Genomic DNA, 288,358 nt, shown 5'->3' with positions numbered 1-288,358 from the left:
GTATACCAAGAAATCGGATACTGTCCACAGTTTGATGCCCTTTTAGAGGAACTGACAGGATATGAAACACTGATGATGTTTTGTCTTATGAGGGGCTTAACCTATGATGATGCTAAATTCAGCATCAGTGAATGGGGAGATAAGCTTTTATTATCAAAGCACATCCACAAGAAAATTAAGGAGTACAGGTATGTGAAAAGAATTTTTCAGTGTCTTCTTTCATTGTCTCTGTCACTCTTTCCCTTTCTCTCCACTTCTTGTTTAAGCAAATTAAACATGAAATAAATTCCCAGAGTTTTGTTGAGAATCTGGATGCACAAAGGTATTTTCCTACCTGTCGTATATCTCCAGGTTATTGTTCTCTCTCTGATGAAATAGGATAATGTTGTTAAAATTGGATAGGAGGAGCTGATGACTCTTCATGGTACTCGTTACATTAAGTGGTCAGTGTGGGGTTCAAACAGTGATCGTCTACATGCTCCTGTGTGTTAAACGAAAATCTCAGACTCATAACTAGACAAATAGACAATGAAATTGTACGAGCAGATATTCAAGGTGAAACAACAAATGAAAGATGAAATTTTGCAACTAGATGCTCTAACTGCACATCGTAATGACAATTTGAAGGCTCTAAAAGAATAGTTAAATTATTCAAGTGCAACAGATGGTGGGTCAGTTCATCCTTATATCCAAAGAAGTAGGCCAATACTGCAAGAGCAGAAAACACAAAACATCAATACTGCTCACTGTTCCGATGACTGTGACATGTTAGACATCCCAGTATACATAAGTGTAGGACAAACATGAATAGAACCACAGTACAGCGGTTGTGCACGTAACTAACATTCACGTGTTATTTGATGAAAGTGACAAAAACTGTGCACGCATTTTAAATGAGTATCATGAGACATTCTCTCTGTAGTGACCTCTGTTAAACCGGGTACACTATTTAACAAAGTTATCATTGATATTCATAACAAAATAAAATGCCTGGGAATAGAAGGTGCACTAATAGTGTTTGCTAGAGCAAATCACAGTAGAAATTATGAACAAGACCTATACTTTCAGAAGTGCTGTAAATGAGGTAATCAGAAACACAGTACACACAAGTATCACACTATTTGATGTAAGCAGATTGCTAAGAAGACAAGACTTCACATGGCACATAAACAGAGGAGGAAGACAGAAGCTATGCAGGGAATTACGGTCTACAATAACAAGCTAAATGCAGACAACACTAATACAAAATAACAAAGGAATAACTGTATGGACAGAAGAAAAATGTCCTACAAAATCAAAAGACCAGAAAGCTTTCACAACTGGACCATCACACTGCAAAAATGACAAAAATCACACTGACCCAAAAACAGAAGAAGTAGGTGCAGCATTAACTGAAGTATTGGAGCCATCACATTGTTCAAAACAGGTAGATCACAATGTGTCAACAGAAGAACCAGCTGGAGCACCATGAAATGTAATAAATGAACCATCACACACGATGACATAAAAAGAATGTGAAATACATCAAAGTAAAAAAAAAAAAAAAAAAAGAAAAGCAACAGGCAGCAACTTCATCATAAATTTCACTAGTAGAAAGGAAACCAATGTGGACTTTGCAGAGAGTATGGGCAGTCCCTCACTACTTTGCAAATGATTTTTTATTCCACAGCCAACAAAAGGGAAGGAGGACTGATAAACAATAATAAGTACAGCCAGTCTCCAACTATAAGTACAACAGATTTTCAACAACTCAGGAGTCATCAAAAGGAAAATAATATTAAAGTCTTGCATTGAAACAGTCAGTACCTACACAAGAGAAAACTAGAAGTGCTACTGAACTAAACACAACCAGATTTATTATGCCTTATTGAGCATGGACCAAATACAGTCTAATAATAAAAAACTATTATCTGATTAATTATTTCTGTAGCTCAAAATATGAAGGTGGAGGAGTTGCTACATAAATAAGAAAATTATTAGTCTATAAGATACTGAATGCTGTGAATGTATAAACCCCCCAGCATGCATTGAAAAAAAATTTGAAATTACTGGCATAATGAGTGAAGAACTAAGAATTTTCTGTGTATATATGTCTCCAAGTGGTAACATTGCAACATTTCTGAAAAAACTATCAAAATTGTTACAGAAGTTTAAAATGAAGGATGTTGTAATATATGGAGACTACAACATAGATATGAATAAAGAATCAAAACCAAAACATGAATTGAAAGAAACGTTATCATAGTGGAATATAAAGCAGTGGTTACAAGTCTTCTAGAGCGGTGCCTGCTCCTTGCCAGCTTCAGCAGACTCCCATGGAGCAAGCAGTCTGATGATGACTAGGACAGTGGTCGAAACCTCTCACCTGTAAATAAACAAACATCTTTATGCAGTTGGGACAGTGTAATATGAAAATAAAAATAAATGTACCGACAAGAATGATTGATTGGAGTCAGACCACCATTCATAACATTATCACTAATATTGAGAATAGTGAATGTGAAGCAAAATTCTGAAAAAAGAAATCTGTGATCATTGTGGGTTCATAGTTTGCATCTACAAAAATAGGAGCTCAAAAACAGAAGCAGAGTGAGACAAGAGAGAAGTCAGTATTATAAATATGCAGAACATGAACATTTTTAAAATAATAATCAGGAAAGAAGATTTGACTGAAATAATGCATGCACAAAGCACAAATGAAAAGTATGATGCATTTCTATTATTACATATTCCATGCATTCTCCCCCAAAATGACCTGACCAAAAAAACAAGGTCACAGTAGGCAATGCCTTAGCAAAGAAATAATTGAACTGAGGACTTCAGTGAAGGAACTCAGACAAACAGGGAACATGGAGACATTAACAAGCATCAGAATTACTACATGCAGTCAGGAATAGAAGTAAAAACCAGTTCAATAAACAGAGCCATAGCAAATTCAAATCATAAAAGGAAATAGCATAGTCAATAATTGACACTGAAAGATTTAGTCAAGAGTGGAAATAACAGAGATTTGATTACCAATACAAGAGAAGGAAAGGTGCTACTCACCATATAGCGAAGATGCTGAGCTGCGATAGGCACAATAAAAAGATTCACACAATCAAAGCTTTCGGCCATTAAGACCTTTGTCAGTAGTAGACACACATACACACACGCGCGCCCGCGCCCACACACACACACACACACACACACACACACACACACACACACACACACACACACACACACACTCATGCAAGCGCACCTTGCACACACGTCTGCAGCCTCAGAGAGCTGAAACTACACTGCAAGCAGCAGCGCCAGTGCATGATGGAAGTGGCGACTGGGTGGGGGTAAGGAGGAGGCTGGGGCGGGGAGGGGGAGGGATAGTATGGTGGGAGTGGCGTCAGTGAAGTGTTGCAGTTTAGACGGAGGGTAGGTGAGAAGGTGCAGAGGGGGAGCAGGTAAGTTGCGGAAAGGAGAGAAATAAAAATAAAAATAAAAATGAAAGAAATCTAAACCAAAAAAGGTGACCAAGAAAGTGATCAGATACAACACCACTACAGCTAATATTACGAAAGAAAATATAGAAAAATTTAGACAAGAAATTGAGACAAATAAAGAAGGTGATTGGTGTGAGCTCCAGATGAAAATAACTCAAGCAGCAGAGAAAAGGCAATGCCTTAGCAAAGAAATAATTGAACTCAGGACTACAGTGAAGGAATTCAGACAAACAGGTAACATGGAGACATTAACAAGCATTAGCCAAGAATAAAAAGAAGACATGGTGGGATGAGGAGTGTGAAGAAGCACTAATACAAAGAGCTCAAAAATGGAGACATTCAAAAAAAGAGGAAGACTTCGAACAATTCAGACAACAAAGAAAAGAAACATCAAAAATAATCCAGAAAATCAAAAGGAACTTTGAAAATTGTCAGCTTATTGAAATAGAAGAAAATTTCACCAAAAATAATTCTAGAAATTTTTATCAAACCTTTAAACACATACTTAAAGGATCTCAGGCACCAAGTATTTGTTTCAAAGATGAAAATGGCAAAATAGGATCAAATAATAAAGAAAATTGTGAAATTTTAGCAATTTTTTTTTGAAAAGTTGTTAAACTGTCCCGTTCCAACAGATAAATTAGAATTTCCAGTGACACCTCAAAATCTAGAGGACGATGTCCCGCCAACAGAGCTAGAAATTCATGAAGCCATTGAAACACTCAAAAATAATAAAGCAAGTGGTGAAGACTCAATTACAGCAGAATTATTGAAGTGGTCAGAACCAAAAATCATAAAGGATCTACAGCTGCTTTTTGACAACATTTGGAAAACTGAAAAGATTCCAGTTGAATGGAAAACAACATTAATCGACCCGCTACATAAAAAGGGAGACAAACAAAATGTCAGTAATTACAGAGGAGTGTCACTTCTGCCAGTGGCATACAAAATATTATCAAAAATTCTCCTCAACAGAGTGGTAGATACTTTAGACAAACAACTAGGAGAATATCAGGGTGGTTTTCGAAAGGGAAGATCCTGTGCAGAACAAATTTTTAACTTAAAGTCAATAATTCACCATAGAATGTTAACCAGCAAACCAATACTAGTGTCATTTATACATTTCGAGAAAGCATTTGACTGTATAGGCAGAGAAATGATAGATAAGGTCATTAGTGAATTTAGTGTTATATCAAAACTAGCAAACATAATTCGTGAAACATTAACAGGTACAGTATCTAAAGTCAAATTTATGGGAGAAGTATCTCAGCCTTTTGAAATAAAAACTGGTGTTAGACAAGGTGACAGTTTATCACCTTTACTGTTTAACTGTGTTCTAGAAAAAATTGTAAGGATCTGGAATTCAGAGCTAAAAAATCACAAAATTGAACCAATAACTCTGAACTGCTTGGCTCTTGCAGATGATTTCGCAATACTTTCAGAAGCAGTTACTCAAATAAACATTCTGGAAAAATGAGCAAACAGAACTGGTCTCAAAATTTCAGCTAAAAAAACAAAATTCATGACAAATATAAAAAATGCACCAAAATATATAGAAACACAAATAGGTAAAATGGAGCGAGTAAATAAATTTAAATATCTTGGAAAACTATACAACGGAATGGATTAGAAAAATCTGCAATAGAAGTAAGAATTAACAAAATGGAAAGAGCATATAGTTTGATCAAAAATATTTACAACAAGAAATGTATATCTAGAAAAACAAAACTAAAACATTACACCACAGTGGTATGACCAGAATGTTTATATGGATCTGAATGCCTAACGATAAGCTATAAGATGGACAAACTAGAGGTACTGGAAAGAAGGATTATTAGAAAAATAATGGGTGCAATGAAAACTGCAGATTGTTGGAAAATAAGAAGTAATGAGGAGATCTACAAAAATATAGAGAAGATATCTGAAGTAATGGCCAAATGAAGATTAACCTTTTTTTGACATCTCTACTGAATGGATGGAAATCGACTAACAAAACAAATACTCCTATATTTCTGGAAGAAGAAATCAACTATAGCATGGATTACAGAAGTAAGAAAAGATCTTGAAAGAAACAACATCAAAGAATCAGAAATAGCAGAAAGAAACTGTTTTAAAAACAAAGTACTAAATTTGGAAGGCTTTCAAAGCAGAAGAAATAAAAAATTGGGAACAACATGGACAGAAGAAAGGAAGAGACTTCATGGGGAGAAAATGAGGGAATACTGGAAACATAGGAAACAACAACAAAGGAAGAAGAGGAACTGAAGTTGTTAACGTGTGTGGCGGTGAAAACAGGGAGGGGGCTGGATGGGTGAGGACAGTGACTAACGAAGGTTGAGGCCAAGAGGGTTACGGGAATGTAAGAGATGTATTGCAGGGGAAGTTCCCACCTGCGCAATTCAGAAAAGCTGGTGTTGGTGGGAAGGATCCATATGGCACAGGCTGTGAAGCAGTCATTGAGATGAGGGGTATATTGTTTGGCAGCGTGTTCAGCTACAGGGTGGTCCACTTGTTTTTGGCCACAGTTTGTTGGTGGCCATTCATGCAGACAGACAGCTTGTTGGTTGTCATGCCTACATAGAATTCAGCACAGTGGTTGCAGCTTAGCTTGTAGATCACATTACTGGTTTCACAGGTAGCCCTGCCTTTGATGGGATAGGTGATGTTAGTGACCGGACTGGAGTAGGTGGTGTTACGAGGACGTATGGGACAGGTCTTGGATCTAGGTCTATTACAGGGGTATGAGCCATGAGGTAAGAGATTGGAAGCAGGGATTGTGTAAGGATGGACAAGTATATTGTGTAGGTTTGGCGGACAGCAGAATACCATGGTAGGGGGGGGGGGGGGGTGGGAAGGATAGTGGGTAGGACATTTCTCATTTCAGGGCACGACAGGAGGTAATTGAAACCCTGGCAGAGAATGTAATTCAGTTGCTCCAGTCCCAGATGGTACTGAGTTACGAGGGGAATGCTCCTCTGTGGCCAGACTGTGGGACTTTGGGAAGTGGTGGGAGACTGGAAAGATAAGGCACGGGAGGTTTGTTTTTGTACAAGGATGGGAGGGTAATTATGGTCAGTGAAGGCTTCAGTGAGACCCTCAATATATTTAGAGAGGGACTGCTCGTCACTGCAGATGCGACAACACAGGTGGCTAGGCTGTACAGAAGGGACTTCTTGGTATGGAACAGGTGGCAACTGTGAAGTGGAGGTATTGCTGGTGGTTAGTAGGTTTGATATGGACAGAGGTACTGATGTAGCCATCTCTGAGGTGGAGGTCAACATCTAGGAAGGTGGCTTGTTGGGTTGAGTAGGACCAGGTGAAGCAAATGGGGGAGAAGTAGTTGAGGTTCTGGAGGAATGTGAATAAGCTGTCCTCACCTTCAATCCAAATAGCAAAGATGTCATCAATGAATCTGAACCAGGTGGGGGGTTTAGGATTCTGGGTTTTTAGAAAGGATTCCTCTAGATGGCCCATGAATAGGTTAGCATAGGATGGTGCCATGAGGGTGCCCATAGCCGTACTGCGGATTTGTTTGTAGGTAATGCCTTCCAAGGAGAGATAATTGTGGGTGAGGATATAGTTGGTCATGGAGACTAGGAAGGAGGTTGTTGGTTTGGAATCCATAGGGCATCTGGAAAGGTAGTGTTCAATAGCAGTAAGGCCATGGGCATTAGGAATGTTAGCGTACAGGGAGGTGGCATCAATAGTGATGAGCAGGACACCGTGTGGTAAAGGGAGAGGAAATGTGGAGAGTCGGTTGAGGAAATGGTTGGTATCTTTTATATAGGAGGATAGGTTCCAGGTAATAGGTTGAAGGTGTTGGTCTATGAGAGCAGAGATTCTCTCAGTGGGGACCCAGTAACCGGCCACAATGGGGCATCCTGGGTGGTTGCGTTTATGGACTTTAGGAAGCATGTAGAAGGTGGGAGTGCGGGGAGTGGTAGGGGTAAGTAGAGAGATGGACTCTGTGGAGATGTTCTGGGATGGGCCTAAGGATTTGAGTAGTGACTGGAGATCGTGCTGGATTGCTGGAATGGGCTCACTGTGGCATGGTTTGTAAGGGAAGTATCTGACAGCTGACGGAGACCTTCTGCCACGTAATCCTTGTGGCTCAAAACTATGGTGGTGGAGCCTTTGTCTGCAGGTAGGATTATAAGATTGGGATCAGTTTTTAGATGGTGGACTGTGGTTCTTTCTGTGGATGTAAGGTTAGTATGCATGGTGAGGGATTTGGGGAATGGTGGTGAGACAAGGTTTGAGGATAAGGTTGGTTGGTTTGTGGGAGTAAAGGGACCAAATTGCTACGGTCATCAGTCCGTTGAGGATAAGAAATTCATTTTTCATCAGGATTTCTTGGTGGCATCAGGGGTGGTGGAAGCAGACAATGTTCTGCTTCTCTGCAGGGTGCTGATGTGACAAAGGTGGAGATCCCACGTTCCACAGTGGAATTAGCTGATCGCCAAGTTACATCAAAGAAGTTTGTGCAATTGCTGCCTGGGGTGCTGATGTGCGTGCTTGTTCCGTGTCTGAGAAGACACACTATTGAACTCTGTGATTTTAGTTTTTAATATTTTTATTCTGTTGTTATCTTTCATAGTGACAAGTTTACGCATCCTTTTTGTTTCCAGTAAATATTCCTGTTCTCAACATACACGACTTTCCTTTATGTAGTTGAGAGTTGAGAAATTTTTAAGTACAGGGGGAAGAATAACACTCCCATTTGCCTTGTGCTGTACCTCACATATCACATATAATTTAGTGGCTCTGTTATGGACCTATAAGATAATCTTCACATACTACAACAGAACTGGCCAAAATGATCACAATACAAGTGCTCAGAATTAAAGGTAATATATTACAAAAAGGCTTAAAAGCCATCCAGTAAATAGTTGCCCTTCCACAGAATAAGAACCTGTGTACACACCAGAAATGCCGTCTGTTCTTTCATACAACAACATGCACCAAAAATGAGGTGAGTGCTGTATGACAGTACACTCACACAGATCAAGACACTGCCTCAATCTGTGCTTTCCAGAAATTGCCAGAAACAGCCTGCTCTATCACAAACAGTGCTGGGTGTGCCATACTTCCACTGTTTGGACAGCACACCTTTTTTATCGGCCACCGGCTAGACCACGGCTATCCGGGCATCTGGTCAGATCTGTCCTGTGTGGCTGCTCAGTGCTACTTCACAGTTCCTTCTGATGTTATTTGCTCGATCGTACTCCAAATTCTGCCCGACACGTCCACCTGGTCTCGTACAATGACTCACACCAGTGCCGGTGTCGTGGCTGTCTCACTTACAGCGCCCTCGTGGAATCACACTGCCGCAGCCATAACTTTGTTCACAGAGCTTTTCAAATTGCCACGACAGAGAGAGGTATCATTATGGCACACTATTCTATTGCTAATTGATAACATACTGTTTGTCCACCATAAGTGAGACAATTCACACAGTGGCTGTTGAAAACAGCAGGACATGCATCTTGACCCGCATCAGGACTGCAACAAGAGAGGAACAGTAAGGGGAAAGCAATAAGGGGATGGCAGCATTGGCTGCTTGCTGTGGTCATGGCACTATTACCCTTAACAGTGTGCACAGTAATACTTTATGTTTGGGGCAGCTTAACATTTGCAATCTTAGAGATAAGTGAATATCTTTCTACCAGCACTGATTTTTTTCCACCAGTAGATTTGCCAAGGTATTGTGGACAAACATTATGTAGTTTATATCTTCCCCATAGTGCTGTGATGACTTGGTGCCTATCAAATAGTAAATGACATATTTTCAGTAAATGACTTATATAGCCAATTGGTTACATTTTTTCAGTGTCTGTTCTTATACTAAGCTGTTTTTCGTGGAGGATTTCTGCCATTTGACCTGAGAATTTCAGCTCATAATGTATGCTTTTCATTGTAATGTAATGTAAGTTGTGTGACTTTATTGCTTCTAAAGTAGATACCCTTAGTTGTATTGAAATCTGGTCACTGCTTACTGCAATAAACTTTATGCAACCAATTGGCAGTATACATCATATATTGTATATATGATGGTAGTATCTGTTCCCAAAAGAACAGTTACCATTGATGACCACGCAGCTTTGCTAGAAATGAAATGATAATTAAATGGACACCCTAGCTGCAAACAGACATTGATACACTTCATTGGGGATGTGTTGAAAATGTGTGCCCCAACCTGGACTCGAACCCGGGATCTCCTGCTTACATGGCAGACGCTCTTATAATCTGAGCCACCGACAGCACAGAGGATAGTGCGCCTGCAGGAACTTATCCCTTGCACTCTTCCCGTGAGACCCACATTCCTAACATGTCCACACTACTACATTCGTAGGGCGCCTACTAGATGTTTGCCCATCATACTCATTACTCGTGGCAGATTAATCTACCAAGTCCCGTACTGGGAGCATGCAAGGTATAAGTTCCTGCAGGCACAGCATTCTCTGTGCCCTCGGTGGCTCAGATGATAGAGCTTCTGCCATGTAAGCAGGAGATCCTGGGTTCGAGTCCCGGTTGGGACATACATTTTCAACATGTCCCCAATTAAGTATATCAACGCCTGTTTGCAGCTAGGGTGTCCATTTAATTATCATTTCATATATTGTAAGCTTATTTATGGTTGCAGTTATCTGGTAAATGATGCACGTATGTTCACTCTGTAATTTCTAATTCTGTTGTCTAACAGGCTCTAGGGTGTTGTAAAATTCTGCGAAAGTGTACCGCTAATTTTAACCTTTTGTTTTATTATTATACAAGGTGATTCAAAAGTAACTGTACGTACTTTGCAGGTGTAATGTATACATGAAAATAAATGTAAAATGTTAAAAGTTTTGTTTGAAATTGTTATGCTGTAGAGTATGGATCGTAAGAACAACACAAACAACATAAAAGTAATTCTTCTCAGAAAGAAATAACAAAAAGTGACCTGAAATTCAACACAAATATGTACTGTACATTTACCCTGGAACATATTTGAAATGATGTACATGCAGATGAAGACAGTGATGTGCTTGACATCTGACCGCTCTCAGAATGTTACAGGCTCCATTCATCCCATTCTGCACAGTTGCACAGCCATTTTCAATTTTCTGCTGTGGTTGTGCTTCACACATGCTCCCCGATGTGTCCCAAAGGGTCAGGGGGTTAGTATCCAAAGATCTGGTGGGCCACCAACTGGTCCTGCATGAGGAATACAATCATCAGGATAAGCGACATTGAGATACTCTCGTGCATCCCAACTGAAATGTGCAGGGACACAGTCGTGCATAAATCATGAACTGGTTTCTGGCACATCATGAAGCAGACCACCCAGTTCATCTTCCAAAGACTGTCTACATACTCTGCCAGTCAGATGCTGTGGAATAACGTGCAGTCCAAGGAGCTCATTGTCTACTATACCACGCCAAATGTCCACTGCAAAACAATGTTGATATGCTCAAACTATACTCACACAAGGATTCTCATACTCTGAAATAAAGCAATTTTGGACAAAACTTTATTTAACATTTTACTCTTATTTTGATGCATACATTACACCCACAAAGTGTATACACATACTTTTGAATTGTCATGTGTATGTTTTGTCATTACATATTTTTTGTATTATTTTAATTAAGAGGTTGTCTACATTTGTGAGATATTTTATAAATTTATTATTTTTCAGTGGTGGAAACAAACGGAAACTCAGCACTGCTCTTGCAATGGTTGGAAATCCATCTGTTGTTTATTTAGATGAACCAACTGCTGGAATGGATCCAGTTGCTAGAAGACACTTGTGGAATGTTATCTGTGATGCAAGAGAAAAAGGAAAGTGCATAGTTCTTACATCCCACAGGTATGGAATGATTTCATCCATGAGTATGTTGGTAATAAAGTTCTTCTTTGTTGAACTGTTTTTTGTGTTTCAGACAATTTAAAACTTCCATCTGTCACATGAACACAGTTGTTACATTGCTAGTATAATGTCTTCACCTTGTTAAGGAGGGAATTTGGCATCTTCCAGGAATTTCCAAATCGTATGTCTTGGGACAGTGCCATATGCCTACACTGTCTCGATATACCACGATAAGATTCTTCCCCAACTTGTAGTGCATCACTGTTTCCATTCTCGCAGCATAAATGTCATACACAATATTTCTGCCCTCTCTGAATCCATGATGTTCTCATTGTAAGAGAAGTTTCTTAATGTCTGTCGTATTTTTTCTAACATCTTCAATGTATGGGACAACATTGAGAGGCAACTGTAATTTCCACAGTTCTTCCTAAGTCCTTTCTTAGGCCATGGGATAGTTGCTTTTGTCCAGATTTCACAGTTGCTTTTGTCATCCTAGATGACCAGACGTACTCTGTACAGCCAATGGAAACCTGATATCCCAGCTGCTTTTATCTAGTTTAATCTGAATTCATCAAAACACATTGTTTTTCATGTTCTTCAGTTCCCTTTCAAATTTTGACCGAATTACAGGATGTTGCTGACGATTTTCATATGTGTTGCTACTCTTGCCTCACTCATCCATAGACCCTACAAATAATGAGAACCTTCAGGGAAGTGGAAGGAGCCATGGTACACAATATCAAAAGACAAACATATCATAGAAACATAATAACTTAATGGTACTCATGCTTATGCCAACTAAATTATCTAAGCAAATTAAAAAGGAAGCTGCTACTTTTAATGGAGAAAACAGAACCATCTGCTTCATTCTCAGTTATATTTTCAAAGAAAGTACACTATCCAGACACCATTATGTAATGACCACCAAATGTCAAGAGAGGCAGACCTGCCGGTATAAAAGGAGTTGTGTTGTCAGTAGAAAAACAGTAACGATAGAATGTGTCAGTCAGGAGATATTCGTCACTTCACACATTAACTAGTTGTGGGATATCACATGACTGACAAAACCATCAGAGACATTTTAACTACTTTAAAGCTGCCGTAGTCCACTGTCACAGATGTGAGCAAGAGGGAGGGAATGCAAAGAAATGACAACAGCTAAACCGAGACCAGTCAGACCTCATGTATTGATGGGCAGGGGCTGTCGAGTATTTAGAAATGCGCCTGAAATCTATGGAAGGAATCATTTGTGAGTTCCAAAGTGCCACTGGCAGTCCAGCTAGCAGACTGACTGTGCATAAGGCATTAAAGAGAATGTAGTACAGTGGTCGAGCATTCCCTCTTGAGCCACAAATTTCTGTAGTCAGTACTAACAAGGGAATCCTCCACTCTTGGAAATTCAGTTCAGGATGAGACTTCACAGGTTGGTAGTATACCTCAAGAGTGTCCACACATAGATGTCATAATTTGCACTATTCAGAATATTCCGAGAAAAAACCTCATTTACGGTCAGAAATAGCATTTCAGCATACAGGTGAAATAGCTCAGTCAGTAGTATGCTGGAATGTCACACAGCCAATTTTATATTGTCTTCTTAATTGTTTTGAGAATTATAACAACTTTTAACTAAAGTTAATGACCTAATGTATTATCAGTTAAATCATAAATAATTTTGTTTCGTGTATGAAATGGCTCTCACAGGCTACTTAAAATGTGAATTACACTTATCAATAGTTTCTTTTTAAAAAGCTGAATAGTTTCAAATGCATTTTAATGAAGATAAATTAAAGTGTTAATTACGGTCATTGCAATGTTATTACAAAATTGAACGATGCTATAAGCTGCGGAAAGGTTATAAATATTCATTAAATTTGAGGAATTGGTGTCTTTGTGGAAAAGCAGAGTATAATTGGGACTAATGACCTCAGCAGTTTGGTCCCATGGGGGAGAGGGGGCAGAAGAGTAAAGATGTTGGCTTATTGTTTATACAAACAGTAAACGGTCAGGAAGTGTCAACACCCACACGGAACTAATCGAACAGTGATCCTTACCTGCTAAAGTGCCATTAATTCCTGATTTTCGCAGAGACTGGGGTGTTCTGTACTGTGAAATATTATTGAAATTTTTACAATACAGTGAATTAAAAATGTCTGTCAATGAAGACATCACAAAAATACCAGAAGCTGCACTTTCATTATACAGCGAAGTGTCAAAGGTGATTTTGAAAGATGCTGTTGTTTATTATGAAAGCTTGCTTGCTGCAAATAATTTGATTCCAATGTAATCTTCAATGACAATATCTTGTGCTGGTTAAGGAAGAAGGAATATTTATCCTAATGGGAATAAAAAATAAAAAAGGAGGGAATCAGTTCCTGAACATACGATTGTTTTGTTGAAGCCTGACAGAATTATCAACAAGTGATTACACAGAATTTACAACAGTGGGCTTCAGCAGCAGCACAACAGTTTACAGATTTTTAATTTTAAGCTTTGGACAGGTGGGTTCATAGATTCAAAAATAAGCACAGAATTCGTCAGCAAAGAGTGAAAAGATTTGTTTCAAGAAAAGAGACAGCGATGATCGAAGAAACCATTGCAGCTGCTGACACTTTTTGAACCCAGACATTAAAATTGATACTGGATTTCAACAAAGATTTTGTTATCAACACTCATTAGCCACGTATTTATTGCAGGTTATTTAAAAATTCATTTTGCTCTCTATTTTTTACAATTCTCTGACAAAATACTTCACAGTTCTGTTGTTTTTTTCTATCAGATTGTCAGTATCAGCCAGTGTACAACAGGATCTGGCTGTCAAAGGAAGAAAAATTATTTTATCAAAAGACATGACATGAATAAAGTGACACTTATACATATACCGCTCATTATGTTCTCACTCTGTCTGGAAACAACCTGTTTCAAGTGTTCATTTCTTTACAAGAGTCAATCGGTAACTTCGGTCACCGAGTTCAAAAAACAGTAAAAGAATATGAGCAAAATTTTAAAAGCATTGTAGTAACATCTTCCAAATCTGGGAAGCTAATGACAGAACTGGATACTGACTTTCTCAGCCAGTGTTTGATGTCTTACGTGGGTGAAGAATGGTTTCTGTTAATTATTGACTCTTGGGACAGACAAGCAAAGCCTGAATTAAATGACAAAATCTTTCAAGGTGATGGGAAATCACCAACATGTACAATTAAAGTGATTCTTCCGAAATGTACTGCAGTTCTTCAACCAAGTTAAGCCTATTTTTATATACAAGTAAAAAATCTGGTAAAGCATATATAAAACTGTGCGTATTGTATTGAAAATAATAGAGAAATAAATTCTCATGAAGACTGTCATCACCAATTTTTAAGAAAATGATCTGATATGCCCGGTATATCGAATTATGAGACACAATGGCTGACCACTACTTATCTTAAGAACACAAAATTGTTAGTCCTATCACTAAAAACATATAAAACTACAAGAAACTATCCCAAATTTCAAAACTATTAGTTTGGAAATATTAGGAAACCAGTATATTGCTACTCACTGTAAAGTCATAAAATGTCCCATTGAATTGCAGACAGGTGCAACAAAAAGACAGTTACATGTTATAACTTTCAGCCAAAGCCTTATTAAGTAAAGAAAACACACACACATTCACACAAGCAAGCAAACCTCATACATACACAATCACTACCACCGATAGCTCTACTTCAATCGTCGGTAAAAACATCTCCCAATGCATGCTAAGACCATGATGCAGATTTGTCAGCAAACAATCACAAACCAAATGTCCGAAGGTCCTACAGAAGCTCTCCAAAGAGCAACTACATTCCAAAGAGTAAATGTACCTCTCTCAGAATTTATTGTTAAAATAATAGAGCATTTGTTGAAGCCATCAGCTGATCAGGTTCCTAAACAGGTATTCAATAAAACATCATATGTTAGCACAGTTTCGGGAGCTGGGATGTTACATGGTCCCTTCGGGAGTGAAAATATTGTATAACTACTTTCCATGATCCACACTGTACTAGTCATTTTACTTTTTCTTTTCATATGATTACTGAATGGATTTTGATTATATTGCTTAAGGTAACAGTGGCAGCTTACCTGATTAGTAGCAGTTTTGGTGCTACTTATGAAACAAAGTTGGAATATGATTACCTTTACCAAATGCCCCTTAACAATCAATGATTGGTGTGTCCGTGGCCTAATATGGTGACTGGCCTTCTCATTTGGGCAAATACTCCAAAGAAAATCATGAAAATCTGGAGTAAGGCCACACAACCTCATTTTACATTCAGGAAATATTGGTTCTCCAGATTTAGATGTTGCCAATTACAAAAGATAAATTTATATTTTTTGGTTGTTATGCAATGAACAAGTGACCGAATTTGGACGTGTAGAACTTCCTCTGAATATGTGTTCTTATTTATAATTACTAACTGTTCATATCAATGTACATTACTCTTTGTAAGTTACTGCTTTCCTGGACCTTTCTAGGCAGGATGGGGAAATAACAATATAACCTGAGTTTGTTCACACATTTACTGTAAATAACTGCAGAATATCCCCAAGCCTTACGCATTGGATTAACCTGGTTTCATGTCCCTTGAGAATGCACACACCCCAATTCTTATTCCTATTATCATGTCAATGGAGAGCACTCCACTGACAATCTTAAAACACTGGTTTAGTCTCTTGTATCCTAGTTGTTCTAATTTCTGTTTCATGTTGGACCATCTCAGATTTCTTCTATGTAGCTCTACCACATTCCCCTAAGTAATATATTCTTGCTGTTACGTCTGTCATCACTAGGCCTAATATAAGAAGTTCTCCCAGTTGCTCATCTGACCCATCCCATTCATTTCGGCAGTCTTGTTAGGGCATGTGCCATTAGATTTTTGTTTCCTTTGATATATTCTATACGAAATTTATATTCCTGCAATGGTGATGCCCATCATGACAATCTTGGTGTAAGCAATTTGCACATTTACAAGGTGCAAAGTGCTTGGTGATCACAGTAGACTACAGTTTGAGCACCATATAAATAATATAGTTGGATTTTTTGAATGCATGTATAACAGCCAATGCTTCTACCTCACTAGTTGTATACAACCTTTCACAACTACGTAATAACCCTGCTTGCAACTGCAATCGCACAAAATGTTGGTTGGCCTTCAGTTATCTAGATTTGGAATAAGTAGGTGCCTAATCTTACACTAGCTGAGAGTTCTTCATTAATCCAAATTCCAGTTTTATATCTACGTGATGTAGTTGTTTGGGCATTAGTCAAGGCATGTTATATTTCTGCAGAGGTGTTCTGACATTCTTGTGTCCAGTGCCAAGTTATATTTTTCCTAAGCAGACTAATGGTTCTGCATTCATGTACTAGTCCTGTATGAACTGACCAAAAATTATTACCTTCTTAAAAATCCTTTTAGCTGCTACCTGGTTTTGGGAACTGGAATATTCTTTATTGCACTAATCTTTGTAGTATTAGGTAGAGTGCCTTTTTCATTGATCAGGTGCCCTAAAAACTTTATCTTCTTCAGCCTAAAATATGATTTTTGCAGATTGGCCAGTATTCCTGATGTTTAGAAGATTTCAGTAGACAATTTTGCAGCCCTAAATGCTCTTCCCATTTTGCTGTTACTGTTAATATGTCATTTATTAATGCTGTTAATTGACTGCTCAATTTTGATCGCTAAAAGTGCATTGAGAGCCATTATAAATATGTCTGCACTTACATTGAGACTGAACGGTAGTACCTTGAACGGATAACTTCTCCCAGTATATACAAAAGCTGTATATTTTCATGACTAATCTTCTAACCTAATTGGCAGTATGAGCTATGAAGGTCTATATTTGTGAAGCACTTGGTCCCTTGACAATTCTGTATGTGTTTGTCAGATGTTTTCTGGATGGGTTATGACTGGCACAGTTACTTTATTTATGACATGGGCCTCTACCACTAATCTCACTTTTCATCCTGGTTTAGGCATGACTAAAAGAGGACTGCAGTATGGGCTCTTTGATGGTTCAATTAAGTCCTTACTATTTTTTCATCTACTGGCTTGCTCTGTCTCCAAGGAATAGGATAGGGCATTTTGCAATGCGTTGTATGTGGAAATGACTTCTAAATGAAAGGTAAATCCACATATTGTTCCAGGTTGAAATATTGACCAGTTGTTCCCTTTGTTCTAGGTCAAGGCCATCAGCTTCTTTGGATTTGTCTTGCACCTGTTCTAATATACCAAGAAGCTTCATACTTTCTTTTTTAAGTGGGTGTTTCTTTTACTTTCCATAATGATGGTAGACAGTGGAAACCCCATAACTTTATCTGTCTGTGAAAACTCTTAATTTCAGTAACCAATAATTCCATAACCAAAGAGAGATTTGAAAGTGCATGGATTTCTCTAATTTGTCAATAACTAGGTTTCTGCACACAGTTACAAATGTAAGAACTTCCAGTATCACTATGTGTTACTTTTTAAGAAACTGTTTCTGCTTCACCTGCAAAATTTAACAAAGTAGAGTTACGAGGTTTTCATTGCCTGCCATTGATAATTTGTATTCGATTCGCATGACCTGTTTTCTCCCTGATGAGATCTACTTGTCGCAAAAACTAAAGCTACCAGTCGAGGAGTCTATTTTTAAGTCCTTCTCTCTTATGGTACCTAATTCAATGATACGGTCCTCAATTAATTTATAAACAACAAGGAACACACATACCAAAGCTGCATTTCCTATTTTAACCTACAGCACTATGTGTATCCGTATGTTTTGTGACCTGGTACCGATTACTCCAATGATCTTACAGTTATGGGTAGAAAACGTTGGGAGTTCTGTCTTTGGGATAATTTCTTAAATAAATCATTTGATATCATGATTGTGGAAACTTCAGTATCAAGTACTACTTTTACAAGGGCATCTAATATTTTGGCACATATAGCTGAAACTAATACCGTCAGATATACATGTTCACATGGATTTACATCTTATGTTTATTCTTCAATCATATTCATTCTATCATTGTGCCTAAAGAAGTGTACTTGGAGTTGATAGCTCCTTCTAGCTTCTCTATCAACCAATGCTCTGGGGGATGATCTGCTCATCTCCAGTTTAAAGTTATGCGTCTATTGTCCTCTTCTACCTCTGAGATTGGCGTTTGTTTCCCCTCAATCCTTGATTAACTGTGAGTCTTGGTTCTGGTAAATTCTCGTTCCAGTGTTGCTGATTATTATTGATGTTGTATCTTGGATTACATCTTCTATCATATCTTCTTTGATTATTCCTGTTTTGTCTAGAATTGTTATTCTCATTCTGAAGTCTTTGTCCTGTGTGCTGTCTGTTATTATTGCTTGGTATACTACCATTACTTATCTCCCTTCCGTTGTTTCCACTCTGATGTCCACTGTAATGCAATTTCCTATTATGAGGTGGATTAATATTTGTTGAACTTTGTTCTCTTTTTCATATCTTATTGTATCAAACCGGTAGTGTCAAGGTGAAATATGCTCACTATTTTTATATACGTGAATTTAGCATATTTCATGACAGCACTCACTTTTCCGTGGATGTTTATAAGATGATATTTAATTTTTTTGTGTTGGTTGAAGTCGTCTAGTGAAAGTATGATTCCATAGTGCTGTTTCGTTGGCTGCGGAAATGTCCTGGTTCAATGCGTTTGCCTCATTTTTGGTGCTTCAAATACCATTTTTCCGAATGTGCTTCCTTCTTGATATTTATATAAAAAAGTAGTAGAATAACTCATTTTTACTGGTCACTTGCAAATTATTATAACGGGGACCTGTACATTGTTCCACCGTCACACACCGAGTGTTCACTGCCGACTGACTGTGGTCAAAGTTGACTCCAGCATCAAGGACATTTCACACAACACACAAGCTTCCACTTGTAATCAGTCTCTTTGATATTACTCGTCACATCTACTAATATTAATCAATATGCTGTCACTCTACAACATATAAGCAAATTAACATAAAATAAGGCAAATTACAATTCACAAAAAATATTCTGACAAAATATAAGAAAACATTTACAACCTCCCTCATTAGATTTGATATCAACAAATCCGGCAGAAAATAACACATCTCCCAGATCCATTACAAAGGGCAGACATGAAGTCTTCCAAGTTCTCTTCTGCGACGTGTTGGTTTCTCTCATATTTCCACAGGTAACTTGACCTTCAGTATTCTTAAAATATCCTTATGTTTGATGTGTTTGTCCAATAGGTGCTTTATTTAGATATTTCTCAAAGTATCTTCTTAAGTTCCCACTCCTGTATGAAAATGATTCAGGATTACAAACCTCCTTATCAAGTCATTCTTGTATACCTTTTGACCAATAATGGTTTAAAAATGCCTTCTCAAATTCCTTGTATGTTTTGCAGGTGTCCATCACGTTTGTAGCCCATAAATTACCATGTCCTAGTCTATATCCAGACACATAACTGATTTTTTTTTTCTGTTGTGATGTTACCCGAGGTAGCATTCTTCAGAAATTATGGATAAACCCAGCAGGATTCACGATTATTTTATCAGGAGAGAACATCTGGAACTGTCTGCGCTTTATCAATTTCTCCTCCATCAGCATGTTAGCATTGACACCAAACTATGACAGATTCCCATTATAAGCATGTTCATTCAGACTGCTGTACTTGTACTGATTCACATGTGTGTAATCACACAGTTACTAACGTCTGTGCTCATTGTCTCCACTATCCTGTGTAACCATTTCTGCTTTTGATTGCCCCTCAAATCTCCTGGAAACCCTTTGTGTGTGTTTGCATCTTTTGTGTAACTTTGCTTTTCCAATTAGTGAATTTTGTTCCAAGCAGATTCCATACTTTCTCAAGTTCTTGATCCCGCTTATTTGGTAGGGGTAAGCCTTCATTGGTTATGGTCTCCAGTGCTTCTTTAATGCCTTTATTGATATGTAGCAAAGCTTGTTGTTCCTTATCCACCATCCAGTCATCTGTTTGGTAAATTGTATTTGCTCTTGAGCTTAGTTTACATTGTACAGCTTGTTCAACATCTCTCCTTTCTCTTTAGGCAATGTATAACTTCATCTAAGACTGTAGCAAAATTTTCTTAGTTGGTAACCCTTCCACTATTGTTGACAAGTTATTCACTTTTGTTGAACAATTCTGTTTGTTCCATAACCAGATTATTTATTGTAGTTGACAAATTGCTACAGTGGCTGAGATGTTCACTTGCCCTGTAGCTGTACTGCTTTCAGTGGCCAATATGTTTGACTGTTCAGTAGCCACGTTTAGCTGTTCAGTAGCTATACTATTGACTGTGATTGACATATTTGCCTGTTTGTCAGTTAGATTCATAACTGTTGTCAATTAAGGTCTCATCTGTTCGAAAGACCAGCTATAGGATCATTACCCTCTCCCTGACTCAGTGCTACAGCTTGCTCTAAACTGGGTTCGTTACTAGTCCACACATTTGCTTGCTGTTCCCATTGGATCTTGTAATATGATCAAGTTTTTACCACAACACGAAACACATAACATAAATATATTCATATTTATATGTAACACTTTCTAGCTACTGAATGTCAGTAACAGAAATTGCAAAAAGATTCTACAGTCTAACAGAATTTCTACGTAGACCATAGTGGTGCAGGCAATGAGCTATAATGTCTCTCTCATGCTTTCCTGAACACTAATGGTAGTTAGCTTGAAATTCATTTATGAAGGACCCCCATCATTGTGGATGGCTGGATACTCTGCTTGGCTGTGGTTTATGTAAGTTCATTCTCTCCAACAACTATACACCAGGATTAATACACATACTATACAGAGAAAAGATCCCACAGAACACTTGCACATATTTTCACTCTTGGAAATGCATCGTTTATAAAATGAAACACGTTTAAATAACTTTTCAGCACACTATTATATCCTTGAGGAAAATTGCAGTCCCTTCTCTTCAGTATTTTTAATACATTTGTCACAATAGTAAAGTAAAATAAAAGTATCTTTAATGGTAGACAACAGCGAGTTACAATTCTGTTCAAGATTTGTACGTGTCTACTCTTGATTGCATACCACAACAGTGTGTGTCACCTGTCTCTGCTTTTCTCTTTAGATTTAGCTCTCCAAGGAGCAACTACAGCCGAAAGATAAAATGCATCTCTCTTGCAGAGGCAATGCACTACATACCTGTATTTCAGAATTTATCATTAAAACAATAGAGAGTTTGTGGAACCCATCAGCTGATCGGGTTCCTACACATATATTAAATAACATATCATATGCTAGTGTAGTCTCGGGGGCCGGGATATTACAACAGAGATCAGTGATCATGATGTAATTACAGTGACTATGGTTATGAAAGTTAATAAATCACTTGAGAAGGCAGGGAGAGTGTTTCTGCTAGAAAGAGCAGATAAGCAGTTGTTAGCATCTCACTTTGAAAATGGATTGACATCACGTAATTCCAGTAATTTGGATGTAGAGGAATTATGGGCAAACTTTGAGCAGTTTGTAAGTCATGGTTTGGAGAATTATGTGCCTAGTAAGTGGATTAAGGACAGAAAAGACTCACTGTGGTTTAATAACAAAATTCAAAAACTGTTGAGGAGGCAGAGGCTGTTTCAGTCTCGGTTCAAAAGGGGATGCACAAATGACAATGAGCAAAGGTTAGTAATGATTCTTGCACATGTGGGAAGATCTATGCTTGAAGCATACAACTACTGCTGTCGTACCTTAGCAAAAGATCTAGCAGAGAACCCAAGAAAATTTTGGTTCTATGTAAGATCACTTTGCAGGTCTAGTTCTTCCATCTAACCACTAGTTGACCAGTCTGGCATGGCAGTTAAAGATAGCGAAACTGAAGCCGAAGTTTGAAATATCACGTTTAAGAAATCATTTATTCAGGAGAATTGTACAAACATACCATCATTTGACCATTGAACAGATTCTGTGCGGACAAGACAGTAACAAGCATCCCTGGCTTAGAGAGAGGCAAAAAGAATTGAAAACCGGTATGATGCCGGTCCGTATGGAATCCCAGTTCAGTTTTACAAAGAATACTATACAGCATTGGTCCCTTCCCCAGCTTGTATTCATCATGAATCTCTCACCCAGTGCAAAGTCCCAAGTGACTGGAAAAACACAAGTGATACCTGCATATAAGAAGGGCAAAAGAAAAGACCCACAAAATCACAGGCCAATATCCCTAACATCAGTTTGCTGCATAATCCTCGAACATATTTTCGGTTTGGAATAATAAATTTTCTTGAGACTTGAGTCAGGGAAGTGGTGTCACATATGCTCAACTGTGCAGACAATTTGGTGCATAAGAAAAACTATGGACATTCAAGAGAGGACAAGGTGCACTTGTTACAAAAACTGGTGTTTGCATGTTTCAAGGATGCTTGATACAATTTACAGAATGTGCATGATAGTAACCTACTTCATTATGCACATCAAATTGCATGTGACAGAGATTACAGTGATTTTAAGAGAAGCAGTGGATGGCTGCATAACTTCAAAGAGTGCTACCAAATTGGAAGAAGTAAGATAATGAAATTTCAAACAGAGCTTCACCTTGATGTTGCACAGTGAACTGTGGAATTTGCCCAAAAATTTGTAGATGAAATAAACAAAGTTATTCGATCATTCAGTAAAGTATTTGTTTTCAACTCCAACCAATCAGTACTTGAAGAGGGAATGCATATGGAAGGAACCCTGGAAATTAGAAGTACCAAGGGAGTTGTGTCAATATCAAATAACAGTGATGTCTTAAAGCATTTATATACAATTATACTGACTGTTAATCTGGATGATAAACTGGCTGGAATGTTATTTATTGTGGTGCAAGAAGTTGGAAGTGCTTTGCCCCCTACAGTTCTTTCTCATGCGCATGATTTTGCAAGGACAGTCGGCAATATTTGTGTCACAGCAAACAAGAGTGAGAAAATGGACATAAATGCAACAGCTGTGGTTTGAGCACTGCTTTTAGCCAGTAGCTGGTCAAAATAACTTTCTTTTGCTTGATTCCTGGTCTCCGCATAAAAATCATATTCCTTTCAAGCAAGCTGTCCCTCCTGAAAAGTGAAATTGCAGTTCAGATCACCTTGAACCACTGAACAAATTTAGCCTCTGGATGTTTGTTTTTTCATGACTATAAAAGATATTATCACACTGTCTGCAGCTATGCCTTAAAGGTAGCCAGTTTCATGATAAGCTACATGACAGATTGTTTTGCATTTGGTTGCATGCCATCACATTCCATCAGTTGTCATCACCCTGTTACACCAATATGATTCTATATGCATTCTTTAAGACTGGATACCTAGTTGAATGTTATGTATGGTTTGTAACTCCCAAGGAGTTTGCCTGCAATCTTAATGGTGTTCATTGTACAAGTTAATGGTTTGTTTTGAATATTGCTCGAATGTCGATGATGTCTGTTTCGTGAAGTTTAATACATACATCTCATTGGAGGTTGATCTCTGCACCTCTTGGACACTCATTTTCTATTGCCCTCCTGATGCACATTGGGAGTCATTAGCACCTAATATTTTTCCTGTCACGATTGTTAATAAAACACTTTCAAACAAGACTTAGTAAATACTGAACTTGCGACCTCGCTCTAAAGGGGTTCCTCGTTAGACAAAATTTCTCGTTGGCACGATGAATGGCAGTTAGCTCTACCTGTAGAAAACTGTAAGTTAATGTAGATGAGTAAGAGAAACAAACCCTTATTATTCAGATGTAACATTAATAGTGTCCTGGCATAATGTTGCAAAGCGATGTGAACTGGAATGAGCATTTAAGGATTATGGTGGGGAAGATGAAAGGTCAGCTTCAGTTGCAACTTGTTCACGAGTACAGTTCAAGTGTTTGGGATCCGTGCAGGTCAGATTAAAGGAAGACATTGAAGCAATTCAGAGACGGGCTGCTAGATTTGTTACCAGTACTTTCTAACAACACGCAAGTGTTACAGAGATGCTTTGGGAACTCAAACAGGAATCTCTGGTCGATTGATTTGGGGGAGGGGATGAAACAGTGAGGTCATCGGTCCCATCGGATTAGGGAAGGAAATCGGCCATGCCCTTTCAAAGGAACCATCCCAGAATTTGCCTGCAGTGATTTAGGGAAATCACAGAAAACTTAAATCAGATTGGCCAGACGTGGGTTTTATCATCATCCTTCCAATTGTGAATCCAGTGTGCTAACCACTGTGCCCCCATGCTTGGTCGGTGGAGGGAAGGCAGAGTTCTTGTTGAGGAACACTGTAGAGAAAATTTAGAGAACCTGCATTTGAAGCCAACTGCAGTATGATTTTGCTACCACTAGCACACAGCATAAGGACCACAAAGGTAAGTACAAGAAATTAGGGCTCATATGGAGGCATATAGACAGCCGTTTTTCCCTCGCTCTGTTTGTGACTGGAACAGGAGAGGAAATGACTAATAGTGATGCAGGGTACCCTCCGCCATGCGCAGTATAATGGCTTGCAGAGCATGTATGTAGGTGTAGATGCAGGTGTCACCACTGAACGTGCACAACATTACAGGCATTGATCATTCATTTGCACATCTGGTGGGATTACCGAAAGATGTAGTACTTGCTTCAAGCAAATGCACTACAGGAAAATGACAGTAAAAATTAAAGCATTATGTTCAGACTTAATGCTCCCATTCATAACCAAAAAACACAAACCGTCAGAACTTCACAATGCTCCCATTCATAACCAAAAAACACAAACCATCAGAACTTCACATAGAGTGAAAGTCAGGTGGGATACCCACATAGGAAACTTATGTAGCAGATTAGAATGCATGAGCTATTTACTGCATGAACTAAAGAGCTGTGTTAGCAAAGAACACCTATGTTTGTTTCACATTCTTCACATCCCATCTGAGTTATGTAATATTGTTATGGCTCTAAATTAGTGTTTAAACAACAAAAAAGACTATCAGCTTCACTGCAGGATTTAAATTACATGAATCATGTGGGTGTCATTCCAAATGACTCCATGTAATGGCAGTACCTAGCTGTGTCTTTCTCAGTCAGTTCATTGCCATAACACAAGAACTGAGAGTAACCTGCAATAGCTGTAAATAATTTGATCTTGCCTACTTCAGTAAATTAATTGAGAGTGCCCTCATATTGCCAAAAACAAATTTAGGACTAGCATTGTAAAATGGATGAAAAGTAAATGATTTTATTCTGTTCAAGAATTCCAGTAACCTAAATTTTTTATACCAGTGAATTATATATAAACATTAGACTGTGTTGTGTAGCTACATGTACATAATTATTGAAATATTTATTTGATGACATTGATTTGCAAAAATCTATCTATTATTCCTAATTGTAAAGTGTCCCAATAGGAGTGCAGTAGCTTCTGTATTGTCCTCCTGAAAACCAAATAACTGTTTGTCGCTATCTATAATGACAAATTAACTCCACCTCTTCTGCAATTCCAACCAAAATACAGTTTTTATGGATTTAGCTCCAGCTAACTTTGAGGAGCAGGAACTAAACACTGAAATGACCAACACTTGAGCTGTTTTCCAACACAGAAGCCTACTTCTGTGCATTGCACAGTCATCCCTGACGGCACGTTGACAAGAGCTTAATTGGGGGACTGCAAGCAGTTGCCGTATGAATTGGCTAGCCCTTATTGACAGGAACTGTCTGCAATGGTTCCTGTGTTTTCTTTAATAGCTATTCTCCACAAAGAGATGTGCTGCCCCTAGTAACTCGTGACTGGATGTAGGCGTAGTCTCGTGATCTATTGCTGTTGCCTGGCGAGGAACCCAATGGTCTGTAGCTCTTTGTGCATTGCATGGCAGTCTGGGAGTATACTTGAAAATTTGCTTGGCTGCCACAGACAGAATGAGCAGTGCTTTCCATGACTCACACATTGTAGCCATCACACGTGTTGTGGATGGTGCCCCTGGGCACAATAGCAAATTGTATGTACAAATGTTCAAAGGTGAATAAGGCATATGATGTGTAACAACTGAAAAAAGTTGGTAATCACTGTGAGGAACTGTTTGTTCTTATCAGTGCAACTTGCTAGTGCAGCATTTATTTGGATTATCATTATTCACATAGCAAATGTCTGAGTATGCTCCTCAAATATTCCAAGGAGCAACTATTGTAAATATCTGCTTTCTCTATGACAATTCATATCTTCTTTGTCCAACTATGTAATTGTTAATTGAATTCACTGTTACAGCATGGAAGAGTGTGAAGCATTGTGCACTAAACTAGCTATTATGGTTAATGGACAATTCCAGTGCCTTGGCTCTTCACAACATCTTAAAAACAAATTTGCTGAGGGTTATACATTAACTGTGAAGTTGAAGAAGCCACGAAAGGAAAATCACATGCAAGACAGTGAATATTCTCACAATAGTGTGTCTGCCATAAAGGCTTTTATTAATGACACATTTGCAGGTGAGTAGCAGATTGCCAAATGAAAAATTTATCCAAGTAACTGTTACGTATTTTGTAAATACATTACTGGTAATGCATGTTTGCACTTACAATGTAACCACTTCATTATTCATAGCATAACATGATACAAGGTCCACACCTACTTTCCTAACTGCACAGATACTGACATCCAAAACATGTGGGGAGGGGGGGGGGGGGGGCTTCATCATTCTTAGTGGTTTATCGAAATTGTATGCCCTCATTGTTCAGTGAAGAATGCACTGAACTTAACATTTAGGACCTGCCCACAGAAGACACACACTTTGATATTACTCCCAGTCTAGCACTCAATTACCAAAATTTTTAATCTGCATATACTCAACAAAATATTTATTTATTCCATTTCATTGTAGCCCATAACCAATAATTTAAACAAAGGCTGTATTGATTCTCACAGAAATTATGCAAGATACATTAATACTTAATTTTATCCTACTCAGGGCTACCTCCTCTCGCTATAACTATTTGTAATAATAATAATAATAATATTAAAAAAGGTATTTCTACTATGAATGAAAACTACACCTACTACCAAATCTATGTCTGCTATTGTTGTGATAACTTCAGTTTCTGTCTGTCACATTAAACAATACACTCCAATGTGCCCTGGTCCACAGGCTCGGCCTTCCGGTTCCTCAGGCACTCAGGGTGTGGGGTTTGTATCTGTCTCTTCCATTGTTTGTTGGCTCCCTGGTTGCAGGGGAGGATTCTCCTACTCCACGGGAGCTTTGCTGTTGCCAGTGAAGAGCACAGCCGCATGCCAGCCCACGTCATCCCAGTTCTGGCGCCTCAGGCGGCGAGACACGGACCGTGTCCATATTTCTCTACGTTGTTGTTATTATGGTGGCTGCACAAGTGGTTGTCGGCAGTTCTTCAGCCACAACTGTTGACTGCTGCTGCCTTCCTGCATTGCTTCTCAATCTTCTGTTGCAATCTCTCACAGTGCAGTAGGCAGGGGTCGATTGATAAGATAGTGCGCTACCCGAGCCTTTCTTGAAATAGCATCAGCAGTATTGTCCAAGATCTGTCATTCTGTTTCCCAATTCAATATTCCTTGACATCGAGTGTTCTGTTCTGATTCAGTTGCTCTCAATCAGTATCAGCTTATCAGCATACAGCAGACATCACTAGATAGTATGTTCTTTCATTTCATTTTTACCACTGGGTCTGTCTTTTACCAGTTCAATGATGGTAGGTGGCACAGGGGCTGTGACCAGCCGAGAAGTGTGTCAGGCCTCTTGAGGGATTCAGGTGCTCTGTTCCCAGTCTTTCTTTTATGTTTGTCAAAAAACTAAAGGTGCACCTTGCTGTTTGGGCATCATCCCATTCTTTCTACCATAGGCAAAGGCTCTGATTTTGAATTTGATGCTTGCTCATGGCCCATAAATTCAGCACTTCATGATATTGTTCTTTCTTCAGCCAATACATCACCACTTTTTCCCGTATGTGGAGATTGAGAGGACATAATCAAAGTGTTACTTGCAGCAGCTCAAAGTACCAAGATCTCCCGTGAACAGAAGAAGTATTCCACTTGGCACCCTGGTAACTATCCGTGCTGATGTTATGACCAAAGTCTTTGAACCCAAGCACCTGCACAGTATCCCACGATTGCAGTTAAGATAGCATTATGAAAGATTCTTATTCTTCACATTGGCCGCTTGTAATCGTAACTGGTGAGACTAATAATTTTGTTCACCATGTTCTTGGTTTTCTTGCTCATTTCTTTAATATGTTCACCATAACATTGTCATTCATCCAAGAAGATGCCTAAGTATCTGGTGATGATCTTTCTCTTAAGGGACCTTGTAATGGATCTGGGAGATGTATTATTTTCTACCGGATTTGTCGATACCAAATTGTAAATGTTTTCTTATATTTTTGTCAGAATTTTTTTTTAAATTGTAATTTGCCTTATTTTATGTTAATTTACTTATATTTTTGAGAGTGACAGCATATTGATTACTATTAGTAGATGTGACGAAGAATATCAAAGAGACTGATTACAAGTACAAGCTTGTGTGTTGTGTAAAATGTCTTTGACGCTGGAGTTGTCTTTGACTGTAGCCAGTCGGCAGTGAACTCTTGGTGTGTGTTGACGGTAGAACAATGTGCAGGTCGCCGTCATAATAATTTGCTAGTGAACAGAAAAATATGAATTATGTCACTACTATTTTTATATAATCTTTAAGAAGAAACCACATTCGAAGAAATGGTATTTGAAGCACCAAAAATGAGGCAAATGCATTGAACCAGGTCATTTCTGCAGCCGACGAAACTGCATTATGGAATCATACTTCTACTAGACGACTGAAGCCAAGACAAATATCATCTTGTAAACATTTCACGAAATATGCCAAATTTAAGTAAGTAAAAATAGTGAGCATATTTCAACCCGTAAGCTAATTTCATGATCGGGTCTTTTAAAAGATTCCCTTTAACAGCATATATGTGGTCCTTTCAGGCACAACAAGCAGTTTGACTCCTTGGCACCACCAATGTAATTGTTGAAGGACTATGTTACATCCGTCTTCCCAGCTGCTTCTGGAGATTCCCCAGTATTCTACCTATAAATTGAAATCTACCATCTGCTCAACCCATGACTGAGCCTACATGACCATTCAGTTTCATATCCATATAAAATGTTACACCCAGGTATTCGTATCAGTTGGCTGATTTCAACAGTGACTCATTGATAAAATATCAAACAATGGAAAATCCAGGATGGAATGTAACAATATTGTGAAAAGGGAAGTTGCTACTCACCATATAGTGGAGATGCTGAGTTCCAGATAGGCACAACAAAAAGACTGTCGCAAATATAGCTTTCGGCCAGTAAGGCCTTTGTCTAAATTAAATAACAAACACACACATACAAACTCACACAAATGCTACTCACACACACAACTGCAGTCTCAGGCAGCTGAGGCCACACTGCCTTTAAAGTTATTGAATAGTTTATAGAAGTTTTCCCATTTTATCATTCACATTTGTTACATTGTAAACTGATTACCGTTTGTCATTTTCTAATACCACCGTAAGTTAATTATAATTAAATTTTCTTTTATACATAAATGTATCACTTTTACTTATATTGACATTCCCTACATCAATCTTCATAGTAAGGACTCTGTGGTCAAATATATTGTTTTCTATGGTGTTTATGTTTATGTTCTTCTTTGTTATGTTTGTGAGAATGTGGTCAATGCATGTCTGTGTTCCTACAGTAATACTTGTAGGTTCTGAGTTTATGTGGAAAAGAGATTATAAGATTAACACAAACAAAAGTAAAACTTATTATATTAAGAAATTAGATCATGAAAGTAGTAAGTGAGTATTTTTATTTGGGCAGCAAAATAACTGACTGTCGGCAGAGTAGAGAGAATATAAAATTCAGTGTGGCAGTTGCAAGATAAGTGTTTCTGTTAAAGAAAACTTGTTAACCCTTTTGCTGCTGCAGCCATGCATCCATCTAGCCAGGTCAAGAACACCATTGAGGCTGTCTAATCCTGGTACCTGTGCTAATGGCTTTCCCCATCAACCTGCAGCTGAGCTCACCACTTGGCCGAGCACACCCTGTGCTGAATATTTCTTGAGCCATGGTGTTTGTGGTTGTCTCGCCTTCTGAGTGTGATCACTGACATATGATGTATCTCAATACTTTTTCCGTGGCTTTGAATCGTCAGATGAATTACTGGACACACATGATGTGCATTGAAACTGCTTATGTTGCTAAGAATCACTATAATAAACGATATGTAGAATTAATTAATGTTAGCTTTGCCATCTTAAGCTAACTGCAATTAATGAAACATAATTTCACTCCTGACACGTTTCACTTTTATTTACAAAGCATCTTCTGTGTTCACTGGTTTTCCTGCTTCATGTTTACATCCTTTCACACCTCTGCTTTCCCTCTCTTCATTAGTGGAGGTTGACTTCTAAAGACAACATTTTTGTACACAAATAGCTGGCAGTCTTTTTTGCCATTTTCAGCTTTTTCTTCCACTGCATTGGCACTGTACCTCACCCCATTTGTGGAACTCGAGTTCCAAGTGAGGTGAGCTACAGTGCCAATGCAGTGGAAGAAAAAGCTGAAAACTTCAAAAAAAAAAAAAAAAAAAAAAAAAACTGCCAGCTATATGTAAACAAAGACATCGTCTTTAGATGTCAACCTCCACTAATAAAGAGAGGGAAAGCAAGTGGTGTGCAAAGGATGTAAACATGAAGCAGGAACACCAATGACCAGAGAAGATGCTTTGTAAATAAAAGCGAAATGCGTCTAGTGTGAAATTCTTCTTCATTAATTGCAGTAAGATTAAGACGGCAAAGCCAACAATAATTAATTGTTAGAGCTGCTGCAGAAGATGGCCATGTAAACAGACATGATGTTTGTTTAAATCATCAATGTAGCACTATGCTTCTTTTAGTTTTATGCTTAACATATGTAATAGATTTAATGGCAACTGAGAAATGCAGTTCATGTTTTTGAGAGTGCAGTAATACTTCTAAAAATTGTTTCAAAATCAGAAATCCTAAGTGTTGGAGTATCTTTTACACCTTCTGAATATATTTTCCATCCTTCTTTTTGATCTTGGCTTTGGACTGGCACTGGCGAAGTTAAAAAAAAAAATATATATATATATATATATATATATATATATATATATATATATATATATATATATATATATATATATATATATATATATACAAAAACAAAGATGAGGTGACTTACCGAACAAAAGCGCTGGCAGGTCGATAGACACACAAACAAACACAAACACACACACAAAATTCAAGCTTTCGCAACAAACTGTTGCCTCATCAGGAAAGAGGGAAGGAGAGGGGAAGACGAAAGGAAGTGGGTTTTAAGGGAGAGGGTAAGGAGTCATTCCAATCCCGGGAGCGGAAAGACTTACCTTAGGGGGAAAAAAGGACAGGTATACACTCGCACACACGCACATATCCATCCACACATACAGACACAAGCAGACAGAGGTCTGCTTGTGTCTGTATGTGTGGATGGATATGTGCGTGTGTGCGAGTGTATACCTGTCCTTTTTTCCCCCTAAGGTAAGTCTTTCCGCTCCCGGGATTGGAATGACTCCTTACCCTCTCCCTTAAAACCCACTTCCTTTCGTCTTCCCCTCTCCTTCCCTCTTTCCTGATGAGGCAACAGTTTGTTGCGAAAGCTTGAATTTTGTGTGTGTGTTTGTGTTTGTTTGTGTGTCTATCGACCTGCCAGCGCTTTTGTTCGGTAAGTCACCTCATCTTTGTTTTTATATATAATTTTTCCCACGTGGAATGTTTCCTTCCATTATATATATATATATATATATATATATATATATATATATATATATATATATATATATATAAAAAGAAAGATGATGAAACTTACCAAACAAAAGCGCTGGCAGGTCGATAGACACACAAACAAACACAAACATACACACAAAATTCTAGCTTTCGCAACCAATGGTTGCCTCGTCAGGAAAGAGGGAAGGAGAAGGAAAGACAAAACCATTGATGCCACTTCCTTATACACAAATATTCCGCATGTCCAGGGCCTCGCTGCGATGGAGCACTTCCTTTCACGCCGATCACCTGCCGCCCTACCTAAAACCTCTTTCCTCATTACCTTAGCCAGCTTCATCCTGACCCACAACTTCTTCACTTTTGAAGGCCAGACATACCAACAATTAAAGGGAACAGCCATGGGTACCAGGATGGCCCCCTCGTATGCCAACCTATTCATGGGTCGCTTAGAGGAAGCCTTCCTGGTTACCCAGGCCTGCCAACCCGAAGTTTGGTACAGATTTATTGATGACATTTTCGTGATCTGGACTCACAGTGAAGAAGAACTCCAGAATTTCCTCTCCAACCTCAACTCCTTTGGTTCCATCAGATTCACCTGGTCCTACTCCAAATCCCATGCCACTTTCCTTGACGTTGACCTCCACCTGTCCAATGGCCAGCTTCACACGTCCGTTCACATTAAACCCACCAACAAGCAACAGTACCTCCATTATGACAGCTGCCACCCATTCCACATCAAACGGTCCCTTCCCTACAGCCTAGGTCTTTGTGGCAAACGAATCTGCTCCAGTCCGGAATCCTTGAACCATTACACCAACAACCTGAAAACAGCTTTTGCATCCCGTAACTACCCTCCCGACCTGGTACAGAAGCAAATAACCAGAGCCACATCCTCATCTCCTCAAACCCGGAACCTTCCACAGAAGAACCCCAAAAGTGCCCCACTTGTGACAGGATACTTTCCGGGACTGGATCAGATTCTGAATGTGGCTCTCCAGCAGGGATACGACTTCCTCAAATCCTGCCCTGAAATGAGATCCATCCTTCATGAAATCCTCCCCACTCCACCAAGAGTGTCTTTCCGCCGTCCACCTAACCTTCGCAACCTCTTAGTTCATCCCTATGAAATCCCCAAACCACCTTCCCTACCCTCTGGCTCCTACCCCTGTAACCGCCCCCGGTGTAAAACCTGTCCCATGCACCCTCCCACCACCACCTATTCCAGTCCTGTAACCCGGAAGGTGTACACGATCAAAGGCAGAGCCACGTGTGAAAGCACCCACGTGATTTACCAACTGACCTGCCTACACTGTGAAGCGTTCTATGTGGGAATGACCAGCAACAAACTGTCCATTCGCATGAATGGACACAGGCAGACAGTGTTTGTTGGTAATGAGGATCACCCTGTGGCTAAACATGCCTTGGTGCACGGCCAGCACATCTTGGCACAGTGTTACACCGTCCGGGTTATCTGGATACTTCCCACTAACACCAACCTGTCAGAACTCCGGAGATGGGAACTTGCCCTTCAGCATATCCTTTCTTCTCGCTATCCGCCAGGCCTCAATCTCCGCTAATTTCTAATTTCAATTTGCCGCCGCTCATACCTCACCTGTCTTTCAACTTCATCTTTGCCTCTGTACATCCGCCCCGACTGACATCTCTGCCCAAAAAATGCCCAAACTCTTTGCCTTTACAAATGTCTGCTTGTGTCTGTGTATGTGTGGATGGATATGTGTGTGTGTGCGAGTGTATACCTGTCCTTTTTTCCCCCTAAGGTAAGTCTTTCCGCTCCCGGGATTGGAATGACTCCTTACCCTCTCCCTAAAACCCATATCCTTTTGTCTTTCCTTCTCCTTCCCTCTTTCCTGACGAGGCAACCATTGGTTGCGAAAGCTAGAATTTTGTGTGTATGTTTGTGTTTGTTTGTGTGTCTATTGACCTGCCAGCGCTTTTGTTTGGTAAGTTTCATCATCTTTCTTTTTAGATATATTTTTCCCACGTGGAATGTTTCCCTCTATTATATTCATATATATATATATATATATATATATATATATATATATATATATATATATATATATATATATATATATATATATATATATTTTATAAAAAACAAAGATGAGGTGACTTACTGAACAAAAGCGCTGGCAGGTCGATAGACACACAAACACAAACATACACACAAAATTCAAGCTTTCGCAACAAACTGGTGCCTCATCAGGAAAGACCTGCCAGCGCTTTTGTTCGGTAAGTCACCTCATCTTTGTTTTTTATAATAATTTTTCCCACGTGGAATGTTTCCTTCCATTATATATATATATATATATATTTTATTTTGTATACAATTTTTGTATTTTTTATCTTTATTTTCTTTTTGTTGACATTTACTTTTAGAAAATTATCAATGTCATTTCTTCTCTTCTGAGTGATTATAGACAGTTAATAGTTTCGTTTAGTGTGATAGGCCTCAAAACATGGCACTACACATAGTGGTATGTTTCATGCTCTACATTTGTATCTCGTTTCTCAGCGCACTTTCTGCTTCGAGCATGCTGCGCACCGGCACATTGGCGTATGTTTCTTTGAGTTTTCCATCTCAGTGATCTTTGGAAAATGCCTCTCAGTAAATCTTAGAGGATTCTTGTCTCCAGACCACCTTCCTCTGCCAGCTTTCCTCCGTTCTTTTGCACAAGCTTCAACAAGCTCTCTTACCAGACACAAATGAAATTCCGCTAGTTGCATTTTTCATCCTGTTACTACTACTCTGTGGAGAGCATCGGCATTTAAAATGCACAGATCCAGTATGTGGCAAAAGAATTTTTTGTACCACTTGACAGTCTTTCGTGCTGATTGCACTGAACTCAGCAGCATGTCACAGCAGTCAACAGCACCCATACTCTTGTTGTTATCTGCAATACATTGCGGTTTCCTTAATCTTCCACCTGTCTCTCTGTTTGTCTTTTCCGTATCAACCATTTCTGCAGTATTACAGGTGGTCAGCATCCACACTTCTGTTTTGTCACACCATTTCATCACAAGGAGTGTGCCAGTGGACATCAGCTGTATTTCTCCTCATTTTAGTTTGTTCTGTAATTTTGGCATGTTGCATATGTTTTTGCGAACAGTACCACATGCGCTTGTTCCATGGTTATGAAGCCAGAGGAACAGGCCTGGGCTTGAATACCAATTATGGACATAGAGCGTATGTCCCCTTCCTAAAAATGGTTTCATCAATGTTGCTACTACGTTGCCACTTTTCCTCAGATTGTGGAATTCAATTTCAGTATTTGTGCCCATGTAAACAATGAAATCCAGAATATAACCCACCTGGCAGTTGCGTAGCACAAATGTTTTTATTCCAGAGCTACTTCTTTTGGAGGGAATGTGCTGTTTGAACAATAATCAACCTTTGAACAACAAGAGGCTTTCGTCAATGCAGAGCTTTTGGTATGGGTGAAATGTGCTGCGAAATGTTGCGCGAATTTTATCAACAATATACCTCATTTTAAACAACCTGTCTTCTCCATTGTTTACAGAGTTATCACTGAACTGAAGCATTCTTAAAATTAACAGAAAACAGTCCCTGGACATAATTTCACCAAAAACAGGAGAGTTCAAGAGTATGTCTGTGGCAAAGTGGTCAACGATTTTCAGCTTTTTCACACGAGCCATTAGCATACAAACAGTGAAAATGAATACAGTTCCTTGAAACCTGTTTCGATGAAAATCACTTTTCTTCCAGTCAAACATATCACTTAAGCGAGCTCTTTTCACTGGCACTTCACTATCACTCTCAGACTCATCAGATTCTGAATGATACTCCTCCCATGTTGACAGATGTGCTGTTCCAGCTGAAGTACTCGGCACAGGACTGTTCCTTTGAGATTCAGTTGAAGAATAATCACTACCATTGCTGTCAAAAATTTCATTCTCACTGTCGCTTCTAGTGAGAATTTCGATGATTTCTTCATCAGTACAACCACGACGGCATGCTATTTTCTTCTCAAAACATTAACGTTGTCAACAGTCAGTAAAAGCACAGACGAAAACTACAACACAAGAACACAGCAGCAAACACTCGTGAGACTTCAACTGTGCCAGCGGAATGCTGAACAGCTCCTAGGCACTCGGCATGAATATACGCCTGGGTGCGTTAATGCGGCCAGAGGCCAGAGGCCACGGAAGAAGTGGCAGCGCAGCACATCTCAACATGTCAGGAGGACACGGGTGCCACTGAGGCAGTAGGGTGTAGACACATTTAGAGTACCAAGTAGGACTGGTGGCACATGAAAACACATTCAGAGCACACAGGGACAGGTACAAAGGTGCGCGTTAATACGTCCGGAGCAGTTAAAGGGTTAATGGTAGATATAATATTAAATTTAATGATGTCTTTCCTGAAAGTAATGGTTTGATGTGTAGCCATCTACGAAAGTGAAATGTGGAGCTACAGAAGTATCTTGAAGAGTACATGTAATAGTACAAGAGAAGGAAAGTTACTGCTCACAATATAGTGGAGATGCTGAGCTGCGATAGGCACAATAAAAAGATTCACAATCTTTTTGTTGTGCCTATCGCAGCTCAGCATCTCTGCTATATGGTGAGTAGCAACTTTCCTTCTTTCGTATTGTTACACTCCATCCTAGATTTTCCATTGTTTGAAGAGTACATGGGTATACCAAATAATTAAAGAAGATATACTGAATAAAATTTGAAGAAAAAAGAAATTTATGGCACAAAGTGAATAAAAGAAAGGATCATTAAGTTGCAGACATGCACAGTTAAAACACACTTGCATAAAGCTTTCAGTCACAGCCTTCATTAGTAAAAGAGAGACACCCACCATTCTTACACAAGCAAGCACACCTGATGCACACTCGACTGCCAGCTCCAGCATCTCTGGTGCGAGATGGTGGATTGGCGGTCGTGTGCATGTGTTTATGAATGGTGTGTGTCTCTCTTTTACTGTTGAAGGCTGAGGCTGAAAGCTTTATGTAAGTGTCCTTGTGCCTGTCTGCAACTTAAGGTGTCTTCTGTACAATAAGCAGCAATCCCTCTTTACCTACATTGTTTATACTCCTACCTGGAGTTTCGTAGAGGAATTGTCAGTTTGGTAATGGAAGGATGTGTAGGGAGTAAAAATTATAGAGTGTGATGACCAAGGCTTAAGTACAATAAGCAAATGTTTGCTGGTTGAGTAGTTATTCAAAGATGAGACTTTCGCAAAATGTGGGGTGAATTAGAAATGTAATGAGACTGACAACACTGTGAGGAATGTGGCAACACTGTGTTGTTCTACTTGTGTAGACAGGAATATTCATCTCTTCCAGAAGCTCAGTTCGAGTTTCACCTCACTTGATTTTTGAGAGTGCCATCGCTGAAGTTGTGCTTTTGTTGTGTGTTACGAAAATGGAACAGAAGAATTTACAGCAACTTTATGCAATCAAGGTTTGTGTTAAACTCAGGAAATACACAAGTGCGACTTTTGAAAAGTTGGAGCAGGTCTATGGAGAACATTCCTTACTGAGAGCAAAGTTTTTCGCTGGCACAAATCATTTTTGGTAGGCGGAGAACACGTTGGAGATGAACCTAACTCAGGGAGATCTCCAGCTTCAACTGACAAAAACATCAAACGTGTGCATTCTCTTGTGAGATCGGACAGACATTTAACAGTAAGGATGTTAAACTTAAAGACTCACTATAGATCAAAATTTGACTGAAAATATGCATGCGTGGTAGGTTTGTGCCAAAATGGTCCTGGAAAACCTCTCACAACTGAGCAGAAGAACAATCGAAGAAAGGTGTGCATTGATCTTCTCTAAGGGATTACCATTGACCGTGAATGGTTCAGTCATGTGATCGCAGGTGATGAAGCCTGAATTTTGAGTATGAACCTGAGACAAAGTGAGGAGTGACACACTGAGACACCTTCTCAGCCAAGAAAAGCTCAAATGAGCATATCGAAGATCAAAGTAATAGTGATTTGTTTTTTTGACAGAAGGGGTATCGTGCATAAGGGATTTGTTCCTCCAGGACAGACTGTCAACCAAGTGTTATACAAAGATGTCCGTGGAATATTCAGGAAAGGGGTGAATCAAGTGAGACCAGACATTGCAGACAAGTGGACACTGCATCACAAGAATGCCTCATATCACACAGCCACTTCCGGCATGCAATTTTTGACCTCAAAAGGCATTCCTGTTGTTCCACGGACTCCCTGTTCACCTGATCTGTGTCTTGTGACTTTTTTCTTTTCCCAAAATTGAAAAAATATCTTAAAAGGATGCTATTTTTGGATCGCTTAAAGAACATTCAAAAGAATGTAACTGTCATGTTAAAGGCTCTACCAACTGAAGTCTTCAATGCTGCTACCATGACCAGGAACAACAACTCCTCTGGTGTATAGCTGCCGGAAGGAACTACTTTGAAGGAGCAATATTGTTTTCTGACAAAAATCAAAACTTTAGTAGATAAAAAATTAGGCTCATTACTTTTCTCGCACACCTCATAGACTTGGATGGAGAGATGTACCAAAACAGTCTTTGGACTGAACACCACAACAGTATAATGTTTACTGCCAAACTTGATTATGCTTTGATTATTGTGAATCACTCTCATCCCTTCATAGTCGATGTCACTCCGTACGGTAATTTTGTAATTTGTAATTTATTTGCGTGAAACATGTAATTACATGCATAGCAATTGGTAGTACAATACAACAGTATACAATCTAATTTTACTTTATAATAGGAGCTTAAGAATGTAGTCCAAATTATTTGGCATAATAATACTTTAGATTTTAGTTTGTACAGTAGGCTATAGAAGCACTCCTCAATGAGCCACGATTTTAGATGTTTTTTGAATGTCTCTCCAGTTATTACCTTCAGTTAATTTGGCAGTGCATTGAAGTATTTTGCTCCATTAATATATCGACTGTTTGCAGTTTCTTTCAGTCTTCTGTGTATCATATGGTAATTTTGTACTTGTCTAGTATTTTGATCAGGAATTTCTGCATTACGAGAGGTATATTTCTTATCTTCTACAGTTAATACTCATTTTCTGGCTGGGTAATTTTCCATTCACAATGCCAGAATAATGATACAGTGGTTTGGGGAGCACTAACTCACGTCGCTGTCTCAGCCACCGAATTTGCCCAATCATAACCCTTCTGGAATGCTGCGGCCTGTAATTTATGTGACCTGTGCACAGACATTTGGGGGCCACGTACATCAGATACCTACCGTTTACTCATCGGATCCGTGCCATGTAGAATCGATGATGTATTGTGTTCCAAAGGTAGACCAAAATGCTAGTAACAATGGGTCATAATGTTTTGGCTCATCATTGTATAGACTTACAGGTTCCTTTTATTATGTCACACTCTGCATATTGTCTTTAAGGTACTTCACTTTGGAATATTTTGTTTGTGGTTGAGTAACAGTTTGTGCTGAGAACACCTACAGGTAGGGCACTGTTCTTCTTGTTGTTACATAAAGGAATCAGAAAGACAAACTTGCATAGAAATATTAAAGTGGTTTCTATCAGTAAATAAATTCACATTTGCTTTGGATGGGTTAATGTATAATGCAAAATTTATCAGTTATACTTTATTTATAAGACCTGTGATGGTGTGGCCTGCAGTGAGGATGGGGACAGACCCATCACAGCTGCCAATCACCTCAGGTACTGAGTGGTCTGCCCTTCCTCTCCCTCCCACCTCTACTAGGCAGCTGCTGAAAGCTAGGACAGTGTTGTCAGTTTTATACGTGTCATGCAGTACTAAACCTCCCCCCCCCCCCTGAAGGTAATTGGCCACCAGCAATTCTACCTGACAATTTAAAATACTTTCTAAGGAATATATGACTACAGACACCAATTTCAGTTGGCACACATTCTTCCTTACTTTTGCAGCTAATTATAACCTTTTCTTGATGTTTAGTGTCTTATTAATGCTCAATAAGTATAATGTTTCCATTCTATTTTGTGTTGGCATTATAGGAGTTCATGCTTGTAAAATAATGCTCTCGATGAAAAAATTAGATTCTTTGTTTTCATTGACAAATTGTGTATACACAGTCTTCATTAAATTTGCATTCATGTTTATGAAATGCTGTTATTAGTCTAATTTCCATATTATCTCTAATTTGCCATGGGCAGTCTTCAGCTTTGAACCAATATTTATGACATATTTTTTTAAAAATGATAGTAACACCTTATATGTGTACTTGTTATTATACTACAACAAAACTTATAGCTTTCGAATCTAGCTCTTACCAATGTGTAGGAAAGGAAAAAACATTCCGTGGAATTCAGTTATAACTTCATTGCTGACAGATATTACCCATACATCTGTGTTATTACACATAATCAAAACCACAAGATACACAGCACATTCTTTATCCTCCATCTTTGCTCTTATATGCAAAAAATGACTGTATCAGCCACGAATAGTAATGAGACATTCAGCTGCACCTGAAATGTGAACATATATTGTCCATACTTTTCCTGTGCCAGTAAAATTATATCTCATAACTGCAACATTATGAAAAGGATAAATTGCTACTCACCACACACAGAAGACACTGAGTTGCAAACAGTCACAATAAAAAGACTACTGAACATTTAAGCTTTCAGCCAACAGGCCTCCTTCTGAATTACAAACAACACACATTCATATAAGCACAAGTCACACGTACATTAACACTATCTCTGGTCGGCCTGCAGACTGCAGCTGTGCCTGATGGGAGAAGCAATATGACACGAGTGTTAGGGATATGGAGAGGCAGAAGCAGGTAGCAGGAAGGTAGCAGGTTAGAGGTGGAGGAGGTGTAGTACTGCTTGTGGGAGCATTCAGCACAGTTGAGAGGTTTGGGGGGGGGGGGGGGGGGGGTGTCAAGCAGAAAAGGAGATAAGTAGAGAATGGAAAATAAACTAGTGGATGTGTTGGTGGAATAGAAGGCCGTGTAGTGCTGGAATGGAATGGAGCACATAAGGCGATAGATAGGTGAAGGATGAGGCAAGGGCTCTACTGGAACATAGGATGTATTCCAGCTGAGCGGTCCAGGAAAGCTGGTGTCAGGAGGAAGGATCTCAACCACTGGAAAGAAACACACTGTGTTGGACAGCATGTTCTGCAGCAGTAAATGATATGACTGCTTTCACATGTAGCCCTGCCTTTGACATGGTAGGAGATGCCAGTGGCTGGGTTTGAGCAAGTGGTTATGAGAGGATGTACGAGGGAGGTCTTGCAACCAGTCTATTGCAAGAATATGAGCAGTGAGGCAAGGGGTTTGGAGCGGGATGGGCCAGGATATTGCGTAGGTTTGGTGGACATCAGAATGGTATGATGGTGAGGCAACATTTGAGATTAAGAAATTCTGGAATGTTAAGGATGTTAACAGGGGGTGATCTGGAGGCAGTGGTGGCAGATCACTGTTAGATGGAGGAGTGAAATGAGTCGATATTGGTTTTGGGTTGAGTCTGACCGGTAGGGTTCGTAAGCAAATGTGCCACCTTCCTCGACGATGAACTCTGCCTCGAGGACAGCTACATTAGTGTCTCCGTCCAAAAAAAGTACCGACCACCAGAATACTTTCACTTCGACGGCTGCCACCCATTCGGTACCGAGTAGTCCTATCCGTATAGTCTAGCCCCCCTTGGTCATCATATCTGCAGTGATGAACAGTCGCTCTCCAAATACATCGAGGGACTCGGTGAGGCCTTCACTGACCTAAAGTACCGACTCAATGTCGTATCTCGCACGTCTTGTCTCTCCAGTCACCTACCACCTCCCACAAACCCACCATCTGGCCACAGAGGAGCACTCCCCTTGTGACTCAGTTCCACTGGTGACTGAAGCAGTTTAATCACATTCTCCACTGGAGTTTCAACTGCTTCTTGTTGTGCCCTGAAATGAGGAATTTACTACCCACTATCCTTCCCATCTGTCCCAAAGTGGTTCCTGCCGCCCGCAGAACCTACACAATATCCTCGTGTGTTCCTACTCTGCCCTTGCTCCCAATACCTCATGTTTCATATCCCTGCAATAGAACTGGATATAAGACCTGTCCCATACATCCCCCACTACCACCTACTCCAGCCATCAGAGGGCCACCTGTGAATGCAACTGTGTGATGTACCAACTTAGCTGCAACCACTGTGCCACATTCTAGGTGGACATGATAACTAACAAGCTTTCTGTTCACATGAATTGCCAAGACACAGCTGGACCACCTAGCTGCTAGGCATGCAATCCAACATGATGTCCTTCACTTTCGTGACTGCTCCACAGACTGCGTCATCTGGACATCTACCAGCTTTTCTAAACTGCACAGATGGAAATGCTCCATGCATTATATTCTACATTCCCATAATGTGCCCTGGACTCAACCTTCCCTAGTCCCTGTACTCCATCTACCTAACCCCTTCCCTATTCCCACTTTAGCACTACACAGCCTAATATTCCAACAACACACTCCCTAATCTTTTTCCCCGTCTCTACTTCTCCCCTCCTGCTATTCCATGCAATATTGTTTGTGCATTGCAAATTACTTTTCTCTATAAGCCAAATGAAGTGCTTTTCGTTGTAAAGCTGTGAATTTTAATTTATTATTTTTCCCCCAAGTTGGATCTCCACTACTTCCACTCTATAAATTAACTATATTGTCTAAATGAACAGTGTTGTTTTATCACCATTAGCATGAGCAGTCTTCAGACAGAGCTCAAAGAACAACATAAAGAGTAAATGTGATCATATTGCTACTGTTTTATGATTATATTTAACTGATAAAAGTAATTTAATTGACAGGTGCAGTACTTCGAGAGGAACATGATATCTTCCTGACGTACTACATCCCTAATTCAAGATTTCCTTGGTCTAGGATGTTTGGAATTATGGAAGATGTGAAGTTGAAGTTTAATATTGAAGATTACTCTATAGGCCAAACTACTCTAGAACAGGTATGTACATAATGAGCAACAACTAGTGTTTAAAGGCTTAAACTGTTGATATAGAGGAAAGAATATAAAAAGTAATGCTGTCTGTTGATAGGAAAAGATGGAAGGATTTGTCAGTGTGATGGGAAATGATTTTATGATTATTTCAAAAAAGTTCCCAATATGAAAATTGATCATGTTATATTGTACCACTGAATGCTCTAACATATTCTGAGTGCAGAAGTAAGGAAGTATCTCGAACAGAATGACTTTCATGCTAGCAAGCCTCATCAGTCATGTTACCCAACTCCTGCTTTCCTCACCTGACATTCTGAAATTCACAGATCAAGACAAAAAGGTAGATTCAGCATTTCTTAAGTTGCAGAAAGCATTTGACTCAGAACTGCATCAACACTTATTAATGAACATGTGATAGTGTGGGATACAAAATGAAATTTGTGACTGGACTGAGGATTTTTTGGTACAAAGCAGATGTAAAAGTAATTTCATTCGTGTGCCAAGGAAGTGTCATGTGCCAAGGAAGTTTGTGGTGACCCTTGTGCATGTTTTATATTAATAACCTTGCAAATTAATCTCCTGTAATAGTAGACTCAAACAATTTATATACACAGCTGCCAACCTTGAGAAGAGGCTGTCAGTAACCAAATGGCAAATATGGATTGGTCCCCCATCCCCCAGAAACTAATCCAAATTATCATTTTCAATAAAGAAAACTTCTGCAGCCTCACACTTCCAATGGATGTGTCAGGGGAATCTGCAGTTGATGGTCCCCCTGCCATCTACTCGTTTACTACTGACTGCTGCCTCCTACATACATTCATTTCTGCCTCATAGAAAGTTTTTTGTTGTCATCAGCCTTTCATATCCTGGCAGCTTGCTTGCTGCTGTCAAATTTTTCCTGAGTCAGATAAGGAATCCTGTGGTTCTTGTTGTTGTTGTTGTGGTGGTGGTGGTGGTGGTGGTGGTGTAGAGAAATGAGAAACTAAATATTGTTGGATGTAAGGTCTGCCAGTTATGCAAAACACCATTTTTTCAAAAGTTCTCAAACATGGTTCAACACCTCTGTGCCATTATCAGTGGATTTCTGTTCTGTTTAATCTTTACATTTGGTTTGCACTGTTTTTCAGGACCACTTGTATTTTATTTCATGCTGGTAACTTGTCATGTTTTTGTTTGGCAAGCCCTTTTTTCTCAGCGTGCTGATGAGGTGTTGTGAAGCACACATAAATATAACATATTTTCAGAAATTTGGTAGTAAAACCAGTTTGCACATCACCAAAACACACTGACCAAATTTCTGAAAAGACAAGAGCTGCAATCCAAACGATGAGAAACTTTTTTTTATCCACATTACTGCTGTTGGTGCAAAACAATGCAGTATTTTTTCTTGTAGGGAGTTAAGCTTCTGTTTAATACTTTTTTATAACTATGACTTTGAAAATTCAAGAGGCACTCCTATGCCTCTGTAGTCAATGGAGAGTGACAAGTTCGTAAATTTTGCTTCTTGTCCAATTCTTTTCATCAAGAGCACACGTAAAGACAACATGTGACACTACAGATAGAGCAAAAACACACACACTTGTGTCGTGTAGTGGCATTTAGGGTAGCGTGCCAGGAACAATGTCCCTTTCATCTGAATTGCCAGGAACAATGTCTGTGCATGCAACGTTTTTTTGCAAAGTTGTTGACAACATGATGCGTGAGCTGCAAACAATATTGTACACCATATTTCGAACTCAGTGCAAATGCACCTTTAGTTAGCTTTGGTTATGAAATCATTCGTAGACAGGTTTACTGTACACTCTGGAAGGACATCATTACGATCCATAAAAGATTTTATATCAATGAAAATAATTAATTTTTGAAAATATAATGTAATTGGGTGGATAAAAAAATCTACTCACCAAACATGACAGGAGATCACACTTACTGGCGTAAAGAAATTTGCATGCTTATGGAGCCAATGGCTCTTTCTTCCAGCAGAAGAGTTGAGGAGGAAAGAAAAGAACAAAGGAAAAGGACTAGCATGGTTCAGGAAATAGAAAGTGTTCAGAAAACTTGCCCAGAACCCTGGGTCATGGAAGACTTTTCGTATGGGATGAGAAGGAAAAACGGATTGTCAGGGACTGCACTGGACAAGGTTTGAAAACCTTAGAGCTTAAAAATGGAAGATGGGCAACACACAGTACAGAGATTACTACCCTAATTCTCAGTGTCAGTGAGTGTGCCAAGGCCTATATGCAAATTCCAGAGATGTTCCCAAGACGGCTGTTAATATCTCTTTCAGATTGTTTGAGTTTCAGTGTTGTCATATGGTTTACACATTGCAGCCTAGATGTGATAGTACTTTACAGATGAAGTTTCGAGAGATCTAAATTTTTGTTTTACATACAGGTGACATCCTTCTTTTTCTCATAGCGAACAAGAGCACATGCAGGTGTTATCTCAATGACTTCAGGAATATGGGGTCGTCCTAAATGCAAACAAGTGCACAATAGGGAAGCCATCTATTAATTTTGTAGGATGCATAATGTCAGCAGAGGGTATCAAACACCTCCCTGACTGTGTGCAGGCAGTTCACCAGGATTTAAGATGTTTATTGAGCATATTAAACTTTTATTGATGACACATACTAAGAGTAGCAAAAACCTAAGCCTGTCTCAATGCCGTTCTAGCAGCTAAAAACATCACTGGTAAATCCATGGTGACATGGACACAATAATGATGGGAAATTCGCAGCCATTAGCATTTTTTCCTCACAAACTCGCACTGGCTGAAACCTGTTGGTCAGCAACAGACTGGGAGCCTGTCACATTGTAAGAAGCACTAAAATACTTCCGCAGCAAACTTGAAGCAACGATTTTCACCGTCTTTGTTGATCATTATTGACTCATTTCTGTCTTCCTGAAGATTAATCAGTAACACTTGCCTCATTGTATAAGACACTTAGAATATACAGGATAATTTACCATGGATATCTGCTGTATAAGCTGCTTCAGAAATATTCTCACAGATTGTCTCTCACTCTCATGCAAATCAGCCAGTGTAGTGTCATGACAAGAAATCACAAATGTCCTGTGCACGGATCCAGAGTTACAGTTGCTATTACACAATAATAGACCAATTAAAAATCAAAAGAAATCTTCTTTCACCATTGCATATCACATTACGATGCGAAACCACCATTGTCAACAAAATGGTTCAAATGGTTCAAATGGCTCTGAGCACTATGGGACTTAACATCTGTGGTCATCAGTCCCCTAGAACTTAGAACTACTTAAACCTAACTACCCTAAGAACATCACACACATCCATGCCCGAGGCAGGATTCGAACCTGCGACCGTAGCAGTCGCGCGGTTCCGGACTGAGCGCCTAGAACCGCTAGACCACCGCGGCCGGCCATTGTCAACAACGCCCATGCATTGTCATGGAGAGCTGCAAAAATAAATTCTGAGCTGCTCATTGTCTGTCCCATCCTGGCATTCGTGCTTCCCCCTGCACTATAATTCAACACTTGACATTGTTGGGAGCCAATGAACAATAGCAGCAGCTGGCAAAAGGTAGTTACGGTGAAACAAGATCTATGGATGTGCACCTGGACTTAGTAGGACCACTTATGAATACAAAAACCTGTTAACAAAAATAGACTGCCCTACCCACTTGTTGGAAGCCACACCTGTTACCAGTATTTCAGCAGAGACATGGATCGCCAGATTTTGAGTTCCATCCACAGTGACAAATTTTTTTTTTTTTTTTTTTTTTTTTTTTTTTTTTTTTTTTTTTTTTTTTTTTTTTTTTTTTTTTTTTCCAGTCTTTGATCACAATATGAATTCTTTAGATGATGACTGGTTTCAGTCCGTAATGACCATCTTTAGATCTCTTTTACACCATGTCCCAAAGTGATGACGATGCCATTATGGCCTTATCACTTTAGGACAGGTGTAAAAAAGATCTGGGGACGGTCATTACGGACTGAAACCGGTCATCGTCTAAAGAATTCATATTGTGATCAAATACTGAAATAAAAAACATTTGACAGTATTGGATCTCTGTTTGTATATGCGACCATGTCGCAGTTGGTGTTCACTTTTTACCAAGCTCTTGCAACTATGTGGGATCTACCACTTCAGAATCAGAACTATCCTGCGAATCACAGTACCATAGAATGTCTGCATAGAACTCGCAAAGCTGCGCCCAAGTGCCACGAAAGTTCCTGGATGGACGCATTGCCTCTCATATTACTGGGTTTAAGGACAGCGGTAAAAATGCAAAGCAACGTTAATGTGCCACAAAAGTTACTGGAGGACACATTTTCTGTTGTATTACTGAGTTTAACCACAGTGGTAAGATATTGATGTGGCCCTCAGTCAGTAAGTCTACAGACAACAAATTCACGTTACCACAGACCTCATAGAGCACCAAGAAGTGACGGCACCCTCTGCCCACATACTGCAGGAGTTTGCACTAACACCACAGCACAATGTAGTGACTCCTTTCAGCAGCACCAGCTTATCATGACATCAAGCAAATATTTTTTTCACAACGATCTCCAGAGCTGTTAGCATGTTTAGTTACATGTTGATGCTACTAAGCCACTGCTGTTTCCCCCTTATGCTGGATCCATCTGGATATTCCTGTGCAGTTTGCACATCTTTGTAATACTTCAGAACGGCAAAGCCACAACAGTCTTCATAGAGTTAAGTAAAGCCTGCATATGTCACAGATGAAGAGCCTTCAGGCGGCAGCTGCAGCTCCCCCAACTCAAACACCACTGTTTGAGCAATTCTCAGTGGACGACACCCCCACAGCTTCACCGAACTGAGACACCAACAATCCAGCTATATCAGCAACACCTACAGGATGCAGCTCTCTGACATCCAAAGCTCCACCTCTACTAGGTTTTATTAACCAATATGTATTTGGTTTAATCAAACAATGGAGTATCCAGGATGGAATAATGTCAGTTGTGAAAAGGGTTGTTGCTACTCATCATATAGCGGGGACACTGAATTGCAGAGATGCACAAAAAAAAGACTGTCAGAAAGTAAGCTTTCAGCCAACAAGGCCTTCATCAGAAATAGACAAAACACACACACACACACACACATACACACACACACACACGCACACGCACGCAGAGTCTGCCCTCAGTAGCCAGAGACTGGTCATGTGTGTGTGAGTTGCATTTGTGAGAGAGTATATGTTATGTTGTCTATTTCCAATGAAGGCCTTGTTGGCTGAAAGCTTACTTTCTGACAATCTTTTTGTTGTGCCTACTTGTGACTCAGAGTCTCCACTGTACACTGGATAGCAACTACCCTTTTCACATAATTGACATTACATGTTTTGTTTGGTATATATACTGTACCTTGTAATTTTGTAGCAAACATTTTATCTACCATTCGCAATGTAAGCCCATTATTCACTGTATCGTGCCTAAAGATGCCAAATTCCTTATCAGTTTCATTCTGCTGGAGCGGAGTACTGACTAGTCTGTGAACCATCCAAAGAAAAAAAAAAATTCTTTGTGGGGCCTGTGGGTGACAAGAATTATTGTGGATGATGTTAGCAGTACAGACAACCATACTATCAGTGCTAAATCTATGAGCATTATCATCATTTTTCAGTCACATCCAGGAAACTAGGTGCATTTTGTTTTTCTGACTGTATAGCACAGGTAATGTTAGTATGTATGCTATTAAGCTGCGAACACAATATGAATATCAATGAATGAGCCTCTACTTGGCCCTAACACATCATCTCCATTTCTCATATAATATTCAGCTTTCTTAACAGTAACAGGGAATTTCTTGAAAAACTAACTTCCAAGATGATTCTCAAAAATGCCTGCAAGCAGCTGGTCGTGAAAAAAATCAGGATACCATTTTTGTAGATAAGGTTGGGGTGCATGGTTTCATAACTAAGACTTCTTTTATTTCTCTCTCTGAAAAAATGAAATTGCACTTTTTACAGCTTTTCTGATTGAGGCATTAAGTCAGTTAGCTGGCTCTTTATTTAACTTTATGATATCATTGGTAGGAACAAAATCATGTATTTTGTTAAAGTTGTCGTCTCAACTGATGATCACTAGACTATTTCCCTTTTAGGCCTTAAGGGCTGTTACTTTGTTCTCAGCTAATTTCTTGTTGATTTTGTGAGCTGTCTGGTTTTGTTTGCCAGTGCAACTCTCTCTCTCTCTCTCTCTCTCTCTCTCTCTCTCTCTCTCTCTCTCTCTCCGTTCCAATATATCTTCATGATATAAATTATAATTCTGTTGTGTTCCTAGAATGATAACTGGGCTATGTTTAAGGCAACTTTAGTGTTGGCAGTTATTTTCTTAGTCATGCCATCTTTCACAGTGGGAGACTAAATAATATTTTGAAAGCTCTCTGAGCTGGCAGATGTTCTTGGCCATGCTGTACTTGTTGCTATTTTTAAATCTCTTTAGGTGTGTTCACATTAATACAGCAAATTTTTGCACATGTGTGTTTTTTACCCTCTTACACTCGTGTTTTAAATATTTTGTTTACCTTGATCTGGTAAGATACCTCATTTTTACCACACAATGAGCCAATTGCGGTTATCTGTACATGTATTTATGTTTGTCACTAACTGTTGCTGATAGGAGTGCTCGTATGGTCTGTGGTAGCATAAATATATTCAGACTGCTGGAAACTTATGTTTTAGCATGTCATGACTTAATGTTCTGTAGTGAATTTCAACATAACATGTAAGTGCTATGTACATATTCAATTTTAATTATCTCTTACTTTACTTTAATGCCAGATAACTTCATATGGAGATAAATTTTGCTTTCATTATGCTGAAAATGTCAAAAGTTCAATTGCAGTAAATATTTTCAACAGCCATAAGTGGAATGCCTACATTCAGTAATTACGTAAAGTCTATGGATCGAGTTCTCATCAAATTTTAGTTTCTCTCATTGCTGAAACATGTCAAAAATTTGTGCCCAGAATTTTTCCAGCTATTATTCTGTTTCCTGCAGCAGTTAACTACATGTTTGTGGCACATGATGTGCCTCTGAAACTCATCGCTGCAAGTATCCAGCCCTTAGATGCCAGGCATTCCTCTCTGAGATACACAGTTTTTCGAAAGCCTTAGGTGGTAATCAAATCTGGTTTTGTTATGTCCACATGTAACATCTAAAATTAAGCACCTAATCAAGCAAATTTTTGCACATGTGTGTTTTTTACCCTCTTACGCTCGTGTTTTAAATATTTTGTTTACCTTGATCTGGTAAGATACCTCATTTTTACCACACAATGTGTGAAGATGTGCATTTCATCACATTCATATAAATGGCATAAAGTGTTGCAGACAATGTAGCTTGTCAACACCATAAACAGAATACAATGATACATATGGCTTAGCCGGCAACAAACTCACCATGTTAAGTAAGGCTGTAACAGCTGGAATAGCTGCTGCATTTGTTGGTCATTTAAGGAACCTTTAGGATCAAAGGTTGTAAATCCCATGTTAACTGTCATCACAGTACGCACCAAAATGACATCGATATATCCATGAAGCCTGCAAGTTAAGTCACTGATTGCTTAATGTTCAACAGTAGTTCACTAACGTTTTTCATATTAACTCATGTTATACATGTTGCAATGTTCTCTGAGAAATATGTCTCTGCATGAAAACACTTTTACTTTTAGAAAGTACTAAAGACAAGCTTATTTGAATGATATCAACAGGCATTCTGAATGACACATCTGTTCACTGCTGTGGAGCTTCAATGACTTTACTACAGACTACCAAAAAGATGCTCATCGATGAACAGTAACACCCCATGACACATTGTACTCTTTTTCCCTGCATTGTAGATGAGCTTTATGTGTCGCAATTATTTCTCTTTTATTCATCTGGGCATATGAGAGTCTCGTCGTAACAACACCAGAATTCCTGTAGTTTACATCACCATGTAAATTTACATCTTGTTCTTGACTTTAATAAGCAGTTTTTGCCCTGTTAGTTGTACATTGAAAAGAACGAATGAATAGAAATCTGCAGTAGTTAGAAAGTCTTGGGAAAGAACAAAACTGATTTCACTCTCAGAAGATGCAGGTCAAACACAGGACAAGGTTCGACATAGAAACCACAGGCGTTATAATTGTACATTGTCATGGTTGTGTTGGTAAAGAACCAGAGCTGCAGGCATTTATGAAATAGAAAGCACTGAAGCTCATTGTTATAAGTACTGAAATCTGGCTAAAGCCAGCTATAAAATCAACCAAAATTTTTGCGAAGGACCAGAAAGTGTTCAGAAAGGCTACATTAAATACACAGTCAATGTAAATGACTGCAAAGACATACTTGACCTCGTAGCAACAAATATCACCAAGCAAATAGGGATCATTATGACAGAGACAGGGATTAGTGACCACAATGTCTGTTCCTGTTAGAAATAGTCCATCATGTTGCAAAATTGAAGTACTTACTTGCTGTGAGATAGTATGGCTACAGGTTGTACTTGAAAACTGGAATAAATTAATAGTTGGTTCCCTATACTTAGCCCCCCACCCTTCACCAACTCAGATGATTCAGTTGCTGAACAGTTCAAAGAAGACTTTGAGTCTCATTTCAAATAGGTACCCATTCATACAATTATAGTTGGTAGTTGGCATAAAACATTGTCTGAAGTCGTACTGAATGCTATCTCAGAAAATTATTTTTAACAACTTATTCAGGAGCCCACTAAAGGTGTAAATGGTTGCAAAGACATACTCGATCTTGTGGCAACACATATCACCAAGCAAACAGGGAGCATTATGATGGATACAGGAATTAGTGACCACAATGTCGTTGAAGTGAGACTGAATACTGTAACACTTGAAACCTATCAAAAATATATGCAAAATGTATCTTTTTAAAAAGCAGATAAAATTCACTTCACAGCTTTCTAAGAGACTACCTCCATTACTTCCAAACTCACTATAAAAGTATAGACCAGATGTGGTTTGAATTCAGAGTAGTAATATCAACAGGAATGGAGAGATTTATACCAAATAAATTAATAATAAATAGAACTGACTCGCCATGGTACACAAAGCAGCTGACCCAACTGCTCCAGAAGCAACAAAAAAAGCATGCCAAATTTAAAAGAATTTAAAATCCCCAAGGCTGGCAAAGTTCCACAGAAGCTTGAAATTTAGTGTGAACTCCAAGGTGAGATGATTTCAATAGTTCCCACAACAAACCTCTATCTCAAAATCTGGTACAAAATCCAAAGAGATTTTGGTTGTATTTGAAGTGCATCAGTGGCAAAACATAATCAATATCTTCAATGCACGATAGCGAAGTTGATGTTCCCAATGATAGTGCCACTAAAGTGCAGTTTCTAAATACAGTTTTACTAAACTCTTTCACCAGAGAACACAAAGTAAGTATTCCAAAACTCAAATCAAGAACTGCTGCCAACATGAAAAGTGCCTTTGTTTTAGTGATTGTCACCCCAAGTCTCATATCATATCTGAGACACTCACTCACCTATTTTGCGATAATGCAAATCAAGCTGCCCTCCTTTGACGTTTTTCAGTGTCCTCCATCAATCCAGACTGATAAGAATTCCTTCTGCAGTGCAGCACTAGCAGAAAACAGATGAGAATAGTGTAAGCAGTCTCTTAAGTAAATGTGTTTCAACTTCTGTTCTGCCAATAAAACATAGTCATTGGTTTGCCTTCCCCACAACATTATCTATGTGATCTTTCCAGTCTAAGTTATTTGTAACTGTAATTCATAGGTATTTAGTTGAATTGACAGCCTTTAAATTTTTGTGATTTATGATCTAACCAAAATTTAATACATTCCTTTTAGTACTCACGTGGATGACCTCACACTTTTTATTATTTAGGGTCAATTGCCACTTTTTGTGCCACACAGATAACTTGTTTAAATAATTTTGCAATTGGTTTCGATCTTATGATGACTTTACTAAATGGTAAATGACAGCATCATAATGCAAGACAATTGCTCAGATTGCCTCCTAAGTTGTTTATATAGATTAGGAACAGCATGCAGTTTGATCATATGCCACTTGTGATAAATGGTATCGAAAGATTTTTGGAAATATAGAAATATGGAATCAATATGTGATCCCCTGTATATAGCATCTGTTACTTCATGAGAACAAAGAGCTAGTTGTGTTTCACACGAGCATTATTTTCTGAATCTGTGACGACTGTGTGTCAACAGATTATTTTCCTTGAGTAATTTATGATGATCAGAAACAGTATATGTTCCAAAACACTACTGCAAGTTGACATCTGTGCTGCAGGTCTATAATTCAATTAATTACACCCACTTCCTTTCTTGAGTACTGGTGTGAACTGAGCAACTTTCCAGTCTTTAGATATGCATCTTTTGTTGAGCGAACTGTTGTGTGTGATTGTTAAGTACAGAGCTACATTGAAGTGGCAAAGAAACTGGTATGGACATGCGTATTCAAATGCAGATATGTGCAAACAGGCAGAATATGGTGCTCGAATCAGCAACACCTATATAGGACAGCAAGTGTCTGGTGAAGTTGTTAGATCAGTTACTGCTGTTAAAGTGGCAGGTAATCAGGATTTAAGTGAGTCTGAATGTAGTGTTATAGTCTGCACACGAGTGATGGGACACAACATCTCTGAAGTAGTGATGAAGTATGGGTTTCCTATATGACCATTTCACGAGTGTACCATAAATATCAGGAATATATAAGAAAATATCAGCCTCGGTTGCGGTAATGAAACCAAACTTTACCTAGGTTTCAGCCCAAGTAATTTAGTCTTCTTCAGAAGATAAACCTGATTCTATAATATGTTTACGAGGACATGGTCTAGAAATGAAACTAAAACAGCCTGAATAGGCATAATCACATTTTAAAAATACGGTACATAGGTACTAAGTCACCACCAAGACCAGGGGACTGTTAAAGCTGGTGGAGACTCTGTAATTAGTATGGGGCATGTGCAGTTGAAGTGACATGGGACCCCTGGTACATCTAGATACGACTCTGACAGGTGACATGCATGTAAGCATTCTGTCTGATCAACTGTATCTAGTCATGTCCATTGTGCATTCTGACAGACTCAATTACAGCAGGACAATGCTACACCCAACATGTCCAGAATTGCTACAGAGTGGCTCCAAGAACGCTCTTCTGAGTTTAAAGACTTCTGATGGCCACCAAACTCCCCAAACATGAGCATTATTGAGCATATATGGGATGATTTGCAACGTACTGTTCAGAAGATATCTCCACCCCCTCGTGATCTTACAGATTTATGGACAGCCGAGCTGGATTCATGGTGTCAATTCTTTCTAGCACTGCTTCAGACTTTAGTCGAGTCCATGCTAGGTCATGTTGCAGCAGTTTTGCGTGCTCGTGGGGGCCCAACATGATATTAGCCAGGTGTACCAGTTTCTTTGGTTCTTCAGTGTATTATATCAGCAGTCTCTGAAAGGAATCTAATTGGTATACTTTGTGGACTGGAGGATGTGTTAGTCTGTTGGGTAATTTTGCAATAACTGTGCTGAGAGGCAGCCCAACAGCTAACACAAAGAGTATGAATCAGCATGAAATTTACATAATGAGAGATAATTACTACATGCAGTACTGGAATTAAAGCATGAATTCTTGTTGAAACCAAATTGGTGCCATGAACAGTCTTCCTCGCTGCATAAGAAAAATACAATGCAAAGTACAAATACTGAAGGCGCAAAAATGAATAATTTATCTAGGATTTCTCTTACTCTATCGATGTAGATTTTTAGAATGTCTGTTTTTGCAGCAAACTTGGTGCTTAACAAAACGTCAATTGTTCGATTGTTACACATATATATGTTAAATAGAAGTCATTTCTAGGTTATGCTGATATCATTAGTTTACCTTTAATCTTCTGTGGTTTGTGATCACACAGTTCACCCACTAAATCTTGATGATTAGCACATACATATTTTAAAATGTCTTGCAGTCTGCAACATGACATGGAAGAAATTACTGCCTCTTCTTATGATTGCAGGCAAAACTCATGCTTGTGAACAAATATTGGCATAATAAATAAAAATATTCTTGCAGGTATAATAACTTTTAATATGTACGAGGGCAGTTCAATGAGTAATGCAACACATTTTTTTTCTGAAACAGGGGTTGTTTTATTCAGCATTGAAATACACCAGGTTATTCCCCAATCTTTTAGCTACACAACACTATTTTTCAACGTAATCTCCATTCAATGCTATGGCCTTACGCCACCTTGAATTGAGGGCCTGTATGCCTGCACGGTACCATTCCACTGGTCGATGTCGGAGCCAACGTCGTACTGCATCAATAACTTCTTCATCATCCGCGTAGTGCCTCCCACATATGGAAATCTGACGGTGCGAGATCAGGGCTGTAGGGTGCATGAGGAAGAACAGTCCACTGAAGTTTTGTGAGCTCCTCTCAGGTGCAAAGACTTGTGTGAGGTCTTGCGTTGTCATGAAGAAGGAGAAGTTCGTTCAGATTTTTGTGCCTACGAACACGCTGAAGTCGTTTCTTCAATTTCTGAAGAGTAGCACAATACACTTCAGAGTTGATCGTTTGACCATGGGGAAGGACATCGAACAGAATAACCCCTTCAGCGTCCCAGAAGACTGTAACCATGACTTTGCCGGCTGAGGGTATGGCTTTAAACTTTTTCTTGGTAGGGGAGTGGGTGTGGCGCCACTCCATTGATTGCTGTTTTGTTTCAGGTTCGAAGTGATGAACCCATGTTTCATCGCCTGTAACAATCTTTGACAAGAAATTGTCACCCTCAGCCACATGACGAGCAAGCAATTCCGCACAGATGGTTCTTCTTTGCTCTTTATGGTGTTCGGTTAGACAACGAGGGACCCAGCGGGAACAAACCTTTGAATATCTCAACTGGTGAACAATTGTGACAGCACTACCAACAGAGATGTCAAGTTGAGCACTGAGTTGTTTGATGGTGATCCGTCGATCATCTCAAACGAGTGTGTTCGCACGCTCCGCCATTGCAGGAGTCACAGCTGCGCACGGCCGGCCCGCACGCGGGAGAACAGACAGTCTTGCTTGACCTTGCGGCGATGATGACACACGCTTTGCCCAACGACTCACCATGCTTTTGTCCACTGCCAGATCACCATAGACATTCTGCAAGCGCCTATGAATATCTGAGATGCCCTGGTTTTCCGCCAAAAGAAACTCGATCACTGCCCGTTGTTTGCAACGCACATTCGTTACAGACGCCATTTTAACAGCTCCGTACAGCGCTGCCACCCGTCAGAAGTCAATGAAACTATACGAGACGAAGTGGGAATGTTTGAAAATATTCCACAAGAAATTTCCGGTTTTTTCAACCAAAATTGGCCAAGAAAAAAAATGTGTTGCATTACTTATTGAACTGCCCTCGTATATTTTCTTGCACTTTTATACACATATAGCATTTACTGCACAAATTTTTTTTGACACACAGGTAAAAATTACATGTCCTTTTTGTGTAAGATCTAAAGCATGAGTACTCTCAAGTGAAACTGAAACAAAAGTTGTTAAAAAAATTGAATATTATCCAGACATTGCTCTTCTATTAATAATAAATTTGTACATTCCCACAGAAGACAGGAAAGATAGTCTTTTAGAGTTATCTTTATAATTCTAAAAGCCTATTTTTGCCATCTTTGCACAATGTACGAATTTATTATTACTAATGAGGAAAAGAAAACATTCTTATAAATTAATAATGAGAGAAAAGGAAAAAAAAAGATATGATATTGGGAGCTAGTTGTTTAGGTATTACACAATTGCCCCTCACTTTACACTGACATTGTATGGTGGTGTAAAGTGTTAGGCAGTATCATATGATTAATTGATTGCTAGCTATTACCAATGTGTGGGGAGTCAAAGCAATTCATTTCTCGGTCTTTTAGATAGACTTATGTCATGTTAAGTGGAGATGTCAGCTTTACCTTATTAACTAACACATATATACATTATAAAAAAGGGGTACAAATATTGAATAATGTGCGTATTTAAGAATGCTTGATTTAATCAAGTCTCCTTCATTATTGTGCCCATGCGTGGCAAGTAGTTGACAGCCTGGCACTGGGACTTTAATGGTTGTGTCCTCGTCGAATACTTTTAACTTGTGCACGTCCATTTCAAGCAAAATCGTCATGTGTTGCACCATAGTTTCCTCCATAAATATTTGTTCATTTCTTGGAAATGGTGCATGTGCTTGTGGTAATTCCAATGCTGTGTTTTCGAAATATATTTGCATAAATAACAGATCTGTAAGTTCCTGTTCTTCCTTTTGCTCTGCTATTTCTTAGTTTACGTCTGATTCTGGCACTTGTTCATTATAGTGAGTGTTTCCAAATAATACAGTAGGAAATACAAATTGAACTGTCACATCAGACTCCTTCTGCTTGACCTTCTTGTCTGACGTTTTTATTAAATTGACAGATAATACCTGTTCGTTTACAATGAAGTAGCACTTACCACTTCCTATGGCCATTTGCATCTTATAAACCCTTATAAGCCCTATACATGTCCATCCCAATCAAACAATATACTATTAATTTGTCACTGATGAGGAAATTACATTTGACAGTAAAGTGTCTTATTTTTGATGGAATAAGTGCTTGTAACTTCACTACTTTTAATTTGTTTCCAGTGGCTATCTGTATTCTTCAGTTGTGCACTGGGAATGTGGGAATTTTACCTCTTTTCTTTAACTCTTGAAAAAAATTCGGTTGACATTAAGTTAGTCGTTGCACCTGTGTCTAGAACTAAGTGTACTTCCATGTCAAATATTGTTGTCTTTATAAATGCCTGTACCTGTTCTTCATACAAGTTTTCCTGAACTTCCTCCTCATGTTGGTGTAAAGCATCTTTCATGTCACCTTGTTCATCATATCTCACAAAATTTGTTTGTAAGTGTATTGCACCACTGACACAGTTTCAGAGAACTGCTCATTGTGTGCTGTGTTACGCCAATTCGTGTCATTGGCTCTGCAAATTTGTGTTGGTAGTTGCGAAATTGTAGTTCACACTATTATTTTGTCTGTGGGAGTTGCAGGCAGAACATCCGTATACGCACAGTGAAGGATAGTATTATTCTGTGGCGGCGCGCACAAGGGGCAGATTGTTTATTCTTTGATTATATATAATAGTTCTGTTGTTATTGATTCAATGTTAATATGAGCTTTTTGTTGCAATAAAAAAATAAATATTATATCCTAACTACTTCGTGAGTCTTTCTGAAGATTGTAATAAGTAGTACGTGGCTAAAGTGGTGACCCCGCATAAAGAATTTCATTGTAGACGAACAAATGCAGCCCAGTTCAATTTCGTCTACCAGGAGATCGGCGAGTCCGCGCGGCACACAGAGTGTTACAGATCGGCGCGACGTTTTGTTAAAGAACATTGAGGAATTACGACGCAACTTTGAAGAACAAGAAAATGCTGTGTTGAATTTTTCTGCACCATCAAGTAACGGCCTTTCAACAAAGAACAGTAGCAAGATGAAATTATGCCCACCACAGTTCATACCTGATAAACCTGAACTGTGGCTTGCAATGCTTGATCTGACTTTCCAGCATCATGGCATTGTAAACAAAGAGACAAAATTTATGATCGCTGTTAGTGCGCTTGACAGTAAAACAGCAACAGATATAATACTTCAGCCGCCCGCCACGCAAAAGTATACGCGTTTTAAGCAGTTACTCATTGAGCGACTACGTCGGCCGATGGAACAACGTATTCAGCAAGTATTGCACGGTGAAAAGAGAGGAGATAAGTCACCTTCGGAATTTTGGCGGCACCTGCATGTTTAGTCAACGACACTGAGTTGCCAGATATGACACTACAACATGTATGGCGTGTGCAGTTGCCAGAGGCAGTTAGAATGGCTGTGGCACTCTCAGACGCACAAGATATCTCATCGTCGATCTCATTAGCCGACAAGGTCTACACCTCGTTAGACGCAGCGCATATGTCGACGGTGATGTTCAGACACAACAGTACAGACTCACAGGAAACAGCAGCGATACAACAATGCCAACAGCCGGACATTTCTCAACAACTGGATGACCTACGAAAACAAGTTGACGGACTGAAGCAGCAGATATCGACATTGCTCAGAGGCAAGACAGGCACAACAAGAAGAGCAAGGAAGATGACATTGTGTCTGAGGAGCGTATCTGCTGGTACCATCGACGATTCGGAAGCGAGGCGACGTGCTGCACATCACCCTGCAATCACCCAAATGGCGACAGCGTTAGGCGCCGCCGGTTGCGAGTTCGAGCACCAGTGCCTACTGTTACGAGGTGAGATTGATGAGGGGCAGCTACGGGTGAATAACCTTTCTTCTTTACCTTCACTGTCCCATCGGCTGTTTGTTACAGACGTTAAGTCCGGCCATGCTTATCTAGTTGACTCAGGTTCAGACGTTAGTGTGTTGCCTGTTAGAAACTGTGATGTGAAGCTCCCTCCATCTCAGTCGAAACTCACAGCAGCAAACCAGACGTCGATAGCGACTTATGGAAAACGTCAGATAGAGGTAGACCTCAGGTTCCATGAAAGTTTACCATGGACTTTCGTAATTGCCAATGTGTCAGACGCAATATTGGGTGCAGATTTCTTGTTTCATTATGCATTTGAGGTATCTATTAGCTCAGTGAGCATTCGATGCGAGACACAGTGCATTAGAGGCACCCTAGGACAAAGCCCTATTTCCACGTCTGATTGCAGAAAAGTAGCAAACTGTGAGTCCATGTCTGGTGGGCAGACAATAAAGCACAATACGGTACATCACATCAGGACCACACCCGGTCAGCCAGTGTCTCAACACCCACGCCGGTTAGCTCCAGATTGTTTTGCTGCAGTGAAGGCAGAGTTCGAAGAATTATTACGCTCGGGAATCGTCCGTAGGTCCGACAGTCTGTGGTCATCGCCACTTCACCTCGTAAAGAAGAAAGATTGGACTTGGAGACCATGCGGAGATTACAGGGCACTAAGTAGTCGTACCATCCCCGATCGTTATCTGATACCCCATATCAGAGATTTTACACATGCACTTGCAGGCGCGACCATTTTTAGTGTCATTGATTGCAAAAAAACATATCACCAGATACCGGCCGCACCTGCTGATATACCGAAGATGGCTGTCACAACACCATTCAGTTTATTCGAATACCTCCGTATGCTTTTCGGGTTAAAAAATGCAGCACAAACTTGGCAGTGTTTCATTGACAAAGTCCTCAAAGGTTTACCATATTACTTCGCGTACCTTGACGACATCTTGGTTTTTTCGTTGTCTGAATAATTGCAGGAACTACATCTAAGGACTGTTTACCAATGTATTGAGGCATATGGCATTTCGGTCAATGAATCAAAGTGTTTACTTCGACGATATCAGGTGCCATTCTTGGGCTACTCAGTGACAACAGCTAGTATCAGCCCACTGCAAGACAAACTTGACCTTATCAAAGAGATGACTCGCCCCATCAACCATCGCCAACTACACCGGTTTCTTGGAGCAGTTAACTTCTACAGACAACATCTGCCTAATGTGGCGGCCATTCGAGCACCTTTGACATCAGCACTAGTCGGCAAGGATGCAGTGGGCAAACAACCTTTACAGTGGACATCAGAGATGCAGATGGCATTCGACAAGATCAAAACCTGTCTACGTCAGGCAATAATGTTGGCACATCCGGTTCCTCAAGCTCGACTGGCGATTGTTGTGGATGCGAGCCGGCAGGCAATAGGTGCAGCTCTACACCAGAAGGTGGGAAACAATTGGCAGCCCCTAGGTTTCTTCCCCCGCAAGCTTACATCATCACAAGTAAAATGGAGTGCCTATGATAGGGAGCTACTGGCAATTTATGAAGCCATCAGACATTTCTGACCGCAAGTTGAAGGCGAACCATTCACTGTTTTCACAGACCACAAGCCAATTACCTTCGCCTTCAGTAAGAAGAAGGATGGTTGCTCACCACGACAATTTAGACAACTCAAGTTTATCGCCCAATTTACAACAGACCTGCAGCACATAAAAGGAGCTGAGAACGCCGTGGCAGATTTCCTGTCTAGATTGGAAACAATCTCTCAGACTATTGACTACAAGTAAATAGCTGCAGCACAGGAAATAGACCAGCAACTTGCTAAATTCTCTCGTGATAGTACGTCCAGGTTACGCTTGCAACAAATACAACCTATGGGTGAACACTTCCGAGTTTGATGTGACATATCGCAAGGAAAACCGAGACCATTCGTACCTGAGAGATTGTGACAACAATTATTTGATAGCATCCATGGACTGGCTCATCCGGGAATAAATGCCAGCATCAAACTAATGACAGACAGATCTGTGTGGCCCAGTATAAATAGAGACTGCCGTAATTGGGCAAAAAGGTGCCTGGACTGTCAGAGGGCCAAGGTGGGATGACACGTGCACAAAGCGGTAGTAAACTTCCCACTTACCACACAATGTTTCACACATGTGCACCTGGACATCATGGGACCACTTTTTCCGTCAGAAGAATACCATTATCTCCTCACTGTGATGGACCGCTTCACCAGATGGGCAGAGGCGATTCCGTTATTGAATAGTTCAGCAGAAACATTGGCACGCGTATGTCTTTCATCTTGGATCACACGTTTCGGCTGCCCTTTACATGTCACCACAGACCAGGGGCTTCAGTATGAATCGACGTTGTTCTCAGAATTGGCCAACCTCTGCAGGTTCCAACATCATCGCACCACAGCTTACCACCCAGCAAGCAATGGGACGGTGGAACGCTGGCATAGAACATTAAAACCTGCATTAATGTGCGATGCACAATCTTGGTTGTCAGCGTTACCAGTAGTTTTGTTGGGCCTACGCACAGCATTGAAAATGGATTTAGGGGCATCCACCGCAGAATTGGTTTATGGTGAACCCTTACGACTGCCTGCAGAATTCTTCACCGATAAAGAAGGGGCACAACAGACTGAATTGCAATTTACATTGCAAATGGTACGTGAGCATACGGCCAGACTTCGTCCATCTCCTGTCTCGAGACATGGAGCGGTAAATATGTTCGTGCACAAAGATCTACGCTCCTGTACACATGCGATGCTATGGACGGACGCTGTCAAGTCACTGCTGCAGCCTCCTCACTCTGCAGAACACAGAGGTCAGGTACCAAGTGCCACCTTCCACACCACTGGACCAGGATGACACCATCTCACCACCACAAGAGGAAGTGGTACCATCACTACCAGCAACGGAAGCTGAAGAAGTTCAACCAATGCCTTCAGTACACACAAGAGCTGGGCGTCGGGTGAAATATAAATACCCCCACATTCCCGGAGCTCCGCTCTATTGGAGGGGGGCTGTGTGGGAGTCGCCAGCAGAACATTTCTATTACCATATCCATTCCCGTTTTGTTTGCACTGTTTCAGATATGATTGCCATGCCTGTTGTGTAGTAACATTATTATTTACAGGTTGGTTCCCAAAGACAGGTTGAGGTGTTTGTTTATCAGCTGCTTTATGTTGCCATGGTGCCTCTTCACAAATCAGGTCAATGGAATCCAAAACCGACAAAAGTGTCATGTACTGGTGTGGTTACTAATTTTTCCCATATGTGTGACAGAAGTCAGCTCTTTAATATCTTCAATACATCCACTTGCGATATGGGATTGGTCCAATATCTGGTCTTATTTAAATACTTTACGAAATAATCCTGCAAGCTTCCATGCTTGCTGTTAAATGGAGCCGGGTTACAGACTTCACGCCTTAATCTCTCTTGAATGGCTTCTGACCAGTACTTATCTAAGAAAGCACATTCAAATTCCTTGTAACTGTGACAACATTATGCCATTTCACTGGCCCACAAAAGAACCTCACCTTGGGTGTAACCAACAATAAATCTTATCTTTTGAGCCTCTGTTCAGTTACATGGAAATAAGTTGTAGAATGCACTGCTAAAAACTACCAGATTCATCCACTTCCCATCTGTCGAATACGTGGGAAACTTCTTATGTCTCAGCAACCCTTCATCAGTGAAGATGAGTGTTAAACATATGGCATTATCTGACATTGGTATGTTGTTACAAGTGTGGGGAACACCATATGGTGGTAATTGGGCATGTGACAAGATGTGGATAACTATTACACCCATCCATCATGGGCACAGGTAGTTGAATATTAGCAACCTGACCTACTTCATTAGATGATTCAATTTCCCTGTTCTACATGGCCTCTTCTACCACGTCTACATATACTTTGCGTTCAGATATTACCTTCTGTGCTAATGTACTACTTTGATCTAAGATACCTGCATCTGCTCTTTTGGTTATATTATCTAAATTTTTCCTTATCTGAGCTCTTTTTCTCTTGGCACTCTAATTCTGAGCTTTCTACTCTTACTGTTAGCGCCTCTATTACCAATGGTAAACATTCATAGTCCTTGTGTAGCTTGTTGACATTAGTGGTCTCTCTCTTTATAGTATTACACATTTGGTTTTGATTTGCTCTTACACTATTATTCGTGTCCATGTTTTTCTTTAATTCACTTTCTACATGTTCTTGATTGTCACTAATTGAACCTACCTTTTCATTCAAAACATCAATACTTTGTTTAATATCAGAAAGAACCTCCTGTCTTAATTGCTTTTTCATTTTTTTTTAAATTTTCGGGTATATCTGTGTGTAGAGTTTCTGTTGGATCATTGAATTTTTGTGTGAGACTGTTTTGGAAATCTTGCAACACCTGTTTTTGTTCTGTTTTGAAATCTGAAAAACCTTGTGACAAATTGTTACATCTTGTGTTCAAGTTACTAAGCTGTTGTGTAACTAGTGAATTTCACGTTCATATCATGGAATTTAGTGTTCATAGTTGTCAGTAAATGCCGTAACAGTGCATTTGTGTTACTATTATCATTGCTATCAACTGTACTTTACACATTAATATTTGGATTACTGATAATCGGTGTCTGTCCTATGTTGTCAGAATACACTGCTGTTTCACGTTCCTCTGTTTCGTTCAGCAGTGATAAATTGCTTACGGAAATGTGTGAAACGGTATCATCGATAGTCATCATGATATCATCATAGTTTGTCTGTGTATTTGTGCTGTTATTTGTTACATCTGTGATATCTATTTCTGATCTATGTCGGCTTTCTGCTAGCTGCGCACTCGTGCAAATCACTGCATCTTGGCCGATTGCACCTTCTGTATTACGATCAACAATGTATAATTTTTGGTCAGCCATTTTATCATGCTAGCAATTACCAAAAAATTAATGAAATTTTTATGTAAATAAATCTTGCACCTGAAACCTGAAACCTCCTATGAAATCATGTTTCAATAAATTCCTGTCAATTTATCGAAAAGTATTACGACACAAATGATTTAAATTTTCATAATAATTTACACTATACTGATGACTCGAAGTTTGGTATGATTTTTGAACCCTTTTGATCAATAAATTTTCTACTAGGGAAATGGTGAGGAAAAAGGAAAGAAAGCTAACTATGACAAGAGAGGCGCTACTAAACGTAATCATGCAAGCTATTGTGCAAATTTTGGAATAACCGTGCCGGGAGGTAGCCCAACAAAGAGTATGAATCGACATGAAATTTATGTAATGAGAGATAATTACTACTTGCAGTACCAGAAGTAAAGCATGAATTCTTGTTGAAACAAAATTGGTGCCATAAAAAGTCTTCCTCACAGCGTAGGAAAAATATAGTCAACGTACAGACACTGAAGGCGCAAAAATGAATAATGTAACTAGGATAATTTCTCTTACTCTCTCAATGTAGATTTTTGGAATGTCTGATTTTGCAGCAAACTTGGTGCTTGACGAAAAGTCAGTTGTTCAATTATTACACGTATATATATTTAATAGAAGTCACTATTAGGTAGGTTATGCTGATATCATTAATTTACCTTTAATCTTCTGTGGTTGCTGATCATACAGTCCATCCACTAAATCTTGATGATTAGCACATATATATTTTAAGATGTCTTGCAGTATGGAAGAAATTACTGCCTCTTCTTATGATTGCAAGCAAAAGTCACGTTGTGAACAAATATTGGTGTAATAAATAAAAATATTCTTGCAGCTATAATAACTTTTAATATGTATATTTGCCTGCATTTTTATACACACATAGCATTACTACATACATTGTTGATGCACAATTAAAAATTACACATCCTTTTTGTGTGAGATCTAAAACATAAGTACTCCCAAGCAAAACTGAAACAAAAGTTGTCAAAAAAAATATAATGTTCTCTGGACATTGCTCTCTGTTACAAAGATAATTCTAAAAGACTGAAGTCTTCTTCGAACTGTTCAGCAACTGAGTCTTCCCACCCAATGTTAGAGAGTGAAACGGTAGAGAAATACTGTGAAAGTGGTTCAATGATCCCTCTGCCAGGCACTGAAGTGTGAATTGCGGAGTATTCATGTAGATGTAGATATGAATCTTCCTAGCAGATTAAACCTATGTGCCAGACCGGGACTTTGTGGGCAAGTGCTCCACCGAGTTACCCAATCGTAATCTCAAGCCATCCTCACAACTTTACTTCCACCAGCGACTTATCTTTTAATCTGCTGGGAAACTTGATACCAGTGCACACTCCATTGGAGAGTAAGGATTCACTCTGAAAGCAATCCCCCTGGCTGAGGCAAAGCCATATCTCCACAGCACCCATGCTAGTCCCACAAGCCGCACAGAAGAACTTCTATGAAGTTTGGAAGGTAGGATATGAGGTACTGGCAGAAGTAAAAGTATGAGGACAGGTTGTGAATTATGCTTGGGTAGCTCAGTTGACAGAGCACTTACCCACGAAAGGCAAAGTTCCCTGCTTCAAGTCCTGGCGAGAAAGTTTCAGATCCTTTATAGAACAATTACACGATTGCATAACTCACTAGAAGCAGTTACCTAGAAGTATGCGTATGGAGTAACTTAAAGTGGAACGACCACATAAAACTAATCACAGGATGCCAGACTTAGATTCAGTGGAAGAATCCTCAGGAAATACAGTCTGTCAACAAAACAGGTAGCTTAAAAACCCCTGTTCAACCAATATTCGCATATTGCTGATTAGTATGGGATGTGTAACAGACAGGATTGGTAGAGAAGATCCAAAGTAGACCAGCATGTTTTCTTACAGGTTCATTTAGTAAGCACAAAAGCGTCGTGGAGGCGATAAAACGACTCCAGTGGAAGATACTGCAAGAGAGGCGGGCGTTTTGCATCACGGTGTCGTTTACTATTGAAGTTCCGAGATTGTATACTCCTAGAGGAGTGGACAAGTATATTGCATTTTTCTATGTATATACTGCAAAATGACCATGAAGATGAAATCTGAGAGGTTCGAGCCCACACAGAGGCTTGCTGGCAATTGTTCTTCCCACAGACTACTCACAACTGGAAGAAGTGACAGTGGTACATAAATTTCCCTCTGCCATATACCGTAAAGTGGCTTGTGGAGTATAGGTACAGATGTAGATCTAATTTTGGCATCTCTTTTATTGTAAGTTGATGCACACACTGTTCTGGCACCTGCATATTTTTTATATTCTTTCAGGAAGTTCCAGTCAGGAGCACGAGAGTTTTATCTCATTGTGTACCATAAAAAATTCGTTATTGTACTTTCTACCAAATTTCTGGCTTGTGTGTCGGGCTTTCAAATCTGTATTTTACTGTAATTAATGTGCAACATTTGTGCAGAATTAACATTGAGTTTTGTTTTCTGCAGGTATTTTTGTCTTTTGCACGACATCAGAAAGAAGCTGCTGATGCGATATCAGAAAGAAGCTGCTGATGGGCAAAGATAACGATGGAAGGCCAGATGAATTGCACTGCAGACTAGTGTCCTTACGCACCAGTATTTGCCCCATTCGGTGAACATCCACCAGTGGGTGGTTACTGTATAAAGTGTAACTGTGGTGATTAAAAAATGTCTCCAGGACTCTCAAGTGCTATTTGAAACTGTGTCTCCAGTGGCAGTGAAGTTTGGAACTTTACTTTTGACCATTCGCGTTCTGTATTGTATCCAGTGTAACATTGAGCCTTCTTTCTCATCACTATGGTGGTGACAGTTTGAGATCTGAAGCAGATGCACTCAATACGAAGAGCCAATTAGTCTTGCATTTTGAATTAAATAAATGTTAAACAACATTCTGAAGTCAATTTAAGGCTAAGCAGCTTACGTGAAATGACGACTGTAATGCACATTATCTATTACGAGCAGTCTTGTACTTTTAATGTCTTAAATTATGTAGAAAATCATGTTTTCAATTTTGTAATCATTTTGTTTAAAAATAAATAAATTAATGTTTTTAGTTAGTTCAGTTACCGTGTTACATGATTTTTGTAACTAATATTGCGAACAGCACTTTGAAAAAAGAATAAGAAAGCAAGCAGCATTATATATTTACCACTGAAATGATGAGCTGAATAAAAAACACACACACACACACACACACACACACACACACAGAGAGAGAGAGAGAGAGAGAGAGAGAGAGAGAGAGAGAGAGAGAGAGAGAGATTATTTTTATTGTATATTTTTGTTATCTTATATTCATGATTACTTGTGAAACATGGAGAAATGTACTTGTTCTAAAGCAGCCCCTAGACAGTCAGTCGCGGCACTCCTGCAGAAATTTAAATGGGAGGCTCTCGACCACCCTCCATACAGTCCAGACCTCTCTCCCTGTGATTACACCATTTTTGGCCCCCTTAAAAAAGCTCTGAGGGGCAAATGATTCACCTCGGATGATGATGTCCACCCGTACGTGTGGAACTGGTTAACATCGCAGCCCTGGAAATTTTATGAGACAGCCATTCAGTCCCTTGTGTCACAGTGTGACAAGTGTCTCAACAGCCAGGGTCAATACTTCTAACATACAGGTACTGGTTTCTGTAATTATACCTCTGGTTTGTTTATTTTTGAGTGCCCCTTATAGACATTACCAACATCAGCAAAATTGTGCTGAGTTCCAAAACTTATTGATCTGCTATAACACTTGATATTCCTTCACTCGGCTTATCAGATATATTTATTTTCATGTATAATGTAATACATTACAATTTTCTCAGTAAACCCTTTTTTTAATTCCCCCAACTGCCCTTCAGTTTGATTTACCATGGACTCGGTGGTGGTAGCAATTCTATGAGCACTGACACCTGCCAGCCTCTCCAGATTGTTCACTTAGTGATCTAAGACAGCTGTTTGACTATCTATTTGCTGAGCAGTTGAAATTACTCTTGTAAATTTTTGATTGTCAGCACACAACTCAGAACCATATTAGTTTTCTAGAAGCCCCTATCTAGCATCTTTTGCTGTATTTTCAAACCAAGAGCCTGGGTGTCTACACAGTATAGAAACTCACAGTTGTGAGCCTGAAGGGCTTGGTGAAAAATATCTAACTGTTTCCAATTAAATTTTGAAGTTAACTTTGAGCCTAATTTTTCACTTTGTGCTTCTAAAGTCCCCATGAAATCAAAGCGTAATTTAGCATTTTGTGTCTCTAACCCAGTCTGTAGAGAATCTAATTTAGCCTCTTGCTCCACTGGTGCTGTGATTAAAGTAATAAGTTGCATTTCAGTCAGTGCCATAAACTGAACCAACAAAGATTGCATATTGTCAGTGACAACATCTGGTTGCAAGTGATACTCGCCTTTTGTTGACCAGTATCTGCTGCAGATGTATCAAGGGCAGGGCGTTAAATCCCTTGATGCCACCATGCCGTATTACAATGGTACCAGTAGCACCCGTGTTGGTGTTGAAGTTCTCTCTCTCTCTGTCTCTCTCTCTCTCTCCCTCTCTCAGGGCCGGGTAGGCAGAAACAACTGGGATACAGCCGCCACCTTCCGACTGAGTCTTGGGACAGAGGGAAAAGTTAATCTTCTGTCACTGTCACAGAATCAGTCAAGTTTGTTTCCTCACTAATAATTGTAATAAAGTTATACCTTCTTAGGTGTGTGGCAGAATGGGTGACCTACTCTGGTCCACAATGGACTAAGGCCCAGAGATCATTTCTCAGTGACTTTATGGACTCTAACACAGTAAAACAATGTGCCTACTCTGATAATTAATTTTATATATATATATATATATATATATATATATATATATATATATATATATATATATATATATATATATTTTTTTTTTTTTTTTTTTTTTAGGGCGCACAATTACAATGGTCATTAGTGCCCAGACTACGTTAGGAATGGACCGCGAGGCACAAGTTTAAAACAGCAACTAAAAGGGAAAACACGATAAAAGACAGATTGACAGGGCAGAGGATTAAAAAAACAGCATAATCAAATGTCCTTAGACAGGTTTGTCAAGTTGATAAAACGAAGAACGCGAGCAGCTGCTCCTGGGTCATCCGCTAAAATGGCATCCAGAGTACATGGCAGGCCAAGATCAAGACGCAGTGTATTAAAATCCGGACAGGACGTTAAAATGTGGCGGACCGTCAGCAATGGCCCACATGGGCAGAACAGCGCCGGCGCAGCCGTCAGCAGATGGCGATGGCTGAACCGGCAGTGTCCAATTCGTAACCGGGCCAAAACGACCTCCTCTCGCCGAGAAGGGCATGAAGAGGTCGTCCAAGCTGCGGGAAGAGGTTTCAAGGCCCGAAGCTTGTTGTCCCTAAGTGCAGCCCAATCAGCATGCCGCAGCGATAAAACGCGCCGACAAATGACGCTGCTACAATCTGATGAAGGGACACAACAAGAAGCTGTCCAAGGCTGGAGGACCGCAGCCTTGGCCGTGGCATCTGCAGCTTCGTTCCCAGGGATACCGACATGGCCAGGAACCCACATAAAGCTAACCAGAGAACCGTCATCCACCAGCTGCTGAAGAGAGTGTTGGATCCGGTGCACGAAAGGGTGAACCGGATACGGATCACTGAGGCTCTGGATGGCACTCAGGGAATCGGAGCAGATGACATAAGCAGAATGTCAGTGGCGGCAAATGTAAAGAACAGCCTGGTAGAGGGCAAAGAGCTCAGCTGTAAGACCGAACAATGGCCACGGAGCCGGTATTTGAAACTTTGTGCCCCGACAATAAAAAACACCCGACCCCATCATTGGTCTTAGAGCCATCTGTATAAATGAAGGTCATATTAATGAACTTCGAACGGGAGTGGTATACCGAACCGAGGGTAACCTCCTTTGGGAGCAAGCTGAGGTCAAGGTGAACGCGAACCTGAGCCTGGAGCCAAGGTGGCAAGTGGCCCTCTAAAGGTTGCAGGGAGTGAAAATCGAGGTGTTGAAGGAGGCGACGAAAACGAACTCCAGGGGGTAGCAGGGCAGAGACATACAACCCGTATTGATGGTCGAGAGCGTCGTCAAAAAAGGAACGATAAGATGGGTGGTCGGGTATTGACAGTAGCCGACAGGCATACAGACAAAGCTGTATATTGTGCCGGTAGGTGAGTGGCAATTCACCGGCTTCAGCATGAAGACTCTCGACGGGACTAGTATAAAACGCTCCGATCGCAAGATGTAAACTCCAATGTTGTATGGAGTTGAGGCGGCGTAAGATGGACGGCCGTGCAGAGGAGTATACGAAACTCCCATAATCCAGTTTGGAGCGGACGATCGACCGATATAGGCGAAGTAGGACGTTTCGATCCACTCCCCACGACATACCACTGAGAACACGGAGGACATTTAGAGAACGGGTACAATGGGCAGCCAAATAAGAGACATGTGGAGACCAGCTAAGTTTCCTGTCAAATGTAAGACCTAAATATTTTGTTGTCTCCACGAATGAGAGAGCAACGGGACCGAGTCGTAAGGACGGTGGGAGAAACTCTTTGTAGCGCCAGAAGTTAATACAGACCGTCTTCTCGGCAGAAAAACGGAAGCCATTGGTGACACTCCAGGAGTAAAGACCGTCAAGACAGCACTGAAGACAGTGCTCCAGGAAACATGTTCGCTGCACGCTACAGTAGATGGTAAAATCGTCCACGAAAATGGAACCTGATACATCAGCTGGGAGGCAATCCATTATTGGATTGATCGCTATGGCGAAGAGAGCAGCGCTCAAAACTGAGCCCTGTGGCACCCCATTCTCCTGGCAAAAGGCGTCGGACAGGACAGAACCCACACGTACCCTGAACTGTCGATCCATTAAAAAGGAATGAATAAATAGAGGGAGGCGGCCGCGAAGACCCCATGTGTGCATGGTGCGGAGAATGCCCGCCCTCCAACAGGTGTCGTAAGCCTTCTCCAAATCAAAGAACACAGCCACGGTCGGGCGCTTCCGCAAGAAGTTATTCATAATGAAGGTCGACAAGGTAACCAGATGGTCAACAGCAGAGCGGCACCTATGAAATCCACATTGTACATTGGCAAGTAGGTGTCGAGATTCGAGCAGCCAAACCAAACGAGAGTTAACCATTCGCTCCATCACCTTACAGACACAGCTGGTAAGCGAGATGGGTCGATAACTGGAAGGCAAGTGCTTGTCCTTCCCCGGCTTAGGAATCGGTACAACAATAGACTCGCGCCAGCATGCGGGAACACGTCCCTCAATCCAGATGCGATTATAAGTACGAAGAAGGAAACCTTTACCCGCAGGAGAAAGGTTCTTCAGCATCTGAATATGAATAGAATCAGGCCCTGGAGCAAAGGACCATGACCGGGCAAGTGCATTTTCGAGTTCCCGCATGGTGAATGGGGCATTATAACTTTCACGATTCGAGGAGCGGAAGTTAGGTGGCCTTGCCTCCTCTGCCTGTTTTCGGGGGAGGAAGGCAGGGTGGTAATGAGCAGAGCTTGAAACCTCTGCGAAAAAGGGCCGAAGGCATTGGAGACATCCTCAGGGGCCACAAGGACGTCATTCGCGACCGTCAAGCCAGAAACTGGTGAGTGGACCTTAGTGCCAGATAGCCGGGGCAGGCTACCCCAGACAACAGAAGAAGGAGTAAAACTGTTGAAGGTGCTTGTGAAAGCAGCCCAGCTGGCTTTCTTGCTTTCTTTAATAATAAGACAACATTGCGCACGTAATCGTTTATAACTGATACAATTGGCCACTGTAGGGTGGCGTTTAAAGGTGCGTAAAGCACGTCGACGCGCACGTAAAGCGTCTCTACATGCTGCGGTCCACCAGGGGACCGGTACGCGACATGGAGAAGAAGTAGTGTGAGGGATGGAATATTCAGCAGCAGTGAGAATGACTTCCGTGAGGTGTGCAACCTGACTATCGCAGCATGTGAATGTTTGATCATGAAAGGTCGCCCTGGAAGAGAAGAGCCCCCAGTCTGCTTTGGGGATGTTCCAACTAGTTGAGCACGGAGAGGGGGTACGATGCAGGAGATGGATAACACACAGGAAGTGGTCGCTCGAATATGTATCAGAAAGTGCATACCACTCAAACCGGCGTGCAAGTTGGGTAGTACATATAGAGAGGTCTAAATGGGAATAGGTGCGAGATGTGTCCGAAAGAAAAGTAGGGGCGCCAGTATTGAGGCAGACAAGATTGAGCTGGTTGAAAAGGTCTGCTAACAGGGAGCCCCTCGGGCAGGATGCTGGAGAGCCCCAAAGGGGATGGTGGGCATTGAAGTCTCCAGTTAACAAAAATGGTGCGGGTAGCTGAGCAATAATTTGCATCACGTCTGCCCTGGTAACGGCAGACGACGATGGAGTGTAAATGGTACAAATGGAAAATGTAAAAGTGGGGAGAGTAATTCGGACGGCAACTGCCTGCAGACCAGTGTGCAATGTGATGGGATCGTAGTAAATATCATCCCGGACCAGCAACATAACCCCTCCATGAGCCGGAATACCTGCCGCAGGCGGTAGGTCAAAACGCACAGAGGTGTAGTGTGCCAAGACAATTTGATCGCATGGGCGTAGCTTCGTTTCCTGGAGGGCTACGACGAGCGGACGGTGCAAGCGGAGCAGCAACTTCAAGTCCTCTCGGTTGGAGCGAATGCTGCCAATATTCCAGTGAATAAGTGCCATCGTGAGAAGAAAAAGAAAAAGAAGATGCAAGAAGGGGTCACCTCGAAGGCCGCTGAGGGCCTGGCTTGGAGAGAGCACTGCCGCCGCTATCAGTAGGCGGACAGTCATCGTCCATTGGTTCTATAGGTTCATCGGCCATCTTGTTAAGATGGCTGGGAGGGGCAGCTTCCTCCGCCGGTGAACGGCCAGATGTTCGGCTACCAGCGGTGCAGCCAGGTGAAACGGATGACGGCCTGGGGCGGCAACTGCTGGGTGGCGCAGGAGAAGCAATGTGCCTTGGCGGAGAAGGAGAACTGTGCTTCCTATGAGCCTTCTTGGAAGGTCGTTTGGTGGAAGTACTGGTCGATGGCTGGGAGTTCGAGGTACGTAGGAAGTCTGCACGGGACGGTTCCTTCTTGAAGGCCCGTGCATCTGACTTCTGGGTCTTCATCTTGGCAGAAGCTGATGAAGGTGCTTGTGACTGAGGGGTGACAGGAGGAAGAGGAGACGTCGACCGGGCTATCTTAGCACTGGCCGAACGGACGATCGTAGTGCTGAAGGTCAGATCGCATGTCTGCGTCGCCACCTCCCTGGTAGTCAGAGGAGAGGCGAGGACAGTACTGTAATTCCCTGCTGGGAGCAGCGTGGGCTTCCTACTAGCAAATAGCTTGCAAGCGGCCGAGGTGGACACTTTCTCTTTGACCCGAATTTCCTGTATACAGCGTTCTTCCTTGTAGATGGGACAGTCGCGGGAGGACGCTGCATGGTCACACTGACAGTTCACGCAACGAGGAGACGGAGGTGGACAGTCACCCTCATGGGCATCCCTGCCACAAGTGACACATTTAGCCGCATTACAACAAAACTGGCGAGTGTGATTAAAACGCTGACACTGGTAGCAGCGCGTAGGTGTCGGGACATAGGGGCGAACAGAAATAACCTCGTAGCCCGCTTTGATGCGCAACGGCAGCTGAACACTATCAAAGGTCAAGAAAAGTGTCCGGGTCGGTACAAGGTCATTGTTGACCTCTTTCATGACCCTATGGACAGCCGTCACGCCCTGCTCAGCGAGGAAAGACTGAATCTCCTCGTCAGTCAATCCGTCGAGTGATCTAGTATATATCACACCATGAGATGAATTCAAAGTGCGGTGAGCCTCCACCCAGACAGGGAACGTGTACAGGAGTGTGGCCCGAAGCAGTTTTTGTGCCTGAAAGGCGCTCTCAGTTTCTAGTAACAAGGTACCGTTACGCAACCTGGTACAATACTTGACAGATCCGGCTATGGCATCTACGCCCTTCTGGATAACGAAAGGGTCGACAGAGGAAAAATCCTTTCCGTCCTCAGATCGAGAAACTACGAGGAACTGTGGGGCAGGCGGTAGTACTTTTGTCACTGGTGGCTGGTCAAGTTTCCGTTTTTGGGCAGAAGTCGAGAGAGAAGAAGAAGAGAAATCCATTGCGAAGGAATCCCCCACGATTGCCAGCGTCTCCGATGGCGCGCTCCTTCCTTGTGGGGCCCTCTCAGAGGGCACTCCCGCCTTAGGTGAATGTTTACACCTCAGGTCACACCTCTCGAGAAACGGACGGAGGGACCAATCGGCATGGTCGGAAGGTGTCAGCTCAGGCAATCACCCCTCCCTGGGCCCGGCCTTTACCAGGGGGTACGTGCGTGCCTTACTTGTCTACCCAGGGCGGGGAATTATGCATTACCCCGTCACCGGCTATGTGTGCGAATGCATGGGTCGGCCTTCAGGCACGCACAGGGAGGAAGGAAGAAGAGGAAAAAGAAGGGAGAGAGGGAGAGAAAGGACAGACTGTCTCAAACGCCGAGGCGGAGACCAGAGAAGGCAAGGAGAAGAAGGCAAGGGAAAGAGTAAGTAAGACAGTGAGATTGAGAAGAACAAAGAAAGGAACCAACCAAAGGAAGGAAGAAACCAGAAGAAGTGAAAAACCAAAATGACTGCAAATATAGGTCGTGGAACCGTCCGTCTCCGGACGCAGGCGCTAACTACACCCTTGAGGGGGAGGGACTCCTTTTAGTCGCCTCTTATGACAGGCAGGAATACCTCAGGCCTATTCTAACCCCCAGACCCGCAGGGGGGCTACTCTAATAGAATATAGTTCCTGCAGCCAACTGTAACACCACCACTATTTGGATGTTACCACAGAACTAGGTAGCTCAGCCACAGCAATGGAAAGCAGTCTGAGGACACTTACGTGCCGGTACATCGATTGCAGCATCGAGGGCTGTTCGGGTGGCACAAGTCAGATTAGGTCGGGCACCACAATATTGCAACCGTAGCAGTAAAACCCTCTCAGCGTGACGGAAGCTGGTGCCACACAACCAGGCCACAGATTTTTTTATACTGTGCACGGACAGAAGTAGCACATCGGCACAATTAGGCTGCGCATGAGAATAAATAATCATTAATTTGAGCACAGGACCAACATCACCATCAGAGACAGGAGGGCCATGGCATGTGATGGGGCATCACAGGACAGCATGCAGTGCTAGGGGTGAGCAGAGATATGCACTCAGGGGAGAGATTCTGGGATGGGCCTAAGGATTTAAGGAGTGACTGGAGATCCTGCTGGATTTCTGGAATGGGTCACTGTGGCAAGGTTTGTAGGTGGCATAACTGACACCTGACGGAATCGTCCTGCCAGGTAATCCTTGCGGTTCAACACGACAGTGGTGGAGCCTTTGTATGCAGGAAGGATTATAAGGTCGGGATCAGTTTTGAGATGGTGGACTGCGATTCTTTCTGTGGCTGTAAGGTTAGTTTGTATGTTGAGGGACTTGGGGAATGATGGTGAGGCAAGGTTCAAGGTTAAGAAATTCTGGAAAGTTAACAGAGGGTAGATGCTTGCAACGTGAACATTTGACCAGCTTCGCCATTTTCGAGGTACTCATTCGCAGGCTCCATGTAATAATAACCCGCCCCTTGTCAAAGTCACTTATCTCAATAGATCTTCCCATTTGCAGCTCATATCTTCACTAGGATGATCTCCCATCTGTGTTTGCTCTGCCTACATACTTTTGTCACCATGTTACATGCCCGCAATGGCACCAGTTATTTTCCAACATTGCAGTTGGCAATGGTCATGTTTTGGCTGACCCATGTATTGCAGTGAGAGTTTCTACCTGCGCAATGCCGAAAAGTTGGTGTTGGTAGGAAGGATGTAGATGATAAAGGCTGTGAAGCAGTCATTGAAATGAAGAAGATCGTGTTAGGCAACATGCTCAGCATCTCTGTGGTCCAGCTGTTTCTTGGGCACAGTTTGTTGGTGGCCACTCATGCCACAGACTGCTTGTTGGTTATCATACCTGTGTAGAACACAGCACCGTGGTTGCAGCTTCGTTTGCAGATCATGACTGGTTTCAAAGGCAGTCCTGCGTTGTTGGGGTAGGCGGTGCTTGTGACCAGACTGGAGTGGGTGGTGGTGGAACGATGTATGGGACAGGTCTTGTGTCTGTGTCTATTACAGGGATATGAGCCATGGGAGCAGGAGTTAGTAGGGATGGATGAGGATATTGTGTAGGTTCTGTGGATGCTAGAATACCACTGTGGGAAGGGTGTGATGGACAGTGAGCAGTACAGTCCTTATTTCAGAGCACGGCAAGAGGTAGTCAAAACCCTGGTGGAGAATGTGATTCAGTTGCTCTAGCCCTGGGTGGTACTGAGTCATGAGGGAATGCTCCTCTGTGGCTGGATGGTGGGACTTTTGGAGGTGGCAGGTGACTCAGGAGATAAGGCACAGGAGATCTGTTTTTGTACAAGGTTGGGAGGGTAATTACGGTCTGTATAGGCCTCAGTGATATCCTCGGTGTATTTTTAGAGGCACAACTTGTCACTACAGATGTGATGGCCACAGAAGGGTAGGCAGTATGGAAAGGATATCCTGGTATGGAATGGATGGCAGCTGTTGAAGTGGAGGTATTGCAGGTGGTTAGTAGGTTTGATATGGACCAAGGTACTGATGCAGCCATCTTTGGGGCGGATGTCACCATCAAGAAAAGTGGCTATTGGGTTGAGGAGGACCAGGTGAAGCGAATGGGGGAGATGATGTTGAGGTTCTGGAGGAATGTGGATAGGCTGTCCTCACCCTCGATCCAGATCACAGAGATGTCATCAATGAATATGAACCACGTGAGGTGTTTGGGGTTCTGGGTGGTGATAAATGATTCCTCTAGATGGCCCATGCATAGGTTGGCATAGGATGGTGCCATGCCGGTGCCCATTGCCTTACTCACAAGTAGAACTTTCCCCCTCCGCTATCCCTTCCCCTTCCCAAATCAGCCACTGTACTGTTTCACGTGATCGAATAAAGCTTAAAATAATGATACAGATGTGGACGCATCATGTCAGGAAATGGAGTGAGGTGCGAACAACAGACTACAGTTAAACCAACCATCAATTGAACAGTCTTATGACCTGATTGGCTGCTGTGATAAGTGGAGGAATTCTATAAAGTTGATAATACTTGTAGAGACATAATATATATATTCACCAAGAGCCAATGTAAATGTTACATTTTATAGACACACACATACACGCACACATGAAAGATGATTCAGCTACCTGCAAACTATCTGTCCTACATGAAAAATCATCAGGTCCTTTTAGTAGGTAATTTAATGCAGTTAAATTCTGTACTGGTTCTCTGTGAGACTACCATGGAATTGCTAATAAACAGGCTGAGACTCTCACTTAGTGAAATAATAAGTTCCGAATTTCATAGAGAAGCCAGGTATTTTTTTTATTATGCACACTTCATTATGCAAAATAGAAAACTGTTCACTGAAATAGGTTATGGTAATATCTATGCCTAAAATAATTGCACATTAAGTTAGTAACCACTCTTATTATTCAAAAAACATAATAGTCTTTCACTCTCAAATATAGTAGCAAATATTATTAGAATTTCACAATTACACTCTGCATTTACTTGTAGAATTGCAAGTGACAGAATACAAAAATCTTACATGTGGTATTTATCACCACTACAAAATAAGGGAAATCAACAAAGATCTGAAACGTGATTTATGCAACCCCCAGCACCTTCAAATATCATGCACAAGATTTTGGCCTGTGACTCAGCATCTCCTCTCTGAGGCGAATAGTAATCTACCTTTTTCATAATACTGCCATTACTTCATCCTGGATTTCCCATCACTATGGAATGAGTCCAGTGCTTGCTGAAATCTTCATGGACAATTTTGAAAAACAGTTCTTGGAAAATAATCCACTCCCTTTCATGGTTGGATACTGGTTTAGGTATGTTGTGATGTGTTGTGCTTTTGGGCATAGGTGCTACCAGAAACTTCAAAAAATCCTCAAGCAGGTAAATTCTAAACACAGCAGTAAAAAAGTCATGAAGGAGTTTGGGGTTAACTGCATCAATTATTCAGATGTAACAATAGACATCAGTGATCATATTCATACTTTCAAGATTTATAGGAAACCTAACACCACAGATACTATAAAACCTGCCAATTCTCTGCACCCAGTAGTCCATAAACATACTGCCTTTCATTCAATGATACATCGCCTAATATCCATCATCATGAATGAAGGTAACTCCCAAATGGAATTGTATGCAATCAAACAATAGCATCAACCAATGGCTGCCCTCCTACCTTGGTGGACTCCACAATGTAGAAAAAGCAGAAACAATAGGTGTTCTCTCTTCTTTATCCAGTTCTTGACCTAGTAGTAGTAGTAGTCTTTATCTTTGTACCTGATGATGATGTAACAGCCTACAACCGGTTTGAGAAATAAGTAATAAATATTGTAGACTATTACACCAGCAACAGAACAGTCAATCAATGCAGTTAATGAATTTCTCTTTTGCAGAAATGTTTTCCTTCTGATCGCCAGTTTGCATTTTATATCCTCTCTGCTTCAACCATCATCACCTATTTTGCTGGCCAAATTAGACACAAATTTCAGTGTCATTTCCTAATTTAATGCACCACCCAATTTAATTAGATTACATGTCATTATCTTTGGTTTAGCTTTATTGGTGTTCATCTTACATCCTCATGTCAAGACACTATCCACCTGCTCTTCCAAGTCCTTTAGCATCTCTGCCAGAATTACATCATACCATAAAGATTTACTTCTTCTCCCTGGACTTTATAACCATTTTCAAAATTCTCTTTGGTTTCCTTCATTGCTTGCTAAATGTAGTGACTGAACATCATCAGGGATACACTACAATCCTGGCTCTCTTCCTTCTCAGCTACTGCGTCCCCTTCGTGTTCTCATCATATAAATGCACTGCACTCTCCGTACGAGTTGAGGATAATCGTCTGCTCCCAGTACTTCATTCCTTTTACCTTCAGAATTTTAAGGTGTATTCCAGTCAACAGTCTCCAAAAATGTGGCATCTCTGACGCAAAGCAACACTTCTTTAATTATGCTCTTTGGTTTTGTCTTGAGTCTTTGTTCTCTCACGCCATGTTCAACACCCTTTTCTGTATTTGCTCTGTTCACTGGCGAAAAAAATGTTCATTCTGACTCTAAAAGTGTGTTAGTACGGTTCTACGCCACGTAATACCCACAAGTGCCAGAATAGTATTACAGTACTACTACTGTTCACGAAGTACGTAAGAGTATTATCAGAAAATGTAATTGGTGCTGTAAGTGTGTCTGCATTCAGTTATACTGATTACAGAATACTGTTCTTTGTGTAGCACGAGCACTCATTGTGAAGACGGGCAAGATACTTTAACATGTTGACAAATGTGCAGTGACAAATGCTTCACTGCCAGGCAGAAGGGCACACGGTGTCAGACACTGTTGCAGCCACCTGCAACAGGCGTGAGACTGTTGTGGTCACCAGCAGCTGTGTTACGATCAATGCTAAAAAGCAAATTATCAGACATTGTTCATACAATAGAAAATCCAGGGCAGAATGTAGCAATATTATGAAAAGAATGTTGCTACTCACTACAGAGCGGAGATGCTGAGTCACAGATGGGCACAACAAAAAGACTCTCACAATAAAAGCTTTCGGCCAACATGGTCTCTGTTTAAAGTAGACAAAACACGCACACTCTTTCTCAGCATCTCCGCTATATGGTGGATAGCAACTATCCTTATCATAATATTGAGACACTATTCATAAATGTTCAGGTGATCGCTCAGAGTGATATAAATCTGAACAACCGTATTAGTATTCTACTGGGAGAAAAAACCTTAGTGCAATTCAGTAACAGTATTCTGCAGAAGTGTAATTTACCTGTAACTGCATTAGCTCATATCCTACGGCAGTATTTGCCAAGGATCAGACCACTTGTTTTTCCATGGGTCCAATTTCCAGAGTGCAGATTCACTCCTGAAGCAGCAGCCAAAATGTTTTTGAGATACTACAACTAAGAACAAAGAGCTTCTATAAATGTGGTTTTAATGCATCAGCATTACTCTGAACTGCTGAAATAATTGTAATGAGCGTGTGGAATTGTGGGCCGGGAGTCCCCCATTCGGAGAAGTTCGGCCGCCAAGGGGAAGTACTTATTGCATTCGACGCCTTATTGGGCGACTTGCACGATGGAGATGGGGATGAAATGATGATGAGGACAACACAACACCCGGTCTCTGAGTGTAGAAAATTTCCTGCCCCAGCCGGGCATTGAATCTGGGCCCTTAGGCGTGGCACTCCACCACGCTGACCACTCAGCTAATGGAGGTGGACTCTGAACTGCTGAAAAAGTGCATAACAAAGACTGTTCTTATTTCCAATTAAAATTCCTTTGCGACACATTTCTATTTTTTAAGATTTCATTCCTATATCTAACAATCCCTATGCATCATCATCATAAAAAGAAGAGTAATATATAAGTAAGTATTTAATTTTATGGTACATAGTTTAGAAATGATTACTGAATTTTAAGACAGAATCAGTTAGTTACATGTCCCTTGGATCATTTTGCACAATAGTCTGTAATGATGTGGAATGAGTCATTTTACATTCTCATCCCAAATTAATTTGTACACACAGTTACATTCTGAACATCTCTAAGTTTTTTTGCCAGTAATTATATTTATGAAGTGAAGAATTAAGCACTGCTGATGAATAGACATGGTAAAAGAAGGGAGTGGGTATAGTGACAATACATTCTTAGTGCAATGAATTGAAATGATTCTTCCTTCAATGCGCTCCTCTTTGTCTGCCCCTTACCATCATCTCTGAAAATATGGAAAGTATCAATTTATATTTGAAAGACAGTAAACTCTAAAACTAGTCCTTCATCAGGCCTCAGGTTTTTATAGAAGCAAAGTAACTACACATCATCCCTCATGATGCTCCTTGCATTAAATGAAAGTGGCATAGAGTACAAACTTTTCTCAGAATTTGTATTGTTCTAAAGCCACTATAGTGACCTAACAATAGTTTCAACCACAGGCACTTTGTATTTTTTACCTACAATGACTTTAATTGAAAGTACATTTCGCTTTGTTGGAACACAGTAGCCTTTTTACTTTGAAAACCAATTCCATGTATACCTGATTTAACCTTTTTTTGATTTCTCTGTCACCTTACTAAAACATACAATATTTCATGATACATGTTAACTATTTTACAAACCTATATAAAGGAGACTGTCTGATATATTTCAAAAGACACCTTTGCTATTTCTACTGGAGGAAATTCTAACCATGTCATTGAGCATCACTTCCAGTCTATCTAGTATCAGTCTGGCCATTGCCATCGCTCATATATCCACGGATAACACATCAAAGCTGAAAGAACATCTAATGAAGCAAATACATGAATGTTCCTCTCAAAACAGGTGCTATGTGCACCTTTTTATCTCAGAGTTTGACACCTGCATTATTGTCAGAACTAATCTTTTATACCTATCTACTAGGCCAGCACATTTCAACCTTTCAGTATTCTTGACTGAATTTTCAGTCTTTCACCATAAACTCCTCTCCCCCCCCCCCCTCCACCGCCACATGACAACAATATATAATGTGTTCCGACACTAAAGCTACAAACCTTACAAACTGCCATGAGTAAGTAAATTTAGTGCTCACCAAACCCTGATAGCACATTATGAGGGGTTATGGATCCATTTCAAAATACTCCCAAAGGCCTCGCAACTTCCAAACAAGATATCTGCAAAGATTTCATGACAAGTGATGGAATCAAAAGACAAGTTAGTAATACACTGCTCTTTGTATTTTCATCAGAGTTGCATGATGATTTTTTTTTTTCTGCGCTGAAAATGAGTGCTTTAAAGAAAAAAATACAGATCTCAGCTAAACATATACAAAGAATTGAGAGTATATTTACACACAAGCTTTTGGCCACAGCCTTCATCAGAAAGAAAAAAAAAAAAACATTAATGAATGTTTTTCGGATGAAGTTTGTGACTGAAAGCTTGTGTGTGACTATTAGCAACTTAATTTGTCGTCTTTACAGTAATTAGCAACCTAGCTCTTTCCTACATTGTTGATATTCCCATCTGGAGTTTCCAGTGTTTGATTTTGAAAAATTATTAAATGCATTGTGCAGTGCCAATCCAATCCTGTTTGTAAGTGTATTATATCGCTGTAAATGTGAATTTAATTTTTCTACTATCTCAGAATGTGTAATTCTTTCAGTAAATTAATCAGTTTCTGAATTCATACATTTTTCTTTTCAATAAGCTCGTGCCCCCCATTTCCTATGGTCATGGCCCTCGAGACAGGGGGGCTGGGGTGCACAGGTTGATAATTGTTGTACTATACTTTTTGGGGCTGGGGGGAGGGGGGGTACACAGGTTGATAATTGTTGTACTGTATTTAGCCTACCCAATGCCTTTTTTTATAAAGAGAGAGATTATCTTTCTTGTTACTACATTTTATATTTTATACTGACTTACCTACAGCCTCTTCAAAACAGAATACTTGAAATGACTTACCTTGGTTGTTTTGTAACAACAGTAGAACATGCATTACATATCAAAGGGTGAGAGCAAAAATTTGCTGTATGGAAATATGGCTAGAATTAATTTCTTGTACTTAGAGAAAAAAAGTTTAAAAAATGAATAGAGTGAAAAAATAACAATTTAGACTTTTCAGAGTGGGTTATTCAGTTTTTTCGATTGGCCATTAAATAAGATTGGTTCTGACCAAACAGCTTTCAAGCAACCATTGAAATAATGATGCTGTTGTGGCAAATATTTGTTCCAGCCTCATACACACCAACAAACTGTCAACAATTCCAAATGCACACAGATCTAATGTTGAGAAAAGATGACAGTAGTTTACATATGCAACACTCCAGGCATAAGTCACATACATGAAACAAACTAATATGAGCAAAACTCTGTTTATAATTTACATTAGAAGAAAGATATGTTGGCAAACAGGTTCAAGCCTAAGCTGAACCGATACAGAGTATAATGACATACCACTGCAGATGATTATAACTACCTCCCCACCAACACACTATATAAAAAATAGTAGGTAAAGAACATGTGGCAGTCAATGCACTTAACTAGAAATTGCAAAACAATATACGCAAAAATAAATACCCTTCTTTTGATAACAATTTTATATAATTTAATTCCTAGGGTGTGAATGCATGTACCATATTTCCTTTAAAACATTTGTAATAGCCAGTGAAAAATCAAATATATTATCACTACAATGGTTTACAGACCATCCTACTTCAACATTTCAAATTGTTTCTCTACAAAGATAATTTTCATGTGGTTTTTGCACCTGTGTTACAGCAATTATGAAAATTACGCTAAATTACAGCCATTACTTCATATATGGAAACATTTACATGCACTTTTCCCCAATGATTCATGTAAGAATGGAAAATGCATACCATCAAGTAAACTGTGGCAACACTTTATCATACAAATGTAGGGGTAAATTAGGCCAAACACAATATAATAGAAACTCAAAAAGAATTTAATGACTTATTTCAAATTTACAGTCTTGTTTTAAATGATGGCGCACTTATTTACAACACATTATACTTCAAGGATTTATCAGCTATGCAAATGAAGGGAAAAGATCAATTAACTTCATTATCAATGCAAGAATAATCATGATGTCAAATGTTCATAGGCCTACATGAAACAATATCAGTTTGCTATTGTCAGAGCCTTCAATATTTCACTGTCAGCAGCGATATCTTTTGGGAGTGTCCCATCAAGATCAGCAATATTGGGATCTCCACCATGTTGAACTAAAAATTTAGTAACATTAACATGTCCACAGGCTGCAGCATAATGCAAAGCAGTTTGGCCATCAGCATCTTTTAAATTCACATCAGCTTTCAGTTTCTCAACTAGACAGTCTACCATTTCCATATTTCCTCTGTCAGCAGCCCAATGAAGTAATGCCATCCCACTTTCATCTTGTTTATTAATCATTTCAAGTGAACTGAAGCTCCTAGAGGCATCAATGACCTTCTGAACATTACCTTCTTTCACCCAGTCAAATACTGTTTTCTCTGTGTCTGGTAAGTACTCATCAGTATTTGTCATGCAGCTTACTGCCACCCATCCTGCACCACTGCCAGCAGGTCTTTCTGTAAATCGTTCCTCCCAAACAGGATCCACTTCAGATATTATTTTAACATATTTTATCATAGCAGTCTCACGATCCATATCCTTTAGGCGTCTCCATGATTCCCATTTCTGTTTAGCTGTTAAGTCATACCAACTGGGCTTTGATGTTTGGCAAGGTCCTTCTGTAGCTTGTTTATAGTAACCGTACAGTTCCAGAAGTTCATTACTGTCAAATTCCCCACAAATCTCTTTAGCATACTTTGCTGCTTTTGTAAATTTTTCTACAAGCTCATCAGTATCATCCATACTGTTACAAATACTACAAAAACTGGTAACTGACTACAAATGACTATAATCACCAAATATTATTGTTGTCAGTGTGATGCAACTTGAACTGTTATTTGATTTCCTTCTAAAACATGAGTCTGTTTATTGGTGACCTTGTTAAAACCTGATTTATTACCAAGCACAACAAAACCATAGCCTCTTGATAAGCCAGTGTTTTTGTCAAAAACAACGACTGCTGAGGCAACAGGACCAAACTCGGAAAAATACATCCTCAGTTCACGATGTCCAATAGTCCAAGGAAGGTTTCCAACAAATATTTTATATGCAGCTCGTGCTGCCATTATTAACTGCCTATTATATAAATCAAGCTCTTGTTATTTCTAAGAGATGGATAGTGTGATCTTGCATTAATTCACTAGTGTCTATTCCTGATTCTGTGCCCAAGTTGTTTAAGGGGATATGTTCGCACTGCAGTCTCCACTTGTGCAATAAATGTTCTATGCACCAGTCGGCACTGCGTTCCTGATAAGTGCATAAAAATTTTGCGTGTGGATTCTTTTCCAATAAGAACGCAACGCTTACGATAATGTCTTCAAACACACCTGGTTCATAGAAACAATCTGATCCCAAAATGAGATCTACCTGACCAAGGCTAAATATACTTGATAAGAAAAGTCCCCAAGTCAGGCCAATGACTCTTGCCTGGTTTGGTTGGAGTCCATTTATTTCACAACACCGTTTCACGTGTTGCAAGCTCTTCGGTAGACAAGCATTATCCGTTAATGTTACAGCAGCACCACACTTTGCAGCGACAATCCCTGGAAGCGCGGTGCCCGAACCAAGTTCCAGTATATGTTTTCCTGGCAGTTCACGTCGATGTTCCCACAAGAACCATGCAAGTACTGGTGCTGATGGCCACGTGTAGAAACTGTAACCTGCTTGAAGTTGCTGAAAATAGAAACGCAATCATACTACTTTGCATAAAACACTAGCCATTACAAACGGTAAATAATTTTAGCGGATTCATAGCGCTTGTTTTAATATTCCTCATGTTTTTACCTCTGGTATCAGTATTTCTAGCGTCTCTATCTCGTTTTCACTCGCTCTATTGTTAACTGATTTGAAAACAAACTTTTTCACTTGCTCTGAAACCCCATCAGACATTGGACTGTTATACCGGAAATGAACTAAGATAAACACGGTACTTCGATTAGTCATACGCAAAATGTATAGGTGTCACTGAGAGCCAAATAAAGTTAAATTAAATCGTTTTTCCCATTAATATATTTGTTAGAGAACTCAGTGTTAGTTATATTGTCGAACTGGACTTTGTGTAAGTATAACATCTTCCCATGTTACAGTTTTGACATTTGGTTTAAGTCTGGTGAATATGGCTGTGAAGAACGAGTTTCAGACTACCGTGTCGCGCAGAAAAGTTACAAGACCGGTGACTGTGTCAGTAAAGGAAGAAAGGAAGGCATACTACAAAAAAGTAAAAATTATCATTGTTTTTTGTCATGTAAAAGTAATTTTTATACGGTAAATGAAGGTCCAGAGACAGCGCCAATTTAAAAACAACTCTGTTACGATTTACATTTTGTTTGCGGTTTTCTTCTCCAGTATTACATTCTCTGCCGATAAAAATTTGCTTATTTTCTCGTTTTTTCAGATTGCAATAATTCTTAAAAAACCGGAAGAAGTGCGAAGTGAGGAAGAAAAAACATTATTATCGAGCTGCCGTGAACTTGTCAAAGAAATCACCCGGAGGTAAACGAAAATTTAACAACATTTCAAATACTTATAGCGTAGTGTAACAAACACATGTAGTGTTACTCGGTCATGCATTGTCTGCTTATGACTTCATCATAAGGTATTTCCAGTGTGAAATATTGCGATGTAAATGTTGAACCAGTAGTAGGCATTTAAGAAGCTTGTCAGGCAATAAATGGACATATGAATAAAGCAGGAATACTCGTATATCTTATAGCACCCATGTCTAACTGCTCTCAGCCTCTTGGATATGCTATAATTCACAAATGTAGGTATAATAGCTAGCTTTCATTTCTTTTTCAGTTGTCAGTAGATTCGCATGTCAGCTTATTTGTGAATGTAATCTGGCATTCACAACTATCATCAGATGTTCATCACACAGCAGAGCTGTGTTAAAGTGGGTTAAAATTATTTTTTTTTTTTGTAACTAGTCTTTACTCCAGGTAACTCGTACAGAAGTACAGTGACTAGATGAATGTTGCAATCCTCGTGTTTTGAGAAATCATCATCTTATTTTTTGTTTTTTGTTTTAAATTTCTCAGAATTTATAGTAGTTTGGCAAAAAGTCACTTAAAAATGTATGTGTAATGTACACCTTCCTTGAGAAGTTGGGAGGGAGGGGGTGGGGATTTAAAGATTTGAAATTTAATTCTGTAGCACAGTAAAATAAAAAATATTTTGTTCTTCTCAGTTGTATCTTATTATGAAGTGTGTGTGTGTGTGTGTGTGTGTGTGTGTGTGTGTGTGTGTGTGTGTGTGTGTGTAGTGATATTTTTGTTTTATTTTTCAGCTTTCTTTTAAAATAAGAATTTATCACATAGCTATATGGAAAAGATGAAGCTGGAAGGATGTGTGAATATTTACATTGACCGATCTTGTGACTACCCTTAGGCTATCTATTACACACACACACACATTATTTATGTGAAGAAATGAAATGTACTGTTACTTTTGTGAAATGTAAAATTCTGTCCAGAAAGGTGTTAAATTCACAAAAGTGGCCCTGCAGGTGGTGTGGCCAGTACTTGCCTGCATAGATCTTCGTAGATGATACCAGTATCCTCATAACAAGCAAAAATGAACATGAACTCCAAGAGGCCATAAATGGAAATACAGACGAATTTGGTGATTGGTTTGAGAAAAACAAGCTCATAGTTAACACAAAGAAAACCACTTACCTAATCTTACACCTAAGATCAAATAAAATTATGCCTGATATGAAATTGCACGGTTCACAAATATCCCCAAATACAGAAACAAGATTTCTAGGCCTGCGGATTCAGCATAATCTAAAATGGCAAACACACATTAATCAAACTAATAGTAAGCTAAACCAAGTGTGCTATGCCCTACGAATCCTTGCATACTGCACAAGCCCAGAAACTGTTCATACAGCCTACTATGCACAATTCCACAGTGTAATGCAGTGTGGTATTTTATTCTGAGGAGTCTCTACACATAGCCCAAACATTCTTCTCACCCAAAAGAGAGCTATAAGAATAATGAACAAGGCAAAACTGACTGACTGCTGCAGACCTCTCTTCCAAAAGTTGCTCATCCTACCCCTTGACAGCCTTTATATACTAGAACTATGCAAATTTGTAAAAAGTAAGGCCTATTACAAAATTTAATAAAAATGTAAATGTCCATGACCGTGGTACTAGACAGAAAATGGAACTCCATGTTAAAGATATGTGCACCTTTGCCTTTAAAAGCTCTCCCTTCAACAAAGACATTAAAATATACAATAGCCTGCCATCAGAAATAACAAACAATAAGTCCCTGACTGTATTTAATGAAAAATTAAAATCATTCCTACTTGATCATTGTTTCTACAGTGCAAGTGAATTTCTGCTCCACATGGGTGGAAAGAAACGTGAAACAAATTGCAGCAAAGAATTTTGTAAAGAGTAAAACATTAATGCAAGCATGTGGAAAAATCTGGAATCTGTATCATCTGCTACTAAGCAAATTAAGTGCAGAAAAAATATCCAACCAGGTACTGTTGTGTATATGTGTTAGAGGAATATGTAACTGAATATGTAATTTGTGTGTCCATAACTTCTCAGAAAATATGTATGTAACCTCATGTTTGTGTAAACTTTTGGCATATTACTTCATGCCAGCAAATTATCACAATGTCCAACATCAAATGTATGTTTGTGCATCACCATGTGCATGTCATGTACAGTATTGATTCAGAGGACAATAAATAAATAAATCACAATTAGGTAACAGCACTCCTAGGACTAAGTGTTTCAAGCTGCTTCTTTAGGGAGGGAAGGAGGAGTAACTGAAGAAATACATGGGGTGAACATTAGACAACTCATCCTTTTCAAACACTTCATATTTTCGCTTGAAAAAGGAAACAGCTGTGCTGAAAGCTAGGAATGCTGTTTATTTCTGTGCATTTGTAGCATCTTTATTGAGAGTTTTACTCCTGAAGTAGGGGCCTAGTCTACTCTGTTTCCATTTTCAGTAACATCCCTGTTAAAGTCAGCAACTTTTTTTAAAAAAATGTGGGATGAGTTTTGCTGATTTAAGTACATACAACTAAAATACAGGAGCCACTTTGTCGATTGGAGTGCACTCATTGTGAACATTTACTGATAAATATGTTTCTACAAGGGTCCACACTCCCAATATGTTTCTCAAATGAAAACGTTGTTTGTTATAGGCTGTGAAATTTTAATATTAGTTTGTTATTGACCGGTTTTGCTTTTTTAGTCATTATCTGAATTTTGAAATTGGCCAACAGCCAAAACTCAACTCAAGACCTTTGCCTTGCTCTACCATCAACAAGGTACTGGCGGAGGTAAAGCTGAGAGGATGGGTTGTGAGTCGTGCTTAGGTAGCTCAAATTGTAGAGCACTTGCCCATGAAAGGCAAAGGTCCTGAGTTCGAGTCTCGATCCGGCATACAGTTTTATCTGCCTGAAAGTTTCATATCAGCGCACACTCCTCTGCAGACTGAAAATTTCATTCTGGAAACATCCCCCAGGCTGTGGCAAAGCCATGTCTCCGCATATCCTTCCTTCCAGGATTGCAAGTTTAGCAGGAGGGCTTCTGTGAAGTTTGGAAGGTAGGCGATGAGGTGCTGCTGGAAGTAAAGATGTGAGGATGGGTCGTGAGTTATGCGATGCTGAGTCGCAGATAGGCATAACAAAGTCTCACAATATCAGTTGAAGCCACAGCTTTCAGCTGCCAGAGGCTGCAGTCGTGTGTGTGAGTTGTGTTTGCTTGTATGTGTGTGTGTGTATGTCTGTCATCTATTTTCGACAAAGGCCTTGATGCCCGAAAGCTTATATTGTGACTGTCCTTTTTTTGTGCCTATCTGTGACTCAGCATCTCCGCTATATGACGAGTAGTAACTTCCTTTTCATAATATTGTTACATTCCATCCTGGATTTTCCATTGTTTGATTCTTTGGAATAAAGTGAGAGATTGTTGGAAAAGGCATTGAAAGCTGTAAAAATTTTGGGTGATAACGTATAAGTGACTAACACCCATGCATTAAGAGAGAAGCCTATGAAATGGATGTGGAAACTAAGAGGTCTACTTGTTACACAGCTCTCTGTACACCTATGATGATAGTTATTTATTTCTATGAGTTCTATCATTCTCAGCTGGGCAAGCCGGCTTCTTGCATTTTTTTATAGTTGATGTATAATATGTTTTACATAATAAGTGCCAAAATACTCATAGGAGATTGCCTGTTACGTAAGACAGCTTTTCCAAATTTATTTTGCAGTTTTAGTTGTTTGACAAAAAATGTTTTATATGTGGAGTGTCGATAACCTTGGACAGTGATACAGCCTAGTATGTTACCGCTTCGAATTGTCACCTTCCATGCGTAATCTACACATTGGGCTTCTCAACACATCAATCTCACCACAACCAAGAATTTGTGGAGGGATACTATCATATTTGGGTCACAGTTGCAAGCACCTGTCCCTTTTTATCTCGCATTCTGTCATCTCCAAAATAAATAACAGAGTTTATGGTGGTTTTATTTCGTAGATTTTTGTACTTGAATCAATTATATATGCTTCAAATGAAGACAGCTATTTCATCTGTGGTCTGTTACACACCATTGTCAAAGCCATGCAGCATCCTTTATTAACCTACCCTCACATATACACTTTCATCACCTGATCGTTTTATGCACCTGTTACTGTAAGCTGCAGCTTCATAACAAGATTCCTGCCAGAACACAGTGTCACAACAAAGTAGCGTAATGATCTCCAGGGAGGAAAGTAGAGCTGCAAGTGATTTCTCCTAAAGTGTGTTAGCTCAAAAAAAGGGGGGGAAAAAGAAACTGCATTTTTATGTATTGTTTGCTGTGAAGACTTTGATGGAAATGCAGTGGATTGAAATTAATTCTATGATTAATTCAAAGCAACTGTCTTGTCCTTGTAGCTTTCTGTAATCAATTAGAGCAGTCTCCAACAGTATTTCCATCCAGATTCTGTTTTGCTTGTTTTCAGTTGACTAAATTTCTGATGGAGAAATTAAAGAATTTCGTAGCTAGCGTACTTGATTTCAGAGTCATCACGTCATACGGCAATGTAAATAAAGGAGCATTTGGTAATTATGATAACTTAATCATCTTATGATTTATTGATCTATGGGAAAAGTCTCCTTTTATTTAAATATGCCAAATGCACACTCACCAAATCATTCACATATATGGGGTGTTGAGGAGACAATAGCATGTAAACAGGGTTGAAAACATTGCTCAGTTTCTGGACAATGTCATTGGGAATTAACAACAGTATGAATTAAGGTAGATTACGTGCTACTCACCACATAGAGGGGGTGTGTGTGTGTGTGTGTGTGTGTGTGTGTGTGTGTGTGTGTGTGTGTGTGTGTGTGTGTGTGTGTGTGTGTGTGTCCTGACTGAGAACTTTTCAGTACAGAAAAGTCTGTTCTAGGAAACAAAGCTGGTGGAACAAGTTTGTCCAAATTCATGTGCAAAATCCAGTCATTGTATGTTTCACTGTTCGTGGATATTTTCCATCCAGAACACTGAAATTTTCTTCTAGCCTACTCTCAGGAAAAAAAAAGTTGACTGTAGCGGATTAGAACATATGAAGCAGCATATTTTTTGTAGATTTTTGCTTAGTGTGGAATATCTAATCTGATGGAAGTAAAAGTGATCATTCATATAACAACCACTGGGAAGATCATTTGTTATGTTTAATAAATGTATGAAGAATATTTCACTAAATGCTTCTGGTGTAATATTCTCCACTGTCTTTCATATTTTACACTAAAGTGCATGGTCCAGTGTTGTTGAGGACAACTACTGTGATCACAGTGAGAGTATAATGAAAAGAAAAGTTTCCACTCACAATACAGTTGAGATGCTGAGTCACAGGTAGACACAACAAAAACACTGTCACAAATAAAGCTTTCGGCCCCTAATGCCTTCGTCAAAAATAGATGACCAAACACACACACACACACACACACACACACACACACACACACGCGCGCAGTCTTGGGCAACTGTAGCCACACTGCGAACAGCAGCACGAGTGCATGATTGGACTGGCAACTGGGTGGGGTTAAGGAAGAGGCTGACGCAGGAAGGGGAGGGATAATAGGGTAGGGGTGGCAGACAGTGCAGTGCTGGGGAGGTGGTGGTGGTGGTGGTGGTAGGGTATATGGAACAGGTCTTGCATTTAGGTCTATTACAGGGATATGAGTTATGAGGTAAGGGGTTGGGAATGGGTTGTGTAGGGATGGACGGGTATATCGTGTATGTTCGATGGATGGTGGAATACCACTGTGGGATGGGTGGGAAGGATAGTGGGCAGGACATTTCTCATTTCAGGGCACAATGAGAGGTGGTCGAAACCCTGGCAGAGAATGTAATTCAGTTGCTCCCAACCCATTACCTTATGGCTCATACCCCTGTAATAGACCTAGAGGCAAGACCTGTCCCATACGTCGTTCCACCACTATTGTACTCCAGTCCAGTCAGAAACATCACCTACCCCATCAAAGGCAGAGCTACCTGTGAAACCGGTCATGTGATTTGCAAGCTAAGCTGCAACCACTGTGCTGCATTTTATGTGGGCACGACAACCGACAAGCTGTCTGTGCGCACGGATGGTTGCTAACAAACTGTGGGCAAGAAACAGCTGGACTATCCCACAGCTGGACTACCCCACAGCTGGCACACCGCCCAGCATGACATTCTTAATTTCAAGGACTGCTTCACATCCTGTGCCATATTGATCGTTCCCACCAGCACCAGCTGTCCTGAACTGCACAGGTGGGAACTTTGACTGCAATATATTCTACATTCCCGTAACCCTCCTCACAACCTTTGTTAGTCATTGTCCTCACCCATCCAGCCTCCCTGTTCCCATTCCGACACTATACGGCACTCATTCCACCATTGCAGCCATCGCATTTCTCTCCTTGTCTGCTACCTCCCCTGGCCCTCTTCCCCACCTCTCCCGTGCCCTCCGTCTAACCTCCCAACTGCACATAGCTGCCCTCCTACCCTCTCTCTCCACTTCACCCCTGCACACTCACCAGCTGCACGTCACTGTCAGTCACCCCTACCCTACTATCCCTCCCCTTCCCTGTGCCAGCCTCCCATCATGCAGTGGTGCTGCTTGCTGCTGCTCGCAGTATTGCTGCAATTACCCGAGACTGCAGCCGTGTGTGTGTGTGTGTTTTCACTCATCTATTATCTATTTTTTGATGAAGGCCTTAAAGGCTGAAAGCTTTATTTGTGATAGTTTTTTATTGTTATATATCTGCAACTCAGTATCTCCCGTATCTGGTGAGTGGCAACTTTCCTTTTCATGATATTGTTACATTCCACCCTGAATTTTACATTGAGTGACCACAGTGAAGGAAGAAACATTCATGAAAATACAATGGACTAAGGAAATTACTTAGTAAATATACTTTATCAATTAATGACTGTACGTTGGCACAATAGAGGAACCTGGAAGCCAGTCCACTATCATTTTAGAATATTCCAACTTCAAAACTTGATTGTGATAGATCTTTTTCTTAAACATTGATTTTAATTAGTAGAATATTTAGCATTTGACATAAACTGATTTGACTCTTGTAAAATACATCGGAGATTTTGTTGTTCATCCAGTCTTTCAGACACAACCAGTATAATGAGTCTTCGACCCTTTTTGTCACTTGCATTCTATTTACTTAATATAAAACTATTCTTCATACCCTGTGCTGTGCTTTGTCTCAATGCTCACTTTGACACTTCAAAAAATTGACAGAAAAACAAACTCAACCTCAGACTCAGCTGATGTAGCAGACATCGTCCAGCATTTATAGGTAAATAATTACAGTTAAAATATAAAGTAACTAACTTAAGAGTTTGATTTCAATTGTACTTCCATTGGTAGTGCATGTCTTGTAACTTCAGTTTGTTGTTTATTATTTAGACGGTAAAATAATCAACATGAGTAAATAGTCTGACATTGAAGAAGTCCATATGAGGAGCACCTAGCCTTGTACCTATGTCTTTTGGAATGTAAATTGGCCATTCTAAAGCTGTACAGAGTCCAGAAAATGTGTTAGTTTCCAAACAGTCTGTCACTCTGCTGCTATTGACGATATTTTTTTTTACCTTAACTATTTTCTTGTACAATTGTCTTTACATAATTGTTTTCATGCAATGGACCTTGTTATGCTGCACCACCAACTCTTGCCTTGTGACTTCTCTGTCTGCAGAGGGTTGAGGGCTGGAAGAGAGCTTGTGAGTATTTGAGCTACAAAATGACATATCTGCTTTATAAAGAACTCATCTGTATTTTGATGCTCTTATGTAGCAATTACAACACTGGGTGAACAGATCTCTATTTTCAAACAACTTACAGACATTCAGCCAGGTAATATTTTCAGCGACCACCAATATTTCAGCGGGAGTACACCCCGCCATTTTCAAGCAAACTGCAACTGACAGGCGATGTACAGGCAAATTTAAACCTCGGCTCTTAGACTGATGCAGGAAAGATAACATACACTGAACACTAGTGCCATCAAAGATGACCAAAGTCAGAGATATCGATACTGAGACTACGAACTAGCAGGTGAGGTAACTTTGACTCTATCCCTATTTTTTGACTAGGGAGAGAGCAGGATTCCAAACAGAGTTTAAACAAAAGCTTCCATCCCTGTTGCTTGCTAATTTAATCTCAACTGCCTCCTTAATAACACTGTCCCAATAGCTGGATGTGCATGCCAATATCTCGGTGGTGTTATAAAGCATGAGGTGACAAGTATCTAAGCAATGTTTGGCAATAGCAGATCTACTTGGCTGCCATAATAGTGTGCCATTTATGCTCAGTACATCAGTCCTCCACAGTCCTGATAGTTTGACCAATATATGCCATGCCACAGCTACAAGGAATGCGATATACACCCGCCTTATGCAAACCACGATCATCCTCAACAGGACCCTAAAGCACTTTAATTTTAGATGGAGGTCGGAAAACACATTTCACGTTGTATTTCTGTAAAATACAACCGATTTTGTTGAGTGCTTCTCATGTAAGGCAAAAACACAGTAGACTTAGGTGTCGACTCAGAATTATCATCAATCCCCACCCCCCTGTGGGTCCAGGGATTAGAATAGGGCCGAGGTATTCCTGCCTGTCGTAAGGGGCAACTAAAAGAAGTCTCTCATGTTTCGGCCTTATGTGATGGTCCCCTGTAGGATTTGACTTCCATTCTTCAAAATTTTCTCGAAGAGCGAGCCAATTGGGGAAGAGCGCCTTACAAGGTGCATGGTGTCCATCGTGCATTGAGAGCTTTAGGCCACTTTCTTGTCATCGCGTTGCAGCCCCACCCATTCACCATCTCTTGGGCGAGGACACCTTCCTGGGTGCATTTTCCACCAAGCACTATGCAATGTCACTTTCTGTGTCGACGATGACCATTGACGTCTTTACACCTGATATTCGGCATGGTAGCCAGTCCGTTGTGGTAGTGTTGCCATGTACCCTGTTGGTTGTAGCCCCCTGACCACACAGGGATCGCTCCGCTGATGCTTGCGCCTTTAACTCCCCACATATGCCAAGGGGTAGATGTCCATCCCCCTGGGGCGTCAGGACTCCCGGCAATGGCAATCCTGCCAGGTGGCCTTTGCTGCGGCTGGGTGGCGCTCGTGGAGAGGGCCCCTGGTCGGAGTGGGTGGCATCAGGCGGATGACACGCGATGAAGTGTAGTCCATCATCTTTTGCTGGTGGTGAAACACTAGTAGTCTCTAAGTGTACACGAGTTCAATTCAATGCACAGAAGTATGACCCCAAATCGTTACCCTCCCTGGCCACACCATGGGAGGAATGTAAGGCTAAGGATGGCAGCAGATCTTATTCCCCCAGTACCTCGTATGTTCAAGAGCTAATGGGGGAATCTTTCATGACAACGAAGGCTCAGTTTTTTTGTTGAGAATTTAAAGGACAAGTTTGTGAAGGTGGAGGGCTTGCCAAAAATGAGGTCTGCGTCAGTCTTGATCAAAACAGCATCGTCTGCCCAGTCACGGGCATTACTCGCTTGTGACAAGCTATGGGATGTTTCTGTAACCATCACACCCCATAAGAGCTTAAATATGGTCTAGGGTATTATATTCCACAGGAACCTTCTTTTGCAGTCTGATGACGAGCTGTGTGCCAATTTAGAGCGGTGAGGTGTTCTTTGTCCTGTGCATCCATCGGGGTCCGAGGGATAACCAGGTTATCACCTGTGCCTTCATTTTGGCCTTTGAGGATGACACATCGCCTGAGAAGGTCAAGGTGATAGTCTAGCGCTGTGACCTATATCCCTCCCCCGATGCGGTGCTTTAAGTGCTGGAAGTTCGGCCAGCCCCACCTATCGAGATTGTGGTCATCCATCACATCCCAATATTCTTTGTGGCCCGCCTCCCATCTGTGTCAACTGTGGAGAGCACCATTCGCCTTGCTCGCCAGACTGCAGGATTGTCCAGAAAGAAAGGAAAATCATGGAATATAAGACCCTGGACCGACTGACCTACACTGAGGCTAAGAGAAAGTTTGAACACCTGCATCCTGCGCGTATGACATCATCTTACGCTGCCGGTACAACAGTTCTGGCACTATCAGCTCCTCCGACCCCAGTCACCTCTCAGAGCCAGAAGACTACACATGCCCCCTTGATGATGGGGGGCATTTCCCTCCCTGTTGCTTCTGCAGCACCTACTTTGGGAGCACCCCCCCCCCCCCCCCCCTCCCCAACCATCGGGGGTGTCCGTCCCCACTTCTAAGCCGGAGAAGCGTAAGTCTTCTTGGGCTTCTCCTGCTAGGAAGGGGTCCCATGGGTCACTCCATTCCCAGGTTTCTGCTAGTGGAAAAATGACACCAGCCAGTGGCTGAAGAGCCAAAAAGCATCTGGCCCTAGGGCTTCACACTCATCCTCAGTCCCGGAGACTTAGCCAGTGAAGTCCTCCCAGCCATTGAAACCCCAGTAGCAGAGAGAGAAATCCAAAAAGAAAACCCCTAAGACCAAGGAAATGGAGGTGGCACCCACACCACTGCTACCTACAAGCTCTGCATCTGAGGATGGGGTGGAGAGTTTGGCATCCGTTGAGGATCTAGATCATGCTAGACCCTCAGACACAATGGACATAGACTGCTCAGGCAATAAGTCGGTGGCAGCAGGTGACTCTGAAACATAAACTACCTCATTGAATGTTCCATGCCTTCCCAGTCTCTCACGATGATGTCATCTTCCAGTGGTATTGTGGCGGTTTTTTCCACCGTCTGGCTGAGCTATGGCAACTGTTGAGCATTACACCTGCTATCTGCATTGCCCTCCAGGAAACCTGTTTCCCGGCAGTACGGACCCCTACCCTCCGCCACTGTAAGGGATATTACAGGAACCGTAGCGACTATACTCAAGTGTCAGGTGGAGTTTGCGTTTATGTCCTAAATTCAGTCTGTGGTGACACTGTGCCCCCTTCAAACCACCTCTTGAATCTGTGACTGTCAGGATAGGGACGACACAAGAAATAACTGTCTGCAATGTATATCTTCTTCCAGATGGTGCAGTACCCCTGAATGTATTAGCTGCTCTGATTGATCATCTCCCTAAACCTTTCCTAGTTTTGGGAGATTTTAATGCCCATAACCCCTTGTGGGGTGGCACTGTGCTTACTGGCCGAGGTAGAGATATCAAACTGTCTCAGTTCTACCTGCGCCTTTTAAATACTGGGGTGCATCTCAGTGTGGCCCGAGGTAGTTACTAGGCCATTGATTTATCAATTTGCAGCCCAGGACTTCTCCCATCTATTCACTGGAGAGCACATGGCGATCTGTGGTGCTGTGACCACTTCCCCATCTTCTTGTCGCTGCCCCGGCGACAGGCCCATGGATGCTTACCCAGATCGGCTTTAAACAAGGCGGACTGGGAAACTTTCACCTCTGCTGTCACTGTTGAATCTCCCCCACACGGTAACATCGATGTGATGGTTGAGCAGGTGAATACAACAATCGTTTCTGCAGCAGTAAATGCGATCCCTCGCTCTTTAGGGTGCCCGAGGCGTAAGGCAGTCCCACGGTGGTCGCCTAAGTCGCTGAAGCAATTAAGGAACACCGGTGAGCTCTACAGCAGCACCCTTACCTGGAGCATCTCATAGTCTTTAAAGGGCTCCGTGCCCTCATACGCCAACTTATCAGACGACAGAAGCAGGAGTGTTGGGAGAAATACATCTCGACGATTGGATGCCGTACGTCACCTTCCCAAATCTGGGCAAAGGTCAGACATGCTTCCAGGTACCAGACACCCAACAGGTGTTCCTGGTGTTAGCATAAAAGGTGTGTTATCTACCGATGCAAACGCGATTGCCGAGCACTTGGCTGAGTTTTCTGCTCGAGCCTCTGCGTCAGAGAATTAGCCCCCCAGCTTTTCGTACTCTCAAGCGGCAGCTAGAAGGGAACATCCTCTCATTCACTACATGCCACAGTGAATCCTATAACGCCCCATTTATAGTGGGAGCTCCTCAGTGACCTTGCACATTGCCCCGACACAGCTCCCGGGCCTGAACAGGTCTACAGCCAGATGATTAAACATCTCTCATCTGACTGCAAGCGACCTATCATCATTGTCTTCAACTGGATCTGGTGCAATGGCGTCTTTCCATCGCATTGGTGGGAGAGCATCATCATTCCGGTGCTCAAACCCCATAAAAACTCGCTTGATGTGGATAACTATCGGCCCATCAGCCTCACCGACATTCTTTGTAAGCTGCTGGATTGTATGGCATGTCGGCGGTTGGGTTGGGTCCTGGAGTCACGTGGCCTACTGGCTCCATGTCAGGGCAGCTTCTGCCAGGGTCGCTCTACCACTGATAATCTTGTGTCCCTTGAGTCTGCCATCCAAACAGCGTTTTCCAGATGGCAACACCTGGTTGCTGTCTTTTTTTTACTTACGTAAAGCATACGACACGACCTGGTGGCATCATATTGTTGCCACGTTGTACGAGTGGGGTCTTCGGGGCCCGCTCCCAATTTTTATCCAAAACTTCCTGTCACTTGGTACTTTCTGTGTCCAAGTTGGTGCCTCCCAAAGTTCCATCCATATCCAGGAGAACGAAGTCCCGCAGGGCTCTGTATTGAGTGTCTCTCTATTTTTAGTGGCCATTAATGGTCTAGCAGCAGCTGTCGGGCCCTCTGTCTCACCTTCTCTGTATGCAGACGACTTATGCATTTTGTACTGCTTCTCCAGTACTGGTGTTGCTGAGCATCGCCTACAGGGAGCCAGCCACAAGGTGCAGTCATGGACTCTAGCCCATGGCTTCCAGTTTTCACCCGCAAAGTAATTTGTCATGCTCTTCTGTCGGCATCATACCATTCATCCGGTCCCAGAACTTTACCTTCGTGATGTCCCACTCACTGTAGTGGAGACATATCGATTCTTAGGACTGGTTTTCGACATTCAATTGACTTGGCTTCCTCATCTTTGTCAGCTTAAGCAGAAGTGCTGGCAGCACGTCAATGTCCCCCATTGCCTGAGCAACACCAATTGGGGTGCAGATCACTCTACGCTGCTGCAGCTCTACAGAGCCCTTGTCCACTCCCGAATTGACTATGGGAGTGTGGTTTATGGTTCATCAGCACCGTCAGCATTGAATTTACTCGACCCTGTGCACCACTGTGGGATTTGAGTAGCGACAGGAGCTTGTAGGACGAGTCCGGTGACCAGCGTACTGGTGGAGGCTAGGGTCCATCCATTGCAGATCAGATGTGCACAACTGCTCGCCAGTTATGTTGCACACATTCGTAGTTCTCCTGAGCTTCCGAATTACCATGTCCTTTCCCCACCCGCGGCAGTCCATCTCCTGCATTGGCGGCCCAGATCGGGGTTAACGATTGCGGTTCAGGTGCAGTCCCTTCTCTCTGAACTAGAGTCCCTTCCCTTTACCACCTCCGCTTGCAGTCTGATCACGTACGCCTCCATGGTGTACGGCTCGGCTGCAACTTCGTCTGGACCTTTCACGTGGCCCTAAGGACTCCGTTAACCCTGCGGCTCTCCAGTGTCACTTCCTCTCAATTCTTTACGTGTTCCGGGGCTCAATGGCTGATGGTCACATAGGCTTTGCGTAAGTTTGTTGAAGACATATTGAGCAGCACTCCTTGGCTGCAGTGTTTTTACTGCAGAGCTGGCGGCCATATCTTGTGCTCTTGACCACATCCGCTCATGCTCTGGCGTGTCATTTCTGCTGTGTACTGACTCATTGAGCAGCCTGCAAGCTATCAACCAGTGCTACCCTTGCCATCCTCTGTTAGCATCCATCCAGGAGTCCACCTATGCCCTGGAGATGGGCATCTCCAAAGCTGACCTGCGTTCTGTCTTACGCCGCAGGGTTTTCAGGGTTTGGGAGACAGAATGGCATAACAGGACGCACAACAAGCTGTGTATCATTAAGGAGATGACGAATGTGTGGGAGGCTTCCGTGCGGTCCTCTCGCAGGGAATCAGTTGTCCTCTGCAGGCTCCACATTTCCCATACATGGCTAAGGTACGGTCACCTACTCAGTCGCTAGGCCCCACCTCTGTGTCGCTGTGACTCCCAAATGACAGTCATCCAGCTCTTGCTGGACTGCCCACTTTTAGCCACTCTTCGGCGGACTTTTAACTTTCCCAGCTCCCTACCTGCGGTGTCGGGCGACGATGCCTCAGCAGCAGCTTTAGTTTTAAGTTTCATCCATGAGAGTGGGTTTTATACTTCTATATAGGTTTTAGAGCGTGTCCTTTGTCCCTCTGTGTCCTCCACCCTTGTGATTTTAGGGTGGAAGTTTTAATGTGTTGCAGAGTGGATGGCTTCTCCTTTTTATTCTCATGGTCGGCCAGCCACTGTAATCTGCTTTTCTGTTTTACTCCCTTCTGTTTCTAGCATCTCGATTGTTTTCTTGTCCTCTTTTGTTCCTTTTAGGGTTTGTTGCCTTTCCTTCGTTCGTGTGGTTTTTCCTTTCTTTCTGTTTTATATTATATGTCTCGTCCATTTTATTCTCACACTTGTAGCATTGTTTTATTAGGAACAAGGGACCGATGACCTCATAGTTTGGTCCCTTCGCTCCTCTTTTAAACCACCCAACCAACTTATCATCAATCACCCAAAGCACAGTTGGTCGATAGCACAGCACATGTTCAGTCTGTCTATCACTATAACCATTTTGACGAAACGTAACTTCAAGGTGGGACAGCTCAGCTGGCAAAGTCTGAGTGTCAGAAATGATGTATGCCCTCTGTACCAAGATACGAAGTACCCCTTCACCTTTAGAACTATTAACCTGTAAATACCAGTCGGTTTGAGTATGTTTCCTGTAAGCTGCATGTCCCAATGATCCATCATTCTTACTCCTAACCAAAAGTCAAGAAAGGGAAGGCAACCATCCTCTTCCACATCGATCGTAAAATGAATGTTCGGGTGGATTGAGTTCAGATGTTCTACAGAGGCATTCAAATTCTCCCTACCATGAGGCCAAACAACAAAAGTATCGTCAACATATCTGAAGAAACAGGCGGGTTTCAAAGGCGCCCACTCCAATGCACATTCTTCGATGTCTTCCATAAACAAATTTGCAATCACAGGAGACAATGGACTACCCATCGCAACTCCATCTGTCTGTTCGTAATACTGGTTATTGAATAAAAAGTAAGAGGATGTCAACACATGCCGAAAGAGATTAGTTAATTCAGCACCAAACCTAACCTCAGTTAACCGCAACGAATCAGACAGAGGAACACGAGTGAAGAGAGAGACCACATCGAAACTTACTAAAATATCAGTCATTGAACCGCAGTCCCTCCAAATGACATAAAAAAATCTGCCGAGTTCCTGATATGATGATCACACTGACCAACTTGTGGACTCAACAAAGAAGCAAGATGCTTGGCTACACGTTATGTCAGAGTGCCAATATTACTCACTATAGGACTATAGGATGGAAAGGAATCCCTTCCTTGCGTACCTTCGGAAGGCCATATAACCTGGGGGGAACAGCACTATAGGTGTTAAGACTCTTGGTAGTGTCCTGCGACAAACCACTTTTCTTCAGGAGGCTGTTGGTCTTCCTCTCAACACTTTTTGTGGGGTCCGCATCAGTTCTGCGATTCACTGAGTCAGATAGTAAATGTTGCATCTTTTGTACATAATCCTGTTTGTTTAAAACAACAGTGGCATTGCCCTTGTCTGCAGGTAAAATAACAATATCAGTTTCAACTATGAGAGCGCCTAAAGCAGCCCTCTCTGCTGCTGCTAGATTACTCTTGGGTAGACGAGCCCTAGTCAACACACAGCATGCCTCCCTCCTAACCTCCTCTGCAGTGTCAGGAGGTAGTTTGCAAACTGCCTGTTCAATTGAACTAATAAAATCAACTACCAGCAAACCCTTCAATGTGGGTGCAAAATTTAAACACTTCCAAAGCATGTATAAGGTTGCATCGTCAAAAGATTTCTCTGTGACATTTATCACAGAACGTCAAGATATAACATCAGACTCTGAGCGATGAAAGCGTTCAACTTTTCGAGTAAGTGAATTGTATTTCCAGTCGGCTTGAGTCTGTTAGGCACTGTCCAACCAATCCCAAGTGAAATCAGACAATTTTGAAGCAACCATTAAATGGAAATGAAACAATTCTTTGGAAACAGAATCCAAAAGTCGATGAGTAAAACAAATCCTTTCACGAACAAGAGCGAAGCTTAATGCGATTGGCAGCAGGAGAATTAATATGGTGCACAGCCTTGGCAAATGTTGGGACATGATTTTCATCACAACACCTCAATAAAAATGACGAATCACATTGCAGTCTAACTCAACAGCTATGAAGTTTATCCAACTTTCATAAAAACCAATACATTTCCTCACCGTAGAGGTAAATAATGTGTTTTAAATTTGCTTGTACATCTCCTGCCCATTGCAGTTTGCCTTGAAAATGGAAGGGTGTACACCCGCCAAAATATCAGTGGTCACTGAAAATATTACCTTGCTGAATACTCGTAAGTTGTTTGAAGATTGTATACGCCAGGAGAAACTTGGGTCTCACAGATCTCTCTGTTAATCAGAACATAATCTCCAAATCTCAGAACAGAAGAGAAGACATAAGTCATTTTTCTTCAGCTTCTTTTGACTGTTTCTGGGTGTCGTTAAGAGCAGCACCTGTCGTTCTCCACCTTCCAGAATGTTGCCGAACTGTGACACTAAAGCAGAAGAGATCCCTCCATTGCAGCAGCAGATGCCTGATTGCCTTTTGCTTTGGTGACATTGTGTGCTCACCAATCTCTCACCAACTCTGTACATTTAGCAAACAGGTGCACACACATTGGAGAATTCTCTACATGTTAACCACATAAACAATATTTTTACATGAATTTTTTTCATCTCATTGTGAGGAAGAGGTAGAAAATTACATTACACCACACTGTGCTTTTAACTGTCTCACTTATCCTGCATACCATTTCACTCAGTCAGTAGATGTGCTTATGGAATTATTTTAAAAACCTGACAGCAGAGATGAGAAATGGAGTGGGTGCAAGCCTAATAGTGAGGGCTGCATAAATCTGAAATTGAGGCACTGCTGTTACATCAGCACTACACTACCTTCCTTCATTCCCACTGTGATTCTGAGAGTATGGTGAACCTGAGAACTGTGATACTGTGGTTGCTTCCTACTCGTGGACTTGTTCCCTCTTACTGATGCGTGCAGGAGAGTAAGACTAGCTGTGATGTGCAATTAGTTCGGAACTTGAGTGCACAATCTTGCTGTTGTAAAGTAGCTGTGACAAGGCAAAATAACCAATTGTCTGGGTCCAGCTGCCTTTCACAAAGCTGTTTTTTGTAAAGACTGTGGAGATTGTGAGATGAAAATTAAGTGACACAGTGTATACAGTGGCAGTTGTGTTCCATTAGAAGAGTAGTGGTGCCCAGAATCCATGCTGTAGTCTACACTTCAAATGAAAAACAGAAATTTTGTCGAATGCAAGCAAAATTGGTTGTGTGCTTGTTTATTCCTCCTTCACTGTAAGGAAATTTGGGAGTTGTATAGAGTGAAACCTGGACACACTGTTAGCTCAAAATGGTGACCATTGACAATTATACTTGCTGTAAAACAATTAGATGAGGACAATACTGCATGTTGAATTCCATCTGAGCTGATGGCAGAGTAAGCTCATATTATACAACCTTTGTGTCTTTGCCAGGAATTGGAATTCTGTTGTAAACTTGTTATTTCAATTTGCCCCACGAGTAAAAGCCCAGAGACATTAGGTCTAGTGAACTTTCAGGCCATTTTGTGCTGCCAGACAGTCCAATTCAGCGATCTTCAAATGTGTTGTTAAGAACTTCTGTAAATCTATACATATAATGTGAAGGACATCCAATGTGTTGGTATTACATGATTTGTTGTATGTCCGGTGGGATGTCCAGTAACAGTTGCAAAACCTCTATTGTTGTGGTCTTCAGTCTGAAGACTGGTTTAGTGCAGCTCTCCGTGCTACTCTGCGCAAGCCTCTTCATCTGTCAGTAACTGCTGCAGCCTACATCCTACATCCTTCTGAATCTGTTTAGTGTATTTCTCTCTTGGTCTCCCTCTACAGTTTTTAGCCCCACCACACTTTCCCCCCCACCCCCCACCCCCTCCCCCAAATACTAATGTGGTGATCTCTTGACATCTCAGAATGTGTCCTAACAGCTGGTGCCTTCTTTTAGTCAAATTGTGCCACGGATTTCTTGTCTCCCTAATTCTGTCCACTACCTCCTTATTAGTTATGTGTTCTAGACATCGAATTTTTGGCATTCTTATGTAACACCACATTTCAAAAGTTTCTGTACTTTTCTTTTGGAAAGAGTTTGTTGTCCATGTTTCACTTCCATACATGGCTACACTCAAGGCAAATACCTTCAGAAAAGACTTCCAATTACTTATGTCTATATTGAATCGTAACAAACTTCTCTTCTTCAGAAACACTTTTTTGCCTTTGCCAGTCCTCATTTTTTATCCCCTCTACTTCAACCATCATCAGTTATTTTGCTGCCCAAATAGCAAAACTCATCAACCACTTTAAGTGTCTCATTTCCTAATCTAATTCCCTCACCATCACCTGATTTAATTCGATTACATTCTATTATCCTTGTTTTGCTGTCATTGATGATGTTCATCTTATATCCTTCTTCAAGACACTGTCCATCCTGTTCAACTGCTCTTCCAAGTCCTCTGCTTTCTCTGATAGGATTACAGTGTCACTGGCAGACCTAAAAGTTTTTATTCCTTCTCCATGAACTTTAATTCGTACTCCAAATTTTTGCTCACTGCTCACTGTACAGACCGAATAACATCAGGGATAACCTACAACCCTGATGTACTTACTTCTCAACCATTGCCTACTTTCCATGCCCCTTGACTTGTATACCTATTGTCTGGCTTCTGTAGAAGTTGTAAATAGCTTTTTGCTCCCAGTATTTTACCCCTGCTATCTTCAGAATTTCAAAGAGACTGTTCCAGTCCACATTGTCAAAATCATTCTCCGTATCTACTTATGCTCTAAATGTAGATTTGCCTTTCCTTGACCAATCTTCTAAGAAAAGTTGCCGGGTCAGTATCACCTCACATGTTCCTACAGTTCTCCAGAACCTCTGTCAAGAAATCAAAATATCTCACACTATTTAATTTCCTGTCAATAAAATAGTGACCAATAATTAGATTATTTAAAAGTAGCAGAAATGAGAATAGTGAGAAACTTGACGACAGAATTGATGGTCAAGAAGTAGATGAAGTTAAGGAATTCTGCTACTTTGGCAGCAAAATAACAGGTGATGGACAGAGTGAGGAGGACATCAAAAGCAGGCTATCCCTGGCGAAAACAGCATTCCTGGCCAAGAGAAGTCTACTAGTATCAAACTTTTCAGGAAGAAATTGCTGAGAATGTATGTTTGAAGCACAGCATTGTATGGTAGTGAAACATGGACTGTGGGGAAACCAGAAGAGAATTGAAGCATTTGAGATGTGGTGCTACCAACAGATGTTGAACTGATAAGGTAAGGAATGAGGAGGTTCTGTGCAGTATCTGAGAGGAAAGGAATACGTGGGAAACACAAGGGGAAGGGATAGGATGATACGACATCTGTCAAGATGTCAGGGAACGACTTCAGTGGTACTAACTAGAGAGTTGTAGAGGGCAAAAACTGTGTAGAACATATTCAAACATAATGAGGTATCTTGAAGAATGTGACCTCCACTATGCCAACCAGCGTAGATTCTGGAAACACTGAGCAATGCTTTGATTGTAATGACCTCGTCTTCGGCGGGATGTTAACTGTAATGTTTCTATCTCCAGAAAATAAATGAATAGAAGACCAAAGTAGTATGGCGTGCTTTCAATAAACTAAATAATATTCTGTAAAAGTATGCTTCAGATGTGCCTGAAAAGAAAAGTTTACAAGTGGTTTTAAACTTACGGCATTATGATGTGGGCATTTAATGAAAAAAAGAATTCAATAACTGAGGGATGCAAAGGTAAGCAAATTAGTGGGTGAGACAGGGAAACAAACATTCAGGGAAGAGACTGGAGAGTGGGACATAATTGTGACGACTGTAACAAAAAATGTAGTCCAGTTGAGAAGGACAAGCAGAGTAGACAGGCGGTGAAGGATGTTCTTCGAGATTCTGAGAATGCAGTGACCTCACAGAAGGTGGATCAGTAATGTTATAAAATGTACTTCAGCAACACTAATGTGTCTGTCTAAGATTGTTGTATGCATGGGAAAGTCTAGAAGCAGGCGTTACTTGACACTTAATGCGAAATGTGTGGTGGTGATAAAGGGTAAGGTCATGTCAGTCCAAAGTCCTTAACACTCTAATTAAGAGCATCATATTTTTGTGGTCCTAGACACTCAGATTTTAAAATCTGAAACAATGCTTCCTTTGCTTTCAAAGGTGTGGAAGTACCCATGTGCAACTGACACACAACCACTTCATTGGACTCACTTTCCAGCTGCAAATTTTTGCGGAGTCTAAATATGTAGAAAATGTAATTCAGTTTGTGGATGTTCTGACAATTTGAATTGAACTTTACGCAGTGTAAAAAGGCAATTTTGTGGACCAGTGTAATGTCCTAGTGAAAGATGAATGGTTTATTTTGCATATTTTATTACTTCTTACATATCATTTCACCCTATTGGCTGAGAAAAGCTACATGGTGTCCCTTTCCTAGCCCCCCAACGGGCCCCACAGTCCCTTTTGTGGGTACGTGTGTGGCGTGCATGGGGCCCTGAGCTATTGCAGTCCCCTTCCTTTCTACAGACTGCATTATCATCCCTGTTCCTCTCCTTCCCTGTCCTTGCTCCTTTCTCCCTGCCACCTCCTTTCCCTCTTGGTGGACTTCTTTATATCGACTTGACTATCATCCCGGCTTTGTTTTGGTATGTGCTATTGTTTAGTTTGCTGTTTCCATCTCCTTTTCGGTGTTTCTGGTCCCATTGGGGTTTGACCTCCATTTCCAACATTTTACATTCAGTGTGAGCCATTTGGGGGTGAACTCTCAGCCTAGTTTCCTCTCCCCCTCCCCCTCCCCTTCCTTTTCCCCATGCACGCTGGCCCCCTTCCTTCTAGGTCACCAGGACGGAAGCCAGTCCGTGTGGTGGGACTATTAAGTACCCACTTGGCGGAGTCTCCTGACAACACAGGGATCCGAAAACAAAGGAAGTAGGTTATAGTACACTTGTTCGCCCACTGCTTGAATACTGCTCAGCAGTGTGGGATCCGTACCAGATAGGGTTGATAGAAGAGATAGAGAAGATCCGACGGAGAGCAGCGCGCTTCGTTACAGGATCATTTAGTAATCGTGAAAGCGTTACGGAGGTGATAGATAAGCTCCAGTGGAATACTCTGCAGGAGAGACGCTCAGTAGCTCGGTACGGACTTTTGTTGAAGTTTCGAGAACATACCTTCTCCGAGGAGTCAAGCGGTATATTTCTCCCTACTACATATATCTCACACAGAGACCATGAGGATAAAATCAGAGAGATTAGAGCCCACACAGAGGCATACCGACAATCCTTGTTTCCACGAACAATACGAGACTGGAATAGAAGGGAGAACCGATAGAGGTACTCGAGTTACCCTCCGCCATACACTGTCAGGTGGCTTGCGGAGTATGGATTTAGATGTAGATGTAGATGTAGATCATATTGGTAGTACCTGAGCTGTTAACGCCTCGTGTATGCCAAGGAGTCGTTGCTCATCACTTTGGGGCATAAGAACTCTCGGCAATGGCCGCCATGCCAGACGGCCCTTGCTGTGGCTGGGTGGTGCCCACGGGCCCTGGTTAGAGTGGTTGGTACTAGGGCAGATGCCTTGCACATGAAGCGACAAAAGCTACAACATCCTGTCTATTCTGTGGCCATCTCTATGAGTGGTAGAAGCCATGACACTCTTCCTTCTCATCCTTTGGCCTTCCCCTCCCTGGCCACCTCCTGGGAAGAGGATCAAGCTCACCAGCTTGGGTTGAAACCTTTCCTTTGGTACCTGGTTTGAACCAGGACTGATGGCAAAAGTTTTGCTGCTTCTAAGCCTTTGTTTTTCGTGGAGACGATTGAAGATAAGTATGGCGAAGTGGAATCCATGAGTAAAATGCGGTCAGTTCTTTGCTCATAAAGACATGTTCTGCTGCCCAATCTGAAGCCCTGTGTGCTTGTGACCATCTTGGTGACATCCAGTCTCCATCACACCCCACCAATTTTGAACTCAGTACAGGGCATCATTTTCCACCGGGATCTTCTTCTCCAAACTGACGAGGAGCTCCGTGCCAACCTTGAGCAGTGAGGAGGTTGATTTATCTGCCTTGTACAGCGATGCCCTAAAAACAATCACACCAATACAGGCATCTTTATGCTGGCCTTCGAGGGGGATACCCTCCCAGAGAAGGTCAAGGTGATGATGTATCGGTGTGATGTAAAACCTTACATTCCACCACTGAGGAGATGCCTTAAATGCTTACGGTTTGGACACGTCCTCCCGCTGCACCAACGATCCCCTCTGCGGTGACTGTGAGTGCCCCCTCCATGAGGGGAGTGCCTGTGCTCCCCTGCCAGTGCGCATAAATTGTAATGCGTAACATTCTCCATGCTCCCCAGCATGCCTGGTGTATGTGAAAGAATGACAGATTCAAGAGTACAAGACCTTAGATAGACTTACCTACACCGAGGTTTGTTGAAAGTATGACAGGCTCCACCCCGTGCCTATAGCTTCTACTTTTGCTTCAGTTATGTTCATTCCCCCTCCTATCACCACCTCTTCCCAGCCCCGCACCATTTGCCCCACACCTCTCTCTCTCTCTCTCTCTCTCTCTCTCTCTCTCTCTCTCTCTCTCTCTCCCTCCCTCCCTCTCTCCCCCCCCCCCTCTCCCACTCCCACTCCCCATACCCCTACTCATCAGTACCCATACCCACCCCTTCTGGTGCTGCTCCCCCTCCCCTGCTAGAGAAGCGCTCCCCTTCTTTGGCAGCCGCCAGTACTGGAGCTCCCTCCTGGGACTCATCTTCTCGGCACCCCCGTGAAAGGCAATCTGCAGCTCCACACCAACCGCCCGATCTGCGGCTGTTGGGTGCCAAGATTGCCAGGCGTAATTCTGTACCCGACCTCGCTGTGGTCTGCCCTTCTCTTCCTTCTACCTCTTTGGGGTACCCACATGACTACTGCCCTGGGCAGGACAGTTGAAGCTGTTCTGGCAGGTCTTGACCTCTGTCTACTAAACACCGCCCCTCCCACACACTTTAGTGTGGCACACAGCACTTTCCCTGCCGTTGACCTCTCCATCTGCAGTCCCGGCCTTTGCCCTCCATTCAGTGGGGTGTCAATGATGACTTATGTGACAGCGATCATTGCCTGATTGTTTCGACCTTCCTTCAGTGTATCTCGCTCCATCACCCTCCCAGTTGGGCCTCGTCTAAAGCTGATTGGGGTGCCTTCTCCTCTACTACCATCCTCCCCTGTACTACGACACAGCAGTATTGATGAGTCTACACAGGCTTTGTTTGCCGCCATTCTTTCTGCGGCTGTTTCAGCCACCCCTTCTTCCTCAGCCCCCCCCCTCCCCCCCGCCCCCGCCCCCACCACCACCACCACCACCACCACCACCACCACCACCGTCGGAAGATGGTCCCTTGGTAGACTCTGGAAATTGCTGCGGCCAAAAAGACCTCTGCCGTGCTCTTCAACACCTCAAATGGCACCCTTCTACTGCTCTCCTTCTGATCTTTAAACAGTTCCGCACCCGGGCCCGTTACGTAATCAAATTTCAGAAACGGATTTGCTGGGAACAATATGTGGCTGCCATAGTACCGCACACCCCCTCTTCACAAGTCTGGGTGAAACTCTGGTGAATTTTTGCCATCTTCCTCCCACCAGCGTTGCAGGAATTTCTGTGCATGGTGTTGTCCTTACCCATCCAGACGTATAGTCGCAAGGCATTTCGCTCAACACTTTGTCCAAGCCTCTGCATTGACTCGGTATCCACCCATGTTCCTCTTCCTGAAAGAGGGCTTAGAACTACTGCCTTTGTATTTCGTTTCTCACTGCTTGGAACCTTGTAACGCCCCATTTGGTGAGTGGGAATACACCAGTGCCGTCGGCCTTTGTCTCGACATGGCTCCTGGACCGGATCAGATACATAACCAAATGCTCCAACACTTATCGGTGGCTGGCCACCGTTGTGTACTGACCCTATCGGTGGCTGGCCACCGTTGTGTACTGACCCTTTTCAACCGTCCTACCCAGTGGCAGGAAAGCATTGTTATTCTGGTGTTGAAGCCGGGGAAGCCACCTCTTCAGTTGGATAGCTACCGTCCAATTAGCCTTACCAACACCCTCTGCAAGCTCCTTGAATGCCTGGTGAGCCTGTAGCTGTTTTGGATCCTTGAATCCTGTAACCTTTTGTCATTGACTCGAGGTGGTTTTCACTGTGGCCACTCTATGGTGGATAACTTGGTCCACCTGGAGTCTGCTATCCAGTCAGCTTTTGCCCATCAGCAACACCTCATTGCAGTCTTCTTTGACCTTACACCACCTGGCGCCACCACATCCTCACCACCCTTCACAAATGGGGCCTTCGTGGTGCTCTGCCCATTTTTATCCATAAATTTCTTTCTTGTAGCTCTTTCCGGGTCCAAGTTGGTTCCTCCTACAGCACTTCCCATCGGCAAGATGATGGGGTTCCACGGGGTTCTGTGCTGAGTGCCCCTCTCTTTCTCGTAGCCATTAATGGACTGGTGGTGGCTGCTGGGCCGACAGGCCCCCACTCTTTGTATGCTGACAATTTTTGTATCTATGTCACTTCCTCCGTCACGGGTGCTGCAGAATGCCATCTACAGGGGGCAATCTACTGGGCGCAATGTTGGGCTCTCTCCCATGGTTTTCGGTGGTAGAGTCCTGTGTCATGCATTTCTTTTCTCGCCGTACAGTCCATCCTCATTCGGACCTGTTGCTCGATGGCCAATGCCTCGAGGTGGCGGACATCCATCGCTTCTTTGGTCTGGTCTTCGATGCCCGGTTGACATGGCTCCCTTATCTTCGCCAGCTGAAGAGGACATGCTGGTTACATCTCAGTGTTCTTAGATGACTGTGCAGTACCACCTGGGGTGCAGGCCGCTCTATTCTACTGTGATTGTACGAAGTGCTGGTCCAGTCTGGTTTAGACTACGTGAGTCCTGTCAATGGTTCTGCGTCACCTTTGACATTGCAGACACTAGACCCCATCCACCACTGTGGGGTACGACTTGCGACTGGTGTCATCTGAACTAGCCCCGTGATTAGCCTTCTCGCAGAGGCGGGGATTCCACCGCTGCGAGTTTTGTGCCAACAATAGCTGATATCTTACACACTCAGCATTCGCTGCACCCCAAAGCACCCTAATTATGGTCTCCTTTATCCAGACATTGAGATCAACCTTCAGCGGTGACGGCCACGATATGGGCTTACCGTGGCTGTCCGCATTCAGTCGCTCTTTTCTAAGCTGCAGCACTGCCTCTTTCCTCCCCTCACACAGTACCCCTCTGTGGTGCGTTTCTCGGCCACTGCTCTGTCTTGATCTCTCCCAAAGGATTCTGTCCCTCCGAAGACTCTTCACTGCCAATTCGCAGAAGTGATTTATACTGATGGCTCCATGGTTGCTGGTCACACTGGTTATGCTTACACCTATGCGAGACACACGGAACTTCATTTCTTGCCAGATGGCTGTAGTGTTTTTACTTCAGAATTGGTTGCCATCTTGTGCGCACTGTGCCATGTCTGCTTCTGCTAAGGACTGTCCTTCACTATCTGTAGTGACTCCTTGAGCAGTTTGTAAGCTATCAGCCAGTGCTTCCCTCGCCACCCGTTGATCATAGCTATCCAGACTCCCTTTCTCTCCTTGCTCAATGTGAATGCTCAGTGGTTTTCATTTGGACGCCAGCCCATGTTGGGATCCCTAGAAATGAACTTGCCGATCAGCTGGTTAAATTGGCTACTAACAGGCCATCTCTTGCCATTGGCATACACTTGGCATTACATCATCTGGTTTTGACACTGTGGAATGCAGAATAGCACACTCTTTCTTCGCCGAACAAGCTCAGGGCGATAAAGGATTCTACAACTATGTGGCAGTCCTTCTTATGGACCTCTCTTAAGGCCTCTGTCGTCCTTTGCCGGTTCCACATCAGCCACACATGGCTGTCTCACGGGTATCTCCTCCATTGTGAGCCCCCCCCCCCCCCCCTCTCTCCAGTTAACTGTGGTTCACCTCTTACTGGACTGTTCCAACTTCGCTGCCCTGCGATGGACGTTTAGCTTTCCTGACTTGCTACCCCTCACGTTTGCTGACAATGCCTCAGCGGCTGATCTAGTTTCACGATTTCTTCGTGACGGGGGTTTTTATCACTTTATTTAAGGGTGGGACCTTCAACCTTATCAGTGGGTGGAGGGGCTGGCAGGCCATCTTGCTCCACTCTTCATCGCGATTGGACTGGCTTCGACTGGACTCGGTGGTTCACCCCCGCCCTCTACCTTTCCACTCCTCTCCTTACGGGGTCTGTTTTATCTTGAGTGTGTATCTTGTCTACCTGTGCTTCTTCCTTCATGCCTCTGTCATTAGTCACTTTCTTTCCCTCCCCTTTTCTTTAACCTTCTTCCTTCCTTCTCTGTTCCTAGTTTGTAATTTTATGGCTATTATCGTTCCGTCTTGTAGTGTGAGGTTTTATTGGTTTGAGTTATTCCGTGATCGTAGGGACTGATGATTGCGTAGTTTGGTCCCTTCTCCAATCCAACCACCAAACCTTTCCTAGCTTATGTTGTGCAGTGTTTTTCACAGTTTGGAGGTTTATTTTATCTTCATTTGTGGCTGGATGCTATTTCAGTTGCTGTAGTCACTGGTCAAGTTCAGGGAAGGAAGTTATGTAAACTTTTTTCTGCGAGTTATCCTGTTTTAACTGTTTGTGTTTCATATTATTTGAGGTGGAAATTGGAGATGGGTCTAGCATTTGTCTAAATGTGTGTAGAAAGCCCAGCTAAATACCACAAGCTGGCCAGTATAACAGACTTGACTGTCGTTAATCTGCGATACAAATTCAATCTGCCTCTGCCTCTGCTTCTCTTTCTGTCTCAGATGCTAGCACACTGCATGCTTGCACTGTATGAGCAGGTCAACAAAAGGTGCACGGTATTAACCAGTTACTGTTTCACTCTTTGCATGGCAATTGACAAGGTAAATCCCCCTCTGTTTCCCAGAAGACATTGCCCATAACCTTTCCAGTTGATGAAACACACACACACACACACACACACACACACACACACACACACACACACCAGGATAACTATCACCTGTTGCTTCGACTCCTCACCATTCCCCAACCCCCTCTCCCTCCCCCCTCCCCCGGCCACCATTGTTTGTGTGGAGTGCTTTTTTTTTACCTACTGTTACAACCTCTGTTGAAGTATTTTGAAAACATCTAAAAATGGCTGAGAACATTGTTTCCACATTAGCTTCTGGTTAGCACTGAAGTGTTCCTGGTTGGCTTGGGGTGTGTGGTGGTTTGTTATACTTTACCTCATGCATCAAACATCTATATAAGAGGCCACCTGTAACTGCTCCTTCTATTGAAAATGTTCATTGATAAAGTTCGGGCTCCAACCAGCCGGAGATAGAATGTCTGTATACTGTCTGATGAGGAACATTGCAAAAGAAGTCTGTCCTGCTGCACTATATTCACGCCGAGTGCATATTAATTGTACCAGCCAGTTCAAATAGTCATATGCTCCCTGACGGGGACAAGCACAGCTACATGTAGATGCATACAAACTGCTATTATTCCACTAATCGTGGTTACAGTCTATATACAGCAATAGTTTCTCCACTAAAATTTCCAGTTTAAATAAGCTAAATAGTCTGAATCGGTACGATAACTTTTTTTAGAGCGGCAACGAATATATGCTGTTATTAAAAAAAGGTCAAACACAGTAACTTCACATTATGATGGCTTAATCCTATCACTGTCTTAAAGAAGTAACCTCTCCCTAAGCTGGGTGGAATTTGTTACATAAATTTCAGTCCAAGAGTTTGCAATAAGATCCAGATTTCACCAGTTGCTTTAACGAAATCTAAGTATTTTCTCATAATTCAATATGAATTTTCACTTCCTTTTTCATTAAATAATTAAATGTCGTGTGACGAGGCCCTCCCATCGGGTAGACCATTCGCCAGGTGCAAGTCTTTCGATTTGACGCCACTTCGGCAGCTTGCGTGTTGGTGGGGATGGAATGCTGATGGGTGATGATGATGATGATGATGATGACAACACGACACCCAGTGCCTGAGCAAAGGAAAGCTCCAATCCAGCCGGGAATCGAACCCGGGCCCTCAGGATTGACATTCTGTCGCGCTGACCACTCGGCTACCGGGGGCGGACTTTCATTAAATTACTAACAGTCTATCACTTTGGGACAAGTTCAGTCTTCCATTGATGATAATCAATTTAAGACAAATTTTGGTTCTTTTCCTATCTTGACTTTACATAATGATATACTCAAAGTTGCTGATCTACCTATTTCAAGCATAATGATTTCTAGCAGATCGCAGACAACACATTAAGTTAAGACACGATCGAGCAAGCGCTAGAAGCACATTAACAATGTATAACTTTATCTTCTGTATTCCGTGGTGTCCTCAAAGAGTTCTCACAAGGAGTATTCTTAGAGGTCACTTGTTCTACTCCGTGATCTATAAGTACACTACTTTGTGATCTACTTTTGCTTTAATCTCGTACAAAAGGGATTCTATTTTACTTTCTTCTGCAAAAATACTAAGTTACTTTAAACCGGATTTCTTTTCTATTTCTTTTTACATTGTTTCTCTTCAGTATACTTGCTGCTATTCAAGTGATGGTATCACAGTGGGTCTTTGTTTTCTTTTTTTATGAAATTTGGATCTTGGGTTTGGGGCCTGTATTGGGTTTTGGGTACTATTTTTATATTTTCGTCTTTGCGTCCAAAGGAAGTGGCGTTACACACCTGAGCACTCCTTTTATAGACAATGAATGTTGTTTATCGAATATTCGGTTGCTGTTAAGTACTATTAATTGTGGTCCAGTTAGTCTGTGTCATAAATCTGTGTACTTCCTTCCTCACACTTGGCTCAAACTTCGCCTCCTTGCAGACTGCAGAAAGAGCTGCTGAAAATTAGCTTCTCGTTCTCATTCATTACACGACATAGATAAGAAGAGAGATTGAATCTTAAAAATTTCAACTTAATACATGACAAATGAGGACAGCTACCAAGGACTTGATACCTCTCATTCAAGGAATGACATGTATCACTACAGCACATCGACAAATACACCCGCCACCTAGCACCAAACTTTCTCGTAGATAACTCGCATAAAATATATAGTACTCTTTCTAATAATAGTATAGATGGTTAGTCATAAAGAGGCAAGTAAACATGACAGAAAACTTGATAGCCTTTACAGCTCCATTGTCCCAAATGTATCTACTCTAAACCGAAGAAACAAGCAAGTTTTCATTGTTCATATGCCTGTCAAAGACTAAACGCCTCTATTTTTTGTTGCACTGTTACCTTTACTCCTAAATTGTTTGCATTCCATCGAGACTGTTCATTATTTTACTTATACTCTTTTTTTCTAGTATGTGTATAACATCAGCTGTTTAAAACATCCCTAGTGGCAGAGTCTCCAATATTTGCATGGATTCATTCATTCATTGTATTTGATAAACTCTATTGTGAAGAAGACATGTGGAACGAGTCAAATTATTTCATAAGAAATCTATCAGCTTCCAGTACATGCTTTACAGCTGCACATGCAGTGTGCTGGTGCACACAGTGTTTACAGTTAATAGCTAATAGGCAATGATAATTAAAACTGCCAGATGGACATTAACATGCAACACTGATCACACTGCTGCATGAAGCTGTCTCCATTAGTCAGCATTGTTCTAGGAACATCGAAACTTCTACATGCCAGTTTTGAATATCGGTCTGAAAAGACTCGAAACCTAGTGAATGGAAATGAAGAAAAATTTTGCAACTGACTAATCGTCGTTACCTGTATTTATATTTGACACAAAATAATAGCTCTTAGCAGTGTACAGCTTCCCTTATGCAGACGTTTTAAACCTCATTCAGCAGCTACAGAGAATAGTAAGATTTAATAGAAATAACTGTCAAGTGATTATATGTTAAAATTTCAATATTGCTTTCATCCCTCATAATTTTAATTGAGGCCACTGAGAGTCCTTGATGTCCCGCTGTTGTTTGATGTCCACAATAATAGCAACTGCTTTGGATGCATCATATAGTGGCAACCTTACACTTGCCGTCTAATGTGCTCTGATTTACAGATTTTAGTCCAGATACGGAATACAAATTCTAAATGTAAAGATCACCTTACTGTCACTCTCACATAGTCATTATAGATGATAATGGTTATACCAGACTGCTATCCTCCATTTAATTGCATCATCAAAAATGTGTGTAAACTCCATTTGTGTTAATATGACAATTATGCGTTCTTTCTTCATTCTGTGTTGTAACTCGCATGGTATTTATAGAGGACTGCATGTATTGCAATCCTGGACAGTACTGTTTCACATAAACATCTCGTTTGTGGTGCAGTCTACATGAGGACATTACTGTTAATGTATTGAGCATGCCAATTTCTCTATTATCCCTTGTTACACGTGATGATAAGTGCAGATATACAAGTTACAGCTAACTGGTGTCCATGAACTGAACAACTGTATGGTTTATTATCACTGTGTTAGTTTCACTGCCTTCAAGTGCCTCACAACGGTTTTATTTCTACAATAATGATAAAATACCAGCTTACGTAGCTATCTGCAACCTAAACTACATTTTATGCTTTGTTGCGATTAACATCCATCCTCACTAATATGGCCGTTCTTTGCATGTATTGGTGTTGGGTTAACAGAAGTGCCAGCTTATTGTGTGTGTCTGAAATGTAATTTGTTTTTATAGAAAACTTGTGTGTGTACATATACAGTAGTAACAATCACCATGAAATGTGTCACTGGTTGTTGCTTAATGTGCTCTAGGAAGGTACCTGAAGCTTCAGCAACAGCAGTGTGAGAAGTCTTGATACTCTCTCCACATGTGTCCTCATCTTAAAATTTGCCCAGCAAGGACACAAGAAGTGCCTGTCAGTAATGACATTCAGTAGATTCCAAGATTCTGTGGTCCATGGGCTGGATCAGGGCCATCACATTCACTAGAAGGAAGATTGGTTGTATGCCACTGGACTTTAGAATTGCATCAGAGTAATGACTGGAAGCATTGTCAATTACAAGGATAACTTTCGGTAGAAGCTTTTTCTTGCTGTTTTTCTCAGTTTCGGTGGACCCACTGAGAGAATATTTCTGTCCATCCACATTTTGTTTTCATCCTTGGTAAGTAGTATTTTTGAAGGAAGCATCTTGTAAAAGAGGCCAGTTTCATCAGCATTGTACTAGGCATCAGCAGTTAAATCTTCTTCCCCTATTATTTCCCGCATCATCTTTACAAACTCTTCTGTGCCTTTTTCGTTAGCTAAGTGACTTTCCCCAGTGGCTGTCATCTGCTGCACACTGTGTTGTTTTTTCCAGTTTGATAGCTAATCCTCACTTGCTGCAGACAGGTTACTGCCACCAAGTTATCTGTTAAATATAGCTGCTTTTTACTTAATTATCGGACCACTGCCCAGAATTCACTTACCTTTAGTGCATTTTTGTATGATTTCTCATTATTTTGCATAACGTTCCATTTTCCCAAATCACTCTTCATTTGGCTTGCATACTGCCTTAAGTCAGCATCTTTCCTTTTGATGTCATAAATAGTTGCCGAGGCAACATTGTACTCAGCTGGAATGGCTTTTTGCGAAGAACCTCGGTTCTTACTTAGCACTCAGTTCCTGTAGTTTCCTCTGGAACAGAGGGCCTGCCGAAATGCCTCCACCTGGTACGATTTCTAGCAAGTCTCTTCACTTCACTCCAGGTTTTCCAATCCTCTGCAGCTTCTCTCTCGATCGTCCTTTTCCGTGTCTTTTTGGGGCGACCGTGTTTTCTAACTCGTTGAGGGTTCCAGTTCGACGCCACCCTTTCAGCAGCTCCATCTGGTTTCCTCAATGTATGCGCAATCCAGTTCCATTGTCTTTCCTCGATTTGTGTATTTATTGGTTGCTGATTTGTCTCCCTCTAAAGATCTTCATTTGTCATTATATCTGGCCATCTCACATTTAAAATACGCCAGAGATAGCAGTCGATAAAAACTCGGAGCTGGTTTTTGATGTGATAAGTCACCTTACAAGTTTCGCAACCGTACAACAGAACACCCTTCACATTGCTCTTGAAAAGCCAGAGTTTTGTGTTCTTTGAGATGTTCCTCCAAACAGGGTACAGTTGTACGAAAGCACCGTTCGCTTTGCGGATGCGACTACGAACGACGTTCTCGGCGCCTCCTGTAGTCGTGACTGTGCTTCCGAGATAGAAGAAAGATTGGACCTGTTCTGTGTCCTCTCCGTTAATGGCCAGCCTATTCATGATGGTCTAATTTATCCACAATTATTTGGTTTTGCAAACATTTATCTTGATGTCTGCAACACCTGCCTTTCTCTGTAATCTGGCCAGTTTCTCTTCGATGTCTCGATATTGTTGTGCCATTAAGCAGATGTCCCCCTCCTCGCGGGACACTGCCTTAAGGTATCACTGTTTGTGAGGGTGAGGAGGTTTGCGTACTCTGGATCCGGAGGGCTATGCCGGCAGTAGGCCGGACAGGCCAAAGGGGAGGAGCCAGACCGAGTGTGTCCCACGGCGACCTATCGAAAACCTGTCTCCTATCCTTTTCCTATACCCAGCCCATCCTTTTTCTTTCCATTTCCCCCACTTAACCGATGCTGGTGTTTAAACCACGTATAGGGATGCAGAGGAAATGCCAAGCCCATATGCCGAACCTCTGGTAAATTGTCAGTGCCTGGGCAATAAGGTGGCAGCCCCACCGAGGCAATTGGAAGCGGGGGGCCGATCACCTACCCTTCTTAAATAACCTGATTACTGAAACCGAGACGAGAAAACCTCGGTTTGACTTAACCCAAAATTTCAAGTTTCTGTTTGAGGTCTAGCAGAGCAGGTTTATCATAATTCACTGTTGAGAGTTTCATTTTTGCTTGAGTGACTATAGGTTGGATGTGGGCTGTATTACTGAGAGGCCGGACTATTGAGGGCTGAATTAGTGAGGCTGCAACCACAAAACTAATAAATAAAACAAGTGCAGATGTGGAACTGTTAGTTCTTCTCGGGGGGGATAAATGATGTAACAGTGATGGATAATTCATTTCTAAATCCAGCTGCCTTTCATCAAATAGCTCCACAATAAATGGCTTATCTGACCACAATGCCAAGTGGCAGCAATAAAATATCTCCCTCAATGAAATTTAGCTGAGAAGGTAATGGTAGAATTTCACAGAATTGTACATGATTGCATTGCACTATTCAGAGAGAATTTACTGTATGAAAACCTAATAAACACATGAAGGCAAACTGTTCAACTACTGGATGATGACAGCAGCAAATCACTGGCCACTGAATTCAGTGAATTCTTCCTAAGAGTTACTGAAAACACAGGGGGGTGGGAAATCACTAAAGTAGGTTTAATAGATATATGAAGTATGGTACTGAATACTGTAAAACTATATAACAAGTTTTGTTAAATAAATAGTTTGAGAGAGAAAAATAGTTAGGGCAATAAGAAGCAATAACTCTTTGGGCCATAGTGGTATTTCAGCTAAAGCACCAAAATATCTTGGTGGCGTGTCCCTTGAGTTTAGCTTTATAGTCAGTCAGGTGTTTTTCGTGGAAGACTGAGTATGTGGTTGATAACTCTTCCATAAATACAGTACAGTGATAAGCAAGTGGCCTGCGTGCTCACAAAAATATTTTTATGGTAACTTACAATAGAAAATTGAATCATCTTTCTGAGAACAACCTTTTAACAATAGCTACCAAGACAAGGTCTCCAGGGATGGGCTCTGCGTTTTGAAATCAAATATTGGGGGGGGGGGGGGGGGGGGGAATTATTGTTTTGTGATCCACTAGAGCCTAGAAAATAATGACAAAACAGTTCCATTGTGTAGCAGTTAAGTTATTTGGCTGGTATCCTGAAATTTATAGGTTTGAGCTCTGTGAATTTTAAGTTTTTTTTGTTTACTTATTATATTTTAAAATTTTCCAGGCAAATTGTGTGTTCGTACAAATTTTGGGCTTGCAGTCAGTCATAATTTAAAACATCCCATGATTTATTAACTAGACACCTGCCAGTCATCTTCAGGTGAGCCAGCCTCACCCACTGTTTTCTCTTGCGTAACGAGCCACTTCCACAATGTGGCTGTAGAGCCAGACTGATGGTATCCCATATATTGGTGGAATGTCCCCTTCTTTTGGCCGTTTATACTAAGTATACCCTTCCCAATTCCTTGTCTTTAATATTAGCACACTGTTCCAGAATGGCTGAATTGGTCCTCAGTTTCCCACATGAAAGTTGTTTTTATTTTCAGTTATAAGGTTTTTCTTTACTGCTGGACCAGGGCAGCGTGGTTGTGGTTGGGATCTCTTTGTGTTTTCTGGGTCTGGGACCCATGACCACTCCCCCTTGCAAAGACAGCTCTTTTATCCCCCTATTTTTCCAGTTTTTAGTTTTGGCCTACCCTTTTATGCCTTGTAATGTGTGTGTTTTACTTTCCTCACTTTATAGTGTGACTCCTCCGACTGGATCCAATCACTTTCAGTGGGCACCCCTGTCTTACACATGTAACTTTTGAATCACAGGACTGTTTAGTCCTGTAACCCCCCTCAATCAATCAATCAGGTGAGCCATGAAGGCTTGCTCCAGTTTGCAGTAAGCTGAGTTTGAGTCCTGTCTGGTGACACCAATTTTTTAAATGACTTATTTTTTCAGTTAATTGGTTGAAATAATTTTTTTCCGTTTCTGATATTTAACAAAGCCATGTTAAAAAATGCAATTGAAAAACTTCTGAGAGAATCTCAATTATCCAAAGTAAATATGAAGATAAAAACAAAAATCCTTAAATTGTTCATTGGATTCTGTATGTACCAGCATTTAGTAAAGTGATACGTAATGCCTGGTAGGGTTCAATGTTGTATAATGAAAAGACAGTATTTCATAACATTAGTGAAGTGTTCTTCCCTTTTAAATTTGTTAAAAATTGTTGGTGAGTCCCCAACAATCAGTCTTTCCTTCTCATCCCGTCCAGAAAGTCTCCCCTGAATGGGGTTCCAGGTGACTGTCCTGAACTGTACTCCTTTCCCTAAACCTCTCCAGTCATTTTCCTTCACCTCTCTTCCTTCCCCTTCAATTCTTCTGCCAGGAGGAGGAGCCACTGTCTCCAAAAGCTTGCAATAATTATATCCTTGTGTGTGTGTGTGTGTGTGTGTGTGTGTGTGTGTGTGTTCCCCTGCCGCCGCTTTGCGAGTAGATTGTTTTATCTGTCCATTTATATTATATTATCTATAATTGATTATTTTTGTTGAGTCGTGATAGGCACAACATTTTGTGCCTATCGTGACTCAGCATCTCCGCTATATGGTGAGTGGCAACTTTCCTTCTCTGGCATTGTTACATTCCATCCTGGATTTTCCGTTGTTTGATTATTTTTGTTGTTATAAATAAGAGATCAGTATTACGAAACAGTTAGGTGCTACTTACCATATAATGGAGATGCTGAGTTTTAGATAGGCACACACAAAAAGACTGGCAAACAAAGCTTTTGGCCAAACAGGCATTTATCAGAATAGACAGAAAACACACACACGACCAAATATCTGGCGGCCAGAGCCTGTGTGAGTTGCATTTGCATGTGTTTGTGTATGTTGTCTATTCTGATGGACTGTTTGGCTGAAAGATTTGTTTCACAGTCTTTTTGTTGTGCCTATCTGTGACTCAGCATCTCCACTATATGAAGAGCAACAACTACCCTTTTCATAATATTGTCATGCTAGCAGCAGTCCACATACGCAGAGTTGTGTTGGTGCATGTCAGAGTACGGTGCAGCGAGTAAGTGTGCAGACGTTTTCAGACCTGCTAATGGTGACTCTGTGTTGAAAATGGCTCAAAGAACACATATTGATGACACTATGAGGGGGTAGAATATTAGGGTGACTGGAGGCTGGTCAAACACAGCAGGTTGTAGCATGGGCCCTCCGTGTGCCACAAAGTGTGATCTCAAGATTATGGCAGTTATTCCAACAGACAGGAAATGGGTCCAGGTGCTACAGTACGGGACGTCCACAGTGTACAACTCCACAAGAAGACGGGTATCTCACCATCAGTGCCCACAGGCAGCCTTGCTCGGAACCTTACTGCAGCCACTGGAACAGCTGTCTCCAGACACACAGACTACAGACAACTGAAGTGACGCGGTTTATTCGCCCGAAGACCTGCAAGGTGCATTTCACTGACCCCTGGTCACAGGAGAGCCCGTAAGGCCTGGTGTCAATAACACAGTACATGGTCATTGTAACAGTGGTCCCAGGTTATGTTCATGGCCGAGTCCAGGATAGTATGAACAGTGATTCTCGCCCAGTTTTCATCTGGCGTGAACCAGGAACCAGATACCAACCCCTTAATGTCCTTGAAAGGGACCTATATGGAGGTCGTGGTTTGACGGTGTGGGCTGGAATTATGATTGATGCACTTACAAATGGTTCTGAGCACTATGGGACTCAACTGCTGAGGCCATAAGTCCCCTAGAACTTAGAACTGCTTAAACCTAACCAACCTAAGGACATCACACACATCCATGCCCGAGGCAGGATTCGAACCTGCGACCGTAGCGGTCACGCGGTTCCGGACTGAAGCGCCTAGAACCGCATGGCCACGATGCACTTACACCCCTGCATGTCTTTGACAGAGGAAATGTAACAGGTCAGGTGTATCGAGACGTCATTTTGCATCAGTATGCCCGCCTTTTCAGGGGTGCAGTGGGTCCCATCCTGATGGATGATAACGCATGGCCCTCCGAGCTGCCATTGTGGAGTAGTACCTTGAAACAGAAGATATCAGGCAAATGGAGTGGCCTGCCTGTTCGCCAGACCTAAACCCTATCGAGCAGATCTGGGATGCTCTCGGTTGATGTATCGCTGCACGTCTTCAAACTCCTATGACACTTCAGGAGCTCCGACAGGCACTGGTGCAAGAATGAGAGGTTATACCCCAGCAGCTGCTCGACCACCTTATCCAGAGTATGCCAATGCGTTGTGCGGCCTGTGTACGTGTGCATGGTGATCATATCCCATATTGATGTCGGGGTACATGCGCAGGAAACAGTGGCGTTTTGTAGCACGTGTTTTGGGACGGTTTTCTCAACTTATCACCAATACTGTGGACTTACAGATCTGTGTCATGTGAGTTCCCTATGTGCCGATGCTATTAGTGCCAGTTTTGTGTAGTGCCACATTGTGTGGCACCACATTCTGCAGTTATCCTTAATTTATGAGCATGAATGTATGTTTATGTGACAATTGTTTTCCTTCTTTTTACTGAGGTGTGTACTATTTGTTTTCTTTATGTTCAGTGTTAATTAATTACACACTGCCCAATCAAAACCATGCTTTGGGGTTTTATCAGTAACCATAATATTGTGGCTAACAGCAAAGTGAACATTCCTCCATTTCTTATATTATCTGGAAAGTCATTAACATATAATAACAGCATTGGACCCAATACACTATCCTGAGGAACACCTGTGTTAATATATACTGATTTGACAATTGTTTTACAAAAAAATTATCAGTGTGCTCTCTGTTCTCCATGTAAGACTGGAGCCACTCATTTGCCGTTCCTCTAGTTTGTTTAGTAGTATTTTATGGTGAACAGTGCCAGAAACCTCGGGAAAATCAGAAAATATGCCTCTAACACAGTCATCCTTGTCAAGAGCTTCATTTCATTACCACTTTTGAACTCTGTAATGGCCACTGTTGAACTTCTCCCTCTTTGGAAACCTATTTATTCATGTAACTCGATAGTCTATCCTTCATGACTGATTCAGTTATTTTTGAGTGGAAACTGGTCTGTAGTTTTCAATATTCTCTGCATTATCTTTCATTAGTAAGGGCATACCTCGTGCATGCCTTAGATACCTTGGAAAAATACATGAACTAAAGAACTCCTTTATTATTATGTTTGATAATGTAGCTTGTATGCTCTCTAGTCACACTTTCAAAACAGACTGGAATCCAGTCTATACATGCTGATTTCTTACCTACTTTTTAAATTCCTGTATTGTCTTCCTGACTTCAATCTGTGTTGTGCTTGTTGTGTACATCATCATGTGTGCTATATGCATTGTAGGAAGATTTTGCTGCAAGTACTTCACAATACCATAGAGACAGCTGTTTATAATATCTGCCAATTCTTGAGGATTTTCTATTATTCTATCCCCATCTTTGATTTGTATGTGACTATACATGTCTGCCTTCTCCAGCTTTGTTTTTTATGACATCCCGTACTAGATTATATAATATTTTGTTGTGGGAATATGACAACTTACTGTTTGCAATTTTAATATGTTTGAAAAGTTTTTGCTGTGATAATATGGACATAATATTATTTTTATTCTTTGGAATAATAGTGGTCCACTAGCATACAGTTAGGTAGACTGGACCCACATAAATTGCAGATTTTTAAAAAAGAATTTTTAGTTTGTGTTAAGTAATGGTATTATACATTCGTTGCAATCACAATGGGCTAGTCCACTACATCTTATTATGAAGCTAAATGGCAAGTGGTGAGTTTGCGGAGATTATGCCTGTATGAATGTTGTGACTCTCCCAGACCAGTATCCAGTTCCACGAGTTGATGATGTAAATTTTATCCTTCAAAATAAAATGATATTCTCAAAGATTGACATACCAAAAAGCATATTATCAAATTCCATTACCCGAAGAGGATAAACCAAGTCAGCTATTATTACACCTTTTTACCTTTGAGTTTAATTATATGCTATTCGGACTTCGTAATGCACCTAACACATTTCAGAGGTTTGAACGTTAAGTTGTAAGAGAACTAGATTTCTGTTTCCCATATTTGGATGATATTTTAATAGCAACTGAATCTCCAGAGAAGCTTGTCGAGCATGTAAACTCACTCTTTAAACAGCTGAATGAATATGGTCTTGTAAGAAATGATGAAAAATCAGTATTTGTTGCAGAACAGCTAACATTCTTAGGACAGTTAATTACACCTACTTAACCTCCTCTGCCTTAACACTGGAGCACCCACTTTCCTTTCCGACTCCTCGCACACCTATTCCCATTTGGACCTATCCTTTTGCACTGCCAAACTTGCCCATCATCTTGAGTGGTCCGTTCTTTCTGACGCCTACTCTAGCGACTACTTCCCGTGTGCTCTCCGTCTGCTGACTCCTGCCCCATCCACAAGCATGCTCAAATGGCAGCTTACTAAGGCTGACTGGCAGCTTTACTCGAAGAACAAGATTTCTCTAGTTGGGATGACCAGGTGGTCCAGCTCACCAACAGTATCCTTATTGCTGTAAAACGCTCCATTCCTCGCGCTTCCTCCTTACCACATCCTGTCCCAGTCCCTTGGTGGACTGGGGCACGCCGCGACGCAACTCACGCACAGAGACGTGCTCTCCACGTTTTTAATTGCCACCCTGTGCTGGAAAACTGCATTTATTATAAACAGATGCGTGCAAAGTGTCGTTGACTTCTTTGGGATAGCAAAAAAGATAGCTGGATTTCATTCACTAGTTCTTTTAACAGTTGCACACCTTCCTCTGTCATGTGGGCCAACCTCTGACGGTGCTGTGGAACCAAGATCCATCCCCCAGTTTCTGGCCTGACAGTAGCTGACGATGTCATCAGGAACCCTATTGCTATCTCCAACACCTTGGGCCACCATATTGCGGAAGTTTCAAGCTCTTCCCACTTTCACCCTGCCTTCATCCATCGGAAACAAGTGGAGGAGGCTTGGGCAATACCTGTCTCTTCTCAGCCCCATGGGTAGACGCCATCCATATTCAGATGTTCAGCACCTCTCTCTTGCGGGCTAGCAATTTCTGCTTAACACATACAACCACATCTGGGCTGAAGGCACATTTCCTGGATGCTGGCATGCAGCCACCGACGTACCCGTACCTAAGCCCAGTAAGGACAAAAACTTCCTTCTAGCTGCTGCCCCACGTCTCTTACCTGCTGCGTTTACAAGGTCATGGAACATATGATTCATGCCTGGCTGGTGTGGTGGCTTGAGTCTCGCCATTTACTAACGTATTCACAGTGTGGGTTTTGAGTGCTGCATTCTGCAGTTGACTATCTCATTCTTTTGACCACCCATGTCATGAATGGTTTTCTGCAGAAATCCCAGACTGTGGCCATGTTTTTCGATTTGGAGAAGGCCTAAGACACTTTCTGGAGAACTGGTTTCCTCCGTACTCTTTACATGTGGGGCTTCTGTGAGCACATGCCCTGGTTTCTTCAGGAATTTTTACAAGACTGAGTTTTCAAGGTGTGAGTGGGTCCTGCCTTATTGGACACCTTTATCCAGGAAAATAGTGTGCCTCAGGGTTCCGTCCTGAGTGTCATCCTCTTTGCTATCGCCATTAATCCTATAATGGCCTGTCTCACACTGGGCATATCCAGCTCCCTTTTTGTCGATGATTTTGGCATCTATTGCAGTTCTCCCCGGACCTGCCTCACTGAGCAGTGTCTTCAGCACTGTCTTGATCGTCTTCACACATGGAGCATTGACCAATGGCTTTTGCTTTTCCCCTGACAAAACTGTCTGTATGAATTTCTGGCAGTGCAAAAGGTTTCTCCCACCATCTCTCCGTCTTGGGCCTGTTGCCCTTCCATTTGTTGACACTACAAAATTCCTGGGGCTCCTGCTTTATAGGAAACTCTCTTAGTCATCCCATGTATCTTAGCTGGCAGCCCGCTGTTGACGGTCCGTCAGTGTTTTACGTGTCCTCAGTGGTTCTTCATGGGGTGCAGATCGAACCACCCTCCTCCATTTGCACCGGTCCCTCATCTGTTCAAAACTCAACTATGGGTGCTTTGTTGATGCATCTGCATGCCCATCTCTTTTACGCCGTCTCAACACTATCCATCATAATGGCATCCATTTGAGCATGGGTGCTTTTTACACCAGCCCGGTTGAGAGTCTGTATGCTGAAGCTGCTGAACTACCACTGTCCTACCTCCGTGACTTTCACCTCAGCAGGTACGCGTGCTGTTTGTCTGCCAGGCGTGGCCACCCCTCCTATGCCTCCTTCTTTGATGATTCCTTTGATTGTCAGTGTGAGGCTCATCCCTCTTCTCTGTTACCTCCTGGAGTCTGCTTTCGCCGCTTGCTACAGCGGCTTAATTTCATGCTTCCTGCAACCTTCCCAGTGTGTGTGAACTCTTCACCACCTTGGCTTCTTGACGTGGCCCGTGTTAACCTTGGCATTCATTTGCTTCCTAAGGACACTACTCCAGCCTCGCCTATCGCCTTCAGTTTCACGACCCTCACGTGGAACGACGCGATTGTACCTTTGTATACACTGATGACTCTCGGACTGACCATGGGGGCGGGTGTGCCTTCGTCATTGGCACCCGTGTATTTCAATATTGGCTTCCGGCACATTCCTCAGTATTTGTAGCTGAGCTTTTCGCCATGTATCAGGCCACGGAGTACATCCGGTGACACAGCCTTCCCAATTGTGTCCTCTGCTCAGACTCACTCGGCACCCTCCAAAGTCTTTGTGCAATGTATACTGCCCATCTCTTAGTGCAGCGGGTCCAGGAAAACTGCCACTTGCTCACTCTCGGAGGGGCCAATGTCGTGTTTCTGTGGGTCCCTGGTCATGTCAGTCTGCCAAGAAACGAGGCTGCTGCCAAGGCTGCAGTCCTCATACCTCAGCCCCCAATGATCTCTGCATTGCCGTCTGTCAGGAAGTGGTGTTCCTGTGGCATTGCCAATGGCCCTCTCTTCACGGGAATTAGCTTTGGCTTATTAAGCCTCTCGGCACCTTGGGCGACCTCCTCTTGCCCCTCCCGCCGGGAGGACATTATTTCAACTCGGCTTCATATCGGGCTCTGTCTTTTTAGCCATCGTCATTTGCTCAGTGATGCTACCCCAGCACTTTGTGCGCATGGTGCCCAAATTTTAACGGCCCGCCACTTTCTGTTGGAATGCCCTTTTTTTAACAATTTACGTTCCAGCTTGGGTTTGCCGTCTGATTTATCAGCCGCTTTAGCGAATGACGCACAGGCTGTCGACTGTGTTTTACTTTTTATCTGCTGAAGCAATATGGCGAAGGGCATTTAATTTTTAGTTTTGGACCTCCATTTTTGTATGTTTTTTTTAACTCTTTTACCACGTGCCTATTTTTAGCTATCTCCTATTCTGTCCATTGGGACTGACGTATAGTCATTTCCCACCTCTCTCTGTCTGTGTTCTATAGTTTTGACTTGGGTGCACATGACCCCAGTTGTTTTTTGCGTCCTAAAACAAAACAAACACCTACTGGAACAAAGCCAGATCCAGAAAGATTGTGACAGTAATGAAGTACGAATGACCTGAAACAATTCGTAAACTTGCAGCATTCCAAGAGATCGTCAGTGTCTGTAGTCAGTATTTGGAACATACTGCAGAAAACCAAGCTTTGTTGAATGATTACTTGAAAGGTACAAGTAAAAAGGACTCCAATTGCTCAGTTCCAAAAATTCAAAAATCTTGCAAATGTTATGCTCTTGACATTTCGTGGGTTGCACAGTCAACGTGCATTGTTCATGGATGCATCAGATTTTGCAGCAGGTACTGCACTGCAACAGTGGCAAGGTAGACAGTGGAGGCCGATCGGATTTTTCTCAAAAAAAGTTCACAACTGCACCAAAGAAGTATTCCATGTATGACAGAGCTGCTTAGTATATACATGGCTGTTAAATATTTCAAATATCTGTTAGAAGGAAGAGAGACTTCTTTATGTATACTGACCATGCTGCTCTAATGTATGCATTCAACTAAAAGACCTGTGACATATATCTGGTAAAGAAAACATTGATGATAGCTTATCAAGGCTTGAAGAATTAATTCCAATTAACTATTAAGATATAGCTCAGGCACAAGATGATGAAGAGCTTCATCACTACAGTCTAGCTGTCATACATCACTTAAATTAAAATACCATTTGACACATGGAGGGGAAACAATTGTGGTGTGATGTGTCCACACAAAATATTCTCCCTTATATTACTAAAGCATTTAGATTTCCTATTTTCCAACACTATCACAATTTTGCTCATCTGGGCATTAAGACAGCCTTAAAAATGATAACATCAAGATTTGTGTGGACCAATAAAAAAGGATGTCATAAACTGGGATAAAACATGTACTGCTTGTCGGAAAACGTATCACATGTTCAAATACCATTAGGACAATTTCCCTGTATTGATGAACACTTCAGAATAATTCACCTTGACCTTCTTCAGATTAATGTACTTATTGTTTAATATGCAGCAGTAGAGTTACAAATTGGACAATAGTACCTCTTAGAGATGCACAAGCGGAAGCTGTATCACTAGCATTTTTCAGCTGTTGGATGACTAGATTTGGAATGCCATTCCATGGAAGTCAATTTAACACTATCAGAAATATTTGCTGTAATCAAACACAAACTACAGCATATCATCCTCAATCAAATGGAAATATTGAAAGATTTCATTGGACACTTAAAGCGACCATTCGTGCCCATGCAACTGCTAAATGAACTTGGGTAATACCTGTGATCCTTCTTGATCTTTGTTGATTAATTAGAGAAAACACTAATGCTACAATTGCGGAAATGGTTTATGGCTTGTCAGACAGGATACCAGATGGTTCTTTTTTACCCCCTCAAGATTATGGCACAAAAAGGAATTCAGATTTACCCCAATTTGTGTCATGATTGAAGCAGTATATGAATCATCTGAAACCTGTACAATACCCCACAAAGCGAAACAGACACCATTTGTATATAAGGACCTCAGCAAGTCAGTGCATGTGTTTGTAAGGGTTGACTGAGTGAAGAAGGCATTGGAAGGCCCATATGAAGTGACTGAAAGGAACCCAAAATTCTTTGGACTTAAAATGAGATACCAGATAAGGAATACTTCCATTGATCAATTAAAACCTGCTACCTGATGAATGAGAATAATAAACACTCTGAGGACACTTCGATTGAACCGTCAGCACAGGACCAACAACCAGACTCTACAGAATGCGAAAAACCAAGATCAACAGGATCTGGTCATGGAATTAAATTTCCAGAAAGATTAGTTAAGTCCTAAAATGACTCTGCTGATGAGAAGGTGGGTGATGTGGGAACATAACAAATTGCTATTTGTAATTTTAGTGTGTTTGAAAAGTGTTTGCCATGATAATGTTGTCATAGTAATATTATTAATCTTTGGAATAAAATGAAAAAAGAAGTTTGTTATTCCGTGGTGATTGTAATTACTTAAGTTTCTTGGTGTGCGCGATAGTGAAATAAAATAAATTCAAAAATGTAGTTAAATTGAGTCCTTACTGAATGTAAAGAGCATCATTGCCATTGAATAATATTTTTGCAACAAGTAGTACCCTCCTGTATATTTTTTGTACCTGTCGCAGTAAGTAAAGTACTGTTGATTAATGTACCTGTTACAGTAAGTAAAGTACTGTGGGTTAATGCAGTGCTTTTGGAAAAGAGAGAGAGAGAGAGAGAGAGAGAGAGATTTAAGTGCCTGGGAGGACTTTCTAATGCCCACAGTTATCCAAATACGTAGGTTGGAACTTAAATAGTGGCAACACTGCTGTGGAGACACTATGCAATGAAATCTACTATTGTCGCTGATAGCACACATTGTTGACATACCTACCTTACCTCCAAGCAAATGGACTCACCCGTTCCACATCGCCAGCGTGCGCACAATCGAGGAAAACACCGTCACTTGTGAGCGAGCTGTCTAACATAACGGTGTCACTATGTTTTCGAAACAGGAACAATGGAGTTGGATCAAGATTGAATGTGCCAGAGGTCATACAGCACCACAGTGTCATCAAGGTCTTCAAGAGGCATGCGGGGAATCGGCATTGCCGTACAGAACAGTGGGATGTTGGGTAAAAGCCATTAACAAAGTCTTAACAGCTTTGGACGACAATTTAAGTGTGAAGTACATACCCAAACTTCCACTGCTTTTACGAGATGACTTACTTAAGATGCTCGACTGACCTTCCTTGCTATTTAGCCTGCTGCTGCAAACACTCTTTCACTTCTTCTGCGAGGTATGCAGCTTGGTACAGGAATCTCTTAAGGCTCTTCCTACTTATAAAAATAATTAGACATACAAAGTTTCATTTGCTTCAACTAACGATGTGTATTTTAACTACAGACAGTTTACAAATCCCACTCTTCACATAAATCTATGCTGTTTAGTAAGTATCTCGTGTCTCCAAACGTCAGAAACAAACTAATTTACATATACGAGAAAGGTGGCAGAAACACCCTGTCCATTCTCAACATGAGTCAGGGTACACGTCTTCCCTTCAACAAGAGTAAGATAAGAGTTTTTCTCAAGAGTACCTCCTCAACTGTTCTCATTATTTTAACATTGGTCACTGTCACAATTAGCACAGAAGAACTTAGAAGCTCCATGGTTCTTCCGTACACTTTCCACTTTCACTAAAACTTCCATGGATGCACACACAAACATGTGACGCGCAGTTGGTAGGGTTCTATCATCTCACACTCACTTCTAAAATAGCATTTGTTATAATTTACGCAGAAATTCTCAAAACGCTACATATGCCTCCCCCCCTCTCACATCACATCACATGCGATATTTTATACACAATCATCATGTAAATAATATCACTCATAACAACATTGCATATCATAACAATATACTTTTCTTATACATGTTTCACTTCAACAACAATCTTTTTTTTTTCTCCCCTCTAGAACAATCTTTAGCGAAGTGTTTCTTTATTCTGTTCTTTCTTTACTTTGATATCCAGATTACATGTAACGTAGGATCAGTACCTACACCTTGCTTGTGATTTGACCTTATGAGAGCACTTCCTCTTTCCATTCTGGTAGGTACGCCTCTTTATAGAACATTCCTATTTTTTAGGCCACAGGTCCATGTGAGTATGCCTACCCTATATACTTATCAAATGCCAGGTATGCCCCCCTTGTTCTTTCTGAGTAGGCCTCCTGGTTCATTAACCTAGTATACATTCCTATGTATACTGTATGTAATTAAGTATTCTCTGGTAAAAATAAAAATCTATTTTACACTTTGGATTCACTTTTTACTGCTTCATTAACTCCCTAGGGTCCTCCTCTACTTCTCAACTTCTATACTCTCAGTAGATACTATGTCTATACAGGGTGAAAAGTGTTTAAACTGACAAACTCTGGGAGGTTGTAGGAGAAATCGAAACAAATATTTTTCCCTAATGTCATTTTTTTCCTATGAGGATTATTTAAACTGGTGGAGGCTGTATTATACTCTTCAGTTGTAGGCAACTGCTGTCCACCAGCGTAATAGCGCATTGTCTCTGTTTACTAATGGAGTGATACACCTGCAGTGAGTACACTGATATGGTTGGTGTGTACTACATAGTGCACCACAACGGACGAGCTGCACAGCGGGTTTATCAACAACTATATCCTAATCGCCGTATCCCGCATCATACGATCTTTGCTGCTGTGTAGCAACATCTGCATGAGACCTGGTCATTTAGCAGATTACCTGGACAGGGACGCCGTCGCCTATTAAGAACGCTGCAATTTGAGGAAGCTGTCTTGCAGCATGTGGAGTGGGATCAGCACTCTTGCAATTGTTATGTGCATTTCACTTACAGCATGTCCACAACCTGGAACCTATTGATTATCCACTCAGAGCACAGTTTTTTGGAGTGGTACATGAAACAGTGTGAAATGCATCCTACATTTCCATCCTCTGTGTTGTTTACCGATGAAGCAATGTTCAGGCGTGATGGAGTCTTCAATATGCACAGTTCGCATATTTGGAGTGAGGGTAACCCACATGCCACAGTTACTAGCGCTCATAAAGTGCGGTTCTTCGTTAATGTATGGGTCGGTGTTGTTGGGGACTGTTTAATTGGGCCGTATCTGCTACCGAGGCCATTAAATGACAGGCACTATTACAATTTTCTCACCAGAGCATTGCCAGAATTTCTGGAAGACCTCCCGCTCGCTACAAGACAGTGCACGTGGTTCCCACATGACGGCGTGCCGGCACATTTCAGTCGTCATGTGCGTCGATTCCTGGACCGACGGTTCCCATAAACGTGGATTGGCAGAGGTTGTCCTGTACCATGGCCTGCTCGATCCCCAGATATGTCCCCTCTGGAATTTTTTGGGTTGGGAGAGATGCGCAAACTTGTTTACGCAACTCCTGTTGCATCAGAGGAGGATCTGGTTGCCCGGATAGTAGCAGCAGCAGGAACAATTCAGAATTCTCCTGGGGATTTTGCCCGTGTCAGACAGAACATGATCCGACAGTGTAACCTTTGTTTATGTGTCAATGGAGGCAGTTTTGAAAATCTACTGTAATTGAAATTGGGTTGTGTTAATGTGTTGTCTCTTGGTCATAAAAAAATGGAAAAGTGTTTATTGGTTTAATTAATTTGCCACCAGAGAAATCTTCCTCTACTGGTTTAAATACTACTCATAGGAAAAAACGACATTAGGGAAAAATATTTGTTTTGATGTCGCCTACAACATCCCAGAGTTTGTCGGTTTAAACATTTTTCACCCTGTATATGAGTCCCACTATCCTACTATTCGTCAGAATATTTATTAAACTGACATTTCCTAATTATCAGCATTACTAATACCATTCCTGCTTCTATTTGTCTAGCTCCTGCTCATTATTGATTTATAGTTATCCCACAACTCTCTCTTTGCGCATAAGTAAATTGCCACTATTCTTTCTTTATTTACACCTCTTCGTATATAGAATCGTCATAATAATTCTCATATACAAATGTGATGTGGAACCTACTTTGCCACTATTCTTTCTTTATATACAACTCTTCGTGTGTGTGCGCGCGCCCGTGCATGAGTGTGCACGCGTGTGCGTGCAGTCGTGCTCACTCGCTCGCATATTTCCCTGCATACCCATATTCTTTCCTCTACGATGCCTGGCGAGTCTCACATCGTGACAGCCTTTTTAGTCTGTAATTTCAATGTTTGTGTCTAAATGTATTTTCGAGTGTATGTGGGCGTGTGTTCGTGTAGTCTGATTCTTCGACCTTCTTATCTAAAGATAAGATGTAGGTTATTAGAAACCACGCAAACAAGGAAGGACTTCAGCAATAGAAGTTTGTGAATATGGAAAGAGGGGAAAAAATAGATAGGTCCTCAAATGAGAGGTAAGAAAGGAAAAAAAAATAGATATGGTTACTAAGATCTAAGAAGAGGGATAAGATAGCCCCAAAGACAGGAAACCCTTTCCACCCCCCTTCCCCAGGATCCCTACCCCTCAGGTACTTGAGTGAGACGCCAGACGAGGTTTGGTGTTAAATCATCTGCTACAGAACAGACATTCCCATCTTCACTCTTGAGGTCCCTGAAGGAAATCTTAGCAAGCATATGGAAACAGCAAATGGTAAAGAATCGGGCACACTTGTTTATGAGGGTTGTCTGAAAGGTGTGATGTGTGTTTTGTGTTAGCCATGATTTATTTGCTCTTGTAAACCATGCTTTTATTTACAATACCCACCCCCTTTCAAAACCTATACAAACCCTACCATTTACATCACATCTCATAAAAGATATAAAATACAAAATAGAAAATTTATACACTATGGTATCACAGTTGTGTAATTATTCACCTCGTATTATATTATACATAAATATAATACTCTATTCATTTTATTTTATGTCGATATCACTTTCTTTCTTATTCTGTGATTCTCCTAAGTTTTTGTTACCTTGATGTCGTATCCAGTTTTCTAAGAACTATGATAATAGGATAGTTTAAGATGTTAGGAATAGATGACAGAATAGTTTGATTTTAAAGGAATTCAGTGCAGGAAAACTATTTTGGAAGAAACACCAAAACCAACTCGGCATCCGACAGTCGTCACTTCAGAATGTTAACTCGGAATGTTAATGTCCCTGGGCGTATATAACTCAGCCTGGGTCCCGTGGATCTGATATTAACTTTTCTTGTGTGCTGACAGACTAGTAATTCTTTTAAATTTCTTTTGAAAATCTTCCCAAGAGGAAAAATTATCAATATTCGTGGTTCCCCATTCTGAGGCTTCCCCTAGAAGGTAACCCACAACAAATTCAATCTTTTTAGAGTCTTCCCAATTTTTCGGCAAAGCTCGGTTAAACCTTTTCAAGAAATGTGTCAGAAGTACATCTCCATTGGGCTTAAATTTGGGGTATTGCCTCGATAACCCTGAATTAGGCCCCCCATTACAGGTCAGTCAGCACTTCACTAGTTATTACCACAGTAGCTGAAGTTACCCTTCTGCCTACTTTATCCCAGATAAGCTTGAATTCTTTCCGCATCTCGGCTATACCTTTCCTGGTATCATTAAGTTCAGAAGATAGAATGGGGGATACATTTCCGGATGTTACTCTCTCTGTAACTTTTCGATCTATAATTTCTTCAACCCGTTCCTCCAAACTACTTCTAATTATGATATCAGAGTTCGCTAATTTCTTTTTGAAGCTCGTTTCCACATTATCTACTCGTGTATTAACACCTGTAATTTGCGATTGAATTATTGGCATTAAAATATCCTGTTTATCGACACACTCTTTCAAAGTACTCAACTTTTGATTGAGATTTTCACTCTGCAGCGGAATGTGCGCTGATATGAAACTTCCTGGCAGATTAAAACTGTGTGCCGGACCGAGACTCGAACTCGGGACCTTTGCCTTTCGCGGGCAAGTGCTCTACCAACTGAGCTACCCGAGCACGACTCACGCCCCGTCCTCACAGCTTTACTTCTCCCAGTACCTCGTCTCCTACCTTCCAAACTTTACAGACCTCTCCTGCGAACCTTGCAGAACTATGAAAGGTAGGAGACGACTTACTGGCAGAAGTAAAGCAGTGAGGACGGGGCGTGAGTCGTGCTTGGGTAGCTCGGTTGGTAGAGCACTTGCCCGCGAAAGGCAAAGGTCCCGATTTCGAGTCTCGGTGCGGCACACAGTTTTAATCTGCCGGGAAGATTCATATCAGCGCACACTCCGCTGCAGAGTGGAAATCTCATTCTGGAAACATCCCTTAGGCTGTGGCTAAGCCATGCCTCCGCAATATCCTTTCTTTCAGGAGTGCTAGTTCTGCAAGGTTCGCGGGAGAGCTTCTGTAAAGTTTGGTAGGTAGGAGATGAGGTACTGGCAGAAGTAAAGCTGTGAGGATGGGGCGTGAGTCGTGCTTGGGTAGCTCAGTTGGTAGAACACTTGCCTGCGAAAGGCAAAGGTCCCGAGTTCGAGTCTAGGTCCGGCACACAGTTTTAATCTGCCAGGAAGTTTTACTCAACTCTTGTTTACAGCATTAAATTTAACATTGCACACATTTTCAAAGGATCCTAACTTTTCATTAAGCTCTCATTCTACACTGTTACATTTGTCTCCGATATTCAGTTCTAACCTTTTTGTCAAATTCTGAAAATTATCATTCTGTTTTTGGCTGAAGCCAGTAAACATTTGATTTACATGAATAATCAAGGAACTAATCAATTCATTCTTTAAATCTAATTTCAAATTTTTTTCTTTACTATTTAAGGCATCAAATTGTCTTTAAAACATCCATGCCTTCGCATAGATTACTAAATACTTTGCTATGTGAGTCGACTTTGGCGTTTAACAATCTTAAATTTGTCGTTTGGGCATTTAATTGAGAATTTACTGAATCTAATTTTTCACTTAGTTGCATTTTGAGTTTTGATTAAATTTACTAACTGTTAGGTTATATCCTTGCAAGCTTTTGATCTAACTCTGATATAAATACATAATACTCTGCCCTTTAAGATAGTTCTATAGTGCTGCTCTTTATTGTGTCTACATCAGTGCTTTGTTTAATGCATTCCATTGTACTGTTCAAAGATTGTAATTCATCTTCAAGCTGGTGTACTTTATTTGTTAAAAAACTTCACATTTTGACAAATAACAATTTTGAGCAGAATTCTGTGGCGTTGAACACTCAAGTGTGATGGATTTTATTTCTGCATACTCAGTAGAGAAATCTCTAAGCTGGTTGAGATACTCAGTTTCAATATTTTGTTGACAGGGAACAGCAATATTTTTAATTCGTTAAATTGTTTATTAATGTTTCTGTCAACAGTTGTAGTATTTATTAGACGACTAGTTTCGTATCCTCACGGGTTCATTTTCAAGCCTGGCATACTGAGGATGCACTGACGGTGCCTGATCTTAATAATAAACATTCAGTGACAATGAATTTCATTTTGACTTGGTAACAGGCATGTGTGGATCGTGGCATTTGTCCTTCAAACATTTATAGAGCATTTGTTGCCACTCAATATTTGTTATTTATATCAGGCACTGTCAATGCAGCCTCAGTAGGCTAGGCTCAAAAATGAACTGTAAGGGTTCAAAACTAGTTGCCTATGATATACTGCAACTGGTGACAGAGCCATGAATAAACACATTAAAGGGAAGAATTTGTCACGGTTTATTGTTCAAAAGGTGTGGTCCTGCTGCCAATCACAAGAGGTATTTGATCACCCACGCTCTATTGTCTCACCAACCTCCCTTTCCAAATCCTGTCAATGTGCAGACCCTACCCAGTGTAGCCTCATCTCTGAATAGTCGGTATAGTGCCCGGTGGCACCAGTGGAACGTGCGCCTGATCAGCACTATGTCCAGATCGTATTGGCCCTGTACAAGATTGCTGAAAGTTGGCAGATTGTGCAGCAGGAACAGCTCCAGTGCTGACATCGAAGCCATCAGCTAGGGGCACTATTTTACTGAGGACACCATCTGTGTTGTACACCCTTTCTCAATTAGAGGTGTTCCCTGCCCCACCTACTATCACTTCCTGATCATCTATTTGTGAAATCTTTGAGGAGGACCCTAAACCCACAATCACCTGATTCAGCTTGAAAATGCTGGTGACTTGGTGCTCCTCCCCTAACTTCTCCTGCCATGATTGCTACCTAGCAGCAATACTCTGTTGTTCCTAACATCAGTGCCTTTCCACTCCCTGGTAGAGTCTGTTGCACATTTCCTACTCGTACACCATTCTGAGGCTCTCTACTCGTCAGTTCCGTCACCTGAAACCTGCTGCCAGTAGACACCACAAAAGTGTCAGACCACAACCTCCTCCCTCTGTCCTTCTTAGCAACTGCTAATTCCCAACCATCCCCCTCTTCCCTGCATTGCTTCATCCTCACTACTCTCGCCTAACTTGATCCGAATGTGCTCAGGAGGTGCTGCTCTTCCTATCCTGATCCTCTGTTAACCTATTCCTGCTGCATATTCTGCAGTCCAATAGAGTGCCTCGATGACCTCTCCAGAGCTCTCCCCACTACATGCACCCCCTTCCCCCCACCCCCTTACTGTGAAACCATTTGCTACATATCTCACAATACATCCCATTACTTACTTTACATACTTTCCATTCGAGGTCAAATAAAATATATGTAGCATAGGAAGGACAAAACTAAATAAGTTATTCTCAGATGTATTATGTTTATTTTGATATAAAAGAATATAACCTATGATAATGTGTTAAGTTCGATCTGAACTAAAGTTCAGTAATGACTGATCTACCTACATAAACATAACATTAGAAAGGAGATGCACCTAACATAAATTCAACACAACATGAGATATTTTCTAAATGCAACACACACCCAGTCATGACACTACGGCAGTTATTCACATGGCAAGGTGTGTATAAAAATATGGGCAGATGTGCTCGGGTCGTTACGAGCATTAATTCAGTTCTCTATTCCAACCACATTAAATTCATTGTACACCTAAATATTTAGTATAATAGCCACTAAATATACTAAAAAGGTATAAAATATAAAAAGGGAATGAACATATAAGCAAAAGTACAACAAGAACTCGGGTTTTGACTTGAACTAAAATCACATTTGTCATTCAACCGCTCCGTTACCGAAGATAATCAAATATTTTTTAAATCACTGGCAGTAATAAGATGGTCCAGTAATTCTTTATTAATGTTTTGTGTGAAGTTGCTTTGACAGCAGCATGGTTAAGTCTTCTTGGGAAAGTACCACTGTGAAAAGTTTCATTAGGTGAGTAACTCTGTTAATAAATTGATTCAGGTGAACAGAATTTTGTTTGATTTATTTATCAAGGGATCATCTTTAAATGATATTGGATTAATCAAACATTGAAAAAACCAATATGGAATAATGATGTTGGATTTGTCATCATAAGATAACAAAAATAAATAGCTCAACACATACTTACCATAGGATGTATAAGTATGCTTGTATGAGGATGGGACAGGTGGTCAGCATTTGCTTTAATGAAGGAACTTCTCCGGCATTTGCCCAAAATGTTTTAGGAAAACCTAAATTAGAATGTTCAGACAGAACAGACTCCATCCTCCTGATTAAGAGGTCAGTCCTTTAACAACTGCACTGCCTTATTTGGTTGGTCTCTATTGTGCTATGTTCTTTGACATAAGCACAGTTTTGCTCTTTATTGCTGCATACATCAAGGACACCCACTGGTGACTCCAGAACAATGAACATGTTGCTATGCCCATTCAGAAAACTGATTCTAGGCCCATAAACATGCCACTATTGTTGATAACACCAATAACTTCTTATGGGAATGTAGGCTGAAGTTTAATTTTATCAAACTTGTTTTGGAACCAGGGCTCCTTATTCAGTTTTTTCTCATACTGAGTTTAGTGTTGTTTCTGTGCAGCTTATCAGTGTTTTCATCTGTGATTGAAATTTGGTTCGTCCTTAACTAGGAGCATGTGCTTAAATTCAGCTGTTTACTTGTAAACTGTTGGAAATGAAGCAGCGGTCTTTGTAAATGTTGATGAATGTGTGTATTAGCAATAAAATGTCCGCAACAAAGAATTTTATGGTGTGACATTCTGGTTGATCTATTTCAACAAAAGACACAAAGAACAAATACTTTAAAAAGCTGTGTAAATCCCACTCGTGAAATTAATCTGAGCTGTTAAAACAAAATAAAGAATCATGTCGCCCTTGTGGCAGGATGAGAATTTCTACTTTGCTTTTGTATACAGTGCTTCCCCCCCCCCCCCCCCCCCTCCCACTCTCTCTCTCTCTCTCTCTCTCTCTCTGTGTGTGTGTGTGTGTGTGTGTGTGTGTGTGTGTGTGTGTGTGTGTGTGTTGGGGGGCGGGGGGTTGCCAAAGGCTTTTTTGTAGTAGCATATTTTACTTCTGTTTAGCAACAAAGCATTTTCTGAGTTTCATGTAGGATGTGTGATATATTAATTTTTGTGTATCTTCTTTTATATAAATCAGTAACATGAAACTAAAAGAAGTCTTGCTTCTCCTTTAAATTAAAGAAACATTAGTAGTAATTACCTCATTCTGAAGCCAGATACCAAATTAAATGCAATGTTGCTCCTGATATGTTACAGCAGTAAATATTAATTATAACTGTTATTAGATTGGTGCATATGTTAGTCACATTTTTGTTTTACGTGTTGATATTCCAGTTGATATGGATTTATTTATTGATTGTCATTTTTTATTTGTGGTTCACTGTTACTGTATGAGTGTACATATTGTCTTTCTGTCGTTTGAAGACAGTGGGCAGAGCTGTGGAAGTCAGAGAACAGAGTGGTGCCTAGTGGAGAAAATAAAATATTCCTGACATATTCCTTGATTGAGTTCAGTAGAGGGGTGACAGTACAGAGGCAGCTAGAAACATTTGTGCCACATATGGAGATCATGCCATTGGATAGAGCATGGTACAAAAATGGTTTTCACATTTTAAGGAGGATCATTTTGATATTTGTGACTCTCCACATTCAGAAAGACCTTTGGAATTTGAAGAAGATTATTTAAACGAATCAATCCACAATGATCCACATCAGTGTACTCAAGACTTGGCAGATGTTATGAATTGTGATTATTCCACCATTATGTGAAATTTGCATGCAGTGGGAAAGGTTCAATAATTGGGTATATGGGTACCGAATATTCTAACACCCAACCCTCTATATGTCAGGCACTCAGATCTGGATCGAATGTCGTATGTCGATAGAGTATCAACCGAAACCCCAATTTAGTTCATACAGTGTGCTGTCATCCAGCAGAATGGGCATAAACGTTAATTAAAAGTAAACCAGAAATATCAGAGCACAGGAAAAGCATATCTGTGAGTGCTATTGAGTATAGCTTCTGTGCGTGAGTTGGTAGAGCAATAGGTTGTTGTGTCAAGGACCCTGGATTGAAATCTCAATGTTGATGATTTATTTTAATTGTATTGTATGTGAAAGTGTTAAATGGGATATTTTCCTGACATGTAAAAGGACTGTTTGGATACAGCAATGTCCCCTCGGCAGTCTCTTTCGCTTTGTTTCTTTGAAGGTAGTCGGTCTATAGAACACATCTGCAATTTCACAAAATATACAATCAGGACAGAAAAATACAGAAACACCTGCGAAAATACGTAATAATAATCAACAGTACATCTGGTGTGCCCGGCGCTGCCACCTGCAGTATATTTTATTATTATCACTACTACTTCTATTAGTACTCCGACAAGTGTGATGCAATTGTTTCTTTATTCTGTTGTCCCATTGTTTCTGTTTTTTCTGTAAAACTTCAAATGCACTAGCTGCTTCATCACGAGTCATATCAGTTTTGTCGTACATGTCCGACAGAACACTAACACCTATCTATACAAATGTACTCTATAGGTTTGCTACTTTCAACTAACGAAGTGAAAGCAAATTGCCAAAAGAACATTTACAAACTCCGAAAAGTCGTTTTACGTGTAAGGAATATGTTGTCCCATATAACACTTTCACACATAATACAATAAAAAATTGTCGTAATTGAGATTTGAACCCGGAACTCTGTAGAACAAAATATCACTCCCCCAACTCTCCCGCGGGAGCCACTTGGGATTTATTTCACAGATATACTTTTCCTCTTCTCTGGTAGTTCTGATGTTGCTTTAATTAACGTTATGCCCGTTCTACTGGACGACAGCACATGTACGAACTAAATTGGAATTTTGGTTGATACTCCATCGACATATAACGTTCGGTCACGATCTGAGTGTCTGACATCTGAGGCTCGGGTGTAAGCCAAAATTGCAGAAATCAGCGGGTGGCCACATCTGCGTCACGCTTGCCCATCAGTTGCCTCGTGAACAACTTTGATCATTCCTATATCTTTACTGCTGATGACAAATGGTGTCTTTATGCTGACAAAATGAAAGGAAAGGAAAGGAATGGTTGATCCCAAACAAAGCAGTTGTACAAATACCTGCATATATCCACAGAAGATAATGTTATGCTTCTGGTGGAACAGCGATGTTTTGGTTTACTACAAATTGCTTAACAACTTGTGCATCTTGCAGCTGCAGTCCAAGAACAACGATCAGTAAGACGGTGTGAAGGGATGCTACTCTGTGAAGACACCCGCCCACATTCTGCTAGACTGACCAAAAAATGCTATACAGGAGTAGGGTGGGAAGTCACTCCTTACTCACATTATTCACTTGATCTTGCAACCTCAGAGTTTCAACCTTTTCCAATTTCTATCGAACAATCTTCAAGGAACTTCCTTTCTGCACTCCAAACATGGGTCAATCCAAATGAAGTGGTCCAGTAAAAATTAAGTTGGTTTCTTGACCATTTTTAAATATTTTAATTTTTTTGTATGTGATTACCCTATAACTAAGAAGTTCAAACAGTTTTTTTTAAAAAATTTACGTTTCACCTTTGCTGAATGGCGGCCATTTTCGTTTGTAAGCACGCAGCGATGATTCAGTTTAGAGACGTTAGCAAAAATATGAATATCTCTGCACTTGGTTGTTGTTGTTGTTGTTTTCGTGATGGTGGTGGTGGTCTTCATTCCTGAGACTGGTTTGATGCAGCTCTCCATGCTACTCTATCCTGTGCAAGCTTCTTCATCTCTCAGTACCTACTGCAGCCTACATCCTTCTGAATCTGCTTAGTGTATTCATCTCTTGGTCTCCCTCTACGATTTCTACCCTCCACGTTGCCCTCCAATACTCAATTGGTGATCCCTCGATGTCTCAGAACATGTCCTACCAACCGATCTCCTCTTCTGGTCAAGTTGTGCCACAAGCTCCTCTTCTGCCCAGTTCTATTCAATACCTCCTCATTAGTTATGTGATCTACCCATCTAACCTTCAGCATTCTTCTTTAGCACAACATTTCGAAAGCTTCTATTCTCTTCTTGTCTAAACAATTTTCGTCCACGTTTCACTTCCATACTCCATAGAAATACTTTCAGAAACAACTTCCTGATACTTAAATCTATACTCGATGTTAACAAATTTCTCTTTTTCAGAAACACTTTCCTTGCCATTGCCAGTCTACATTTTATATCCTCTCTACTTCGACCATCATCAGTTATTTTGCTCCCCAAATAGCAAAACTCCTTTACTGCTTTAAGTGTCTCATTTCCTAATCTAATTCCCTCAGCATCACCCGACATAATTTGACTACATACCATTATCCTCGTTTTGCTTTTGTTGATATTCATCTTATACCCTCCTTTCAAGACACTGTCCATTCCATTCAACTGCTCTTCCAAGTCCTTTGCTGTCTCTGACAGAATTACAATGTCATCGGCGAACCTAAAAGTTTTTATTTCTTCTCCATGGATTTTAATACCTACTCCGAACTTTTCTTTTGTTTCCTTTACTGCTTGCTCAATATACAGATTGAATAACATCAGGGATAGGCTACAACCCTGTCTCACTCCCTTCCCAACCACTGCTTCCCTTTCACGCCCCTCGACTCTTATAACTGCCATCTGGTTTCTGTACAAATTGTAAATAGCCTTTCGCTCCCTGTATTTTACCCCTGCCACCTTCAGAATTTGAAAGAGAGTATTCTAATCAACATTGTCAAAAGCTTTCTCTAAGTCCACAAATGCTAGAAATGTAGGTTTGCCTTTCCTTAATCTATTTTCTAAGATAAGTCGTAGCATCAGTATTGCCTCACGTGTTCCAACATTTCTACGGAATCCAAACTGATCTTCCCCGAGGTCGGCTTCTATCAGTTTTTCCATTCGTCTGTAAAGAATTCGCGTTAGTATTTTGCAGCTGTGACTTATTAAACTGATAGTTTGGAAATTTTTACATCTGTCAACACCTGCTTTCTTTGGGATTGGAATTATTATATTCTTCTTGAAGTCTGAGGGTATTTCGCCTGTCTCATACATCTTGCTCACCAGGTGGTAGAGTTTTGTCAGGACAGGCTCTCCCAAGGCTGTCAGTAGTTCTAATGGAATGTTGTCTACTCCTCGGGCCTAGTTTCGACTCAGATCTTTCAGTGCTCTGTCAAACTCTTCACGCAGTATCATATCTCGCATTTCATCTTCATCTACATCCTCTTCCATTTCCATAATATTGTTCTCAAGTACATCGCCCTTGTATAGACCCTCTATATACTCCTTCCATCTTTTTGCTTTCTCTTCTTTGCTTAGAACTGCGTTTCCATTAAAGCTCTTGATATTCATGCAAGTGGTTCTCCGTTCTCCAAAGGTCTCTTTAATTTTCCTGTAGGCAGTATCTATCTTACCCCTAGTGAGATAAGCCTCTACATCCTTACATTTGTCCTCTAGCCATTCCTGCTTAACCATTTTGCACTGCCTGTCGATATCATTTTTGAGACGTTTGTATTCATTTTTGCCTGCTTCATTTACTGCGTTGTTATATTTTCTACTTGGGTTGTTACTACATTACAATTGACATAATTGTTTTTAGAAAAGTGCCCTGTACAGCATTGTCTATTACACAAAATACTGTAAGTTCAAAAATAACCTGTCAAAATGACCTCCAAAGTTTGGTATCCAAATTTTCAAAAATCGACTTTTTAGTTCCAAAAATAACAAACAAGGAGTGATTTATGAGGGTCTGTTTTTTCCTAGAGTTAGATATCATATACTACTAGCCTCATATAGAGCAAGAACACTTACAAATGTTTCCTTAATTTTGTATGAATTTTTGAAATTTGAAAATTTTCATTTTTTGTAAAGTTTGGGGTTAGTTATCTCAGGTGGCACTGAATATAAAAATTTGATTTTTGCACCATTTGTACACCTATATGATAGCAACGTACTGTAAAAATTTCAACATTGATATCTGACTGTGAACAAAGATATGAATTTTTGAAAGTGAGGAGCTAATTCACATTACTCTATAACTGATCTTATGGCTGTTGCCTATTCATGTGTGATATTGGTGGGATATAATCAATTATTATATAGTATTATAGTATTGTATAGTATTATTATATAGTATATACAAAAAGTGGTAACATCACTGAAATTAACATTTATATTATTTTGACATACTTAAAATAAATATTTTCAATTAACATCCATCGAGATGCGACTGTTCCTAAACATGGTGGTGAATGTTAAGAACGCTTATTTCATTTCTTCACACAGCTTCTGTGATATAGAATAAGACCTTCCAGTTGCTGTGGTAAGTTCAAGCACTGACAGTTTCCTTAAAACATTTTTCATTGGTATCCAAGCTTTGTCACTAGTAGATTTCTTGAATGATGTTCTTGGGCCAGTAGGATGGTAAAAATGCACAAAAACATCGTTGTTTTCCAAACTTATTCTTTCAACCTCTGCAAGCCACCTCTGTCCACCATACACACATGTTTCTATGTCATTCAATGTTAAAGACAGAGATTGTAATTTTACTGACACAGTGATCCTCATAAATTTCGGTTTCTGATGTTACATAGCATTGAACTAAGTTTTCTGCAATGCCATGGAATTTGTGGAAATGCCTTGTTCCTTTTAGTGCTATACAGTTTCAAATCTGGTTTGAAATGTTGTTTTCATATGCAGAATCACTTCTTCTTTCTTGATCAGAAAATAGGTATTGCCTTTAATATTATCCTTGCAAAAGACATACATGTCTTGTTCTGTGAGAATTTGGTCTATGGTTGGTCTTTGTACGCTGGTTTTACTTACTTCACATTTTGTTGTACCTCCTACTCAATCACATGCATTTTTACCACGGCAAGACGCAAAAAGTGCCATTCAGCCTCCAGCACAAAGTCTACTTTGTGGTTGCACAGATTTGAAAAATTCTTTTTGTTCTTATACTGACTACCACTTCCACCTGAAAAGTATATCAGCTTCTCAACCTTGGGAAAATTTTCTTTTAGGTAATTTATTACTTGCTTTTGAAACATGTACAGCCATAGTGTTGTGCTCCAAGTAGTCGCTTAGAATGCATATTGAAGAACTGCAAACTTCATCTTTCTCATTTTTAAACCAGAGAACAAATAGATGCACTGTTGCATGGTCATTGACCCAGTGGTACCCTTGTATTGCATCCTGAATCACAAATGTGCTTTTTTTTTTGTCCTTCAAAAACTTGCTTTGTATTTTAGAAACACAGTGGTGACTTGAGTTTTTGTAAGTTATCAATTAAAGATTCCAGTTACTCTTCCCGAGGTTTAATCACTGTTATCATTTCTGCCCTGTCAGTTGTGACCCACTGTTTGAAGGTAATACTGTCTGGCATTTCCTCATCATATTCGTGAAACAATTCAATAGCGGTTTCCTTACCAGGGCATTTATTACACAAGCTCATCATGCAGTCATAACAGTTAGTGTCACAGACCATTAAATCTAGTAACTCTTTGTAGTTAAGATCACTGAGTTTTGCACCCGCAATCATCAGTTTGACATTTTGATGATATAAACAAACACATATGGAGTGTGTCCTGTAGGATCCAGCCAGAATACACCACTTAGGGCGAAGGTCACAAAATTTTGACCTTCCAATTTTGCATTCAGGATGAGAATTTTTGAAAGCTACATAAAGTTCATTTAAATTTGACAGCAGTTTCTGCTTTGTTACTTTAACTCCGTTTGTAACAACTCTTTTGCTATCTTTGCAACCTGGGCACATTCTACTGTTTTCGTCGTCTTCAAAAAACTGCTGGATCTTTTTAATTGTTTCTTCACTTATACCTACTCCTTTCTTCTTTCCTAAAACTGGAAGAATGCCTTGCTCTTTCTCTAATTCTCAGGTTAGTTTAACTGAGTGATGAGAAACGTTGAATTCATGGACTATTTTTTTTCTCTTGACCATGAGTCAGGGAGCAAACTTAAAATTTTAACTGTTTCCTCTTTAGATGTCACTGAACATTTAATTTTTTAATTTCTCTATTAAGCTGAAATATTCAGTGTCAGATGACGCTGGTGGTAGGTTTTCTTCGTCTTTAGACATAATGTTTGTATCTGTATTATTAAAGCACGATTTCAAGTCTTTTCTAATTTTGTCTGAAAGTTGTTGTACCTTATTTTCAATAGTTGCTTTTCTTTTTCTGCTACTTAATTTTTATTATTTTCGAAGCAGGAGATACGTCTAACTTAGAACAAGCAAAATCCAATATGCTAACAGCTTCCTCATTAACAAGGTTGCATGATTCTGGTTCTGGATTCACAACAGGTACTTTTGAGTAACAATTTAGGCACAGGGAATTTCCAGCAATCACATTACATCTCACTTGGGAAGCTGTTTCACTCTATAACAAGGACAAATGTTCAAGTTTTAATCCCTCAAACCTATAGTAATAGGCTTTTTATGGACTTTAAGTGGATGCCAGCACTTACTTCTAAAAATGAGGTTGTAATTCAGAATAGATTTCTTCTCATGATACTCGCACGCTGATGTTACCAAAGAACTTACTTGAAATTTAAACAAAGTTTGTCTAACTTCATCTAAGTCATTCACATTTTTCAAGTTTTTTGAAACTAAACTGTAAACTGTTTTGTGACACAGTTCACTTGCTATCTGTCCAAAAGAGCACTGTTCATCCATGTTATTGCATTCCAGTTTATCTCTCAAAATGAATTACAAATTACACACAGAACAAAGCACATAACACATTTTACACTCTCGATGGAGTATGTACATCCACTTTAACAGAGGTTTCAGAGCAGACTGACTACAACAATGCCACACGCAGCAATAATGTACTTCTTTATTGACAATAAATCTAAACGTAAATGGGCATACTTATTACCACAGAACAAAAGCGAAAGCTCCTACTGTTTATATTGCATTACTAAAAATAAATAAACTAAATTAATATTGGGTGATAGTGTTAACTAAATGTGTCACAATTAAATTTGATTACAATGAAACAATAAACCATTTTAACAGGCAACAGCCATAAAGTCAGTTGTAGAGTAATGTGAATTATTTCTTAATTTTCAAAAATTCATATCTTTGTTCACAGTCAGATATCAATGTCGAAATTTTTACAGTACATTGCTATCATATAGGTGTACAAATGGTGCAAAAATCATATTGTTATATTCAGTCTCACCTGAGATAACTAACCCCAAACTTAACAAAAAATGAAAATTTTCAAATTTCAAAAATTCATACAAAATTAAGGAAACATTTGTAAGTGTTCTTGCTCTATATGAGGCTAGTAGTGTATGATATCTAACTATAGGAAAAAATAGACTCTCATAAATCACTCCTTGTTTGTTATTTTTGGACCTAAAAAGTCGATTTTTGAAAATTTGGATACCAAACTTTGGAGGTCATTTAGACTAGTTATTTTTGAATTTAGGGTATTTTGTGTAATAGACAATGTTGTAGAGGACACTTTTCCAAATACAATCATGTCAGTTGCAATGTAGTAACAACCCAGTGCAGAGATACTGATATTTTTACTAACGTCTCTAAACTGAAACATAGTCGTGCGCTTACAAACGAAAATGGCCGCCAATCAATAAAGGTGCAAGATTATTAAAATATTTAAATATGGTCAAGCAACCATCACTGGACCACTTCATATGGATTGACCCCACATGGCTCGATGAGTTGTTTGCCTCGACCATGTGATTTCCGCTTTATCAGAATGTAAAAGTTGCTCCATTATTCGCCGACTGTTTAAATACTGGAGGAGAATGTATTATTGATGACTAAAGTCCCTGTTACGCGTCTCTGTTGTGTTTATTAAACTCGTGGGGTAACGCTATGTACTTATGCACCAATCTAATATTTATTTATTTATTTATGTCACACTTGTATTGAAAAGCATGTTTTTTTGTGTAGGATTGAAACAAGGCAGAAACTGAAAGAGCGATCAAAGGAAATTGAGGATCCCCCAGAAGTTCTAACAGAGAAATGTCACACTTTAGCAGAAGCCTTAAGAAATTCACACCACCTTGTTGTATACACTGGAGCAGGCATAAGTACTGCAGCACAAATTCCTGATTATCGAGGAAGCAATGGAATTTGGACACTATTACAGCAAGGAAAAGATATTGGGTAAGTCTTAATAACTTCTCTCTTTAAAAGATGAGTGTTATTTTACCAAATTGCACAATGCAGCAAAAGGGCAGCAACTTAAAATACTCTTTCACCCCTCCCCCCATCAAGCACTGCACCATCAAGGATATTAGTGAGAAAACAGAACACTTTAATTATTTAGTAAACACAGTCGTGTACGTATATGAGGTGTTACTTTTTATTTGTGGATAACTGGTTTCGATCTACTACAGAGACAACCATCAGATCTACATTCTGTGAAGAGGAATAAAACATATTACTTTACTTACAATCAAAATGCACTGTAATATATAATAATGGAGTAAAAAGGCTCAGCAGGTCTGTCCCTACTTACATTGAGAACACACTGCTGAAAATGGCTCAGCTGCTGGCAGTTAAATAGCAGCAGCTGTGCCCGTTGTTTCTGGCATAACATCATTTGTAGCCAGTGGCTTTGAGACTTGATTACTTTGTACGGGAAACTTGTATGAAATGTATAATTATTAGGAGTTCGGTCTTTGAGAAAACAACAAAGATTATTTTGATTTTATGAAGAGGAACATTCATGATAAAAGTAACAAAAGAGAAAAAGTCATTACCCACTGACAGGGGTCCTTAAAATGTGTGCTGCCCTCTGCAGGATCTTCTGGTAAATGTAATCGTAGCAAAGATGGTCGAGGGGGCACACCAGCCTGGTAACCAAGGAGACGTTATACATTCCGCCATTAATCAAAGATATTATGGATTCCCATTGGCAAGACGGACCTCAGCTAGAAATCGTGGTGTACCTGAGGAAAGAGGTGTTATTGATAGTTTCTGCAAAGGAAGAACACTAAGTGTTTTGAGAATTGTTCCAATGCTGTTCAAAAAGAAACTTACCAGAGTTGTGATAGATTGCTGAGAATAATTGAATAGGAAGTTGTTGAAGATGAGAGAAAGTGTCTGAATTTGTACGGCTTGAGTATGGGAGGTTTGGGAGAAGAAACAGAGTTATGTCATAAAAACTAACAAAGTCTATAATTGCTAGTTACTCAGTCATTAACTCCACCTGTATGATCATTTCTTCTTCTTCTTCTTCTTCTTCTTCTTCCGTATCCAATGCACCAATTATATCTTCCCTTCCCAGTAGTTAGCAACGTAGGTTGCTTTGTCATTGACTTTCAAAATGTCATCTTTAGTGCATGTTATAGACATATCTGGGCAAAATCAATAGGTGGTCCAAGTCCTGTATTGCTCCGCATTCACACCTATCCCTATCACTGTAGCCCCATTTAAATAGGTTTGATTTGCACCCAGTTACTCCAGTGCGCAGCCGGTTTAATGACCTCCAAGTTGTAAAAGGTAGTTGAAATCCTGCAGATCCCCCCTCAAGTAGTTCCATTGTGGAGAGTGGCACCATTTCTTCCCAAAGAGACAGGCCGCCTTGCGACGGGCTTGGTGGTGAGCTCTTCAGTAGTTTCAATGAAACTCCTGCGGAATTTCAGCCAGACGCGTTGCTTTCGGTGCATATGCATTGGGTGTCGAGGATCATTCTTTTGTTTTGATCTTTCGATCTTGGGAGCTACTTGTCTGCAGATAGTGGGTGGTGCTATGCCTATGATGGGATAAATTTTGTCTTTGGGAGTTGGTTTGAGGCATCCTGTGGCAATACGTACAGTTTCGTTTACGGCGACGTCAACTTGCTTAGTGTGAGCAGAGTTCCTCCAAACTGGCGTCATGTATTCTGCTGCTGAGATACTCAGCGCCAGACCTGTGGTGTGCAAAATGTGTGGTTGAGCTCACCATGATGAACCTGTTAGCTTTTTTTGACAGTGCTGCTTAAAAGTAAGCGCTCTGTCCAATGTTACTCCCAGGTATTTTGGGCTGTTTGTATGCTTCAGCTCTTTCTCTTGCCACATGACTTGGAGCTTCGGTTTGGCTTGTTTGTTCCTAAGATGGAAGGCAAATACTTTAGATTTACTAGGGTTTGGTTTCAGATTATTGGCTTCGTAATAGGTAGCAAGTTCTGTTAAGGCTCCAGTGAGATTCTCGTCCACTTGTTCAAAGGTTTTATCTTGTGTGGCCACTGCTGCATCATCGGCATAAATGATCATTCATGTCTGGTGCCTGATGGGAAGGTCATTCATATAGATGTTAAATAATATTGGAGCCAAGATACTACCCTGTGCAAGTCCATTTTTCTGTGTCCTCCATCGGCTGTTTTTAGATTGTAAGGTTACATAGTAGCGTCTGTTCTGTAGCATGCATTGTACGAACATAGAAAGGATGTAGTCCTTAGTGACATTATACACTTTCTGGGTAAGCAACTTATGGTTAACTGTGTCATATGCGGCACTGAGATCCAGGAATGCGACCCCAGTTACTTCTCTTCTCTGATTGCCGTCTTCGATGTACTGTGTGAGATTAAGGATTTGGCCACAGCATGATTTTCCTGTTCGAAATCCAGCTTGTTCGTTAATGAGGGCTTTGTCCACATAATCAGCTATATGTTTGAGGATCATTTGCTCCTGCACTTTAAACAGATGACAAAGCAGTGAGACAGGCCGGAAATTTTTCGCTTCAGCTGGGTCTTTCCCTGGTTTTAGTAATGCAACAACCCGAGCTTTCATCCACAGTTTAGGAATTTGCATTGTTATAATACAGTTATTCATTAGCTCTAGGATCCATGCTTGTACCCTCTGTCCAAAGTGTTTAATTTGCTCAGATCTTAGATTGTCGAGGCCAGCGGCCTTATTGTTTTTCAAATCGTTTATGGCATCTTGTAGCTCCTGAATGAAGAACAGACGAGGTAGGAAGCTAATCTCCTTGTTCAATTTTCTTTTGATTTTGCCATTCCTGATTTTCGTTTTAGTTTTTCCGTTCATGAGCAGTTGGTGAGCTATCTGATCAGTTGTAAATTCACTGTAATTTGATTGTGGTTCTGTTGGGTCATTGCTGAGACTTTTGAGCAGTTTCCATGCCTTCCTACTGCTGTGCTTCACGTCAGTCTCTTGTAGGAGGTAGCACCACTTTTCCTTTCTCACTTCAGAGATACCAGACATCAGTACCTCACCTGCCTGGATCGTTCCCTCTGAGAATGGGTCCTTATTGAAAGTTCTTCATGCTTTTTCAGAGCTTCCTTGCTGCTACCATTGAGTCCAGCAATATACTGAGTGCGGCACCCTGTAGGTATGCACCATCGAGAGATTTTCTTGACGAGGTCTATAAAAGTTTCATATGCTTGTACTTGTGGTTTAATTTCCAAGATCTCCTTATTTATCTAGGTCCTCTGCGAAAAGTTCCCAATGAGCTTTTTTGAAGTTGAAGCATCTCTTGAAGGGCATTACATCTGTTTTGATTATTGCTGTAATGCAGCTGGTTATTGCTCTGTGTTGCATTCTTGGAATTGGGTCTTCGATTTGCTTTACAGTTTGCAGGGATACCTTCTCGGAGACAAAGATGTTATCTGGATTATATCCTCGTTTCCATCTCCCGCTGTTAAATGATGCAGGCAACTTTGGGTCATGTATCAATTTCAGTTTAGTCTGGTCTGCCCAGATCTCCAGCATTTCGCCGTCGTCATTTGTCTCTCTATAGCCCCATGCGAGAACATGACAGTTAAAATCTCCTAGTACAACTTTAATCTACATCTACATCCATACTCCGCAAGCCACCTGACGGTGTGTGGCGGAGGGTACCTTGAGTACCTCTATCGGTTCTCCCTTCTATTCCAGTCTCGTATTGTTCGTGGAAAGAAGGATTGTCGGTATGCTTCTGTGTGGGCTCTAATCTCTCTGATTTTATCCTCATGGTCTCTTCGCGAGATATACGTAGGAGGGAGCAATATACTGCTTGACTCTTCGGTGAAGGTATGATCTCGAAACTTCAACAAAAGCCCGTACCGAGCTACTGAGCGTCTCTCCTGCAGAGTCTTCCACTGGAGTTTATCTATCATCTCCGTAACGCCTTCGCGATTACCAAATGATCCTGTAACGAAGCGCGCTGCTCTCTGTTCGATCTTCTCTCTCTCTCTTCCATCGACCCTATCTGGTATGGATCCCACACTGCTGAGCAGTATTAAAGGAGTGGGCGGACAAGCGTACTGTAACCTACTTCCTTTGTTTTTGGATTGCATTTCCTTAGGATTCTCCCAATGAATCTCAGTCTGGCATCTGCTTTACCAATGACCAACTTTATATGATCATTCCATTTTAAATCACTCCTAATGCGTACTCCCAGATAATTTATGAAATTAACTGCTTCCAGTTGCTGACCTGCTATTTTGTAGCTAAATGATAAGGGATCTTTCTTTCTATGTATTCGCAGCACATTACACTTGTCTACATTGAGATTCAATTCGCTGCAGATCCTCCTGCATTTCAGTACAACTTTCCATTGTTACAACCTCTCGATATACCACAGCATCATCCGCAAAAAGCCTCAGTGAACTTCCGATGTCATCCACAAGGTCATTTATGTATATTGTGAATAGCAACGGTCCTACGACACTCCCCTGCGGCACACCTGAAATCACTCTTACTTCGGAAGACTTCTCTCCATTGAGAATGACATGCTAGTTGGTGCTCTGTGTGTTTCTTGTAACACACAGTTGTTTCGTTTGCACATGTCAGATAATAAAATTTCTTTATTTACAGATAAGCCTTCAATATTGCAGGAAGTTGTCACTAGTGATGGTCTTGGTAAAGGCCTTTTTTGGGGCTCTTCGGAGAGCTGTTTTGACATCTTTAGTTTTGGTGCTCCGGTGGTCATTGAAACCAAATGGTAAAATTATTGTAGAAGGTTACAGCAGCCAGAATCAATTGTGTTATCTTAGAAGCTGCATATTTTTAAAAATAAAATCTTATAAATATGTTTGGAAAGGTACATTAGTACAAATGTACTGCTGCTACATTAAAAGTCAAAGATTATGAAAATGAAGTAGTATTAAATGAAAAATATAAGAAAAGTAAAAGAAATATTTGGCAGTGAATGTTAAGTTCACGGCTAATGTTGAGAAAATATTTTGTGCACATATAGAAGCACTATATATAATCAGTACTGAAACCTAATTGTTGGGTATATTGCTATATTAAGAAAATGAAAAGATAGTTGGTAAAGAAAATGGAGAATTCTTAAAATGAAAATGCTCATGGGATAGCATTAACTAAAGACTTTATATAATGGATTGACAACAATTGCATGTGTGCAGAAGTTGACGTACGACTAAAGTATAGTAACTCAATTTGTCGCAAGACCAGTTATCTAAGTGGTGAAATATGTGCTGAAAGGCCTTTATCAAGACCATCACTAGTGACAACTTCCTGCAATATTGAAGGCTTATCTGTAAATAAAGAAATTTTATTATCTGACATGTGCAAACGAAACAACTGTGTGTTACAAGAAACACACAGAGTACCAACTAGCATGTCATTCTCAATGGAGAGAAGTCTTCCAAAGTAAGAGTGATGTATAACTCTACACCTTCACATACAGCTGTGCACATCAATGCACTGCTTTCAGAATTGGGGGAGGTGCCCTGGCCCTGGTTCAGTGGTAGGTTAATGACAGAATTTGGTGCACCAGCTGTCTTGGATTTGGTTATTTAGGCTGTTTCACACATCCTGCTAGGCAAATACCAGGCTGGTTGCCACATTCTACCTCAAATACATGCTAAGCAAACCTTATGATACATTCTCACACTCAAACATAGGACTCACTGTGGTCACCAACAGATGCAGTTTCCAGTGTGGCCACTGACTTTCAAGATTTCAAGGGTAATATCTGTATGTATTGCCAAGCTGCACAATTTTAGGAAGTACGTGGGTTGAGAGCCCTGTTTGTACATGAAGCCCGTGTTCTTCTATAGCATCTTGAAGGCAGTGTCCTCTTTCATCAATTGCTCTGCTATTCCAAAATGTAAATTTCGCATTTGCATCCATTACGAAACTGTCAGTTGTATTGACCCAGTATTTCTGGTGTTTTTAACTTTTCTGTGTGTGGTTGTTTCTCGTGACTGTATTGAAAATATTGATTGTGCACCTTGCCTTTGACAGGGAGTTTACTGCAAAAGCCAGCCACTGTGGCCGAGCGGTTCTAGGCATTTCAGTCCGGAATCACGCAGCTGCTACGGTCGCAGGTTCGAATCCTGCCTCGGACATGGATGTGTGTGATGTCCTTAGGTTAGTTGGGTTTACGTAGTTCTAAGTCTAGGCGACTGATGACCTCAGATGTTAAGTCCCATAGTGCTTGGAGCGATTTACTGCTAAAAATCTGGCCAAGTCCAATCCTAATCTTGGTGAAGCACTTAAAATTTCCAAATATTTGAGGTTGCTTCGGCTGCTCAGCATGCTTTTAAAAATGGAATTTAAGTGTCAGAAGTAGACAGTGGTCAACTAATGATTTCGTTTCATCACCCTCTGTCTCTGCCTTTATGGTAAGTCTCACCCAAGTCCAAGGGCTTCCAGGCAACTAGTACGTGGACCATTCGGTTCGCCCCTCAGTGTTGAGTGACTCCTTGCAAAATGTTAGCAGGAGTGAGAGAGATGCCTTCCCTCATTGGTGTTGTGACATATTTCACACAATGCGAAGGAATTCCAGTTCTGTCTTGACTGGCAACGGGCATGTCAGAACCAGATTCCCACAGCAGCTGCGGACGCAGAAGAATGTCAACAAGCATCTTGCACCTTGCTGGCTGCGTGCTCAGATGTGGTACAGGAATGACACAGTCAGAACTGCAGAGCAGGCAGCTCTCCTGCCATTGCAAAAGCTCACCTTGGAATTACCTTTGTTTGGCTAGTCCATGGAATTCCAGCTGGAAACCGGCACTGCCATGTCTTTAATCATTGACACTGTGTCGGATTCCGTGTAAATATTCTGTGTGTGCGCTCTCGCTGCCACCAACATTTTCGGTGTAGACATCTTATCAGTTTTTGATTCAGAGTAGAGGACCACATCAATTTAGTGGCAGAAACAGTTCCTTTTTCTGATCTTGATGCTCTATGCAGTATTTATAAGGATATTTTGAACCAGTGCTCTGGTGTGCGTGTGTGTGCGTGCGTGTGTGTGCGTGTAATTTTATGGCAACAAAATTTTGCAGAGCTTGCACAACAGTACCAAAGCATTATTTCCACCAATCAGTGGGCAACACCTGTGATTTTCACCTAAAGAACCAAATGGGTAGTTGCGCACTTGTGCATTTCAGGCCAACCATTAATTCCCAGTTTTATGTTGATCTCTGTCTGCTACCCAGAAAAGTTGTTGACTAAACTAACTGGGCCCCACTAGTATTCAAAAGTACATTTAAAGTATGCTTATTTCCAAATGCTGCTCAACGAGGAATCACACTAGTTGCTAGTCGTAATTTACTGTTTGCCTTGTGGAGATACAGCACCTTAACTTTGGTGCGCACATGCCATCTTCTAGAAGTATTTAGAACAGATGGTTAAAGATGTTCCACACTGTGTTAATTATTTGGATGATATCATTGTTAGGGGGTCGATGCTTGTGGGATGTCACAAGAATCCTGAATCCCTTTTTATGATTCCAGGAAAATAGCATATGCTGACAGTTGGAAAAGTGGCGTTCTTTGCTCCCAGCATCAGATACCTGGGGCATATTCTCAAGGTGCATTTACACCTGTACAACTTCCTGAACATTCTTGAGTGCATGTGGCAGTTTCCACACACACACACACACACACACACACACACACACACACACACACACACACACACTAGTCTAAAGTCAAGCACGTCTCTGAATTGTGTGCAGGGGCCACTCTATGCAGGTGCAAGAATCTCACCATCCCACATGGGTAGAGATATGCAATAGTTGTTCACCTGTCTGTGGTTTTCTCCATTTGGAGCTTTGTTTCACTTGTCTTGCTGTTAAGACTCAGTTTTTTGCACGCATACAAATTAGTCTTTGCGTTAGCATTTTGGCCGAGTAGTCAAATGAGAAACACATGAAAATTAAACAGTATTACTGTGCATTTCATTTTTTCTGGCTTGTTGATTCCGTGTACTGTAAAGACAGAGTGGAAGTAAATAACTTGCTAGTTTCTCACAAATAAGAGCAGCCTGGAAATATTGGAAGACCTGAACAAAATAAGCCTTTGTTTGTATTTCCAATGACTAAGAGTTGGAGGAGTGATTTTGGGACCCTTTATATACCAAAACCATCATTTCCTTTATGAGCCAATTTGATTCATAAACAGTTAGTTTCAGTGAGGAAGGATGAAAGATCATTGTAATCTCTAGCAGAAATGTGCGTCCATAAACTACTTTGTGATTTGCAAATGGAATCAGCAGCATGACATCCACGTCAGGTATTTCTTCTCTATCCACCAGCCAGTGTCTGCATGATGCAGATCCATATGCTGCAGAGACTGCTCCCCTCTATGCTTCACAAACTTTGTCTCCTTACACATCCAGCTTAGTGAAATGATTTTGTCAAAGTAACAAGATGATGATCAGGCATTTCAGGCGCTTCAGTTGCGAGTGAAACAAAAATATGTATTTGTGATATAAATTGAAGTGGTGATGATACTTCTTTTTTATATAAAGTTTTTTTTTCATTTAGAATTGATCATTAAGATTACATGTATTGCAAAATAGATAAAATGCGTAAGCTAACATTATTTTTGGCCTGTCCATTATAAACATTAAAAATCTAGCAAATGTTTTGTTCGTAATAGTACGTAGCGTTAGATGGTCTTCAGCCTGCCTTTAGAGAGCGCATTTATGTGCAGCCTCCCTGGTTTGACATTACTAGACACCTCACAGGGTCAAATGGAATTGCTTACATACACTTGTTAAGAAAGAGGCGTGCACCTACACGTGTCCCTCTACTTACTTGTGGGACAGGTGGAGGCACATGGTGACAAGGTGCAGAGCATACAGGTGTACACTCACCTTAAGTCACAAAGGTATCATGCCCATTCAGAAACACAATCGTAAAAAAGCTGGCCTCTATTAGCCTTAAACAGTTAGTCATTTCTGGGTAAAATCATGTGCCAAATTTATTCACTGAGTGGTGCGGGCCACACGTCCCCTCAATTGGCTGCAAAAGAAGGGCATCAAAATTGTGCATTTGGCCACGTGTCAACAGTCTTCTCAGCACCTTAAGGATGGTCTCAAGGTGGCACCATGTCTGACGCCACAATAGTGAGCCTGCTGTTGACATGGGTGACTGACATGTTCCAGGACACCATTGCAGCAATTTTGTCCTACAAATTTAGTCCAAAATGTTAAACACTGCACGGCTAAACTATTCCCAGTTTGAGGAGCAGGAAGGTGTAACCCTCATTTATGAGGTCGAGAAATTTTGTGTCTATTCGTACGGCTGCAAATTCACCTGTTGACTGGCCACAAACTGTCGATTTCGTTGTTTGGGCATCATTCTAAGTGCTCACATAAGTCAGTGCTCCCTCCCTGCAGGGGGCTCACCATTGTTTGTTGAGTGTGTGCTTGGCTACCACAGAGCATCCCAGAGGATTCCATCTTGAGTGTACTTCTTTTCCTCATTGCTGTAGATGGACTTGTGGCCTCCGTGGATCCTTTGGTCACCCTTGCTCTATATGTGGATGATTTCTGCACTTGGTTAGTTCCTCTTTGACGGCCTCTGCAGAGTGGCAGCTCCAGGGTGCTATACAGCGTGCCTCTGCATGGACCTTCTCACACGGATTTCAATTCTCTCCTTTAAAACCACAGGTGGTCCACTTCTGTCACCGTACTACGGTCCACCCCAGTCCGGAGCTCTATCTTGATGCACAACGATTACCTGTGGTCCCACAGTTTCGTTTCCTTGGCCTTCTTTTCGACAACAAGCTCACTTTCTGTTTGGTGGTCCCAGCTTCTGGTTTCTTATGCGGTCGCTGTCCGTTCCTCTCCCGCTCATCCTTCCTATTCTATCCTGTTCCCAAACCAAGGACGTCATCCACCTGATTTCCACCCTTGGGCGGGTTTACCGGTTGGGCTCCGCTTGCGCGTTTCTTCGCCGTGATTTTCAGCTTCTTTCTTTGTCCTGTCTCCCACGTTCCCTTCCCAACACCCCTCCTTGGTTAGTTCCTCGGCCCTGATTTTGGGTGAATCTCCGTCGAGGTCCGAAAGATTCTGTTCCCCCAATAGTGTTTCATTGTTTTTTCCGCCGCATTTTATGGAAGTTTCGGGATGCTGTTGTTTTTTTCATCGATGCCTCTAAATCTGCTGATCATGTGGGATATGCCTTCACATCCTCTGTTGGCATGGAAAATCATGTCCTGCCAACTGCATGTGGGGTGTTTACTGCAGAATTGATGGCAATTTCCCAGGCCCTTACCTTTATTAAACAGTCCCAACTCATCCGCGTTTTGTTATGTATGCACTCAATGAGTGAGTGGTCAGGCTCTTGACTGCTGTTTTTCCTGCCATCCCTTGGTCCCTGCTATCCAGGACCATCTCGCTGATCAGCACCATGCTGCTTTTTCCGTTGGCTTCCTTTGGGTACCTGGCTATTGGGGTATCCCAGGTAATGGGCTTGCTGATCGTTTGGCTGTGGGAGCAGTCACTCCCACCCCCCCACCCCCTTTCCCTGTAACCCCTCCTGCAGCGGATTTACGGCTTCACATCAAATCCCACTTCGCACAGTCATGGGCCAATTCTTGGGAGGCTACTCCCCTGTCTAATAAACTTCGTGCGATTAAGGTGACACCTGTCCCGTGCGTTCTTCCTTCCGCCTCTCCTGAAAGGACTCGACCACCCTGTGTCGTGTCCGCAACAGCCACACCAGGCTGACCCGTGGTTTTCTTTTGCATAATGTGCCACCCCCACTTTGTGGTTGTGGAGCCTTCCAGTCAGTAGCCCTCATTTTGGTGGAATGCCCCCTTCTTTTGGCTCTGCATATTAAATACATACTTCCCTGTACTTTAATATTGGTGGATAATTCCTGGATGGTTGAACTGGTTCTCAGTTTCCTCTGTGAAAGTGGTTTTTATTTTCAGTTGTAAAGTTTTTAATCTCCCTCTGGATTTGGGGCAGGGTGGTGAGGGTTGGGATGTGTCCCTCACTGTTAGCTGTGTTTGGAGATTCCTGACTCCTCTCCTTGGCCAAGATCCTCTTTTTCTCCCTTTTACTCTGTTTTTATCGCTTTTTAGATTTGGTTAGTCTCCTTTTACAATACGCCCTTTTAAACTCTAGCGGTTGAACATTTTTCAATAGCAGGCGGTCTCGCCCGTATTGTATCAGAGGTGGTATATTTCCTGTCTTGGGATTGCCCTTTTACTGACTTCCCTCTTTTGTTTTTACCATTAACAACACGACTGAACTTTTACGTTTTTTAGCCTTTTACCTTTTATCGTTATGCCTCTCGTGAGATATACATCCGAACGAATGGACAACATTTGAAACAACAGACTGATGACCTTGTTGTTTAGTACCTTCAACCCCAATCAGTCAATCAACCAACCAACCCATTTAGTGAGTGGGAATTCACCAGCGCCCTCCCCTTTTGTCCCGACATGGCTCCTGGACATAACCAAATGCTCCAACACTTATCGGTGGCTGGCCACCGTCGTATACTGACCCTTTTCAACCGTCTGTGAAGTGAGGGGGTATTTCCTACCCAGTGGCAGGAAAGCATTGTTATTCCAGTGTTGAAGCTGGTTGGTTAGCTACTGTCCAATTAGCCTTACCAACACCCTGTGCAAACTCCTTGAATGCCTCGTGAGTCTGCAGCTGTTCTGGATCCTTGAATCCTGTAATCTTTTGTCATCGACTCAAGGTGGTTTTCACTGTGACCGCTCTACGGTGGATATCTTGGTCCACCTGGAGTCTGCTATCCAGTCAGCTTTTGCCCATCGGCGACACCTGACTGCAGTCTTCTTTGACCTGCTTAAAGCGTACGACACCACCTCGCGCCACCACATCCTCACCACCCTTCATGAATGGGGCCTTCGTGGCGCTCTGCCCATTTTTATCCATAAATTTCTTTCTTGTTGCTTTTTCTGGGTTCAAGTTGGTTCCTCCTACAGCACTTCCCATCGGCAAGAAAATGAGGTTCACAGGGTTCCGTGCTGAGCATCCCTCTCTTTCTCGTCGCCATTAATGGACTGGTGGCAGCTGCTGGGTCGACAGGCCCCCACTCTTTGTATGCTGACGAGTTTTGTATCTATGTCACTTCCTCCGTCACGGGTGCTGCAGAATGCCATCTACAGGGGGCAATTTACCGGGTGCAATGTTGGGCTCTCTCCCATGGCTTTCAGTTTTCGGTGGCCAAGTTGTCTGTTATGCATTTCTGCCATCACCATACAATCCGTCCCCTCAATGGCCAATCGCTCAAGGTGGTGAGCACCCATCGCTTGGGTCTGGTCTTCGACGCCCGGTTGCCTCCCTCATCTTCACCAGCTGAAGAGGACATGCTGGTTACATCTCAATGTTCTTAGATGTCTGTGCAATACCACCTGGGGTGCAGACCACTCTAGCCTACTGAGATTGTACAAAGCACTGGCCCAGTCTGGTTTAGACTAAGAGAGTCCTGTCTATGGTTCTGCGTCACCTTCGACGTTGCAGATACTAGACCAAATCCACAATTGTGGGGTACGACTTGCGACTGGTGCCATCCGGACTAGCCCTGTGATTAGCCTTCTTGCAGAAGTGGGGATCCCACCGCTGTGAGTTTTGTGCCAACAATAGCTGATATCTTACATGCTCCGCATTTGCTGCATCCCAAAGAACCCTAATTACGGTCTCCTTTATCCAGACACTGAGATCAACCTCCTGCGGCAGCAACCACGATGTGGGCTTACCATGGCTACCCACATTCAGTCGCTCTTTCCTGAGCTCCAGCATTTCCCTTTACCACCTCTTTTTCTCGCTCGCGCGTGTACCCCTCCATGGATCGTCGCTCGGCCACAGCTCTGTCTTGACCTTTCCATTAATTCAAAGGTTTCTGTCCCTCCAGAGACCCTTCACCACCAATTCTACTATCTCCTCAGTTCATTCCAGGGTTCAGAAGTGATTTATACTGATGGCTCCATGGTTGCTGGTTATGCTTACACCTATGCGAGGCACACGGAATTTCATTCCTTGCCAGATGGCTGTAGTGTTTTTACTTCAGAATTGGTTGCCATCTTGTGCACACTGGATCATGTCCACTTCTGCTCAGGACCGTCCTTCACTATCTGTAGCGACTGCTTGAGTAGTTTGTAAGCTATCAGCCAGTGCTTCCCTCGCCACCCATTGGTCATAGCTATCCAGGACTTGTAGTGTTTCCTTTCCTCGGGGTTCTGCCATGAAAATACAAAATAGAAAATCTAATTGGGCTTTGAATTTTGATGGAATAAGTTATGGATAAGGCGGACTTCGTATTACTGATTGAGATAGTGCTGTAAGTTGACCGTGAATGGCGGACAGGGTCAGCAACACTACAAAAAGCGACTAAGGAAATAACATCGGAAATAAGTTGAAATTTACCTTATAATTCTCTCATAAATGTAGTATCTATTATAATATAGTCTTCACGGCTACATCTGGAATACTGCTTGATCTTCTTGTAGGATGTCCTTTTTTCATTGCTCGCTGGTCCTCTTGTTCTCCGTCTGATGAAAATTTCTTGAAGTTCTCACTGTCTGGATTAATTTAAAAATTTGGCGATAACCATTGCGAATCACTACTGAAATAACTTGAAGACGCTGTGTGTTCGTTTCATAATATAGTTTTAATTTCCACTTAAAATCATTCTTTAACATCAGTGCCAAAAAATACACATCTTAAACGTATGAAGACAAGATAACAAGAAAGTACCGAACTAGTTGTTCAAACTAGCACCTACGCAAAAGTGAAAGAAGATCAAAATTACTTATGAAAATCTGTCGCTGGTGCAGTGCTCTTCTGCATGCGCGATCGTAAATCTCATCTTTGCTCTGGCGGAGGCGCGGTAGTCAAAGTATCGTTACAGGCTCCCTTTCTCTCCTTGCTCAGCGTGGATGCTCAGTGGTTTTCATTTGGACCCCAGGCCATGTTGGGATCCCCAGCAATGAACTTGCCGATCAGCTGGCTAAATTGGGTACTAACAGGCCATCTCTTGCTATTGGCATTTTGGCATTCGCTTGGCATTGCGTCGTCTGGTTTTGAGACTGTGGAATGCAGAATGGCACACTCTTTCTTCGCCGAACAAGCTCAGGGCGATAAAGGATTCTACAACTATGTGGCAGTCATCCTTACGGACCTCTCTTAAGGCCTCTGTCGTCGTTTGCCGGTTCCACATCAGCCATACCTAGCTGAATCACGGTTATCTCCTCCATCGTGAGGACCCCTTCTCTGTCGTTGTGAACCAGTGTTGACTGTGGGCCACCTCTTCCTGGACTGTCCCAACTTTGCTGCCCTGTGGCAGACTTTTAGCTTTCCTGGCTCGCTACCCCTGGCGTTAGCTGACAATGCCTCATCGGGTGATCTAGTTTTACGATTTCTTCATGATGTGGGTTTTTATCACTTTATTTAAGCGTGGAACCTTCAACCTTATCGGTAGATGGGGGGAGGGCGGGGGGATGGCAGGCCGTCTTGCTCCCCCCTTCGCCCTGTCTTCGTATGGGCTTGGTGGTTCACCCCCACCCCCTGCCTTTCCACTCCTTTTCTTACAGGGTGTGTTTTATCTTGAGTGTGTATCTTGTCTACCTGTGCTTCTTCCTTCATGCCCCCCGTCATAGTCACTTTCTTTCCCTCCTCTCTTCTTCTGCTTTCTTCCTTCCTTCTCTGTCCATAGTTCATAATTTTATGGCCGTTGTCATTCCCTCTTATAGTATGAGGTTTTATCAGTTTTAGTTATTCCAAGGTCGGAAGGACTGATGACTGCGTAGTTTGGTCCTTTCTCCATTCCAACCAACCAACCATGTTTGTTCTAGTACTACTCTGTAGTGACTTCCTTAGCAGCTTTCAGGCTATAGACCAGTGCTGCTCTCCTCACCCACTGGTTAAGGCTATCCAGGCTCTTGTCCCAGGCCTCCATCAAGCTGGGGGGCCAGTTGTTTTCATTTGGACCCCAGGTAATGTTGGGATTTTGGGAAATGAATGAGCTGACCAGTTTGGCACCAGGATGTCGATTCTGGACGTGGGTTTGAGAACCGGACCTTTCATCATTTCTACACCATCAATTGCTGTAACTCTTGAACTCGGAATTGTCTGCCCTGATCTTCCCAAATAGAGCGAGGACAATTGAGGGGACCATGATCATGTGGCAGTCTTCCCTGCATGATACTCACAGGGAATCTACTGTCCTATGTAGACTCCACATTTGCCACACTTGGCTGACCTGTGACAACATTCTCAGGCTTGAGGATCCCTGTTACTGCCAATGCCAAGCCCGCCCGATGGTGGTCCACTTACTCATAGGCTGCCCTAATTTGGCTGCTTTGAGATGGCGTCTTAATATTCCTGACAGGCTCCCTCAGGTGCTAGCAGACAATGCGAACTCAGCTGACCTGGTGTTAACATTTTGCCTGTGAAGACGGTTTCTATTCATCCATGCAAGGTAGGGCTTTTCGGCCTAGGGCTTTTTGGTGTGGTGGACTGCCTATGGAGTTGGTGGTGCACCTCTCTCTGCCTCCTGCCGCTTCCTCCCCTCCCCCCCCTGCGTATGCCCCTGGTGACCTTTGACGGACTTTGATCGGTGGCCCAGACTTGCTCTGCCCTTTCCACCTTTTAATGACTTGTCTGTGATGTTTTTTTTCTGAGCTTTATCTTTTTTATTGTGTTAGTTACACTTAGGCTTTCCGGGATTTGTCTTTTGCCTTCTTTCTTTGACGACTACTCCTGGTTTTGCCACTTAACAGATGAAGGGACTGATGACCCTGCAGTTTAGTCCTATTCACTCCAAGTCAACCAACCAAGATAGTGTAGTGTCGAGCATTATTCTTAACTGGATACCACTACAAAATCAGCTTTCTCTCCACAGCCCAACACACCAAAACCCCATCTTGCTTGCATCTTGTCCCCGGCACTGAATTCGATCCCCAGGAAGCAGTTCATTTCATCCTGGAGTGGCATCTACAACAACTCCTGCACGATTTCACGTTGATTGATTGCGAGGTAGCCACAGCATAGTTCTACCATCCATTCCTGAAGAAAGTTTCACCAGTAGACTAGAAAATGTGGCTAAAGCACGTCTCCTGCCAGGCCGAGTTGACTTTCCAAAATTATTTCATGTACCCTGTTACATCTTCTGGGTCCTTTGCAGTGTGCCCCTCCTACGCGTAGTCCCACCTGTGCACAGGTCACCTGCGTTTCGTGCCTGCACATTCGGTCAGCATCAGAAGTAAGTCTTTATTACTGTGCCACTCGAGCTATCGCAAATCTCGCCTAGCTGCATTCGGACATTCACGTGGCTGTGGACGTGGACCAATGGTCGTAAAACGTTTTTGCTCAAGGGCCAAAACTAACAATATGATGTGGCACCTCGGGCCGCAGATTTCCAGCTCTTTTTATTAACAGGCAAACCAGGCTTCCAAATATTCTTCCATGTTTCAGTAAATAGTTTCGGCGATAGCTAAGCCTGATTGGAGCATAGCAACAGTTGGAAAATTAGACAGATCTTTTACTTAGAGTTCATTTATATATAGTTGCAGTTTGGCTTCAGATGCAAATATTTTGTTTGTCATTTGCCCAGTTATCTTGTTTGGTCCTTGTAATTCAAAGTTAAATGTGTTGAATTTTTGTGTAATATCGGTCAAAAAAAGCTGTAAGTATCCACCATTCATCATCATCAAGTTCAGGATAATTTTTGCCACTTTGTTGTAAGAATAAAATAATTTCAGATTGACAAACCGTTCCAGCACTTTTCCTTTGCTTAGCCATCTGACAGCAGTATGTAGGAGAACATCACTGTAAAAAGTTCACGGGCACGAATGAAATTTATAATGCTTATAACCATTTGCATAACATTCTTCAATTTGGCATTTGAAATTTGACATGCCGAACTTACTTGATGCAGTAAGCAGTGTATGGAGAGTAAATTTGGCAAATTCCATTCCTTCTTAATCAGTGCTATCAAAGCATTGTTGACACCCGTCATTGACGGACAACCATCTGTACGTACTGATATTAATTTGCTCATAGATAATGCTTGCTTGCTTTTTTTTTTTTTTTTTTTCCCCCGCCTCCGCAAAATCACATCCTTTTGTGTGACTTTTCATGGATATAATTGCTAAAAAATCTTTCTCTATTACCCCATCATTTGTGCAGTAACACACAAATAATGAAAACTGAGCCATCGAAACTAAATCAGTACTGAAATCACATGCGAGGTGCATAGTTTGACTTTATTAATTACTGCCTCAAACATATATTTTGAAATATCTTCTGTACAACGTCGACAGGTAGATTCTGAAAATGTGAGCTTATTCATTTCAGCTGATATTTGTTTACTGTTGGAGAAATTTTGAAACAAAGTTTCAGAAATGGTGGTCACATTTTTTGCCAGAATATTACATACTTGATATGATGCTCTTGTGACAGCCTTACTTTGCCCAACTGCTGCTAACATAATGTTTTGTTGACAAGAAATGGTAGATTTTAGATGAGCAATTTTTTTCTTTCTTTCATTTGAATTCAAAGGAAAAGTTACTGTAAATGAATTGTACTTACTTGTGTAGTGGCAAAATAAATTGCATCTCTTCAGTCCCACAATCGTATCCCAGCATATTAAGCAAGTAGCAGTACCTTCTTAGTGCACGCTTATAAAGCAAAACTCTTCTTCCCATATTTCTTGGAAACTTCTTTTCTCTTCACATATTTTTCTATTAGTCACTGTTCTTGAGGGTACAGCAGATGTTATTTATTCCACTTATAATTATATCACCAAATATGAACACAAATACAGTCAATATGCAACGAATGTTCAGGGGCAACGAATCTTGGTTCACGGCTGACGCACTGATACGACAAAGCTAACAATGAGGCGGCTGCAGGACAAGTCCGCCGCTGACAAACGAGTGGCCATGGGCACGCGGCACGTTTGATGCACGGCTCACATTGTTGACTAGAAGTCCGCTCACGCCTTTAGCGCTGTGGAACACCGGCAAGTGGTGCGTTAAATGAAAGTGGTCAATGGTTTTCAGTTATCTAATTACTTCCCCAACTTTAATCACAATTCCACACATTTTCTCTAAACAAAACACCACTACACCAGACAAGTAGGTAACTAATGCTACCCGTGCGAAGCTGAGGAGGGTCGCGGGCTGCACGGAAACATGATCTTGGCCGCATGTGGCCCGTGGGCTGCAGTTTGCCGACCACTGTCACAGACACTCCAGTTACCTTCATTGTCATTCCTTCTGTGTTCAGTTTGAGACAACTTGGGGCTCTTTACGGGTTACACATTTGTATTAGGAGTGGGCAGAAAAGTAATGTTTTCAGTTCTATTTTGAAACTGAAAGGAGCTATGATGGGAAGATTCATATATCGAGTTGGAAGAATACTTTGGAATATATAAAACGGATAGATTGCTATTCGCCCCATAAAGGAGGCATTGAGTCATAGACAAGCACAATGAAAAGACTAATAAACATAAAAACTTTTTTTTCAAAAAGCCTTTTTCAGAAATAGAAAGCACACGCACACACACATCCACTGTCTCTGGTTGCTGTGGCCTCACTGCGGACCGGAATTGCATTTGATGTGAACAGTAACCCAGGGTGGGTGGTGGGGGTAAGGAGGCGGTCTAGAGGGATAGCAGGTTAGCAGATGTTGTAAGAGCATGCAGGGACTTAGTGGGGCTACTAAGTGCTGAGTCAGGAGGAGGGGGAGTAGAGAAGGGAAAAAGACTAGTTGAGTGAAGGCATGTGTAATACTGGAGTTGGAGCAGGGAATGGCACAAATGGGTGGAGGACGAGGAGTAACAAAGCTCGAGGCTAGGGGAGTTGCAAGAATGAAAAATATGTTGTAGGGAGAGTTCCCACCAGCACAACTCAGAAAAGTTGGAATAGGTGGGAAGGATCCAGATGGTGCGTTTGCGCGCGCGCGTTTCTGTGTGTGTGTGTGTGTGTGTGTGTGTGTGTGTGTGTGTGTAGTGTCTACTGCTGACAAAGGCCTTAATGGCCAAAAACTATAATTGTGTGAATCGTTTTGTCGTGCCTATCGTGACTCAGCATCTCTGCTATATGGTGAGTAGCAACTTTCTGTCTCTGGTATTGTTATAAAGTTGAGGATTACAACCAGGAAGTCCAGTAATTTCCTATGAAAATATAGTTACTTGTTTTAAATTATAGCTTTTAATTGTAATAGGATTCCTTTGTATGCAAAGTAAAAAGTCCAAATTACTCCATGAAACAATCTTGGAATTGTTTTGTATATGGGTAGTGATTTTGATAATTTCGGCCCATATGATGAGCAGATGATAAACTAATTCATTAAAAAGGCTGTTTAGATAGTTAGTGTCTTAAGTATTAATTTTATAAACTTAGAATCATCTAACAACTTCATTGTATATTTGACTGACTACGTGTTAGGTCATAATGTACCTGACCTGTGAGTTGGGGGTTGTAACATCATAGATTAAGGGTCGACCTGTGACAGCAATTGCACAACTTGCGTACAGGCCGCTAGATGCCGCCGTGAGCGCTAAGAGTGCATTGCGATCACAGGCGCTCGTGTGTTGCGTACGGGCCGCGAGGTGCCGCCACCAGCGCAACCGTATATAAGTGCCGACGGAGTTTGGCCAGCTCTCATTATGTTGGCATCTCGTTTTTGCCTATTCTCTTATTTGCTTAGTTGCTTAGCTCTTATTCGTTTATGGCTCATGTTATTATGCTCTGTTTAAGCCATTCTGATTGTTTTGATTTACTCCCAGTTGAGAAGTGCTCATTTTGGCATTTCACTTTTGCATATTTCTCATTTTGCTAATAATATGCTCCTTAGCTTTTTACAGTTGAATTGATTAGCATAGTCTCAGGTACTGTTTGTTCATTTCAGCCTGTTCATATTTTGATGTTCTTTAAATACTGTAATAATTATCGGAAGCATTTCTTCCCTTAAACTTGTGTAAAGTATTCTCGATGTAGGATTTGTTTTGTGACACAGGTGTTAGGTTTTCAATATAAATTATATACGAAACTGTGCTTTAAAAGGAATTTATTTTTTCAGTTTGTACTACATCAGACAACAATTTTGTGATATGAGGGAGAAATTTGAGGGGCGAACCCATGGAAATAGTCTTAAGTGATCCCCTTTAAAATTAAAAATTTGTGTGACACTGAAAGACGTGACACTGTAGGCACAGAATATATATATATACTTCACAGGGTTTACATTTTTGTTCCTTGTAACACACAGTTCATTTCACTTCTTTCAAATTCAGATACAAAATTAATCATATTCTACCCACAATTTTTGTAAACTTTGTAGAACATTTTTCTTGTTACCCTGTTCTACAAACCACATTAGTTACACATTTTCCCTACTGATTATTTATTTATTTATTTATTTATTTATTTATTCGTTGGGTGTATCTCGTGTGAGGAAAAGGTGTACTAAACAATGTAAAGACTAACCCTAAACTGAATTTTCCAGAACATGTCATCTTACTATTGACTCCTGGGACTGGAGTTTTTGTATGTGTGTGTTATATAGTCATTGCCTACCATTTTCTTCTTTCACTTGTTTTCCTTTTCGTTTTGCAGTGACTAAATGTAATTATTCATACTCAAAACCGCAAATGCATCTGTGTGTCGGACTCTTGTATGTTGGCTCATATGAATTCAACTTAATGTTGGCCTGAATATGTGGGTACTGTTTCATAAATACTGGCCAGTGTCGGCGCCAGTATTGCCACCATTGTCCCTCCTGCGGGCCCGGGGTCTAGAGCAGGCCCGAGGTATTGCTGCTTGTCGTAAGAGGTGACTTCCCTCCCTGTTGCCCTCGCACAACCTACTTTAGGAACAACACCCCTCAACCATCAGGGATTTAATTCCTCACTTCTGAGCCAGAGAAGCATAAGGCTTCTTCGGCTCCTCTTGCTAGGAAGGGGTCTCTTGGGTCACTCCCTTCCCAGGTTTCTGCTAGTGGGAAAAATGACACCCGCCAGTGGCTGAAGAGCCCAAAAGCAGCTGGTAATAGGGCTTCGCACCCATCCACAGTCCCGGAGACTGATTCAGTTGAAATCCTCCCAACCAGGGAAACCCAAGGAACAGTGCAAGAAATATATATATAAAAAAAAAGAAGACCCCCAAGAACAATGAACTTGAGGCGACACCAACACGACCACTATCTGCAAGCTCTGCGACTGAGGATGGGGTTGAGATTCTGGTGTCCGCTGAGGACCTAGATCTCATCGGACCCTCGGGCACAATGGATGTAGACTGCTCGGGCAATAAGTCGGTGGCAGTAGGTGACCCTGTGGCATAAATTGCCTCATTAAACGTTCCGTGCCTTCCCAGTCTCACGATGATGTCATCCTCCAGTGGTATTGTGGCAGTTTTTTCCACCACCTGGCTGAGCTACGGCAACTGTTGAGCTTTACACCTGCTATCTGCATTGCCCTCCAGGAAACCTGTTTCCCGGCAGTACGGACCCCTACCCTCCGCCACTGTAAGGGATATTACAGGAACCGTAGCGACTATACTCAAGTGTCAGGTGGAGTTTGCGTTTATGTCCTAAATTCAGTCTCTGGTGACACTGTGCCCCCTTCAAACCACCTCTTGAATCTGTGACTGTCAGGATAGGGACGACACAGGAAACAACTGTCTGCAGTGTATATCTTCCTCCTGATGGTGCAGTACCCCTGAATGTATTAACTGCACTGATTGATCAACTCCCTGAACCTTTCCTACTTTTGGGAGATTTTAACGCCCATAAACCCTTGTGGGGTGGCACTGTGCTTACTGGCCGAGGCAGAGGCGTCGAAACTTTACTGTCTCAGTTCGACCTGTACCTTTTAAATACTGGGGTGCATTTCAGTGTGGCCCGAGGTAGTTACTCGGCCATTGATTTATCAGTTTGCAGCCCAGGACTTCTCCCATCTATTCACTGGAGAGCACATAACAACCTGTGTCGTAGTGACTACTTCCCCATCTTCTTGTCGCTGCCCCGGTGTCAGGCCTATGGACGCTTGCCCAGATGTTCTTTAAACAAGGTGGACTGGGAAACTTTAACCTCTGCTGTCACTACGGAATCTCCCTCGCACAGCAACATCGATGTGACGGTTCAGCAGGTGACTAAAACAATCGTTTCTGTGGCAGAAAACATGATCCCTCGCTCTTTAGGGTGCCCCCAGTGAATGACAGTTCCTTAGTGGTCACCGGATGTCTCTGAGGCAATAAAGAACATCGGCGAGCTCTACAGCGACATAAGCGGCACCCTTCCCTAGAGCATCTGATAGCTATCAAGCGGCTCCGTGCCTGGGTACACCAGCTTATAAAACGGCAGAAACAGGAGTGTCGGGTGAGGTAGATGTCAACCATTGGATGCCGTACGTCACCTTCCCAACTCTGGACGAAGATCAGACATCTTTCAAGGTACCAGACCCCAACGGGTGGCCCTGATATTACTTTGCTGAGCACTAGGGTCGAGCCTCTGCATCGGAGAATTACCCCCCAGCCTTTCGCACCCTCAAACGGCGGATGGAAAGTAAAACCCTCTCATTGACTACGTGCCACAGTAAACCCAATAATACCCCATTTACAGAGTGGGAGTTCCTCAGTGCACTTGCACATTGCCCCGACACAGCTCCTGGGCCAGATCGGATCCACAGTCAGATGATTAAACATCTCTTGTCTGACTACAAGTGCCACCTCCTCGCCATCTTCAATCAGATTTGGTGCAATGGCGTCTTTCCATTGAATGCTGGGAGAGCACCATCGTTCCGGTGCTCAAATCTGGTAAAAACCCGCTTGATGTGGATAGCTATCAGCCTCACCGACGTTGTTTGTAAGCTGCAGGAATGTATGGTGTATCGGCGGTTGGGTTGGGTCCTGGAGTCGTGTGGCCTACAGCTTCCACCAGGGTCGCTCTACCTCTTGATAATTTTGTGCCCCTGGAGTCTGCCATCTGAACAGCCTTTTCCAGACGCCATCCTTTTTGATCTACGCAAAGCGTATGACACCACCTGGCAACATCATATCCTTGCCACATTATACAAGTGGCGTGTCCGAGGCCCGATCCCGATTTTTATCCAAAATTTCCTGTTGCTTCGTACTTTCCGTGTCCAAGTTGGTGCCTCCCATAGTTCCCCCCCGTGTCCAGGAAAATGGGGTCCTGCAGGGCTCTGTATTGAGTGTATAACTATTTTTAGTGGTCATTAACGGTCTAGCAGCAGCTGTAGGGCCGTCCGTCTTAACTCTGTGTATGCAGATGACTTCTTCTTTTCGTACTGCTGCTCCAGTACTGGTGTTGTTGAGCGGCGCCTACAGGGAGCCATCCACAAGGCGCAGTCGTGGGCTCTCACCCAAGGGTTCCAGTTTTCGGCCGCTAAGTCTTGTGTCGTACAGTTCTGTTAGCGTTGTACCATTCGTCCAGAACCAGAACTTTACCTTCATGACAATCCACTCACTATAGTGGAGACATATCGATTCTTAGGACTGGTTTTCGATGCCCGATTAACTTGGCTACTTCACCTTCGTCAGCTTAAGTGGAAGTGTTGGCAGCACCTCAATGCTCTCCGCTGCCTGAGCAACACCAACTGGGGTGAAGATCACTCTACTCTGCTGCAGCTCGACAAAGCCCTTGTTAAAGCCCACCTTGACTATGGGAGTCTGGTTTATTGTTTAGCAGTGCCCTCAGCGTTGCGTGTGCTAGACCCAGTGCACCACTGTGACATTCACCTAGCGGCGGGAGCTTTTAGAATGATTCCGGTGACCAGTGTCCTGGTGGAGGCCGGAGTCCCTCCATTGCAGATCCGACATGAACAACTGCTTGCCAGTTACATTGCACACATTCATAATTCTCCTGAGCATCCGAATTACTGTCTCCTTTTTCCACCTGCGGCAGTTCATCTTCTGCATCGGTGGCCCAGGTCAGGGCTGACGATTGCGGTTTGCATGCGATCCCTTCTGTCTGAACTGGAGTTCTTCCCTTTACCACCTCCCATCCACGTCCGTCCACATACACCTCCACGGTGTACATCTAGGCCACAGACTCGTCCGGACCTTTAGCTTTAGCGTGGCCGTAATGACTCAGTTACTCCTGCCGCTTTCAGCTCTCACTTCCTCTCGATTCTTGACGTGTTCTGGGGCTCTGAAGTGGTTTACACTGACGGCTGGATGGCTGATGATCATGTTGGCTTCACCTACGTCCACAGAGGCCATTTTGAACAGCATTCCTTGCCCAATGGCTGCAGTGTATTCACTGCAGAACTGGTGCCCATCTCTCGTGCACTTCAACATATCTGTTCATGCTCCGGGGAATCGTTTCTTCTGTGTACTGTCTCCTTAAGCAGCCTTCAAGCTACCCTTATCATTTGGTAACGTCTATGCCCCGGACCAGTCCCGTCGTTCAGTGGTGTTCGGGTGGACCCCGGGACATGTCGACACCCCAGGCAACAAACTTGCCGACAGGCTGGCCAAACGGGCTACGCAGAAACCGCTTCTGGAGATGGGCATCTCTGAACGTGACCTGCGTTCTGACATACACCGTAGAGTTTTTCGGCTTTGGGAGATGGAATGGTATAACAGTACTCACAAAAACTGTGTGTCATTAAGGAGACTGCGAACATGTGGAAGACTTACGTGCAGGCCTCTCGCAGGGAATCAGTTGTCCTCTGCTGGTTCCACATTGGCCACGCTCGAGCGACCCACGGTTACCTCCTGCACCGTGAAGACCCACCTGAGTGTCGGTGCGGCACCCGGTTGACAGTGGCCCATATTCTGGTGCTCTGTCCCACATTGACTGCCCAGCGACGAAATCTTGGGTTACCGGACTCGTTGCCACTAATTTTATCTGACAACACCTCATCGGCTGATTTAGGTTTACGTTTTATTCGTGAGGGTGCGTTTTATCATTTGATCTAAGTTTTAGCGATGTCCTTTGTCCCTCTGTGTCCTCCACCCTAGTGCTTCTAGGGTGGAGGTTTTAATGTGTTGCAGAGTGGCTGCCTCATCCTTTTTTATTCTCATGGTCAGTGCCTCATCCTTTTTTATTCTCATGGTCAGCTTTATTTTTTTAATCTCTTCATCCCGTTTCTTACGTTTCTGTGGTTTTCTTGTCCTCTTTCGTCCATTTACCCATTTGTTGCCCTTCATCGTTCTTGTGATTTTTCCTTTCATTCTGTTTTGCGTTGTCAATCTCGTTTTGTTTTATTCTCACACTTGTGACATTGTCTTATTCGGAACAAGGGACAGATGACCTCTTGGTTTGATCCCTTTACCCCTCTTTTAAACCAACCAACCAACCATTGGCACCATTGTGTGGACTGGGGGCTATAAGCAAAGTCATCTAGGTGACTTGCTTCTTTTTTTAGATTGTGTTGCTTCCCTGGCACTTTAAAAGATTTTCACTAGGTATCTGTTGCAAGATTCTGACATCAGTCTAACATCCCACACTTCAGCAGCTCTTTCCTGGCAATTGGTAATGTTTGAGTTGGCGCCATATGGGCACGTCTTGTCTTTGCCCCACACTCTTTTCAGGAAGTTATAAGTGCAGAGCACTAGAACTTTAGTTTGTTGGTGTAACTCATGGTTCTATTATTTTATGTCACCATTACAAATACTGTAAGAACAATATAGCCATAAACTAATGTGTATAAAACATTCAAAACATGCACACTAATGCAAGAAGCAGACTGAAGTGATGGAATAATGCTTGAAGGCAAACTCCTGTCAGAATGCACAGCAACAGCTACTATTCATGAAAATTAGTTTGTACTCAGAGACTGACACCTACAGTGTAGTCTTGGTATTTCATCAGGGATTGTCTCAAATAATTCACACTGGAGTCTTCAGGCAGAGGTGATTGACAGTTCGTAAATATTGATCACTTCGCCCACAAGTAGAGGGCTCAGCAGTTGAAATTATGACAAAAGACTTCTCATCTTCATATAAGTTCATGGCTGATATTCTGTATTTTTAAACTTTCAGGAAGTTTCAGATTTTTCATTGGTTTTGCTCATGTAGATCAATAATGTGATGATGAAACAAAACTGGACTCGGAAATTAAGTGGCGGACATGCACCTCCTCATCCAAACTGGAGAAAGCAAAGAGTGAAGGCATAAAATGATATCCACTGTCTTCACATAAAGTGGACATTATACCAACAATACACTTCAAGATAAGGCAGTAAACATAGTTTATTAAACCTAAATATGACCTAAGCTTTTCGAAATAATTCAGGATAAGAAGCCAAATGAGGATCTGTATGCTCAATGGTAATAAAAATACAAGCAGTACTTGAGGAAGCCCAAATCCAGTCACTTCCAGCTTAATCTTAAACAGCCCGGATTTGGATCTGTGAGCTAATCTGCTTCTGAACAAAAGTTGCCTGTTATCGTTTGTCGGTTGCTTGCAGCATCTGGGTCAGTCTAAAAAGTAATTTGTACTGTGTTCAGGTGAGAGCCAATCCAAAACTATGGTATCTACATCTACATTGACGTGTACATACATACTCCACAAGCCACCATATGATGTGTGGAGGATAGTATCCTGTTTCACTATTAGTCATTTCCTTTCATGTTCTACTCACAAACAGATAGGGAAAAAGACTGTCCATACACCTCCGTATGAGATCAAATTTCTCGTATCTTATCTTCTTGGTCCTTACTCCAAATGCATTCGGTGACAGTAGAACCATTTTGCATTCAGCTTCAAATGCCGGTTCTCACAGTTCTCTCAGTAGTGTTCCTTGAAAAGAATGTCAACTTCTTTCCAGGGATTCCCATTAGAGTTCCCGAAACATCTGAGTAATGCTTGCATGATGTTTGAACCTACCAGTAACAAATCTAGCAGCCTGCCTCTGAATTGCTTTGACGTCTTCCTTTAATCTGACCCGTGCAGATCCCAAACACTTGAGCAGTACTCAAGAATACATTGCACTAGTGTCCTGTGTGTGATCCCTTTTACAGGTGAAACATACTTACACAAAATTCTCCCAATAAACCAAAGTCAGTCATTCCCCTTCCCTACCACAATGCTCACATGCTCATTCAGTCTCGTATCACTTTGCGATGTTACATCCAGATATTTAAACAATGTGACTGTGTCAAGCAGGCCGCTACTAATGCTGTATCCTAACATTACAGGTTTGTTTGTCCTACTTATCTTCATTAACTTACATTTTCCTATATTTAGAGCTACCTGCCATTCATCACAACAACTAAAAATTTTGTCTAAGTCTTCTTGTATCGTCCTACAGTCACTCAACTTGGACACCTTCTCATACACCACAGCATCATCAGCAATCAGCCACAGACTGCTGATCATTCTGTCCTCCAGATCATTCATGTATATAGAAAATAATGTGGTCCTATCACACTTCCCTGAAGCACTCATAATGATACCCTTGTCTCTGATCCAACATGTGCCATTGAGGACAATTTCCTGGGTTGCAGTCTGCCAGCCACTAACATATCAGGTGACCTATTCAGTATGCTCATACCTTCATTAACAGTCTTGCAGTTGGGCATCACGTCAAATGCTTTTCGGAAACATAGGAATGTGGAATCTGCCTGTTGCCCTTCATCCATAGTTTTTTATTATTTTTATTTACACGTCAAGTTATGTAGGACCAAATTGAGGATCAAATCTCCTAGGTCATGGAATTTATCAGTACATGAAATTACAACATAAAAGTAATAACAGATAAAAATAAAATGTTTATCAACCCAAAAAAAAAGTCAAGCCATAATTTTAAGTAAACACAGTTAACAATATAACATAAGAATCAGCTTAATTTTTCAAGGAACTCAACAGAATAGAAGGTGTGATCCATGAGGAAACTCTTCAGTTTCGATTTGGAAGCGCGTGAATTACTGCTAAGAGTTTTGAATACTTGTGATAGCTTATTGGAAATGGATACAGCAGTATAATGCACAAGATTAAAGTAAGTCCGATCCAAATGCAGGTTGGATTTCTGCCGAGTATTAACTGAGTGAAAGCTGCTTACTCTTGAGAATAAGCTGATATTGTTAACAAGAAATGGCAGTAAAGAATATATATATTGAGAGGCTAATGTCAAAATACCCAGACTAGTGAATAGGGGTTGACAAGAGGTTCACAAACTTCCACCACTTATTGCCTGAACCACCCATTTCTGAGCCAAAAATATCCTTTTAGAATGGGAAGAGTTACACCAAAATATAATACCATATGACTTAAACGAATGAAAATAAGCGAAGTAGACTAATTTTTGTATCAAGCTATCACTTACTTTACATACTGTTCGAATAATAAAAATGGCAGCATTAAGTCTTTGTACAAGATCCTGAATGTGGGCTTTCCACAACAGTTTACTATTTATCTGAATGCGTAGAAATCTGAACTGTTCACTTTCACTAAACTGTTAATTCGCTTACATCATGTGAGAAAAGAACAAGCTGAATTTTACACGAGTAATGCTTTCTAAAACCATGCTGATTCATGGACAAAAGCTTCTCGGTCTTGAGAAAATTTATTATATTCACACTCAGAATATATTCAAGAGTTCTGCAGTAAACCAGCGTTAAGAGTGTTGGTCTGTAATTTTACAGGTCCATTCCTTTACCCTTCTTATACAGAAGTCACCTGTGCTTTTTTCCAGTTGCTTGAGACTTTGTGAAAGATTCACTATAAATTATGTTAATCAAAAATTTGTGAATCACAATTACTCTAGGAAAACTGCTGGAAAAGAGTGACCTTACTAGCAATTTTTAATTTCTCATAGGAAAAAGTCCTAGATAATAACTTTGCTCAATGGCTTTTGCCCTGGTTTTGTCCCTGTGAGAAAGCAAGTATTTAGCCAAGAAAAATGGCAGTGATTGCTATTCGGAAATGAACGCTGTCAGTTTCAAGAAGTGGTTCACTGAGCAATTCGTTCCATACCTGAACCAAAGTCGACGGTAATTGTAGTGGACAGCACCAGCTCTTACAGAGAGAATACTAAGTCAAACAACAGAAAAGTGGCTACTGTGCTCTGGCTTAAAATTAAAAACATTCAGTTCTATTATACAATTGGACTCGTGCTGAACTCCTGTTGCTCATTAATTTATACAAGTCACACAACAATGCATATGAACTTGATTTACTAGCACTTGAATGTTGTCATACAATTTTGAGTTGGCCACCATACCACTGCCAGTATAATCTGATTGAATTAATTTGGGTGCAGGTTAAAAGGTATATGATGGTAAAGAACAAAACATTCAAGACAACAGATGCTTGAACATGAAATAATAGACATCGTCTCCCCTTCAGTGTGGGCAGATTCCATGTAGCCCGTTGAAAAGCTTTAAGGAAGAGGACTTTGATTGGGAGGTGAAGATGGAGGTGAGCCTTGAACCTATAATCATAAATTTGCAATCACATACTTTGGAGACAGATTCAAATAGCAGTGACAATGGTATTACGATGTAGACTTCGTTCCAAAGTAAGGTAACAACAGTTGTTGATTTTAAAGGCTCTTGGTTTAAAAACTGTTTTGTTTGTCACCATATTAGTTGTGTAAATAGTGTATGAGACTTCAGACTCTATTGGCTGGGATTTTGTACCCTAAGATGTGTGCACACATTCACTTGTTCTGAGTGACATGACTGTAATTTTTAACAGATTGCCCAAAGGGAAGCAGCTAATTTGCTAGTTAGGTAGATAGTTGTGAAATTTAGGCCTTTTCAACATGTGTACTACACTCTAATAGCTAACGAGAATGCAGCTGGGTGAATTCACAGAAAACTCCAATATTTCAACAGGTAACCTCGTGTCACTTTCAAGGCACAAATTGGAAAATGTCTTAAAATGACAGTGAGGGTTACCTATCGAGACGTTGCTGGTTTTCAACGTTATGGGGCAGCATTCCCTCGAGTAACTCAAAGAATTGCTTTCTTGTTCTATGGACCATAAATGCAGTCTCTCTCAGTAATGTCAAATGAGTTAATTTATGCTGTAATGTTCATAACCAGTTTCGATGACCTTACTGTTAATAAACAATCGCCTTTTTGAGGAAAATTGTACAAAGCTATGTCAGCTGTCCTTGCCTTCTGATGTGATGCAGCAACTGTGGACCAGCATATGCACATAATCAGCATGAATCCCATCTAGACAGTCAAAATTGGTTTTCAAATTTATTATTCTGCTCATAGATTTGAATGTGTAATGCGATCTGCCATAGGCAAATGAACCTGATTGTTGTCCACAGAAACACGGTCTGGCAGCCTGGATTTCGTTTGCCCAGTCTCTACCGCCACACTTAATACAAACCTGATCCCCTCTGTGCTTCCCTATCACTCTGGCACTCTGCACAGAAGTGCCTTTTGCATGACACGGGTCGTAATACATATGACATTAGCCAACATAACATGACAGAAAAGTCTTTACAGTTTATTAAACCTTGTGAACTTGATCAAAGGGCAGTTAGAACCACTATTCTTAAGGAGGTTCTGTTTTCTGTAGGCATCAGATTTTGAGTTTTTATGATCTCTCAAATTGAAGAGCATTGCATCGGCCATCCAGTTGACAAATAAGTAGGCAGCAACATATCTTTTGGAAGCCACACAGACCTTGGCTACTCCTGCACGAGAAGATGACTAGTCAGAGATGTGGGCACATTGATTTGGATCACTATATTCAGTAATTAACTCAAGGATGAGTTGAAATATCCAACAAATGTAATGTCTGTTAACATGTCCAAATTCTCACAGGAGTGAAATGATTGAAGGCCTGAACCATCAGAATTCCTAGACTGTAGTTCTATTAGGTCAATGTTTTACACAATTGATAAACATCCACCTCACTGTCTTCCAGTCATGACTGACTGGTTCATTTCCTCTTGTAGTTGCGTGTAGGCCTCTAAAGGCAAAATTTGCTGATATGATTGAGCTACTTTATGTAATCTTTGGGAGGAAGGTAATTGTATTTCTCATTAGAGCTCTAACCATTCAACATTTTATTTTATGCTGTACTGATGTCATTCTAATTCACGTACTGAAATATTGTACGAGTTACATTTTTTCTGGTGCACGTGGGAAAAGTAGCTGGTGCTGTGTGTTTCATTAATGACATACGCAACTGTGGTTTTGAAAAACATAGATTATGATGAATGAAATTAACTTCTGTTTGTGGGTTGTGTTTGTGAAGCATTGTTTTCCCTCAGAAATGTTACAGATGAAAATAATTAAAAAATATCCTGTTTGTTGAGTATATTAATTTTTTGTATGTTATGTTATCAGATATACCTGTGTGTGTATGTGTGTGTGTGAGAGAGAGAGAGAGAGAGAGAGAGAGAGAGAGAGAGAGAGAGAGAGAGAGAGAGACTAATGAAATAATTCATCATACAGTGGAATTACTGTGTTTATTGAAGTTTAATGTACCTGTGTACTTCTGTGTTTTTTCTTCTCATTAGCCACCATGACTTGACAAAGGCAGAACCAACACTAGCTCATATGGCACTATTTGAACTGCATCGTGTAGGTATTTTGAAATATGTTGTGTCCCAAAACTGTGATGGCTTGCATTTGCGAAGCGGTCTCCCAAAACGTGCCTTGTCAGAGCTGCATGGAAACATGTATCTAGAGGTTAGTAATACATTAAGTTTTGAGCTTCATACATGTTAATATAATGAATTTTCATAATAATAGTCCCTAGTATGGAAAACCAAAAGCAAATAACACTTTTTTATGAACTGAAAAGAACGTGTGATACAATAACTTTATGGCAAGAGGAACATAAGCAAAAAATATATGTGAGGTAGGGAACAGGGAGACGACACACATTTTTGGAGCGTGATGTAAAAGGACTTTTATTCATTTATTTAGTTATTTCTAAAGAAAAGAAAGGAAGACCAAGTAGGAAAGAATGGAAATAGAAAAGCACATTAAGGAGACGAACTGGAACTGCAGTTACAAACGGTAGAAAATGACTTTGCACTTACTGGACGAGCCACAGGTGTCAAGTCGAGTGTTAGACATATTCAGTGTTAGGAATGTGGTGCTTTTTTTTCGTATTCTTTTCCAGTGGCAGGGACAAGAGCAAATGAAATAGAATACTGCAGGGCAAGGACTAGCAGAGATTGAAGTTATCGGTGTTGTAAGACTCATGGACGTGTTCAGCAGAGGGAAGTTTATTATCTAAACAGTTCAGAAAAGTTAGTGTTGAGAGTGAGAGAGAGAGGGGGGGGGGGGGTCTTGATCCAGTGGGCACAGATTGTGAAACTGTTGCTGAGGTGAACGGACCTTCTGCATACAGCTGGCTAAATGTGAATAATTTGCTGGCAGCTTTTGTATTGGTGAACTATATTTTGGTTTGTGTTCATGATCGTATAGAAATCTGCACAGTATTGTGACACATTACTGTCACAAGAAGCCTTATGTTTAACTGAGTACGGTGAGTGAGTCAGTATGTGGGACAGTTGAAGCACTTTGGTTTGTCACAGATACATGTCCAGTGATACAAAAAGTTAGGAAGTAATAACACTGTGGCAACACACATTATTCATCAATCTATCATAAATCAAACAATGGAATGTAACAATATTATGAGAAGTTAATTACCATATAGTGGAGATGCTGAGTCGTAGGTAGGCAGAACAAAAAGACGCTCACAATTAAAGCTTCTGGCCATTAAGGCCTTCATCAACAGAACACACACACACACACACACACACACACACACACACACACACACACACACACAAGATTGCACAACAAGGCACAGTAGCCTTATCTTTCCAGTCTCCCACCACCTCCCAAGTCCCACCATCTAGTCACAGAGGAGCATTCCTCTTGTAGCTCAGTACCACCCAGGACTGGAGCAACCGAATTGCATTCTCCGCCAGTGTTTAGACTGCCTCTCACTGTGCCCTGAAATGAGAAATGTCCGGCCCACTATGCTTTCCATCTCTCCCACAGTGGTATTCCGCTGTCCACCAAACCTACACAATATACTCGTCCATCCTTACACAACCCCCAAACCCTTACCTCATGGCTCATACTACTGTAATAGACCTAGATGCAACACCTGTCCCATACAGCCTCCCACCACCATCTACTCCAGTCCGGTCACTGGCATCATCTTATTTCATCAAAGGCAGGGCTACCTGTGAAACGAGTCATGTGATCTACAAGCTAAGCTGCAACCACTATGCTGTATTCTATGTAAATATGACAACCAACAAGCTGTCTGTCCACATTGATGGCCACTGTCAAACTGTGACCAAGAAACAGGTGGACCACGCTGTGACTTAACACACAGTCAAACATGATATCTTTCATTTCAATCACTGCTTCACAGCCTGTGGCATATGGATCCTTCCCACAGACACCAGCTTTTCTGAGTTGTGCAGGTGGGAAATTTCCCTGCCATATATCCTTCATTCCCGTAATCCTCCTGGCCTCAACCTTCATTAATCACTGTCCTCACCCATCCAGCCCCCTCCCTGTTCTCATTCCAGCACTGCACAGCCGTCATTCCGCCGCCACACCCAGTCTTTTTATTTCTCTCCTTTTCCGCTACTTCTCCCCCCTCCCCTCCCCACCTCTCTCCTGCCCCCCCCCCCCCCCTCCCCCCGTCTAACCTGCAGCACTTCACTGTCCGCCACCCTCACTACACTATCCCTACCCCTCCCAGCCCCAGCCTCCTCCTTCCCCCACACAGTCATCACTCTCATCATTCTCTGGTTCTACTGCTCGCAGTGTGGTTTCAGTTGCGTGGGTCTGCTGTCGTGTGTGTGTGTGTGTGTGTGTGTGTGTGTGTGTGTGTGTGTGTGTGTTTTCATGAAGGCCTTAATGGCCAAAAGCTTTAATTGTGAGAGTCTTTTTGTTGTGCCTGTCTGTGACTCGGCATCTCTGCTATATGGTGAGTAGCAGCTTTCCTTCTCATAATACCAGTACATCATAAGTTGTTTAAGCAGTGAGGTATTTATTTGTCAGGGCTGAGAAGAATAAGTAGGGAGGATATTTCCTCATTTCTGAACATGACTGCAAGTAGTCAACACCTGGCAGAGGATCAGATTTATTTCTGTGTGTAACAAATAGTATGCTCTTTGTAGCTAGGTAATGGGAGTAGCTGGGGTTTTACATCAAAGACTCTGTATTTGGAAAGAAAAAACTGATGGTGTGGTGTGATTTAGGGTTATGGTTGAATGGTGGAAAATTTTGCGTGAGGAACAGATAGTAGCTCTCTAAGTGTGGGTTTACTCATTGTAAATATGGTCAAAAGAGTTTGTAGAGTCATCAGAGCAGCAGGACATTCTACTTCAGAGTACTACCTTCTTAGTTACTTGATCACTGTTTTGTTTATTATTCACTCATCTTTATTATCCATGTAACTAATATGGACCACATTTTGTTAAATAAGAGTTTTGAAATGAGTTCTTCAGAGTGTGTATGCAGTCTTCTCATTTCGTAAGCCCCAGATCACACAAGTGTCAAACGAATATTTGACCCAGGACTCTGTGTCCATCTACGCAGCATTTCATACTTGGAATCGAAGTGATACAAAATTTCCACCTCGGTGCTGGATAAGCAAGCATACATAATGGATATGTACAGGTATAAAAGTTACTTCAAAAGAAAGGAGAGATGTTTGTTGGAATAACCAATGATACCAAAACATCATCTCGGATGTAGTTCTATGATAATGTTCGTGAAGCTGACAAAAGACAGTGAAAATTTCTTAATTACTTCCATATAAACTTTCAACTTTATATGTTTTTATCAACTGGACTACAGGATTAATGCTTTAATCAGTGGCAAAGGCCCAATATGAGTGCAGCTATTCCTCCAGTAGAAACATTGTTTAGCCGCAATTTTTTTTTTTTTTTTTTTTTTTTTGTGTGTGTGTGTGTGTGTAGTTATGTTCACTATAGCTGATTTAAACTATGAATTTCTCTTGTTGATATTGGTGTCTATAGAAGAAAATCATAGGGTATCTCATTTGAGAAGTCAAAGTTTGTCTAGTTGTGCCAAAATAACAAACTGCATATTCCAAATGGCATAATTGTACCATGAATGTAAAAACCAATTTTTCCTCTCATATTTATTGGAAATGAAGCATTTTTTTCTACCACAAAATGTTATGCAGCTGTACCGTAGTTCCTAATCAAAAGCCCACAATCGATTATCATCATACCTTTGCCAGAAGATCTGTTGAATGCATGTTCAGCATTCCTTTCAGCCACATGGAGAATTTTCCACAAAATGTTAAATGTCAAGAAGGATTTAGCTGTTAACAATGAAATATGGGATTTCATTTTAGTCCTTCAGTGACAAAAGCTTACCTGTTTCATTCTGTAGCTTTTCTTATTTTTGCTCAAGTCATATACAACAAGCACACATTTTTCGTTTTTGTTCTGTCTTTATGAACATCCCACATCCCTGAATATTTTTTCAGTTCACTAATAATCAGTTCAACATCAAAAAACTCTAAATCCATGCTGCCACACTCATTACTTGGGCAGCGGATGCCGCCACACTGCTGAGCTGCCAAAACAAGTCCTAGTGGAGGACGCAAGTAGTTTTTAGTAATACCTTGTCCTGGCAGGACAGCTGTGACGACACCACAGAATTTGTTGCACGTATTAACTCATCTACTAGGCACAGTGTACTATTAGAATGCTGGGAAAATGATGGCATGTCCCTACCTCCATTTGTTACTCATATAAATGAGGACTTGTGATCTATTGCTATTGCTGTATAACTACTTAAAATTATCCCTATCTAGTACTACAAAAGAAAATATCATGACGGATTGTCGCGTCCCGGCACAGGTCACGGATACCAATATAGAGTTGGTGGAGCCTGCGTGGCGCAGTCGGGACGCTGACGACAATTATGGGTTTGCGGTTCCCTTTAACTAGTCTTTATTATGGAGGTGAGAGGGAGTAGAATCTCCTGGACTGTCTAAGGACGTGTAGGTGGTGTAGATACCTTAGACAATACTTCCAATAGGTAGCGGGTACAATGGGGGAATTGGCTGCACTGAAAAAACAGCAAGGTGAGATTTCTCCTTTAACGTAATTTATTAAACTAATATCACAAAGAACATGTGAGGTGTCAGACCCTTCCCCTTACTCTGTACACTTCTATAGATTCAGCCAGAATCTCCACTTTACTCTTCGTTTAAATAAAGGACCCTGATCTTATCCACAGGAGACAAGCACCAGCCAGTGGCTTATTCCTTCTATTACTGAAACTAGCTGTAGAGGCTACTTGAGGCAGAGACAAACTGTCCCTGTTCAAAACTATTCCACGGTAAAACTTCTACTTAACTAACAGTTGTAGTTGATTCCACAAGAGCATCACCGTCTTCTCGTAGTTGCAGTTACTATAAACTCATCACTAGCGGATGCTACCTTCTCGATGCTACCGGGCCTTGGGCGCTGCTTGTGCCCTCTTCGACTTCTGCGATGACTCTGCTTCGTGCTGCTCGTGGATGGCCTTAAATACCCATTGTGAAGGTCTGCCCTGCTCGGACGCAGCCCTCGCATCCGCTTTCTCTAACTTATTTTTCGGTCTTCCCGGACATTTCGTCGCTGTGGACCTACATTGGTTTCGATATGTTGGGCCGAGTCCTGGATGGAAAGTTCCTTCTCACCCTCCAAGGTCCGAGAGACGCGCTGTTCGTATCCTCGACGTGTTTACTAGCTCAGGCTATTTGTACTGTGTGACACTTTCCCTTCCGTGTCTGCGGTACTGCGCGGCGTCCGCGTAAGAAATACTGGCTGAACCTTTACATTATGAGTAGCTATGTCATTTTGTTAATTAAATCCTCTGGGGACCTGACAGGATATTGGTAGAGGAAATGGGAAAACAATAAAAAATGAAGAGATCTGTTGTTATAATTATAAACAAGCAGAAGAGGTGAAAATTACCATTACTTTTTAAGTAATCTAAGCTCAGTGGCTACCATGACTTCTGAAATAATGTAAGCTCAGTGGCTATACACTCCCTTCTGGACGTGTCTGAGAAAATTGCAGCTATCACTTTCAGGTAGTAAAATTCTTCATTTACTGTGAAGTCATCAAAATATTGTCATGTCCTTCTAGCTTCCATGGCGCACAGTCCAATTCGGAGCGAGAACAGCAGTGCAAGGGGCCATGTAATTGACCTACAGGCAAGTGTCAGCATGCAGAAAGACTGTGTGTGTCGCCCTGTCTTGCAGATACATTGCATAAATGTAAACTTGAGCTCATGCACAAAAGAAACAAACATTCTGCGAAGTCTGCAGGTCGAAATCAACTACTTAACTGACATGAAAACACTTTCTGAGGTTTCAACCATCGTTTGTCAAATAGAGAAAGACATGGTAGCAACACATCACTTTCTCGAAGGTGATTTGTTATAGAGGAGACGCTGAGTTGGAGACAGTCGCATCAAAAGGCTGCGGGTCAGCAACTCAGTGTCTCCTCTATTATTTTCATAATATTGTCATTATTCCATCCTGGGTTTTCCATTGATAGATTTTGCCCCGAAGGGATCTGAGATTGATACCCCAGAATTCACCCTCAAAGATTCAGCCATGAGGACAGAATTTGGTGGTTGTTCATGTCCAATTCTTTTTGGAACTCGACAGAGTAATCTACCTATGTGTGTAGTCTAGAAGACATACAATTTACTAGTACTTTTAGGATCCCTTGGTAGTAATGGAGGCCTATCGAGGTTGTCAGACTGTGGGGAAAAAGTACAGTAAGGGCCAAAATAATTAATGAATGTTATGCGGGCAAATCGACACGAAGACTGTTTCCAAAAGCTGTAACACAGTACGTAAAGGAATGAATAACCACTTTAGAAGTTGTTCATTTTGATCTCATAGGAGATATTAGCGTTCAAAATTATGGAGGTGACATATATTTTGAGTATGATGGATGATGCAAGCATATATGTACTTGTATGGTTTTTAAAAAAAATAAGGCTGAAGTGTTTGGAGAATTCGAAAAGTGGAAGATTCAAACAGAAAAACAAACATGTAAATACATAAAGCGACTCTGCATTGAAGAAACAATGACTTATAAGCCGCAGAAATTGGTGAAGCTAAACATTTCTATAGAACTTTAATGGTCGCAGTTGCAACGAAGCAATTTACCAAAGATTTCTTGGGTTGATTGTTGTATGCTGTGGTGTACATAGGAAGTGGTGTTGCAAATAGCTACAACAATGAAAAAATGTCATGAATTGTGACAGGTGAAAGCCATGTGCCCAACATTTACACGCGATAGGATGTTTACGTATCCAAACAGTGTCATTGCTCTAAATTATCCACAAGGACAGAAAAAGGCATTCTTATGGGATACTGTATATGTCTGTGGATGCGGAATCTGGATGCCAGAAACGAAGCAGGTTGTGGAGTTTAGGGACTGTATATTCATAGAATTTTTGAATGGCAAAGGCTCAGCTGAAAACAGAGACAAGTAAAAATTTATTGAACTCTACAATGAAAGAGCATTACCATTGCCAAGAATAGAAAATGAAAGAAAAAGTAAGAGAGAAGATTCTAACACTGAAGAGAGATTTGATTGTTTCACAGATGAAAATTAAGTTAATCAGTAACTCGTGGAACATTCTCAAACTTCGCAAAATTGATGCAGGCCAAGAAAAATAATAGAAGGAAAAAATGAGTTTAAGCAAATGTCATCCAATGATCCTTCCTTCCGAAGGGGAGGCTTATATACTCAAGAAGCACAAACAAATGTTGAGAAGGAGGAACAGTGACGAACCATTATCTTATTATGAAACAGTTCTTTCTTATGAAAGAGTGGAATGAATATTTGCAATCAATGAAGAAATTAACTCTGAAGAATAATGATGTTTGGAAAGTGATTGAACTACCATCTGCTGTAATTCCAGTCAAGAAAAGATTAGCATTTAAAAAGAAGACAGTTGGTGAAGGAGCAAATTTTTAAAGCTCATTTAGATGCAAAGAGAGTTAGTCAAGTGAAAGGTGCAGAGTATAATGCAATCGGTGCTTGCGTTTCAAATTTTAAAACCATTATTCTACCTCATGGAGGTATGTTCCATCTTTGTATCTAATGAAGGACAGTTTATTTTTTGCCGTATGAGTTTTGCTTCTTTTATTTGTGAAGCATCTTCAGTGTGCTGCAGCACATGTTTCTTTTTATATATGTAGTAGTTACAAATATGGTACTATGTTACATTTCTCATGTTTTTTGGATTAGAAACCACTTTTACAGCACAAATAGCTTCCGTTTAAAATATTGTATGATGTTATGATTTCCAATGTTGCTACTCCATGTGTGTAGTCTGTGAGATATGTTCATTCAGTCCCCATATGAAAGACAATTAATTTCTGTTTTTTTTTTTTCACACACATTTATTACAAAACTTCACGTGCATTTTTCATTGTGTGTTCAACATGTGTGGGTTTATAGTGTGTAGTGTTGCCGTTTATCTTTCATGCTTTGTGTGTGTGGTTTGATATTTTTTTCATTTTGTGTGTGGTGTGTGTGTGTGTGTGAGAGAGAGAGAGAGAGAGAGAGAGAGAGAGGGGGGGGGGGGAATATTCATTAATTATTTATTCAGGTTATGTTTCTGTTTGTTATTATCTTAGTGCTCAATATGATCAGTGAGTTACTGTTTATGTTGATTTGCTCAGTGATTACTTTCTTTTTTTGGCGAGGGCTCTTAGTATATGAAAGTTTTCTTGTAATGTCAGAAGTTTGTTCTTGTAATTTTTCACTCTGATAATTTTCATATCCAGTTCCATGTTGGATGGTTGAGGTCCACATTTTATAAGGCATTCAGCAAAGGTAGAATGGGTTATGACATCACAGGAAAACTTTCATATACAAAGAGACCTTGCAATAAAAATAAAGTAATTAGATGACCAAATCAATATAAGCAGTAACTCACTGATTACGTTCGCCACTGAGACAATAACAAACAGAAATGTGAAACATAGCCAGGATAAATAATCAATGAATCTCCCTCCAACCCCTCTCTCCCCCCTCCGACCCCCCTCTCTCCCCCCTCCGACCCCCCTCTCTCCCCCCTCCGACCCCCCTCCGACCCCCCTCTCTCCCCCCTCCGACCCCCGCTCTCTCCCCCCTCCGACCCCCGCTCTCTCCCCCCTCCGACCCCCGCTCTCTCCCCCCTCCGACCCCCGCTCTCTCCCCCCTCCGACCCCCGCTCTCTCCCCCCTCCGACCCCCGCTCTCTCCCCCCTCCGACCCCCGCTCTCTCCCCCCTCCGATCCCCCCCCCTCTCTCCCCCCTCCGACCCCCCCCCCTCTCTCCCCCCTCCGACCCCCCCCCTCTCTCCCCCCTCCGACCCCCCCCCCTCTCTCCCCCCTCCGACCCCACCCCCTCTCTCCCCCCTCCGACCCCCCCCTCTCTCCCCCCTCCGACCCCCCCCCTCTCTCCCCCCTCCGACCCCCCCCCTCTCTCCCCCCTCCGACCCCCGCTCTCTCCCCCCTCCGACCCCCGCTCTCTCCCCCCTCCGACCCCCGCTCTCTCCCCCCTCCGACCCCCGCTCTCTCCCCCCTCCGACCCCCGCTCTCTCCCCCCTCCGACCCCCGCTCTCTCCCCCCTCCGACCCCCGCTCTCTCCCCCCTCCGACCCCCGCTCTCTCCCCCCTCCGACCCCCGCTCTCTCCCCCCTCCGACCCCCGCTCTCTCCCCCCTCCGACCCCCGCTCTCTCCCCCCTCCGACCCCCGCTCTCTCCCCCCTCCGACCCCCGCTCTCTCCCCCCTCCGACCCCCGCTCTCTCCCCCCTCCGACCCCCGCTCTCTCCCCCCTCCGACCCCCGCTCTCTCCCCCCTCCGACCCCCGCTCTGTCCCCCCTCCGACCCCCGCTCTCTCCCCCCTCCGACCCCCGCTCTCTCCCCCCTCCGACCCCCGCTCTCTCCCCCCTCCGACCCCCGCTCTCTCCCCCCTCCGACCCCCGCTCTCTCCCCCCTCCGACCCCCGCTCTCTCCCCCCTCCGACCCCCGCTCTCTCCCCCCCTCTGACCCCCGCTCTCTCCCCCCCTCCGGCCCCCGCTCTCTCCCCCCCTCCGGCCCCCGCTCTCTCCCCCCCTCCGGCCCCCGCTCTCTCCCCCCCTCCGGCCCCCGCTCTCTCCCCCCCTCCGGCCCCCGCTCTCTCCCCCCTCCGACCCCCGCTCTCTCCCCCCCTCCGACCCCCGCTCTCTCCCCCCCTCCGACCCCCGCTCTCTCCCCCCCTCCGACCCCCGCTCTCTCCCCCCCTCCGACCCCCGCTCTCTCCCCCCCTCCGACCCCCGCACTCCCCCCCCTCCGACACCCGCACTCCCCCCCCCCCCTCCGACCCCCGCTCTCCCCCCCCTCCGACCCCCGCTCTCCCCCCCCCTCCGACACCCGCTCTCTCCCCCCCTCCGACACCCGCTCTCTCCCCCCCTCCGACCCCCGCTCTCTCCCCCCCTCCGACCCCCGCTCTCTCCCCCCCTCCGGCCCCCGCTCTCTCCCCCCCCTCCGGCCCCCGCTCTCCCCCCCCCCTCCGAGCGCCGCTCTCCCCCCCCCTTCCGAGCGCCGCTCTCCCCCCCCCCTTCCGAGCGCCGCTCTCTCCCCCCCCCTCCGAGCGCCGCTCTCTCCCCCCCCCCTCCGAGCGCCGCTCTCTCCCCCTCCCCCTCCGAGCGCCGCTCTCTCCCCCCCCCCTCCGAGCGCCGCTCTCTCCCCCCCCCCTCCGAGCGCCGCTCTCGCTCCCCCCCTCCGAGCGCCGCTCTCTCTCCCCCCCCTCCGAGCGCCGCTCTCTCTCCCCCCCCCTCCGAGCGCCGCTCTCTCTCCCCCCCCCTCCGAGCGCCGCTCTCTCTCCCCCCCCCCTCCGAGCGCCGCTCTCTCTCCCCCCCCCCTCCGAGCGCCGCTCTCTCTCCCCCCCCTCCGAGCGCCGCTCTCTCTCCCCCCCCTCCGAGCGCCGCTCTCTCTCCCCCCCCTCCGAGCGCCGCTCTCTCTCCCCCCCCTCCGAGCGCCGCTCTCTCTCCCCCCCCCCCTCCGAGCGCCGCTCTCTCTCCCCCCCCTCCGAGCGCCGCTCTCTCTCCCCCCCCCCCTCCGAGCGCCGCTCTCTCTCCCCCCCCTCCGAGCGCCGCTCTCTCCCCTCCCTCCCTCCACACCACTCCCCCCCCCCCCCCACTCTCTCCCCCCACATCCCCACTCCGGTCCCCCGCCTGCTCTCACTCCCCCACCCACTCTCTCCCCCCGCTCTCTCCGCTGCGTTCTCTTTTCCCCCACGTTCTATTTTCCCCCCCTCCCCCCCCCCTCACACACACACACACTTACACTACACACACACAGGGCCGCAGCATTTGTAGCACTAGTTTACTTTCTGTGCTGCAAGCTTTTACTTCTTCTAATTTTTTCTCCCCTCTATCCATTGGATGGTCTATCTGGTGCAGATTCCGCTTAGACTTGGTACATGATTTAGGATCCTAGTTCTCCACTTCACTTCCAGCGCTTTGTACACCTTTCCGTTAATGGTCTACATTGTTGCCTTTGACCGGCTATCACTTTTCCAAATTTTCTCTCCCCCCCTCCAAGGTTGCCCAATGTGACGCATGTTCTACCTCAACACCTTTACAGTAAAGGAGCAAACACAAAACCCAACATGATAGCCATCCCGTTGTGAGGGGCAGGGGGGAGGGAGATTGTCAAGTACCTGCACAGTAGTAGTCCCCAGACAACGCAGGGATAGTACTGTTGATGCCTCAGCTGAAACCTCCCATGTATGCCAAGGAGTATGTTCCCATTGTGATAGGGACACTGCGTCAGAGAAATCTCTCCTGAATACCTGTTTCTACAAGGATACACGGGGATTCTTTATTGGCCACAAACTCTTTATTCTTTGTAGAGACTATAGAGGACAAGTTTGGGGATGTTGTAGCCTTCTCCAAACTGAAGAGTGGGTCAGTTTTGATTAAAACAGCATCCCCTGCCCAGTGACGGGTATTGCTTGCTTTGTGAATAGCTGGGTAACAATTGCTTGCCTGTGACAAGCTGGGTAACATTCCAGTGACTATTACTCTCCATTACAGTCTAAAGATGATTCAAGGCATCATTTTCCATCGTGATCCCCCTCTGCAATGCCAACTTGGAGCACCGTGGCATACACCTTTTCCTTCGTGTCCATAGTGGGTCAAAGGGCAGTAGGGTTGCTACATCTTTGAGGGTGATTTGTTGCCTGAAAAGATAAAGGTGATGGTATAGTGACCGGATGTGAAACTGTATGCACTCACCACCATCCTGACCCGCAGCCCTCTCTTCCCTTACACCATCTATGTGGTGCTTCAAATGAAATTCAGGCACATGTCTTCGTGTTGTGACAACAGTGCAGTCTGTAGGGATTGTGGACGACGGTTGTATACAAATGTGTTCCTCACCCTTTTCTGTGTCAACTGGGGAGAGCACTATTCTCTCTGCTTACCAGGCTGCACTGTACAGAGAGAGGAAAAAAATACAGGAATGTAAGACTCTGGTCAGGCTGACATATCAAGAGGCCAAGGAAAAGTATGAGCATCTACATCCTGCGTGCTTGACATCATCGTGTGCTATAGCTATGACAATGTCACCCTCTGTACCAATGCTACTCTCCCCAATTATGTATCCTCGAGCCACTCGACCATGCCTAACTCACTGATTGTTGGATGCTCTCCTCCTCCTCCTCCTCCTCCTCCTCCTCCTCCTGCTGCTTCCCCTGAGTCACTTTGGGTTTGGGAGCAGCAGTTTCACGCCTGCCAGGGACACCAAACCCCATACCCCAGCCAGAGAAATATCACTGTTCTCCAGGCTTCCGTGCCAATAAAAGGTCGCTCGGGACACTCACTTCCGAGGTTTACACCGATCTGTAACCGGATACCAGCCAGTGGTTGAAGGAGCCACAGGTTGCTGGTCATAGGGCTTCATGATCTCCCTCAGTTCCTGAGACTAATTCAGGAAAGCCCTTCCAGTCATTCGAAACATGTAAGGAGGAGAAAGATAAAGAGAAGTCTTATAAGAGGTGGAAAATTCCGGCGGCCTATGATCTGCTTCTGTGGTCGGGGTAGTGATCTCAGTGGCTCCTGAGGTTCCAGATCACACCACACAACATTTCTCAGATTTTGTAAGTATTAATATCATAACATCTCAACTGGTGGCAGAAGGTGATGCTGAGATTCTCCAGTGGAATTGTAGCGGATTTTACACCGACTGGCTGAGTTAAAACATTTCTTAATCTCCTCCCCCGCTTTCTGCATTGTCTTTCAGGAAACTCGGTTTCCAGCAATGTGAACCAATGCCCTTTGTGGCTAGAATTGTGCCGATTATTTTAGGGTGGAGTGCCTCGGAACAATTTGTCTTCTGCATTGGTTTCTCAGATCCTGTCACTTTTTCTAATCTTGGGCAACTTCAGTGGCCATAACTCTTTGTGTGGTGAAACCACGATCACTGACTGTGGTAAAGACATTGAAAACTTACTGGCAGATGTCTCCCCAGTACTGGTGCCTCGACATGCTTCGCTGCTGAAGTGTTTCAGGTTGGCTTGAGCTGCATGGTGGTTTGTTATATTTCACTTCGTGCACAAAACACTTAAATAAGTTGCCACCTGAGCGCTCCTTTTATATGCAATGCATGTTGCTTACAGAATTGTGAGTCACTGTTACGTATTATTAATGAGGGTCCAGGTAGTCTGTGTCCTGAACCTGTGTGCCTTCTTCCTCCAACTTGGCTCAGACTTCACTTCCTTACAGGCTGCAAAGAAATCTGCTGAAAATTAACTTCTCGTTCTCATTCACTCCACCACATAAATAAGAAGTGAGATTAAATTCACCTTCTTAGGTTGTTATCTTTAAAATTACATCTCAATACATAGTTAATGAGGACAGCTACCAACTCGTATTCTGCCACTCTGTACTGCATACATGACAGATGATCATTAGCTCCAGTGTCAACACTTAAGATTTAAAACACCTCCCCACCTCCCTGACATACGTTATTAAGGTCATGACACCTCTCATTCAGGGAATGGGATGTACCACTACAGTGCGGCACATGGAACTTACTCGGCCATTGATCTTTCTATTTGCAGCCCACGTGTTTTCCCCTGTGGACCTATCCAGATGGGCACTCCACAGTGCTGACTGGTATGCTTTCACTTCTGCTGTCGTTCATGGAGGCTCTGACACGACTTTCCAGAGTGCAACAGCGGCCACTCCATTAGCAGCTGACTTAGCGATCCTCTATTCTTCAGCTCCCCTCACCCATGGTGGATCTTGGAAATCGCCGAGGCCATTAGGAAACACAGATGGACTTCGCAGTGCCACAGCTGCATTCATTGATGGAGCCTCTCATTGCGTGTAAATGAATTCGTGCCAGGGTGTGACACTTAATAAAACAACGGATGCAAGACTGCAGGGAATTGTACTGTTCAACCATTTGGCCATGTACACCTGCTTCCAGGTCTGGGCAAAGATCAGATGTCTCTATGGATCAGTCCTCTGCAGCTGTACTTGGTATTTTGTTGAATGGTGCAGCTTTCACTGACCCAGACAACATAGCTGAACATTTTGCTCTGCATAATGCTCAAGCTTCTGCCTTTTGTGTTCTTAAATAGCAGGTGGAGCGATTGCACTTACCTTTCACTATGCACCACCTGGAGCCCAATGTGCATGGTAATTCTTCAGTGCCGTAGCCCTTTCCCCTGATGCAGCCACACACCCAGACTGCATCCATAACAAATGCTCAAACATCTATCAGTGGACTGCAGCGTTCATCTTATTACCATCTTCAATCGTCTCTGGAGCGAGTGTGAGTTCTCTGGCAAGAAACTATCATCGTCCAGGTAGTTAAATGGATAAGCGTCCTCTAGTGATGGAAAGCTATCTCCCAATTACTCTCACCATTATTCTGTGTAAGTTTCTCGAATGCATAGTGTGTGACCGGCTGTGTTGGCTCCTTGAATTTCGGGGCCCTCTGTCTCTGTCCAGTAGGCAATTTCTCCAAGGCGATTCCACTGCTGATAATTTGGTTGCCTGGAGTCTGCCATCTGGATAGCTTTTGACCAACATTAATACCATATTGCTGTCTTCTTTGACCTACAAAAGGTTTGTGGCATCACATTTTCATTACCTTATATTAGTAGGGTCTCTGGGTCCCCGCTTCCGATTTTTGTGTAGAGCTTCTTGTTATACCGTACTTCTTGGGTTCGTGTTGGTGCTTTCCACAGTACCTCCCATATCAAAGAGAATGTTGTTGTTGTTGTTTTTTTTTTTGTTTTTTTTTTTGCTACTGTTCCTCTAGTGTGGGTGCTGCTCAACGCCGACTGCAGGGCACCATTCAGAATGTGCAGTCAAGGTCCCTCATACACGGCTCTGTATTCGATTACCAAGACTCGTGTCGTACTGTTGTGCTCTTCATCCACTACCAGAAATTTACCTTAACGACCAGTTACTCAGTGTGGTGGAGACTCATCGCACTGGCCTTCGATGCCCAACTGACACACCTTCCACAACTTCGCTACCTTAAGCAAAGGTGCTGGCTACACCTTAATACACAATACATGTCACTGCCTTAGTAACACCAGCTAGGATGCAGACTCCACAGCTTTGCAAAACCCATTCTGTCCTGTCTCGATAATGAGTGTCTGGCATGTGGTTCGGCATCACCCTCAGCATTGCAGTCACTGCACACGATACACAACGGTGATGTCTGATTTGCAAGAGGAGCCTTTCAAACTAGACCTGTGAACATCCTCCTCGTGGAGGCTGGGGTCCACCCCACTAAGGATCAGGTGCCAATAACAGCTACTCAATTATGCTTCACACGTTTGCATCTCCCCTAAGCATCCAAACTATAGTATCCTTTTTCCTAGTAGGGAGATCCAGCTCCCACAACAGAGATGGAGAATTAGGGTCACAATTGCAGTTCGACTACAGTGTGTGTGTTCTGGACTCCAACTTCCCTGACTGTCACCTCTTGTCAGAGAGCAATTGCTTATGCCCCCATGGCATGTACCCCAGCCTCATATCTGTCTTGATTTATCCTTTGGACCAAAAGATTTAGTTAACCCCGTGGAGTTTCGCCACCTGTTCCTGGCCCTTCATGATGCATTTCCAGATTCCGAATGTGTGTGTGTGTGTGTGTGTGTGTGTGTGTGTGTGTGTGTGTGTGTGTGTGTGTGTGTGTGTGGAAACTTAACTGTAAAACCATGAGTAGGGAATTATATGTGGCAGACTTGTTAGTTTGATGTGGTCTAAGTTACCGTTTACTGTTCTTCCTCAAATATGATTGCCTTTATGTTTTGTTCTCATGCCATGCGCGAACTTATTCTTCTCGACTTTCACTCCAGGCAGGGTGATGCTGTAGGAGTATGTCTCACTATTTCCAGCTACTGCATGACAAACACCTCTTCAATGAGATTCTGCCGTATTCCTTCAACTATTTACATTAATTGTGAAGACAGATCCAATTATCAATAACTCATAACTTCAAATACATTATTCGGTATGTCTGATCACACCGACCTCAACTTACAATCTAAGATTTACAGTCTTCATTTGTCTTGAGCATTTATGCCATAATATGTCTGTTTTCTCCAGGGTGTTCATGACACATTGAACAGGCATCGCAAAGGCATAAATGTCCATGTCTAGCTAGTGCTTCTCCACTCACTACGCCATGCTTTGCCTCTGCTGTGTTACATCACTGCATGGTATATTTGTCATACTGCATAAATGTTTCTAAAAGACACAACCAAATTTCACCATCATGAGTGTCTTAAGTGGAACATATGTCATCCTCACGAATAACCTATTATACAGTACAGGTTCATCCACTGAGACGAAAGAGGTCATGTAAAACTCCTTGAATGCTGTCTTTACAATTAAATGTCACATATTTGATATCATATTACAGCTTGTTACCCATTTCATTTTTCCTTAGTAAATATATATAAACATATAGAATATTTCCTTCAAATGTTCATGCACGATTATTTATTTAGGACAGAATATGTCTCTAGTAAGTGACCGTACCAAGGCGTTCCTGTTAGATTGTTACACACTCAGAGGCAGCACAGTTGTGATTCTAACTTACAGGGTTTGTATAAATAGTAATGAGACTGAGCCTGTGAATCAAAATTTATTGTAGGTATTGATACAACCACTTAGTACTCTTGAATGTATGACCCTTGAGAGTCAACAACCTGCTGCATGCGAGATTTCCACTGTTCAAATGCTGCCTTGAACACTTGAATCCGGGATGGCCTTCAAAGCCCTCCTCGTGGCGGCTTGGACCTCCTCCAGGGTCCCATGACTGCGTCCTTTCAGGGAAGTTTTTAGTTTGTGAAACCAAAAAAAGTCTGGCGGGTCCACAACTGAACTGTAGGGGGTCTGGGGAATTGTTGGGATCCCTTTCTTGGCCAGGTAGCTGGCCACCGTGAAGCAGGTGTGACTCGTTGGTTCCAGGGTAAATTTGTTTGTGCCAAACTAGTAAGGATACCCCTTTTGATAAAGTCACCAATTGTCACTCAACATGCCTTTTCCAACTTAATAATTGAGTTCATCCTTTTCTACGGGCAGATACCGTATTTACTCGAATCTAAGCCACACCTGAAAAATGAGACTCGAAATAAAGGGGAAAAAAAAATTCCCCAAATCTAAACCGCACCTGAAACTTGAGACTCGAAATTCAAGGGGAGAGAAAAGTTTTAGGCCGCACTTCCAAATCGAAACAAAGTTGGCCCATTGTAATATGAGACACAATTTAGGTCGAATGAATGACGATACAGCTACAGTAGTTTGGTTCGAGTCGTAAGCTTAGCAGTTAAGCTTTACCAGGTAGCCATTGCTATGCGTCAGGAGCTCCGTCCGTATTTATACGGGTACCCTTCCTTTTTTACGTGCTTCGTCTGGTTTGAATCGATTGCTTATTTTGCTTTGATCTGATATGTGCCGTTTTCTTTGTTATAGGTGTTTACGTCACTCTAAGCTGAAAATGCAATACTTTACTGTGTCATGCATTGTTTGTCGCATTCGGATAGTGCGTGTTTACAGCCTGTCGCCGCTCGCGGAATGGCTTGCTTTTGTGCGTGCTACCGCCGCTTACAATTAAAAAAAAAAAAAAAAAAAAAAAAAGGGAGAGGAATCGTCTCATTAGTGAAACAATGGCAAGAGACTGCTATTTTTTGTTACTTACACTGCTGCTTTCTGTGATAATGATCAAAAAGAACCAAATAATAGACTGCGTATGATAGAACATGTTCTAATTTAGAGTTAGGCGAAAATTTTTCTCCATTTGAAAATCTTTGCGGCCGCTTCTTTAGTACATCAAATTCTGCACAGGAATTAGAGTCATCTTAGATTTAAAAATCTAGTCAGTTGCCGTGCTTCGTTTCTGACTGTATCACTATTAGGCATAAGAATAATACGAATATAAACATGACACGATACGTATATTCTTCCGCGTTTGCTGTTGTCTCACTCTATTTTCGTAGTTTATTAGGCAGACAGGATTTAAATGAGATAGCAGCAAACACGAAAGAATATATGACAAAATGTTTATATTCCTATTATTCTTATGGTGAAGAGAATACTGCATGTGATTCACATTTCATCAGGTTCCTATTAGCAACCATCTCTTCTCACCGGGTAGGAAAAAATTCAGAACGTAGAGTTGGCCATATTGACAAACATCCCAAACAGTCTTGCCAGTCGGATTTTCGTAGTACATTGAAATTCTGCTACATTCGAAGATGAACGATACGGAATTTGTATTTACTTCATTGGATAATGTATGAAAATGCAGTGGTCGAAACTCGGGACGGAGAAAAAAAGCTCGTCTTCCACCCCCTTTTTTTTTTTTTATTTACTGACGCAGAGGTTTTGGCGCCAGCATTTACCTTTGTGCCTACACAGCATGCCTGTGTAGCGCTACATATATTCGAAGGCAGAAGTTAGTTGTGGTGGCACCTACCAACATTTTTCAGAACTTCCGCTTCCTTTGCACTCAATTCTAAGCCGCAAGCGGTTTTTTGGATTACAAAAACCGGAAAAAAAAGTGCGGCTTAGATTCGAGTAAATACAGTAGTGTACAACCATTTGTTCTTTCAGATGAGAGTCCCCAGACTCCTCTACAGCAAATATGGTACAGGCCATGACTTTCTTGAGTGCATCTCACCTTATGTGTAGGACAGCCTCCCTATTGGTCTGCCTACCCATTTCAACTCTCTCAGTTCACTTAAAGCAGAGTACACTTCACCGTATAAAATTATAAAATCTGTGTGCACAGTACCTTAATTTGACTTCTCACATCCTGATGGGAAGGTGTTTTTTTACTTCTGGCATTGTACAACCCCCCCCCCCCCCCCTGACTGAAATTGCTATTTTCATCCTTAGAAGAAGTAGCGGGTTTTATATTAATGACAAAACCTGCTAGGGAAGTTGAGATAACTCTATTTTCTTTTCTGCATTATTTTCTGATCCTGATTGAGCACTGTTATTTCCCACTGCACAATGATGAACAGGTCTTCAAGGCTAATCTACTGTAATCTTTCAACTGCTTACATCAATTGTGGAGACAGATCCAATTACCAATAACTCATAACGTCAAATACATCATTCAATATGTCTGACCACATAGAACTCAGCTTTAGATCTAAGATTTACAGGGTCCATTTGTTTACTCTAGGGCATTCATGACACCTTCAAGGGGTGTCACAATAGCATAAATGTCCACGTCTAGCAAGTGCTATTGCACTCACCATGCCACACTTTGCCCCTGCTGTGTTACATCGCTCCATATGCACCGTCTACGCAGGTCTCAGATCGGAGCACGCACAATATGTTTTTCACGCTACATAAAATGTTTATAAAAGACACAACCAAACAAATAACCCATGTTATACATCAGGCTCAGAAGTCAATGAATTAACCAGTTTTACACACACACGCACACACACACACACACACACACACACACACACACACACACACACACACACACAAGGTCTAGTGAACTACACTCCCTGCTGAATGGATACAATGCCTTTACTGCTGAATTGGTGGCCATAAAATGAGCCATTAGCCAAGCTAATCCTTGCACTATCAAGATGCTTCTGATCTGCAATGACTACCTGACTAGACTACCGTCTACAGACCATGGTTACCCTCGTCACCCACTAATCGTGACTACCCAGGATCTTCTTCCAGACCTCCAAGCTGGACGGCCGATCGTCTTTGGACCTCCGGACATGTCAGGTTCTCAGGGGATGAACATGCCGACCTCTTGGCAAAATTGGCTACCGTAGTGCCGATTTTGGAAATCGGGATCCCAAAACTTTACCTTCAGTCGACTCTACACCGTCAGTTGTTGGAGGCTTGGAACTGGGAATGGTACCCCAGGACTTCCCAAGAAAAAGCTGAGGAGGATGTTAAAGGAGGTCACAATCACATGGCAGTCTTTCGCCTCAAACTTCTCACAGGGACATTAGGGCACACCTTATTGTCGAAGTGGCACCTGCCTAATGGTGGCCCACTTCCTACTAGACTGCTTTGCTGCAAACTCGAAACCTTCCTGATGCACTACCTCTGGTGCTAGTGGATAACACCACAGCAGCTGACCTGGTTTTATGAGGTGGGGCACTTTGGCCTCATTGACCACCCAATGTTTTGGAGGGGCACTGCTTGCACGCTCTGGCACAGAGGTCTCCAGCCGGCCCTTGCTCTGTGGTCTGGCCTGGCCTGGCCTCTACTCTTCCCACATTTTATTCTCCTTATTCTTTTATAGTTGCGATTTTTTAAAGTTTTTTTTGTCCTTTATAAAATTTTATCATCTTCTCTGTGCTGGTCATTTTCTTTGGGTAACAGATGGTGAGATAGTGCCGGTGAGCTGCAGAGTCTCCAGGTGCATTCTGAGCAGAGCGGTTTGCCCACCTGACCTCATCCTCACTCCAGTCCTACGTCTCCTTGGTTTTACCTCTGTCTTACTGTATGTCGGTTACAATCGGGCTTCGCAGTATTTGCCTTTTGTATCCTTCCTCTGGGAATAATTCCTGGTTTGGTACATATAGGATGAAGGGCTGATAACCTCAGTTTGGTACCTTTAACTCCAACCGACCTACCTACAGCTCCGTCCATCACAGGGCAGTCAGACTAGGTTTTGGTTATATTTAGATCCTTTTCTGTAATTGTTTTGTTGACTTGCCATCTGCAGTGCTGAAATGTTAATGTATTGAACATAAGGTAAGCCTCTGTTTCTGGACACACAAAGTTATACTGTTCTGCCCTGGTAATCTTCTAACAGTCATCGATCACTCTAATGTGCATTTCTGTTAATTCACTCCACCCTAGACACTTACTCATAATGAATCCTATTAAGTGTCTTTGAAATTGAGATCAGAGGGATGGAGGGGCAGGGCATCTCATCTCATTTTTATTTTCCACTACTTTAAATGTGAATCAGAAAACTTCTAGTAAAGCTCTGGTAAAGTTACATCCTGTTTAGAAAAATATCATTTGCAAAAGTTTCATATTTAGGTTTGAGCCCCAGCCTGGCTTACAATTTTGACACACTAAGTTTTCTATGCCGTATATACTTTGTTAAAGAATGAATATAGTTCACCTCAGAAATGCAAGTACCTTGCTGTTTTTCTTTTGTGCCAGCTTTTCTTTTGGGCTTGCACAATTTAAAGACTACGAAAGTACTTTCTGTACCGGTATATCTTCATTTGCCCTAACTTTTTCTCTTAATGGATAAAAGTGAAAACCTGCTACAAAAATTATTTTGTGGCATAGTGGTGCATCAGAATCACTTTTTGTGATGATTTTGTTAGTCTTGACAATGTTCTTAACTTAGTTGTGAAAAACCCAATTGCTAACTGAAATTTCCCTATAACAATAAGTGAAACCTTACCTCTCTTAGTCCTAAATTTATTGTAATTTCCTCAAATTCTGTAGGTTTGTTGCGATTGCAAACCCATCCGTGAGTACTGGCGACTGTTTGACGTCACCGAGAGGACAGCTAGGTTCAGCCACCGCACAATGCGTCGCTGCTACGCCTGCTGCAGGCCATTAGTAGACACTATTGTCCACTTTGGTGAAACTGGAAAACTGAAATGGCCAATAAATTGGTCTGGCGCATGTCAGGCTGCTGAAAAAGCTGATGTCATCTTGTGCATGGGATCAAGTCTGAAGGTAAAAATTTTGACATGGGACTTAGAACACTGCATTACTTGGGTTTCCTCCAGTATTCATCTTAAAGTAGTTACCAGTCACTAAGTATTATAAAAAGGATACATTGCTACTCACCATAGGGAGGAAATGTAGAGTCACAACAAAAAGACTCCTAAGTGTGTGAATTTTTAGCCAAAAAACCTTCTGCTAAAGTAGTTAACACACACATCCACACAAGCACAGCTAATGCACACGAGTTACTTGCAGTCCGGCTTCACTGACCAGAGACAGTGGTCATGTCCTCCATATGGTGAGTAGCAATCTGTACTCACCATAAATTGTTATTATTCCTTCCTGGATTTTCCATTGTTTGATTTTATCAGTTACTCATTTATTGATGTTTCTTTTTATTCTCATTTCATCTGTTGTTTGTTTTGTCAAAGTATGACATTACATTCTACATGGACACAGTAATGTATGACTCATGTTTCACCCAATACCAAGATTGGTTAATTTTTTTAATTAAATAAACTATTAATTTGTGTGATGTCGTTTAATCAGATTGCAGGCTGAAATGAAATGTATGTGAATATTTTGTTTAGATGGTAGGTACCATACAGGCTTACTTCTCAAGTTGACGCAGTATATTTATGCATTCATCAATATCTTAGTGTCTCTCTTCATTTAAACAATTAAAAATACCTTCCCTAATGTTATGGTATCTGCAAATCTCTTTATGCTCCTCCAAACAGTCATTAATATTAGCATAATAAAGAAAACAAAAGTGGAGGAGGAGGGGAACCAAATTCGAGGATTGATTTAGTCATTACTTTTTTATTAGGGTGCCTAATGTCTTGTTGATTAGCACAAACCATAAAATGTTTTGAGTTGGAAATGCCAAATGTGTTCTGAATGGTACAATCCCCACTTGAAATCTGATCCACTTAGTCCCGCGCTCACTCACTTTTACTCGTGCATACAAATATGAGTTGGGAGTCTGAACCAGTAATCCTGAGTATACACTAAAATTTCCTGCCTAACAGTTCAGGCGGATCAGATGCATCACAGAATTCCAAAACATATACCACATACATATCATTGTCAGTTAGTTTAGGGGCAGATTAGATGGTAAACAGATTGCTCTCTGTTGTATGAAGCACGCACATTTAAATATGGTGTACTGAAATTTGTACATCATAAGCTTTGGACACTGGTAGGTTCTTTGGCTAGACGAATCTGTGTGTCATAAAACAGTGCCCTATCCAGAGACAGACTAAAACTACTCCATTCCACCTCAGTGGCAAGGAGGAAGAACTCCGCAGTTCCATTGGCTCAGCACACAGTTGCTCAACACCACACACTAACCTCCAGCCCTATCTCTCGAACAGCAACGTGTGCAGGTTATGCCACAATATTTTCCGTGTAGGCATCTTCAGCTGCTGTATATGTGGTATATTTCCATTACGTACCACCTACCTCTTTGCCCTGCAGAATGCCCTGTTAAGTGGGGAAGAATATTCTCTAAAGTTTGGACTTAATCTGCTGGGTACATGTGATGGATAACCTGTACTGCACTTAATAGAGTTCAGCAGTGGCACGATTGCTCGATTGCCCCCGATTCTGTATACATTTTGTGACTGAATACAGTTATTAATTAGATAAGTGACTGTTGATGATAAATTCCTCATACACCTCTGAGCAGGCAGTGGAAGTCCCTTCGTGAGACCCATTAGTGTGAACAACGTAGTTACTGTGGCCACCTAAAATTTTGTGTAACATCTAAAATGATTCTCGGTCTTGTCGACCATTGTGGTGAACAACACTTCTTGCTCAAATTCAGAAATACGGTCAACACAAAATGTCTTTGTCTGTAGCTTATCATAAATATTAAGTGAAATTATTCACAATTTGTTCATGAAGATTAGCTGCATTGCATGCTGATCAGTATTGGAGCTTCATGCCAAAGTGAGCAACTTTATGGGGTGCCAGTGATAAGAACAAAATCTTTTTGGTGAAAGGAGTCCACTCGCCAAAAAGCAGAAGCACCGAGTTTTCAATAAACACACGCAAAGGAAAGAAAACGCAGTAGCTTTTGGAGTTATCCTTTGACAGGCTAGATACATAAAACATAAAAAACATTTTTTTGTTAGTCTGTGGATGAATAATCTGAAGCTAGTGAAACCAATATAATTATGGTCTTGCATCTTCAACCGTAAAGATTTTATATGCTTAACATCAAATATTTAATGTGTTGACTCATTTGTAAAGCAGTCGGATGTTTGAAGCTGTTTCATATATTGGGGCTGTGGAGTAACTGGTCAAATACTAATAGATGTGAAGTAATGAAATGATTGCGTTCACCGACAATGGCAAAATTGTAGGCTAGTATGAAACTGTGTGCATATGCCTGTGTTCCTAGCTATGTGACCTGTGTGAACTCTTATCAGGCAATTCGTGTGCCATATATTCTTATCATTTAATGATAATGCCCGTGGTGAAGGAACAAATCTTCCAAGCTGTTGCACTGAGAAAGAAAGCACACACTTGCAAATAAGATAGCAAATTGGAAAGTAAGGCTACAGTGATCAACATGTAATATGTTTATCCTCTGCTCCCTACTGCTTCTACGTACTGCAGCAGGATTCTAATTTTTCATACCACAATTTTCCCTGTTCATTTGTACAAGATTGTAGATAAAGGAGGCCACTGACTTTATAGATGGCCCATGTTGGAGGGTACCTTGTACTACTACTACTACTACTACTACTACTACTACTCATTCCCTTTGGCGCTCCAAATGCTGAAGTGCTAGGGAAAAAATGACTGTCTCTGTGTCTTCCTGTGAGCTCAAATTTCTAGTATCTTGTCTGTGTGGTCCTTAAGCAAAATATATGTTGACAGCAATAGAATTATTCTGCAGTCAACTACAAATGTTGGTTCCCTAAATTTCTTTAATAGTGTTTCCAAAAAGAATGTAGTTTTCCCTCGAGAGATCCCCATTTGAGTTCATGGAGCAGCTCCATAATATTCATGCTGATTGAACCCACCAATAACACACTTAGCAGGATGCCTCAGAATTTCTTTGATGTCTTCCTTTAATCCAACTTGGTGGGGTTCCCAAACGCTCAAGTAGTAATCAAGAATGAGTTGCAGTAGTGTTCAGTTTAGTGCATTATAAAGATGAACTGTTTCATATTGCTTTGCAACATTATTCCCAGTAGAATTTTGATGTTCAGTTCCCATTCGAGCTAGGCACATGCAGTACAAAGCTTTTGGTTTAGCTCGGAACAGTGGCCATTTGTACAGCCATTCGAACAACTATCTCCTATCACCTATGTTACGTTATATTCAGCAAAGTTTGAACGAAAAATTGGAGCTGGGCCACCAGCATATCGGATTGTGGTCTGAGATAAGTTTTAAAAAAAAGTTTCTTTTTTTTTTAAAAAAAAAATCTTGCTTTAATTGTATTCCACATCGAAAAAACAAGGAATGTTTCTTAAGTGCGTCACTTTTCTGTTTGATCTGCGCGAATCATTTAAAATTTTGTAACATACATACACATAATTAATGGCCACTGCATTGTTTCGTGAAAGCTTTATCCTTTGCCATGATATAAGCACATGGTTTGCAAGACTATGAAAAAAGCCTAGTCAACAAAAATATAAATTAGCAGCCAAGCTATGGTGGTCTTATGAAAAAAAATTATGCTATAGTAAAAGTTGGGCAACAGAATGAAAGTGCTCCTGTCATAGCACAAAAAAGGGCAATTATGTCCTGAATATAATTAGGGATTTAAAGAGGGGGAACTAGCTTTTTGACTTATTTGGCAGCTTCAGTGACATTTAGATCAAAACATCTTGACATATTCACACCATACTTACGCAGCAGTGAGCTCTCTCAGCTGCAAGGCACACCAGCACTGTGCAATTTATGTGCTAAAGTCCCTGATCCTGTGCCCAAAAATTCATAAAATTTGCCAGCCATAGTAAATAATATACACTCCTGGAAATTGAAATAAGAACACCGTGAATTCATTGTCCCAGGAAGGGGAAACTTTATTGACACATTCCTGGGGTCAGATACATCACATGATCACACTGACAGAACCACAGGCACATAGACACAGGCAACAGTGCATGCACAATGTCGGCACTAGTACAATGTATATCCACCTTTCGCAGCAATGCAGGCTGCTATTCTCCCATGGAGACGATCGTAGAGATGCTGGATGTAGTCCTGTGGAACGGCTTGCCATGCCATTTCCACCTGGCGCCTCAGTTGGACCAGCGTTCGTGCTGGACGTGCAAACTGGCTGACACTGACGGCGGCGGTGCACAAATGCTGCGCAGCTAGCGCCATTCGACGGCCGACACCGCGGTTCCTGGTGTGTCCGCTGTGCCATGCGTGTGATCATTGCTTGTACAGCCCTCTCGCAGTGTCCGGAGCAAGTATGGTGGGTCTGACACACCGGTGTCAATGTGTTCTTTGTTCCATTTCCAGGAGTGTATGTCATCATGTGGTTGAAGAGAATACATGTAATAGCTAAAAAAGTTTTCCTGGGGGTGAATTTGTTCCTAGAGGGACGCTGGAACAGTTTTGCATGAATATGCCACAATATTTTATTTAAATGTGTCTGAAGCTGCCAGATAAGTCAAAGAGCTAGTCCCTATCTTTTACACCCCTAACTTCACTCAGGACATATTCATCCTTTAATGTGCTACAATAGGAGCATTTTTCATTTTGTTTTAATCAACATGACTGTGTCAAGCACACCACTAACATTATGTTTGAACATTAGAGGATAGTTTTTCCTACACATCTGTACTAACATACCTAATAAATATTGGAAAACCTATTCCAGATGATTGGACTTCATTAACAGTTTGCAATGGGGCACAGTTTCAAATGCTTCCCGGAAATGTAGGAATATGGAATCTGTCTGTTGCCCTTCATCCACATTTTGCAGGATATCATATTGTGGGGTAAATAATCATATTGTGGGGTAAATAATCGGAATGGTTGTTACTTCATTATGTTGTTATGAAAAGATGCTTAAATTGTCTGTGCCTGCTTTACACGTACCTACGTGATTTACAACTTTTTTTGCGATCAGCCAGAAAACGATGGAGAACGTACTGACCATAATTTCAGTCTGCAAGACAATGTTACTTTTTGTACTCATTGAAAGAAAATGTTCCTACTTGTGTTCCTATTTGCTGTGCAAGATCAGAAACTATGACTATAAATAAAAGTTTTAACAAGACTGATATATTCAGTCAAAGTTCACAGGCACAAAATATAAGTCTTAATTCTAGCAGATATCCCTATCAGAAACAGCATTATTAACAACAGTTCAGAGGTTACCTCTATGGGATGTTCCAAATAAAATTGTCTATCACCAAAATTTAATTGCTTGCCTTAAAAGTGGAAAATAATGTCACACCACGTGCCACATGGTTTTGTCAACATTGCGGGCAGCACCCAAACAGTTACTTCCATGAAATCTATGTGATCCAGGACACTGTCCAGCCCTTGTGAGTTCAATTCCTACTTTTACTGAAAATGATTTTGGTAGCCACCTGGTTCTGATGATGTCAGAGGCACAGTGCATGCAGCTGTTTGACTGACAAGGAGATGTTGAGCTCTTCGTGTGAAGTGTCTCCTCCTGTCTCTCTGGCTGTTGGTATATATATATATATATAAAAAAAAAATTGAGGGAAACATTCCACCTGGGGAAAATATATCTAAAAACAAAGATGATGTAACTTACCAAACGAAAGTGTTAGCATGTTGATAGACACACAAACAAACACAAACACACACACAAAATTCAAGCTTTCGCAACCAACGGTTTCCTGATGAAGCAACCGTTGGCTGCGAAAGCTTGAATTTTGTGTATGTGGTTGTGTTTGTTTGTGTGTCTATCAACATGCCAACGCTTTCGTTTGGTTAGTTACATCATCTTTGTTTTTAGTATCATTTAAATGGCCCTTTCTTGGAAATGTAATAATTAATTTGTCATTTAACAATGTGCACTCTTCTTAATATTTTATATAAATGATTAATGGAAAATCTCATATTAAGTTGTGAAACAAATACTAACAAAGAGATAGAGGGGCTGGCCAGTACTTACCTCAGCTCAGTACAGCCGATAGATAACACAAAACAGAACAGAAAATTTACATTCCTAATTTTCGGAACTTTGTTCCTTCATCAGGGAGGAGAGAGGGCAAAAAAAGGGAAGAAGGGAAAGTGGATTCAGTTACTCACAACCCTGGTTATGAAGCAACAGGGAAGCCAAAGATATTCTACTGTATGCATCCTCTTTGGTTTGAAGCTGGCACAGTTCTTAACTGTAGAATATCTTTGGTTTCCCTCTGACAACCATGCCTCCATCCTTGCTACCCTCCCTGTTTACCTTTCCCTGTTGCTTCATAGCCTGGGTTGTGAGTAACTGAATCCACTTTCCCTTCTTCCCTTTTTTCCCCTCTCTCCTCCCTGATGAAGGAACAAAGTTCCGAAAGCTAGGAATGTAAATTTTCAGTTCTGTTTTGTGAATCTAACAGTTGTACTGAGCTAAGGTAAGTGCTGGCCAGCCCCTCTATCTCTTTGTTAATATTTTATATAGATAGTTAAGTTTGCTTTTTAGCTATTGATACGGTTCTAGCTCTACTGCATTTAAACCTTCTGGCTAGAATTTTTAGAACAAAACTGACAGTAGAACATGACCTATGAACTGCCTCTTTAAAAGTCATTGTATTTGTAGTTATTTACAATACATTGTTGAAAGTTGTTACTCACCATATAGCGGAGACGCTGAGTCGCACATAGGCACAACAAGAAGGCTGTCAAAATAAAGCTTTCGGCTAGTAAGGCGTTCATCAAACTGCTATATGGTGAGTAGCAACTTTCCTTTTCATAATAGAGTCCGTCCTGGATTTCCATTGTTTGATTTGTATTATAGCATTATTGTAATAGCGTGCTGTAATTAGAACTATTACAAATACAAATGATGTACTGAAGCACATACAATGTTTGGAAAAGTTATTTTAATTTTTAATTTTGCTCGTAGAGTAGGGTGCAGTTCTGTGTCTGTTAAGCACAGGTGCATTATGACAACGACGTGCTGGTAGTAGTGAACTGGGGTACGTCCCAGCACACTCGCTAACCTCTGTATCTCTTACAATGGTACAGCATTTGTTTCACCTCGGTATGAGAAAAGGGCAAGCTTACTATATTTGAACTTTTGAGTATTCTCAACAATTCTGCAGCAAACCGACATTAAGGATATTGGTTTGTAATTTTGAGGGTTTGCTCTGTTACCATTCTTATAATGGGAGTCATTTGCTCTTTTTTTCCAGTCACTTGGGACTTTGCGCTGAGAAAGAGATTTGCAATAAATGCGAACTAACTGGGGCTAACTCTGGAGAGTACTGTCCGTAGAACAAAATTGGGATTCCATTGGGACCTGGTGACATTTGTTTTCAACTCTTTCAGTTGCTTCTCAAAGGTAGGGATGCTAATTTCAGTATCCTCCATACGGGATTCTGTGCAACAGTCAGCTTTACCCGTATTATAATTACCATCATCACGGGTTTCACCACCCGTTTTGAAAAGCAATTTAAATTTTTTTGAGTCTTAGTTTACAAAAAATGACATTGTTGAATGGAGGTAGCCAAGATTGATTAATTAAATTTGCTAAAAGCTCTTTCAGTAAGAATTAATGTTTTGCAGGATTTATTAATGTGCCAGTAAATCAGATCCAGTTATATTATTCACTAAAAATGCAATGATCTGAATTTTAATGAATTGTGTCAGTATGATGGCGAGTGGAGATGGATCATGGTAAAATAAGCACTGAACTGTTTGGTTTGCCTCTTAAATTTTAGGAGGGTTGGCAAGAGGCAGATGGGTAACTATGGAACTTCACGCAAGAATCACTTGCAGATAAAAACAAAGATGACATAACTTACCAAACAAAAGCATTGGCATGTTGATAGACACACAAACAAACACACAAAATTCAAGCTTTCGCAACCAACGGTTGCTTCCTCAGGAAAGAGGGAAGGAGAGGGAAAGACGAAAGGATGTGGGTTTTAAGGGAGAGGGTAAGGAGTCATTCCAATCCCTGGAGCGGAAACACTTACCTTAGGGGGAAAAAAGGACAGGTATACACTCAGCAAATCCTTTAGCAAGGCAATGTTCTGTAATTTTGAGAGCTGAATCTCGCAACCCTAGCTCTATTATAATGTAGTTGTAAGGCTGAGTAGATTGGAAAACATTATATATATATATATATATATATATATATATATATATATATATATATATGTATTGTTGTGGTCTTCAGTCCTGAGACTGGTTTGATGCAGCTCTCCATGCTACTCTATCCTGTGCAAGCTTTTTCATCTCCCAGTACCTACTGCAACCTACATCCTTCTGAATCTGCTTAGTGTATTCATCTCTTGGTCTCCCTCTACGATTTTTACCCTCCACGCTGCCCTCCAATACTAAATTGGTGATCCCTTGATGCCTCAGAACATGTCCTACCAACCGATCCCTTCTTCTGGTCAAGTTGTGCCACAAACTTCTCTTCTCCCCAATCCTATTCAATACTTCCTCATTAGTTATGTGATCTACCCATCTAATCTTCAGCATTCTTCTGTAGCACCACATTTCGAAAGCTTCTATTCTCTTCTTGTCCAAACTATTTATCGTCCATGTTTCACTTCCATACATGGCTACACTCCATACGAATACTTTCAGAAATAACTTCCTGACACTTAAATCAATACTGGATGTTAACAAATTTCTCTTCTTCAGAAATGCTTTCCTTGCCATTGCCAGCCTACATTTTATATCCTCTCTACTTCGACCATCATCAGTTATTTTGCTCCCCAAATAGCAAAACTCCTTTACTACTTTAAGTGCCTCATTTCCTAATCTAATTCCCTCAGCATCACCCGACTTAATTAGACTACATTCCATTATCCTTGTTTTGCTTTTGTTGATGTTCATCTTATATCCTCCTTTCAAGACACTGTCCATTCCATTCAACTGCTCTTCCAAGTCCTTTGCTGTCTCTGACAGAATTACAATGTCATCGGCGAACCTCAAAGTTTTTATTTCTTCTCCATGAATTTTAATACCTACTCCGAATTTTTCTTTTGTTTCCTTTACTGCTTGCTCAATATACAGATTGAACAACATCGGGGAGAGGCTACAACCCTGTCTTACTCCCTTCCCAACCACTGCTTCCCTTTCATGTCCCTCGACTCTTATAACTGCCATCTGGTATATATATATATATATATATATATATATATATATATATATATATATATATTCAGCTCTCAAAATTACAGAACATTGCCTTGCTGAAGGATTTGCTGAGCTGAAGTCTGAGGGTGAAAACAATAAAACATGTAGTAAATATAAAAAATTATATTGATTATTGCTAATTACAGCTTTCAATGACCTTTTGCTATGTTATGAAAGTAGATATTGAATATGCAAAGACACCACTGCAAAATATATAGTTGCCAATGCACTAAAGAATGATGTCTGAAGATGTCCTTGTAAGCCGAAAACCGGTTAACAATAAAAGTAATATTGTAGAACAAAAGCAAACTGGTGCTTTTCATTTATCACCTTTTGTTAACTTTAACCGCAGAAATGAGTTTGTAAACATAGAAGCTTTGCTTCACTTTGTGATAATTCGTAAGTTTTATTTAGTTTACTGATCTCTTCACATAAACTATCTGCATCAGTATCTTCTTCAATACCACTACCTTTGATGCTTGTACGTATCTCTAAGTTAGATATGCTTATGACATATTGTACACAGTAAAATCAAAATGTAACTGTGTTCAACTCTGCAGTTTGACTAATTAACAGATGTGCAATGTAGTTTGGAGGTGGCAGCTGAATGGAGAAAAAGAAAATGACAGACGATGGCCAGTTAAGTTCATAAATGCATCACGCGGCAACTGGCAACAGCACACCACATTTTTCTTGATTTTATTTTGTCAATAAATAAATTAGTGATTTTGATGGAATTCTAAAAATAGCAAATCACTCGTACTTCAGTACAGAAAATGGGCCCGAAATATCGAACAGTTGGTTCAAAATCCCAACACCTGGCAACCCAGAGTAGAATGCTTAGTTTATAGGAATTTATCAGCTGTTTTGTAAACTGACCTAAGTATAACATATATTATATTAATGATATGGTTATAATAGAGGGAAACATTCCACGTAGGAAAAATATATCTAAAAACAAAGATGATGTGACTTACCAAATGAAAGTGCTGGCAGGTCGACAGACACACAAACATACACACAAAATTCAAGCTTTCGCAACAAACTGTTGCCTCATCAGGAAAGAGGGAAGGAGAGGGAAAGACGAAAGGAAGTGGGTTTTAAGGGAGAGGGTAAGGAGTCATTCCAATCCCGGGAGCGGAAAGACTTGCCTTAGGGGGAAAAAAGGACGGGTATACACTCGCACACACACACACACACACATCCATCCACACATATACAGACACAAGCAGTCTGCTTGGATATGTGTGTGTGTGCGAGTGTATACCCATCCTTTTTTTCCCCCTAAGGTAAGTCTTTCCGCTCCCGGGATTGGAATGACTCCTTACCCTCTCCCTTAAAACCCACATCCTTTCCTCTTTCCCTCTCCTTCCCTCTTTCCTGATGAGGCAACAGTTTGTTGCGAAAGCTTGAATTTTGTGTGTATGTTTGTGTGTCTGTTGACCTGCCAGCACTTTCATTTGGTAAGTCACATCATCTTTGTTTTTAGATATATATTCTATTAAGTTCTAAACATGTTATTTTTCCTTGTTTCTTCCCTACAGTGAGGTTTATTCAAAATTAGAAATTTACCCATTGAGGCTTTGTCCACCTTACTCAGTAAAAGAAAACTTCACAGTGTAACTGTTTGGAGAGTGTTCTTGTAAAGTAATAGGTTTCCAGTGTTCTACATGCTTTAAAAGCATAGGTCTGTACTTTAATTATGAAATACATTGTGTTTCCAGGTGGATTATTTTCACTTTCTTAAAAAAACACACACACACACACACACACACACACACACACACACACACACACACAGAGAGAGAGAGAGAGAGAGAGAGAGAGAGAGAGAGAGAGAGAGAGTCAAAACAACAGGTTATAATGACATCAAAGGAACCAACGGTTTGTGGTTGTAATAGCAAATAGTCACACAAACCGTGTTTTGCTCTGTTTTCTGATTAAAAAAAAAAATTCGTATTTGTAAGTTTTAGGCTGCTAGAGTGTTAACACTTTAAAAAATAGCAGAAATACAGTACACCTGCGGTACTTACAATACAGCATTTGTGGAGAGGAACTGAAGAGGAATTTTTCTTATGCTTGAGCAGTAAGTACAACAATAAAATGCCAGAAAAATGTAAAAACCTTTAGCAAGTGAAGAAAGAAATAGCAACAATGTAAAGTCATCAGTTGTTTTATTTTTTTATTTTATTTATTTATTTATTGTTCCGTGGGACCAAATTAAGGAGAAGTCTCCACGGTCATGGGACGAGTCAATACATGAAATTATAACACAATATTAGAAACAGATAAAATGAAATATAAAAAAACATATTCAGGTGACAAGTCGTAAGTTTAAATAAAGAAAATCAACAATGTAACACTGGAATTTGCTTAATTTTTTAGCTCTTCCTCGAACAGAATAGACGGAGTGAGCCATGAGGAAACTCTTCAGTTTAGACTTAAAAGAGTTTGGGCTACTGCTAAAATTTTTGAGTTCTTGTGGTAGCTTATTAAAAATGGATGCAGCAGAATACTGCACTCCTTTCTGCACAAGAGTCAAGGAAGTGCATTCCACATGCAGATCGGCTTTCTGCCTAGTATTAACTGAGTGAAAGCTGCTAACTCTTGGGAATAGGCAAATATTGCTAACAACAAACGACATTAAAGAAAATATATACTGTGAGGGCAGTGTCAGAATTCCCAGACTATTGAATAGGGGTCGACAAGAGGTTCTCGAACTTACACCACATATAGCTCGAACAGCCCATTTTTGAGCCAAAAATACCCTTTTTGAATCAGAAGAATTACCCCAAAAAATAATACCATACAACATAAGCGTATGAAAATATGCGAAGTAGACTGCTTTTTGTGTTGAAGTGTCACTTATTTCAGATACTGTTCTAATGGTAAATAAAGCAGCATTTAGTTTCTAAACAAGATCATGGACGTGGGCTTTCTACAACAGCTTACTATCTATCCGAACGCCTAGGAACTTGAACTGTTCTGTCTCGCTTATAATATGCCCATTCTGTCTGATCAAAATATCGGTTCTTGTTGAATTGTGAGTTAGAAACTGTAAAAACTGAGTCTTACTGTGATTTAGCATCAAATTATTTTCCACAAGCCACGTACTTATTTCATGAACTACATTATTTGATACTGTTTCAATATTACACACAAGATCCTTCACTACCAAGCTGGTGTCATCAGCAAACAGAAATGTTTTTGAATCACCTGTAATACTAGAAGGCATATCATTTATGTAAATAAGAAACAGCAGTGGCCCCAGCATTGACCCTTCGGGAACGCCCCACTTAACAGTGCCCCATTGGGACTGAACATCACTACCACTCTCAATATTGCGGAGAATTACCTTCTGCTTTCTGTTCTTAAAGAAAGAGGCGAACCAATTGTAAGCTACTCCCCTTACTCCATAATGGTCCAACTTCTGCAGTAATATTTTGTAGTCAACACAGTCAAAAGCTTTCATTAAATCAAAGAAAACACCTAGCATTCGCAACCTTTTATTTAATCCATCCAAAACCTCACAGACAAAAGAGAATATAGCATTTTCAGTTGTTAAACCATTTCTAAAACCAAACTGAACATTTGACAGCAAATTATGTGAATTTAAATGCTCCAGTAACCTTGTATATACAACCTTCTCGATAACTTTAGCAAACACCGATGGCATCGAAATAGGTCTAAAATTGTCAACATTATCAATGTCTCCCTTTTTATAAAGTGGCTTCACTACCGAGTACTTTAACCGGACAGGAAACCGACCACTCCTAAAGGAAAAGTTACCGATATGGCTGAGTACCTGCCTAACAACTTTGTGTTGAAAGTGTTCGTGGATAATGAATGACATAAAATGTTGAGCAAGTTTAAAACTTGCTCTTAAGCGCTGTATACTATAATTGTCATGAATGACAACTTTGTTTCAGTTACTGTATTGCAAAAATTAGTCAACAATAGCAAAATGAAAAGACAGTATTCTATACATACATTACATGAAGGCCTACACTTTCTCCTAGGTTTCTCTTTAAAATGTTGTACAAATGTGATGCACTGTACTTAACATATTGAAAATGTCTTAACACAAACAACCACAAAACATCAGTAACAAATACACGGTTATTCCACTTCTGTACTTTGAAGAAAAGGAAAAAAGAAAGAAAAAAAAAAAAACACAAATTGGATTTTATTTTTTCTACAATCACAGCAAAGGCAGTCTTGTTTAGTTTTTTAATCAGACAATTTAAGGTTAAACTGCCCAACTTAAGGTAATCAGTTTTCTTTGTTTGCTTTTTATATGTGAGGTGGGCATAAATATTTCGCATTTGACAATTCTTTCCTTTTAATGCCTGATTTGAAACCAACAATCTTCAAAAAACAAGAGTTTGAAATTAAGTGTTGCATTGTTGTTAGCAATCCCAAAATACATTAGAAACAAAAATGAACATGATGTATTATAGCTGACATATTTCATCAAAATTGTAACAAAAACAAGAAGTCACAATAAGCAATCTTATACGAAGCGCCCCCCCCCCCCCCCCCCCCATACGGTGTTAAAAAGTGATAATGCTGTAAATGCCATTTGTGTGTGTGTGTGTGTGTGTGTGTGTGTGTGTGTGTGTTATTACAGAATTTGGCCATTTATAGGCTGCTTAGAACCTAAGACAAAAGTACTTCCTTTTTAACATCTTCCTAGAACTTCTTCATGCATTGGCTGATGGACTGCCTCTGTTCATTTGGCATCTCTCTCTTAGGTTGTGAATTTTGTTGTTGGATAGGAAATTTTGCGGTATTGATCAGGAGCCTGAAACATTACCTGTCCTGTTTGGTGTTTTCTGTGAAATTGTTTCCTCAAGTCCCTTCTTGTCTCTTCCAGCCATCCTGTGGTGTTTTTTAGTTTGGAAATGAAATTAAAAATTTTGTTTATTACCCTGTTGTCATTTATTCTGACTGTAAAACTTTATTCCCCTCTTTAGTGTGTGCGATTGTTTCTTTGTCTCTGTCTGTATTGACCTCCATTTTTCCTCTTCGTCCGGTTATCTTTGTTCTTTTGTGCTCTTAAAATTTTTCTGAGTGTTTTCCTCTCTTTCTTTTCCAGTTCTTTTTGTTCGCCCCTTTTGTTCAATGTTAGGCATTGAGATCTGTAAAGTGCTTCTGGTTTAATTATTGTTGGGTAGTGTTTAATTTTTTCCTGCAATGATTCTGATCTTATATAATATCGGTTTTGGGTACGAGTATATGCTAATTATATTTTCTTCACTCTTTCGTAACTGGTGGTGTTACCTAATCCATTGCGTTGTATCCATTCACCCAAATACATAAAATTATTAACTTTTTTGATGTTTTTTATGTTATCTTCTTATGTATTTTTCTCTGTTTTTTCATTTTCAGTGTATTCCATTCTCTCGTATGATATTCATAATCTGGTTTATCTGCAATGTCATAAAGTGTTTGTATCATCATCTTTGCATCTGTTTTATCCTCAGAAATTACTGCAGTATTGTCAGCAAAAGCGAGAAATTTCACCTCAAATCTTCCTCTTCCCCATCCTAGATGGATTTCTTTGATGTTTTCCTCTGTTAGTTCTTTATCTCAATCTCTTATGACCTTGTCTAAGACCAGATTCAAGAGAATCGGTGAGAGCTGTTAATTCTGAAGGGTTTGGAAACTTCTCCTAGGAACTTTATTTTCAAAGTTGTACCTGTGAGTGTTTGTTCGACTAATTGTCTGGTGATTCTTCCAGTACTAGGAAAACTGTCTGTCTTTTACCGTTTCACTCTACCAACTGAATGAAGCTTTTACTTAGTTTGGAAAAAGATTCCATTTGAAATAGTTTTAATGGCTGTTTATGCTATAATACTTAATAATCATACACGCCCTGTCGATAGTTTAAATAACAATATTATATGACATTTTTATACTCGGTAATGCAAAGTACATCTTAAACCTGGCATAAATTGGCACACTTTTGGAGTGCTAAGGGCCAATGCAATATATGGTCTTAGGTGTCCAGAATGCTGCAAAAATTGGTTGTAGTTCCTAATATTTTTCACATTTTTTCAAAGGGATGTTCCATTTTGACTCCCTTATGATCTATACTTATCTATTGTGCCCCTCCCCTATAATTTAATGCTGCTGAGGCTTGTCATTATTATACGTCCATAATATTGGAACTAAATGAAATCCATCCATTGTCTTTAGTCGATTGCTCACAACTGCTTACCTGATATTTCCAGTATGAAAAAGATGTGTGGCATTTGTGGCCCCCTTGGTATTTATGAATAGTTCCTAAATGTGTTTGTGTTTTCTTATTTCATAATTCCATGCTATACCAAAGATATTTTTATTAACAAATTTCCCAGACTATGTTGAAAGAAATTTGTCTCTCTCCCTTTATAATGATTGCTGTATGACAGATTTCTAATGCTGTGATATTGAAAAAGCATCATATAGTTGCAAGACTAATTTATTGAATAAACTCTTTGCAATTAACAGTGTGATATTTCGGAAGAAAAATGTGTTTATACTTATATGGACTGTAATTCTACGGTGGAGCTGTCATTGTAATCCTAATTTACGTACTTGCTCAAAGATTTGCAGCATTGCGCAAGATGCACCATATACCAACTTCCTATATATTATACTCAGTCCAGCATGTGCAGGTAAAGTGAAGTGATGGCACTCGGACATTCATTGTATTCTAAATGTGCCTCTTATAGTCCATCATTCTTCTTTTGTGAGTTGTCACTCTCTTTTTCTCTTATCAGCCCAGTTCCCATTTTAAGTGCACATTTGGAATGACGTAAACAGGAAAATTTAGGTACACCAGAGTTTAATGCCCCATTAACTTCAATCTTGGACAAAAATCACATCTACATCTACATAGGTACTCTGTAAGCCACCATACGGTGTGTGGCAGAGGGTAGACAACTACTAGTCATTTCCTTTCCTGTACCACTTGCGGACAGGGCGAGGGAAAAGCGACTGTCTTTATGCCTTCGTATGAGCCTTAATTTCTCGTATCTTATCTTTGTGATCCTTGGCGGCAGGAGAACATTTGGCAGTCAGCTTCAGATGCTGGTTCTCGTAAATTTTCTCAGTAATGTTTCTCGAAAATAATGTTGCTTTCCATTCAGTGATTCCCTTATACGAGTAAGTTCCTAAAGCATCTCCATAATGGAACTTCCTAGCTGATTAAAACTGTGTGTCAGACCCGAAACTGGAAATCGGCACCTTTGCCTTTCACGGGCAAGTGCTCTACTGACTGAGCACACAAGCACGACTCACCACACGTCCTCACAGCTTTAATTCTGCCAGTACCGGCGGTACGCGGGTAGCTCAGTCGGCAGAGCACTTGCCTGCGAAAGGCAAAGGTCCCGAGTTCGACTCTTGGTTCGGCACACAGTTTTAATCTGCCAGAAAAGTTTCATATCGGCGCACACTCCATTGCAGAGTGAAAATTTCATTCTAGAAACATCTACATAATACTTATGTGTTGATCGAACCTACCAGTAACAAATTTAGAAGCCCACCTCTGAACTGCTTTGCTGTCTTAATTCAATCCAACTTACTACAGATCCCAAACACTCAGGCAGTACTGAAGAATGGGTCACACCAGCATCCTAGACGCAGTCTCCTTCATAGGTGAAACCACTTGTGACATTCGCCTGCTTTATTTCTTCATTGATAGCTGTTGGTGTCGATATACTGCATTGTTATACTGGCTGAAAAATACCGCATTTACTCGAATTGAAGCCGCACTTTTTTTCCGGTTTTTGTAATCTAAAAAACCACCTGCGGCTTAGAATCGAGTGCAAAGTAAGCGGAAGTTCTGAAAAATGTTGGTAGGTGCCGCCGCAACTTCTGCCGTCGAATATATGTAGCGCTACAAAGGCTTGCAATGCAGGCACAAAGATAAATACTGGCGCCAAAACCTCTGCGTCAGTAAATAAATTAAAAAAAGGTGGAAGACGAGCTTTTTTCTCCGCCCCGAGTTTTCGACGACTGCATTTTCATACATTATCCAACGAAGTAAATACAAATTCCGTGTTGTTCATCTTTGAATGTAGCAGCATATCATTGTACTACGAAAATCCGACTGGCAAGACTGTTTGGGATGTTTGTCAATATGGCCAACTCTACATTCTGAATTTTTTCATACCTGTGAGAAGAGATGGTTGCTAATAGGAACTTCCATGAATTGTGACTCAAATGCAGTATTTTCTTCACCATAAGAATAATACGGATATAAACATTTTGCCATGTATTCTTTCGTGTTTGCCGCTATCTCATTTAAATCCTGTCTGCCTAATAAACTACGAAACTAGAGTGAGACAACAGCAAACGCGGAAGAATATACATATCATGTCATGTTTATATTCGTATTATTCTTATGCCTAATAGTGATACAGTCAGAAATGAAGCACGGCAATTGACTAGATTTTTAAATCTAAGATGACTCTAATTTCTGTGCAGAATGTAATGTACTAAAGAGGCGTATGCAAACATTTTAAAACGGAGAAAAATTTTTGCTAAACTCTCATTCAGAACATCTTCTATCATACACAGTCTATTATTTGGTTCTTGTTGATCATTATCAAAGAAAGTTCCTCCCCCCACCCCCCACCCCCCCCTCCCCCGTCTTCCATTGTAAGCGGCAGTAGCGCGCATAAAAGTAAGCCATGCCGCGAGCGGCGACAGGCCGTAAACACTCATTATCAGAATGCGACAAACAATGCTTGACACAATACAGTAATGCATTTTCAGCTTAGAGTGACATAAACACCTATAACAAAGAGAACGGCACTTATGAGATCGACGAAAAATAAGCAATCAATTCAAACCAGACGAGCACGTGAAAATGGAAGGGTACCCGTATAAATACGGACGGAGCGCCTGACGCATAGCAATGGCTACCTGGTAAAGCTTAACTGCAAAGCTTACGACTCGAACCAAACTACTGTAGCTGTATCGTCATTCGATCTAAATTGTGTCTCATATTAAAATGGACCAATTTTTTTCGATTTGGAGGTGCGGCCTAAAACTTTTCTCTCCCCTTGAATTTCGAGTCTCAAATTTCATGTGCGGCTTAGATTCAGAATTTTTTTTTTTTTTTTTTTTTTTTTTTTTCCTTGATTTCGAGTCTCATTTTCCAGGTGCGGCTTAGATTTGAGTAAATACAGTAGAGGGTGGACGTTCAACACTGGCTACTGTAAATGATGTAGCCGATAGTTGCATTTCAAAGTTCTTTACTGTCACTGTTCGCAACCCCCCTCCCTCCAACATTACACAGTTATATGGCCAGTTCTCTGTTGGTTAACTTTAATAAGCCTCATAATTAGTTTGCAGGCAAAGTTCAGCAAACTGCTGCAATAGTTTGCTGTTGAACATCTGTAAGCAGTAAATACAGAACCACACAGTTCAGTTCTTGCAGAATAATAAGGTACCTGTGACTCTATTTTTCAATTGAACAGACACTGTCATTGTTTTAACACATGGCCTGGTGGTGTTACACTAATTCCACTGTTAAGTTAATGCATAAGTGTTACTCTAACTGATACAGACTTCCCGTCTGAAAATCGACTGTGGATTAACTGACTGGGGCCAAAAATCGGTCCTTTATATACCCTCGCAATAATAGGCACTGAAACTATACACTATTTGATGTTCAAGTTACGGAAATTACATTTAAAACATAAGTCATTCAATTAACTGGATACATCGAATCATTCCTCCTCCTTAACAGTTCCTTCTACCACAAAGATAGGTCGAATTATTTGTTTAAATAATGAAATTAACAGATATATGTAAGCAAACAGTGCTTTTGACAAATGGAGTAATTATTTTGGAATTAATTAAGGGCTGGCTTTGCTAATATGTTTACAAATAGAGCCAAATAAATCCTTTAAGAATCCTAGTAGTTCTTTGTCCAAATGTTTATAAGTAGTAAACTATTTCTATGTGTGTATAAGTCAACAATAGCATTTAAGCCACGGAACAATTACTGATTTCACCCTATAACAAAAGATATTAACTAGGAATAGTCAAAATAAATCAGGAAATTAATTACATACACAAAACCAAGCACAAAATTAGATCTGGTGCTATATTTTTTAAGACTGAGGACCAACCTTTCTTTTTTATGGAAATGCAGATTATACTCATGCTTGTTAATGGTAATTAGGGAAGATTGAAAAAAAAAAGAAAAAAAAAAAAAAACGTATTTGAGGAGGCAGGTGGCAAAACAAGAGAGAAAGTAAAGAGATCCCAGCTTGCTTCGTCACAAACTCTTCCTAAAATTCTCCCAATAAATTGAAGTTGAGCATTCATCTCCCCTAACACAGTTTTCACATGCTCGTTCCACCTCCTATCACTTTGCAATGTTGCACCCAGATATTTAAACGGCTTGACTATGTCAAGCAGGACACTAGTAACACTGCATCTGAATATTATACATTTGATCTTCTTACTCATCCACATTAACTTAAATTTTTTCTCATTTAGGGCTAGCTGCCATTCATCACACCAACTGGAAATTATGTCTAAATCATCTCGTATCTGCCTACAGTCAACTCAACTTCAACACCTTGCCGTACACCGTGGCATCGTCAGCAGACAACTGCAGATTGCTGCCCACTGTGTCAGCCAAATCATTTATGTATACAGAGAATGACAGCGGTCCTATCGCACTTCCCCAGGGCACTCCCTACCACGTCCCTGACGAAAACTTGCCGTCAAGGACAACATACGGGGTTCTGTTATTTAAGAAGTCTTCAAATCACTCGCGTAGCTATGAACTTATTCCGTATGCTTGTTTTTCAGTTAACAGCCCACAATGGGGCAACGTGTCAAATGCTTTCCGGAAATCTAGAAATATAGAATCAGCATGCTGCCCATCATCCATAGTTCTTAGTATATCATGTGAGAAAAGGGCAAGCTGAGTTTCACACACACAGTGCTTCCTAAAACCATGAGCTTCTCAGTCTCAAGAAATTTCATTATATTTGAACTGAGAACATGTTCAAGCATTCTACAGCAAACAGAATGTAGGGATATTGGTCTGTAATCTTGCAGGTCCATTCTTTTACTTTGGAGTAACATGTGCTTTTTTTAATCACTTGGGACTCTGTGCTGGATGAGAGATTCACTATAAATGTGAGCTTGGTAAAGCGTGCAAGAGGGTGATCGGCATTTGACAATCAATTGTAGTTGCTTTCTCGTATGACCGTAAAGACAAATTAAAGGAGAAGCTGTAAGTGTCCTGGTAGGAGACTGAAGTAGATCGAGTGGTTCAGCGTCTATTGTGCATCACACTCCTACCGACAACTATAATTCGAACACGCACAAGTAGACAACGTGTCATGTTTAATGGGTTGCGCGTGCATTTCGTACGAGTAACGTGACAGGAAATAAAATGTTGTGTTGTGACTAGTACACAATGAGTAACCAAAATTCCATGATTTCGGAATAGCATTTAATTCTACAAGTATGCTCACATCCAGCTGTGTGCGTAAGACAAATGAAAATTATAAAAATTGTCTCAAATCCGACAAGGAGTGGATGGCAATTTTGTAAGAATCTTGAACTATGGCAAGTATCCACGTTCAGAGGAATTTATTTTCACCACCAATATTTATTACAAACATTTCATATCTTAACAAAATCATATTCACTGTTGAGGTACTCCAGCCAATGTTATTTATATATTAGTAAAGAAATAAGCAAAAAATTTCGTTCTTGCAGCAATAACTGCACTGATTGAGATTATTTCCTCTTGATGCCACTATATTTAGAAATGTTTCAGACTGGTATATAGTTTCTCATTTTATTTCAGAGTCCAAAACTTGAAAGCAGTTATTCCGAAAATACATTATACTGAAACTCTTGACACTGATAATGGTTGGATAACATTTTAGTTGTTACCTTGTGACTGTCTCTGTGGGTGAGGGGAAATGCTTCATCTCCCAAAAATATGTAAGGTGCAACAATGTCAGAAATTGGTAGCTATTCTTCCAGTAGCAACTGCAGTCTCTCTGAAAAATCTGTTTTTCTCAGTAGCTCACTGTCACTTTCTTTTCCATAAGCACCTACATCAACTACTCAGAATTTATAATATGAGCCAGAAATAGACAATAACACAGAAACAAAGTTTAGTTATAGTACATACTACCAGATTTGGGAGGCTTTTTTTCTAATCTTTCTGTCCAAACTTTGACAACAGTATGGAAGCTCGCCCTTTTGCAGATATAATTATTGTTGTTATTATTATTATTATTATTATTATTATTGATATTGTGTATTTTTTAAACCCTCCGTGCTTTAAAATTTCAAACACTTTCCATGAAGGACCCAATGGTCTTTCTTGTCTCTGAAGCTTTGAATAAAGATAGTGGTATTTCTCATGTATAAATCATTTTCTATAAATTTTATTAAGAGATCTTTTTTCTTTTCTTTCTTCTTTTAACTTTGCAGTCAATTTCTGATAACAGGCAGATGTTTCCACCAAGCAAAAACACACAAACTCTGCGTGAGCCTTTCCGAAACTAAATTAATTGTATTTGTGCTTTCTACTCTCAATGCCGAAGACACCCCTTTTGTCACGAAACAAGTACTTGTGGCATGCAAGCGAGTACTTGTGGCAAGATCGCTGGGCACAGAGCAATTGGCCACATGGTGACATTTAATTAGGTCATAGCCTGATGATGATGAAATGCCTAATTGTGAGAAGTTTCTTGACAGTTAAAAATTGTATTAATGTGTGATTTGATTAATTTATTCATCCAGGGATCATCTCACAGTGATAATATTTATCATAATAGAATGAAAATAAACAGTTCAAAATGTTGTGGAAAAGTTCTTGTAGAATGTAAATACTTCTAAATTAAGGAGACCACTTACCGAAAAGCAGAAGTTTTGTGTTGTTGTTCTAAGGCACACAAATGGAAAGAAAGTTTGCTAGCTCTAAGAGTTGACAAGGTAAACTAACAGTACCAATGCTATTTTTTGGCAGTTGGGCTGGTTGTAATGGGAATAGTTTCGGGTGAGGTGGGGTGGGGTGGGTAGAAGGAGAGGGAGACAGAGGGAGGGGGGGGGGGGGGGCAGGTGGCTAGTGGCTCGAAGGGAAGTGGCCAGATTGCTGGCTAAGAATGTACAAAGGAGGGGTGGCAGGTATATGGCCTGGGATAATCGTAGAAAGCAGTGGGAAGTGGCACACGCTGTACGACAATGTGGGGACAAGAAATGGGAGGGGGTGACAGGACACAAGAAGGAGAAACAGTTGGGTGGAGGGCGTGAGGCCAGTGTGTCACACGAGATTGAGGCCAGGATGATTACAGGAGCAGACGATGTGTTGTAATGATGACTCACATCTGTGTAGTTCAGAAGTACTAGTGGTGGAGGGAAGGATCCAGATGGCTCAGATTATGATGAGCCATTGAAATTGAGCATTTTCTGCTCAGCTGCATGTGGTGCCATCAGGTGGTTGGCTTTGCTCTTGGCAACAGTTTAGCAGTGGCCATTCATTCTGATGGACAGCTGGTTTGTGGTCATATTGACGTAAAAAGCTGTGCGTTGTTTGCAGCAGAGTTGGTATATGATATGGCTACATTCACAGGTGTCCTGGATACCTCTATGAGGTAGGATAAGTCCATTACAGGACTGGAGCAGGAGAAGCTTGGTGGGTGGATTGAGCAGGTCTTTCACCGTGGGAAATGACCTCTATGGCAAGGGGTGGGAGTGGATATGGCATATGGATGGGCTAGAATGTTGTGTATGTAGGGTGGGCAACAGAAAATGCCTATAGGAAGAGTGGGAAGGGGTCTCGGGTAGGATGTCTCTCATTTCAGGGCAGGATAAGAGATAAAGCCTTGGTGAAGGATATGGTCCTGTTGTTCCATTCCAGGATCATACTGGGTGATAGTTCCGGGGCTGGTGGGAGGATAGGGGGTGAGTGAGGATGTGACATGGATAATTTGTTTTTAAACTAGGTTTGAAGAGTTCTGCCTATCTGTGAAGGCCTTCAGAGGCACTCAGCATACTGAGGAGGGGAGGTCGCCTCGCTGCAGGTCCATTGTCCACAGGGAGCTAGGCTTTATTGCAGGGATTTTTTGTTGTGGAAGGGTTGGCAGCTGTCAGAATGCTGGTGCTGTTGGTGTTTAATTGGCTTAATGTGGACAGAGGTGTGGATGGAGCCATTAGGAAGGTGGAGGTCAACTTCCAGGAAGGTGGTGTGTTAAGACGAGGAGGGCCACGTGAAGTGGATGGGAGGAAAGTTGTTGAGGTTGTGAAGGAATGTGGACAGGGTGTCCTGGCCCCGAGTCCAGTTCATATCAGTGAACCTGAACCAGACTTTTTTTTCCGCAGATTTGTCTGTAAACCTTTCCTTCAAAGGAAAAGTAGTTGTGGCCCAGGATAAGCTGGTAAGGTGTAGAAGGAATGAGATGGGTTTGGAGTCAGAAGGACTTTGGGAGAGGTAGTGTTAGATAGTAGCAAAGCCATGGGCATGAGGGGGTTTCCTCCTTTCCTACGTGTGATAGTAATCCAGGCATGATATCGTCACACCACAAAACCATCCTATTGCTCCCAGCACAGTTTCTTCCCATTTCACTCCACAAACACACCCTGTACTATCCGGTTCTCCTTACAACCACCTAACGCTCACACTCACCCACTTCCTGTTTGCTAACGTCACCCCCACTCCAAAGGACACTGCTCTATCTCCGTTCTGTAGTTCAGAAAAGTATCCCTTTCCCTGGCTAAAACCCTGTCCTACATCCTCTGCTTTAAATGCTGACTCGACTGTGGAGTCCCTTCCAAATGGCCTAACCGTAAAAATCCTCTTGTCTAATTACGCCTCTCATTTCAGAATGACCTTCATCTTTTCAGTTTCTGCCAGTTCCCCTATTCCTAACTAACCTTACACTGCAAAAGCACCTCCCTATGGCACAGGCATCCTAGAGCCACCTCTACTCCCACAACAAGATAGTGTTGCTACACCGTCCTTACTACATAAACAAAATCTTTGAAAAAGAAACACTTGCACTCAAACGCCTGGAAGAGTATTCCAGGCACCACATCCATTAATTGTCCAACCTGTTAACATCTTACTCACAGTGAAGCCCCTCGTCAACAGCTCATAACACCCAGATTGTGCGTAGCTGACCCCTTTAATTTACCACCTCCTCCAAAACTTCCACCCGACAACCCACAAAACCCAGGATCCAAAAGTTTCTGTTCTTCTAGAACACGTAACCTTCAGCCCTACAACCAGTTTCAACCATGCTGAATATGTCAAAGATTTCCTCTTCCTCCCAGTCCCTACATTTGAAACACTTCTTTGCCACCAATCCCTCCAACCTTAGCCAACCTAATCCCAATATCGAACAATGCCTCTGCCAATTCATATCACCATCACTCCACCTTGCCACCCCCACCACCCTAACTGACCACTTCCTAGTCAGCTTCCAAGAATTCCTTACTTCCAACTTAGCCTCACCATTCCTCTTCAGGTCTCTTCCTAAAAACGATAACCTATCGCCAGAATTTAATAGCCATACACAGCTTGAAAACAGATCCAGATCTGATCATCATCTCAGCAGGTAAGGGCTCCACTACTGTCGTGATGTAGTTCACAGAGGCTGGTCGATGAACTGTAATAATACTGTACCGACAGCCATTAATTTGGTATTGTTTCATTAGGAAGCCAGGTTCTACGTTCGAGTCACATCCTCTTCAGGACTGCCGCATAAATGACACCAAGTAACAGTCATGCAAGTGTAAGACGAGGGGTGCCAATATTCATATGCGGTTCTGTAGATATCTTTACTTCACAAGCATATTCGTGCACAAGCGAACTGTCGAAGGCTGTCTGAGAATGGCGGCTGTCGAAGACTGTGACTGAGACTGGCAGTGTAGCTGCTGCTGCCCACCCTGTATCATAGCAGCAGAGGATGCTCATAGTTGGAACTGCTGAAGGTGTAGCTCAGCAGGCGTGCCATAATTGACCTCCCAGGTCCCCACACGACTGCTGTCAGCGTCTGTCTGAAACGTTTCTGTTGGCAACTGTGAGACACTGGTGAGGGTGGTATCAGACTGTGATACCACACTCCTCACTCAACCACCACCCTGCACACCCACCTCCCTGCACACCCACCTTCTACATGCTCCCCATAATCCACAAACTGGGCAATCCTGGACACTGCATTGTAGCTGGCTATTGTGCTCCTACTAAAGGAATTTCCACTCTTATATCCCAACATCCTTCAGACAAGGGAAGATTTACAAACAAACCAGCAGCACAGCCGTGGCCATCCACATGGTGCCCTCCTATGCCAACATGTTTATGGGCCATGTAGGTATCAAGATGAAACCTTAGCCTCCCAAAATTTCAAACCCCTAGTCTGGTTCAGTTTTATTGATAATATCTTTGTGATCTAGACTCAGGGCCAAGACATATTATCCACATTTATTCACAACCTCAACACCTCTTCTCCCACCCTCCTCACATGGTCCTCCTCTACCCAACTCGCCTCCTTTCTGATGGCTCCATCCACATCTCTGTCCACAGTATACGCACTAACCACCCACAGTACCAGCATTTTGACAAGTGCCATTCTTTCCACACCAAAAAATCCCTTCTATAAAGCCTAGCCAGTGTATCTTCAGTGTCAAGAACTTCGTTTCCCAGTGTGTTGAATGCCTCACAAATGTCCTCATATACAGACAATGTCCCCTACACCTAGTCCATAAGTAGATGTCTCATGCCATATCGTAGCACACTCCCAGTCCTCCCACCACGCCCAAGCATCAGTTACAAAGGAGTGTCCCCTTGTCATCCAATATCAACCTTTTCTATGTAGGTATGACTACCAACCACCAATCCAGCAGGATGAGTGGGCCACTGCCAAACACATCCTCCAGTTCTGTCACAGGCTTATCCTACCCCACAGGGGCATCCAGGCCACCTGTGAAAGTAGCCATGTCATACACCAACTCTGCTGCAAACATTGCACAGCTTTTTATGTTGATACGACCACACGCCAGCTGTCCACCAAAATGAATGGCCACTGCGAAACTGTTGTCAAGAACAAAGTTGACCACCCGATGGCACCACATGCAGCTGAGCAGAATGTGCTCAATTTCAGTCGCTGCTTCACAACCCGAGCCATCTGTATCTTTCCCTCCACTGCCAACTTCTCTGAACTACACAGATGGGAGTTATCATTACAACACATCCTCCATTCCTATAATGGTCCTGGTCTCAATTGCAGGTAATCCATTATCCCCACACACAACACCTAACAGTTCCCCTATCCTCAATCCTATCACCTCCTCCCAATTAACATCATATTTCACCTTCAGTGTGTGGTGCTTCCCACCAGCTGCTTACCGACAAACTAGCCACCTCCTCCAAACCGCTAGTCACCCACCCTCCGTTCTTCTCCCTGCCTTACGCCTCCATGTCCCTCTACCCACCCCATCTGACATATCAACCACCACCGCCACAACAACAACAACAACAACAACCAATTCACCTGCCAAAAAATAGTTTTGGCACTGTTAGTTCAGCTGGCATCGTGTAGGGCATGTGTTTTACTCTAGCTCATCAAAGGATAACTCCGAAGGCTATCAAGTTTGTATTTCATTTGTGTGCCTATCGACAAGTCAATGATTCTGCTTTTAGGTGAGTAGTCTCCTTTAATTCAAAAATAACAAATACAGACACACAGATCATATAAGTGTGCTTATTATGAGGGTAGAATAGGTGATCAGCAGTGGCCTTGATGATGTCCGTCATTTGGCTGAAATGATTTAGAATAGTTAGCAGAGCAAATTCTGTCCTCCCAAATTTGAGACCAGTATCTGGAACAACTTCACTGCCTTACTCAGTTTGCTGTAGTGCACAATATTCTTCGATTTACATACACTTTACTCGAGTTTCAGTTTTACATTTCATCACTGCACACACTAAGGACATCCACTCGTGACTCCTGGACCATTAACATGCTGCTATGCCCCGTGTAACTAACTACAGTTCATTTGGAAAACTGACTTGAGGCCAGTAAACATGTGACTGAAGCTACATGTCTTCATGGCCTCCCATTAACCCACCTGAAAAAACTTGAGTTAACATCCTCTAAGGTGAACAAGTATTTATATCAGGAAAGTGACAGCCCGTTACTATCCTGCAGTATTGACCTTGGCATATGATTTTCTTGTAAAATCATTACATTCTGATTGTGTTTTGTAATGTGGTAGGTGATATTATCCACTCTGCCGTCCTCTAAGTAATCTTTTAACTGTGTAGTATGCATTACTTGTAAAGAAAGTTTTGAAACCGATTTATTGTAGGAATCTTTTCCTTTGCACAGGGAATTTATTATAGTTTTATTCCCCAGTAGAAAATGCATTTTTGAATTTCTGTTTGCTTTTCCTTTGTAAATCCAAGTCCAAACTGTCTCTGGTTCATGATTAAGTAGAGAACTACTAATAAAATACATAGTACTGTTTACCCTGACATGCAAAACACATTTTAAATGTTTTCACTTGGTGCAGTAAGGATACTCGGTTTTCAAATAAGCTGCCGGAAATAAAAAAAAATTAGTACACCTGGGAAAACAACATTTAGTTTTGAGCCGATGACGGTGTATGCTACTTGAGGTGACAGTAGATATAGCCTAATGATAATCATTTCGACATAATCCGCCAGCAGATAACATAGTGGCATAGCTGCCAGAGTGCCATCTTTGTGTACCCTTTAATAGGCTATGTGCACAGCCAGAAGGCTCAGTGTGGTGCAAACGTGTGAAGCAAACAGGCAACCATGCTTTTGACACACTCTCAAGCTTCCTACAGTGAAATGCGCTTCTTTGAAAGAGTTCAAATGGTGGCCTTCTGAGTGGCAGGATGGTGCTTTTGGAGGATTGTCATAAAAGTTGGATGTGCTGCGTCAGTTGTGCAACAATACTGGTATCAGTGGTCACATGGACATTCTCACACCTGCAGACAAGGTTCCGAACATCCACACAGCAGACACCCGCTAGGATTGTCATATTGTAAGGACAGAAGTGGCTCGTTGTACAGCTACCACAGCACTGATAAGGGAGCCTGTGGGCCAAGATGTGTCAACATGAACTGCTGCAAACCGGTTATTCGCGGGGAGACTACAGGCAAGCAAATCTCTAGTCCATCATCCTCTTGTGCCACAGCATTGATCTGCATGGCTTGACTGGTGCCTTCAGAGGATCATTTGGAAGATGGAATGACATACCGTTGTGTCATATTAACCCAGTGGTCAGTGGTACCGTGTAACTAAAATTCGTTGGGGAGCTGCTCCAAAAAAATTTTTGCCTTTGATTTAAAATTGTGTAAGAGGAATCAAAAACATGTAGTGACAAGAGCACATAGTGAAAATTATCATGACACAGATTGTTCAAAGTCGGAGATATATAATTCATGTTATTTGGTGTTTGTGTGACCTCTAGTTAACACTGTTTATCCTTTGTTTTCCATTGTCATATGTGTATCCCAAGATATAACATTCGTTAAAAGTTGAGAGTGAATATCTCATTATAAGACCCAACATTTTTTGGCGACACCGATTTGATCCTAAGATAATCATACAACACGAGTAGTAAGACCAACCACACCGCGTGATGTGATCGAGGCTCACCCGCAGTATGGTGTGAAAGTGTAACAGTCACACAACATATTTCCAACATGATTTACATTAAATATTAGACTGTACCAGTTGCAGCACCAACAACTGCAGATGAGGTGCCAGCAAGCATGGTAGTCAGCCACACTGCCTCTATTCTGGCAACATAATCTGGTGCTTTGGTTTGGAGAACCAGTTTGTGCTGTCACTTGTTACTGCTGATGAGACCAAGTAGAGCTATGTCACATTGCTAAACAAAGTGATGAGCACTGAAGTGCAGAACATTCTTGCAGCACCACCAGCTACAGAGCGGTATACAAAACTTAATAATGCATTCATTGAGTGAGATGAGAGTAATTGTTGTGGATGGAAGAACAAGGTGATCACACACTGTTACTACGTCATCTGCAAACATTGGTGAATAGCATAGTCAGCAACGACATTCGGAAAAATATTTGGTGTCATGCCTGCCATCAGATGCACAAAAGGTATTCGATTTGTGTGGGAGGATTGGACCTGCTTGCACTAATGGCTGATCACATTGTTGAAATGTGTCCATCTGCAAATGTGGTGGCTGTCAGCCTGCAACCAGATAATACCAGCTCTTTTGCATCACTTCCAGCACAGCTGGAGAAACTCTACACAAGTTGCAGATTTGCCAGTACCAGCTGACAATGACACTGTTGCTCAACAAGAAGTCACTGCCGCCTGCCATCAGCTACGAAATTATGCTGGTATTATTAGATGGTTTGGTACAGAGGCAGGGAAGTGCAATTCACTGTGTGAAATGGAAATGCAGTGGGATTACCTGGCCACCCGCCTTCTTTGCCCTAGTCGTGATGATTTACCATTTGTTTGCTGCCACTATTCAGACGATGAGTAGATAACATTAACCCTCAACCTCAGTCTCCGGCTTACATTTGAATGGCAGTTCATAGTTGCTGATGTGGTGCATCTGATACTCGGAGCAGACTTATTGTTATTCCTTGGGCTGCTCCCAGATACCCTGTGTCACACATTGAGGACTTCACACATAATGTGAACGGTAAATGTGTCTTCTCTACGATAGATCTAGTGCGTGCATACTGCTAAATACCGGTCACACCAAAGATATTCGCAGAACAGCCATGTGTACATCTTTTGGACTTGAATTCACCAGATGCCGTTCAGTCTATGTAGTGGCGCACAAACTTTTCGAGGTTTATGGACGAAATGACGTGCAATTTTGAATTCTGCTTTGTTTGCATCAATGAGATGTTAATAGTGTCCAGTTCAGAGACAGTATGTTTTCAGAGTGACGGAGGTGCAGTTTCTGAGCCACACCATTAACACCTACAGAATACAGTCTCTGCAGAAGAGGGTTGAGGCAATAGTCAGTTATCCCCAGCTGGCAACAATACATAAGTTACTTCAGTTTGTGGGTGTTATGAATTGTCACTTAATTTGAAACCACGCTTTCTTAACAGAGCCACTACATGAAATTCTACAAGGGATGCATAAATTTGGTGATAATCACAGACACCACACTGTTGACACATCCAATTCTGCAAGTACCTCTTGCCCTCACGATTGGTGCTCACACAATAGCAGTGGGTGCAGGGCTGCAACAGCAGATGAATCAATGTCTGTGGTTGTTAGCATTCTTTAGCAGGAAGCTTTCTCCAGCACAACAAAACTGGTCCGTGTATGATTGTGAACTATATGCAGAATAAACTGCCACTAAAAAATTTAGACACATGCTGGAGGGGCAGCAGTTCATCCTGATCACTGATCACTAGCCTCTTACCCACACCCTTTGACAAATGTGGTGTCTAGGAAACCTGCGTACTCTGTTTGCTAGACAAACAATTCAAACAAATCGTAGTAATGAATTTTATTACAAAATGATAATTACAATGCTTAACTTTTGCAATTAGAGATGTGTCGCAAACAAAGGGTGACATACAAAATAATCTATCTTCTTCAGTACAAACAATTCCAAATCTGTGCTATGTAGACAGTACAAGCGAAGTAACTAGCATTGACACTGCTATTGAACTGGCCGGTCTTGAAGCTGCTGTTGAACTGGGCCGTCACCAGTCAGTCACAGCACTTATGTCCCCTTCACGTAGGGATCACTGCTGTCACGTTCTCGTCCTGGAGAGGAGTCGGTCAGTGTGTGATTGGCTGACATCTTCTCACAGCTATCTCTTCTCTATCGTGTCTGACAGGTGTGCTGGTGCTTGACTTTTTGCCACAACAACAAAGGCCTGAAGAGGCTTTGCCACACCAGCTCCTTCAGTTACTTTACGTTGAGCAATTTATGATGAACATCGTACACAGTGTGGAAAGGAATGTGCCGGGTGACACCTTATCTCACAGCCAAGAGATCGCAAGCACCAAGGATTACAAAGCATTTTCACCAGCAGAACAACTCAATCCAAAATTACTAAGAGCTTTTAGCACAACCTTCTGGTCTACAGTTACAGCATATCCAGCTGTCAACAACAAATGTATGCATGTACTGTTATGTGTCAGTCCCAAGAGTATGCCCATTGGTGACAGCTGGTTTCTGCCAACAAGCTACCACTTAATTACATCAACCGTCACATCCAGGGATCTGCAGCACTACCAGATTTTGTGTGGCAGATTTTGGACGCACTTACATGACAAGTGTATCAATAGCACCGCCTGTCAGCACAAAAAAATTACTCTGCATGTTCGTGCACCACTCAGTACATTTCTTGCATAATGGACACTCTGAACACATACATCTGGATATAATAGGATATCTACCACCATCTGAGGGTTTACCTATTGCTTGAGGTTCTTAACAGATTTACATGCTGACCCAGAGGTTTTCCCCCATGACCTATATCACAGGAGAGACAGTAGCTATCACCTTTTTATGGGAGTGGATCATCCTTTTTGGATTGTCTTTACAAATCACTATGGATCAGAGCATACTGTTTGACTCATACCTGTACAAGGCTCTCACCACGCTGTTTGCTGCGAAGAGGATGAGAACTGCAGCACACCAACTAGTGACAAATTGACTGGTGGAACAATTTCATCCAGAGGTGAAGGCATCATTAAATTGTCACAATTCATAGCATTGGACAGAAACTCTTACTCACTGTTCTACTAGGCATCTGTGCATATATAAAGGAGGATTTAGAAGCCACGGTATTTGACCTGGATATATGGACAACCTATCCGCCTACTGGGCAAATTCTTTGGCAGCAGACCAAGTGATGTTATTGAAGCATTGGACTTCATTACTAAGATGTGGTCATACATACAGTAACTTCGTCCGGTAGCAAAGAGGACACAGCAGTCTCATCATCCATTTGTTTTCAGTGAGTTGTCAAAATGTAGACAGGTTTTTGTTCGACACGGCACCATGTGTAAGCTTTTACAGCCACCCTATAGTGGACCCTACAACGTGCTTTGCAGAGGTAAGAAGCTGTTTTAAGTTAGATGTTGAAGGAATTCTGACTACAATTTCAGTTCACAGGTTTACTGCACCATCTGGTATGAAGCACCCACACAATTAAACGCGGACACACAAACCTCACTCCCCTTCTGTATCGTAGTGCAGGCACATTGCAACCGCTGTAGAGCAGTGATACTGGGTGGCACTTCAGTGGAGACATCAAGCAGGTTGTTAACTGAGTCAGGGCAACAACTGCGATTCAATTGACTATATCATTAACACTGATGGGGAAAAGGGGAGGGGGGGGGGGTGAGGGAATACTTTAATGACAAGTACACATAGTAAAAAATTATAATGACGCAAATAGTTCCTTGTCAAAGGGATGTAATGCATGTTATTCAGTGTTTGTGTGACCCCTAATTAATGTTGCTTTTTCCTTGTTTCTATGTGTGTCAAGAGAAGTCACTCATGTTTTTCTACATCAGTTAAATATTAACAAACATCTTGTTATACAACCCAATAAATGTATGAAAAGAAAATTTATTCAGAAACTTGATAAAATCCTGAAAGAATAAAATACTAGTAAATAATAAAAGAATAAATGAGTTTTACTTACTTTTACGTAAATTCCCACAGTTCTAGCTTGATGTATTCATCTAACAATGAAATCTATTTTTCTTGTTTTAACTAGAGTGAAAAAATCGTTAATCTTCGTCTTGATCTCTGGATGATAACTGAGTAAAATTTTTCTCCATTGAAAGCACTGCAAGCATATTTAGTCTTTCCAAATTCTTAGAAAAGTTATTATTCTGTTCAGTGTTGAAAAGCAGTGTTCTGCTTCTGATATAATCATGGGAACTGTAAAGAGGATTCTTATCAGTTTTGAACTTTCACTAAGATAATCATCTAGATTATTTTCTGAGATAAAATTCAGCAGCCCAATTAATTTGCAACATTCATAAACCTCAGATATGCAGTAGAGCACTTTTAGCCCCTATTCAAGCTTACCGTTGTCAATCGTGGGATGTATTTCAGCAGTCAGTAGTGTTTCTTCAGTAGGAAGTCCATTGTTTAAACTAGTCACACGTTTCTTGTTCAACAATTTAGCAACTACTAAGTGTTCAGTGAAAAAATCTCTCTCTGAATATCACCACATTGTCTCACATTTCCCAGGTTTGTGCCATGTGCGCCTTTGAAGGATTCTAACACTTCCTTCATTGTGATTGCAGTTTTGATATTTGTTATACATTCATTAACTTCAAACACACTATTTTCCCAAGATTACATTTGGTTGTAAATTATTTTAACATGAAGCATAATCTGACGAAAAGGACCTAGCCAAAATTTGAAATTACCATCATCCACGTATATGTTAAATGACATCTCGTTTCTTAGCTGTGACTGCCTCGTAAACAGACAGCAATGAAAAATTAATCTTTAACAATCATAGAATTTACTTCTGGGGGATGCAAGATCGTGGTTAAAGTATTCTGTAAAATAAAAGAACGGAAAAAATTAATCAAATAGAATAGCCAGAAGCAGAGTGATGATTTAATTCTATACTTTAATGCATTTGAGAATGTGGCAGACAGTTTCTACATTCAATTACACACACACACACACACACACACACACACACACACACAGAGAGAGAGAGAGAGAGAGAGAGAGAGAGAGAGAGAGAGAATGAATAATAACTACCTTCCACCAGCATGTAAAGGTCGGCTTTGTGGGAGTGCCCAATGCTCTCACTCCTTTGCCCACATGGAGCTTCGTACGGGCACATGCGCACAACGGCCAAACAACACACCACTGTAATTGTGGAGTGCACAGTTCCAGACAAAGGTTTTTGTATCTTTTTTTCATAAACTGGGGGATGGCTACTGACAATAAGCTTAAGGATTATATATTGTACAAGTATGAAGAAAGAATTAAATAAGAAAGGATTCCTTACGTTAAATTATATCAACTAGAGACAGGATGCAGAAGTTCCACAGTGTCTGTATGTGAGCCACCACTGGCAGTGGTGCTCTGAAGGTAATAACAACAGTTGAGGCAAGAAACTTGTAACAGTGGGTACAAGTATGACTGGGAAATATTTTCACTGTTGCAGGTGTGTCATGTAATCATCTGTTCAACACAACAGTCGTACATCTATTTTCATAAATGTTAGAAGAAGAATAATTCTTGTAGAGCCATGGGGAATGGATGTGTAGTGAATTTTGTCTTGTCCATAAAAAAAAATGGTTCAAATGGCTCAGAGCACTATGGGACTTAATATCTGAGGTCATCAGTCCCCTAGAACTTAGAACTACTTAAACCTAACTAACCTAAGGACATCACACACATCCATGCCCGAGGCAGGATTCGAACCTGCGACCATAGCAGTCACGCGGTTCCAGACTGAAGCGCCTAGAAACGCACGGCCACACTGTCCATAAAAAAAAAGTGTCTTTCACCTCAATTGTTTTATCCATAATCATTCGTTTGGTTTTACTTACCATTGCTCACCAGTTTGTCTCTGTGAATGAAGCAGCTAGCCTGTATTGGTACCTTCCAGCATTAAAAATAAAGTTGTAAATTTGATTAACTTTACATGATGTAATTATGTCTAGAATCTCTTTGCAGGTACTGAAGCGATATCGTAGACTGTGGAGAATGGACCAACCAGCAAAGAGGAGACCAAAACTATACATAGTAAATTTACAGTGGACTCCAAAAGATGATCAGGCTGTACTCAAAATAAGTGGTAGGTCTGATCCCAGATATTACTTCATACTGTATTAATAGAAGTTCATTGCAAATTTCTTGTACTTTGCACAGAGTAGTTGTGTTGGCAATACTCTTGGAAAGATCAATCAATTTATATGATGGAAACATAAGACTCCTGACAGCTTGTGTTGGCATTATCAGACAATATCGAAGTTTCGTGCTACTTTTCTTACTACGTGTAGCCATTATCTAGTTTTTAGTCGTCTTACAGAGGTTGCGGAGAGTGCAAGTTGTGATTCCAACTCAAGTTGCAGGCAAGAGCTTGATTTTGTTCTTCTAATGCTCTAGTTCAGTGGTGAGCAAATGAATGAAGCTTCTCAGCTGCCATACCATTTTGAAATCCTACTGTGAGCTACCAAAAGAAACTGTGATGGAAATAAGAACTTTAAAAAAAAATCTTTCATTTGTTTATTGCCAGTAAACTTCTCCCTCTCTCTCTCTCTCTCTCTCTCTCTCTCTCTCTCTCTCTCTCTCTCTCTCTCTTTATATGAAATGAATTTTAATTAAGTGGAATTTAAGAAAAAGCAACTGACATTGCATTGTACTTAATAAAGAAATTGAAGTGTATTTAGTAATAAATTACAAATGTAAGAACAGATTTTTTTTTAGACTTACTAACTTGAATAAGGTATTGGGTTAAAGTTCTTCCTCTCTCCCTGGCTTTTGATAACAAATAATTTAGGTCTTTTAAATTTTGCTGGTGGTTCCTGTGTGAAGAATTTTGTTAAGAAGGCGAACTGCTACTTCCATGTTGTGGTCCACCAAAAATTCGGGATAGAGCCCATCTTCACCTGCAGATTTTCTACATTTCATGTGTTTAAGAGCTGACTCCAGTTCAGTGATAATAAAAAAAGAAGAGGATTCTCCACTTAGCTTTGCTTACAAATGCCTGGATAGAATGATACTAAATCCAATACTAGATCAAAGTAACACTAGGCCGTCCGGTGACACCACAGTGGTGTCATGAGCATAGTATCGCTCAGTGGCCGGCAATAGCACTTCAGTATCTTTTGCATTCTGTTCGTGTTTTGTTTAGTTAACAATAAGTTACACAAGTCAAAAAGTTTTTTGTATTTATAAGTACTTGTGCCCTTTCATCACGTGAGATGAAAGAGACGATACAATTATTTACGATGAATGCGCAGATGTCTTGTCTGATTTTCCGGACGAATTGGCTGATTGAGAAGAAAACATTGGATATCAAAAAATGAAAGTGAAGCACAATCGTCGGAAGATAGTGAATTACGTCCAAGAAGAATTCAGCGAATGCTAAAGTTGCCAAGTGATTTGGATGAATCAAACGAAGGAGACAGTACACGATGGCCAGATTGCGATTTACCGAGAACCAGTAATAAATTTTTTTAGGATCTCCGGGTCCAAACATATTTCCCAAAGATACACACAGCATAAAATTGTATATTGGGAACGATCTATTTCAATATATTAGCAACAAAACCAACAGGTAATACAGTCCGAATTGCAATAGAAGGAAACTGGATAAATAAAATGCCAAATTTGTTGACATTGTGGGACCTGAAATTAGAAAATGGATTCTGCTTGCTATCCTTACAGGAAAATCAAGGATCGATGATTATTGGTCAACAAATCCATTGATACACTCACTGATATTTCACAAAATGATATCCAGCAACCGATTTAGACAAATATCCTTTTTACATTTTTCCAACAACAACAACAACAAACCAGATAATCTCAACTGGCTTTTCAAAGTGCAATTCGTATTTCATAATTTTTCCAAAAAGTTTAAAGAAACTTTGAATCTAAGTCAAAGCATCTCAATTGATGAAGGAATAATACTGTGGCATGGCCGGTTAAATTATAAAGTTTGCAATCTGTCAAAAATTACGAAATACGGCATACTCATTTGAATGCTGTGTGATTCGAGTACAGGATGCATTTCCTCAGTCAATATATATTCTGGAGATGGACAGTCTTTAGCAAAAACAGTGATGGAACTATTGACACCAAGTTATGGAAAGTGGCATCACCTCTACCTAGATAATTATTGTAACAGTATAGAACTTACAGAGAAGTCACTTGAAAAGATAACTAGAGTTTGTGAAACGATATGGCAAAATAGAAGTTTTCCAAAAAAAATTAAAGTGCACAAAAGTCAATGTGTTTGAAGCTTGTCATCAACGGAAAGGTGAAGTACTTGCACAGGTATGGAGAGCTTTGAAAACTAAAATAATATGAATGATCTCTACAGTACGTAATACCACTCTGACGCTCAAACAAAGTAGAAAAACCAATTACACAATTAAAAAAAACCTGAAAGTGTATTAAATTACAACAAATACATGAAAGGAATAGATCAGGCAGGCCAATATTTGAGTTATTACCCTATATATACAGAAAAACTATAAAATAGTCAAAAAAGTTTGCATGTACCTCTGTAATTGTGCATTATTCAATGCATTCCATACATGGCAATATTTCAATACAGAACACAAGTGTCTCAGATTTCATGATTTTGTATTGAAAGTGTCTGATTCGTGGTTAAAAGACCATGTACTTGCTTCTGAGCAAAACTTGGAGGTTACCACTACATCACGTAAGTCTCATCATGATCCTAAGTCTCATCATGATCCGGTTGACAGACTTTATGGTCACTTAAAGCAACTCCAACTAATACTTCTTTCTGAAATGGATAAATAAAAAACCAACCTACTGTGCGAGTCTTGTGGAGTTGCGTTACACCTTGGAGACTGTTTAGCTGCATATCATATGAAAGAGAAATACTAAGTACCAAAGACAACGCAAATAAATATATGAAACAAACAAATTTCGTATGTCTATCTTCAAAATTTCATGAATGTAGAGGAACAGGGTTCAGAATTTATGAGAACTAATGTTGAGATTAGTAAAACTTAACAATTTGTAATCTCCTGTTAAAGTTAAGAATGGCCGGCAACAAGCCGAGTAATCCAAATTAGCACTGCGGCACCAAGAGAATAAACTTGAACGAGACGTGTGGGCAGCGAAGTGTTAATTGTGTGGTACCATCTGAAGCATTTCAACTTAAACCTCATAGAAGTTGCTGTTAACAAGTACTATCCGTGACTATCCACATAGACACTGGCTACCAGAAGAAACTAAAGACTGAGGTAGTTTCTGTTGACCTATCAACAGCTTACTACAACACGGTGTGGTGTGAGGAGGTACCATTGAAACTTCTGAAAACAATGCCTTGTAAAACTCAAGGTAATCTCTTAAACAACATGTTAAGCCATCAGCAGTTTAAAGTACACAGAGATGAAGAGAAAAGCAGATGGCATGTACTCAGTGATTAGTTGCCTCAAGGCTCTGTTCTTGCTCCACTGTTACACAGTCCCTACACAGCAGACCTGCCAAACACTCCAATATGCAGATGACCTTGCAATTTAATATCAGAGTGAAGATCTTTCTGAATTTGTAGGACACCTAACAAATAGCCTCACTCTACGTAATGAATATTTTCAGACATGGTAACTTAGACCTAATGTTTCTAAAACAAGTATTTTCTATCATCAGGAAAGATCACCACACAGTTGGAAACATCACCACACAGTTTGGTCCCTTCAGCATGGGGAAATAAAATAATAAATCAGAATACCTTGCGGCACATTAGACAGAGCACTGACTTATTGTAAACATCTCTCTGGCACCGCTAAGAAGGTACAAACGAGTGAACCTAGTGAAGAAGCTGAAAGGTAGCATGGAGGGGAGCATCCCTTACATCGGTATATTCTGCAGTGGAATATTGCACGCCGATTTGGCTATGTGCTCATGTGAAGAAGGTTGATGTTCATTTGACCACAGCTAGAAGAAACATTAGTAGCACAGTTAGGTCTACACGTAATGGTGATTGCCAATACTATTGAAAACTGTGTCTTCATTGAAAGGTGGTTCTGTACAACCTTTTCCAGCAAGTTTCAAAAAATGAGTCTGTTCCTCTTTATAATACTTTACTCTTCCTGCCTGCGAAATTCCTCAAATCTGGAAGACCAGCATCTGAAGGAGTCCAAATGCTCTCCACTGAGTGGGTGGAATCGTGAGTAGCAAGCCACGAAAACCCAAAACCATGAATTTATTGACAATGTAACTGTTAAAGTTTGCAGCTCTCTTTATCATCCAAGAGAGGTGTGGGTACCGCTGAACAGATACCAGACTGAAGAAGATATGTGCAAATACAACATGCAAAAATGAGGATTTTGCACTGACAATACATATGACTTTGGTAACATTGAGATAATGAGCCACATTGTAAATGACTGACCCAACAGATTAACAGATATTTCCCTGGTGGCAAGAGTTTACACAAAGCATCCAATTTGGTGTTCCACTGGATTGAGTCTTTAGACATTTGTGTGTAGTGTGGGCCTTTTGAGAGTTATGTTGTGTAAATAGTTACACATGTGTATTTGTTTAAATATGTATTTGACTTGTTGTAATTTATGTGTACGATAATAATAAGGTAACTTGAATGAAAAGGATGGCACTACTTTTGTGTCATGAACAAGTTTTATAATTTTAGGAAAGTAGGTAGTGCCTGCCATCCAGATACAATTGTCAAAGTGTTCATCAGTCAGTCTGCTTCTAAACACACTCTCCCTCTCCTCCTCCCCCCCCCCCCCCTCCACCTCTTCCCCCTCACTCCCTTCCCCACCCCCACGAGCAAGACTTCAAATATTTTCAGTGCTTCAACAAAATGATTTTGAAGATACGTAATTGAGAAAATCAGTGAGTTCCAACTCCACTGCACTTCCTGAAAATCAGAATGCTTCATGGCACAAGTAAAGAAATCATCGGCATCAATCTCTCTAAAAGACAATTTGACAAACGGTGCAACAATTGAAATGCTTTTAAAATCTTAGAAGAACTTGGTGAATTGACTTCTCATATTAGGAAGAATGTCAATGTATTTGCTGTTGAAGATCCTTACTTGTCGAGGAGTTCTTTCTTACAGGCAAAGTATTTTATTCTTAATTAACCTTGGATATGATTTTTGTTCCCGCATTTCCAGTTTTTTTGAGAATGACACAACATCTGAAATTGTTCTACCAATACCTTTATCCTTGCCTTGATGCTCCAAGTTAAATATTCTAACTTTCCAGTGACATCCACAAAAAAATCATAATCCTGCAGCCAAACTGTAACTTCTAGTTAATGGAAGAATTTACTTCATTCTTCAAAAATTCTACTAAGGCAGGAAGCAACTTGTTGTTGTTGTTGTTGTTGTTGTTGTCTTCAGTCCAAAGACTGGTTTGATGCAGCTCTCCTTCCTACTATATCCTGTGCAAGCCTCTTCATCTCTGAGTTACTACTGCGACCTACCCCTCCTTCTGAATCCGGTTACTGTATTCATTTCTTGGCTTCCCTCTATGGTTTTTACCCCTACGCTTCCGTCCAGTACTAAATTGGTTACCCCTTGATGCCTCAGAATGTCTCTTATCAACCAATCCCTTCTTCTAGTCAAGTTGTGACACAAATTTCTCTTCTCTCCAATTCTATTCAGTATCTCCTCATTAGTTACATGATCTACCCATCTAATCTTCTGTAGCCCTACATTTCGAAAGCTTCTGTTCTCTTCTTATCTAAACTAATTATCGTCCATATTTCACTTCCATACATGGCTACACTCCACACAAATACTTTCAGAAACGACTTCCAGACACTTAAATCTATACTCGATGTTAACAAATTTCTCTTCTTCAGAAACGCTTTCCTTGCCGTTTCCAGTCTACATTTTATATCCTCTCTACTTCGACCATCATCAGTTATTTTGCTCCCCAAATAGCAAAACTCCTTTACTACTTTAAGTGACTCATTTCCTAATCTAATTCCCTCAGCATCACCCGACGTAATTCGACTACATTCCATTATCCTCACTTTGCTTTTGTTGATGTTCGTGTCATATCCTCCTTTCATGACACTGCCCATTCCGTTCAACTGCTCTTCCAGGTCCTTTACTGTCTGACAGAATTAAAATGTCATCAGCAAACCTCAAAGTTATTATTTCTTCTCACTGGACTTTAATTCCTACTCCAGATTGCTCAATACACAGGCTGAATAACATCGGGGAAAGGCTACAATCCTTCATTCTCAACCACTGCTTCCTTTTCGTGCCCCTTGACTCTTACAGTTGCCATCTGGTTTCTGTACAAATTTTAAATAGCCTTTCACTCACTGTATTTTACCCCTGCCACCTTTAGAATTTGAAAGAGAGTATTCCAGCCAACATTGTCAAAAGCTTTCTCTAAGTCTACAAATGCTATAAACATATGTTTGCCTTTCCTTAACCTGTGTTCTATGAGAGGGTGTAGAGTCAGTATTGCCTCACATGTTTGCATATTTCTACTGAATCCAAACTGATCTTCCACGAGGTCAGCTTCTACCAGTTTTTCCATTCGTCTGTAAAGGATTCAAGTTAGTATTTTGCAGCTGTGACTTATTAAACTAATAGTTTGGTAATTTTCACTCCTGTCAGCATCTGCTTTCTTTGGAAATGGAATTATTATATTTTTCTTGAAATCTGAGGGTATTTCGAATGTCTTGTACATCTTACACACTAGAAGGAAGAGTTCTACATCTACGTCTACATCCATACTCCGCAAGCCACCTGACGGGGTGTGGCGGAGGGTACCTTGAGTACCTCTATCGTTCTCCCTTCCATTCCAGTCTCGTACTGTTCGTGGAAAGGAGGATTGTTGGTATGCCTCTGTGTGGGCTCTAATCTCTCTGATTTTATCCTCACGGTCTCTTCGTGAGATATACATAGGAGGGAGCAATATACTGCTTGACTCTTCGGTGAAGGTATGTTCTCGAAACTTCAACAAAAGCCCGTACCGAGCTACTGAGCGTCTCTCCTGCAGAGTCTTCCACTGGAGTTTATCTATCATCTCCATAACGCTTTCGTGATTACTAAATGAGCCTGTAACGAAGCACGCTGCTCTCCATTGGATCTTCTCTATCTCTTCTATCAACCCTATCTGGTACGGATCCCACACTGCTGAGCAGTATTCAAGCAGTGGGCGAACAAGTATACTGTAACCTACTTCCTTTGTTTTCGGATTGCATTTCCTTAGGATTCTTCCAATGAATCTCAGTCTGGCATCTGCTTTACCAACGATCAACTTTATATGATCATTCCATTTTAAATCACTCCTAATGCCTACTCCCAGATAATTTATGGAATTAACTGCTTCCAGTTGCTGACCTGCTATATTGTAGCTAAATGATAAGGGATCTTTCTTTCTGTGTATTCACAGCACATTACACTTGTCTACATTGAGATTCAATTGCCGTTACCTGCACCATGCGTCAATTCGCTGCAGATCCTCCTGCATTTCAGTACAATTTTCCATTGTTACAACCTTTCAATATACCACAGCGAACTTTTGATGTCATCCACAAGGCCATTTATGTATATTGTGAATAGCAACGGTCCTACGACACTGCCCTGCGACACACCTGAAATCACTCTCACTTCAGAAGAATTCTCTCCATTGAGAATGACATGCTGCGTTTTGTCATGTCTTGCTCTCCCAAGGCTATTATTAGCTCTAACGGAATGTTGTCTACTCTCAGGGCCGTGTTTTGACTTAAGTCTGTCAGTGATTTGTCAAATTCTTCATGCATTATCATAACTCACTTTACATCTTCATCTACTTCCTCTTCCATTTCCACAATACTGCCCTCAAGTACATCTCCCTTTTATAGACCCTCTATATACACCTTCCATCTTTTTGCTTTCTCTTATTTACTTAGGAATGGTTTTCCATCTGAACTCTTGATATTCATACAAGTGGTTCTCTTTCCTCCAGAGGTCTCTCTAATTTTCCTGTAGGCAGTATCCATCTTTTCCCTAGTGATACATGCCTCTACATCCTTACAGTTGTCCTCTAGCCATCCCTGCTTAGCCATTTTGGACTTCCTGTCGATCTCATTTTTTAGGTGCTTCACCTGCTTCATTTATTGCATTTTTATATTTTCTCCTTTCATCGATTAAATATGTCGTGTTACCCAAAGATTTCTATTAGTCTTTGTCTTTTTACCTACTTGATCCTCTGCCACCTTCACTGTTTCATCTTTCAAAGCTACCCATTCTTCTTCTACTGTCTCTTTCCCCTGTTCTTGTCAATCATTCCCTAATGCTCCCTCTGCAACTGTCTACAACCTCTGGTTTTTGAGTTTATCAAGCTCCTATCTCTGTAAAATCGTGCATTTTTGCAGTTTTAATCTGCATGGTATAACTAGTAACTTGTGGTCACGGTCCACATCTGCTGCTGGAAATGTCTTACAGTTTAAAAACTGGTTCCAAAACCTGTGTCTTACCATTATGTAATCAATCTGAAACCTTCCTTGTCTCCAGGTCTCTTCCACATATGCAACGTTCTTTCACGATTCTAAAACCAATGGTTAGCTATGATTACATTATGCTCTGTGCAAAATACTACCAGTCTGCTTCCTCTTCCATTTCTTTCCCCAAGTCCAAATTCACCTACTACTTTCCCTTCTCTTCCTTTTCCTACTATCGAATTCCAGTCCCCCATGACTATTAAATTTTCATCTCCCTTCACTACCTGAATAATTTCTTTTGTCTCATCATACACTTCATCAATCTCTTCGTCATCTGCAGAGCTAGTTGGCATATAAACTTGTACTACTGTGGTAGGCATGGGCTTCGTGTCTATCTTACCTGCAATAATGTGTTCACTATGCTTTCATAGTAGTTTACCTGTGTTCCTTTTTTTAATGTACTCCTGGTTTACCCCTATTTGATTTTGTATTTATAACCCTGTATTCAGCTGACCAGAAGTCTGCCACTGAACTTCACAAATTCTCAATATATTTAACTTTAACCTATCCATTTTCCTTTTTAAATTTTCTAACCTACCTGCCCGATTAAGGGTCTGACATTCCACGCTCCAATCTGTAGAATGCTGGTTTCATTTCTCCTGATAACGACATCCTCCTGAGTAGTCCCCACCTGGAGATCTGAATGGGGAACTATTTTACCTCTGTAATATTTTAACCGAGAGGATCCCATTATCATTTAACTATACAGTAAAGCTTCTTGCTCTAGGGAAAAATTACAGTTGTAGTTTCCCTTTACTTTCAGCCGTTTGCAACTCCTTAAAACATTGTAAAACTGCATCTACTAAGCCAACGAAATTTACAATCAGATGGTTGAGACACAGAATCGGATAGCAGAGATGACAACTTAATGTAATAAAGTTTTAAAGACTTCTGCTGTAAAAAGAAAACAGTTTTTGTTCGTCATAAATAGTGTGCGAAAATATTCGAGCCTTCATTGACGGGGAATTTGTATCCTAAGAAGTACGCAGGTGTGCACTTGTTATGAGTGACATAACTATAATTTTTGACATATTGCCCAAGAAGAAGGAATTAGTTTGTGAATTGTGAACTTCAAGCTTTTCCCAGCATTTACTATTCTGTAGTAACTTGCAAGAATGTGGCCACATAAATTTGTCAAAGTGTCCCAATATTTTGACATGTGACACCCTCCTTGCGCTTCTTAGAGTTATTCGATGATGGTAAGTTGTGTGCCTGTTTCCGGGACAATAAATCCGATGCCTCACTGTAATGTGGAACTATTTAGTTTACACCCATAATGTTCTTTGTAATTGAAAAATATAGCACCACACAGACCATATGCAGAGTAGTCTTTTGCATTAATCTTTGCTACCAGTAATTCTTTTTTACTCACTGTGATGTAGCCTATATTTGACTATATTCACACAGACCCACACACATTCATTATAAAATTACACCTTTTTAAAAATTCTATGGAGTAGGAGGAGTTGTCAAGCAAATATAATGAATCCAGTTTCTGTGTTTAATTTTCTTATCCACTAGATTCTTCACCTCAGTGGATAAGTTGACTAAGATTTTTGTAGCTCAATACTTCACTCATTTCTCTATGTAAAATGTAGTTGGACAGATAAAAAATCTACTCACCAAAAAGTGGCAGGAGAACACACATATAAAAGGTATTACAGTTTGCAAGCTTTTGGAGCCAGTGGCTGAAGGTGAAGGAAGAGGGGTGAAGGGAAAGGACCGGTGAGGGGTAGAGTTTGGAATGATGATGATGATGATGATGATGATGATGATGATTAGTGTAAAGAGTTTACCGTTGTGGTCTAAGAAGAGTTACCAAAGAATACAAAACTGAAACAAATCATTGAATGACAGCATGAATAGTAAGTCAGGCTGTTGTGCACAACTTCATGCATAACAGTGAGAAGAGGTGAACTGCAGAGTGGTATGGCAACTGTAATCGTATGAAAGTTGGACAGGAGCAGAAATTATTAATCAGAAAGTTAACACATAAAAATGAAGATTTACTTAATTTACACAAACAAACATAAACATACACACAAAATTCAAGCTTTCGCAACAAACTGTTGCCTCATCAGGAAAGAGGGAAGGAGAGGGGAAGACGAAAGGAAGTGGGTTTTAAGGGAGAGGGTAAGGAGTCATTCCAATCCCGGGAGCGGAAAGACTTACCTTAGGGGGAAAAAAGGACAGGTATACACTAGCACACACGCACATATCCATCCACACATACAGACACAAGCAGACATATTTAAATTTGGTCTTTAAATATGTCTGCTTGTGTCTGTATGTGTGGATGGATATGTGCGTGTGTGCTAGTGTGTACCTGTCCTTTTTTCCCCCTAAGGTAAGTCTTTCCGCTCCCGGGATTGGAATGACTCCTTACCCTCTCCCTTAAAACCCACTTCCTTTCGTCTTCCCCTCTCCTTCCCTCTTTCCTGATGAGGCAACAGTTTGTTGCGAAAGCTTGAATTTTGTGTGTATGTTTATGTTTGTTTGTGTATCTATCGACCTGCCAGCGCTTTTGTTCGGTAAGTCACCTCATCTTTGTTTTTATATATAATTTTTCCCACGTGGAATGTTTCCTTCCATTATATTGATTTACTTAATTTGTATTTCTCCAGGCAAATGAATGCATTACAAATAATGCAGTAAGAAACAGTACAGCTGTTACAATGTTCATAAGAAGGAGGCTCCCTGCAATGCAGCACAACTGTTGACTAGACAGCAACATGTAGTAAAGTGGCCCCAAGCATAAATTGGCCATATCACGGCTGCTGGCCATTCTATACTGTGGTGACAGAGGGCACTCGGGGTATCGAGCAGCTGAAGGCTTGGCTAACCCAGAAACTTGCAATTCTGTTGCTGTGAATCCAATGGGATGGTATCAACAGGTGATACCATGCCCCTCCCTCCTAAACCTCCTAACCATTTAGTCTAGATAAGCGAACAACAGTTGGGGAGGGGGGAGGGTGGATGTACATGGCAATGAGGAGACGGGAGAAGAAACTGAGGCTGATGCCAGCTCCCACCTATGCACCGGCATATGCCCTGATCTGCTGCATCCAGGCAGGCATGGAATCTGAAAGTACAATGCCTGTCGGAGGATCGTGCAATTCACAAGGACAAATTTGATTATGGTGGCATCACAGTGAGCCTCGCCTCAATCTGTAAAAGCCCGAATCATTAGTGTGATACCATGCCCATCCGGTAGAGTGAGCTCCATCCACCGTGCAGCAACACAAGCAAGGTGCAGTGGCACTGTCCACGTAACAACTCTGCTGGGGATTGTCCGTCACACAGCTGGCAGCAAGAGGAAGACATGAATTGCAACAGAGCTTGATCCCACGTGTGACAGGCATGAAGTTTGCCCATCTGTTGCTTAAATGTTGGTGCAAATCATTTGGCTTCACCAATGAATTGTGGGCAGAATTGTGCACTCGTGATGTACTTAATGCCTGAGGCAGTAGAAAACTGTTCAGACTTGGCAGCAGCAAATTGAGATTCATTGTCACTCTAAGCCACTTCGGGCAATCCATTGAGGCAAAACATTGATGACAACGCCTGTGGACTGTGGAACAAGCCGCAGTAAACTGCATAGGAACCACAAGGTAAATTTGCCAAGAGCATCAACGATCTTGATGAGCCAACGTGTGTTACAGTAAGGACTCGTGAAATCAAAGTGCAAACATTGCAAAGATCCTTGAGGTTTGAGCCGTGCAAAAAAAACTGCTGAGGCAGAGCTGACTTATGTTCTGCACATGGTTGGCACTGAGAAGTTAACTGTTCAATTTGCGCATCCAAACGGTGCCGAGTGCAATTGATTTCATGCCAACTGTTACATGTGGACAACACCCTAGTGATCTTAGTGTAGCAAATGAACTACATCTGGTGGGAGAGCCTGGGGAATCTCAACATATGGTTGATCATTATCAGTATGAAGCAAAATGACACACTTGCGAAATGCAAGGGCATGCCGACAGGCAAAATAAATGTGAACCACAGAGGTACAACCTGTCTGGCTGAATGCAGCCAACCAGAGCGGATACAGTGCAACAGAATCTGCAAATCGAGATCTGCTGCTATGGCCTGGGCGATTTTCTGGTGATTATGCAGAAAGCTATGCGAAGCATCAGTGTCTTGTGCATCTATGTAGCAACAAGAAGCAGAGGACTTGTTGAATTTGGGGGAAACTGGACTAACAGGGAGGTGAGAAAGAGCGTCTGCATTGGAATGCTTAGAAGTGGGTTGTTAGACAGTCTCATATTGATAGTTTGACAAAACAGCAGTCCCCTATTGCAGCTTCTGTACTGTTCTAGTTGGGACTGACTGTGAAGTGCTAAACAAAGATTGGAGAGGGTATTGCCCATCACGAAGTAGAATTTTCTCTCGGAAACATACTTATTAAACTTGGTGACACCAAAGAAATGGCAAGAGCCTCTTTTTTAATTTGTGAATAATTACACTGAGCTTTGTGCAACAGCTTCAAAGCAAAGGCAATTGGCCTGTCAACAGAATCAAATTTGTGTGACAAAACTGCACTGATGCTGTAACAGGAAGCATCCACAGTCGAGACCACAGGTTAGACTTGATCAAAATGAACAAGGCAAGGTCACTAAACAAAGCATATTTCAAATTCTGGAAAGTAGACTGACACTCATGCAACCAAACAAAAGCAACAGTCTTCCTGCACAAACGATGCACGGGAGCCACGATTTGAATGGTGTTAGGAATAAATCGGTTGTAATACTTAAGCTTCCCTAACAAAGCTGCAATTTCTGCATGTTTCACGAGGATGAAAGGTCATGGATAGCAAGCTACTGTGGTTGCAATGAACGAACACCCTGGTTATTAATGACCTGTCGTAAGTACTCAAGTTCAGTCTGAAAGAACACAATTTGTCTCTGTTACATTTGAGACAGGCTGCAGACGACAGTTGGACACAGTGCAAAGAATGCTGATGTGTCCTCCAGGAGTGTGACCTGAGATGACAATATCCTCTAAATAATTTGAGCAAAAAGGAACTTTGGCAATCATCTGCTCCAGGAAATACTGAAATATGGTGGGTGTGGAAGCACTGTTAAATGGCCACATCAAAAATTTGAAGAGAACCAGATGAGTGTTAATGATAAACACTTTTTGCGACTTTTCTTACAGAGGTAGTTGCAAGAAAATGTCACCCAAATCAGTTGTGGAACAGAGACAACCGGCATCCAATTTATCCGTGAATTCTCCAGGGCATGGTAAGGTATAACTGTCAGTGACTATTGGAGAATTTAGTTTTCTTAAAATTGACACACAACCTGAGTCTGCTGGACAGCTCCTTTATAGTAACAAGAGGAGATGCCCACTGACTGGCATGAATGGGTGTAAGACTCCAGTGTCTTGCAAAGCAGTAAGTTCCTGAGCCACCATTTCTCGGAGGGCCTGAGGGGCAGGATATGCTCTACCAAAACTTGGCTGTGCATTGTCCTTCAGTGTGACATGGGCAGCAAGATTATTGGTTTTACGTAACCCTCAGAAAATAAATCCTGGAATTGTGCACATAACTGAACAACATTGTCCCAAGAATCAAAGGAAGAAACAGAAAGCACCTTGTCCTGAATGCTTTATCCAAACAAATCAAAAGAGGTAGGGCCAAAAATATTAGCACTGTTTCATGAGGAAAGCACTGTAAATCTGTCTGTCAAACTGCGGAAAGTTGCAGGAAGTCTACAGGAAGTCTAAAGGTTCCTAAGTCAGGAATATGTTGACAGTCAACAGAACACCAGTGTCAAGTTGCAAATGGAGTGATTGTCCAGCAGTAATAAGAGGCACAAAGAGTTTGTTGTTTTCACATAACACTGCAGATGAGTTGGAAGCCTTTCTTGACTGGCTCTTGCACTGTTGTTTTGCATTAATGACACTATGGAGTTTGGGAAATACATTGCACACTTTTGTGACTTACATTTGTGTGAAGGAATAGCAGATAGCAGGGGGGCGCTTCAAACTTCTGTAAGCACACAGACTGTACATGTTCTCATTTGTCACAAAAATGCAAGTAACCTCATGTGAGATGGCAAGATCGGCAAGCACATGCTGTGCATTACAGCGAGGGCACGACTTCAAACTTCTGTAAGCACACAGACTGTACATGTTCTCATTTGTCACAAAAATGCAAGTAACCTCATGTGAGATGGCAAGATCGGCAAGCACGTGCTGTGCATTACAGCGAGGGCACGACTTCACGCCTTGTGCCAGACGCAACATGTGTTTATGTGCACACTGTGACTGTGGCTGGCTGCATCACTGTTTGCGAGCTGGCTGTGAGGCCAGTTTGTTGCAGCTATGTAATGAACAAACAGGAGCTACTTCAAAACTGTGTGCTGCACTTTCCCAGGAATCCTGATACTCTAGAATCTGCAGAACCTGTTGCAAGGAAAGGTTCGAGTATTTAAGAATCTGGTGGTGCAGGTGACTGCAGCACAGTAGCTATTATGAAACAAGCAATATACGAACAGCAAAAACCGAAAGGAGCAAGACAATGAAGCACAGAGAAAGCAAAAAGAGGTTGCAGTTGCAGCAACCTCAGAACCTAGAACATACAGAGCACAAGAAAAAAAAGGCTGGGTACGCAGAACAATGAATAACAGCAAAAAACAAAGCAAAAAGGTGACATTACGGGAGGTAAGCAATCACTTGATAACTTGAAGACAGCCTCGTGTAAGTGGTAGATCTCATCGCCAGGTGTTGTGTTAGGCTTTCTGCACAGGTAAGGAGGGATGGGCTACAAAGTGATGAGGTAACCGTGTTGTAGGAGAGCTGGACAGGGGCAGAAATGATTAGCGAGCAAGTTAATACAGGAAACAGAATATTTACTTAACTGGTATTTCTGTAAGCAAATGAAAACTGAATGCAACAGGCATGACTGTCAAGGTTGTCAAACCACAACTAGAGTGCCAGTTCTATCATGACTGTAAGGACTCAAAGTACATGAATAGGGTGCGCTACTACACCCAATTCTGAGTAAGACCAGCACACTGACGTACTCAGCAGCTACGTATTTGAAGAAACTGGTGTGCCTATATGCGGGGAAGTGTGTTCACCACACCTGCAAGTTGGAGGACTTAATTGTGCTGTGTAGAGTAACTGTGTATCACGGTATCTGGTATAATGGTCATTTTTAATGTGGTCTTCCCATTTACTGAGATATCAGGGAAAGACTCACTGGAACTGACTGCAGAAAAATTTGATGATGCTCTGATGGACCTGTTCAGGCATATATTGATTTCAACATATATTCTGATCGGGGGACAATATTACAAGCAGACAGAACAAGGGGCCATGGGCAAGCTGCCCATCTCCAGTGGTTGCCTATCTATTTGTGGAGAAATTTGAAGATGACGCCTTAGAGACAGCTAGATACAAATCCACATGCTTTTTCAGGTATGTGGATGATACCATTGTGGTCTGGTCTCATTGTAGGAAGAGGTCCAGTGAGTTTCTGCGACAACTTATCTCGTGCCACCACCACCACGGAACTGGAGAAGGATGGTCAGCTGTCATTTCTGGATGTACTTCTCAAAAAGAGATTACATGGGTCGTTTGGCCACAGTATGTATTTTAAACCTGGCACCTGTCATCATCCAGTACAGAAAAACAAGAGTCCTAAAGACACTTGCCCCCAAGGCACACAACTTGTCAGGCCCAGATATTGAGCATCTATGCACAATCTTCTGGAAAAGATGGGATACATGCTCCAAGCAGATTCAGAAGGCTTTTCAGCCAGCCACTCCCGCCAGGGGGCTCACGGTTCTTTCATGAGTTTGTGCGTGGTGCACAAGGGGCCCGTTTTTCCCTCTTGGGCTGCATTTCCTTCACTGTGCCCCTCCCAACCTCCATCCTTGCTCCTTCCCCAATGCCCCCTCCTATCCCTTCTCTCGGCGTTCTGATTTATGTCTACCTGGCTATCCACCTGGTTTCCTGTATTCCCTGCAATTTTGTTCCTCTTTCATTTTTCTCTTTCATCCATATTGGTGTTTGGACCCCCTTACGGTCTGACATCCACTTATAAATTTTCTGTCTTTAGAGTGAGCCATTTGAGGGCAAATTCCCTCCCTAGCGTCTATGGCATGGATTCTTCTCCTCCCCTTCCTTTACCTTTTCCTGCCCCGCTGCAGCCCCTCTGCCGCATTAAGTCACCAGCACGTGTAGCCCGTCCATGTGGTGAGGCTTTATGTACCCATATGGCTGAGCCCCCTGACAAAACAAGGATCACACTACTGATACCTGAGCTCTTTCCTCCCCGTGTATGCCAAGGAGTGGTTGCTTGTCTTGCTGGTCAGCCGTTGCTGTGGCTGCTCAATGCACCTCCTGTCATTCGCTGGGCGCGTGCAACCTTCGGCGCTCGCGGAAGACGCATCTTGTTCTTGGTGTCCAGCAGAGGGGCTGTGCGGGATGTGGCAGTGTCGTGCTGGAGGACGCCACTGCTAGCGATGTGAGCTTCTTCGCTTCGCCTCATACGAGATGTTTACGTAGTTTGCAGTGCATTCGCACCATTGCCATCCCCGTCCCGACTTGTCCCGACTTTGCTCGAGATAGGACTGGGTGCTTAGCACATGATGTGTATCAAGCTGAAAAATTTGACCGCTCTCAAATGACCGTCACTTCGGGTGGATCCTGCAGACTTCCCTTCACTGGCTATCTACATCTACAGTTATACTCCGCAAGCCACCCAACGGTGTGTGGGGGAGGACACTTTACATGCCACTGTCATTACCTCCCTTTCCTGTTCCAGTCGCGTATGGTTCGTGGGAAGAACGACTGCCGGAAAGCCTCCGTGCGCGTTCAAATCTGTCTAATTATACATTCATGATCTCCTCGGGAGGTATAAGTAGGGGGAAGCAATATATTCGATACCTCATCCCGAAATGCACCCTCTCGAAACCTGGACAGCAAGCTGCACCGCAATGCAGAGCGCCTCTCTTGCAGAGTCTGCGAATTGAGTTTGCTAAACATCTCCGTAACGCTATCACGCTTACCAAATAACCCTGTGACGAAACGTGCCGCTCTTCTTTGGATCTTCTCTATCTCCTCCGTCAACCCGATCTGGTACGGATCCCACACTGATGAGCAATATTCAAGTATAGGCCGAACGAGTGTTTTGTAAGCCACCTCCTTTGTTGATGGATTACATTTTCTAAGGACTTTACCAATGAATCTCAACCTGGTACCCACTTTACCAACAATGAATTTTATATGATCATTCCACTTCAAATCGTTCCGCACACATACTCCCAGATATTTACAGAAGTAACTGCTACCAGTGTTTGTTCTGCTATCATATAATCATACAATAAAGGATCCTTCTTTCTATGTATTCGCAATACATTACATTTGTCTATGTTAATGGTCAGTGGCCACTCCCTGTATTAAGTGCCTATCCGCTGCAGATCTTCCTGCATTTCGCTACAATTTTCTAATGCTGCAACTTCTCTGTATACTACAGCATCATCCGCGGAAAGCCGCATGGAACTTGCGACACTATCTGCTAGGTCATTTATATATATTGTGAAAAGCAATGGTCCCATAACACTCCCCTGTGGCACGCCAGAGGTTACTTTAACGTCTGTAGGCGTCTCTCCATTGAGAACAACATGCTGTGTTCTGTTTGCTAAAAATTCTTCAATCCAGCCACACAGCTGGTCTGATATTCCGTAGGCTCTTACTTTATCAGGCGACAGTGCGGAACTGTATTGAATGCCTTCCGGAAGTCAAGGAAAATAACATCTACCTGGGAGCCTGTATCTAATATTTTCTGGGTCTCATGAACAAATAAAGCGAGTTGGGTCTCACACGATCGCTGTTTCCGGAATCCATGTTGATTCCTACAGAGTAGATTCTGGGTTTCCAGAAACAACATGATACGCGAACAAAAAACATGTTCTAAAATTCTACAACAGATCGACGTCAGAGATATTGGTCTACAGTTCTGCGCATCTGCTCGACAACCCTTCTTGAAGACTGGGACTACCTGTACTCTTTTCCAATCATTTGGAACCTTCCGTTCTTCTAGAGACTTACGGTACACGGCTGCTACAAGGGGGGCAAGTTCTTTCGCGCACTCTGTGTAGAATCGAATTGGTATCCCGTCAGGTCCAGTGGACTTTCCTCTGTTGAGTGATTCTAGTTGCTTTTCTATTCCTTGGACACTTATTTCGATGTCAGCCATTTTTTTGTTTGTGCGAGGATTTAGAGAAGGAACTGCAGTGCGGTCTTCCTCTGTGAAACAGCTTTGGAAAAAGGTGTTTAGTATTTCAGCTTTATGCGTGTCATCCTCTGTTTCAATGCCATCATCATCCCGGAGTGTCTGGATATGCTGTTTCGAGCCACTTACTGATTTAACGTAAGACCAGAACTTCCTAGGATTTTCTGTCAAGTCGGTACATAGAATTTTACTTTCAAATTCACTGAATGCTTCACGCATAGCCCTCCTTACGCTAACTTTGACATCGTTTAGCTTCTGTTTGTCTGAGAGGTTGTGGCTGCGTTTAAACTTGCAGTGAAGCTCTCTCTGCTTTCGCAGTAGCTTCCTAACTTTGTTGTTGAATCAAAGTGGGTTTTTCCCATCCCTCACAGTTTTACTCAGCACGTACCTGTCTAAAACGCATTTTACGATTGCCTTGTACTTTTTCCATAAACACTCAACATTGTCAGTGTCGGAACAGAAATTTTCGTTTTGATCTGTTAGGTAGACTTTACCAATGCAGCTTCGACAGTTTACAATTACAATACCGATTGCTGCTTGGTCCCCGCATGTCCTGACTTTGCCCCACACCCTTGGAGGCTGTTGCCCTTTCTGTACTTTGAGAAGGGCCAGGCTTGCCGTCTTGGAATGAAACTCTTTCCCCACTACCTAGTATGTACTAGGATGGACGGGGACACATTCACTGCCACAAAGCCATTGTTTTTTGTGGAGAATGTTGAGGACAGGTTTGGCGAAATGGAGTGTCTGGGTAAGATGCAGTCGGGCTCCCTGTTGATTAAAGCTGCTTCTGCCACCCAATCTGTGATTGCCTTGGCAACGTCTCAGCGTCTGAAGGGTCCTAAAGACACTGCATCTGTATTGGTGCCTTATTCTGGCTTTCGAGGGGAATACCCTCCCAGAGAAGGTCAAGGTTATGTTACCAATGCGACATGAAGCCATTATGTCCTGCCACCCATGAGCTGCTAGTGCATACCTGGCCTATTTAGGGGGACCCTAAAGTCTCAGCCATATGGCGCAAGTCCAGAAAGTCGCAGCCTAGGTTGTCACAGAACTTTCAAAGTCTCTGGTTCACTCCTTCTTCTCGACTCAGAACCAAAGGGTCACAATCAGTTCTGGGGCCAACGCTGCAAATTGTGAGCTTCGTTGAAACTCCATACACAAGGCTGGTCTTCTCAATCATCTCTGCCAGTCATTGGATTGACCCAAGAATGACTTTGGACCCCAGACGACAGACGTCATTTGTTCGAACGTGTACCACAATCTGCTGTTGGTTATACCCTGTTCCCTCAATGGCTGCTGGAATAGCCTCTTCAACATGTTGAATGAGCCCCCAGGGTACACACCGAGTGCATATTGTATCCTTTCCTGTCCCTTGCTCCCATTTCCCTAATGGCTACCATCATTCGCCATACATTTGGACTGCTGACAATTAATAGACCCTACCCTTTTGTGTTTGCCCCCTCCTGACACTGGACAAAACAGGTTTCTCCACAACAGGTGAAGTGAGTCCCAATGGGTGAGTCCCAATGGGTCAGTTTCAGTGAAAGACAACACCTCGAACTTGGTGGTTAGTGGGATCCTTACAACACCCTGAGTCCTCTGTGGTCCCATCCACCCTGCACAGGGTGCCTAGAAGTACCATTGATACACCACTCGCAGTCAAGTGGACAGGTAATAACAGATCCTGAACTTTCTGCAGAGGAGACAGGATTCACAGAAGAGGATAGTACTTGATGTGCCTCTGGTACATGTATCACAGGTACACTGCTCTCAGGAGCTCTTCAGACACACAGATTTGCAGCAGCTCCCAATCGTTTGATGGTAGTCTGGGCAATTTCCAGCAGCTCACGACCATCAAACAACTCGTGCTGTGTTCAAGAGCAGCATTCACAGTGGGGCTGAATTTTGACTAGTGCAACATATGACAAGGCAGTGAACAAAGGACTTTAATTTAAACCTGCTGATTATCTTTTAATCTTAGGGCTAAAAAATTGCTAATTCCCTGTAAGAATTGAAGCAGATAAACAAATCAAGATTTGTATTAAGGCACCACAAAAACGCATATTAAAAATTACTAATTTGTTAAAACATCTTCACATTCATTATATTTGTTAGCAAACTCAAAAACCGAGTTGATTTATGATAGATGCAGATAATATACAGGGCTACTCCTCTCAAGGGAAAAATAGATGTAACACAAAATGTTAGTTAGAAAATCTGCCACACTAACTAAATCACAAACTCCGATTTGTTACAGATTGCTCATAGATTATACAAAGGACAATGGTAGCTTCCAAAAATTCTAAAAAATGCACATTTATTTTAGTTGATGTACGATAAAATTCAGGGAGTGATGCATACTTTGGCTGGATAGTGAACCACAAATGCTGATTTGCTATTAATTAAATTAGGTATCCAAAACTTTTGTACCACTCCGTATTTAATCAAAGTCCAGAATGTCATATTTGTTATGACAGGCTTTACAATGAAAAGTGGTAGCCTCTCTGAACTGCAAATTCTTGAATTGTTTGAATAGAGTAGATCAGAGTCCCAAAATATGTCTTGGAGAACAACTCCAAATTTGCAAGGGTGTGCAGCATGAATGTTTTCAATTAATGATATTTTCTAATTAACACACTCTCTAGCCAAACTAATTATACCAGTGCATTCAGAATAATTGATAATCGAAAGAATGCACCGAGTGATGTAGTTAATTTAAATTAGGCCTATTTATGAATTTGCAGTTTTCATGTCCCTACCACACACTATGTCCATGGCTCTATTGGAGATGACAGAAAAAATGATATAAAGGGTGATTCTTATTAATGTTTAAAAGCCCCTGAAGTGACGCAGATGACAGTGAGGCAAGTAATTTAATGGAAGACACATGGGGGCACAGGTGTTGGGAAACCCCAACAATAAATGTTGAACATGTGGTGTCACCGGATGATGCACCTAGCCGCTTGTGCAGAGATTAGGCTTGTCGATCCTACCTGCTGGTAGGGGGCAGTGCTTCACATTGCTCTGCTAGGCTACTCTTTTTTTCAAGCACCTTTTGAAAATGTGGTTTATTGTAAACATAGAAGTTACAACTCCATTGTGCTCGCTGTAACCTAGCAAAAGCTGATCTTATTTCGTGTTTCTTTCCTTTTGTCCTTTCTATTTTTGTTCAAAGAACATGTAAGCTACCCCGTTTGGAAGCTTATACGTATTTACTTGTGATGCAATAGGGCAGCTTTTTGCTGTACTGTACTTTAAATTTAACAGTGGAGACCACGAGACTGGTAAACAAAATAATTAATATTATCTCAATGCAAACACCAATGTTTAATGCATTGCAGGAAAATAATGTCTGTGAAACACAAGACTCGAACCCAGAGCCCCATGCCGAAGTTGAGCAATGCGCACCTGACACAACAGCGATGTAAATGCTTGATATATGTGGTGTCTGTTCTTTTGAACATGTCCAAAAGAACGGACACCATTTTAATCCAGCAGCCATTATGAATTAAAAATATTGGCTGCAAGAGAGCATTGATTTAAACCAATGAGGAAAATTGAAAATTTGTGCTAGACCAGGATTCAGAAACAGGTCTCCTTCGTATTAGGCATGAATGAAGACACAAATGAATTATAGACATTGGCTGCAAGTGAGTGTTGATTTAAACCAATGGGGAAAGTTGAAAATTTGTGCTGGACCAGGATTCGAAAGCGGGTCTCCTGCTTGTTAGGCAAATGCTCTGACCACTATGCCATTCAGACACAGTGGTCATTGCAAACGCACAGACTACCACAGCACGGCTCCTGTCAGAACCATATTTTCATCTTATTCACTCTCTCCAAATGTAGTACCCCTTGCCAACTATCCTGATTAATTATGGCACTGCGCCGATTCCTGTAAGAGTTCAGGCCTGGCGTGCATACACACTGGAGAGATCATTGGCCGTCCTTGCCTTAATTATATATATGTTGTGCCTCTTCAGCATGTCCGTATATATTTATTTTCTTTTCTTATTTTCTCTTTCTGTTCCACGTGGGAAAAATATATCTAAAAACAAAGATGATGAGACTTACCAAACAAAAGCGCTGGCAGGTCGATAGACACACAAACATACACACAAAATTCAAGCTTTCGCAACAAACGGTTGCTTCATCAGGAAAGAGGGAAGGAGAGGGAAAGACGAAAGGATGTGGGTTTTAAGGGAGAGGGTTAGGAGTCATTCCAATCCCGGGAGCGGAAAGACTTACCTTAGGGGGGAAAAAGGACAGGTATACACTCGCGCGCGCGCGCACACACACACACACACACACACACACACACACACACACACACACACACACTTATCCATCCGCACATACACAGAGACAAGCAGACATTTGTAAAGGCAAAGAGTTTGGGCAGAGATGTCAGTCGAGGCGGAAGTGAAGAGGCAAAGATGTTGTTGAAAGACAGGTGAGATATGAGCGGCAGCAACTTGAAATTAGCGGAGGTTGAGGCCTGGCGGATAACGAGAAGAGAGGATATACTGAAGGGCAAGTTCCCATCTCCGGAGTTCTGACAGGTTGGTGTTAGTGGGAAGTATCCAGATAACCCGGATGGTGTAACACTGTGCCAAGATGTGCTGGCCGTGCACCAAGGCATGTTTAGCCACAAGGTGATCCTCATTACCAACAAACACTGTCTGCCTGTGTCCATTCATGCAAATGGACAGTTTGTTGCTGGCCATTCCCACATAGAAAGCTTCACAGTGTAGGCAGGTCAGTTGGTAAATCACGTGGGTGCTTTCACACGTGGCTCTGGCTTTGATCGTGTACATCTTCCGGGTTACAGGACTGGAGTAGGTGGTGGTGGGAGGGTGCATGGGACAGGTTTTACACCGGGGGTGGTTACAAGGGTAGGAGCCAGAGGGTAGGGAAGGTGGTTTGGGGATTTCATAGGGATGAACTTACAGGTTACGAAGGTTAGGTGGACGGCGGAAAGACACACTTGGTGGAGTGGGGAGGATTTCATGAAGGATGGATCTCACTTCAGGGCAGGATTTGAGGAAGTCGTATCCCTGCTGGAGAGCCACATTCAGAGTCTGATCCAGTCCCGGAAAGTATCCTGTCACAAGTGGGGCACTTTTGGGGTTCTTCTGTGGGAGGTTCTGGGTTTGAAGGGATGAGGAAGTGGCTCTGGTTATTTGCTTCTCTACCAGGTCGGGAGGGTAGTTGCGGGATGCGAAAGCTGTTTTCAGGTTGTTGGTGTAATGGTTCGGGGATTCCGGACTGGAGCAGATTCGTTTGCCACGAAGATCTTGGCTGTAGGGAAGGGACCGTTTGATGTGGAATGGGTGGCAGTTATCATAATGGAGGTACTGTTGCTTGTTGGTGGGTTTGATGAGGACGGACGTGTGAAGCTGGCCATTGGACAGATGGAGGTCAACGTCAAGGAAAGTGGCATGGGATTTAGAGTAGGACCAGGTGAATCTGATGGAACCAAAGGAGTTGAGGTTGGAGAGGAAATTCTGGGAGTTCTTCTTCACTCTGAGTCCAGATCATGAAGATGTCAGTGTAAGATGTCGGTGTAAAACCTGTCCATTCGCATGAATGGACACAGGCAGACAGTGTTTGTTGGTAATGAGGATCACCTTGTAGCTAAACATGCCTTGGTGCACGGCCAGCACATCTTGGCACAGTGTTACACCGTCCGGGTTATCTGGATACTTCCCTCTAACACCAACCTGTCAGAACTCCGGAGATGGGAACTTGCCCTTCAGTATATCCTCTCTTCTCGTTATCCGCCAGGCCTCAACCTCCGCTAATTTCAAGTTGCTGCCGCTCATACCTCACCTGTCTTTCAACAACATCTTTGCCTCTTTACTTCCGCCTCGACTGAAATCTCTGCCCAAACTCTTTGCCTTTACAAATGTCTGCGTGTGTCTGTGTATGTGCAGATGGATATGTGTGTGTGTGCGCGAGTGTATACCTGTCCTTTTTTCCCCCTAAGGTAAGTCTTTCCGCTACCGGAATTGGAATGACTCCTTACCCTCTCCCTTAAAACCCACATCCTTTCGTCTTTCCCTCTCCTTACCTCTTTCCTGATGAAGCAACTGTTTGTTGCGAAAGTTTGAATTTTGTGTGTGTATATATATATATATATATATATATATATATATATATATATATATATATATATATATATATATATAATAGAGGGAAACATTCCACGTGGGAAAAATATATCTAAAAACAAAGATGATGTAACTTACCAAACGAAAGCATTGGTATGTTGATAGACACACAAACATACACACAAAATTCAAGCTTTCGCAACCCACGGTTGCTTCATCAGGAAAGAGGGAAGGAGAGGGAAAGACGAAAGGATGTGGGTTTTAAATGAGAGGGTAAGGAGTTATTCCAATCCCAGGAGCGGAAAGACGCGCACACACACACACACACACACACACACACACACACACACACACACACACAAACGTGCATCTAGTGTAATCCATGGAAGAGAGTGAATGTGTTCAGATGTCTGCAAGTCATGTAACTGACGCAGGACGTGGGGACCAGCCAGTATTCACCTAGGGGATGTGGAAAACTGCATAAAAACCATATCGAGGCTGGCTGGCACACTAATCTGCCGGGTGGATTTGATCTGGGGCTGCTATGCCTACCAGAGTCCAGGAAGCAGCACTAACCTGGCAGGTCAAAGGATGCCATTCCATTGACTGGCATATTGTTCTGGATTTTTATGCAACACCAAGATGTCATCACCAGTAACATTTTGGTTCAAAAACTCCTCACCAACCTTGTTTTATTGCATGAGGAAAGTCAGTAACTCAGAGTCATTGTTGCTTTTTTGTTCATCTATTGAAAGTTGAGGAAACCACCTGGCAAAAATTTTTCTCTACTCTAAATTACCATTGTGAATTTAGTAAAGACCTGATCATGAAATTTCAAGAAAATGCAAGCTCAGCCCATCTTTCATCTCACAGTTGCATATTCGGTGCACATTTAAACATTTAGTAGTATCATCAATGGGCTCAGAAGGGGGCAGTGTCTGGCAGATTGCTGGTCAGAGAGGCCATCAGGCAGGATTCACATCTTCATCTTTCACTATCTTCATTCAATTCAACACCTAATGTGAATTATGCTTTCATCAAGTTTCATCAACGGTTTACTATCACTTTTGGTTGTAAACTCGTATCACCTAAATTACAGCCAAGTAAAAAATTGAGCAAGTTGAACTGTTGCTCTTGGTCGAACACATCACTGGATCATAGTGATTTCTGAGGTTTAATTTGCACTTTTTGTTTCCCCCTGTTGTTGTTGTTGTGGTCTTCAGTCCAGAGACTGGTTTGATGCAGCTCTCCTTGCTACCCTATCCTGTGCAAGCCTCTTCATCAAGTAACTACTACAACCTACATCATTCTTAATCTGCTAGGCGTATTCATCTCTTGGTTTTCCTCTACAATTTTTACCCTCCACACTTCCTTCCAGTACTAAATTGGTTATCCCTTGATGCCTCAGAACGTGTCCTACCAACTGATCCCTTCTTTCCAATTCTGTTCAGTACCTCCTCATTAGTTACATGCTCTACCCATCTAATCTTCAGCATTTTTCTGTAGCACCACATTTCAAAAGCTTCTATTCTCTTTTTGTCTAAACTGTTTATCGTCCACATTTCACTTTCATACGTGACTACACTCCATACAAATACATAAAGGCCTCCTGACACTTAAATCTATACCCAATGTCAACAAATTTCTCTTCTTCAGAAACGCTTTCGTTGATGTAACCAGTCTACATTTTATACCCTCTCTACTTCAAACATCATTAGTTATTTTGCTCCCCAAATAGCAAAACTCCTTTACTACCTTAAGTGTCTTATTTCTGAATCTAATTCCCTCACCATCACCTGATTTAATTTGACTACATTCCATCATCCATGTTTTGCTTTTGCTTATGTTCATCTTATATCCTCCTTTCAAGACACTGACTATTCCGTTCAGCTGCTCTTCCAGGTCCTTTGCTGTCTCTGACAGAATTACAATGTCGTTGGCAAACCTCAAAGTTTTTATTTCTTCTCCATTGATTTTAATCCCAACTCCAAATTTTTCTTATGTTTCCTTTAATGCTTGCTCAATATACAAATTGAATAACATCGGGGATAGGCTACCACCCTGTGTCACGCCCTTCTCAACCACTGCTGCCGCTCTTCTGCGGCCGTCTCTCTGCGTGGTACTGATTCCTCAAGTGCTGCTTCTCTTGCCCCTTCGGCCTTCCCTTCCGTGGCTGCCCCCTGGGAGGAGGGTCAGGCCCGTCGTCTAGGGGCAAAACCTTTCCCCCGTTATCTAGTTTGCACCAGGACTGATGGAGATACTTTCACCAGTGTCAAACCTTTATTCTTTGTGGAACACATTGAAGACAAGTTCGGCGAAGTGGACTCCCTGAGCAAGATGCGGTCGGGTTCGTTACTGATAAAAACTGCTTCGGCTGCCCAATCTGCGGCCTGTACCCATCTTGGCACAATTCCCGTGTCCATTACCCCTCACCAGTCTCTAAATATGGTACAAGGTGTGATTTTTCACAGAGACCTCATCCTTCAAACTGATGAGGAACTTTGGGACAATCTTGGACGCCGGGGTGTTCACTTTGTTCGGTGTGTTCAGAAGGGTCCTAAAGATAATCGTATTGATACTGGTGCCTTCATCCTGGCCTTTGAAGGGGATACCCTTCCTGAGAAAGTTAAGATTATGGTCTATCGCTGTGATGTGAAGCCGTACATCCCACCTCCTATGCGGTGTTTTAAGTGCTTGCGTTTTGGCCACATGTCTTCTCGCTGTACCCAGGACCCTCTCTGTGGTGACTGTGGACGTCCACTCCATGAGGGGAGTCCCTGTGTTCCCCCTCCTGTATGTGTAAATTGTCATGGTAGTCATTCTCCACGTTCAGCAGATTGCCCAGTCTATAAGAAAGAAAAAAAGATACAGGAGTATAAGTCTCTTGATCGTTTAAGCTACACAGAGGCCCGTAAGAAATATGCACGATTGCACCCTGTGTCCATGACATCTAGTTACGCCTTGGTTACATCTTCATCCCTTCCTCCCCCTTCCTTACCCCCATCCCGGACCAATCTCCTTCCCCCCTCCCCTGCGGCTCCCACACCTTCTCCTCTGGGCGCTGCTCCCCCTCCCCAGCCGGAGAAGTGTCCCACTCCTTCGGCATCTGCCGGTCAAGGGCGCCTCTCCCGGGATGCCCCTTCCCGGCACCTTCCAGGTCAAAGGTCTGCTGCAGCGCGGCGTGTTCAGCCCTCATTTAAACCATCGTTCTGTGGTTCTCCAATGGAATTGTAATGGATACTATCGTCACCTTCCGGAATTGAAATCCCTTCTTTCGTCCTACTCAGCAGCTTGTGTGGTTCTCCAGGAATCTCATTTTACTGATGCTCACTCACCGACCCTCCGTGGGTTCCGTGTTTTCTGTCGAAATCGGGTCGGACCCTTGCGGGCTTCTGGTGGCGTTTGTACGTTGGTCCGTACAGACATTGCTAGCACGTGGATTCCTCTCCAAACTACATTGGAAGCGGTTGCTGTTAGGGTCCACTTAGACTCTGCAGTCACAGTATGCAATCTTTATCTCCCTCCTGACAGGACTCTTACACCTACTGCCTTAACCACCCTTCTTCAGCAACTTCCTCCTCCCTTCCTCCTCCTTGGGGATTTTAATGCTCATCATCCTTTGTGGGGCAGTGCCTTTCCATCTAGACGCGGTCTTCTTATAGACCAATTTATTGCAGACCACGACCTGTGCCTTCTTAATGATGGCTCCCCTACTCATTTCAGTGCTGGTCATGGTACCTTTTCTGCCATTGATCTTTCTCTTTCTTCTCCCTCTCTCCTCCCTTCATTACACTGGTCGCCACACGACGACCTTTGTGATAGTGACCATTTCCCGTTGATTATCACGCTCCCTTCCCGCTCCCCGATGGACAGGTTACCTCGTTGGTTTTTCCACCGCGCCGATTGGCCTCTATATACTGCACAGGTCGAGTTTTCTCCCTCTTTGTCGGGTTGTATTGATGACGTCCTACGTGACGTGTCTGACGCGATTGTTCGCGCTGCTAACCTTGCTGTCCCGCGCTCATCTGGACAATTTCGTCGTCGGCAAGTCCCGTGGTGGAGTACGGCCATTGCTATTGCCATCCGTGATCGCCGTCGAGCTTTGCAACACTTTAAGAGGCACCCATCTGTAGCCAGCCTTTCTACCTTTAAGCGCCTTCGCGCTAAAGCCCGTTATTTAATCAAGCAGAGCAAGCGGATATGTTGGGAACGATTCGTTTCTTCCCTTGGTTCCACTGTCGCTCTGTCACGGGTATGGGCTACACTTCGCTCTCTCCAAGGTTGCCATCGGCAGTCCACCCTCCCAGGCCTTCATCTCCCAGATGGCATTTGTACGGACCCATTAGTTCTCGCAGAACATCTTGCGACCCATTTTGCAGTGGCATCAGCGTCGGCCTCCTATCCAGCTGCTTTCCTTCATCAAAAACAGCAGGCTGAAGCTGTCACCTTATGTTTCACCACTTGTGAGTCAGAATCTTACAACGAACCTTTCACTGAATGGGAATTTCTTTCTGCTCTATCTTCTTCTCATGATACGGCCCCTGGCCCAGATTCCATTCATAACCAGCTGCTTCAACATCTCAGTGCTCCACAACGGCACCATCTTCTTCGGGTGTTTAACCGTATCTGGCTCCAGGGTGACTTCCCTTCTCAGTGGAGGGATAGCATTGTGGTTCCTGTCCTTAAGCCTGGTCAGAACCCCCTATCTGTTGACAGCTATCGGCCAATTAGTTTGACCAATGTTGGTTGTAAGTTACTTGAACGGCTGGTAGCCCGTCGGCTCACTTGGGTCCTCGAATCTCGGGATCTATTGTCCCCTTACCAGTGTGGCTTTCGAGAGGGACGATCTCCAATCGATCATTTGCTTCGCTTGGAATCCGCAGTTCGGCAGGCTTTTTCCCAGCGCCGCCATTTGGTTGCAGTGTTTTTTGACCTTCGCAAGGCCTATGATACGGCCTGGCGCCATCACATCTTACTAACCCTTCATCAGTGGGGTCTTTGGGGCCCACTCCCGATTTTTATCCGCCAGTTCCTGATCCATCGGTCATTCAGAGTTCGAGTTGGTACTGCTTTTAGTTCTCCACGGACCCAGGAGACGGGCATCCCACAGGGTTCTGTCTTGAGTGTCCTTCTTTTCCTCATTGCTATCGATGGACTTGTGGCCTCTGTCGGTCCCTTGGTTGCCCCTGCCCTGTATGTGGATGATTTCTGCATTTGGGTTAGTTCCTCCTCGATGCCATCTGCAGAACGGCAGCTCCAGGTGGCTATACGGCGTGCCTCTGCATGGACCCTCTCACACGGGTTTCAATTCTCTCCTTTAAAATCGCGGGTGGTCCACTTCTGTCGCCGTACTACGGTCCACCCTGATCCAGAGCTCTATCTCGCTGCACAAAGATTGCCTGTGGTTCCACAGTTTCGTTTCCTAGGTCTTCTTTTCGACAACAAGCTCACTTGGCTGCCCCATATCAGACTCCTGAAGGTAGGTTGTTTCCGTAAACTCAATGTCCTTCGCTTCCTTGCCCACTCCTCCTGGGGTGCGGACCGTTCCCTCCTCCTCCGTCTTTATCGTGCTCTAGTTCTGTCACGTTTGGACTATGGTTGTCAAGTTTATGGTTCAGCTGCTCCTTCCACGCTGCACGTGCTGGATCCAGTCCACCATCGTGGTATCCGTTTGGCCACCGGTGCCTTCCCTACTAGCCCTGTTGATAGTCTCCTGGTTGAAGCTGGGATCCCCCCCCTTTCTGTTCGGCGGTCCCAGCTTCTGGTGTCTTATGCCCTTACTATCCGTTCTTCTCCCGCTCATCCTTCCTATTCTATCCTATTCCCAGACCATGGACGTCGCCCGCCTGACTCCCGCCCTCGGGCGGGTTTACCGGTTGGGCTGCGCCTTGCGTCTCTTAACCGTGATTTTCGGCTTCCTTCTTTGTCCTGTCTTCCTCGCTCCCTCCCCTCCACCCCTCCTTGGTTAGTTCCTCGGCCTCGAATTCGGATGGATCTCCGCCGCGGTCCGAAAGATTCCATCCCCCCGGTGGTGTTCCGTTCCTTTTTCCGCCAAATTTTATGGGAGTTTCGGGATGCTGTTGTTTTTTACACTGATGGCTCTAAATCTGCTGATCATGTTGGGTATGCCTTCATGTCCTTTGTTGGAACGGAAAATCATCTACTGCCACCCTCATGTGGGGTGTTTACTGCGGAATTGATGGCAATTTCCCGGGCCCTTACCTTTATTAAACAATCCCAACACAACCGCGTTTTGTTATGTACGGACTCGATGAGTGGCCTTCTTGCTATTGACCGGTGTTTTTCGCGCCATCCCTTGGTCTCTGCCATCCATGACCATCTCGCTGATCTTCACCGTGCTGCTTGTTCCATTGACTTCCTATGGGTCCCGGGCCATGTGGGTATCCCGGGTAATGAGCTCGCTGATCGTTTGGCTGGGGGAGCAATTACTTACCCCCCGTTTTCTGTAACCCCTCCTGCAGCGGATTTACGGCTTCACATCAAATCTCACTTTGCACAGTCATGGGCCAATTCTTGGGAGGCTACTCCACTGTCTAATAAACTTCGTGCCATTAAGGTGAATCCAGGCCCTTGGCGTTCTTCCTTTAGCCTCTCCCGCAAGGACTCGACCACACTGTGTCGTCTCCGCATTGGCCATACCAGGCTGACCCATGGTTTCCTTTTGCGTGATGAGCCACCCCCGCTATGTGGTTGTGGAGCCTTCCAGTCAGTGGCCCACATTTTGGTTGAATGCCCCCTTCTTTTGGCTCTGCGTGCTAAGTACAGACTCCCCCACACTTTACCTTTGATGTTGGCTGACGATTCCCGGATGGTCTCTCTGGTTCTAGGTTTCCTCCGGGAGAGTGGTTTTTATTCTCAATTTTAAAGTTTTTAATCTCCCTCTGGTGTTGGGGCAGGGCGGTGAGTGTTTGGGTGTCTCCCACTGTAGGCAGTGTTCAGAGATTCCCGATTCACCTCCCTGACCGGAATCCTCTTTTCTTTCCCTTTTACTCTGTTTTTACCCCTTCTTTTTAAGGCTTGGTTAGTTTTTCTATTCCCATAAGTACTTTCTGCATTATAGCAGTTGTACCTTTTAAGTCACAGGTGGTCTTGCCTATGCTGCTTCAGCATAGTGTTGGGTTCGTTCTCTTGCCAACTTCCCTCATTTGTTTTTACTAATGACAACGTGACTGCCCTTTTACGTTTCCCCTTTATCCGTTTTATTTTTCTGACTATACTGAGATGTCCCGTTAGCAGAATGGAGTCTATTTGAAACAAGGGACTGATGACCTTGCTGTTTGGTCCCTTTAACCTCAAACAACCAACCAACCAATCAACCACTGCTCCCCTTTCATGCTCCTCGACTCGTATAACTAACATCTGGTTTCTGTACAAATTGTAAATAGTCTTCAGTCCTTCTATTTTACCCCTGCTTCCTTCAGAATTTTGAAGATTGTATTCCCTCTATATTTGTAAAAAACTATTTCCTTCAGTTCCTGCATTTTCATTTTCCTACCTTTCTTATGGCATGGAATGTTTCCGTCAACACCTTCCTCTCTTGACACTAGAGTTGAAATTCTCTCGTTAGTAATCCTTGATTTATCTCCTGATTAAGGCATATCTCTCTCTTCTCCAGCTTCCAAATTAATAATCATAGATGCAAGAGTCAAGACCACATCAAATTCTTGCATGGGTAACATAACCTCACTCATCTGATCGTTTTGCAAAGGGCCGTGTCATTCTGAAACATACGCATATTCTTTATGTAATTGTTTTAGCTTTATAATTGGAAGATATCTCATTTCTAATAGTGCTCATTATCAGCCTAAGCCAGAACTTGAGGAACAACCGATTGTGCTACAACAGTTTCAAAATCAGATTCCATCTTTCAGTTTTATCTGATTCTTCTGTTTCAGTTTCTGTGCCAGTTTGCTGATTAATACTCTTTCTGCGGTGGGACCTCACTATCTGACCTCCCACTCTAGGTTAGGTGCTATGCTTCCACCAGATGGTTTTATATAGCCCACTATGGTAGTAATGTCATCTACTCCTGCCTTGCCACAAATTCTGTCATTTAAGTCTTCCTCTCTTGCACTGACTTTTATATTCTTACTTGCCCCAAATGATGGTTTAAATTCTTTGTTGTTCTTTCTTTCTTTCATACATTCAGTGTTGCTGTTTAGCCTGTTATTCAGCACGTCATCCAGAAGCTGCCTCAGTTCTCCTGTATCCTTCCGGATTATGCTGTGTAAGTCATTCAGCACACAGGTTTAAAATAGTACCTTAGGTTTCAGAAATCAAAATGGCTGCAAGATTTCTTTCTTCAATTGTGTTTCCTCCATTTCCTTCTTTCTTACACTCATTTCGCTTTCCAACAATTCTCTTGTTTCGCTGTGTCAAAAAATAGACGGAAATTAAAACACACAAAATCTCCCAGAATGTTAAACCGTCATTGTAAATTCTAGCACTCTGTAGGACTAATGGCAAAAACAGCTGAGAAAAACATAAAGCCAATCACTCACTCTCAGATGTGCATCTGACGATCGGTGCTTCCAAAGGTCTAAGGTGACTTTCAGCACAGTGATCGCATTTGCGATAAGGTGTCACCCGGTGAAACATACCTTCCATCTGTCCTCGAAGCTTTCCCCGATCGGAATGCACGTGCCCTCGGTGGTGAACAGTGCCCGAGACTGACTCGTGATGTACTGCTCTGCAGACTTAATTGGGGACACTTATCGGTGGATCCAGTTTAATTACCTGCACAGTTAGTGTCCAGTCAGTCTAAGTAAGGATCTGTAGTCTCACTTTGACTCGCAAGATGTTTACTACTCCTATCTCAGTAATAAAAAACCTGTAACGCTCAAGTTATTTTCAGAAACACTCAGAGATCCGAACACTAGAATGGAGTACAATATGTTCACCACTGACATTTCCCTGCAACTTCTGCCGATAATCTCTGTGACAGAACGAGTCACACTTAGATTTGCACAAAAACAAATGAAATTTATTGGCATCAATTATGTCTAGCCCAGTCCATCAAAAGCAGTTAAATCCTGCGCCAAGGCCTCTTTCTGTCAAACAGTCCAACACTAAGTAATCCAACTCGCCAAGAAAAATAGGAAAGTGCCTGATCTGAACTGGACACCCGTACATGGGAGTCCACTTTTGAAAGCTCTGTAGCTTCCCCTACTTGAAAACTAACCTAATCTATTACAAAGGATCACTAGGGACTTTCATTTTAGGGACATTAAAACACAAACATCAACCCAGGGACCCACGATGCTAGTCTGTATCCCACAAGGGCTTCTGGCCAACCCAGTCTACAAAATTATTCGACATTTAGTCCGTCTGACCAATTGGAATTGGTAGCAGAATCTAGGCCTTCTCATTGGCCATTTCCTGCTCCCACTTATAGCACTTCTGTAAGGCTGCCTCCTGCAAGGACTTTCATACCTTTATCTGCAAGGGGTGACCGAAAACTTCGGTCATGCAGCAGAAATTACTGGACCTACTCAACTTTAACCAACACCCATTTAGGAGGTACGGTGACAGAGCGGTCCATCATCACCGGGCTAAACAAAAAACTCGTTAGAAAACCACCTCGATGTAGTCGATGACTGCCCCTTGCAAATTGCAGGAGGACAGTGGACTAGCCTAGAGCTGTAGCCAGAAAATGATATGTTACAACAGGCAACAGGATGGTCAGTATTGTTGCAAAGTGGACAGTGACAATTACAAAAGACTTGCCTGTACTTCTGCTTCCAGAAATTAATTAATATTACGCTAAGACTCAATCCATTAGCAAATATGTTAAGAGTTCATGTCCTTTTGCAGACATTTTTCTGCCTGCCAGCAGACACACACCCAGATATGTGAACAACACAATGGGGGGCAATACCCTGTCTACTCCTTTAAGAGCTTATTTACAGACAGAGAGAGAGAGAGAGAGAGAGAGAGAGAGAGAGAGAGAGAGAGAGAGAGAGAGCCCTCTAACGGTTCATAAGTTGCCTCCTTTTACTGGTCAAATGAAACCAGTTTCCTCAGAGACAAGGATCATCGTACGAATGTGTAGCTGTGGATCCAGACAACTCACAGATTATCATATTGTTACAGCTTAGCATCAAAAACTATTGCTCAGCATCACAAACTATTGACAGCGGGAAAAGAAAGAAAGGGCTCTCATTAAGACACTGACAAAGAGGGACTTTAAAATGGGAAAGCTGGTCTACTGTTTGCATGCTGCTGACATGAGAATGTTAAGAAAGTGGTGGGCAGTGATCCGTTACCAGGCGATGAGGTGTAGGGCAGTGATACAATTACTAGATGATGCGGTGTAGGCCAGTGTTTCCCAACCTGATAGTAATTACCCCATGAGGGGCAAAAACAAAATGGTTCAATTGTTTCTCAGTCATGAAACAAAATTATTTTTAGAAGATCATTGTCATTATCATCACTATTTCATAAGAGTATAATACTGATTACATAAGTTACCAATAATTACATTAATGTGTGACATAATGTGGTTAAGATTACAGCTTGTGAAGCAGATGTATGATCATCTTTCTCACAGTCCATCCACTACACACGTGCATAGTACTTTGTACTGAGCACCCATGACAGTAATATATCCTTTTTCAGAGTTGTAAGTAGTATCTGCAATATACCAGAAATAATGGGAAGTCCAGGCTGGAATAACAACAAAATTACTAAAAAGATAGATTACTACTCTTCATATAGAGGAGACGTTGAGGCACAGGCAGACACAATGTAAAGACTGCTGTACATTTAAGCTTTCGGCCAAAAGGCCCTTTTCCGTCGAAATCCATGCTAAATGTAATTCAGTTCCAAAGAATAATTTTAAATGACAGTATGTAATAACTAATGACTTGAGAAACGAGTATTCATGATAATAATTGATTTTATTTTATTACTTATAAATAATTATACATGATAATTTTAATTAGAAAGGAATCAAAATGTTTTTCATTAAGACCTTAACTTCTTATTACAGGAAAATGTGATGAAGTTATGAAAAAAGTGATGGAATACTTGGAACTGTCCATCCCAGTGTACAGCAAAGATAGAGACCCCATTTTTGGCCACTTCACACCTTTGCATCCAGCAGAAAAACACACTACTTCGAAGTCTTGCCTCAGTGTACCTCAAGTCACCAGCACAGGAAATCACACAGTTTCTAAGGAGGAGTCTAATACTACGTGTATTTTAAGTGGTGATATTGATTTTGAGGGAGGTAATGCTGACACTGCAGTATTACCAGTTAAGTCAGTAAAAAATAAACACAGTCAGTTTCTTCAAAGTAACTGTTCAATAAACAGTGCTGGTGAGTACAGTATTAAAGAGAGAAGAGAGTGGAAGGAAAATATTAAACACTCTCCAGCATTAAATGCAAGTGTAGAAATTCCTGTAGACGATAATTCAATGAAGAGTGCTGACCAGAATTTGTATGTAGCTTATGAGAAAATGCCATTGTTTTATTTTAGTGTTGAGTCTGGTAATGAAATTGATGACTGCCGAATTATCTGCAAGGAACAAGTTGGTGAATTGGAAACAAATTCTCCAATAGAAATTGTTTATGAAGGTGTGAAATTAAGACTTGGTGAGCATCTTGTTGGTGGTGATAACTGGTATAAGTTGTCATTGTCTTATTGTTGTACATGTCATTTTGATAAAATATCTGATAAGCTACTGTCTGCAGAGGCAGGTCATTTATCAAAGTCTGAAAATACTCATTCAGACTTGCTAGAAAAAGGTGACTTTGCAGACAAATTGCATAGAATATTGCTTAACGTTAATAAAATGTCCGTTAAGCAGTGTGATCTTGTTGCTTTCAAAAATTCTTCTACGACAGGTAACGGTAACACTTCAGACAGAGATAACGTGTGCACCTGCAACCAGAGGCCACAGGCTGATAAAATTTTCCAATTAGTTGATAGATCTTTATGTAAGGAAGTAAGTTCACATTATTTTAAATATATCTTGGAATGTGGTAAACAAATTGTCCAGGATGAGAGGACAGATTGTGTTAATTTGAAGCCCTTGCTCAGTATTAAAAATGATATTTGTGATAAAGGTGTAAGTTCCAATGTTCATAATAGTCCTCACGTAGCAAAGCTCAGTTCGTGCCATAGGCAGTGTCATTTACACGGTGGCCTTCCACCTGAGGCCAAAATCTCTTCTAGCAAATTAGATCGTGTTAACGAATGTGTCTGTACTGTCGATAATTGTCTTTGTAACAGTTCGAGCTACTGCAGCTTCCATGAAACTGACAGAGAATTAAGGTTAAAAACAGTTTCATCAAATGCCACAAATATGTATAAAAGTAAATTATCACGTAGTCAGAGAAAAAAGAGAACTAGGTACACTGTGTTGAAAACGCAACATAAAGTGAACAGGAAAGTAGTGGAAAACAAGCTAAATTTTAATAAGAGTCATACTAAGTGTGTATTTTGCAAATTTAACTTCAATTCCAATATTTGCTTATTTTACCGTCCTTCTGTACCTAATTTCAAGAACATAAACAAACTTAGTAAGGACTCAAAGAATGAAAAAATCTTGTCTGTTTGTGAATGTTGTCAACATACAGACGACAGCAGTGACACTGGAGAAATTGAATCTAGTGACACACTTCAGGACACACAAGCACCTAAAGCAGGTAGCAGCTTTCAGTCTGCTGAAGATTATAATGAAACGTTGACCCAGAAAATAGTCATGACGAAAAAACCCAGCAACCCAGGATGGTATGGCAAAGGATGTAGAAAATTAATAAAAAAGAAAAGGAGATAGCAGTTTCATGTTTTTTTCCTCATTTGTATGTGTTGTTTGTAATGTAATGTGTAATGCTAGCAAATGTGTCCAAATGCTAAGAGTTGTCTTTCTGGTCTTCAAATTTACCAGAATCATATATGCAGTGGTTCTTGCTAGCACTTGACTGATTACAATATTCTGGTGCTTTCTTTCAACCATATAATTTAGTGTTAATTATAAGTAATTCAATTTGTTCAGCGTTGTCTATTTACAAACATTCTGTGCAAATAAAGTGTTTACATCTTCATTTTGAAGAAATGTTTGAATGCCTTTGTCCATAATTTTTTTAACAATCAGTACCCAGTAGTTTATTAAAATAATTTTAACGTTCGAGTGGGAGTGCTTATGTATAATTGAACCAACCACAAATACTTTTTTCACTGTTCCATTGTTGCCTCACAACTGCATGCGTATTCCTTCACTATTGTGTCAGCTAACACAGTGATAAATTGTGTTGTCATACGCCCAAGTGAGCAGTAGTAACATAAAATGAACAGTGAGCTAGGAGACAGAAAATTTATTATCCATCCAAGAACATGATACAGATTACAAGCTAGCAGCACAATCGCACAATGAGGCAGTTGTTTATGAGAAAATTAGTAATTAAATGAGCAGTTGGCTAGGATCTGATGCAACTGTGCAGTTTAATGGTTTGAGTTAGCCATTACTGCAGGGTAAACACCTGTTCATGGCAACAGAGTGATACAATGAATGTTTCTTCATTGTTGTTTAATTAAACAGTGCTTTAGCACATATTATGTAAGTTTATTTTATTGTTGTAGAATCAAACTAAGAGTAAATTGTCATTTCATCCATACATATTTACCTTATTAACATAAAGACAGCCACACTCTTCACGTCGCACCCATTTGTGTTATAAAATCAGTGCACCTGCTACAGAGCTAAGAGGGTTTTACTACGATTACTAAAGCCTCCGAACAGTGACTTCACTCAAGAATGAAAAAATTGTCATTTATGAGAAATTCTGTTTCTCCAACTTTGTTTCCTAACAGTCTAGAATCGTGAGATGACTACTTCTTACACCCAGTGTCTGCAGTGGTAAATCAATTAGAACTGCAGCTTCTTGAGGAACAACCTCCCTCATGTCTTTGTGACAATTGTTGAAACAGTTACTATTGCTTGCTAATATTTCATATATACATTACCCCATTGTTATCAAACAGTTTTGGCACAGCGTAGCAGTCATGGAGGTATGGAAGGAGGTGAAGATTTGGAAGTTCAAACACCCCCCCCCCCCCCCTTTAGAAATAGTCTGTCAGCGCTAGATTCTCCATTAGTGGAGGTACCTGCACTGCCCCAGTTGTTTCCTCACACTTCTCTTTGGTACAATCTCTAAAGCTATCCTAATACAAATAAGTGGTCTCATTGTATTTCTGACAACAATGGCAACACAGTGGCCAACATTTCTAGAATCTTAAGTTGTTTGGTACATGTGTGGCAGTGTGACGTTGTTCTTTACCTAAAATTTACTCACTTTAGTGGCCTCTATAGAATCCTGGCCTATTCTGAAGCAATGTATACTGTCGTTCAACCTAGAAAAGGTGTTTAAAAGGAAGGGTGCACTGAATGTGTCAGCAGGAAACATAAATTGTTCTGTCACATGACTTAAAAATGGGTTCATTCTATCAGATCTGACTGAAGCTACTAAATAAACCAAGTTTTCAGCTAAAATGCCTGTGCTATATTCTCACTTCAGTAGTATACATGTTGCTACAGAGTTGTCACTTATGCACAGCTGCTCTCCAAAGAACCGCAGTTTTTACCAATCAATAATCAGTAGGAAAGTTTACACAATGGTTTATCAGTTCATTACGATCACTCAGTACCGTGATACACAGTTAAACAATATTCAGTAATTTGAAGTTTCTGAAATACTGGTGCATAGCACACAAACAGAAAATCTTTTGCCCATCAGAAGAAAGCCACAATTTTCTTGGAAAATATCATGAAACTTCAGGAAATTTTATTTACAACAGTGAGTTGGGTGATGCATTCGATACCCCTCATGCTGCAAAAAGTACTCTGGGTAGCAACAGTAGAGATAATGAAATCGCCATTGTCAAACAGATACTGACAGCGTGTTAAACTTGGGGGAGGTTCTTAAGTGTGGTAAACGGCTGACAGCTACAGCTGTTCAACTTTTTTACATAATAGCTCACTTAACAACCGCAGATAAGCACTCATTTAATAAACTGAAAATTACTCCACTGTATAAACACTAGCTTAGTAAAGTGGAGACAGGAAATGCTGGGGAGGTATAGTTTGTAAACTGTGCTCGTGAGGAAAGTTGTCTTTCCTGTAAGAATGCTGTGGCTGCTGTACAGGATGACTAAGAATCAATTTCCCATCTACCAGTATAGAAAAGTGTGCAGAAATTTACGTCGATTCTGTGTATAAGCTTTTCTTGCATTAAGTGTTATTAGCGGGGCCAGTTTGTGAACCGAGTGACACGAGCTATCGCTTTAGGTGCCGAGCTGAGAGGGGCACCAGAGGCACCACAATTGTAAGACTTCTGTACAGAAAGTATTGCAGTTAATAGTGGCCGGTCAGCATGCCAAGCTTTACGGGGCTCTGGAGTAAAAGATTTGTATACGGTGTGTATCACAATTTGTAGCAAAAACTGATAAGGGTGAATTTGTATGAGGAGGGAAAAGTGGGGTGAGGGGGCACCAATGATAAGTCACTTGTGTGAAAAAATTTTGTCGGATTGGTCCTAATTATTAGTAAGACGTATGGGAATTACGTGTAGTGGTATCGCGCTTTGTGGGAAATAAACAACTCCCCTGGCATGTCTGCGCACTTAGTCACCAGTTATCCGTAAGGCATGCTGCAGGGGGTCGGTGTAGCTTCGTGAAATGCCCTGCAGTTGCTTCTCATTACTTAGTGGGGAAGGTAGAGTGCATATCACCACCTACCCCCTTTCGGTTTGCAGATCTATAGTGGAGGGAATCGCATTACCACATTCTGTCAACCTACCTTCCCTTGCACTTCTGCTCTCCACACACCCTCCCCCACCCACTGTGTTAACACTCGCAGAACACAATGTATCCCTTAATATGTCCTACTGCACTTAGGTGTGGCATATAAGTGGTAACCCACTTTGTTAATAATAAACATGAATTTTATACCATTAAAACACTATTTTTTATAATCTATAACTTTTTTTCCCCAACCCCTGAGAAGTAGAAAATATTACTCATAGAGAAAAAAATGAAGAGTTGTAGGAAATTTGATGCGGTTTTATTTTGCACTAGAAGACATTTTCTCTAGAAGATGCAATTTGAGAACTGTTTAAGAGTAACATCAAAAAGTATCAAAGAGAGCAAAGATGAAGGAGAAAGAGAGTATGTACGTTCAACATAGTATTAGGGTCAGTCAAATGAATCTGAGGCAGACAGGAAAAAAAGAGTAAACTGTTCATTGTTTCAAAAGTAAACACCATAACTGTTAATACACTTATCCCATTGTGAGACAAGACAGTCAATGCGTTCACGGAAAAATATTTGCAGTTGCTTACAGGGCCACAGTCGCACCCATCTGAAGCAAGTATAAGGTCCCAAATGTCTTTCTTCACGCCTCAAAAATATGTATATCGCACGGGGAGATCTGGATTGTACAAAGGATGTGCAAGGGCTTTCCAGTGAAACTTCTGCAGCATAGTCGAAACAACTTTGGCAGCATTTGGTATGGCATATCCTGCAACAGAATGCCATCTGTCAACATTCCTAGGTGTATGGGCTTGATGGTGTGCTTAAATTATTGCAATGGGTCCAGGTCTATTGTGATACCATGTTCCAGGAAGTCAATGTGAGCAGCGTGCCCTTGAGGTCAAAGCAAAGATCATCATGACTTTCCCAGAGTTAGAGAGAGAGAGAGAGAGAGAGAGAGAGAGAGAGAGAGAGAGAGAGTGTACCGTAAGGAAGCAAGTGAGAGGATGTGGTTATGGATAGCCGGTATCCTCTCTCTAAAACACAAATGCATGCTTGGATTAATACAGTTCTTTATTTGCATCAACGGGAAAATTTACTGAAATCGAATGGAGTCCATGTTTGAGATACAAGCTCATTAGTAATAGTCACACTGTAGTCACTAATCTGGTTGCTATGCACTGTCGTAGCCTGTGACTAAGTAAACCAGCTCTGTGATTAAACTGACAGACACCAAACTGTATGAGTGAGTGAGTGAGGCCCTCTTATCAGTGGCGGCGGGCTAAATACATGTTGGCGAGATGGTGTTGGCAGTGTGTTGCTTGTAGGTGTGTCTCTCTGACCTCTCTTGTGATAGGCGCACTTGATCCAGCGCCTACTAACTGATCTCCGCACTTCATCTATGCCGACCGGTGTGCTGGCGGCAGCTAATGGCAGCACAGTCCTCCCCCCGAAATGACGCACCATTGCAGTGTACAGAGAATGTGAACATTGGGAGGGGGGGGGGGGGGGGGGGACATGTATTTAGGCTGCCGCCACTGATCGGAGGGCCTCACTCACTCACAGAGTTTGGTGTCTGTCAGTTTACTCGCAGAGTTGGTTTACTTAGTCACAGGCTACGACAGTGCATAGCAACCACATTAGTGACTACAGTGTGCAGGCAGGGAAATCAGGACGCGCTCAGCTATCCAGATATTAGCAGTAAATTTTCAGAGTGTTCAGAATAAAGTTCCTGAATTTACTGCCCTCCAGGAAGCGTGTGGTGAGCAAATTATTCTCGGGACTGAGACCTGGCTGAACCCTGAGATAGGAAGTTCTGAAATATTTAGTGAGGGTTGGAACGTGTATCGGAAAGACAGATTAGACACCGTAGGAGGTGGTGTCTTCATTGCAGTTGACAAAAATATCGTGTCTACTGAGGTCGAAGTAGAGTGTGATTGTGAAGTTATCTGGACACGTTTAACAGGGCTAGGGGAAATAAAGGTAATTTTTGGGAGTTATTACCGGCCACCAGGTTCCACCATGACAGTTCTAGAATCATTCGAAGGGAGTCTTCATTCTGTATCGCAGAAGTACCTGGATCGTGCTATATTAGTCAGAGGCGACTTCAACCTACCAACAATAGACTGGGATGTCTATGGATTCATTACAGGTGGTACAGACAAGCCGTCGTGTGAATTACTTTTGAACACATTATCCGAAAACTGTCTTAAACAGCTAAATCGACAGCCAACGCGTAATGGATATATTTTAGATCTGGTACACACGAACAGATCAGACCTCATCGACGGTGTCAGTGTTGAGACAGGGATTAGTGATCATGATGTTGTCATTACGACTGTGGTTACGAAAGTTAAAAAGTCGGTCAAGAAGGCTAGGAGAGCATTCTTACTAGAAAGAACAGATAAGCAGTTGTTAGCATCCCACTTAGTAAATGAATCTACTTCATTTACTTCCGGTACAATGGACGTGGAAGAATTATGGGCAAATTTTAAACACATTGTAAATCACGCATTGGAGAAGTATGTGCCGAAAAAGTGGGTTACATACGGAAAAGACCCACCGTGGTTTAACAGCGCAATTCGGAGAATGCTCAGGAAGCAAAGAAAGTTGCACTCACGGTACATGAAAGATCTGGAGAATGAGGACAGGCAAAAGTTAGTAGAGATTCGTGCTGCTGTAAAAAGAGCGATGCACGAAGCATACTACCACTACCACCGTCATACCTTAGCAAAAGATCTTGCTGAAAACCCAAGGAAATTCTGGTCTTATGTAAAATCAGTAAGCAGGTCGAAGGCTTCCAACCAGTCACTCACTGATCAGTCTGGCCTGGCAACGGAAGACAGCAAAACGAACTGAAATTTTAAATTTAGCATTTGAGAAATCTTTCACGGCAGGAGGATCGTACAAACATACTGCCGTTTGAGTCGCGTACGATTCCCGTATGGAGGACATAGTGATAGACATCCCTGGGCTTGTGAAACAGCTGAATGGGTTGAAAACAAATAAATCGCCAGCTCCTGATGGGATTCCAATTCAGTTTTACAGAGAATACTCTACTGCATTCGCTCCTTACTTAGCTTGCATTTTTCGTGAATCTCTTGCTCAACGTAAAAGCGACTGGAAAAAAGTGCAGGTGACGTCTGTATATAAGAAGGGTAGAAGGACAGATACTCAAAATTACAGACCAATATCCTTAACATCGGTTTGTTGCAGGATTTTCGAACATATTCTCAGTTCGAACATAATGAATTTCCTTGAGACAAAGAAGTTGCTGTCCATGCATCAGCACGGCTTTAGAAAGCATCGCTCCTGCGAAACGCAACTCGCCCTTTTCTCACATATCTTGCGAACCATGGATGAAGGGTATCAGATGGATGCCGTATTCCTTGACTTCCGGAAAGCGTTTGACTCCGGTGCCCCACTGCAGACTCCTAACTAAGGTACGAGGATATGGGATTGGTTCCCAAATATGTGAGTGGCTCGAAGACTTCTTAAGCAATAGAACCCAGTACGTTGTCCTCGATGGTGAGTGTTCATCGGAGGTGAGGGTATCACATGGGGTGCCCCAGGGAAGTGTGGTAGGTCCGCTGTTATTTTCTATCTACATAAATGATCTTTTGGATAGGGTGGATAGCAATGTGCGGCTGTTTGCTGATGATGCTGTGGTGTACCGGAAGGTGTCGTCGTTGAGTGACTGTAGGAGGATACAAAATGACTTGGACAGGATTTGTGATTGGTGTAAAGAATGACGGCTAACTCTAAATATAGATAAATGTAAATTAATGCAGATGAATAGGAAAAAGAATCCCATAATGTTTGAATACTCCATTAGTAGTGTAGTGCTTGGCACAGTCACATCGATTAAATATTTGGACGTAACAATGCAGAGAGATATGAAGTGGGACAAACATGTAATGGCAGTTGTGGGGAAGGCGGATAGTCGTCTTCGGTTCATTGGTAGAATTTTGGGAAGATGTGGTTCATCTGTAAAGGAGACCGCTAATAAAACACTAATTCGACCTATTCTTGAGTACTGCTCAAGTGTTTGGGATCCCTATCAGGTCGGATTGAGGGAGGGCATAGAAGCAATTCAGAGGCCGGCTGCTAGATTTGTTACTGGCAGGTTTGATCGTCACGCGAGTGTTACGGAAATGCTTCAGGAACTCGGGTGGGAGTCTCTGGAGGAAAGGAGGCGTTCTTTTCGTGAATTGCTACTGAGGAAATTTAGGGAACCAGCATTTGAGGCTGACTGCAGTACAATTTTATTGCCGCCAATTTATATTTCGCGGAAAGACCACAAAGATAAGATAAGAGAGATTAGGGCTCGTACAGAGGCATATAGGCAGTCATTTTTCCTTTGTTCTGTTTGGGAGTGGAACAGGGAAAGAAGATGCTAGTTGTGGTATGAGGTACTCTCCGCCATTCACCGTATAGTGGATTGTGGAGTATGTATGTAGATGTAGAGATGAGCCGTGGCTGTGGAAATCGGCATACTTCAGACTGTACCCGCTATCTGGCTTGCGACGCAACAGGAACACGCTCTAGAAAAACTGCTGCCGGAGCACACGTCCAGGCCCGAAGGAGTGTCTTCGGGCGATGACAGCGACAGTGGGTCCACGTCCATCGGGATGGCAATCGGGGACAGTGGGCCGAGGGTGCATCGTCCATCCGTTCCTCCTTGGATGCCCTGGTGGCACCAGTGGGTGGCTGCAATGGCCACGCAGTCCCGTGAGGCTGTGAATCTGGGGGAAGAAAAGCAGCAGAATCATGGGCAAATGACATGCATGAATTTTGTTCTGGTGGCGCTGCTACAAACCATCAGGACCTGCAATCAAGTACATAAAAGAGCCAATGCATCCCTGGGTCACGCTTCTTTCCCAGTGTCCACAGTTGCCATAAACCCTGAAAAGAACAAGATCACATGGTGCAAAGCGATACTCGCCGACCATTGGCAGTGCTGGGTGGTGCTGTGGGTGTAGCATCAAGTGTAGCAGCATCCAATGGCGGTGGCTGTGCAGAAGTTGCACTGATGGTGGTCCGTCTTGTGGGAGGGAGCAATAGAAGGCGAGAAAGAGTTGCAGTGCCTGTTTCCGTGTGTGGGTGGTGCTAAGGGCCACCTGTTCTGTAAAAGTGTGTACAGAGCACTTGTTATATGAAGAATGTCATTTTGTTCACAAAACTGTTCAAAATCAAGTGACATGAATTGTGATCCATTGTCTGACAGAAATACTTCTGGCAAACCATCTATGCAAAATATGGAGGACAATGTTTGAATAGTGCTATGTGATGTAGAAGCCACAGGCGCTGCAAAAAGTGGACTTGCTATAAGAGTTTCCCACTGTGAGCCAACGAGTGATACAAAATGGTCCTGCAAAGTCACGGTGATTGAGTCTCACCCCAAGCTGAGAATGTCTGTGGTGGAGCGGATTGGTTTTCTGCACGTACATGACACTGTGACATCATCTGTTCAATATGGGCGTCCATGCACTGCCAAGTACAGTGCCGTTGTGCTAACCATTTAGTGCAAACAATTCCCTAATGTCCTAGCTGGAGCAATTGCAACACAACCTTTTGCCACACTCTGGAAATAAGCACCCGAGATTGGCCATTCTAAATCTTGAATGAGAATCACACCCTGTCGAACTGAAAGGTTATGCTGATATGCAAAATATCAGCTCACAACTGAGTTCTCGATACTGTTCAATGAACGAGGCCAAGACGTGCGAATGTAATGCAACAAAATCTAGTGATCTGGGTCTGCTTCCTTGGCTTGTGCAATTTTCCTATAGTTCAAGGGAAACGATTCCAGTAATACAGAATCCTGCGCACCGATTTGGCAACAAGATGTGGCAGATGCATCAAAATCAGTGTCTGGACCACTCGGAAGGCGAGATATGCCATAGGTCAGTAGACATTTTCATACTGATATGCGAGAGCAGCAAAGCCCATTGTTGCAATTTTTGAGCAGTGCACGTAAGAACTGGCTTTGACATGTGAAACAAGGACTGCAAAGGCTTGTGATCTGTCACTAAATAGAACTTGCGACCAAGAACTAGTCACACCATACACAATAGTGAGAGCCTCTTTTTCAATTTGTGAATAACTGCACTGAGTTTGAGTTAAGAACTTTGAGGCAAAAGCAATGGGTCTGTATTGTGCAACAATTCTGTGCAAAAGCAGAGTGCTGATTCTGTAGGAAGAAGTGCTGGCTTGCAAAACTAGCAAATCGACAGGCTCAAAATGCACAAAACATCTGTCACTGAGCAAGGCATTTTTTAGTTTCTGAAATGCATCGTGACACTCTTTGGTCCGCACAAAAGGCACATATTTCAGACACAAGCGATACAATGGAACCGTGATCTGAGCGGCATTCAGTACACACTGAATGTAGCATGTCACATTGCCTAGTACTTACTGCACTTCAGATAAATTGCAAGTAACAGGCAGGTCACGGATTGCAAGCAAATGATATTGGAGGGGTGCACACCCTGACAGTTTATGACACGATCTAAGTATTGTAGATAGTCTGAAAAAAGTCACACCTTTCAAGTCGACACTTGAGTCCCGCTTCTGACAACACTCGAAAAAGAGTACACAAATTGGCAATGTGTTCCTCTGGTGTATGACCTGAGATAACAATATTGTGTCACAGTAGTTTGAACAAAATGGGACTTTTGCAGTCAGCTGTTCCAAGTAATGTTGAATAATGGCGGGTGTGGAAGCACTGCTGAAGGACAAACGCAAATTCTTGAACAGTCCTAAGTATGTATTTACAATAAATACTTTCTATGATTCTTAATCCAATTGTATTTTCAAGTAGGCATCACGCAAATCCATCTTAGAAAAGTAACGTCCTGCACCGAACCTGTTTGTGAGTTCTTTAGGGCAGGTAATGGATAAGTGTCAACTATTGTCTGTGGGTTGACTGTAGACTTGAAGTCAACACACGTGTGAATGCAGCCAGAAGTCTTAGGCAACAAAGCGAAAGGACTTGCCCACTGACTAGCTTGAATGGAAGGAAGCAATTTCACCATTATCTTGCAATTCTTTCAATTCACTGGCTACTTTGTCTCTTAAAGCAATTGGAACAGGGAGGGCCCGGAAAAACTTAGGTTGTGCATTGTCTTTCAGTGTAACATGCACTACAAAGTTATTAGCTTTTCCCATTCTTACTGAAAATAGTTCAGTTAAGCAAACTAGTGATGATGTCTATTGGTTCAAAAACAGACACCTGAAGTACATTGTCTTGGATGTCAAGTCCAAAAAAATTAAAGGCATCTAAACCGAAAATGTTTTCACTGACTCTTGATTTCGACTCGGTAAAATTCACTGTCTTAGTGTGAAATTTGTAAAATTCATTGTCCTAGTGAGAGATTTGTAAGTGGCAGGCACACTACGCTGTCAAACCACTGGAATTTCCTGTCCGTTGTAAGCAGTGAGGTACTTGCTAGATTTAGAAAGGCTCAGTGAGCCTAACTGTTCATACCTGGGATGATTAAGCAAAGTTACTAAGGCACCTGTGTCTTAACTGAAAGTTCACACGACGGCTAGCAATTTGTAATGAGACAAGTAGTTTGTTAGAACGTCATTGCACAGCACTAGAGCGAAAAGAAGTTGTTGTAGGTTTGAAAACACAGCATTCACTGCATGTGCACGAGCAGGCAAAATTGGTGTTTTTGTGCCATTGCAAACAAACTGCTTAGACATGGCCTTTTTTTCCACATGTGTAACACGTTGCGTTATATGCTGGGTAATCCTGTCTTTTACGGCGAGCAAACCATCTAAGAGCAAGACTCCATTAAATTCACAGGTCTGTTTACATGTCTATGTGGCTGTCCACTTGGCTGTGTATGTGCTCATTGTTGCGACTGCTTGGGGAGGTTGCGCAAGGGGCGACTTGACCCTGTTCAAAGTTTCTGGCCGCTATGGCACCCGAATCATATTGCTCTAAGATTTGCAATACTTGGGGAAGTTAAGATCTGTTCCCGTATTCTACTATCTGGGATACTGAATGTTACTACATCAGGTATCATTACTGTTAAAGTTGCCACAACTACACTTAAATTTACACTTCTTATTCATGCCCATTAGTTCTGTGTCCCACTGATGGTACGTATGTTCCGGCTTTTTCTGAAAGCGAAAGAACTGATATCTAGTAGTGACTCGGACTGGCTGGGCATAGTATTGAGTTAATGCCGCAATTACTTCATCATAGCTGAGTTCATCAGGAGTGTGACTGGGAATAGTTTTTGTGTTAACCTGAACATTGGGGACCCTGCAGTTGAAAGGAAGTATTGTAACTTGACAGTACCTTGGACACAAACTTGACAATGTGCTTGTAACTGAGTCAGATATTCAATCCATTCCTCCTCTATTTCCGTACATTGCAAGAATGTTGGTATACTGGTTGGTGGCACTTGTTGGACTGGTTGGTCAATTGTGGTTGTGCGTCTGATGTGGCTTGTGCAGTCAGTAGATGTTGTACCGTAATCAGTGAGGTAGCGATTTTGTTGGTTATGAAACTGAGAAACTTATGTTAGATCCATAACAGCAGCTATCTGCAGCTGAGGTGCAGGGGCAGGGGATGGAAGGGATGGAGAATTCATGGTTTACACACATACATTATATCAAAAAGTAAGAAAAGCCTCTGAAAAGAGAAATTTGATTAGTTTTGTAGCTCCCCTCCTGAAATACATGCAAGAACACAACTACAAAATAGCAAATAGAAACACTTGAACACGATCACCCCTGCAAGCTGAAACAAAAGAAAAGCAAGCAGAATCTTTGGCCAAGTTGATTATCTTCGGCCAAGTTGATTATCTTCGACCACCACTGAATTATCCTTTTTTGCCATTGTAGATCCTTGTACCGCAAGGAAGCAAGGGTGAGGATGTTGTTACTGTGGCCGGTATCCTCTTTCTACAACACAAATGCACACATGGATTACTACAGTTCTGTACTTACATGTACTGGAACATTTACTTAACTTGAACAGTCCATGTTTGTGGTAAAGGCTCATCAGTAATAGTCCTGCTGTAGTCATTAATCTGATCGCTATGCACTGTTGTAGCATGTGATGGGTAAACCCAATCTGCGAGTAAACTGGCAGATGCCAAGCTGGATGATTGATTGACTGATTGATTGATTGAGTGAGGCCCTTCAGTCAGCGGCGGCGGCCTAAATACACGTCGTTGAGGGGGACTAGCAGTGTCACTTGTGAGTGCATCTATGGCCCCTCTCCTGATAGGTGCGTTTGATCCATCGCCTACTAATCCATCTTCGCCGTTC

General features: G+C 41.7%; 4 protein-coding genes and 1 non-coding gene across 7 annotated transcripts in view; 2 read left to right on the top strand and 3 right to left on the bottom strand.

Annotated features, from left to right (window-relative positions):
* LOC126455728 (phospholipid-transporting ATPase ABCA3) overlaps nt 1-67,385 on the top strand; it is a 526,358-nt gene extending 458,973 nt beyond the window's left edge. Inside the window, exons 23-27 of the mRNA XM_050091496.1 lie at nt 1-188; nt 11,164-11,334; nt 26,565-26,785; nt 42,957-43,108; nt 66,875-67,385. Coding sequence (XP_049947453.1) covers nt 1-188; nt 11,164-11,334; nt 26,565-26,785; nt 42,957-43,108; nt 66,875-66,940 — 798 coding nt within the window. The 3' untranslated portion in view covers nt 66,941-67,385. The remainder of the gene's footprint in view (nt 189-11,163; nt 11,335-26,564; nt 26,786-42,956; nt 43,109-66,874) is intronic.
* A 16,601-nt stretch (nt 67,386-83,986) lies between these two features.
* LOC126456765 (acyl-CoA-binding domain-containing protein 6-like) lies at nt 83,987-85,062 on the bottom strand. The gene has a single exon (XM_050092522.1). It carries the CDS (start codon nt 84,916-84,918, stop codon nt 84,184-84,186), a length of 735 nt encoding a protein of 244 aa, XP_049948479.1. The 5' UTR covers nt 84,919-85,062; the 3' UTR covers nt 83,987-84,183.
* A 56-nt stretch (nt 85,063-85,118) lies between these two features.
* Nucleotides 85,119-86,139, bottom strand: LOC126456764 (histone-arginine methyltransferase METTL23). The gene is made up of 2 exons (XM_050092521.1): nt 85,960-86,139; nt 85,119-85,848 (listed from the first exon to the last, which is right to left on the bottom strand). The coding sequence occupies exons 1-2, from the start codon at nt 86,116-86,118 to the stop codon at nt 85,264-85,266; spliced, it is 744 nt and encodes a 247-aa protein (XP_049948478.1). The 5' UTR covers nt 86,119-86,139; the 3' UTR covers nt 85,119-85,263.
* Nucleotides 86,140-86,252: 113 nt separating this feature from the next.
* On the top strand, nt 86,253-276,366 carry LOC126456762 (uncharacterized). 3 transcript variants are annotated; one of them, XM_050092518.1, is made up of 7 exons: nt 86,253-86,392; nt 86,570-86,667; nt 150,046-150,261; nt 181,720-181,891; nt 203,197-203,433; nt 238,431-238,551; nt 274,306-276,366. In XM_050092518.1, exons 1-7 carry the CDS (start codon nt 86,291-86,293, stop codon nt 276,096-276,098), a joined length of 2,739 nt encoding a protein of 912 aa, XP_049948475.1. In that variant the 5' UTR covers nt 86,253-86,290; the 3' UTR covers nt 276,099-276,366. The 3 variants fall into 3 exon arrangements, with proteins under 3 accessions (XP_049948475.1, XP_049948476.1, XP_049948477.1); XM_050092519.1 differs by lacking the exon at nt 203,197-203,433; XM_050092520.1 differs by lacking the exons at nt 86,253-86,392; nt 86,570-86,667 and adding an exon at nt 179,494-179,651 and having other exon boundaries at nt 150,136-150,261.
* Trnas-cga (transfer RNA serine (anticodon CGA)) lies at nt 136,644-136,718 on the bottom strand. Its single transcript has one exon. It is a non-coding gene; the product is annotated as a tRNA-Ser (tRNA).
* Nucleotides 276,367-288,358: the final 11,992 nt, after the last annotated feature.

This window comes from Schistocerca serialis, chromosome 2 (assembly GCF_023864345.2).
Source record: "Schistocerca serialis cubense isolate TAMUIC-IGC-003099 chromosome 2, iqSchSeri2.2, whole genome shotgun sequence".
In the NCBI taxonomy this organism is placed as follows: domain Eukaryota; kingdom Metazoa; phylum Arthropoda; class Insecta; order Orthoptera; family Acrididae; genus Schistocerca; species Schistocerca serialis.
Note: the sequence above shows the minus strand (reverse complement) of the source record. Positions and strands in the feature narration are given on the sequence as shown.

Bases quoted from the DNA above. Each gene is read 5' to 3' on its own strand.
- LOC126456765 (XM_050092522.1), bottom strand. From the start codon at position 84,918: ATGGATGATACTGATGAGCTTGTAGAAAAATTTACAAAAGCAGCAAAG.
- LOC126456764 (XM_050092521.1), bottom strand. From the start codon at position 86,118: ATGACTAATCGAAGTACCGTGTTTATCTTAGTTCATTTCCGGTATAAC. The intron at 85,849-85,959 runs GTAAAAACATGA...TTCTATTTTCAG, and splicing joins TAGAAATACTGATACCAGAG to CAACTTCAAGCAGGTTACAG.
- LOC126456762 (XM_050092518.1), top strand. From the start codon at position 86,291: ATGGCTGTGAAGAACGAGTTTCAGACTACCGTGTCGCGCAGAAAAGTT. The intron at 181,892-203,196 runs GTTAGTAATACA...CAAATTCTGTAG, and splicing joins ATGGAAACATGTATCTAGAG to GTTTGTTGCGATTGCAAACC. The intron at 203,434-238,430 runs GTAAAAATTTTG...ATCTCTTTGCAG, and splicing joins GCATGGGATCAAGTCTGAAG to GTACTGAAGCGATATCGTAG.